This window comes from Leopardus geoffroyi, chromosome A1, assembly GCF_018350155.1.
Source record: "Leopardus geoffroyi isolate Oge1 chromosome A1, O.geoffroyi_Oge1_pat1.0, whole genome shotgun sequence".
Taxonomy (NCBI): domain Eukaryota; kingdom Metazoa; phylum Chordata; class Mammalia; order Carnivora; family Felidae; genus Leopardus; species Leopardus geoffroyi.
The window spans coordinates 136,132,126-136,400,509 of NC_059326.1; the positions used below are offsets into that span (position 1 = coordinate 136,132,126).

Consider the following 268,384-nt stretch of genomic DNA (forward strand, 5'->3'; position numbering starts at 1 on the left):
TTATGGCCTATTTTCTATTAAAAAAAATTTTTTTAAGCTTATTTTTCAGAGAGGCAGAGGTAGCATGAGTGGTGGAGAGGCAGATAGAGAGGGACAGAGAGAATCCTAAGCAGGCTAAGCATAGCCAGTACAGAGGCTGATGTGGGGCTAGAACTCACAAAACCATGAGATCATGACCTGAGCTGAAACCAAGAGTCGGACGCTTAACCAGACTAAGCCACCCAGGTTGCCTGTAAGGTCTATTTTCAACACAAAAATTGCAGTCATAAGACTCTTCAATACATTAGATCACGCTATGCCTTTGGTTCAACACCTTCCAATGGATCCCAGATCAAAGTAAATACAGTGGTCTATGTGTGACCTGACCCCTGACTACCTACCTCTCTTACCTCTATCTTTTTAATCTCTCCTCCTTGCTCACTTCCATTCCAGCCATACTGGTTTCTTTTGCCATTCCCTGAACAGGCCAAACTTATTCTTAGGGCCTTTGTGCTTGTCATTTCCTTTGCCTGGGAGGTTCTCTATTTATGCGAATGGCTCTCATTTTCTTCACATCTCTGCTCCAATGTCAGCTCAATTTCCCTCACCATTCGTTTTTTTTTTTTTTTAACTTTTTAAAATTTTATTTTTAATCTCTACACCCAAATGGGGTGAACTAACAACCCCGAGATCAAGAGTCACATGCCCTACTGACTGCGCCAGCCAGGTGCCCCCTTGATCATTCTTTTTAAAAAAGCATCCACAGGGGCCCCTGGGTGGCTCAGCAGGTTAAGTGTCTGACTGTTGATTTTGGCTCAGGTCATGATCTCATGGTTCACGGGATCAAGACCTGTCCTTTCAGTGTGGATCCTGCTTGGGATTCTTTCTCTCCCTCTTACCTGTTCTCGAGTGCTCGCTCTCTCTCTGAAAATAAAAACAATAAACAAAACAAAGCGTTCACATTCCAATTGCATTCTGCCTAACCCCCTTTCCTGCTTCATTTCTGTCTATGGCATGTATTACTATTGCCACCTTATACATTTTGTTTACTAGTGTTCCCCACCAATGTAAGCAGGAACTTTCATCTGTTTGGCTTACTGTGGTCTCCAAGCACGTAGAAGAGTACCTAGCACATAAACAAAACTGAATAAATAATTCCTGAGATGAATGATTTGCCAGAACCTGCAACCACTTTCCAACGGCATTAGGTATCAAAAGACATAAGATGCAAAAATGTCACTGAAAGCAAATAAGCTACCTTCATAACTGAATTTAACCTGCCACACACCTACTTAGGCAATGAAAATATGCAGAATGTATAAGATACTGGCTGTCATGAAAAATAAAAATTGACTCACCGGTACCAGAAAGCTTAAGCCACTGAATATCCCATTCTGTGAAGCTTACTTACCAGGAATTGAACGTTCATTTTATTCAACAAATATGTACTGGGCAGCTACAAACAGGTTAGGCATATTTAGCGTTTCCAGGCAAAATCTCTGAAAGAAATAGAACTTTTTATATTAACCTCTGCTCCCACAGCTAAAAGGACTAGGAAGAATCCCTGGTGCATGGATACCAATGCTTACACTCAACTGAAACAATAGGATTTTCTCCCTTTCCTGAGAATTTGAAGTGACACACACATAGTCAAATGGATGGTAGACGGAACCACAAGGTAGTGATGAGGGCAGAATAGCTTGGACAACCATGTTAGGCAATGGGCATAATGAAAATGTGAAGGAAGCTAGATGAAAGAGAGGCAGATAGGTGAGAGAAAGAGAGGATAATGACAATATGACTTCCAAGAAACGGAACAAAGTCGTGGTTCCTGACTGGCGAGGTCTACTCCTGTGACACTCAGCTTCAGAGAAGCTGTGTTTCTTAAGCCTGGATTATCAGCAACACTGTTTTACAACTGGTTGTGTCTTTACAATACTACCTTTTCTCCAAATAAGTCTGACTAGTTCTCTTTATCCGTTATTAGATTTCCCTCACCATATATATTCTAAAAAAAAAAATACTCATACAGTCAAGCTTAAAAAAAATTTGTCATTTATTTTTAAAGACATTAATAAAAAGCTTAACATACTAAGAAAGTTACAATATACAAATATGTTCAGTCGATATTTTCACAGATTGACTTTTCTGCACTATGTGTGACTTTGAGTTTCTTTTAGTTACTCACATTTCCATTGTTGAGTTATTCAAACTGATTATTCCCTTGAAACACTTGGCTGGTTATTGAAGCATGAGTCACATGCAACATAGGGCAATGCAGATGGCTATGCCACCCAACCAACTGTTCATGAAGAAAAACATGAAATTTTATTCACATCAACCATGGCGCATCAAAATATCATTCTCCTTGGGAGAGAGCTGCACCTGAATTTGGAGAGAAAAAGTCCAGATATAATTATGCAATTTAAAAACTTATTTTCTTATAAAATTAAAAAAAAAGGAAAGCAATACACTCACCATGGTAAATAAAACTAGAACAAAAGTATGCTAATATAGACTCTATGCAATACTAAATTCAATCTTTATGGGATAAATAGACTAATTGTGATATTCATTTGAAAGAGTAAATGTGAAAGATTAAAAAAAATTTAAGGAGCACTGGTATTTCATCTGTCCTAACAGAATTTCTTTTTTTTTTTTTTTAATTTTTTAAACGTTTATTTCTTATTGAGAGACAGACAGAGACACACAGGGTGAGCAGGGGGAGGGGTAGAGAGAGGAGAGACACAGAATCTGAAGCAGGCTCCAGGCTCTGAGCTGTCAGCGCAGAGCCCGACATGGGGCTCGAACAAACTGTGAGATCATGACCTGAGCCGAAGTCAGTAGCCTAAGCAACTGAGCCACCCAGGCGCCCCGGTCCTAACAATTTCTTTTTTAAAGTTTATTGAGAGAGAGGGGCACCTGGGTGGCTCAGTCAGTTAAGCATCTGACTTCAGCTCAGGTCATGATCTCGTGGTCTGTGAGTTCAAGCCCCGCATCAGGCTATGTGCACAGAGCCTGGAGCCTGCTTCCGATTCTGTGTCTCCCCCTCTCTCTGCCCCTCCCATGCCCATATTCTGTCTCTCTCTCTCAGTAATAAATAACCTTAAAAAAATTAAAAAAAAATTTTTTTGAGAGAGCGAGTGAGATCATGTCCTAAGCTGAGATCAAGAGTAGGACGCTCAAATGACTGATCCGTTCAGAGCCCCAAAAGTACTGTGCTTTTATGGAATCCACGAGAATCAAAGAAATGATAAACTAGAACATAGTAAAAATGTATCTGAAATCTAGAATGAGTATTTATAAGATAAACATATTCAGGTTCATGCATACTAATGAACAGTTAGCTGCATATAAACAATGTTATCTACTTGGGCACCTGGTGGCTCAGTTGGTTAAGTGTCCAACTTCAGCTCAGATCATAGTTTCATGGTTTGTGGGTTTGAGCCCCACATTGGGCTCTGTGATGACAGCTCAGAGCCTGTATCCTGCTTTTTTTTTTTTAATTTTTGTTTTTAACGTTTTTTATTTATTTTTGAGACAGAGACACAGCATGAACAGGGGAGGGGCAGAGAGAGAGGGAGACACAGAATCGGAAGCAGGCTCCAGGCTCTGAGCCATCAGCCCAGAGCCCGATGCGGGGCTCGAACTCACGGACCGCGAGATCGTGACCTGAGCTGAAGTCGGCCGCTTAACCGACTGAGCCACCCAGGCGCCCCTGTATCCTGCTTTAAATTCTGTGTGTGTCTCTCTCTCTGCCCCTGCACCACTAGAGCTCTGTCTCTATCAAAGATAAATACACATAAAAAAAAAAAAGTTTAAAAAAAGAAAAAAAATGTTATCTGCTTTAGGGTGTCTGAGTGCCTCAGTCAGTTGGGCATCCAACTCTTGGTCTTGGCTCAGGTTATGATCTCATGGTTTGGGAAACTGGAGCCCCACATTGGGCTCTGCGCAGACAACGTGGAGTCTACTTGGGATTCTCTCTCTCCCTCTCATTGATTGATTGATAAATAAAACAATAAATAAAATGTTATCCACTTTAGATACACACAGACATACATGCACATGAATGAAATATTGGGAAAAGATGGAGTAAAAACTTGGGTTTGCTGTATGTAAATTCTCAATGAAATTGCTAACAAAGTTATTTTCACTTTCTCTCTGTTCTATGTAGACTGCTTGTAAAATGACTTGAAAAGAAATGCATTCAATTCTCATTATTCATGGTAGTTATGTTCTAAAAAGTCACAACAGGGGGTGCCTGGGGGGCTCAGTCAGTTAAGCGGCTGGCTCTTGTTCTTGGCTCAGGTCTGATCTCAGGGTTGGTGAATTAGAGCCCTATGTCAGGCTCTGAGCTGACAGTGTGGAATCTGCTTGGGATTCTCCCTCTCTCCCTTTTCCTCTGTGCCTCCCAATCTCTCTCTCTCTCTCTCAAAAATAAATAAATAAAATTAACACTGCTGTTTAAAGTAAAATAAAGTCACTAAAAACAATACATTTGTGAGTACTAAGCCAATGCTCCTAGAAGAAATACAAGGCTAGGTTCAGGCAAGCCTCTGGTCACATTCTTATCAACTGACCAATTCCTAATCTTTTAAAATGTGTCTTTCTGATGAAAGACACGTTACTTAACATATATCGATGTTACAGGTGACTTTTTTTTTTTTTTTTTTTTAAAGTAATCTCCAAGCTCAACCTGGGGCTCACACTCACGACCAGGAGATCAAGAGTCGCATGCTCTACTGACTGAGCTAGCCAGGCTCTTCTAACATACTAATGATTCATTAACACTGAAATTACAGTCAGTGGCACTAAGTCATGCCTGAATGGGGCTTACCTAACACATATAATTTCCCTGTCAGGCACATCACAGCCTTCTTGCACTTGGGAACACAAAGCACAATGTCTGGTGTCCACTTTAAAGAGTCAAATCAAAAGGTGCAGACACACGAATAATGTGGCACTAAAAAGACTGCACAAAGAATGCTTGTTTAGAGCAGGAGATGACACATGAAGACAGAGCACTGTTCAACCTCAGCTGAGAGTATCTGTGTCAGAGGATTCAAATTTTTTGCCACTCTGCACTTGTCCATGAATGACAGCAAAACCACTGTAATTCTTGACTTGGGTATGATAGATAAATTTTGGTAAGCTGGCAAATTTGCAAACACAGAGTCTGTGAATAAGAACTGACTGTAGATAAACTGAAAAACAATTTAAAGTAAACACAAATATCTAAAATGATAAAGGGAAAATAATCACACAGATAGAGGAGAGCAAACATTTCTGTCCAAATGACAAGAACCACTACCACCAAAAAGGAAGGTCAAATAAATGACAAACTAGAAAGCAAGTATTTGCAAATCCTATCACAAAGAATTCTTGCAAAACAAAAAGGAAAAACATAGATCCCAGTTAAAAAGCGGGCAAGGTGATACTCATAGTTTCCAGTAAACATAAGACAGAGCTCTTAAACACACAAAAAGATGAACTTTACAATAATAAAATCAATAAAAAAAATTACAAATACAATTAGAGGACTATTTCGAACTATTTTTTTTTTTTTAATTTTTTTTTCAACGTTTATTTATTTTTTTTGGGACAGAGAGAGACAGAGCATGAATGGGGGAGGGGCAGAGAGAGAGGGAGACACAGAATCGGAAACAGGCTCCAGGCTCTGAGCCATCAGCCCAGAGCCTGACGCAGGGCTCGAACTCACGGAGCGCGAGATTGTGACCTGGCTGAAGTCGGACACTTAACCGACTGCGTCACCCAGGCGCCCCTATTTCGAACTATTTGACCATGAATGATCCAAAGGTTTCACAGATTACTGAATAAGAATGTGGGAAACAGGAGCTCTCAAACAATGTTGGTGAGAATATAAATACAGTCTCTACTGAGAAGCAACATGTAAAAAATCTATTAAAATTATAGATGGAGGTTCTCTTCAATCTAGCAGTTCTTTTTTTTTTTTTTTTTAATTTTTTTTTTCAATGTTTATTTATTTTTGGGACAGAGAGAGACAGAGCATGAACGGGGGAGAGGCAGAGAGAGAGGGAGACACAGAATCAGAAACAGGCTCCAGGCTCTGAGCCATCAGCCCAGAGCCTGACGCGGGGCTCGAACTCACGGACCGCGAGATCGTGACCTGGCTGAAGTCGGACGCTTAACCGACTGCGCCACCCAGGCGCCCCCAATCTAGCAGTTCTAATTCTAGAATCTAAATCCAGATTAGAATTATAGATTCTATTTAGAGAATTCTAAAGATGTGTTCATACATTTACAGAACGAATTATGTAAAAGAATATAACTATAGCATTAAATAGCAAACAATTGGGAACAACCTAAAATTCCATCCATAAGAGCTCAATTAGTACAATTCTGTATACAAAAATATCATGCAATTTTAAAAAAACATTAAAAAATTTTTTTTATACATTTATTTTTGATAGACGGAGAGAGACAGAGCACAAGTGGGGGAGGGGCAGAGAGAGAGATAGAGAGAGAGAGAGCGCGAGCCGAAGCAGGCTCCAGGCTAGGAGCTGCCAGCACAGACCCCGACGCGGGGCTCGAACTCACAAACTGTGAGATCATGACCTGAGCCAAAGTCGGATGCTTAACTGACTGAGCCACCCAAGCGCCCCAAAAAACAGAACATTTTTATATCCTGGCATTGAGGATTCTCCAAAAAAAATTCTGAAGAAAAAGCACTTACCTAATAAAGAACACTGTATGAATCACCTATAAAAATGAAAAATTTAAAGAGTTGGAAGGAGTAATCATGAAACATCTTATCAGATCTATTTCAACTATATATTAATTTTACTGCCAATAAATGTACACAGCACAACATAACCAAATAAAAACGAAGGGTTTTGTTCTGTGAAGTCTCCCTCACATTCTAGTCCTTCTTCAGAAATTACTTGAGTACAGCCCTGAGGCGACCCATCAATTCACACAGAGACATGTATGTAAATGCATTTACATAAATGGCAGGTAGCATAACACATTTCTGCCTCTAACTTTCTTCATTTAAAAATATTTTCCTATCAGATTGCTCTATATAACAAGCAACAATGTAATTTTTTTTAAATAAAATTAAAAGAATGATAGAATACAAGGATCCCCATGCTTCTCCAGAGTTTTAGGCCACTGCTGTTTACCAAAGACTTACACTAGCAACAACTGTTTTCACTAAACAAACAAAAAAAAAAGTCTGAAGAGGATTTACCCTGTTATGAAAAAAGGCAAAGGGGTGCCTGAGTGGCTCAGTCGGTCGAGCGTCCGACTTTGGCTCAGGTCAAGATCTCACATGATCTCATGGTTTTGTGGATTTGAGCCCCGAGGAGGCCGGAGCCTGCTTGGGATTCTGTGTCTCCCTTTCTCTCTGCACCTCCCCCGGCTCTCACTCTATCAAAAATAAGTACACATTGGGGCGCCTGGGTGGCGCAGTCGGTTAAGCGTCCGACTTCAGCCAGGTCACGATCTCGCGGTCCGTGAGTTCGAGCCCCGCGTCGGGCTCTGGGCTGATGGCTCAGAGCCTGGAGCCTGTTTCCGATTCTGTGTCTCCCTCTCTCTCTGCCCCTCCCCCGTTCATGCTCTGTCTCTCTCTGTCCCAAAAATAAAATAAACGTTAAAAAAAAAAAAAATTAAAAAAAAAAAAAAAAAATAAGTACACATTTAAAAAATAAAGAAAAAAGTGATGTCAAGGGAGGAAACATGTATTGTGCACGAAATGCTATGATGGTATCCGTATCAAATATAGATGAATATGGAAAAGTGTAAAATAATGCATGAAAAAAGAATACTGTGATAGACACACAGCTTAATTTAAAAATAGTGAACATTTTTCTTACATACTTTTCAAACATAAATAGAAAAAGGAGTACAATAAACACCAATATGCACACCATGTACACTCAACAGCCATAAATGCATGCACACACACATTTTGCTAAATCATGTTTTTTAAGTTTATTTATTTTGGGGGGGGGGGGTTGGGGCAGACAGAGAGGGAGAGAAAGAGAATCCCAAGCAGGCTCTTGGCACTGTCAGCACAGAATGTGATTTGCTCAAGCCACACCCCTGGGATCATGACCTGAGCTGGAATTAAGAGTCGGATGTTCAACCAACAGAACCACCCAGGCACCCCACTCCCAAGACTTTTATAGATGGCTCTTTCAACCAGATTCCAACCAGGGATACCACATTGCATTTGGCTGTTGTCTTCCAAGTCACTTTTAATCTACAGCAGTTACTCCATGCCTTTTTTTTTTTTCACTTTTTTTAATTAAAAAAAATTTTTTTAATGTTTATCTTTTGAGAGAGAAAAAGAGAGAGAGAGAGAGAGAGTGTGAGAGAGAGAGAGAGAGAGAGAGAGAGAGAGAGAGAGAGAGAGGGAGGGAGAGGGGCAGAGAGGGAGACACAGAATCCAAAGCAGGCTCCAGGCTCTGAGCTGTCAGCACAGAGCCTGTTGTGGGAACTTGAACTTGCGAGCTGTAAAATCATGACCTGAGCCGAAGCTGGATGCTTTACTGACTGAGCCACCCAGGCGCCCTTTTTTTACTGACTTTTTGAAGAAAGGGGGCCAGTTATCTACTACAGCATTTCACATTCTGGATCTATCTGATCATTTCTTTTGTGAGGTCATTTAACTTGCTGCTCTAGCCCACTATTTCCAGTAAATGGGAAGCAGATCTTATAGGCTTGATTAAATTCCAGTTACACTCTTTTCACCGAAACACTTCACAGGCTATTTTGTGTATTTCACACTGCATCATATCAAAATCAAGTCTGACTGTCCCATCACAGCAGTGCAGTATCACCAGTGATTCTAAGAATCTCTTCACTGTAAAGATGGTTTTCTTTCCACCACTAACCAAGTATTTGCTGAGATGATACTTTGACATCATGACAATTCCAGAGAACACGTAGCTCAATCTTTTATCAAATTGTTTTGACATCAAATGCATTTAATATTACTATATGTAAAAAACCCTAAAGACTGCACTAAAAAATGACAACTGATAAATGAATTCAGTAAAGTCACAGGATACAAAATCTGTTACATTTCTATACACTAATAATGAGCTAGTAGAGAGAGAAATTAAGAAAACAATCCTGTTTACAACTGCACCAATACCAATAAAATATCTAGGAATAAAATTAGCTAAGGAGTTTAAAGACCTGTGCACCTGAAAATTGTAAGACACTGATAAAAAAAATTGAAGATAACACAAATAGAAAGATATTCCATGCTCATGGAATGGAAGAGTTAATATAATTAAAATGTCCATACTACCCAAAGTAACCTACAAATTTAATGCAATCCCTATAAAAATACACATTTTCCATAGTACTAGAACAAATAATCCTAAAATTTGGATAGAACCACAGAAGACAAAGAAGTCAAAACAATCTTGAAAAAGATGAATCAAACTGGAGGTATCACAATCTCAGATTTCAAGATATATGACAAAGCTGTACTGATACAAACAGTATGCACCTAGCACGAAATCAGACACATAAATAAGTGGAACAGAACTGAGAGCTCAGAAATAAAGTCATGCTTATATGGTAATTAATCTTCAACAAAGGAGGCAAGAAAATACAATGGGGAAAACCCAATGTCTTCAACAAATGGGGCTGGGAAGACGGGAGAGCTACGAATGAAACGGACCACTTTCCTACACTATAAACAAAAATAAACTTAAAATCGATTAAACACCTAAATGTCAGACCTGCAACCATAAAATTCCTAGAAAACATAGGCAGTAATCATTTTGACATTAGCTATAGAAACGTTTTTCCAGATATGCAGCCTCTGATAAAGGAAATAAAAACAAAAATAAAACTATTGGGATTACACCAAAATAAAAAGGTTCTGCACAGTGAAAGAAACCAGCAAAAATGCAACCTATCAAATGGAAGAAGATATTTGCAAATGATGTATCTGATAAGGGCTTAATATCCAAAATACATAAAGAATGTGTACAACTCAACACCAAAAAATTAAATAATCCAGCTGAAAAATGAAAAGACATGAATAGATATTTTTCCAAAGAAGACATACAGATAGTCAACAGACACATGAAAACACGCTTAACATCACTCATCATCAGGTAAATGCATCTCTAAACCAGAATGAGATACCCCTCACACCAGTCAGAATGGCTAAAATCAAAAACACAAGAAATCGTAACTATTAGGATATGGAGAAAGAGGAACCCTCAAGCACTATAGATGGTAATGCAAACTGTGCAGCCACTGTGGACAACAGTATGAACATTACTCAAAAAATTCACAATGGGGGGCGCCTGGGTGGCGCAGTCGGTTAAGCGTCCGACTTCAGTCAGGTCACGATCTCGCAGTCCGTGGGTTCGAGCCCCGCGTCGGGCTCTGGGCTGATGGCTCAGAGCCTGGAGCCTGTTTCCGATTCTGTGTCTCCCTCTCTCTCTGTCCCTCCCCCGTTCATGCTCTGTCTCTCTCTGTCCCCAAAATAAATAAACGTTGAAAAAAAAAAAATTAAAAAAAATTCACAATGGAATTACCATATGAGCCAGTAATTCCACTACTAGATGTTTACCCAAAGAAAATGAAAACACCGATTTAAAAAGATATATGCATCCCTGTACTTACTGCAGCATTATTTACAAAAGTCAGGACATAGAAACAACCCAAGTGTCCATCGACAGATGAATGGATAAAGATGTGATGTGTACACACACACACACACACACACACACACACACACACACTGGAATATTACTCAGCCATAAGGAACAAAACTTTGCCATTTGAGACAACATGGATGCATCTAGACAGTATAACGAAGGTAACTAAGTCAGAGAAAGACAAATACCATATGATTTCACTCATATGTACAATTTAAGAAACAAAACAAAAGATCAAATTAAAAAAAGAAACAAAAAACAGACTCTTAAATATACAGAGCAAACTTGTGGTTGACAGAGGAGAGGTGGGTGGTGGGATAGGTGAAATGGGGAACGGGGATTAGGAGTACAGTTGTGGGAAGCACTGAGTAGTGCGTATAACTGCTGAATCATTGTGTTGTACACCTTAAAGTAAAATAACAATGTTAACTGTACTTCAATTAAAAATAATTAAAAACATACTTAATAGCTTTATATTACCTTTTGTTTTTTTAACATTTGATTTTTAAAGATATGTTTTCCCCAAACTGAAATTCATATAAAAGTAAGAGTCACTTTTATAATGACAGTAGACTTACTTCTTAATTGAAATGTGAGCACCTTCCTTCTTTTTGGTTTTGTTTGAAACCCTGTAAGAAAACAAAGGAATTTTAAAGAATAGCATACACAGTTTATACAGATATGAATAAACACTTTGTTTCATACAAGATGTTTTACTAATTCTATTTAACAAAATATCAGAAAATAAGTTTATGGCCTTCAAATGTGCTTTAAAAGTGATCCTAAAGAAGAGCGCCTGAGTGGCTCAGTAGGTTGAGTGTCCGACTTGGGTTCGAGCCCCACATCTGGCTCACTGCTGTCAGCATACAGCCCACTTGAGATCCTCTGTCATGTTCTCTCTTTGCCTACCCCCCATTTGTGCTCTCAAAAATAAATAAAATCTTTAAGTGTTCCTAAAGTAAATAATTATTAGGCTGTAGTTAAGAAATTTTCTTCTTTGGGGGTGCCTGGGTGGCTCAGTCGGTTAGGAGTCCGACTTCAGCTCAGGTCATGAGCTCGCGGTCCGTGAGTTCGAGCCCCGCATCGGGCTCTGCATTGACAGCTCGAAGCCTGGAGCCTGCTTCAGATTCTGTGTCTCCCCCTCTCTCTGTCCCTCCCCCCACTCATGGTCTCTCTGTCTCTCAAAAATGAATAAATTAAAAAAATTAAAATATAAAAAAGAAATAAAATTTTCTTCTCTCACTATGCCCAATGATGTTCCTGAGCTAACTTACACCTTAATTCTTTCAAGTAAAATAAACACTGTGTCACACTCATTTATTAAAATAAAACCATTAAGGACCACTACATACTAAAGAACATTTTAGAAGTTAAAAAAAACAAAACAAAACAAAACAAGATCAATACTCAAATATTTATTGTTTTTTCTGGTCAGACCTAACCCAAATGTCCTATTCATCTCTTCTGGCTTCTACATCTTCTATCTTCCCTTTTATATATACTAACTTTCTACTTCATTGTTAATCTATGTCTTACAGGCCATAAGATGTATTAAAAGTTATTCGTTCTTAAGAAGAACCAAAGTTATAGCCTATTTTATGTTATTCCAAGAACACTACTTTCACGTCATTTGCATTTGCTTGGATTTCTAGAGGTTAAGAGCTGGACCCAAATTCTATCTAGCTGCTCTTATGGGAACGGGTTGCCAACAGAAAAGTTGTCCAGCTCGTGTTTCTGTGAAGCAATGGTTAAGAAACACTAGCTGAAGCTAATGGTGGCTCAAACATACTTAAGCGGTTAGGAAATCTGACAATGAGTAGTGGCTTCTTTTTAATGGTAACAATTTCAAAGAGACAAAAAATGCAAGATCCAGGAAACTACAATTTCTTTGCATTTTTGAATGTAAATGTATGTTTACATTGTATTGTATACAGATACAGAAATAATACTCTGTAATCTTAAGATCCTTTCTCAGGAACAAGTCAGTCATAGTTGGCCCTGAATTTGAGGCACATAATTCTGGGGACAAGACTGCTTTCCCCAAAACTGCAACTTGAACTCATAAAAGAAACAGAAACATCTGCAACTTCATGGTCAGGACCATAGTTAAAAGTCCAGTGCAAATCTGCTAGGTTTTAGTAACACAGTATAATCAGGTACATGTAATAGTAGTGCTTATAAATACAAATGAACCAAGTCTAACTTTCGTCCATGTCATCCTTCAAATTAAATATATTTAAAATATCAGTACGTTCCTATTCTTTAATGGTTGCTAGAACTATCAAAATAGAAAATCAGGTCCATATCTACTTAAAGCTGTGGTAAAATAGATGTTTTCTTTTCTTTTTTTTTTTTTTTGTAATGTTTATTTTTGAGAGACAGAGTATGAGCGGGGGAGGGGTGGAGAGAGGAGGCGACACAGAATCCGAAGAGGCTCCAGGCTCTGAGCTGTCAGCACAGAGCCCAACATGGGGCTCAAATTCACAAACCGTGAGATCATGACCTGAGCCGAAATCAGATGCTTAACCGACTAAGCCACTCAGGTATCCCCAAAATAGATGTTTTCAAGAGGCAATACACATGGAAATAAAAATTGTGGAAAGCCAGTCAGCAGTATCAAAAGCTATTAAAATGTTTACACTTTTTGACTCAGTAACAGTACTTCCAAATATCAAAAGGAAATAATCTACAAGAAGCTTTGTATCTAAAAATGGTTATCTACGAATCATAGGAAAAACGTGTTAATGTTCAACATTCAGCAAACTATGAACTTATTCTGAACCACAATGAACAGGAACTAGGCACTATCCCAGATGCTAGAATGCCAAGAGTTACCAAGATAGACAAGGTCCTTGCTCTTACGGAGCTTACGTTCTACTGGAGAAACAAACAGGTAAGGAAAATCAGGTTTCATAAATGCCACACAGAGAATCTAAGTGGGGTGATATGATAGAGCATATGGGCCTATCAGTTCTGGATTAAACTGGGAGAAATTTCAGGTGAGTTCTGAAAGACAAGAAGCTAGACAAGTGAAATCTGGGTTATGAGTTTACAGCCTAAAGAGCAGGGAGTACAAAGGCCCTGAAGAAGGTATAAACCTGGTATACATTTGAAGAGAGGCCAGCTTTGTAAGAATGGACACGCATAGAATAAAACGTACATACAGAAGTGGGCAATATACACATCATGTAATATTCTGCAAACCAGGATAAAGTTTTGATTTTAACATAAGTGGAAGTGGAAGGTATCAAAGGGTCTTGAGGGGTAGATCTGATCTATGTTACATTTTAAAGTATCACTTCTAGGGGCACCTGGGTGGCTCGGTCAGTTAAGCGTCCGACTTCGGCTCAGGTCATGATCTCACGGTCCTTGAGTTTGAGCCCCGCGTCGGGCTCTGGGCTGACAGCTCAGAGCCTGGAGCCTGTTTCAGATTCTGTGTCTCCCTCTCTCTCTCTGCCTCTCCCTGTTCATGCTCTGTCTCTCTCTGTCTCAAAAATAAATAAACGTTAAAAAAAAAAAAATTAAAAAAAAAAAAGTATCACTTCTAGCTGCTACGTGGAGAACGGATTTGGTGGGCAGGCAGGGGATGCAAGATTCTAAAAGCAAAATAATAGTTGGGATCTGCTGCAGAAAGAAAGATAAGAGATAAATAAGGCCATATTATGCAGACATTAAATAAATAGCTATTACATGAAGAGCTATTACAACCCATCAACAAAGAGATAAACAGCCCGACTAAAAACAAAAACAGGCAAAAAATGTGGTTACTTCTCCAAAGAAGATATAACAAATGGCCAGCAAACATATGAAAAGATGCTCAACATCATTTAGACATTAGGGAAATGCAAATCAAAACCACAATAAGTCCATTCCCGAAACCAATACTGCACTGTATGTTAACTAAAAACAACAACAACCCACAATAAGGTATCACTTCACACCCAGGGAGATAATACTAAGTGTTGACGAGAATGTAGAGAAAAAGGGACCCTCACACACTGCTGGTAAAAGGTAAATAGGTACAGTCATCTTAGAAAAAAGTTCAGCACTTCCTCCGAACTTCTCAGCCAGCAATTCTACTCCTAGATATATATCCAAGAAAACTGAAACTTATGTCCATACAAAATTTTACACACAAATGTCTCTAAAAGAACTACTCACTATAAAAAAAAAAGAAGAAGAAAATTGAATTACTCATTGTAGTCAAAAAGAGGAAACAACTCAGTGTCCATCCACTGATGGATAAACAAAATATGGTATTGTCCATACAAGAGAATAATTATTGAGCAGTAAAAAGAAATGAAGTACTCACACATACTATAGCCTGGAGAAACCTTGAAAAACTGAGGGTAAATGAAATAAATCAGGCACAAAAAGCCACGTATTTAACAATTCCACTTATATGAAAAGTTCAGAATAGGCAAATCTGTACTAATGAAAAGTAGATTAGTGCTTGCCCAGGGCTGGGTGGGTATACTACCAGGTGGGTACTGGAGAGTGACTGCTAACGGGTACAGGTTTTCTTAATGAGTGATAAAAATGTTCTGGAATTAAATAGTGATGGTGGTTGTAGAACTTTGTGAATATAATTTAAAAACCACTGAAATGTATACTTCTAAACGATAAATTATATCTCAATTAAAAAGATGATAATATCTTGAAAGATGTAGTAGCAGTGGAGAAAAAAGCAAAGTGCACTGATTCAGGATCTGTTGGGAAAGAGGCAACAATACTTTCCTACAAATTGGATGTCGAAACGTGAAATAGAGTGAGAAAATATGGCCAATGCCAGGCCTGTGGCTTGAGAAATTGGTGCTGGTGCACCAATGTTATTGCTTACTGAGAAACATAAAAGGCTGTGGGAACAGAGGTGTAAGAAATGACACGTGAAGTTCTGTTTGGCTGCAGTTAGTCTGAGATGTACCTAACAGACATCCACGTGGTGAGGGAAAAGAGGCAGCTGCATAAGTAAGTCTGAAAGTCAGAGCTTATACCTGAGAAGTACCACCACAAACATACCATTTTAAGTCAAGGAGTAGAGGCGAGGTCACCTAGTGAACATTTATAATTAAGAAACAGGGACTATGGACCATGCATAAGGATTCTACTTGGATATTCAGAAGAGGAGGAAAAGTTGTTAAAGGAGTATAGAAGGGACAGCTAAGGAGAAAGGCTCAAAACTAGTAGAGGATATGGTGTCACTGAAGGCAAGAGAAAAAATGTTTTCAAAGTTACACTTTGGAACACAATTTATACACAAATGTGTCAAATGTACACAAATATGTAAAAATGTTGCAGAGAAGTAAGGTCAAAGCAGAGAAAAGACCACTGAAGTAGCAATCTGCAGTAAAATCTCAGCAGAGTGGGGAAGACAGAAGCGCACCTGATAGGACTGAAGAGGTGCAGTGAGGTAAGGGAGAGAACTAGAGATAACTCTGAAGAAGTCTGGCTGCACTTTGCAAATATGTGGATGGAACTAGAGGGTGTTATGCTAAGTGAAATTAGTCAGAGAAAGACAAATATCATATGAGTTCACTCATGAGAACTTTAAGAGACACAACAGATGAACACAAGGGAAGGGAAGCAAAAATAATTTAAAAACAGGGAGGGGGACAAAACATAAGAGACTCTTAAATAATTCGGATGTAAATTAAAAAATAAATACATTATTAAAAAAAATAAGTCTGGCTGTGAAGGCAAGGTGAAAAATGATGTGATAGACAAGTTCTAGAGAACGTAGTTGAAGTAAATGGTCACTGAGTTTAGCTAAACAGAACTAAAACGGTCACCAACATAGACTGATGAGTAAGACAAGCAAACTGCTGGCTAAATTCTTACAGTATGTCTGTAGATCAAGAAAGATGAACATAAAAATAATACATTTCCTAGCAGCACTCACACATACTGGAAGGCAGACAAATAGATACGATAGACTACTGTCTATATAATAGACTACTGTCAGTGGTGACTTACGGAAAAGCTAAGAAATAGGTGTGGCTTAGGTCATCAAAGGGATTTTTGTCTTATCTTTAATTTGCTCAATTTTTATTTTTATTTTTTTATTTAAAAAAATTTTTTTTAAATGTTTTATTTATTTTTGAGAGAGAGAGAGACAGAGCATGAACGGGGGAGGGCCAGAGAGAGAGGGAGACACAGAATCTGAAGCAGGCTCTAGGTTCTGAGCTGTCAGCACAGAGCCCGACACGGGGCTCGAACTCACGGACCGTGAGATCATGACCTGAGCCGAAGTCGGATGCTTAACCGACTGAGCCACCCAGGCACCCCTAATTTGCTCAATTTTTAAAATGTAATGCATTCATGTATCATCTGTAATCAAGAAATGCATATATTCTTAAAGGATATAAAACAATGTAAATGGCATGATGAGAACAATATAAAAAACAAACCATGTAAAACTCCAGAGACAGGACAATAAAATAAAACACATGGCTGTGGATTTAATCCTGGATCAAAGAAAGCAATCTTGGGGGCACCTGGGTGGCTCAGTCAGTTAAGCGGCCGACTTAGGTTCATGTCAGGATCTCAGGGCTCTTGAGTTCAAGCCCCAGCACTGGGCTCGGTGTTGACAGAGCAGAGCTTGGAGCCTGCTTCAGATTCTGCGTCTCCCTCGCTCTCTGCCCCTTCCCTGCCCATGCTCTGTCTCTCTCTCCTTCAAAAATAAATAAACAGTAAAAAAATTTTTTTTAATAGGGGCACCTGGGTGGCTCAGTGGATTGAGTGTTCAACTTCAGCTCAGGCCTCACAGTTTGTGAGTTTGAGCCCCACGTTGGGCTCTGTGCTGACAGCTCAGAGCCTGGAGCCTGCTTCGGATTCTGTGTCTCCCTCTCTCCCTGCCCCTTTCCTGCTCACACTCTGTCTCTCTGTCTCTCAAAAATAAATAAACATTAAAAAAATTAAAAGCAAATTTTAATTTTAAAGAAAGCTACTTTTAATTCTCTTGTAAGGGACATTGGTGAGACAACAGGCAAGATTCAAATAAGGCCAAAAGATGAGATCACAGAATTATATAAATTTTAATTCCTGATTTGATCACTATACTATGGTTGTATAACATTCTTTTTTTTTTTTTTTTTTTTAATTTTTTTTTTCAACGTTTATTTATTTTTGGGACAGAGAGAGACAGAGTATGAACGGGGGAGGGGCAGAGAGAGAGGGAGACACAGAATCGGAAACAGGCTCCAGGCTCTGAGCCATCAGCCCAGAGCCTGATGCGGGGCTCGAACTCACGGACCGCGAGATCGTGACCTGGCTGAAGTCGGACGCTTGACCGACTGCGCCACCCAGGCGCCCCTGTATAACATTCTTAATTTAGGAAACATACTGCATTTAAATGTAAAGGGGTATAATGTTTGCAACTGATTATCAATTATTTCAGGGAAAAATACATATACACATAAACAAAGAAAAAAAAGACAAACAAGTATGAAATAAATGAGAATAATAAACCTAAAGTGGTACAGGGGCACCCGAGTGACTCAGTCGGTTGAGAGTCCGACTTCGGCTCAGGTCATGATCTCATGGTCCGTGGATTTGAGCCTCTGGACCGAGCTGACAGCTCAGAGCCTGGAACCTGTTTCAGATTCTGTGTCTCCCTCTCCCTCAGCCCCTCCCCAGTTCATGCTCTCTTTCTCCTTCAAAAAATAAATAAACATAAAAAAAATTAAAAAATAAAAGAAACTTAAAGTGGTACAAAGGTGACACTTGGGGACAATTGGGTGAAGGATACATAGAAATTCTTGTACTATTTTCACAACTTTAAGTCTGAAAGATTTTTTTTTTTAAGTTACAAACAAACCAACAACAAAAAGCCCTTGTATTTTGGTTTGCTTATCTGCCAAAGGTAAACTTTCACACATTACATGACCTAGCAATTCCACTTCTAAGTGTATACCCAAAAGAAATGAAAATGTACATTGACACAGAAACTTGTATACGCATGTTCATCGCAGCATTATTCGTTAAAGCCCCAAAGGAGAAATAACCCAAATGGAAAAAATGAGGTACACTCAATGGATTATTATTCAGCAATAAAAAATGAAGGGAGAGGGGGAGAGGGGGAGAGAGAGAGAGAGAGAGAGAGAGAGAGAGAGAGATTATGCTAAGTGAAGAAAGAAAGACACAAAGGATGACATTTAGTATAACTCTATTTATTCGAAGTGTCCAGAAAAGGCAAATCCACAGAGTAAGTCGGTCATTGCCTAGGCCTGGAAATTTTGAGGAAAATGGGGTACATGTTTGTTTTCTTACGGAAGGAGGGTAGATAATGAAGATATTGCATAAATGACTGTAGTTATGGCTGTGTATTGTGAATATACTAAAAACCCAAACCAGTGAGTTGTATAGTTTAAAAGGTGAATTGAATGCCATGTAAACTATATCTCAATAAAACTTAATTAGTTAAAAAAAAAAAAAAAAAGTCACAGGCAATCCTGTTTTCCGAACTGGAAACAAGCTACATATCCATCAATGGTTAAAAGAAATAAACAGATAATAAAATATTCATGCAGAAGAACACAACAGAGCTACGACTATACACAACAATGTATATTATTCTCATAAACTGCTGAACAAAATATGCCAGCCACAAAGGAGTGTATGTATAATTCCAAACCATAAAAGTTCAAAAAAGGACAAAAGTACTCTATGACACTACACGTTAGGAAAATGGTCACCCTTGGCAAAGGGATTAGTAGTGAGTGATTAGAAGAAGACATATGGAGGCAGTAGCTTATGTTTTTTTTTTTAAATCAAGCTGTTCACTTCTAATATATGCACTTTTCTGCATACATCTGTTTTTTTTTCTTTTTTATTAGAGAGGGGGGAGAGAGGGGGAGAGGGAGAGGGAGAGGGAGAGGGAGAGAGAGAGAGAGAGAGAGAGAGAGAGAGAGAGAGAGACAGACGGTGCAAGTGAGCAAAGGGCAGAGAGAGAGAATCCCACGAAGGAACAAGAAGGGGAGAAGGGGAGAAGGGGAGAAGGGGGGAGGGGGAGGGGGAGGGGGAGGGAGGGAGGGTGAGAGAGAGAGAGAGAGAGAAGTGGGGCTCATCTGAAGCAGGGCTCCAGCTCATCTGATAAAGATGGGACTAGAAATCATGAACTGTGACATCACAACCTGAGCCAAAGTCAGATGCTTAAAAAACTGAGCTGACAGGCGCCCCCACCCCCGCTTTTTTTTTTTTTTTTAAAGTTTATTGATTTACTTTGAGACAGACAGCATGAGCAAGAGCAGGGGAGGGGCAGAGAGAGAGAAACCCAAACAGGCTCTGCAATGTCAGCACAGAGCCCAACGCAGGGCTCAACCTCACAAACTGAGATCATGACCTGAGCTGAAATCAAGAGTCCGAGGCTTAACTGACTGAGCCCAACAGGTGACCTCTGCATACATATTTCAATACAAACACTATAAACACCAAATAAACCAAGAACCTCTGTATAATATGAACTTGAAAATAAGTCAAAATATGGCCTATCTGGGTAAAAGAACTCTCTTTCCTTCCAAAAAACTGAAAAATAAATATAAATCACATCAATAGTTTACTTATACACTATATGTAATATTTTTCCAAATATTTCATAATGAAAAATACACGCAGAGAAATACGAAGTGCAGAAAAGGGAAGCTTAGTATGTTAGGTAACTGGTCTCAAATTATAAATGGTTAACTTGTTACTTTCCATCATCTTTCTAGTCATTAAAAGGGGAACTTCATCATACTATACAAATATACCAAGTTTATACAATGACTCAAGAATACCTTTTATTATTTTTATTTAATTTTTTAAAAAGTTTATTTATTTTAGGGCGCCTGGGTGGCTCAGTCGGTTAAGCGTCCGACTTCAGCTCAGGTCACGATCTCACTGGTTGTGAGTTCGAGCCCCGCATCGGGCTCTGTGCTGACAGCTCAGAGCCAGGAGCCTGCTTTGGATTCTATGTCTCCCTCTCTATCTGCCCATCCCCTGCTCATGTTCTCTCTCTCTCTTTCTCTCAATAATAAATAAACGTTAAAAAAAAAATTTTTTTTTTTAACGTTTATTTTAAGAGAGAGTGGAGTGGGGGGGGGGACGGAGGGAGGGAGGAGTGTGTGTGTGGGGGGGGGGGAGAAAGAGAGAGAGACAGAGAGAGAGAGAGAGAGAGAGAGAGAGAGACAGACACAAAGAGAATATCACAAGCAGGATCCACACCACTAGCACGGAGCCAGATATGGGGCTCGAACCCATGAACTGTGAGATAGTGTGACCTGACGAGAAATCAAGAATCAGATGTGTGACTAAGCCACCCAGGTCCCCCAAGAATAGCTTTTAAATAACATTAATGGGGGCACGTACAGATGATACATTTAAAAAAATCATACCTTTGAGTCAGTTGTTTATTTATATCTTCCATATATTAACCAAAATTCAAGTAGTTATAAAATCACATCATAATGTCAGCATGGCATAGTAGCTTCCTTTCAAAAATTTAAAAATTTCCTGAAAAGTCACAATACTACATGTGTGAAACAGACTGATGTGTAAAATGGTACGTATGGAGCGTCAGTTCGTAAGGTCCAGTTTGGCATGTATCACCTCAGGCCTTCCTCTATGCACAAAAGAACCTAACACCTTTTGGCTTTATTTCTTTTCTCAAGCTATTATTCTTTCTTTTTCTTTTTTTTTTTTTAATTTTTTTTTTTTAACGTTTATTTATTTTTGAGAGACAGAGCACGAGGAGGAGAGGAAGACACAGAATCCGAAGCAGGCTCCAGCCTCCGAGCTGTCAGCACAAAGCCCGACGCCGGGCTTGAACTCACAAACTGTGAGATCATGACCTGAGCCAAAGTCAGCCGCTTAACCGACTGAGTCACCCTGGCGCCCCTCATTTTCTATTTCTTGCAATGCATTTTGTTTTATATTAAAACACAAAGACAAGTGAGACTGGAAAATAATTTAAAAGAGTGTCATCAAATTAGAAAATGTATAATCAACATAACCTAAGAACAGGAACAAAATTTTATTTTTATTTTTTTAAGAGCAAGAGAGAGACAGAGTGAGTGAGCAGGGGAGAGGGGCAGGGAGAGAGAAAGAATCCCATCTTGGCTCCATGCTCAGCATAGAGCCCACCACGGGGCTCAACCCCACAACCTTGAGATCATCATGACCTGAACTGACACCCAGAGTTGGACATCCAACTGACTGAGCCAACCAGGCGCCTCAACATGAAAAAATTTTAAATGAACTATAATTACACTTAGCAGGGACAATTCAAGAGAATGTAAGCCTTAAACAAAAGTTATATATATATATGTATTTTTGAATGTATTTATTTATTTTGAAGTAGAGACAGAACACGACCAGGGGAGGGGCAGAGAATCCCAAGGAGGCTCTGCACCTTAAGCGTGGAGCCCGATGCAAGTAATGAACTCATGAACCAGAGATCATGACCCGAACCAAAATCGAGTCAGATGCCCAATGGACTAAGCCACCCAAGCACTCCAACAGTTGTACGTTTTTAAACTTTATGAGGTAGTTTCAACCTTTATGATCTGCCAAACATAACAAACCACTTTTTAGTCACAAACAAAACAAGGTCACATAACCACAAAGTGATTGTCAGGAAAGATGCTGAATGATCACTTACCATATAGTAACCAGTATGATAGCCACTCATGTACCAAGAGATTAACATACTTCCCAAAGCATCAGCATCATCAAGAGAATCTGGACATATGGGAGGTGGTGGGGGAATTATCTGGAAATGGAGAAAGATATAAAGTCAATAAACAAAAACTGAAGTCTGGACATCCATTTTATATAGAGAATGCTGTATGTTAGCTCTATCTTTCCCTTCATTTCATGCCATTACCTATTTAAAAAAAATTTTTTAAAGACATTTTGAGAAAGCCAACCGGTAACAATAGGCCAGCAAAATTAAGATAAATAAAAATCAAAAGATAAAAGATCACATAAAATGTTTAGATATTTTGTTTTGATTTTCCAACTATTATTCTGTTCCATTATGTAGCTATGGGTAAAAGACCAAGTATATATACTTTAATGGTTTTCCTTAAAAAACATCCAAGGGCACCTGGGTGGCTCAGTCAGTTTAGTATATGACTTCGGCTCAGGTCATGATCTCGTGGTTCATGGGTTCGAGCCCCACATCAGGCTCTGTGCTGACAGGTCAGAGTCTGGAGCCTGCTTCGGATTCTATGTCTCCCTGTCTCTCTGCCCCTCCCCTGCTTGTGCTCTGTCTCTCTCTCAAAAATAAGTAAATGTTAAAAAAAAACAAAAAAAAAAAAAAACAAAAACACAAAACATCCAAATAGCATTTCAAGTAAAGGTCTTGAGTAGAAAAACTGAGCGGCTCCCACTGAAACACATGGAATTTGCCACAAAGTATCTTGTATCTAGCCTACTGCTGATATCTCAAAGTCAGTCTACCATTAGAAATTGGGACAGACCATGTGACACCAAATTCCAAGCACATCTGGAAGCACATTAATCCTTGTATACAGTGTAATTAAGTCCTTTAAAATAGGAGCTACCTCCCTATAGAATGAGATATAACTTCTAAGAGGAAGGAAGAATGCAACATAGGGCTCAGATATTGGGGTAATAAGAGGACTAAGTCTGGATAGCAGAAGGACATTTAAAAAAGTAATCCAAGTTGGTTGGTTGGTTGGTTGATTTATTTATTTATTAGAGTTTTTATTTATTTATTTTGAGAAACCAGAGGTCGGATGCTTACCTGACTGAGTCACACAGGTGCCTCCCAAACCCTGAGGTTTAGTTCAAAGGTTTACAAATTAGAATCTGGCTGTAGGGATGGTATAAAATGACACTTCCATGTCCTGCTAAATCCCTAACTATGTATGAAAGCAAATTTTAATCTGAATTCTTTTACACTTACTGGTGGTCCAGAAGGAAACGGAGGCAACCAGCATGATAGGAAGTGTGGTGGTGGTGGTGGAGGTGGTGGTGGGCCATTGAACTTTAGACCAGGCTGTAAAGAACATTTCAAAGGAAGATTAATTTATCAATTTAAATATGAAAAGAGGAAAAGGATTCAATGTCTTAAGAACCTAAATTACCACCCAGAATGATACATTATACATATCAAAAGAGATGAAACAGGGGCACCTGGGTGGTTCTGTCGGATAAGGGATAAGCATAAGCTTCCTACTCTTGATTTTTGCTCAGGTCATGATCTCATGGTTCGTAAGATTCAGTCCTGTGTCGGGCTCTGTGCTGAGTGTGGGGCCTGCTTGGGATTTTCTCTCTCCCTCTTTTTCCACCCTTCCCCCGGTTCTCTTTCTCTCTCTCTCAAAAAAAAGATGACATAGAACTTCATATACCAAATGGTGAATTTATTTATTTATTTATTTTTTTTTTTTAATTTTTTTTAACGTTTATTTATTTTTGAGACAGAGAGAGACAAAGCATGAACGGGGGAGGGTCAGAGAGAGGGAGACACAGAATCTGAAACAGGCTCCAGGCTCTGAGCTGTCAGCACAGAGCCCAACGCGGGGCCCGAACCCACGGACCGCGAGATCGTGACCTGGCCGAAGTCGGCCGCTTAACCGACTGAGCCACCCAGGCGCCCCCCAAATGGTGAATTTAAACAAGACTCATAAATCTAGATTTTCCTCATTTCCTTTCATATCTAAACATTCAGAAAGTAAAACCAAAGTAAAAAGATTGCCAATTACCTCAGAAATCAGAGACTGTGTATTTAGCAAGATATTTCAATCATAAAAAAGATTGTATCTGCCACAATGTCGTTAATTGTGTAATCTTTTTATGGATGTCCCCTGAGTTACATATACTAACATAAGCATATATTGTAAAAATTAGTAAACCTCTCATTTAACAAGAAAAGTCAGCTCCCTCAGACCAATGAAGTACGATATGTAGATAAATTAAGAGGTCTGATCATTCTAGAAATTGTAATATAATGCAAGCCTCTTTAAGAAAGCATTCACAGAGGTGCTTGCATGGCTTAGTCAGTGAAGTGTCTGACTCTTGGTTTCTACTCAAGTCATGATCTCACAGTTCGTGAAATCAAGTCCTGCATCGGGCTCTGTACTGACAGTGAGGATCCTACTTGGCATTCTCTCCCAGTCTTTGCCGATAACCAACTCACGCATGCTCTCTCTCTCAAAATAAATAAACATTTTTAAAAATGGTAAAGGGTCACCTGGATGGCTCGGTTAGTTAAGCAACAGACTCTTCATTTCAGCTCAGGACATAACCCCACCGTTTTGAGTTTGAGCCCGCCTCAGGTTCCACACTGACCACACAAAGCCTACTTTGGATTCTTTCTCTCTGTCTCTCTCCCTGCCCCTACCCTGCACACACACTCTCTCTCTCTCTCAAAAAAAGTAAATAAATAAAAGGTTAAAAAAAAAGCACTCAAAGAAAATCTTCAGAAAAAGCTTTAATAAGTCAACACTGATTTTTAATTTTATTATTATTATCGCCTGAATACTATAACCTACAGTGAAGGGGTGCCTAGATGCCTAAGTTGGTGGAGCATCCAACTTAGGCTCAGTTTGTGAGTTTGATCTCCACATCAGGCTCCTTGCTGTAGGATGGATCCTCTGTCCCCCTCTCTCTGCCCCTTCCCCGCTTATGCGCGTGCCTGCTCTCTCTCAAAAATAAACAAACAAACAAACATTAAAAAATTTTAACTGCCTTGGTGCACCTGTGTGGGTCAATCAGTCAAGGGTCTGAATTCCGCTCAGGTCATTATCTCACGTTTCATGAGTTTGAGCCCCTCATCTGGCTCTGCGCTGACAGCTCAGAGCCTGGAGCCTGCTTTGGATTCTGTGTCTCCCTCTCTCTGACCCTCCCCCGCTCATGCCCTGTATCTCTCAAAAATAAACTTAATTAAAACAAATTATAAAGAAAGAAATCACTCATCTTCTCTAAAAAAAAAAAAATTTTTTTTAACCCCCAGTGAAGAAATCACTCCTTTATACAAAACAACTGGAGAGGGACACACCAACTTGGGTTCCATGATATAACTTAAAATAAAAAAAAAAATTTTTTTTAATTTTTTTTAATGTTTGTTTTTGACAGAGACACAGAGAGCGAGCAGGGGAGGGGCAGAGAAAGAGGGAGACACAGAATCCGAAGCTGGCTCTAGGGTCTGAGCTGTCAGCACAGAGCCCGACGTGGGGCTCAAACCCACAAACTGCGAGATCATGACCTGAGCCAAAGTCAAAGGTCCAACCGACTGAGCCACCTAGGTGCCCCAAAATCTTTTCTGTTTAAGTTGATTTGCTACTTACAGCCAAGAGACCCATAAAGGAAAGGAGCATTTACATTTTACTCTACAAAACAATCTAGGGCTTTAGGATTTAATGTATTAGATGCTTCTGTATTAGATGTAAATATTGTGTTTCTCACCAACTGTTATGTAACCTAACCAAATGACATGGAGAACCAGAGCATAACACCCTGGTGACAGTAAAATACCACTATACTTTCTAACGTAAATTCATGAGATTATTAGTCTAATACCCAATCCTCCATAAGAACAGTTGGGAAAGTCTTTCAGTGTAAAGTATTTTGCATTACTATTTTATTTCCTTTTCAAAGAATTTTCAAGTGTGAATTTATGATATCTACAGAAAGCTACAAAACTTTCAAGGAAAAGCTAAAACTCATCCAATGGAGGGGTGGAAAGTTATAAAATTATTAACTGTGTCCTGGGAAAACTTTTCTGGGCAGAAATGTACCTTTCCCGGTCCCAGTCCTGCTCCTGGCATGGGGGGTGGTGGAGGCAGAAAAGAGTTCCACGAAGTAGCTTTTGACTTGACGTTATTTGATTTATTTCCAGGAGACCTGCAGGAGTTCTCACTTTCATCTGTTGAAATTTGACTTTCATTTTCATTCTTTAAAAAGAAAAAATATACATACTTTTGTTATAAAGGTATCATGAAAAAAAGTGAATACTTCAGGGGATCAAACAACTTTGATTTTCTCATCTCCCCTCTGCTTCCAAGAATTCTTTTTTCTTTCCTTTTTATTTTTATTTTTGGTATCCTTACCTCCTGAGCATTCTGTTCTACATTATTATCCACTGCACAGGCTGGGGAAAGTAGATCAGACACATTTTGCTCCTCCCTATTTCCATATCCAGTGTAAACCACAACGCAGGTTTCTCTCTTAAAATCAATTGAAGCAATGGTAGCTGGGTAAACGCAGCCGTCTTCTGACCAAATGGCAGAACACTTGTCACCAACTTTCCACTATAAAAGAAACCAAAGATACACACCCACACATATTTCTTTTGAAGAGGATAAATTGTAATCTTGTTTAGGTGGGGTAAGGTAGGTTGTGGAGTGGATAGTCTCTAGGTAACTGATCTGGAAGGCAGAATGATCTTTGGCTTGGGGCCAAAGACACATAAATCTGAATTTCCAGTATCAATATAATTTTGCTGTTTATAGAATCATGCCACATATTTACCATGTAATATGAATTTTGTCAACTATATAATCAATTAAGACAAGTTTGTTAATCTCTTTAAGTCTCAATTTCCTCATCTGTTAAGGAATTACAATAAAATCTACCTCATCTGTTTGTTGTGAAGAACAGAAAGGAGGGAGAATGTGTACAGGGTCCTGCACTCTGATTCAGCACATAGCCAGTGCTTATCAAATGTTAGCTCTCTTCCCCCTTGGTAATGATAAAACTAAGGGGACTGACAAGGCACCAAAATATTTAGCTTTCAGGTCTGCTGTTTTAAATAGCAGAAATGATTTTACCTAGAATTTTTGGTTCCTGGGTATTAGTTTTAGGGTTTTTGAGGAAAAAAAAAAAAGCACAGCCATTTCCCAGTTTTACAATGCCAATGCAGTTTAAGGCCCCGAGGTGCCTCCCAAGTGGCCATGGGCTCCTGTACCCCACCTCCCACATAAAGTAAACGCAATCTTAAACATATTATTTACATTCCCACCTAACTCACTATACTTTCACTGACATGCATGTTCCTCAACAATAGAAAGTTTCACAGCTACTTTAGAAGTTTTATGATTACGTGTCAGTGGAAAACACTATACTAATCATGTAAGTTAAATATATTTTACACTATTATTGAAAACAGCAACAAGAAATTCTTTGAAGTTCAATCTCAATGTTTTAAAATAACCTGCTTCAGGGCTGCTGTGGTATTCTTTTTTTGGCTTTTATTCTTCTTAGCAGGTTTTCTTTTAGGTGTGCCTTTTGGTTTATCTGAAGCTTCAGAAATGTCACCATTCTTTAGAGCATGCTGTGAAAATATGAAGAACAATGGACATGTTACAGGGTCATACTTGAAAACAAGTGTAACAATATAACCCAGTAACTACCAAGGCCTCAAGGCCCCATCAACACAGCCTCCACTTCCTCTTTTTATCATCCCACATGCTACAACAACTATGCTGGAAGGCATCATATATCTGGTTATCAGCTCTAGGGACCTTTTTAATCAAGTCCTCACTCTCAATCTTCCTGTAAAGTTAGATTCTAATGATCATTTGTCTTGATATTCAAGACATTTTGGGTGATCTAACAATGTAGAGCTCCAATGCTTTATTACCTCTCTAATCAAGTCTTAAACTTGGGCATTCCCAAAAAAGAACTGTCCATCCTTCTTTACGTGTTTATGATCATCTATCCCTATTACTTCAATTATAACTTCTATGCAGAGAGACTTCTCTTTTTATTTTTTTATTATTATTTTTTTTCAACGTTTATTTATTTTTGGGACAGAGAGAGACAGAGCATGAACGGGGGAGGGGCAGAGAGAGAGGGAGACACAGAGTCGGAAACAGGCTCCAGGCTCTGAGCCATCAGCCCAGAGCCTGACGCGGGGCTCGAACTCACGGACCGCGAGATCGTGACCTGGCTGAAGTTGGACGCTTAACCGACTGCGCCACCCAGGCGCCCCTATTTTTTTATTATTAAACAAAAATTTTTTAAATTATTTATTTATTTTTGAGAGGCGGGACAGGGGCAGAGAGAGGGAGGGAGACAAAGAACCCGAAGCAGGCTCCAGGCTCTGAGCTGTCCGCGCAGAGCCTGATGTGGGGCTCCAACTCACGAGGTGTGAGATCATGACCTGAGCAGAAGTTGGATGCTTAACAGACTGAGCTACCCAGGTGCCCCTTATGCAGACAGACTTCTAAATCTACTATCCAACTGACATTTCTTCTTCATTCAATGCAACATTTCCAATTACCAATTTCATATCTTCACATTTACTTCAAAAAACACAGTTTAAAATTAAACTGTCTTTTCCCCAAATTAAGTTATTTTCCTCTACTCACACTACTTCCTTCTGGAATATCATCAATCCCAGCCAACAATGAGCCACACTTTAATCTGCATTTTACAGAACCTGCATTAGTGTGCTTCTACCTTAAGGGTATATTGAAAAGCATTACTGGAGTGCTTGGATGGCTCAGTTAGCTGGGCCCCTGACTTCAGCTTAGGGCATGATCTCATCACTCGTGGGTTTGAGCCCTGCAATGGGGTCTCCACTGTCAGTGTGGAGCCCGCTTTGGTTCCTGTCTCCCTCTCTCTCTACCCCAACCCAGCTAGTGCTTTCTGTCTCAAAACCAAATAAAAACATAAACCAAACAAACAAACAAAAAAACCCTAATAAAAAAAAGAGAAGTATTACTGAGAAACTTGAATTCAGTTTTAAGGATAACATACAGGTCTGATCTTTACCTCATGCAGTAAGAGTGACTAAGGGAAAGAAGTGGACTTCGTATTTGGTGCTCTGTATGAGGATATGCTCTTTGTCTGGACTACTGATGGCTCTTGCATGGTACTCAATAAAGCTAAATACCTCACACAGCAGAGAAAGTGATGATGTTGGGCAACTGTGTAAATGTCTTGCTGGGACCACAAAAACAGACCACATCTCCTTAAAGAATTGAATATTCCTGCCCTCAGGAACACCTGACTTGATAACTAACTCAGGATTTGGGTTAGGATTAATTTAATGTAAGTAAAGCACCTAGAATAGTGCCCAAAATACTGTAAACACTCTACAAGTACTAATTATAGCACTACTGATATTTATCATTATTATTTCAATGAAGGCTTGTTAAATGAAAATTGTAATTTAGACTGCCCTTCTACTAATCTGAATTAGACGATTTCTATAGTCTGATACAATGCAAACACATTAAAAGTAATTAATGTTTAAGATTCTACTTAAATTGACTTTGCTAATGGGATAACATACAGAGAGACTACCTACCAACTTCTAAAGGAAGATTATCATCTAAGTTAATTAACAAATGATATCTATTGGCCTTCAACATTAGAACGCAATAATATGTAATTCAACACTTTAAGTATGTTATCAGCTAATTTTGTCCCAAATGAATAACATGAGGAAATAAGGAAAAGAGTATTCATACCTTAAATGAAGCTACAGCTTTATCATAAGCTTTTATCAAAGCTGTATCATCCCAAATGTCAGAATCATCACTCTGGGAAGGGTAAAGAACAAACACAATTCATGTTTAAATGGGTTTCATAAAAAATGTAGGTTAGATACTGTCAGGAGCCATCCTACGCCACACATGAAGTTACACTAAAAACAGGTATTTTAAATCCTAAACAAAACTAGAGGAAGCCTACCTCCTTACAGAGTATGTGACATTACCCCCAAAGCTAGGCATATGTAAATATTCTAAGAGGAGTAAACTGAATGCTCTATAATTGAATTTCTATCCACCAACCAAAAGTGGATCTGTTCAAAGATAACTATGTTTCAAACTTTTCTAAGAGCTGATAAAAGGTTTACTTTGGCAATGTGGGAAAACATCTGGTATTAGCCTGACTTTGTTATACAGACTATGGTAATGCTATTCCGACCAAAGAATCTGAGGTCCAAAGAATATTCTTTTCCCCTTGACCTTGCACTATGTCTAGATTAAGCAAGAATTCTCAAAAGGTTTTAAGTTACAAATTACTAGTAGTGATTAATAAATCAATTTTCATTTTAAACAGGAGTGGTATTAAGTAATCTGGAAAAGACTGAAGTAGCATTTAATTCTATTTTTATTTAAGTTTAATTCAATTCAAAAACATATTCTTGAGCATCCACTATCTCTTACACACTCATTTCTGAGAGGTATATGAAATTACGCTACCTGCTCTCTTCAGCGATGGTCTAAATAGGAATTTAAAACATATTGTCACAGAAAATCAAAATAAAAAAAATACAAAACATTTATGGTGAGACATTACAGACAATAAATGTATGAATTAAAAGAAATGGATTTTCTCTGGTTCAAGAGGCCAACTTTGGAAGATGCTGAATTCACCTGCTCCCCACCAATGTACCAGATCTATACCTCATACGGAACAACTTCCTCTAGGGTAAAAAGACAAAATCAAAAATACCCAGAAACTAGTTGAGCAACTCCTACACATTAGGCAAACATGAAAAAACAAATCCCTACAAAGAAGAGAAGCTGAGACACAGTTTTGCCATAAACCCCTTCCCAGTGCAGCAACCCATTATAGGGAGGAAACTCAAAACTCAGAGACTCTCCCTGAGGAGAAATGAATTTGAACCCCAAACTGGGCACTTGAACTTTTAAGACCTGTACCTGAGATAAGCCCCCAAGACATCTAGCTTTAAAAACTATGGGGATTCACATTCAAAGACCTACAGGAAAATAGCAAACTGAGAAAAAGCCATTAAAGTGCTCCAATGCCTGGATTTAATTGCCCAAGGCCCTTAGTGCAGAAACAATGGAGTAAAAGGCACACAAACTTTATGTGAAAGAGACTCATTTGCTTATTAAAGTGTTAGCCGGAGGGGCAGTCTAATTTAACACACACTTGCAGGGCCCTGGTGGGATATTCTCAATGCACACAGGCTAGTGGGCACCATGTTTCTGGTCCTGCCTCGCTCCAGACAGACAATGCCATCTGTGTGCTCTCCCTCTTCTGAGTTCCAGAGCACTTGTGTTTCCTAGAGGGTAGCATTTGTTTACATGCACTTGGTGCCCCAGTTTCCGCACTTGGTGCCCCAGTTTCCACACCTGGTGTCCCAGGCTTTTGCAGATGTTGCTCAGGGAACACTCTGTAACCATCTGTCCGTGGTAACTAGGGGGCTTTCCATTCCTGGGTTTCATAAGGCTATTCACTCTTTGCCTTATTCCAGCTTACTGTTATCTCCCAGAAAGAAGCTTACGCACTCTCTGGGTACCCTGATTATTCCAAGTGCTACCCAGGGGATATGTCCAGATCACCTGCTCTGCAGGCTGAGTGGGCTTCTGCTTGCATTCCCACAAGACTGTATATATTTACGTACTTTAAAAGCTGCTGCCCAAGGGTCTGGCTCCCCAATCATCCTGAATCAAATTGTTGACTGAGATCCTCCTCCTGGGGCACAGATAGGTCTTTGCACACTCTCAACTACTGGGAACCACTAAAATTAAAATAGGCTGCTTGGATAATCACAAAGGTTTGAGAAACAACCAAGAGCTAGTGCAGGGTGGAACGATAAAGTTCATCTTCTACAAGATACTCCTTGAAGTCTGGCAGAGGTGGCTATTATCTAATGCACAGAAACCAACTCAGAAAGTCAAGCAAAATGAAGAAACAGAGGAATATGTTCCAAAAAAAGAATAAGGTAAAACCTCAGAAACCATTTCTTAAAAGTAACAGAGAAGTGATTTACCTGATAAGGAGTTCAAAATAATAGTCATAAACATGCTTATCAAGCTCAGGAGAATGAATGAGCACAGTGAGAACTTCAAGAAATAAAAAATAAAGAAAGTGCCAAAAAGAAAAAAAGTCAGGGGCGCCTGGGTGGCTCAGGCAGTTGAGCGGCTGACTTTGGCTGAAGTCATGATCTCACGGCTCATGGGTTTGTACACTGCATCAGGCTTGCTGCTGTAAGAGTGGACCCTGCTTCAGATCCCCCGTCCCCCTCTCTCTGCCCCTCCCCATCTCAAAAATAAACAAGCTTAAAAAAAAAAGATTAACTCCCCCCCTCTGCCCTTTCTCCCTTCCGGTGTGCTCTTTCTCTCTAAAATAAAAATTAAAAATAATAAAATAATTTTTTAAACTATGTATGGTGCCAGATGTTAACTAGACTTATTGTGGTGTTTGTTTACCAAAGCGTACAAATACTGAATAATTATGTTGTACACCTGAAATTAATACAATGTTATATCTCAATTATACCTCAATAAAAAAAGAAGAGAAAAAGGAATGGCTGGTGGATGATCATGGAGCAAACAGGCCTAGGAAGTAAAAATCAGAAGGATGAGGACAGGTAGAAGAGAAAATAGAAAGCATTTCAAGAAAGATCAGGAGCCAAAAAAAAGGCCTAGAAGCAAAAATAAACCCACTGACTATATGGTTTCCCTTGTGTGAGATATCAAAAGTAGTCAATCACAAAAACGAAGTAGAAAGTTGGGGTTGGGGGGAAGAAGCAATGCTTTTTAATGGGTAGAGTTTCAGTTTTGCAACATTAAAAAGTTCTAGGTATCTACAGTACAATAACATGAATATATTTAACGCCAACCGCACAGTTCAAAATGGCTAAGATGTAGGGCACTTGGTTGATTCAGTTGGTAGAGCATGAGACTCTTGATCTTGTTCGAACCCCACGTTGGGTACAGAGTTGACTTAAAAAAAAAATGGCTAAGATGATAAATTTTATGTTATGTGTGTGCTTTTAAGCCACAATTAAGGGACACCTGGGTGGCTCAGGTGGTGAAGCATCCAACTCTTGATTTCGGCTCAGTTCATCTCACGGTGGCCAGAGTGGAGCCTGTTTGAGATTCTCTTTCCCTCTCTCTCTCTGCCCCTCCCCCATGCTTGCTTGCTTTCTCTTTCTCTCACTCAAAATAAATAAACATTTCTTAAAAATAAACCACAATTAAAAATAAAAATAAAACAATGTATTATGATCACTTAGACTCCAAGTCCAACTAGAAGAATCAGTTTCATTCTACATAGTAGCTGAAGATAAGTTTAGATACCTAATGTTGATGATGAGAGGACAAGTTACAAAACACCTTCAATGAGTATCTTGGATTTGGTATAATGTTAGTCAATTAATGAGTTCCAAAGAAACCTATAATAAAACGTGTTTAGTTGCAAAACTAATTTAGGTGGCTCTCCTGTTAATCTCCATTATACAGTGAAACAGCTAATATCATTTTTTGATAAAAACTAATTAAAAATCATTTAATCATTCTGTAGATAAGGAAAGTAATCACAGAGGTAACATTGTTCAAGGTTACACTTCCACTTAGAAAGGGAGATGTTCCTTAGAGATTTGGTACAGCCTGAGTTAGCAAACAGTAGAAATTAAGGATAATGAAGACATATTTAAAAAAAAAAACACAAAATCAGAAGACACATCAATGCTCCTGCAACTGCAAATGGGGGCCATCTGTCTGGCTTAGTCAGAGGAACGTGTGATTCTTGATCACAGAGTTCTAAGTCTGAGCCCCAGGTTGTGTACAGAGGTTACTTAAAAATATTTTTTAAAAAATCCTGCAAAAAGTACTAATGATAAAGGAAGATGAATTCCACTGTTTCAATACAAGAGGGCATTCTTTTTTTTTTTTTTACATGTATTTTGAAAGAGAGAGCAAGAGAGTGCAAGCAGTAGAGGGGCAGAGAGAGAGAGAGAGAGACAGATAGACAGACAGAGGGAGGGAGGGAGGGAGGGTGAGAGAGAATCCCAAGCAGGCTGTGCAATGACAGAGGGTTTCAAACCCATGAACCAACCATGAGATCATGACCTCAGCCAAAGTCACACACCCAACTGACTGAGCCACCCACGTGCCCTCAAAAGGGCATTCTTAAAAGTAAAATACATAGCAACCAAACTCCTCACATGGCAATGATTATGCTCAGATCAAGGAAACAAGACATTTCAAAATGAAAAGACACCTAAGATTTTATACAAAGCTATTAGAACAAAAAATAGTTCAGCTAATAAAACTTCCCAAATAACAATCACAAAAAAAAAGAAAACACCCAATTGAAATTAAATAAACTAGCATCTGCAAACCACCCTGAATCAAAAAATTTATAAACTAAGATGGGAAAACAGGGCAAAAGGGCAAGATTTGAATTGGGAGTTAAAATCAAGATAGAAATGAGAGAAAAAGTAACACTGGCTACAAAGTATCCAAGGCAGAATATATCTGACTGAAAATTTAGGGGGTACCAAAGAAAACACATTAAAAAAAAAAAAGAAAAAGAAAAAGAAAATAAGTGTTAAATACAGATAACTAGCAAAGAATATTTAATATATGTATAAATGTATATAGGAGTGCCTGAAGAATAAAAGCTAAAAATCAAAAACAAAATAAAATTCTAAAAAAAATCTCAATGCCTCTAAACAAAAAGACCAAGTCAGGTACAAAATAAAGAAAATTAATTAGTATAAGATTTTCCCAGAGAAATTTGTAGGAAAAAGTATGAGTCAAGGATTTTGTGATATGGCCTAGCTGACCTTTGAGCAGGAAAACTAAGTTTACAATGTTGAAGAATACTATACTCACTAATCTTTCCAGAGAAATCTACTGAAAATAAGCTTCAACCAACCAAGTATGATCAGGGAAAACTTGGGTTAAAACAAAACAAAACCCAACCTTAGCAATTCTAACAGAAAAGTAAACTACAGTTGACCCTTGAACAACTGTGGGGGGAGGGAGGCTAGGGGTGCTGAAAACTGTAGTTTTCATATATATTTTTAGTATTTATTTTTGAGAGAGTGCAAGTGGGGAAGGGGCAGAGAGAGGGAGACAGGGGAGAGAGGACAGAGGATCTGAAGCAGGCTCTGTGCTATCAGCAGCGGGTCCAAGGTGGGGTTGCAACTGGCTAACTGCAAGATAATGACCTGAGCTGAAGTCAGATGCTCAACTGACTGAGCCACCTGGTTGCCCCAGCTTTTTTTTTTTTTTTTTTAAAGCAGGCTCCATACTCAGTATGGAGCTGGAACTCATGACCCCAAAATCAAAAGTTGCATGCTCTACCAAATGAGCCAGCCAGGTACCCCTCTGTGTATAATTTTTGACTCCCCAAAACCTTAACCATTATTAGCCTACTGTTGACCAGAAGCCTTACAAATAATATAAACAGCCTATTAATATATGCTTGATGTATTATACACTGTATTCTTACAATAAAATAAAGAAAATATTAAAATTCTAAGGAAGAGAAAATACATTTATAATACTGTACTATATTTATGGGGAAAAAAATTCACATATAGGTGGACCTGTCCAGCTCAAACCATGGCTGTTCAAGGGTCAATATATATTAAATTGACAAGCTGTAAAACTCATGTGGAAATACAAAGGACCTAGAAAAGACAAATCAATTCTGAAAAAGCAAAGCAAAGCTGGAAGATTTACATTATCTTACTTCAACAAGTACTGTGAAGCTACTGTAATCAAAAAGTGTGCTATTAAAAATAGATTATTATTGGGGCGCTTGGGTGGCGCAGTCGGTTAAGCGTCCGACTTCAGCCAGGTCACGATCTCGCGGTCCGTGAGTTCGAGCCCCGCGTCGGGCTCTGGGCTGATGGCTCAGAGCCTGGAGCCTGCTTCCCATTCTGTGTCTCCCTCTCTCTCTGCCCCTCCCCCGTTCATGCTCTGTCTCTCTCTGTCCCAAAAATAAATAAACGTTGGAAAAAAAAAAAATTAAAAAAAAAAATAGATTATTATTTAAGTGTGCTATTAAAAATACAGAAGGAGTACATGCACCCCAATGTTTATAGCAGCACTATCAACAATAGCCAACCTATGGAGACAGTCCAAATGTCCACTTACTGATGAATGGATAAAGAAGATGTGGTATATATATACAATGGAGTATGACTTGGCAATTAAAAAGAATGAAATCTTGGGGCGCCTGGATGGCTCAGTCGGTTGAGCGTCCGACTTCGGCTCGGGTCATGATCTCACAGTTTGTGAGTTCCAGCCCTGCATCGGGCTCTGTGCTGACAGCTCAGGGCCTGGAGCCTGCTTCAGATTCTGTGTCTCCCTCTCTCTACCCCTCTTCTGTTTGTACTCTCTCTCTCAAAAATAAAAATAAACATTAAAAAACAGTGAACAAACAACAGATCTCAGCATTTTGCCAAAGAAAATAGTATACTGACAGCAAATAAACATATGAAATGATGATTAATTGATGGCTCAATTAGTTAAGCATCCTATTTGGCTCAGGTCATGATTTCATGTTTCATGAGTTTGAGCCCAGAATTGGGCTCTCTGCTGTCAGCATGGAGCCTGCTTCAGATCTTCTGTCCCTACCTCTCTCTACCCCTCCACTGCTTGTGCTCTCTCAAAAATAAACATTTAGGGGCCCCTGGGTGGTTCAGCCAGTTAATTGTCTGGTTTTGGCTCAGGTCATGATCTCACGGTTCCTGGATTCAGGCCCTGAGTTGGGCTCTATGCTGACAGTGTGGAACCTGCTTGCAATTCTTTCTCTCTTCCTCGCTATCTGCCCCTCGCCCACCCTCCATTTCTCTCAGAATAAATTAACAAACCTTAAAAAAAAGATGACCATGGGAATGCAAGTTAGTGCAGCCACTCTGGAAAACAGTATGGAGGTTCCTCAAAAAACTAAAAATAGAACTACCCTACGACCCAGCAACTGCACTACTAGGCATTTATCCAAGGGATACAGGTGTGCTGTTTCGAAGGGGCACATGCACCCCCATGTTTATAGCAGCGCTATCAACAATAGCCAAAGTGTGGAAAGAGCCCAAATGTCCATTGATGGATGAATGGATAAAGAAGATGTGGTATATATACGCAATGGAGTATTACTCGGCAATCAAAAAGAATGGAATCTTGCCATTTGCAACTACATGGATGGAACTGGAGGGTATTATGCTAAGTGAAATTAGTCAGAGAAAGACAAACATCCTATGACTTCACTCATATGAGGACTTTAAGAGATAAAACAGGTGAACATAAGGGAAGGGAAACAAACATATAAAAACAGGGAGGTGGACAAAACATAAGAGACTCTTAAATATGGAGAACAAACAGAGGGTTACTGGAGGGGTTGTGGGAGGGGGGATGGGCTAAATGGGTAAGGGGCACTAAGGAATCTACTCCTGAAATCATTGTTTCACTATATGCTAACTAATTTGGATGTAAATTTTAAAAAATAAAAAATTAAATAAAAAAAAAAAGATGACCATTTCAAAATTAACAAGGATGTGGAAAAAGTGGAACCGTCATACACTACTAGTCAAAATATAAAATGGTTCAACCACTTTGAAGAAGAGTTTGGCACTTTTTTTTTTTTTTTAAGGTCTGACTGGATTTATTCAATGGGTAGCATCCCATTTAACAAATAGAAGGGTGCTCCCAAGGCAGTTTTTTTTTTTAAATGTAGGCTCCATACCCAATGTGGGGTTTAAACTCACCACCCAAAGATCAAGAATCTAATGCTCTACCGACGGAGCCAGTCAGGCACCCCCAAGGCAGCTTCTTAAAAAGTTAAAACACACCTACTCCATGAGTAGACTTCCAACAGAAATGAAAACTTATGTCCACACAGTCTTCTCCACTAATATTCACAGCAGCTCTATTAACTGTCCCCAAATGAAAACAATCGATGGCACAAAAACAGACACATAGACCAATGGAATAGAATAGAAATCCCAGAACTAGACCCACAAAAGTATGGCCAACTAATCTTTGACAAAGCAGGAAAGAATATCCAATGGAAAACAGACAGTCTCTTTAACAAATGGTGCTGGGAGAACTGGACAGCAACATGCAGAAGATTGAAACTAGACCACTTTCTCACACCATTCACAAAAATAAACTCAAAATGGTTAAAGGACCTGAATGTGAGATGGAAAACCATCAAAACCCTAGAGGAGAAAGCAGGAAAAGATCTCTCTGACCTCAGCCGTAGCAATCTCTTACTCGACACATCCCCAAAGGCAAGGGAATTAAAAGCAAAAATGAACTACTGGGACCTTATGAAGATAAAAAGCTTCTGCAGAGCAAAGGAAACAACCAACAAAACTAAAAGGCAACCAACGGAACGGGAAAAGATATTTGCAAATGACATATCGGACAAAGGGCTAGTATCCAAAATCTATAAAGAGCTCACCAAACTCCACACCCGAAAAACAAATAATCCAGTGAAGAAATGGGCAGAAAACATGAATAGACACTTCTCTAAAGAAGACATCCAGGTGGCCAACAGGCACATGAAAAGAAGCTCAATGTCGCTCCTCATCGGGGAAATACAAATCAAAACCACACTCAGATATCACCTCACGCCAGTCAGAGTGGCCAAAATGAACAAATCAGGAGACTATAGATGCTGGCGAGGATGTGGAGAAACGGGAACCCTCTTGCACTGTTGTGGGAATGCAAACTGGTGCAGCCGCTCTGGAAAACAGTGTGGAGGTTCCTCAAAAAATTAAAAATAGACCTACCCTATGACCCAGCAGTAGCACTGCTAGGAATCTACCCAAGGGATACAGGAGTGCTGATGCAGAGGGGCACTTGTACCCCAATGTTTATAGCAGCACTCTCAACAATAGCCAAATTGTGGAAAAAGCCTAAATGTCCATCAACTGATGAATGGATAAAGAAATTGTGGTTTATGTACACAATGGAGTACTACGTGGCCATGAGAAAGAATGAAATATGGCCTTTTGTAGCAACGTGGACGGAAGTGGAGAGTGTGATGCTAAGTGAAACAAGCCATACAGAGAAAGACAGATACCATATGTTTTCACTCTTATGTGGATCCTGAGAAACTTAACAGAAGACCATGGGGGAGGGGAAGGGAAAAAAAAAAAAGAGGTTAGAGTGGGAGAGAGCCAAAGCATAAGAGACTCTTAAAAACTGAGAACAAACTGAGGGTTGATGGGCGGTGGGAGGGAGGGGAGGGTGGATGATGGGTATTGAGGAGGGCACCTGTTGGGATGAGCACTGGGTGTTGTATGGAAACCAATTTGACAATAAATTTCATATATTGAAAAAAAAAAACTCTTCAGCATAAAAAAAAGAAAACAATCCAAACGTTTATGAACAAGTGAATACATAAACAAATTATAGTATAATAATAAAATGGGATACTGAAGCAATAAAAAGGAATGAACAACTAATATATACAACAAAATGTGTGAAACTGAAAACTATGCTGAGTAAAGGCAGGCAAACAAAAGATTTAATGTTTATAAACTTCTAGAAAATGCATACTAATCAGCGACAGAAAGTGTGATCCAGCAGTGATCGGGGAACAGCAGATGAGAGAAAGGAGAGTAGGATTATAAAGCGGTATAAAGATATCCAAACCAGCCCACACTGAGATCATGTGAAGCCCTGAGAGGACAGGAAGAAACAAAACGGCTTTCAATCTTTAGCTGCTCAGTCCTGGGCTATTGTAGCTCCAATGTCTATGTGAATGCAACCACGTGAAAGATCTAAAGGACAAGTGTCCAGCAAGGCCTTCACAAATTCTTGACCCACAGAAACCATGACAGATAATAAAATGATAATTACTATTTCAAGCTACTAAGTTTTGGGGAGTTTGTTAGATAACAAGAGACACCAGAACAGACCATCAGCACTGCTTTTGTATAGCTGTTTCTTGGTCACCACTAGTATGCCTCATGTTCTCCTATCTTCTACAATTGTCAACTGCTGAAACTTCTGCTGAGATCTCGAGTCATCAGCAAACCCTGCTCCCAATATCTTTAACCTCTTCTCTGAATATTCCCTTTACCTCCTTGCTTTAAAATCTCTTTCCCCAAAGATGCCTCTTTCCTTGCAGATATCTCAAATGAAGTGTCTTCTCCATATCCCTCAACTCATCATACCACAGATGGGGAAGCAATCTTACTTGCTCCTTACACCCACTTCCAGATTTTTCCTCTCTCCTTCCTTCCTAAAAACCCTGTTTCAAGAACCCTGTTACTAGACTCCACTGTCTGCTGTTCCTCTTTACGTAATCATCTACAGCCATCTGAGCCACGCTTCCTCACTCCCCTGAGATTTAGCGTTGTCTCCAATGCTACTCCTGCCATTCTTGGTTATTAAAAAACCCACATAGCTGATTCTGCCAATACCCTAACCGTCCAGGTCCTTACACTCCTCCATACTAATGATCTTGTACACCACCCAATTTCAGTTACTAGGTTCCATGGTTAACAATAACCGAACCTTTCCATAAACTCAGTTTAAAGAATCCTACTCTCCCTGGACAGAAGACATGAACAGACATTTCTTGGAAGATGATAGAGGGCCAAAGACACATGAAAAGATGCTCAACATCACTCATCATCAGGCAAATGCGAATCAAAACAATGAGCTATCAACTGACATGTCATATTAGCTAAAATCAAAAACACAAAAGAAACAAGGGTTGGCGAAGATGTAGAAAAAAGGAATCTTGGGGCGCCTGGGTGGCGCAGTCGGTTAAGCGTCCGACTTCAGCCAGGTCACGATCTCGCGATCCGTGAGTTCGAGCCCCGCGTCAGGCTCTGGGCTGATGGCTCAGAGCCTGGAGCCTGTTTCCGATTCTGTGTCTCCCTCTCTCTCTGCCCCTCCCCTGTTCATGCTCTGCCTCTCTCTGTCCCAAAAATAAATAAACGTTGGAAAAAAAAAATTTATAAAAAAAAAAAAAAGAAAAAAGGAATCTTCACGCACTGCTGGTGGGAATGCAAACTGGATCAGCCTCTATGGAAAACAATATGGAGACTCCTCAAAATATTAAAAACAGAACTACATCCTCACCTGCTACGAAAATAGAACCATCCTATGATCCAGTAAATTGCATTGCTGAGTATTTACCCAAAGAACACAAAAACACCACCCTGAAGAGATATATACACCCCTATGTTTATTTTAAAAATCAATTTATCTTATAACTGTACTCTTTAATTCCCATCCCTTATATCCCCTATGTATGTGTGTGTGTGTGTGTGTGTGTGTGTATACACACACACACACACACACACATCTTCTTTATCCATTCATGTATTAATGGATACTTGGGCTGCTTCCACAGTTGGCCTATTGTAAATAGTGCTGCTATAAACACAGGGGTGCATGTATACTTCTGAATTGGTGTTTTTGTATTCTTTTGGTAAATACTCACTAGTGCCATTGCTAGATCCTAAGGTAGTTTTATTTTTAATTTTCTGAGGAACCTCCATCCTGTTTTCCACAATCTGCATTCACACCAACAGTGCAGGAAGGTTCCTTTTTCTTCACATCCTAACACTTGTTCCTTGTATTTTTTCTTTTAGCCATTATGCCAGGTCAAGTAATATCTCATTTTTTGAAGTAAACTATGTGCCCAATGTGGGTTTTAAACTCATGACCCTAAGATCCAGTCACATGTTCTACCAAATGAGACAGCCAGGCACCCCTCATTATGGTTTTGGTTTGCATTTAACTCATGATGAGTGATGCTGAACATTTTTCATGTGTGTTAGCCATCTCTATGTCTTTGGGGAAATGTCTGTTCCGTCTTCTGCCCATTCTTTTTTTTGGTTTAAAAAACTTTTTTTAAGCTCAACATCCACCAACCTGGGGCCTGAATGGAGGACTCTGAGATCAAGAGTCATGCACTCCACTGACTGAAACAGCCAGGGACCCCTCTTCTGCCCATTTTTAAATTGGATTATTTGTTTTTTGGGTGTTAAGTTCTATCAGTTCTTCACATATTTTGGATACTAATCCTTTATGGGCTATGTCATTTGCGACTATCTTCTCCCTTTCAGTAGGCTACCTTTTAGTTTTGATAACCATTACCTTTGCTGTGCAGAAACTTTTCATTTTAACGGAGTCCCAGTAGTTTATTTTTGCTTTTATTTCCTTTGTCTCAGGAGACTTATTTAGAAAAATGTTATGACCAATGTCAGAGATTTCACTGCCTGTACCCTCTTCAAGGCTTTTTATGGTTTCAATTATCATATTTAGGTCTTTAATCCATTTTGGGTTTATTTTTGTGTATGGTGAAAGAAAGTGGACCAGTTTTGTTCTTTTCCATGCGGCTGTCCAGTTTTCCCAACACCATTTGTTGAGATTTTTTTTAAGTTCTTTTATTTGAGAGACAGAAAGAGTATGAGCAGGGTAGGGGCAGAGAGAGAGGGAGAATCTCAAGCAGGCCTTGAGCTGTGCACACAAACAGCAACACGGGGCTCGAACCCACGAACTGTGAGATTATGACCTGAGTCGAAACGAATTGGACACTTAACCAAATGAGCCACCCAGGCACCCCTAAGAGATTATCTTTCTCCCAATGCATACTCATCTCGCCTTTGCCAAAGATTAACTGACCATATAATTGTGGGTTTATTTTTGGGTCCTCTGTTCTATTCCACTGATCTATGCATGAATTTTAATGCCAGTACCATACTGTTTTAATTGCTACTTCTTTGTAACCTAACATGAAATCTGGAGTTGTGATACCTTCAGTTTTGTTCTTGTGTTTCAAGACTGCTTTGGCTATTCGACGTCTTGCAGTTCCATACAAATTTTGGGATCGTTTTAGTTCTGCGAAAAATACTGTTAGTATTTTCACAGGGATTTCATTAAATGTGTAGACGGCTTTGGGTAGTACAGACATTTTAACAATATTTGTTCTTACAACCCATAGCATGGAATGTCTTTCCATTTCTTTGTCTTGAATTTGGCTGGCATTTCATTCACCTCTAAGTTTATTGGAGCATTATTTACAATAGCCAAATTACGGAAGCAGCCCAAGTGTCCACTCATAGATGAATGCATAAAGATGTGGCATACATACACAATGGAATATTACTCAGCCATCAAAAAGAACAAAATCTTTTCACTTGCAACGATGTGGACGAAGCTAGAGTATAACGCTAAATGAAATAACTCGGAGAAAGACAAATACCATATGATCTCACTTATATACAGAATTAAGGAAAAAAGTAAGAAAAGGGAGGACACCTGGCTGGCTTAGTCAGTACAGGATGCAATTCTTGATCTCAGAGTAGTGAGTTCAAGCCCCATGCTGGGCTTGGAGCCTACTTAAAATAATATAAATTAAAATAAAATACTTTTAAAAAAAGAAAAAAGAGAGACAAACTAAGAAATAGACTTAACTATCAAAAACAAACTGATGGTTAACAAATGCGAGGGGGCTGGGGGGGGGGCACTGGTGAACTAGGTGAAGGGGATTAAGAGTAAATTTACCATGGTAAGCCCTGAGTAATGTATAGAAATTGTTAAGCCACTATGTTGTACAGCTGAAACTAGTTTAACATTGTATGTCAAGAACACTGGAATTAAAATAAAAAAAAAAAAACTAAAAAAAAAAAGAATCCTACTCTCCAACTATCACCTAACCTCTGCAACTTACTTCTTCTATCTGGATGATGACAGTCATTCCACTTAACTAGAACAAAACAGCGATCTTCCACAAATTTTTAAACTTTTACTATCCTAATGTCCTCCCTTCCTTTCTTAGCCAGCTTAAATTCCATGGTCAATTACTAACATAATTACCTTGTACCCCTCCCTCCCTCCCTTATATCCACTTGGTAAAACTACAGCCCTATTATTTTCAACACTTAATTCACTGTGTGCCTGCCTTCACACACCTGAATTCAACTTAGCTGGAGAAAAACACAATCAAGCTGTCTAGTACCTTTTAAACTCATGACCAAAATCTCAAGTAAACCTGTCATGTTGCCTAACACCACTTCCACTACATTTCCCTAGTCCAAAACTCCTCTACTCTCCCTACTTTCCACCCACTTTCTACTTTCTTTCTGCTCAAAACTCCAACACCTGCCTCCCCTCACTCCTAGTTGATGACCTTATTTCTTTTACTGAGAACAGCCACAATCAAAAGACAGCTTCCACAAATCTGTCCATCCACACAAGTCTGTGCCCATGTAACTGTCACATGAACTGTCAATGTTTCTAACAAAGGCCAAATCCATCTTCTCTTATCTACTCTAGAACACTGCTTTGACACTTCTCTTTTGCCCCTTGTATCATCAAGTTTTCCATCCTTATTCAATCTTTCGCACCAGACCAAAAAGCGTTGAAACAGATTTCTATCATCTAACAAAAAAACCACTTAAGAATCTTGTTTATTTTACCCTCCCCTTCATCTATCGGCCAATTTCTCTACCTTCTATTTACAAAACTTGAAATATTTATTTACAAGTTTTGCCTTGACTTTCTCCTCTCCCCGCTCCAAACTCACTCCAATCAGATTTCACCCAAGGCTGAGCTTCTCATTTCCCTCCCTTATAAACCTATTCCACTTGCAGTCTTCTGACCTCAGTACATCTCAGGAAAAAACAATTTCATCTTTTCATGACTGCAGGTCAATCTTGGAATTATCTTTGATTTTCCTCTCTCAAACCTCCATTATCGAATCCATATGCAAAACCCGTTGCCTCTGATTTCAAATTATAACCGTAAAGCAAGCACCTTGCTTTCCATCGCTAACACCTCGATGTAAAACTGGCACATTTCAATAGTCTCCTCCTTGGTTTACTTGCTTCACCCCGGCCTGCCCCCGCACACTCCCCAATCAGAAACAATGAACAAACCAAGGCAAAATCAAGTTGAGGTAGGGAATCAATTCTAACCCATCAGGGTGCCCAAGCCGCACGAGGAAGGAGCCTGTAGCTAAAACTCCCAAATGAGGAAAACCGTAGAAACCTGTGGAATACCGCCCCGCAGTCAGCGAACCCGACCGGGCCAGCCCAGGCACGGAAGCCCCTAGCGGGACGCTCGGAGCGAGCCCAGTGAGCCTGTCTGAAGGCGATGCCGTCCAAGATCTCACCTGGCCTGTGCCACGCCGGAACAGCACCGAATCCTCCTGCTCGGGGACACCGCTGCCTCCCCCCATCGCCATGGCGAGCCTACCGCCGGGTACACGGCGTGGGCTCCGTCTCTCTGAAAGTGACAACTTCCGCCGCTGGAGGCTTCTGGGAGCGGAAGAGTACGGTGTCCTGGAGATCGGCCACGAGGCCTGGGAGACTCCTGGTGCTTTCTCTAGGAGTCGCTTGCTCTTTCCTGTGTTCAATTCTTTTGTTTCACATTTTCCTATGTTGGTAGAGTGATTCCCACCAAGGGTTTTTTTTTGTTTTAAACAATATATTTTTTAAACAATAGATTTACATAGAAAATAATGTTCATTGCAAATAACATAGAAAACATGGGTAATACAAAAAAATAAGGGGCGCCTGGTGGCTCAGGGGTTTTAGGGTATGGCTCTTGATTTCCCCTCAGGTTATGATCCCAGGGTTTTGGGATCCAGCCCTGTGTTCTGCTCAGTGCTGAGCCTGGAGATTCTTAAGATTCTCTATCACTCTGCCCCTCTCCCGTACTCCTGCATGTACTCTCTAAAACAAACAAAAATAAGCCCAGATGTAACCAATGATGATGATATCGCCACCATTTAAAAAGTGCTTTACAGAGTTTTTTAATTTTATTTTTTTAGAGAGAGCACGTGAGCCGGGGAGAGGGGCAGAGGTAGAGAGAATCTTAAGGCATCTCTATGCTCAGCGCAAGGCCAGACAAGGGGCTCAACCCCAGCACCCTGGGGTCATAACCTCAGCTGAAATCAAGAGTCCCACGCTCCACCTGCTGAGTCACCCAGGCTCCTTTGTATTTTATTTTCACAACCCAATAAACGACAGGTTATTATTCCCATTTTAAAGATAAGTAAACTTACTGTGGTACTTCTATACTATAGACTACTACTCAGCAATTAAAAAATAGGAATGAGGATCTCCCGAAATGCTTAGACTTGATTTGGGGGTTGTGAGTTTCAGCCCCACAATGGGTTGTAGAGATTAGTTAAAAAGAAAAATCTTTTAAGAAAGAATTAAGTATTGATACACGAGGAAAAGAAAAAAAAAAAAAAAAAGGAAACAGGCACAGAGCATTTACACAGCTGCCTGGATTCCAGGTAGCAGAGTTCATTCCTTTAGCTACTTATCAATTTTAACATTTAAGTTAATATCCATTCTCCCAAGTGTTCTTTGGTAAATTTTCAAACTTAAAAAAAAAAAAAAGGTCAAAATAAAGAAAGGGGACTGCATCAAACTTTCATCCTTTGCACAGTGAAGGAAACCAACACAAGGAAGACAACCTACACTGAATGGGTGAGGATATGCTCACATATGATCTGATAAGGGGTTAATATCCAGAATCTATAAAGAACTCCTAAAACTCAATGTAAAAAAAACCAAAACAGCGATCTAATAAAAAAAATGTGCAGAGGCCCTGCATAGACATTTTCCCAAAGAACACATACAGATGTCAATAGGTACATGAAAAGATGCTCAGTATCACTAACCCTCAGGAAAATGCAAATCAAAACCACAATGAGCTATTACCTCACAGGTGTCAGAATGGCTATTATCAAAAAGATAAGAGAGAACAAGTGTTACTAAGGATGCAAAGAAAAGAATTCTCATGGACTATTGGTGGGAACATAAATTGTTGCAGACACTAGATGAGTGGTAAAGATATGTTTACACACATGCACAATGGAATATAGTCATAAAAAGAATGAAATCTTTACAACAACATGGACACACCTAGAGGATATCATGCTAAGTGAAATGAGTCCGAGAAAGATAAATTACCATATGACTTCATTTATATGTGGAAACTAAAAAACAAATGAACATAATAGATTTATAGAGAAGTCACAATTGCCACAGGATGGGGGTGGGGGGAGTATGAGGATAAAGTGAAAGGGATAGAGAAGAAAAGTGGGATCAAATGTTGTCTAATGTTTAATGCTTTGCTGCGTTTTTTTTTTTTTTTCCTGTCTTTACATGGGTCAAGCGGGTCTTTAAATCTTAGTAGGCATTTACCATTTACTTTTCCAGATTATTCATTAATATTTAGGATTGCCAGATGGATTCCATGTATATATGTATTATAATTTTCTTAAAAAATATATCTACCCAAGGAAGTTTGAGGGCTCCCCTTTGGCTTCTATCAATATCAGAAACAGATCTATTTTTTAAAAAGCCACTTAGATTTTTCTCAATTATAAAAATTCTCATAATGGCATTAAAAAATTTTTTTTTATTTAACAAATTTTTTTTTTACATTTTTATTTATTTTTGAGAGACACAGAGAGACAGAGCACAGGTGGGGGAGGGGCAGAGAGCAAAGGAGACACCGAATCCGAAGCAGGTTCCAGGCTCTGAGCTGTGAGCACATAATCCAACCGAGGGTGCCTGGGTGGCTCAGTCGGTTAAGCGTCTGACTGGCTCAGGTCATGATCTCACGGTTTGTCAGTCTGAGCCCCGTGTCAGGCTCTGTGCTGTCAGATTGGAGCCTACTTCGGGTTCTGTGTCTCCTTCTCTTTCTGCCCCTCCCCCACTTGTGCTCTGTCTCTCAAAAATAAAAATGTAAAAAAAAATTTTTTTTAACGTTTAATTTTGAGAGAGAGAAGCTAAAAAAAATTTTTTTTTAACGTTTATTTAATTTTGAGAGGGAGAGAGAGAGAAGCTCAGAGAGAATGGGATAGAAGGTCCAAAGTGGGCTCTGTGCTGACAACAGACAGGCCAAAGCAGGGCTCAAACTGACCACCTGGAGAGCAATAGTCACATGGTTCCTCCGACTGGGCCAGCAGGGCACCCCCTCACAATGACATTTGATGTAGAAATTTAGACAGAATTTGCAAAGAGGTTTTGTCTTTATATTTTTTGAGATATAACTTATATACCATAGAATTCACCATCTTAAAGCATACACTTAGTAGTTTTTAGTATATTTGAAAGGTTATATGGCTGCCACCAATTCCAGAACATTTTCATCACCTTAAAAAGAAACATTAGCAGTCACTCTCCATTCTTCCCTCCTTTCAGCTGCTCACCACTACTAATCTACTTTCTGTCTTTATGGATTTACTTGTTCTGGATATTTTATACAAATGCAATCTATGGCCCTTTGTGTCTGGACTTTTTCACTTAGCCTAAGGTTTTCAAGGAAAAATTAGCATTTTAATACATTTAGAATGGCAGGTTCTTTGTTGAAAAAAGTATTTTTACTTACCAGGATCCTCAACAAAAATGAACCTATGGCATTTTTGCTCTCAAAGAAAAGATGATGTTCTTTTATTCCTGATGGTAACATCCATAATTGAATTACTATACTTTACAAAGTTATTTCTTTTTTTTTTTTTTAATTTTTTTTTTCAACGTTTATTTATTTTGGGGACAGAGAGAGACAGAGCATGAACGGGGGAGGGGCAGAGAGAGAGGGAGACACAGAATCGGAAACAGGCTCCAGGCTCTGAGCCATCAGCCCAGAGCCCGACGCGGGGCTCGAACTCACGGACCGCGAGATCGTGACCTGGCTGAAGTCGGACGCTTAACCGACTGCGCCACCCAGGCGCCCCCAAAGTTATTTCATATGATAGACAAAGCACTCAAAGCACTGTGTAGTGAACTTCCAAAGGAAAACCATTTCACCCGATTTGAAGGCACTTATTTAAACATTAAATTTAACATCAGGAACTGGAACAGTCTTTGTGTATATGGAATTTCAATACCAAAATCCTACCTTCCAGGACTCTTAGAAATTTCCCTTGAGCAAATAAAGAATTCAAATGATTAGTGACCAGGCTTCCAATTTGATTTTCCAATTTGAATTTCAAATGGGATAGTGCATAAACAAATGACAAGGCCAAAGCCAATTAGTTCTTTAGCGTTACATTATCAGGGTCTAGGGGCAGGAGATCATAGATGGGTCTGTGATTTTAGTACAAAATGGCTCACTGAACTGTTAAAGCAGCAGAACGTTAAAAATTACAAATGATGTTTTGGAAGAATATTTGAATGATGTAATAGACAAATGGTAGTGTAATTCATAAAGGGATAGATAGAATTGGCCATCCAGTATGTGAAGGTTTGAGTCCCCACCCTCATATCCTATATCAAAATACATTCTGGGTGATTTTTATAAACTTGGGATGGGGGAGATCTTAAGATAGAAACAAGAAACCATGCAAGCACTGAAAACTTGAATACCTTTTGGGAGTCAGGTGGGTAATGTAAAGGAGTTAAGGAGGAATAAGCAATAAGAGGTTGTGGGTACTGTCATCAGTAAAGTGGAGCCTATACCTCCCCAGCTCCCACTCACTCCACTCAATCTCTGCCCAAAGGTATTCAAGTTCACATTAAAAAGTTTGACAAATGGGGTACCTGGGTGGCTCAGTTAGTTATGTGTCTGATTTTGACTCAGGCCATGATCTCTCAGTTCATCAGTTCGAGCCCCACATTGGGCTGTCTGCTGTAAGCCTGGGACCCTTCAGAGGATCTGAAGATCCTCTGCCCTCCTCTCTCTCTGCCCCTCCCTTGCTTGTGCTCTCAAATGTAAACATTAACAAATTTTTTTTTAAGTTTTAACATGTCAGCCAGGATAAGTCTGCTGTCAGTCTGCACCCTTACTTATAAAGAAACTACACTTAGGGTAATGTAATTACAAGCAAAATAAAATGAAACTACAAACAATAGTGTGGAAAATATTTGTAGCCTATTAAAAAAACTGCAGAAAAACAGAAAAGAACAAACTATTCCTTGAAGAAAAAAAAAATGGCCAATAAATATGAAAATAAGCCTCAGCTCTGCCCTCAGCTGGCCTGATTTCACATCCCTAACCTGCCACTTACTAGCTGGGTAACCTTGGTGGCGATTCCTTAATTAAAATCTCAATTTCTTTGCCTATAAAGATAGATATAATAGTACCCACATGTGAAAGCTAAGTAAAATAAAAAGCATAAAGCAGAGAAAATATGAATAGATCAGAAGAGAAAATCCAAATGCCCAATAAACATGGTAAAACATTCAACCTCTGCAGTCCAGAAATTACAGGGGCACCTGGGTGGCTCAGTCCATTGAGTGTCTGACTTCGGCTGGGGTCATGATCTCGCAGTTCGTGCATTGGAGCCCCGTGTTGGGCTCTGTGCTGACAGCTCAGAGCCTGGAGCCTGCTTCAGAATCTGTGTCTCCCTCTCTCTCTGCCCCTTCCCTGCTCACACTCTCTCAAAAATCAACATGAAAAAAAAATTACCAACTAAGATACCACTTTTCCCACTCAGGATGGCAATATCAGAGATTAATATTTGATGTTATCAAGGGCATGGGAAATGGAGAGCTATTCTCTTGTGGGAAATAGCTGCTTAAAATTGCAAATGCATGGCATATACCTTTGTACTAGGAATCCTACCTTTAAGAATCCATTCTTATAGGAATAAAAGAACTATTACATAGTTAAGTATGACTATATTACAGAATTGTTTTTAGTAGCAGAAGCTTACAAACATCCTCAATTTCCATGAGTAAGGAAATTACTTGATAAATTACTATACCAAGGTTAGATTTATAGGGACTGACCTGTAGGCATAGCTTAAAAAAAAAAAAAAAAAATCAAGTAAGTTTTCCACTTTTGTTTAAAAAAAAAAAATTCCCTGTAGTGGGTTGAATGGTGGCCCCCAAAATGATATGTCCACCAGATACAGCTATTGTGATTTGACCTTATTTGGAAAAGGGTTTTGGTAATGTAACTAAGGAACTCAAGATGAGATCATCCCAAATTAGAGTGGGCCCTAAACCTAGTGACAGGCATCCTTATAATAAACAAGAAGAAACCTGAGAAAAGAAGGCTATGTGAAGAGAGACATAGGAGTTATGGTGCCACAGGCAAACCATTGCCCGGAGCTATTAGAAACTGGAAGAGGCAAAGACTTTCCCCTCAAATCTTCAGAGGGCTTATGGTCCTGCTGATACCTTGTTTTTAGACTTCTGGCCTGTAGAACTGTGAGAGAATAAATTTCTATTGTTATAAGCCACCAAGTTTGTGGTAATTTGTTATAGCAACCCTAGTAAATCCTCAATATCTGTTAGTTATAGTTATGTTTATGAATGCTTAAGCGAGCATTGAGGAAAACTAGACCACAGTTTTATGTATCTTATGTCCCAGCAAATTTCATTCTTAATATATACTAAGAAATCATGACCACGAAAATATATATAAAAAATGTTTATGACAGAATCATTCTTAAAACCTTCAAACTAAGAGCAAACCAAATGTCCATGAAAAGTAGAGTGGATAACTAAGTTATGGTGTATTTATGTAACAGAATACTACACAGTTCCATGTTTAAGATGGAACTGATACATAAAAGACAAAGCATTCTCAAAGACATAATGTTGAACAAATGAAGTCCAACTCCCATGAGTGCATATTGGGCGATTCCACATATGTGAAATTCAAAAACATGCAAAATGAATCTATAGTGATTGTCACAAAGCAGCCTGCTAGAAATGTCCATGTACCTTATTCTTGGTACAGTCTATGTAAAAGCCAATAAAAATAATATACTTACGATGTTCTTTAATATCATTTCACTGGGATAAATGCCCAGGATTGCAATTACTGGATTATACACTAAGGGTGTATTCAGTTTCTTACGTTACTCATTTATGGCTAAAGTTCTTTCAGTCTTTTTGTTACATTTTCCCAAATTTTTAATCATGAGCAGGCGTTGAATTTTTGGGGGTTGAAAGCTGGTGGAGATAATCGTGTATGACCTTCATCATTTCTCACACTTCAGACATTTCCTTCCCACCTTCACCATTAACCACATCACGTATCTGTAGTTTTTAATTATTTCATCTTAGCCTTGCAACAAGATTAGTGGACTCTACAAGTCTGCCCAGTGTCTCTTCCCTCCTTTCTGGCAACAGAATCCCACATTTGCTAGGGGGACCACCTGTTTCTCACTGGATGAAGTCTTGGTTATATCATCATCTTAGGCACCTATCCTCCCCTTGCTGAGGGGTAGGCATGTAACCTAAACGAGTTCATTTGGAAGAACTCTGAATGGCATTATGACTGAAAATAATTGCCCAAATTTCAATCTGATAGCAGCGTTGTGGGGAAAAAAGCTTCTCATGGTACCTGGAGCTATCCCCACTGTTGACTTTTCCCAAGGCTTCCGTCTTCAACTTTTCCTTGGACTCTGGAGTCTGTCATCCACTTAAATATTCGTTGTGGTTATTTGTAATTAATGATTCTGTTTGCAGCTAAAAACTTCACAGATCTGATGTGCTTCTAGGTCTTCAAGCATACCAAAACATAACTCTATGTTAAGTGTTTATTCGTAAGCCACTCTAACAGTCATCTTTAGTACAATAACTTGAACAATACCTCCTCCCCCCACCCCAAATTCCAAGTCCTTGACAAAATCCATCATGCAATATATGTCTATAAAAACAAAGTATTCAATAGGATTTTGTCTTGATTACAGCCAGGTTGGTAGACTATTTCTTAGAAACTAAAAAACTGTAAAAAACCTTTTTTCAGTAATACTGAAGGATATGTTCCTGCATGGATGCATCAGCAAGCAAAGTCATGTCAAACTGATAAAGTAGCATGAGTAGGATGTGGTATGGAAAATATTTCTATAAAAGCTCTATTAATCAAAATCAAATTTTAACATTTCAATTTTCCTGGGCAAATAGCCTAACAGTAGCCTACTCTGAACTTTTTCATGTGTGTTAGTTAATTTAGTGGTAAAAGGTTTTTGTTTTTAAGCAGCAAAGTTCTAAGGAAAAGCCTGTATGAAGTTTTAAACCTTGCTGTAATTTATGGGAAATTCTAATGGAAAATTATGATTGACAAGTCCATAAAAATAATTCAGTTTTTCAATTCAATTCTCATGTTTTTTTTTTTTAAATAGTCCTCGTCACCAAAGGCAAATAGCAGTTTACCTCTCAACAAGTTGACATGCTCTGTACTTAGGTTGTATCATTGCCAGTACCCGACATAGATGGTAAGACATACCAATCTCATTATCCAAATCGCCAAAGTCAATTTTATATTAGGTTTCCACATGAGGGATATTTTCCCTTCCGTAGCTTCAGGAGGTATGATTGACAGTATATTTAAGGTATACAATATGATTTGACATACACATATTGTCAGAGGACATGCTTTTTTAAGGTCAATGGTTTTCAAATAGCTTATAGGCTCAAAGCTAACAGCAGGACACATGCCTTGAATAGAAAGAAGAGCTCTTTTCATAAAGGCACAACTTGAAAATACATCAAGATTCTCACTTTATACAAGTGAGTAGACTCTTCCCATCTATGAAAACATGCAGAAAAAGAAAATATACTTTTTAAAAAGTGAGAAAAATAATGTGAGTAATCAGTATTTCCTGCAAGCTTTACTTTTCAAAAACAACCTATAGTGTGTTAAGTGGGTAACAATTTCTTACACACACAACTAACAGAAAAGGCATTCAAAAGGAGTCAAGTAGCTGATGAAACTGACCTGTTATCACCTTGGGCAGGAGTGGCTGCTACCTCTTACATTTCAGCAGGACTTAGGTAGATTGCTAACAACAATCCAGTACCTCCTATTAAGGATGATGCAAGACAGTAACTTTAAACCTAGAAGAGTGTTCCGTGGTCTTCGGAATTTAAGTTACATTTTAACGTTGGCACTACTTTGTCTAAATTTTATCTTGCTTTAGCAACATACCAAGAGAATTATCTAAAGTTAATATATAAATTTACTTCACTGACTGGATGCAATTATTCATCTATATTTTTCCTTACTCTCTTCTTATTCAGGTATTAAGGGAAATACCTTGACCAGTTACCCTCTTAGGCTGGAGCCTGCTTTGGAATCTGTGTCTCCCTCTCTTTCTGCCCCTCCCCAGCTTGTGCTCTGTCTCTCTTGATCTCGGAAATAAAACATGAAAAAAAAAAGTTTAGCTATTTAACTTACCCTGCTTAAATATACTACAACCAAAGAAACTAAAGTGTCAATACATTAGAGCAATTAAACTTCATTTCTTCCTGTCACATAACTTTTGTCGGCTTTGAGGAAACAGTCATGTTCAGGTAAAAAATGAAACCCTTTATCTTAACAATGAATTCATTCAAGTGAAAGCCAAAAAATTAAGATTCAGTTTTGAAATCTTAATGATTACAACATAGAAATCTTCCTTATCCTAATATCCATGTTCTTTTACAAATTGTACTTTTCCCTAGATTTATAAGGATTAACTGATTAAGAAAAGTTTACATTTTCATACTTTTTATTTTTGAGAGACAGAGAGACGGAGCACAAGTGGGGAAGGGGCAGAGAGAGAGAGAGGGAGACACAGAATCTGAAGCAGGCTCCAGGCTCTGAACTGTCAGCACAGAGCCCAACCTGGGGCTTGAACCCAGAAACTATAAGATCATGGCCTGAGCTGAAGTCGGACACTTAACCAACTAAGCCTTCCACCCAGGCACCCTGATTTTTTATTTTTACTTTTTTAATGAGACAGAGTGCAAGCAGGGGAAGGACAGAGAGAGAATCCAAAGTAGACTCTATGCTGCCAACACAGAGCCTGACATAGGGCTCAAACCCACAAACCTTAAGATCAATGACCTGAAGTTGGTCGCCCAACCAAGAGATTGGTAGAGAGAGAAGGAAACAGAATCCCAAGCAGGCTCTGTGCTCGATTCTAGGAACCCGAGATCATGACCAGAGCCGAAACCAAGAGCCCCTCTTGGTGCCCCTCTAATTCCATCTCTCAGTAGAGAGCTCACTTGGGATTCTCTGTCCCTGTGTCCCAAAATAAAAAAAAATTTAAAAAAGACATGGATGGCACAAAAACAGATACTCAGATCAATGGAACGGAAGAGAGAATCCAGAAATGGACCACAAACGTATGGCCAACTAATCTTTGGCAAAGCAGGAAACAATATCCACTGGAATAAAGACGGTCTCTTCAGCACGTGGTGCTAGGAAAACTGAACAGCGACAGGCAGAAAAATGAACCTGGACCACTTTCCCACACCACACACAAAAATAAACTCAAAATGGATGAAAGACCTAAATGTAAGACAGGAAGTCATCAGAATCCGCGACGAGAAAGCAGGCAAAAACCTCTTTGATCTTGCCCACACCAACTTCTTATACAACACGTCTCTAGAAGCAAGGGAAACAAAAGCAAAAATGAACTATTGGGACCTTATCAACATAAAAACCTTCTGCAGAGTGAAGGAAACAATCAGCGAAACTAAAAGGCAACCGACAGAATGGGAGAAGGTATTTCCAAATGACATAGCAGATAAAGGGTTAGTATCCAAAATCTATAAAGAACTTATCAAACACCCAAAAAACAAATAATCCAGTGAAGAAATGGGCAAAAGACATGTCTCCAAAGACATCCAGATGGCCAACAGACACATGAAAAAATGATCAACATCACTCATCATCCAGGAAATACAAATCAAAACCACTTGAGATACCACCTCACATCTGTCAGAATGGCCAACATGAACAACTCAGGCAACAACAGATGTTGGTGAGGATATGGAGAAAGAGGATCTCTTTTGCACTGCTGGTGGGAACGCAAATTGGTACAGCCACTCTGGAAAAGAGTATGGAGCTTCCCCAAAAATTAAAAATAGAACTACCCTACGACCCACCAATTGCACTACTAGCTATTTACCCAAGGGATACAGTATGCTGTTTCAACCGGGCACATTCACCCCAATGTTTATAGCAGCACTATCAACAATAGCCAAAGTATGTAAAGAGCCCAAATGTCCATCAACGGATAAATAGGAGTATTACTCGGCAATCAAAAAGAATGAAATCTTGCCATTTGCAAATATGTGGATGGAAGTAGAGGGTATTACGCTAAGCTAAATTAGAGAAAAACAAATACCATAGGACTTCACTCCTGTGAGGACTTTAAGGCACAGAACAGACGAACCCAAGGGAAGGGAAGCAAAAATAATTTAAAAACAGGGAGGGGGACAAAACAGAAGAGACTCTTAATATGGAGAACAATCGGAGGGTTACTGGAAGAATTGTGGGAGGTGGGATGGTCCAAATGGGTAAGGGGCATTAAGCAATCTACCCCTGAAATCACTGTTGCACTACACACTAACTTGGATGTAAATTAAAAAAAAATTAAAAAATTTTTCAAATTAAAATTGTGAAAACAAAAAGACATGCAAACTACTTATTATGGAAAAAAAAAAAAAAAAGCAAAGGATACAGCTCAGAGCCTAACAAGTGCTTTGTATTCATGAATTATCAGTATGTAGAAAATCTGGAGATAGGATTTCAGAAATCAGACCCATCAGGAATCTTTGTGGATGGGGTGCCTGGGTGGTTCAGTTAGTTAAACGTCAAACTCTGGATTTTGGTTCTAGTCATGATCTCATGATTTGGGAGATTGAGCCCCTGCTTGAGATTCTCCTCTCCCTCTTCCCTGTTATTATAAAGTTGACTTTAAGACCTACATTAAGTTTATGACAAAGATTCTAGATTTAAAAGATTATGTTAGCTTATCACATTACCTCTCTGTTAGATAAACGCTCACTGCTAATGAAAAAATAACATTCAACAATATGTCTCATGCATAGTTTTTGTTTTATTCTTTGAAGAATGGTTCTGAAACATCACACTAAGTCAGGCTGAGAGGTAAAGTTTAAATACTTTTCTATGGACATGTTGTAACATAGGACTGCTTACTCCACAAAATTTTAATCAGAGCTTATGATACACCTTGTTGGCAGTAGCACCCAGGTTTTCCAAATAGTTATCATTTTTCTCTCGTCTGCATAGACTTCTTCTCATTTGCTGCCTTCTGCTTTTGTTGCATTATCTCAGAGTCCCTATAATGGGGGAAAAGGCTATAAGTTGTTACATAAAAACTCATTTTACATTCTCACTTATTTTCTATACACAACCCATTAAGCATATTAAGATACAATTTAAAAGAAAATAAAAATTCATGTCTTTGTTTTCTTGGAGACAGAATGGGAAAAAAAAAGAATGGAAGGGCTTTGAAGCTGGATCTTATTTTGAAAACCATCCCTGTTGTTATGGTCTTGGGCAAGTAACGTCAAAGATGTTTCAAAATCACAACAGTACTTACCAGGGTTGTTCTATGGAATAGCTACCAATGTATATACCGGCCATTAGGCAGCTACATACAGAATAATGGCAATTACTCTTGGTTGTCAACACGAGACCCTTATTTAAAAAAAATGTATTTAATGGCTTTGTAATCAACACCTATCTGTTCATGAGTTCCAGCCCTGCATCAGGCTCGTTGCAGACAGCTCAGAGCCTGGAGCCTGCTTAGGATTCTGTGTCTCCCTCTCTCTCTTCCCTCCCCCTCTTGTGTGCTCTCTCAAAAATAAACATTAAAAAAACAAACACAAAAAGCTTATGTAGGAGTATGAAGGAAAAACAACACACCTACCAAGAAAAAAAAAAAAGCACTATTTACTTTTCTGTTTGAAACCAAGCTCTGTTGTACTTGCTGTAACCTCAGTAATGTTACTGAAGTTCAGAGCATCAGTTTCCTGTTCTATACATTGAGGCTAACATTCCTTTTCAGGGTGATGAGTAGAGATAAAACGTACATAGTACCTAGAACAGATCTTTCTAACAAGTGGATAATAATTCAACAGTGACTATTATTGAACCAAGCTAGACTAGATCTAGAGATCTAGACATCTTCACTAAAAATTCCAGGTTCATTGATTGGTACTATGTTCACTTTTACTCCAATGTGAGTAAAGAGAAATTTAAGACAAACCTTATCACTTTAATACCACGGAAAGCATCAAGTGATAATTAGCCCAATGTGGGGCTTCAACTCCTAACCATGAGATCAAGAGCTGCATGGTCCACAGACTGAGCCAGCCAGACACCCCCAAACACTGATCTTTAACTCTAGTTGCACATTAGAATCACCTGAAGAAATTTTTAAAGTTAGGTTTAACTTACAATAAAGTTTATCCAGAGCACCTGTTATGCCCAACCCCAAACCAATTAAAGGACTGGAATTAAAGCACAGGCTTCAGTAACACTCAAGGCTTCCCACGTGTTTCTAATGTGCAGGCTTGAGGACCAAAGAGAAGCCCTACTAAAGCATGTGCAGTCACTTCTTCACCTGACCTCCAAGCTGTACATAGACAAAATTAGAGGGTTTTTTTTTTTTTTTTTTGTCTCCCATTATACCATGCTTTTGTGTGTTCCGGAAGGCCTAACAGTGGGGAAATAAACTATTTGTTACCATCTTAAAAACAGAATGCCTATTTGCAATGATAGCTGCTTCTCTTTGTTCTTCCTCTGTACATACTATCTCAACCCTACATGTGCTCCCCTTAAATTGGAATTTAAAACACTGACATTGAAGACCTCTAATAATTTAGAGAACCAACTTTCTAGTTGTGAAAGCACTGACTTTCTCAACAAATTCTGCTTGGAGAGTTCTAGAATTAAGCAATCTCCTGGCCTCAAAGCCATTCTTAATTAAAACAACAAAAACTGGGGTGCGTGGGTAGCTCAGTCCATTAAACATCAGACTTGATCTCAGCTCAGGTCTTGATCTCAGGGTTTTGAGTTCAAACAACTCATTGGGCTCAGTGCTGGGCAAGAAACCTACTGAATAAAACCTTTTACAAAGCTAAGCCAAAACACATGCTGGCTTTCATTAAAAAACAAAACAAAACAACCCCCCCAAAACCCCCAAAGTACAACAAAGTAACTACAGTGCAATTGTGAAGTATTTGTTTACTACTGTAAAAAGGCAGCAGATTGATGAAGTTGCAAGGGTTTAAGTACACATATCATTTAAAGCCATCTTCTTGGTGAGAAATTTTAAGCTGCGCTCTGAGAGTATTTCTGTATTATTACAAAATTACAATTAATTTTCTATTATTTCTTACATAATTACATATCAAGGCTGTGGACTTTCATTTTCTCCAACCCAATGGATCTTCAGAAATGAATATAGCTACACACATTTTTTTGTGTCTCTTTCATAACATTTATCACTGTAATTGAGTCACCTGTCATCCTGACAAGGTTGAGTCGGAGGTCTGCTTCGAAAATGTTGTATCCCTAGCATCTAACAGTGTCTTTCATCTGGGAGGCATTCCATTACTTTGCTAAATGAAGTTCTTATGGCTGTGGTGGGGAAGCAGAAGATTCATCCAGGGAGTGGGATGACTGTAGTCATATAGTTATAGCATGTGCAGCACTGCTGTTCATCTGTGACCCCTACTACGCAAGCTTAGTTCTACCCAGGATTTAAAAAAATTCTTTCCATTCTTAAAAGGAAAACTTCAGAGATTTGACAATTCGATCAGTATCACTTACCTCTGCTTTCTCTGAGAGGTAGTCAAGCTATCCTCTTTTCTTTTTCCCTTGCTAATTTCCTGGGATTTCTTCATGTTTTTCTGGCGGGCAAGTTCTCGCTGATTTCCGCCTGCAAAGTTAAACAGTCATGCTCTTTTCCCATCTCAAAAATTAATACCAATTCCGTTAAAAGACTCTTATTTAAATGCATCTTAAGTTAGCTTTTTATTTTCTAACAGGCCGGCAGAGCACTGCACGGAACAGAGTTCCCATAGTAGCCGAGGAAGAAGCTCAGACACAAACACTTCAAGTCTTAAGAGCATTATCATACCAATTCAGGTGTTCAATTAATGTAAATACCAGATCACTTATAGCCAGCACTCCACTCCTGTGTCTATATGGGTCAGTACCTTCCAAATTAAGGTCTAGCTTTTGAGGAGTATGGAGAGGATAGATACACAGGGAACACAGCTCCACAAGTTGGCCCGTCACAATTACACTGTTAAGCGGGTAAACGCAGCGGTTCGGGATACATTACCTGGAAGGGCCAAACAAAAGAACTAGGGAGGGAACTCAACCGGACCTTCCTGTCCTTTTCAGGCCTTAGGACCTTAAGGACCAACTATAAACCACTTTCTGACCAAGACCCGTCCCGGGGCCGCCGTCTTCACACACCTCACCTCCGGAGAGGTGTTCTTTACCCTGTAAACTCGCACTTGGCCGGCAGGCACATGCCCCACTTCTCAGGCGGGCCCGAAGCTAACCGTCCCTCTCCCTAGGTGGGCTGAGAATGGGGTCCCCGCGCCGTGGACCTAAGGGGGATACATCAGCCGCCTCCCGCCTCGTCTCCAGCCGCGCCTACGGACCTCGGCTTCCTCTGCAGACGCTCCCCGCCGCGTCCCTCACCCGTCCGCATACTCACGGGCCATGCCGACACCCGACCGAACCCAAAAGAGAGCCACTCGGAGAGACAACGGCCTCCTAACGCGCTCAGCGGTCGTCCCCTCCCACGGCTCTTGAAGGCTGAGCCCGCGCCGGCCCTCAGCCGGGCTATGCCTCTGCTCCTTCCATCGCCCCGCCCACCGAGGCCCGACCGCAGCCTCCCGCGAGTGGGGCGGCTAACTGCGCGTGCGCCGCTGGGCAGGCGGGGCGGTCCTCGCGGTGGGTCCCGGGGTGGCAGCTTCTGGAGTTCAATCAGGGCTCGCGTCCCCTCGGTCACGCAAATTTGGTCGAGTCTAGAAAGCAGGTCCTGCGTCTGTGGATTTTCCCTACTGTGTACCGAGCCCTGGGGGTTGGCCAGCCTCCTCTTTTTGGTAACGACAAAAACAAACGCCACTATATCTAACTTTTAGACCGAGAACGTTAGCATTCATTAATCTCCTTGCAGAAGCGGGAAGGGGACAAAACCCATTAAGGGTTAACTCAATATGCAAAACACAGTTTTGGCTCTTTACGTATTTTTTTTTATTTCAGCACCAAACCTGTAAGTAGTCTTCATTGTTCCCATTCTGCGGAAGAGGAGATTGAGAATCTGAAACGAGGAGCGACTGTCCTAACAGGTAGGGACTCTTAGAAGTGAGATTCATAGTGAAGATGGACTTTAAACCTGTTAATTTCCCTTTTAATCTCATTGCCTTTGTCGCGGTGGACAGTACCGAAGGAATTTTAGGTTAATGGCTCTGTGCTTGGGTTGTATGATAGGAAGGGAATAGCAAGGGATGCAGTTTTATCTCCTATTCACAATAACCTTAGAACGTGGGTAAAAGCCGTGGAGCATTTGCCATTGCTAGAAACATGTGCAAAGATGCCTGAGGTTAGTTTGATACTTACGTTTTTCATCTCTCCCGTTACTTATTACAAACAAACGTGTAGAGTTACTCTGTACACCCTAAAATCACCTTTTTATAAAGGCTTTTATGTTGGAAAATTTCAAACATCCACAACAGTATGGAAAATACTGCAATGCATTCTCAAGTATATGTGACCAAGCTTCAACAATTTTTATTTTAACTCCTAAAAGTCACCTATTTTACAGAAGGTAGGACAAAGTGGTGAAGACTTGGAGCTCTGGAGATGGAATGTCTTGGTTGAAAGCCCAGCTCTACCAATGAGTAGATGTGTGAACTTGGGTGTGTTATTTCATTGCGGTAAAGCTTCCATATTAAATGGGAAAGTAAATGTACCTCTTTAATTAACTGAATTAATGTATGTGAAGTACGAAGTGTTCAGTATATGTTAGCACTCAATATGTTAGCTATTATCAATCTTTTAACCTCAGAGAGCCTTGTGTGCTTGTCACTCACCCTAAACCCCACCTGTCTTCAATACTGTTTATGAGCCAAGCATCTGATTCCACTTAAACAACCTCTTCTGGAGTAAATTGAGCAGGGGGAAAAGATTGACTTGTGTCCTGGGTCATTGTGAAGAAGGGAGGGAAGCAATGTGGGATTGGAAAGTAAGCGGAAGTGTTATTGTTTGTGTATGTAGTCTTAATTTACAGTCTAATTGACCTTTTTCTTTGCGGTTGAAAATATACTTTGTGAATGGTAGGGATATACTCAAGAGATATTGGGTGTGTCTGCTAGAGAAAACTGAAGACTTTTAAAGTTACTCTGATGCCTTTAAAAATTTACTCCACAAACTTGGTTGTGTAACATATCTTAAGACTTTATATTTAATAATAAAACTAGATCTGATTCTGTTCCCTTATTTATAGTAATGACAATTAAATCCTTGTTATTAATTGCCTTACCTACAGAATTGTGGGAGTGCCCTAGATTCTTAGATGGAACATAACATTTTGGGAAAGGCAATATCTTTATACCAGAATATACTGGGCAAAGCTAAATGGTCCTAGTAGTGGCTCCAAGATTTGCCAGACATCTTCAGTAGGGGGCTCTTTGTCAAGTTCTTGACCTTCTTTAGGTGTATCTGAAGTCCTGTTCCCTCCCCAGATTACTGGAGGGAGCCTACAGAATCCACAGACTTCCATTTTCTTTCCAGTCTTAGAGGAATCTCTTCTCTCTAACGTGCTTTCATCCCTCTTACTCTCAAAAACGCTTCTCTTTCTTCTTCTGGATGACATAGCAACCTCTTTAATTAATTAAAAATTATATTCTTTTGCCATTAACATAGCAGGATGTTCTTGTAGAGTTTTATTCTTCCAAAAAGGAAGTTGGGCCTGGCTGTTGCAATGACTCAGGGAATTAAAAAGCTCGCCCATACTGTGTACAGCCAATCTCATCTATGGCCATTTTTCTTCTAATCATATAAGTCTTCCCTAACGATATTACCTAAAGTAAGCCAGCCTCCCAATAATCTCTTTCATAATACTCTTTAAATTTCTTTCATGCATTTAATACACTTTTAATCTTGTTCACTTGTTTTATTTTTTTCTCCCCAACCCAGAACACCTTATTTATTGCTCTAATGCTACCTCCTGAAGCAGATTATGAATACATATAGTAATTTACTATATAACTATATAGTTAAAATTTTAAAGTGTTTATTTTTGAGTAGACACAGAGTGCCAGTGGGGGAGGGGCAGAGAATGAGGGATACCTATATTCGAAGCAGGTTCCAGGTCCTGAGCTGTCAGCACAGATCCCTACACAGGGCTCAAACTCACCAGCCAGGAGATGATGACCTGAGCCCAAGTGGGATGCTAACTGACTGCGCTACCCTGGAACCCCTATAACTATATAGTTTTAACTATAAAACTTTTTGAACACGTACATTAAAAAGTATACAAAGGTATACGGTGAATGATCTTCATGCCACCACATGTTTCCCGTAAACCTAGTTCCCCTTACAGGAGATAACTTACCAGGTTCTTCATACATGAATTTGTAATCTATGTTCTACTCAATTTAGAATTTCTAAGCCCTGGGGATGTGCTGACGAACAGGCACTACTCTACAAGACCTTCTTCTTCTTCTTTTTCAAGTTTTTAATTATTTTTCATAATCTCTACCCCCAATATGGGGTTCGAACTCATGCCCTGGTATCAAGAGTGGCAGGCTCCTCCGACTGAGCTAGCCAGGCGCCCCATGATTTTAATAGTCTTATAAAGGGTCTTGGGTCTTAAAAGGGTCTTATAAAAAGTCTATACAGGGTCTTGACTACCTCCTTTCACTCGTTTCTGTAACTCCTAGGGACGCTGGGAGAGGGGAGAGCTGACCACGGAACATCTCAATTTCCGGTTCACTAGTAACTCTGTAGTTTGACAGTTACCATGGCTCCGGGCGCTGTGCGTCTTACGCTTTTCCTAGGCGCTGGCTGATGGCGTAATCAGTTCCGGCGCCCTACGAGGGCGGGGAAGCAAGGTACTGGGGGAAACTTAGCAGGGTCATGAAGAAGAGGCGGCGGCGGGAGGAAGGAGGAGGTGGTGGGGGTGTGAACCTGCGGTAGCTGCCCGCTGGGCTGGTGGTGTGGCCGTGTGGAAAGGACGTAGTTCTTAATCCCTTCTCCCGGCAGCAGCCGGGGCTCGGGGCTGAGAGCGGCCGTGGGGCCGCCTCCCCGGGCCCCCTGGCTCCGCCATGTTCCGCAGGGCACGCCTTAGCGTGAAGCCGAATGTCAGGCCTGGTGTAGGCGCCAGGAGCTCCTCCGCTCCCAACCCCCAACGTGGACAAGAGGCTCCCAGGCCCCCGGATCCTGCAGCCGCTTCTTCCCCGAAGCCAGCGGAGTCTACAGATGTGCCCCCGGTGGATTTCGGGGGAACGGAGCCGCAAGAAAAGCCTCCCAGGAGCAGGTAAGAGCATGCAGAGAGGAGCATTTTCATCTGCCCCGCCTCTCTGGGCCTGTCACCCGGAATATGACCCCATGAATTTACTTTAGGAGTATTCTGTCGCTTGCATTGAGTCTTACAGTTGAGACTCTATGAACCTACTCCAAACTGCAGTTTGTCACTCTGGCCACAGGGTGTGGCACATGTGGATTTTGTTAAAGGTCTGTAGTTTCTCCGGGTGGGAATCTTGTCTTCCAAGTGGTGGTGAGAAGAGTCCAGGTGTAACAGTCTTGACGTGAAATTTACACGTGGTAATGTTAGCTTAGATTACTTTGCCGTAGTTTTTTTTTTTTTTTTTTTTCTTCCTTCTGGAGCACTTTGCAGGGGTAGGTACTTTTTTAGATTTTCAAAAAAACATTTATGTAGTTTTTTTTTTTTTTCAACGTTTATTTATTTTTGGGACAGAGAGAGACAGAGCATGAATGGGGGAGGGGCAGAGAGAGAGGGAGACACAGAATCGGAAACAGGCTCCAGGCTCTGAGCCATCAGCCCAGAGCCTGACGCGGGGCTCGAACTCACAGACCGCGAGATCGTGACCTGGCTGAAGTTGGACACTTAACCGACTGCGCCACCCAGGCGCCCCGACATTTATGTAGTCTTAAAAGACCAGTGTTACATTGGTTATGCTGAGTTGTGTCAATGGGGAGGAGATATGGCTACTTGATTTGATTCCAGGGCATGCCCCTTTATAGTGGCCATGTTTTCTGAAGGGAAAAAGCATGTGCTAATACCACATTTGGAGTCAGGATTTTTTTTTTTCCTTTAAAAAATTTTTTTAATTTAATGTTTGTTTATTTTTGAAAGAGCGGGAGAGGGGCAGGGAGAGAGGGAGACACAGAATCTGAAGCAGGCTCTGAGATGTCAGCCCAGAGTCCAACACCCAGCTGGACCTCACAAGCAGAGAGCCCAGCGCAGGGGCTCGAACTCACAAACTGTGAGATCGTTACCTGAGCCTAAGTGGGACTCTTAACCGACTTAGCTGCCCAGGCGCCCCACGATTTTTTTCGTAATTTAAGAGTTTATCAGACTTTGCCCAGGCAGAATTTGCTTATCTGTAAAATGGAAATAATATTCTCTGATTTGGAGAGTCAAGTTATTGTGGAGTTTAGAAAAAACTGACAAACTCTTGAATAGGACATGGCAGAATAGTTGTCTACAAAAAGTTATCTTTTTAAAATAAAAGCAATGGTAGTAAATAACAAAGTAGTTAAAATTAAGCCATGTTGGGCTACTAATGGTCTCTGTTACTGTAATACATATGTGAGGAAACCAATAAAAATGGATCCTATTAAATGACAATGAGATGGTGTAAGTTCTTTGTATGCTCTAACCAGAAGGTGAAAATTTTATCCTTTTCTTTTTGGCCTAACTTCCTCTGTTGGCCTGAACTGGTGCTGGGTATAGGATGTTATTTTGCCAGCTTACTGATACTTAGTAATATCCATGTTTCTTCTATGAATATTTTTTCAAAATTCCTCCTCAAAAAAGAAATACAAGTAACAGTCACTGTTAATAAAGTTTGCAGAGATCCTGTTAACTTCATATAGATGCATGATGATTGATAATTTAATAAATTACTCTGATTCTGTAGTCTTGAGACATTAGAGGTTGGGAATATTTGCTTTCTTAGAGTTGGCATTTAGGGAGTATATTTGATTTTTTTTTTTTTTTTTTTTTTTTTTACTATGTGTTTTCTTTTTTTGTGGGTCTTTGCAGCTGTAAAAATCTATAGGGTGTATGTTTTGTCCTCAACGATTCAACATAATTGAATGAAATGCACAGATGCATGTATCATTACAAAGCCTGATCTCGGTGTCATAAGTTTGGGCCCTATGTTGGGTGTAGAGATTACTAAAAAAAAAAAAAAAAAAAAAAGTTAAAAACATGGAGCTATCCTGCAAATAACCTGGAAAGGTTATTCTATAGGTTTAGGCATTTTCTACTTTTACATAAAACTAATAACATGAAAAATGTAGACTGCTTTTAATTCTTACACCCTCTCTCTTCTTGACTTATTTGCTTTCAGGCCATTCCTGAAATGTGTATATCCAATCTGAACCATATCTAATATGTATTTTGGAGTGACTAAGTACTTTTTTAAGTTAGGAGTTTGATAGCTGTGTAAGTATTCATACCAGACGAAAGAGGAATGATTTCTACCTCAAACAGTATTTGATTTGATTAATGTAGCTCAATGTATATTCTCAAATACTGTAGTAGAGATATTTTAGAAATTTGATGTTTTGTATGTTTGGTTTGACTCATCTCAGGTTGATAAAATAATTTATAATTTAGATCAGGTAGGGGGATGTCAATATAGATTATAAACTTAGTTTTTAAAAAAATAATTGTCGGGGCACCTGGGTGGCTCTGTCGGTTAAGCGCCCGACTTCATCTCAGGTCATGATCTCATGGTCCATGAGTTAGAGCCCCGCATTGGGCTCTGTGCTGACAGCTCAGAGCCTGGAGCCTGCTTCAGATTTTGTGTCTCCCTTTCTCTCGGCCTCTCCCCTGCTCTCCCTCTGTCTCTCTCAAAAATTAATAAAGATTAAAAAAAAAAACTTAAAAAAAATAAACAATTGTCAGTTTTATAGTGATTCAAAGTAGGGTAATAGAGTTTTAATTTGTAACTTGGCCTTTTGTTTTTCTTGAACGAGTTAGGATGAGCATAAACTTATATGTTCTAATGCACTAAGGGACTTGACGTTTGAAAAAGATCTGCAGTCTTTGTTAGAATTTATGCATCTGTTAAAATTTTAGTAAAGGGGCACCTGGGTGGCTCAGTCGGTTAAGCATCCGACTTCGGCTCAGGTCATGACCTTGTGGTTCACGAGTTCGAGCCCGGCGTCGGGCTCTGTGCTGACAGCTCAGAGCCTGGAACCTGCTTTGGATTCTGTGTCTCCCTCTCTATCTGCCCCTCCTCCATTCACACTCTTGTCTCTCAAAAATAAATAAACATTAAAAAATTAAAAAAAAAATAAAAATTTTAGTAAACAAAGTTTTTATTGGAATCTGTCATGAATAATGTATATCTCAAGTCGTTGATTGTTTTAATAATGAGATTTTACTGGTTTAGATTTTTACCAGGCTAGTTTTTAAAACTAGAATATGAAAGATCCATGGTGTCCTTTTTTTTTTTTTTTTAAATTTTGACAGTGATGAAAAGACTGACAATGAGAATTATGTTGAAGAATCCAGTAAGTCTTCCTCTGCTGTTTCACAGAGAAGAAAGCGAATATCAAGTACTACTCTGGTTAAGCCTGGTGTCAGTGTTCCTTCAGAATCTCATCCCTTATCTACAGTTAATCAAGAAGTTCCACAGCCAAAGCCTATTTCAACAAAAGAGAAACAGCCATGTTCAGACAGATACCGAATATATAAAGCCCAGAAACTAAGAGAAATGTTAAAAGAAGAATTGAGAAAGGAGAAGGTAAGGGAGAAAAATCACATTTGACTGTTCCTACTAGGTTTCTGTTTTTATGTTAAGCATCATTTGGAGGAATAACATCTGTAGTATTTAATGGAGCATAACCAGTTAATGTTCCTTATTTTAATAGAAGATCCCCTTTTGTGAATTGAATGATCAATAAGCGCGATGGACCTAGGAAGCTATTTTTTCCGCTACGTTAATTTTTATATTCATCTGTATCTTTGATTGATTTTGGTGAAGGCCAAAAATAGAAGGTCTGTTTCTACACACATATAAAGTATACAAAGCATGTTTATAAAATAAACTTGAAGTATGATTTTTCGTGACATGAATAACATTCATTTGAATTAAGGCAAATAAACTTGAGCAAAATGAATTGGTAATATTTTATAAATTGACAGTATGGAAATTATAAATGGGAAAAATTTGCATTTATGTGTATAGTAAAGTCCATCTTTTTAATCTTGAAGAGCGATTATTTTTCCAAGATTGCACTGTACCAATAGTGAAGCATGTAAGCTCTGCAGTTAGGTACTTAAGATTTGAATCTTAGAGTCATCCCTTAGTATGTGTCGTTGGGCAATTTAATTGATTTTTCTGTCTGTATCCTCATCTGCAAAATAAGACTGGTAGTATGTATCTCATTGGAGGGTTGTAAAGATTGGATGAGTAAATATATGTAAAACACATTTAGACTAGTGCCTGGCAAACAGAAGGAGCTTAACAAATGTCAGCTTTTATTATTACAAAATCCCCTTGTTAATTCAGAGGAAGGCACTTAGTATGGTGCTTTATATTATTCTATCATCTTTGTGTAGTAGATACCACTGTTTTACGCAGGTGGAAACAAGTTTAGAGAAGTTATTTGCTTTGTATCACCTATCAGTGGGATTTGAATCTATGTTGTTTAAAATCTAGGTCTCTAAAGATGTTCTATAGAATCTGCTTAGGTAGATTTATTTTCAGGAATTAAAAAATTAAACATTTGCTTTAAGAATTTTGTAAAATTCACAGAAATCTAGTTCATTACAGGGTAAACAAAAACTATGTATTTATAAATTCTTAGCAAACTATTATAGTTAGAAGGCATTAGTAAGTATGATTTTATATGTTGAGCTTTTATCCAGACCTAGACACTTTAGTTTTTAAAATTCCTTGATGTGCTACACTCTTTAATAATGCAGTTTATGAAGTTTGTCCTAAAATTGGGAATAATCATGATAAGAATAATACTAAATCACTTGCAATAAGTATAACAGTGGGATATACCTTTGAATATAGTACATGTGAAATTCTACATTTATAAAAGAAAAGTCGATCTTTGTGTGTGTTTGTGTGTCCAGAAACAATGGAAAAACAAATATGCCATAAATGAAAGTCAGAAGCCACCAGATCGTTCAAAAATGACTATGAGAGATTTCATATATTACCTGCCAGATAATAATCCAATGACGTAAGTAAATTTTTCTTGTTGTCCTTTTTTGGGTATGTTGTGGGTTAAGTATCACTTTTAGGGTACAAGTTCGTGTTTTCCAAAAGTATGTTGGCAAACTTATAGCAAATACGATGTTTTTTCGATAGAATTTTTAAACAACATTTAGTTGTATTTCAGGTAACTGGTTTCTTGGGATGGTGCCCTTTTCCTCTGAAATTAAAAATAAGTTTCCTTTCTTTTTTATTTTATTTTATTTTTAACATTTATTTATTTTTGAGACAGAGAGAGAGCATAAATGGGGGAGGGGCAGAGAGAGAGGGAGACACAGAATCGAAAGCAGGCTCCAGGCTCTGAGCCATCAGCCCAGAGCCCGACGCGGGGCTTGAACTCACGGACCGCGAGATCGTGACCTGAGCTGAAGTCTGACGCTTAACCGACTGAGCCACCGAGGCGCCCCCAAAATGTTTCCTTTCTTACATTACCAAAATGTTATAAAACTAAACAACTTTAATGTTGTTTAGTTTTAATCAATACTGCAGTTTGTGTTTCTTGTACACTATATACCCTGATTCTAAAGGAACGCTGTAATTTTTATGCTCTACCTCCTAATTATTTATAGTGGATATTATTTATCTTCTAAGAACAAAGCTTCTTTAGTAAAGTTAGCCTGAGGAGGCAGATGGTTTATAATAAATCTCATTGTTATGTTGTTGATGGTTTAGCAGGTGGATGCAGGAGTGTAGCTTTTTTCAGGTTTACCAGGTCTTTGGCTTGCTGCCGAAGGGCCAGAAGCCTAGGTGGTAAGTTGTTTGACATGTAGGATTTGGAGATAAGCCATGTAGGTTGCTTCAGACATGAGGACTGGGAGAGCCTCCCTTCACTAAGGAGTTAGAGGGTAAAAACGTTCCTACCTAGGGCATAGCAGGTTTATATTTGATGACAAGGTTTTTGACTGAGAAATTGACTCTTGGGCCACACCATTGTTAATAATAGTGTTATGGTTTATCATATAAAAAAATGCAAGTTAAAATAATTTCCTTCTTGCCAATGGGTAGAATTGACAAGATATATATTGTTCATTTAAAAATACTTTTTATATTAAATATTAAATTGTCTCACATTTAAAAACAATTGTTGTTTGTTTATTAGTTCTTCACTGGAACAAGAAAAGAAAACTGAAAAATCATTGACACCAGTCCAGACAAGAGAGTAAGCATTTTATCTTAGTGTTTTTTTAAAATAAGTTATTTGATGGGTACAGTTTTTAAAAAAAGAAATCAAATGATACTTTTTGTTATAGTCAAATTGCATGTGATAGGAATGTTTAGATAGAATCACTAGCAAGAATAAAACTTACTGTCTGATTTAAATCAAAATGTAAGGCGGCCCATACTGTGTATTATATATGGAAATGGCCAATGGTGTTGTTTTAACGAAACCTTATATTTTATTTTTATTTATTTTTAAAGTATTGTTTTCTTTAATATTTTTAAATTTATTTTGAGAGACAGAGTACGTGTTCATGATTGCGGGAGAGAGGGGCAGAGAGGAAAGAGAATCCCAGGCAGGTATTCCCAGAACTATCAGCATGGGGCTCCATCTCCACAAACTGTTAGGTCATGACCTGAGCTGAAATATTGGATGCTCAACAGATTGAGCAACCCAGGGACCCCTCAATTGAAGCTTTTAGAATTAAAAAGGATTTTGTTATGTTTTAGAACAGCATAATAAAACAGTACAAAAATCAAATGGAACAAAAGTATACTGAGAAGTCTTCCAACTCTGTTTTTCTGTCATCTGGTTCCGCTGCCTGAAGGCAACAATCGTTACCAATTTTTTAATGTATCATTCTATTCTGTGTCTAAACAAATAAACGTGTGTATATTTTTCTTTTTCTTTCCCTTTTATAGTTTTTAAAATAAATTTTTTTAATGCTTTTATTTATTTTTGAGAGAGAGACAGAGTGCAGGCAGGCAAGGGGCAGAGAGAGAGAGACATAGAATCCGAAGCAGGCTCCAGGCTCTGAGTTGTCAGCGCAGAGCCCGATGTAGGGCTTGAACCCACAAACCACAAGATCATGACCTGAACTGAGGTCGGGTGCTTAAGTGACTAAACCACCCAGGCACCCCATAGTTGGGGAAATTCTTATAACCACGTCCTTAACATGTAGTATCTTCACTTAGGGTATAGGGAAAATTGGAAATCAAATGAAGGTTGGATTCGAAGTAATTTATTTCAGAAGTTGATAGTACTCAGGAGATTCTTCTCCTGGATATATGAATTAAGCTATCTTTACATTCGGTAGGCAAGAAGGTAAAAGTACTCCTGATGCTGAAGGTCATGAAGAAGTAGAAGAAGAAGTGGATGACGGGCCATTGCTGGTTCCTCGAGTAAAAGTGGCAGAAGATGGTTCCATTATTTTGGATGAAGAAAGGTAAGTTAAAAAAAAAAAAAAGAGATTGTGGTTTCAAACATAAGAACAAATGTGCTTTGTCTCATGAGAGAGATTGAATTTCTGCATCATTCATGGTTACCTGACCATATAAACACTGATGTTTATGTTTTTTAATGCATGTTATAAATAGAAAGATGAGTTAGATTCATTTGTAATTTTTAGCAATTTTTATGCTGTGTTTTTTATAAGAAGATGGTACTGCTGATCCGTCATCCATTAACCTTCCACAATTGCTTTACTAACTTTACTGGTAATTGGGATGAGCTCCTGAACTAATTATATGCTGGTCTCTACTGATGATACATTTCAAAAATTGGCTCAGTCTTGAAGTCAAAATTCAGGTTTTCTTATTATTAACTAATACCATATTTTGGTGTATGGTTATAACTAATGAAAATGCCACAAATGCATCAGGTTTAATCAGGGTTAATATTCTATATAACTTTTGTTGTGACAAGGTTTAAATTCACTTTGTAGTTTCTCAGTTATAATATTAAATTTTTCAAATTTGGCATTGTGGAATTTGTTGTTTGTCCAAAGTGTGTTTTTTAAAAAAGAAGATAAATTCACGAGTAACTAAATATAAAAGAGGGATGTAAAGTAGTCTGACAGTTCAGTATAAAAATCTTTTTATAATGTATAAAATTCTACGATAATGAAACATAAATGCAGTACTTTTAATAATTGTGTTTTTTGCCATTATTTTGTGATGATCATTTTACTGGCCATTAAATAGTTAAAAGCATTGTACTGCTTTGTTTACAGGAATGTAGAACAAAAACATAAGATGCTTATGTTTCTCATCTTCTCTTGGGTTTAGCATGATAAGGTAATATGTGTTAAATGTAGGGGACATACAGAAGTCAATAAAATATAAGTACTTTTTGGTGGCCCAAAGATAATGTGTAAATTTTATATTGCTATTAACGATTTCAGAAGAATGTTGGCATTTAATTTTATTACTTGGCAATTACATTTTAAGTGAAAATTAACAGAATCTTGGAAAATATGCATACCTCAAGTATATATTATTATACTTTTGTTCTGATTCTGTCATGGCACATTTCAAAATATAACTATTCAAGTATCATGTATTATTTTCTTTCTTGTTCTAAGTGCAGATCTATTTAAAAGTGTGTCTCTTTCAGTTTAACTGTAGAAGTTTTAAGGACAAAAGGCCCCTGTGTTGTTGAGGAAAATGACCCCATATTTGAGCGTGGTTCTACAACTACATATTCCAGCTTTAGGAAAAACTATTATTCTAAACCATGGTCAAATAAAGGTAACTAATTTTCATTTTAAATTTTGTGGATATTTATTTGAAGTAAAGTGAATTATTTCTGTAAGTAAATAAAATGAAAACCATGTTATTTTCTGTCTAGCTAATATTATTGGAACTGACCTCTGCATCCGTTCCTCCCCCCCCCCCCCCCCCCCCCCCCGCCACTTATTATGGAACTCCATCTCTGGCTTTATCTTAGTGATCTTTTTAGGAATTAGCATTATGGTAATTTGGGTAGAGTAGTCCTCTCTGTCAAATCCCTGTATAAAAAATAACATGGAAAACTATTAATATTTCTAATACTCATAATAATGTTTTATCTTAGATACTGTTGTATAACAGAGTTTCTAAGGGTCAAAATTGTGCTGTTAAAAAGCATATACTACTTTTTTTTAAGCTTATTTGTTAATTTTGAGAGAGTTAGTGCAAGCAGGGGAAGGGTAAAGAGAGAGGGGGAGAGCGAGAATACCAAGTAGGCTCTGCATTGTCAGCATGGAGGCTGATACAGGGCTTGAATTCATGAACCGTGAGATCAGGACCTGAGCCAAAATCAAGAGTTGGTCACTTAACCGACCGAGCCACCCAGGTGCCTGAAGCTTATAATACCTCTTGAATGGTATCTCTTATTCTTATAAAAAATAATGCAGGTCGTTTTTGGGGAAAAAATGAAACAGAACAGAGTAATTCAGGACAACAAGATTCTATACTTTCCTCCTCTGTATTCCCCAATCCTATTTTATTGAGGTTACTTCTTTTAATAGTTTCTTGTGTGTTTTTTTGGTTACTTTCTTTCACATACTACTTAGTGCACCTTAGTTGCTTATGTTAAAGCAGTAATATAGTGGCTGTGACTGATGGTTCTTAAGAATACTTTGAGACCAGATAGGCAGAATGTTTTCTTCTTCCTCTTCTCTTTCCCCTTCTTCCTCCTTCCTCTTTCTTCTCTTCTTCCTCTTCTTCCCCTTCTCTTCCCTCTCTTCCTAATTTTAGCTTCTTGGTATGAGTTTATAAATTTCTTATGTTTCTGTATAAAAGTTTAGACATTATTTTAGATGCATGAAGTTCTTAGCAATAAAATTGACTAAAGATTTCCTGGCCTTTAATAAAAGACTATTAGATGCTCTCAAATTTATTTTTAACTCAAAATATATACTTCATGTAAGATTTTTTTTCCTCTGAAATATTGGGATTAATTTTCATTCTTTCTAAATCTTTTATTTTTACAGAAACAGATATGTTTTTTTTAGCCATCAGCATGGTAGGAACTGACTTTTCTATGATTGGACAGCTTTTTCCTCACAGAGCAAGGATAGAAATTAAGGTAAAGTAAACCCAATACATTTGTTGATTGGAAAAGGACCAAAAATTACTAATACTATTTTTTTAACTTTTGTTTAAATCTCAGTTCATCCTTATTCATTACTAGTTTTGAGTACATGTGTCCTTTTTTACAGCTCAGAAAGTAATGCAGTATTACTGAATTCTAATGAGTACAATCTCCTTACCTTTAGTGTATTATCTATGTCTTGCTCACTTCTAGAATGGATTTTAGGGAGTACCCATAAAACCACTGAATCTAAGATAAAAGAAGCATTATGTAACGAAGAGGGAAGAATAAATGTATCAGAATACGTATTTGGATTAAGGGTAGCTTTTGAACAGAGTCTATTGCTTAATTTCCTAGGAAGGCGTGAAGAGAGGCATGCTAAATTAGATAATTCCCACGATCTGATCTAACTGTTGCTTTCTTAGGCTACCTTAACTTTGTGGACAGGGCCACTATTAACAAGAGCAGTGATGTAAATTAGTGCTTTACTATGCCTAACAGAGTGAGTAGTATTCTCTGTTTTATTTTTCCCTTTGTGAGAAACTTAGTTACAAGTTTCCTGGGATGGAGTGCATATGAGTGCACACTATGTAGGTTGTCATGCATTTTCAATTAAAAAAATTTTTTTTAATATTTATTTCTGAGACAGATACAGAGCATGAGTGGGGGAGGGGCAGAGAGAGAGAGGAAGACAGAATTCGAAGCAGGCTCCAGGCTCTGAGCTGTCAGCACAGAGCCCAACACGGGGCTCGAACTCACAAACCATGAGATCATGACCTGAGCTGCAGTCGTTCATTCAACTGACTGAACCACCCAGGCGCCCCTATGCCTTTTCAATATATTGTGAGCTCTTTTTTTATTAAAAAATCTTTTTTAAAAATTTTTTATTTTATTTTTGAGAGAGAGAGAGACACACAGAGCAGAGGAGGGGCAAGAGAGAGATAGAGACAGAATTTGAAGCAGGCTCCAGGCTCTGAGCTGTCAGCGCAGAACATGACATGGGGCTTGAACTCACAGACTGGAAGACCATGACCTGAGCCGATGTCAGACACCCAACCGACTTGAGCCACCCAGGCACTCCTATAGTGAGCTCTTTATTCAACCATGGGTTTTTTTTCTTCATTAATTAAACTATCAGGAAAGACAGATGTTTTGTTCTTGTGCTACACTAGGCATGGATCCATCACCTGGGGACCATTATATGGTGTAATGGTTTTTCTATTTCTGCAAAAGAAGAATTGTTTATATTATCTATGTTCCTTTTCTAATGTTGATCTTTGATATAAGGAGAAGAAAACGTTAAAGTATGTGAAGGCTAGAAATTGTCTAGGGGAGCTCTCTGATCTGAGTAATTAATGATAAATTTGTCACTAAACTATTTCTCCCCAAAATTGTTTCGACTCCTCCCCTAAGTTTAGTGTAGTTCTAACAAATCTTTGGGCAAAATTTAGAAAAGTGAAAATTTAGACTAGTGGATTGTATTGGTTTTCAAATATCAAACCAGACTTGTGTTATTCTTTCTGATGTTGGATTTTATTATATTTTCTTGAGAATTTTTTTTTTTAAGGTCATAGTGCATGCATGTGAGCCGGGGAGGGGCAGAGAGAGACGTGATCAGGGGATCTGAGGGAGGCTCTGTGCTGACAGCAGCCAGCCTGATGGAGGATTCAAACTAATGAATTTATGAACGATGAGGTCACGATCTGAGCCAAAGCTAGATGCTCAACTGACTGAGTCACCCAGGTGCCCCTCTTGAGGATTTTTTGCATCTTTGTTCATGAGGGATATTTTGAATATTTATTTATTATTGATTTATTTTTGAGAGAGGAGGGGGCAGTGAGAGAGAGGGAGAGAGAGAATCCCAAGCAGGCTCTGCACTGTTAGCACAGAGCTTAATGCGGGGCTGGAACTCATGAGTGAAATGATCTGAGCTGAAATCAAGAGTTGGACACTTAACCGACTCAACCAGCCAGCCGCCCTATGAAGGATATTTTGCAACTTTCTTTTAATGCCTTTATCGTATTTTGGTACCAGGATTATGCTGGTTATAGAAAATGAGTTGGACAGTGTTTTTGTTTTTGTTTTTTTTCTTTTATCTGAATGAATTTAAGATTAATACTGTTTCTCCTTTAGTGTTCAATAGAATTCAACAGTGAAAACCTTCAGACCTGTAATTTTCTTTGAGGAAGGATTTTAAGTTCAGTTTCTTTAATACATATAGTAATATTCAGATACTCAGTTTTTTTCTTGTCAGTTTTGATGCTAAGTTGTTGAATTTATAGGTATGAAGTTTTCATACTGTTCAGTAATCATTTTAATTTTTATAGGATATTTCTCTTTGATAATTGACGTTTTCCATCTTTTTTTTTCTTTGTCTTGCTAAGGGTATTTTGACTTCCCCAAATCTTTCTAATGAACCAACCTGGAGTTAAAAGTTTTTAATTGTGGATTTTCATTTTTTTAACTCTTCAACATTTCCTTCTATTTATTCTGCCTTTAATTATATTCTTAAGATGAAAATTTCAAACATTGATTTTTAGTACTTTTTTTCTAATTAGACATTTAAAGCTATACATTTTCATCTGAGTCCTGCTTCAACTGCATTTCATAAATTTTGATAGGTTGCTTTCAGTGTTTCTCAGTTAAAAATATTTTCTACATGTATTTCTGTTATTTAGAAGTGTGCCTAATTTCCAAATATTTGGGACATTGGTAAATATTTTACTGTTTTGTAATTGTTTTATTAATTCCATTGTGAACATCAAATATATAAGCTGTAAGATTTCAGTCTTTCTGAAATTTAATGAGATTTATTTTAAAAACATGTTACATTCATCTTGGTCAGTATTTCTGGTGCACTGGAAATGAGTGTATACTTGGGGCGCCTGGGTGGCGCAGTCGGTTAAGCGTCCGACTTCAGCCAGGTCACGATCTCGCGGTCCGTGAGTTCGAGCCCCGCGTCGGGCTCTGGACTGATGGCTCAGAGCCTGGAGCCTGTTTCCGATTCTGTGTCTCCCTCTCTCTCTGCCTCTCCCCCGTTCATGCTCTGTCTCTCTCTGTCCCAAAAATAAATAAACGTTGAAAAAAAAAAATTTAATTAAAAAAGAAATGAGTGTATACTCTGTTGTTGGATATGTTGTCTAGTTCTAGTAGTTAACGAAGCAAAGAATTGACATCTGCCTTCATGATCATAGATTCGCCTCTTTCTGTGTTTATATTCAGTTTTTGACGTATATTGACTTTCTTGTGTCATTCACTTTTGGGCACAGTAATGGGTACATTCACTTTTAGTGTGCTGCTAAATTGATCATACAGCAATTGTCTTTCTCTGATTTATATCACTTAGTATAATGCTTTCAGTGTCCATTCGTGATGTTGCAAATGGGAAAATTTCTTCTTTATGGCTGGATAATATTCCTGTACACATACACACATATGTACCACATTTTTTCTTTTGTTCTTTGCTTTTGTAATTTTTATTTTTAATTTACGTCCAAGTTAGTATATAGTGCAAAATTGATTTCAGGGCTAGATTCCTTATTGCCCCTTACCCATTTAGACCATCTCCTCTCCCACAATTCTTCCAGTAACTCTCTGTTTGTTCTCCCTATTTAAGAGTCTCTTTCTTCTGTTTTGTCCCCCTCCCATTTTTATATTATTTTTGTTTCCCTTCCCTTATGTTCATCTGTTTTGTATCTTAAAGTCCTCATGTGAGTGAAGTCATATGGTATTTGTCTCTCTCTAATTTTGCTTAGCATAATACCCTCCAGTTCCATCCACATAGTTGTAAATGGCAAGATTGCATTTGTTTTGATTGCCGAGTAATGCTCCGTTGTGTGTGTGTGTGTGTGTGTGTGTGTGTGTATGCATACCACATCTTCTTTATCCATTTATCTGTTGTTGGACATTTGGGCTCTTTCCATACTTTGGCTATTGTTGCTAGCGCTGCTATAAACATTGGGGTGAATGTGCCCCTTTGAAATAGCATACCTGTATCCCTTAGGTAAATATCTAGTAGTGCAGTTGCTGGGTCGTAGTATAGTTCTATTTTTAATTTTTTGAGGACCCTCCATACTGTGTTCCAGAGTGGCTGTACCAATTTGCATTCCTGCCGGCAGTGCAAAAGAGATCCTCTTTCTCTGCATCCTCTCCAACATCTGTTGTTGTCTGAGTTGTTAATGTTAGCTATTCTGACAGGTGTGAGGTGGTATCTCAGTGTGGTTTTGATTTGTATTTCCCTGATGATGAGTGATGTGGAGCATTTTTGCATGTGTCGGTTGGCCATCTGGGTGTCTTCTTTGGAGAAATGTCTGTTCATGTCTTTTGCCCGTTTCTTCCCCTGACTGTTTTTTGGGTGTTGAGTTTGATAAGTTCTTTATAGATTTTGGATACTAACCCTTTATCTGCTTTGTCATTTGCAAATATTTTCTCCCATTCCATCAGTTGCCTTTTAGTTTTGCTGATTGTTTCCTTTGCTGTGCAGAAGCTTTTTATTTTGATGGGGTCCCAATAGTTTATTTTTGCTTTTGTTTCTCTTGCCTCTGGAGATGTGTTGAGTAAGAAGTTGGTATGACCGAGGTCAAGAGATTTTTGCCTGCTTTCTCCTCGAGGATTTTGATGGCTTCCTGTCTTCCATTTAGGTCTTTCATCCATTTTGAGTTTATTTTTGTGTATGGTGTGGGAAAGTGGTCCAGGTTCATTTTTCTGCATATCACTGTCCAGTTTTCCCAGCACCATTTGCTGAAGAGACTGTCTTTATTCCATTGGATATTCTTTACTGCTTTGTCAAAGATTACTTGGTCGTACATTTGTGGGTTTATTTCTGGATTCTCTATTCTGTTCCATTACTCTGTTTTTGTGCCAGTGCCACATTTTCTTTATTCATTTCTCACTGGACACTTATATTGTCTTGGCTGCAGTGAACAATGCTGCAGTGAACTTGGGGATACATACATCTTTTCAAGATAGTGATTTTGTTTCCTTCAGGTAAATATGCAGAAGTAGAATTGCTAGATCATGTGATAATTTTATTTTTTAATATTTTTGAGCAACATCCATACTGTATTCCATAGTAGTTGCAGTAATTTATCCAGTCTGACACTCTTTTAGTTTAATTTTATTATAGGTTGTATTTCTGAGAGAGACCAATTCATGGTCATTGAATTCTTACGTTGACCCTGATTTAAAAAAAAAAAAAAAAAGATGTCTGTTGTACATTTCCATGTAATAATTTAGTTCATTTACCTTTTTTTTAAATTTTTTTTTTTTCAACGTTTATTTATTTTTGGGACAGAGAGAGACAGAGCATGAACGGGGGAGGGGCAGAGAGAGAGGGAGACACAGAATCGGAAACAGGCTCCAGGCTCTGAGCCATCAGTCCAGAGCCCGACGCGGGGCTCGAACTCACGGACCGCGAGATCGTGACCTGGCTGAAGTCGGCCGCTCAACCGACTGCGCCACCCAGGCGCCCCTTACCTTTAATGTAATAACTGATATGACTGGGTTCAAGTCTATCACCTCATTATTTTTCGCTTACCCATCTGTTTTTTATTCCTCATTTCCTGCCTTCTTTTGGGTTATTCAGATAAATCTTAGTATTCTTTCATATTTTCTTTATTGTACCATTTTACTCTTTACACTTCATACTCCGTATGTAATAATCTCTTACAAGTATATTCCATCTACCCTTCATCCTTTGTGCAATTATATATTTCACTTTTACATACTATAATCTAATTTTACATCGAACTTATTTTAGCTTATAGTCTTTTGTCTTTAATTATTTTATTTTTAATGTTTATTATTTTTGAGACATGTGGGAGGGGAGTGAGGGAGGGAGACACAGAATCCAAAACAGGGTCAAGGCTCTAAGCTGTCAGCCCCCATTGTCTTGTCTTTAAAGGAAATTGAGTAGAAAAGTAGAAAAAAGAAACTAGCCTTAATATTTAGCCACCATTTTTGATGCTTTTCATTTCTTCGTGTAGGTTTGGATAGGAGATTTACTGTTGAAAAATTCTCTCAGCTTTGATTTATCTGAAAGTCTATTTCAGCTTACTTTTTTTGTTTTTTTTTTTGTTGGATATGCAAGTGGTTTGATAGGTTTCCTTTCATTGTTTTAAAATTGTCATTCTCTTGTCCATTGGCCCCCAGTGTTTTTGATGATAAGTCAGTCATATTTTTTGTTTTTCTTCCCCTGTATGTGATAAATTGTTTTTCTCTATTTTTGAGAGTTTTTAACTCTGGTGTTCAGCAGTAGGGTTATGATTTTCATATGGATAGTTTCTTTTCAATATTTTTTTTACTTTGTCCTTTTCCTCTGGGACTCCACTTATGTCTATTAGCCTGCATAACATTATACTTCAGGTTAAAGCTCTGTTCTTTTTTTTTCCTGATCTTTTTTCTCTATATCACTTGGTTAGTTTCCATTACTGTGTTCACAGGTTCACCCTGTCTTCTGCTGTCTTCAATCTGCAGATACGCCCATTCAGTGAATGTTTCATTTCTCGTGTTACATATGTTTCATTTCTTTAATTTCCACGTGGTTATTTTTCTTAGTTTCCTTTCTTCTGAGATTTCCTTGTTGAATCCGTATTTTTCTTTAAATCATTGAACATATTTATAACATGTTTTAACTTTCTTGTTTGTTAATTTCAGCATTTAGATCATGTTGAGATCTGTTTCTGTTGACTATTTTATTTTTTTGTGCATCACATTTTCTTGTCTTCTCATGTCTTAGGGAGTTTTGTTTTGTTTTTTTTTTTTAAGTTTATTTGGAGAGACAGAGCACATGTGTGTTAGGGGGAGGGGCAGAGAGAATGGGAGAGGGAGAACATACAGAGCCTGACATGGGGCTCGAACTCCTGAACCATGAGATCATGACCTGGGCCAGAACCAAGAACCAGATGCTTAAGTAGCTGAGCCTCCCGGGCGTCCCTTGTGGAGGTTTTAAAAAAAATTTTTTTTTTTTAATGTTTATTTTTGAGAGAGAGCATGTGTGTGAGCGAGAGTAGGGGAGGGTCAGAGAAAGAGGGAGATACGGAATTCAAAGCAGGCTCCAGGCTCCAAGCTGTCAGCATAGAGCCTGATGTGGGGCTCGAACTCACAAACCGCGAGATCATGACCCAAGCTGAAGTCGGACGCTTAACTGAACTACCTAGGCGCCCCATGGATTTTTTTTAAACTGAGTACTGGACGTTGTGGATGATATGTTTGATAGTGTCTAGATTATGTTTATTGGTTTCTTTCCTTTAAAGAGTATTAAGTTCTAAAAGGCAGTTAATATTCTCTCAACTCTCCTTGTTATTGTCAAGGCTTGATTTTAGGCTTTATTAAGGCAAATCTAGGCTAATCCTTTTTCTAGGTTTTTTATCTGAACCGTAGAAAATCCTTTGAATTAGTTTTCTAAGTTCTCTGAGGACCATCATATTAGTACTATTCGAGATGCACAGAAGAGATGGTATAATTCATTACATATCATGAATGCTTTAGGGCATTAGAATTTAAATCTCATGCTAGAGCCCTGAGTGAGAAAGCCTGCTCTAACACTGTGGTCCTTATCTCGAAGAGGTGGCTTTTCTGGTGTCTAAAGTAAATGTTTGGGTATTAACTAAGTCTTTCCTTTTGTGAGAGCTAGAATTCTGTCAGCTTGCTGTGTTATGTAACTTCTAGTATCTTTCTTTTCTCATACCTGGAGTAGTTGTTTTCTACTAGGCCTTAGGCTGTTGTTATGTGGAACGCAGATGTAGACCAAGTACCCATGGAATACTTCCACTAGGCTTGTGAGACTCCTTTTTATATAGCTGTCTTCTCTCTACAACCCCTAAATATTCTTTAGCTCTTGAGAGCTCTGCTCTCTTTGGCCTTTATCTCCTCTTCATTGTTTAGGGAATTTAGCCCAGAGAGCCATGGTGAAAATGGGTACATCTTAGATGTTTCCATTCTCTCCAGAAATGTGAAGTTGTAGTTTTACTCTTGCTGTTGTCCATTGTTTGCAAACAGTTGATTGATTTATTTTGTTCAGTAGTAAAGTTATTTTTGGTGTGGTTGGATGTGTTGAGTAAGCCTATAACCAGTTACTTCATCAGAGTCAGTGGTGGAAATTAGGGGATTTATTTTACAATCATGGAATTTAGTTTGCAGTAGTTCCTGCCTATAAATTCAAGGAATAATATCAATACATTCTTTACAAATGTTTTAAATTGTTCTCAGTTATGTTCCTCATTAGGTAAAATATGGTATAGTATTGTTTTAGAATTGAATAATGCCTAAAGCTTATTGGCATTTCTCTTAGGATGTTCAATTTAGTGATTATATAGCTTCTCATTTTTATGGACGTAACTTTTGAGGAGATGTTTAAAGAATAATATGATCTTTATGGGAGAAAGATAATGATCCTTGAAAACTTAAGTGTTATTTACTTGGGAATGAGTTTTATGAGGAAAATAAAGACTGGAAAAGAAAAGGATAAGCTGTAGATGAAAAGATGTTGAAGGCCTATGAAGTTTTTAAAATATGGGCAAGGCTCACCTAAAGAGTTTAAAGATGCGTGTGCCCTTGAATGATAAACAGTAAGGAAAGCAAGATAGAGCTTTAAATAAAGTCAGGTCAGTGGTTAGGTTCTTTCGGAGGGAAGAAGGGGGCCATGAAGCGCTTCTTTGTTTTGTGATTTTCTCTATTTTTTCTCAATAAAAAGTTTGATTTTTGTATTTTCAATAAAAGCTTTTAGACTGATCTATAAAAGGGAGAGATTGGTGATTATGCCCTCTCCCAGGATGTAATTGCATGATTAGATAATCTTACAAACAAGCTTATACCCTCACACTTCCTAATGACCTTAGTTAGGATGGATTGAACCTTAAACTTTAACCATCTCCATCTTAATGGAGGTAATCTGGAGTGCAACAGGGAATGATGATCTCTGGTGCTCACCAAAGCATGAAGAAATGTGTCTTAACAGAAAGAAGTCTCTCTCTCTTTTTTTAAACGTTTTTTTAATTTTGAGAGAGCGTGCACACACATGTAAGCGAGGGAGGGGCAGAGAGAGAAGGGGACAGAGGACCAAATGGGTCCTGTGCTGATGGCAGAGAACCCAATGCAAGGCTTGAAGTCCCTAACCCTGAGATCATGACCTGAGCCAATGTTGGATGCTTAACCGACTAAGCCACCCTGGTGCCCCAATATAAAGAAGATTCTAAAGATAAACTTGGCCTGACTCAAAAATTTGTTTTCTCACAGTCTCTCTTCTGTGCCATAAAAAACATGAGAATAGTAATATAAGATGTTTAACTTGATATGAATATATTAGTTTTTAAAGAGTTAATATTAGTTAGCTTAATTGACTACAGTTTGATTTGCTACCAGGCTAGTTAACTTAATTTTTTTCTATCCTCTGTAACTCTAGCTTCCATTGCTGATTTGTGCTGTTGATTATAAGGAGGTTCAGGGAGCTCAGTGTAGATCATCATCTCTTTTTAAAAAGCTGAAGGTTTAAGTAGCTTGCCTGTTGGCAAAGATATTATGTACAAGAGAATCATTTGTTATAAGAATTGTATTTATGTTTTAGAGAGAGAGTGTACAAGCAGGGGGGAGGGGCAGAGGAAGAGAGAGAGAGAGAGGCAGACAGACAGACAGACAGAATCCCAAGCAGGCTCCATGCTTAGTGTGAAGCCTGACTCAGGACTTGAGCCCATGACCCTGGGATCATGACCAGAGCCGAAATCAAGAGGCAGACACTCAACCAACTGAGCCACCCAGGCACCCCAGAAGTTTTATTTTAATGCTTATTTTTTAACTGTAATCTTCACTTTTTTAATAGGATAAAATTACTATAGGTTTTTGTTTTCTTTTGCTAACAGAATAAATTTAAACGTGAAGAAAAAACAAATGGATGGAGAATAGACAAAGCCTTCCGTAAGTATTAAGACCTCTTTTATGACATATCACTTGGAGATCTTAAAAAAGGATCAGTTTGGTTCTGGTGTGTTTTAGATTTGTGTTTTCTCTTTATTGTCACAAGAAGAGTGAGACTGGACATTTTTCTCTTGAGCAGTGCAGGTCTGGCAGCTGATAACAGATCTATAGACAAGGGATTAGTAAAACATTAAGAAGCAAGTAAGCAGAGTTCTGAGTTCCAGAAGTTATAGAGGGACTGAAGACACCTTTTCTAAGTGTTTTTTTGTTCTGAGTCAACTCTATTCAAGAAGGAATTGTTTCTGGAAGAACTAACAGTATAGATGATTCCTTCCAGTGGCCAGTCATTCATTCAGTTAATAATAGTAAACTTCTGAGAGCTGTTTAATGTTCTAGGCATTGAGGATATAATGGTGAACAGAGCAAATGAGAAGTCTGCTTTTAGAGCCTTAAGTCTAATTAGATGTGGAAAAGGATAAAGTCAGTAGTCATGGTTAATTGCAGATAGTGATTAGTTTCTAAGAAGAAAAAAGGGAGTGAAGAGTGGATATGTAGAATTGGTAGTCAGGGAAGTTTTGTCTGAAAAGGTGGCGTTTGAATTGATACCTGAAGGGATGATACCTATTTTTCAGCTTTTAAGTAATTGCTTTACTGCAGTTAACATTTTTTCTTTTTGAGTCCAGAGAAGAATATCAAGGGATCTGTACAAAAAAAGCAAAATTAAATGTATTGTTTAAAATAGTACCTGTAGAGGCACCTAGCTAGCTCAAACAGAAGAGCATGCAATTTTTGATATTGGGATCAAGCCCCATGTTGAGTGTAGAGATTACTAAAAAAAAAAAAATAAACTTAACAAACAAGAGTTTAAAAAAAAATAAAAATAAATCTATATTCCTTGTCTGGAAGATAATTATCAATGTTTCATGATAAATGTATTCACTGTCCTTTTGCTGTAGTGCTAATCTTAGGAAAAAACCTAAAAAGGGGATTGATGTCCTATAGCACGTGTGTTTACCTTACGAGGAGACCCCGAGATGAGTGGAGTCTACTTACAACGTTGTATTGGGTCTTTAGGGATAGCACTTCCAAGAATAGCTCCTGGAAGATCTGGAGTATTTTAGTCTTAAACTTCTCTCTATTTTGGAGAGGTGGTCATGAAACTGTTCATTATGTTCAGTGCATTATAATCAGAAGAGAATTCATAAATCCATAAAGTCTTCATGGGGTATGGAACCATTGTTAAGGCCATTTCAATAGATTATTTTATTTTACTGAAAAAATTTTTAATGTTTATTCTTGAGAGAGGGAGAGAGGTGCAGAGTGCAAGTTGGGAGGAGCAGAGAGAGAGAGGGAGACACAGAATCCCAAGCAGGCTCCACACTGTCAGGACAGAGCCTGACATGGGGCTCGAACCCACAAACTGAGAGATCCTGACCTGAGCCGAAGTCGGATGCTTAACCGACTCACCACCTAGGCGCCCCTGTAATACACAATTTTATTATTGGCTGATTTGGGTGCTTTGTAGTGGAAAATTACAAAAAATTAAACTGCAGTTTTTTTTTTAGAACTTATATTTTCAATTTCTCTGAGAATTTTTTTAAAGTTCTTTTTATTTTGCGAGAGAGCGTGTTCAGGGGAGAGATGAAGAGAGGTGGCAGGGGAGGATGGTGGAGTAGAGAATCCCAGCAAGCTCTGCACTGTTAGTGTGGAGACCATTGTGGGGCTCGAACTTAAAAACCTTGAGGTCATGACCTGAGCTGAAATCAAGAGTTGGGCACTTAACCAACTGAGCCACTTAGGCGCCCCATTTTAGTTTTTTAAAATTTAATTTAACTTATTATTATTATTATTTTAATGTTTATTTTTGATAGAGAAGGAGCACAAGTGGGGGAGGGGCAGAGAGAGGGAGACACAGAATCCAAAGCAGGCTCCAGGCTCCGAGCTGTCGGCACAGAGTCTGATGTGGGGCTCAAACCCACAAACTGCGAGATCATGACCTGAGCCGAAGTCAGACGCTTAACCGACTGAGCCACCCAGGTGCCCCCATGGCTCTTTCTGATGTAATGACATTGATGGGTATTTAGTGAGAATGGTCCTGATCGATATTCCCTTGCTTCCTTCTTTGCTGATATTTGGAAGATTAAATAGTGAAAGGGTTGTGATGAAGAGAGGACATGAGGTAGAGAGGCTTTGAGGAGTTAGTCATCTGGTCTTTTCTCAAAGTTGATTTGTAATGTACGTACAGTGCAATTTATAGTTTGAGTTTTGACATAGGGTATACTTGTGCAACCACCACCCAAAACAAGGTATGGAATATTTTCATCAAACAGAAAGGCCCCTCTGTCCCTTTGTAGTCAGTCTCCACAGCTATCCTGATGCAGGGCAACTGCTATTTTCATTTGAATCACCATAGATTAGTTTTGCTTGTTCTAGAACTTCTTATTCATGGAATCATACAGCATGTGCTCTCTTATGTCTGGCTTCTTTCAGTCAACATTTTGAGATTTACCTATAATATTGCTTGTATCAGTACATAGTTGTTTTTTTGTTTTTTAAACTGATGTAACTTGTTCCTATTTATTGCTCAGTTTTCTTTTGTGAGTCTCTACTACAGTGACTAGAATTGGTTATCCATTCTCCTAATAAGCCCATTTGCTTTTGATGTATGGTACTTAACTTGAAAATTCTTTTTCTTTTTTTAAAACGTAAACTTGTGGGTTCTTTTTCTCTTTTTTTTAAACAGAGGAAAAGCGCCCTTTTGACTTCGATTTTTTTGCTCATTTGCTTCAGAAAGTTCTTGCTGAAGAAGAGAAAAGAAAACAAAAATCTGTTAAAAATCAGAGTTCAAAGGAGAAGAAATCTTCTAAACCACGGAAAAACGTAAAAGGTATTTAAAAGAAAGCGTGTTCTATTATTTAATAGTGATACACTTGGAATATTGTCCCTCGAGTCTTTGAGCATTCCTCTGTAGTTCAGGTAGTTGAGATCATCAGGGCATCCATTTGGGGAGACTTGATTTTTCTTCAGTCTTCCAGTTATCTGGCCTAAAATAGCACTTCCTTTTAAATTTAATAATTTGCATGGCTGGGCTATTTGACATCTTTCTTGCTTCTAGAGTGTTGTTGTAGCTAATAAAAGAGCACTGGAATTTGGGGGTGTCATGTTTGGTAACTTATTATCATTTTCCTTTGTAAAACCTGACACAAAGTTCTAATGTTTAAAAAATGGAACTCTGATACTTTTGCTTGTGACTGAATTGCATTGTTTGAGCACAGTTTATTTCTGAGGGTTAGTGTTGATTGGTGCTAGGTAGAAACTTGTGTATATGTAGGCATTTCTATCTTTAGGCAAATATTTTCTTGATTATTTGAATTCTGATCTAGGAGGATAATGTTTAGTTACATCAAGTACTTTAAAGAATCATGGAACTATGGGGAAGTTTATATGTTAGGTTGTTCACATCCCAGACCCTTTCCACATGTTTTAGTCACTCGGAAACAGCCCTGGAGATCTTGTCAACTCTCCCTATGGTCTCACAGTTTAAGTATTGACAGATGTAGGACTCAAACCTAGGGCTGTGAGAGCCTGCTTTGGGGGTCTGCAAGACTAATGCGAGGTTGGATTATTTGCTAGGAGACTCAAAAGATGCAGTGTATGGTTTTACACCAGCTGAGATTTCTTACAGTGAAAGGCTATGGAACAGAATTAGCAAAGGGAGAAGATACATGGCTCAGAGTCTAGGAAAATCCAGGTACAAGCTTACAAGAGTCCTCTCTCCTAGAGTCCCACGGGAAGTGCTTCATTTCTGTAGCAACAAGTTATGATGAGATAGATAAAAAGTTGTCTGCCAGCTTTCTTGTTAGAAACTGATGGTCCAAGGTTTTTATTGGAGGCTAGCAATGTAGACACCCTCTGCCTGGCACATATCAGAATTTGGAACTCCCAAAATGAAAGCAGTTGTTCAGCATAAACCATAGTGTTGGTACAGACGTTTTAGGCACACTGGACCACTTTTGTCAGACTGGTGTGAATTCTCCCCAAACCTATGTTTCCAGACACAGCCTAAGGGTCAACATTTTAATCAGGCCTTTCAAGGGATGGCTGCTGCAGCCTGCCTGCTACATTAATTGTCTTCTGCACAGAGCAGTCCAGCATTTCTTTTCTTGGAACGTGATGTCTCTATCTTTTTAAAAATAGTGTTGGTAACTATAAAATTATTACATTTTTTAGTGTTTTTTTTTTTTTTTTTTTTTTACCTTTCATGGCCCTGGGAAATTAAAATAGATCTATTAACATGATTATTATGTTATAGGTCATATCATAAATAACATGTTGTGTTTTATTTAACGTGAGAACTTTTTATAGTTTTTTTATAACAAGTCTCAGAATTTAAAAATTGCTGATTATTATTCTGATAGGAAATCCAGTGTTCTCAGTTGTAAATTCTTGTTTTGACTTTTTTTTTTTTAACAAATTAAATGATGTTAATTTTATTATTTTTTAAGATTAGGGTTTTTTTTTTGTTTTTAAGACTAGATATTTTTAGAGAAGATGTCTTGATCAACAGTTGTTGTGAAGTTTGCTTTTTTTTGGTTGATGTCTCCATGGTGATTCCTCATTTTTTTTTTAAATTTTATATATTTTTATCTTTTGATGCAGTTGACTATTAATATGTCTTCATTAAAAGGGTATTTTAAAAATTGTTTAAAATTGTTTAAAATATTGTTTAAAAATATTTTTTGTTTGTTTTTTTTTTTTTTGAGAGAGAGAGAGAGAATCTTAAGCAGGGTGTCTGTTCAGCGGTGAGGCTGAAGCAGGGCTTGATCCCACAACCCGGGATCATGACCTGAGCTGAAATCAAGAGTTGTATACTTAACCAACCAAGCTACCCCGATGCCCCTAAAAATATTTGTTAGAAAAATATTTGTTAGAAATTTGTTTATTGAAAAACAAATAATACAGAAAATGGCGAATTCTCTTTCCTACCCTGCCTTCAAATCAAATTGTCCAGATTTTCTAGGGATAACTGTTAGTAAACACTTCTATTGAAGTATATGTGTGTCTTAGAGGATATGTAATTGTTTTTGCTTAATAAAAATGAGATCATAATCTATATGTTCTCTGCAACTTGAGTTTTTTGTGCAAAAATACCTTTTGAAATCTTTTACATTACTACTTACAAGCCTACCTCATTATTATTTGTTCTGTGGATTTTTATACCATAAACGTGTTACAGCTTCTTTAGTCCCAATTGGGTATTTTAGGTTGTCTTCAAAGTTTTGCCCAGGTATCCCTGAGTATTTATCTTTTTCATCTTTAAGATTTTTCTGTAGGTTATTTATATGTTTATAACAGTATCTTTTATTTTCAAAGCAAAAAAAGTTGCCAGTGAAGGAGGAAATGATGATCCAGATGAGTCTCTGAGCAGCAAAATTTCAGATACAGAACAGTCTCAAAAGGATGCTCAAACGGGTGAAGAAGAACAACAGTCTCAGACTTTATCAGAACAGGATTCAGAACAGATTGCATTAGAAACAGACCTAAATCAAAAGAAAAGAAGAAGAAAGAATCAGGATGAAACTGGTAAACAGGAAGTAAAGAATCTTTCAGGAAATGCCACTGTTCAGTTACATCATTCTAAAGGAGAAAAATACATAAGTAAGTTTCTTACATGTATTGATAGTCCCTATATAACTTGAGAAGACATGTACTGTCAGGATGTATGTAATTTAAATACTTCTGAGTAGCAGCGATTAATAACGCTTAAATTCTACAAACTGCCCAGGAAATTTGAGTTGATCTATAAAACACAGTTAAAATTTATACAGTTGTGAGTTGACTAAATTTTCATAGATGTTCTAAAATTAAGATCTCTGCCTTGGATATTGGAAATTGTGGAATGGATTAATGATTTGTAGGAATAGACTGTTTTACGTAAATTCCTGTGTGCTTTAAAAAGTGGATGTTTTCGTTTTTTAGAATAACATGCATTTTGTATTCATAGATAACAGTCAGTCTTTAAGGCCTGAGATGAATGAAGATGAAGGCAATAAGGAACAGAAGCTTTCTTGCATACAAAATATAGATGACATTGTGGATTTATCCTCCAGTGAAAAAATTGAGAAAAGAACTGATCCTATCCTTTTATCGAGGTATTCTCTATACCTTTACTGACTTTGTCTACATCTTCTGTTAGTTACTGAATGGGGAGTGTGACATCTCCAGCTATAATTATGAATTTGCCTATTGTTCTTCTGAGTTCTATTTGTTTTCATGACTTTTGAAGCTCTCTTATTAGGTGCGTACATATCTAGGATTGTTGTATCTTCTTGGTCAAATTACCCTTTAACATTTGTGGATATCATTCTGATACTGCTCTTTGTTCTGAAGCTTAACTTTGCTACAGCTGTCTTTCGGTTAGTGTTTGCATGGGCTTATCATTTTTTATAAAGATTTTCTCTTTATTTTTGGTTTTTAGCAGTTTGAATGTGTATATCCTGCTGAGTTTGTTTTTTTAAAATGTGGTAAAAAGCATGTGAGATGTGCTGTCCTAACAAGTTGATAATTTCTTTTTAGTGTCATTCATTTTTGAGAGAGAAAGACAGAGTGTGAGTGGGGGAGGGGCAGAGAGGGAGACAGGGAATCCGAAGCAGGCATTAATCAGGCTCTGAACTGTCAGCACAGAACCTGACACGGGGCTGGAACCCACAAACTGTGAGATCATGACCTGAGCCAAAGTCAGACGCTTAAGTGACTGAGCCACCCAGGTGCCCTGGTCCTAACAAGTTTTGAAATTGCATAGTAGAGTATTATAAACTATTAGCAAGGTGTGGTACATAAGATTTCTAGACCTTTTTATCTTGTATGACGGATACATTCTATAAATTGAGTAACAACTCTGCTTCCATTTTAACCCCAGTCCCTGGCTGCCATCCTTCTACTTACTGTTTCTGTGAGTTTGGTTTGTTTAGATACATCATATAAGTGGAATCATACAGTATTTGTCTTTCTGTGACTGGCATATTTCACCTTGCATAATGTTTCGAAGTTTCACCTGTGTTGCAGCATGTGACACTATTTCCTTCTTTCTTTGTGGCCAAATAATATTCCATTGTACGTATATATCACACTTTCCTGTTTTCACTTCTCTCTCCATGACCATTTAGATTGTCTCCATCTCTTGGCTATTTTATTATTTTCTTAATAAGTTATATTGCTTTTGTTTATGTTTTTTTGAGAGAGAGAAAGCATGCACATGTACAGGGGAGAGCCAGAGGGAGGAGAGAATCTTAAGCAGGCTCCACCCTCAGTGTGTAGCCTAACACAGGGCTCAGTCTCATGACCATGAGATCATGACCTGAGTGGAAATCAGGAGTTGGACACTTAACCCACTGAGCCACCCAGGAGCCCCTCTGTGCTATTTGATTTGATTTGATTTTTTATTAAAAAAATTTTTTTTTTAATGTTTATTCTTTTTGAGAGACAGAGAGCATGAGTGGGGAGGGGGCAGAGAGAGGGAGGCACAGAATCTGAAACAGGCTCCAGGCTCTGAGCTGTCAGCACAGAGCTTGACGTGGGGCTCGAACTCACAAACTGCGAGATCCTGACCTGAGCCGAAGTCAGGCGTTCAACCAACTGAACCACCCAGGTGTGCCCCTCTTTGCTATTTTAAATAGTGCTATGATAAATTTGGGAATGCAGATAACTCTTTGAACTACTGTTTTAATTTCTTCTAGATGTATACCCAGAAGAGGGATTGCTGAATCATAGGATAGTTCTATTTAAAAATTTTTTTTAAGATTTTACTTTCTTTAAAATAGTGTCTACCCCCAGCGTGGGGCTCAAACTCACAACCAGGAGATCAAGAATCACATGCTCTACTGACTGAGCTAGCCAGGTGGCCCTGTATTTTTAATTTTTTTGAGGAGCCTTAACACTGTTGTTCATAGTGGCTGTGCTATTTTACATTCCCGCCAGCAGTACACAAACATACCAGTTTTCTGTAAACTGGTTTTCCTTACCAACACTTGTTATTTTGTGTTTTCTTTATTTGTGTTTGATAATGGTTATTCAGACATTTGAGGTGATACCTCATTGTGGGTTTGATTTGCATTTCCATGATTAGTGATGTTGAAGATATTTACATATACCTGTTGGCCTTTTGTATGGCTTTGAAAAAATTCTATTCATTCCTTTTTCATATTTTTTAACTAGGTTATTTTCTTTGAATTATAGGGATTTAATGTTTTTTTTAATGTTGTTTATTTTGAGAGAGAGAGTGTGTGTTCTTGTGCGTGCATAAGCTGGAGAGGAGCAGAGAGAGAGAGGGAGAATCCCAAGCAGTCTCCACGCTGTCAGTGTGGAGCCTGATGTGGGGCTGTATCTCATGATGGTGAGATCATGACCCAAGTGGAAATCAAGAGTCAAATGCTCAACTGACTGAGCCACCCAGGCACTCCTAGGCATTCCTTTTATATTTTGGGTATTACTAACAGATAAATGGTTTGCAAATATTTTCTCCCATTCCACAGGTTGTCTTTTGACTGAGTTGATGATTTCCTTTGTTGTGCTCAAGGTTTTTAGTTTCATGTTGTTCCACTTGTCTGTCTGTGGTAGTTTGTTCATACAATTCAGAAGGTTAATACTTTGTTTGAAGTTGAGTCATGGCTCTTGGGTCCTTAATTTTCTAGGTGACAGACATCTAAATTATGGTTTCTGAGACACAACTTAATTTCATAAACTACACACAAAAAATACTGATGTCTTTTAGAGGACAAACAACCCTGTAATGACTGTTAAGATCCTAACTGGTTTTGTAAAACAGTGAGCTGATTCTAAAATTATTATATACACAAGATTGAACAGTCATGAGTGATAAAGACAATTTGAAAAACAACAGTTCTGGAGAGGAAATATATTAATACTTTAAAGCTAGAATAATTATCCTGATGATAAGTGATGTTGAGCATCTTTTCATGTGTCTGTTGGCCACCTGGATGTCTTCTTTGGAAAAGTATCTATTCGTGTCTTCCATACATTTCTTCACTGGGTTGTTTTTCGGGTAAGTTTGGTAAGTTCTTTATACATTTTGGATACTAACCCTTTATCTGATAGGTCATTTGTGCATATCTTCTCCCATTTTGTTGGTTGCCTTTTAGTTTTGTTGATTGTTTCCTTTGCAGTGCAGAAACTTTTTATCTTGATGAGGTCCCAATAGTTCATTTTTGCTTTATTTCCCTTGCCTTTGGAGACATGTTGAGCAAGAAATGGCTGCATCTGAGGTCAAAGATGTTGTTGCCCGTTTCCTCCTGTAGGGTTTTGATGGTTTCCTGTCTCACGTTTTAGCTCTTTTATCCATTTTGAGTTTATTTTTTGTATGGTTTAAGAAAGTGGTCTAGTTTCATTCTTCTGCATGTTGCTGTCCAGTTCTCCCAGCACCATTTGCTAAAGAGAGTGTCTTTTTACATTTGGATACTTTTTCCTGATTAATGAAAAGATTGTCGACATCACTCATCATTAGGGAAATACAAATCAAAAACACATTGAGATACCACCTCACACCAGTCAGAGTGGCTAAAATTAACAACTCAGGAAACACTAGATGTTGGCGAGGATGTGGAGAAACGGGAACCCTCTCACACTGTTGGTGAGAATGCAAACTGATGTAGCCTTTCTGGAAAAGAGTGTGGAGGTTGCTCAAAAAATTAAAAATAGAACTACCCTACAACCCAGCAATAGTACTACTACGAATTTATCCAAAGGATATAGGAGTGCTGATCCATAGGGACACCTGTACCCTAATGTTTATCAGAGCTCACTCAACGATAGCCAAATTATGCAAAGAGGCCAAATGGCCATCACCTAATGAATGGGTAAAGAAGATGTGGTTTATATATACAATGGAATACTACTTGGCAATGAAAAAGAATGAAAACCTGCCATTTGCAGCATTATGGCTGGAATTGGAGGGTATTATGCTAAGTGAAATAAGTCAGTCAGAGAAAAGACAGATACCATGTTTTCCCTCACGTGTGGAACTTGAGAAACTTAACAGAAGACCATGGGGGAAGGGAAGGGGAAAAAAATAGTTACAAACAGAGGTGGAGGGAGGCAAACCATTAGAGACTCTTAAATACACAAAACAAACTGAGGGTGGGTCGGGGAGAGGTGAGGGAGAGAGGCAAATGGGTGATGGGCATTGAGGAGGGCACTTGTTGGGATGAGCACTGGGTGTTGTATGTAATTGATGAATCACGGGAATCTCCCCAAAACCAAGAGCACATTGTATACACTGTATGTTAGCCAACTTGACAATAAATTATATTAAAAAAATAATGGGGCGCCTGGGTGGCGCAGTCGGTTAAGCGTCCGACTTCAGCCAGGTCACGATCTCGCGGTCCGTGAGTTCGAGCCCCGCGTCGGGCTCTGGGCTGATGGCTCAGAGCCTGGAGCCTGTTTCCGATTCTGTGTCTCCCTCTCTCTCTGCCCCTCCCCCGTTCATGCTCTGTCTCTCTCTGTCCCAAAAATAAATAAACGTTGAAAAAAAAAAATTAAAAAAAAAAAATAATAAAGCTAGAATAATTAAAACAGTGTGTTACTGGCAGAGGAACAAATGTACTCAGCAGAACTGAATGTAGTAGAGCTTGGGAAAAAAGATTTAGTGATCTGGTACATGGAAGAGGTAACATTAAGTGGGTGGAAAAAAGAAATTAGTGGGTGAAGAGTGAATGAACTATATTATATTCCTTAGATGGTGCTTGGGTGTAAAAAGATAATATCCTTATTTCACCTTTGCTAACTTTCTGATAGATTAAAGGCTACATATATAAAACAAATCTTTAAAACTTTTAGAAGAAGGTGTCGGAAAATATCTTTGTGATATCAAGGATTTCTTAAGATATAAAAAGCAAAACTTTAAAAGATAAAATTGATAAGTTTGACTGCAGTAAATTTAACTTTTTTTGACAAAGGTTTCATAAAGAAAGTGAAAGGCAAGCTGCTGTTGGGGAGGTTTTATGTATGTCTAACCAGAAAGGAATATATAAAGAGGTTTTGCTGATCAGTCGGGAAAAGACAAACACCCAGTAGAAAAAATGACGGAAAAAATATCTGGCTAAATGCTTTATGTGTTGAAACTGGTTAGTACATGGCTATCATTTATGTTGTTGTTAGTTGAAATATTTCATAATACGGTAGTCCTCTCTTTGCATAATGCAGTGTTAACTGCAACTTATGCGTATTGGAGCTATGTCCTCGGATTCCAAAACTTTTGGTTAGCAGGATACCATGCAAAGCAGAGCCTATGTGTATAAAATTTTAATGAGAGAAAAGTCCTCAATTTTACTATGATTTTACATATAGATTTGATTTGTCAACCCCATGTATGTAATTAAAACTTTTTGGGGCGCCTGGGTGGCACAGTCGGTTAAGCGGCCGACTTCAGCCAGGTCACGATCTCGCGGTCCGTGAGTTCGAGCCCCGCGTCGGGCTCTGGGCTGATGGCTCGGAGCCTGGAGCCTGTTTCCGATTCTGTGTCTCCCTCTCTCTTTGCCCCTCCCCCGTTCATACTCTGTCTCTCTCTGTCCCAAAAATAAATAAACGTTGAAAAAAAAAAAAAAAACAAAACTTTTTAATTTTGTGACTTCTCAAGTGGTTTCTCAGGCCTGTTAATTTGCGGTTACTACTTTCTCTGAAGGTAGAGTTTTTAACAACATGGTACAAGAAGGATCATAGAAAAGCCGAAATGTTTATATTGATAGTTCCAAACTATGAAGTATCATTTTCTAAAGTGGATTTATGTATTAAAAAAAATCTTTTAAGTAGCTATTATAAGACATGTATTACTAAAAATTTCTTTTCCCCTGATGTGTTTTCATTTGCTCAGTGGTCAACAAGATGCCACGCCATTAGCAGCTGAGACTTCAGAATCAAGCCCTTCAGATTTGCCTTTATCAGAAGTTGAAATTAGCACACCAAGTGAGGTTAATAATGCTGAAAGTAGTTGTACAGAAGAAAGCAACATTGACCTAAAAAATAAATCATTGTAAGTATTTTACGTGGTAAGATTTTAAAATTTAGTTTCAAAATTTCATGCGTTCTTATTTAAGAAATTATAATGTTGTTTTCTTTAAGGATTAGAAAGGGACTGTAGACCATTTAATATATAATTGTACCATGGTCTAAGTGTGACGTCAAGGCTTATCACTTTATGTTTCATTACAGAAAGATTCTTTTTTTTTAATTTATTTTTTATTTTGGATGTTTTTTATTTCTGAGAGAGAGTGAGTGAGGAAGGGGCAGAGAGAAGGAGATAGAGGATTCTAACCTAGCTTTGTGCTTACAGCAGTGAGCCCAAGGTGGGGCTCAAACTCACAAACTGAGATCATGACCTGAGCAGAAGTTGGACACATTTAAATGACTGAGCCAATTAAACTTAACTTGGAACCCTACTCTTTGGTTTATTTATTTAGTTAGAGAAAGAGAGCATGAACATGTGATGGGCAGAGAGAGAATCCCAGCCAGGCTCTGCTCTGTTAGCAGAACCTGATGCAGGGCTCGATTTCGTAAACTCTGAGATCATGACCCCAGCTGAAATCAAGAGTTGGACACTTAAATGACTGAGTAACCCAGGCACCCCTCTTTGTTTTGTTTTGTTTTAAGGTTTATTTACTTTGGACAGAGAGAGAGAGAGCACAGAACCTGTCAATGACCTCAGTCTCATGACTGTGAGATCACTATCCGAATGGAATCAGGAGTTGGGTGCTTAACCTACTAAGCCAGCCAGGCACCCCAGAAAGATTGTCTTTCATATCTGATGTATAGTTATGAGGAGCTTTATGCAAAGTGGTGACTTATGATGAAATTCTAAAATAATTTGAAAGGCTAAACATTTGCTGTGATATACTACTTTTACTTGGTTTGAGTCATTTTCAAAGCAGTAGATTTTTGATATTGATGCCTTTAAGGATATTATATTTTCTTGTATGAAAATAGTGACTAATATCTTCACTAAAAATGGAATAAAAGCACCAAAAGAATCTCCTTTTGAAGAGAGGTATCTCAAAAATTCAGACTTCCTTTTTGTGTTCTTCTAACCCTTCACATAGGCTTAAAAGCTATTTAGTTTATGAATTCTTATTTTCGGTAAAGCACAGTCACACTGAGAATTAAACTTTTTTTAAATAAAAATTTAGTCTTTGAAATAGGCAAACTATTCTTTCTATGTTTGTTTTTTATTTATTTTGAGAGAGAGAAGGAGAGTGCTTGCAGGGGAGGAGCAGAGAGAATCCTAAGCAGGCTCCACGCTCAGCACAGAACCTGATGTGGGACTCCATCCCACAAACCATGAGATCATGACCTGAGTCAAAATCAAGAATCAGATGCTTAACTTACTGAGCCACCCAGGTCCCCTCTTCATTAGTTTTGAATGGCTGTGTAGTGTTTTGGTGTATAGATGAATTATAGTTTATATTATCAGAGCCCAGCTGATGGCTATATGGGTTGTTTTTTCAAATAACAACACAATGGTTAGGGGCACTGACCCCTGGGCAGTTGAAAATCCATGTATAACTTTGACTCCCCAACACTTAACTACTAATAGTCTACCGTTGCCTGGAAGCATGGTAACATAAATGGTTGACCACACATATTTTGTGCGTTATATGTATCGTATACTGTATTCTTACAATTTAAGGTAAGCTAGAGAAACAAAATGCTTTAAGAAAATCATAAGGACGAGGGGCACCCCTTGATTTCAGCTCAGGTCATGATCTCACCATTCGTGAGTTTGAGCCCCCTGTTGGACTCCATGCTCACAGTGTGGAGCCTGCTTGGGATTCTCTCTCTCTCCTTCTCGCTGCCCCTCTTCTGCTTGTGCTCCTACTTTCTCAATAAAATAAATAAACTTTTACGTGATGCCTGGGTGAGTCAGTTGGTTGGGCGTCTGACTTCAGCTCAGGTCAAGATCTCGCTGTTGTTGAGTTCGGACCCTGAGTCGGGCTCCACACTGACAGCTCAGATTCTGTGTCTCCCCCTCTCTCTGCCCCTCCCCTGCTTGCGCTCTGTCTCTCCCTCACTCGAAAATAAACACCAAAAAAAAAAAATTTTTTTTCAAATCATAAGGATGAGAAAATACATTTATTGTACTGTACTATATTTATTGAGTAAAATCTGTGTATAGCTTAAACTTGTGTTGAAAGGTCAGTTGTATGTATTTGTAGGGTGAATTGCTCAAAATGGATTCGCTTATTCTAATGTGTATGTGTCTGTGTATATACATGTACACGCTTAGGATTTTGAGAGATACTTCCAAACTATTCTCTGTAGGAGTTAGGCTAGTTTATATTCCCACCAACATTGTAAGAAATGTCTCCTTTTTCAGAAAATGGTGTTAAACTTGGGTTTTTGATGGTCTTGATATTATAAAATATCTTAGTATAGCATCTCCCCCCACTCTTCCTTTTTTTGGCAGGGGTATGTAATTTGATTTCATTGTTTTTATTGAGTTTTTTATTTTAAAGTTTCCTAACCTAAGGAAAAGTCAAAAGAAGTAAACAATGAACGTCTATGTATAATTCCCCTTAGATTCTCTGATTCTTTTTTTTTTTTTTTAATTTTTTTTTAACGTTTATTTATTTTTGAGACAGAGAGAGACAGAGCATGAATGGGGGAGGGTCAGAGAGAGAGGGAGACACAGAATCTGAAACAGGCTCCAGGATCTGAGCTGTCAGCACAGAGCCAGACGCAGGGCTTGAACTCACGGACTGCGAGATTCTGACCTGAGTGGAAGTCGGCCGCTTAACCGACTGAGCCACCCAGGCGCCCCTGATTTTCTGATTCTTAATGTTAATTTGTGCTTGCTTGCACATGCATGCACACTTTACCTCCCCTCACCTTTAATTTGTAGTTTTCTTAAAACTTTTTATTTTTTCTTTTTTAAAACTTTATATAGTTTGTCCATTTTTTAATTTTAATTTTTTATTTTTTAAATATTTATTTTGGGGGGAGCACAAGTGGAGGAGGGGCAGTGGGAGTATCACAGAGGATCCAAAGAGGGCTCTGCGCTGACCAACGAGCCCTATGTGGGGCTGGAACTCGTGAACCGTGAGATCGTGACTTGAGCTGAAGTCAGACACTTAGCCTACTAAGCCACTCAGGTGTCCCTGTCTGTTTTTTAATAAGTTATTGATGATACTGTTTTGTGGGAGTTCGTTATATTTTAGGGAGACTAGTCTTATTGTATGATTTGTAAAACATGCTTTCTCGGTTGGTAGTTTGACTTTTGACTTAGCCATGTTTTGGCTATGTAGAAATTTTTTGATTTTTATGTTGTCAAATTTCTCAAATTTTTTTTTCTTTTGTAGCTCCTGAATTTTTAGTTAAATTTTATAAAGGCTTACTCCACCTCAAGGTTATAAAGAATTCATCCGTGTTTTCTGTATGACTTTATTTAATTCTGATCCATTTGGAATATATTATGAGTACAGTGCAAGGAGTGGAGCTGATTTTATTTTAGTCCCCAGTGTTAGTTTTGCCATCACCATTACTTTGATATTATTTCTTCTTCTTCTTTTTGTTTTTTTTGAGAGAGACTAGGCTCAAGTGAGTGAGGGTCAGAGAGAGAGGGAGTGAGAGAGAGAATCCCATGAGGGGCAGAGAGAGAGGGAGAGAGAAGCGAGGCTCACCCGATGTGGGGTTGAACTCACAAATTGTGAGATCATGACTTGAACCCAAGTGAGAGGCTTATCTGATTGAGACACCCAGGTGCCCCACTTTGATATTATTTCTGACAATATGTTATTCTGTATTTCATCTTCACTATTTTGAAAAGCTACCTTTATTATATTCTATCAAGTGTTTTGGAGTCACTTCTCAATTTTCTTTTGTGTTTCATTTATCTGTTTTATTTACATGTCAGTACCAGTGTTTTAATTATTAATGCTATAGAGTTTGTTTTTAACATCTGGTAGAATATGTTAGTTACCTCCTCATTGTTTTTCTTTTTCAGTCTTCTTTGCTACTCTTATTGTAAGTTAGTTTAAAGGTCTTCTTTTTTTGGCTCTGAGTGGATTTTTAAAGAATTTTTCAGAATTTTATTTGACTGGGCCTGCATGTTGGTATAATTTAAATAATGTTCATTTTTTTTAAACATAAAAACTACATTTTTTAGGGAAACTGATCAATCAGGAAGTGTTAAACTGATGGCAAGAAGACAACTGCAGAGACCTAAACCCAATTTGTCAAGGGCAGTTGGGAAGAAATCTGTTCTTTCACAAGGTAAAACAGATGCAGAGAGCAAGAGTTTACATGCCGAAACTTCAGTGGAAAAGGTATGGAATAAGAGACTTTGTGGAAATTAAAATTATGAAAATTTTCCCAGACTGGGAAAAAATTTGTTTTGGTTTATAATGACACAGTAATGTGACTGATACTAGAACGAAGTTACAAAGACTTACACATTAATGTTCAATATGTCTTCCCAGTCTCCTATTGATGCATTTTCTTGAGAAGCTAGGGCATATCATTTTCAAACATCCTCAGTAGTGACAAATCTGTTTTTTGTTTACATAAGGTTTTTATTCAAAATATTTTTTAAACAGTTCTATATAAAATTATATCCACAACCCTTTCTCCACAGACATATTCCTGTCTTTCACATACTTTGTCTCTTTTATATATAGATAAACATTTCTGTAGTTTATTTTTTTAAGTTTTTTTTTAAAGTTTGATTTATGTATTTTGAGAGAGATGGAGACATTGTGAGTGGGGGAGGGGCAGAAAGAGAGGGAGAATCCTTATCAAACAGGCGCAGAGCCCGTTGCAGTGCTTGAACTCAAGAAACTGAGATCATGACCTGAGCTGAAATTAAGAGTCAGATGCCAACTGACTGAGCCACCCAGGTGACCCATAAATAGGACTCTTTTAAGGAAATAGAGGATAGTTTTCTAGAGGAGGTGGGATTTGTGGGTCAAACTATTTTAAATATTTCTTGGCTTTTGTCAGATGACAGTAAAAAAAAAAAAAAAAAAGTCTGTTTACATTGCTCCAAGCATTAAATGCATGTTCCTTTTTCCCTATATCCCTGCCACTGTTATATTGTCATAAATTTTTTATTTTTGCTAAAATACATTTTAAAATGTCAGTCAGCTTTTTTCCCTGTCATGTGAAATCTTAATATACTTTTTATAATACAGTTATATTATTATCTTTTAAAATTTGAGAAAAGTGGGAAAAACAGATTGATGTAAAAATTAAAACAAATTACTTGTGATTTCATTATCCGGATGGAACTAACCTTTTAGCATACATCTTTCCAACTTTTTTTTCCTTCCTTCCTTCTTTCCTTCCCTCCAAGAGCATGCGTGCGCATGCACATGTATGACAGGGGAGGGTCAGAGAGAGAGGGAGAAAGAGAATCCCACGCAGGCTCCATGCTATCAGTGCAGAGCCTAACACAAGGTTCGGTCCCACGGACTATGAGATCATGACCTGAAGTGAAATCGAGTTGGATGCTTAAAAGACTGAGCCACTCAGGCACCCCGTGTATTAGTATTCATTGTTTTTTTATCCTTTGGTACCTAACATTTCATAAATGTTTTTTCATATTATTATGTTTTGAAGATACAGTCTTTAGTGACTTCGTAATTTTCTGTCAATGGGTACACCTGAATTTATTTAACCATTTACTCATCATTGGATTTTTTGTCTGTTCACGTTATTTAGCATTTTATATAATGCTCTTGTGAAAATTCTTGGAGTTTGTCTAAATATTTTCTTTATAGAGTCTTAGAAATGGTATTACTGAGTCAAAGACCATGAATATTTTTAAGGCTTTTGATTTCATATTGGGGAAGGGCTTTCCAGAAAGAATATACCAATTTTTGTTTCTGCCAGTAATATATGGAAATATGTTTTATAATATAGCTGTATCTATAATTTTTAAAACTCTTATAGTTAGAAGAACAAAAAATGATATTTCACTGTTTTAATTTCCATTTATTACAATGTTTGGACTTTTTTTATGTTGTCAATAAAATGTAAAAAAATTGAATTCATAGAATCAAATGGAAAAGGATAAAGTGAATACATCTGACATTGCTGGAATGGAATATACAGAGAAAGTGAACCCAGAAACTGAGACTGTATCTAAGTAAGTATTTAGAAAGTAGAATAAAAGTAGTAGCTTTTAGGAATGACTGTAATAACATCTGTACTGGGTGATGTCTGAATTTTGTTTTCATTCAGAATACTTAAGTCTTTTTTTAACTATAGGTGTGTTGAAACATTTTCATCATGTTCCTTATGCTACTGGAGAAATAAATTATGATAAGGATCCATTGAGTTACGACTTAAATTTCTTCCTCAACTTATTAACAAGATTTTAACAAAGTCTTGTTAGATGAGTTAATGGTTAAAAGATACATGTTTCTGGATAATTTTATTTACAGCAGGAGGTTTCAAAAGGGAATATTTAACTTGGCATGCAGATTCAGAGTAGGCCCTGCTCTAATATGCATCTGAAGTATTATAGTCTGGACTGTACGTTTATTCCATAATCTATGTCCAGTGCCCTGGAAGTGTACATTACATACAAACTAGTATTTTTATTTTTATTTATTTAATTTTTGAGAGAAAGTGCACATATGTGTGTGTGCAAACTGACAAGGGCCAGAGAGAGGGAGAGAATCCCAAGCAGGCTTCGCACTGTTAGTGCAGAGCTGTTGTGGGGCTCGATCCTACAAACTCTGAGATCCAAGACCTGAGCTGAAATCAATAGTCAAACACAAACTGACTGAGCCACCCAGGTGCCCCTACAAATTAGTATTCTTAGTGGGGAATGGTATTACATGTCTGTTAGGGACAGATTTTTCCAGTTTTGTGAGGGTATGTTTTTTATAGTCAGGCTTCCAAAATTATGTCTGTTCTAAAGGATACTTGTAATTTTATATTCCAAACAGTTTACTTATTCATACACGGGAGAGGGGAATACTGCAAACATATATGTGACTTCAGGATGACCATAATTTTATTCTTTTGTAGTTGTTCTAGTTTGAGTGAAAAAATTGGTGTTCAGGACGACGATCAAACAAAGGCTTTAAGACCAGCACGACTAATGAGGGGCCGATTGCAAAGGCCAAAGCCAAATATAGGTAAAGCTGCTGAAAGAAAAGAAATTCTTACATCACAGGAAAAAATTGGGGCAAATGTAAAAAAGAATGAAAGTGAATCCTGTATTGCTAGAGATGTAAGTACTCTGATTCTGTGCAGTTTTTTTGTTAAACAAGTATTTAAGTCCCCTTTTACCCCCCTTCCTTTAAACTGTAAGACTATACAGTTCTGTACATTGTTTATAAATTTAAAGCCAAAATCTCAGAGCTAGTAGCTTTGTCACTTGTAATGCTATTGAACTCTCTGCAATCCATATTTTGTGCATTTACATAATGGAGCATGTTTAACTTGCATCTTATCACTCACATATTTGAATTAAACTTCCTTTTTGAAAATATGACTAGGTATGTGACTTTTAACTCTGACTTAAACAGAGTAAAATGGTAAAAGCTTCCTACTAAAATATAATTCCAACAACTAAAGATAATTAATTTTTGAGTTATTTATACAATAACTAGTCTTTGTGTTAAGAGTAAGAGTTAAGATCCTAGTCTGAGGTTTGAATTTGTTTTGTTATAAATCTCAAGGTCTATACTGTAATAATAGTAATCAGAACACAGATCCCAGGGAGTAATTCTAACAGATGAGACTGAAGTGCAGTAACTTGGTTTCTAATTAGGAGGAAAAGAATGGGGGCTTTGACATGAGCTAGAAGGTATAGCTTATGAAATTTTTTAAGGTCTCTAAAGAGAAAACGTTAAAAAATGTCCCTTGAATATCATTTTATAATTTTGAAATGTTTACCATTTTCCTTGGTCTCAAGTCAGGCAAAATTTTCAGTGCAGTTTTTTATAGATGGGTGTTTGATTGTGAACCCTTAAAATGTTTTGTTATTAAGAGTCCTGAACAGGTAGAAGATCAGTCATGTAAAAATTTTGACTTTGAAGACATCACGTCACAATCTGAGAAAGAAGATAATTTTTTTCAAATGAATGTTAGTGAGTGTCTAAGGTAAGTATCCTCTTATTGGTTATGTAATGTTTGAATTTTTTTGTTAAGTTTTAGAAATGTTTAATCAGTTTTTTAAAGAAAAAGCAAATGAGACTGATTTGTAATCTGTGTATCAAATTGCTTAATATTTACAAATATAACCTCACTTTTCAGGGCAATTCATGTCATAGTTTTCATGTCAGTTTCTCAGTTATTGGTGATTTGATGAGTTGCTTACTCATATATTAGACCTTGAGTTAACATGATTGGCAGTATCACTTAACAGGCATATTAGATTAAATATCTATGTCCAAATATGAAATGCAACTTATTTTCTTATATTTGTTTCTTTGGAATTAGATCCACATATGGCCTTTGTTTAAGATTCACGTAAATTTTATGTAAAACCCATATGTAGAAACCTGTACTTCTAGCCACTGCTCTCTTATATTTTTTCTTTCCCATCTGGAACATACCCAGCAAAATCGATGGAATTGCTAGTATACTTTAGAAATTGTTTTCCCTTTGGAAATATTCAGTGTACACAAAAGTAGCAAGAACAGAATAATGGACTTCTGTGTACCTACTGTCTGGTTTCAACTATTACTAGCATTTTATCAATCTATGTTTAAAGTTTGGCTTTTCCTAATACTTTCTTGTTCACATGATACTTGCATGTGGCTTTTTGAGATGCTGGTCAAATCTGGCCATAGAAATGTGCTGCTTAACTCTTATGGCAAGGCATATGTCTGTATAAAGGGTAGTAGGGGCAAAGAGGTAGGAGTAGCAGACACCAATTGGCCTAGCTCCAATGTAGGGAACTGGAGACTTTTTCTGGATGATGTAGATGACAATTAGAAAGAGACTGTTCAGAGCCAGTTGGCTGCTAATCTAATTGACCTTATCGATAGATTTCTCTTTATACATGTCTCTATGTGAGTAGATACATTTATTTTAAAAGTTTACAATTTCAAAACATGGGTTTTTTCCCCCCTCTCCTTTAATTTTTTTTTTTTTAATTTTTTTTTTTTTCAACGTTTATTTTTTTGGGGACAGAGAGAGACAGAGCATGAACGGGGGAGGGGCAGAGAGAGAGGGAGACACAGAATCGGAAACAGGCTCCAGGCTCTGAGCCATCAGCCCAGAGCCTGACGTGGGGCTCGAACTCACGGACCGCGAGATCGTGACCTGGCTGAAGTCGGACGCTTAACCGACTGCGCCACCCAGGCGCCCCTCTCCTTTAATTTTTTAAGTTTTACCCAGAGATTCTTGAGGCTTCCTTCATATTTTACTTTTTATTTGAGAATTCCTGGTGTTTCAGTAGTAGTTTCTCAACCATCCTCTCTTCAGTTGGCAGTATGTTTTAAAATTTGATTGTGTGTCCTCTTTTTTTTTTTTTTTTTTTTTTTTAAGTATTCAAGAGGATAATAAAGTCCCAGTTCTGAAAACTCGGTTACAGAAACCAAAGCCAAATATAGGAAGAGGAGCTAGAAGACGAGAAGTTTTCTCAAAGGAAGAGGTATCAGAGGAGATAGTTGCTTCGGGACAATTGACAGCAGCTTTGGGAGAAATTAAGAGAGTGGAAGAAACCTTACCAAGGGAGAAGATATCACTGGAGGCTAATAGTACTAAGGAAATGGAGTCACATTTTAAAAAAACTAGGAGAAGAGATGTCTCTCCCATAGAGCAGATAGCAGAAACGATTGACAACACTGTGGAAATGGAGACAGATTTGAAAGAAACTAGAGGAGAGATTTCCTCAAGGGAGAATATATCAGAGGTGTCTGATATCATTGAGGAAAGAGTGACAGATTTGAAAGAAACTGGAAGAGAGATTTCCTCAAGGGAGAATGTATCAGAGATGTCTGATGTCACTGAGGAAAGAGTGACAGACTTGGAAGAAACTGGAAGAGAGGTTTCCCCAAGAGACACTATATCAACGATGTCTGATGTCACTGAGGAAAGAGTCACAGACTTGGAAGAAACTGGAAGAGAGGTTTCTCCAGGGGAGAATATATCAGAGGTGTCTGATGTCACTGAGAAAAGAGTGACAGATTTGAAAGAAACTGGAAGAGCAGTTTCCCCAAGAGACAGTATATCAGAGATGTCTGATGTCACTGAGGAAAGAGTGACAGATTTGGAAGAAACTGGAAGAGAAGTTTCCCTAAGGGACATTATATCAGAGATATCTGATGTCACTGAGGAAAGAATGACAGATTTGGAAGAAACTGGAAGAAGAGAAATATCCTTACAGGAAGATGCCCCAGAGGAGGTCAGCACTACAGATGAAGTAGAAACAGGTTTGGAAGAAACTGGAAGAGAGATTTCTGTAAGGGAGAATATACCAGAGGTAATTGATGTCACTGAGGAGAGAGAGACATCTGTGGAAGAAACTGAAAGAAGAGAAATAGACACACAAGGAAAGGCCTTACAGGTCAAGACTCTAGGTGAAATGGAGACAGATTGGAAAGAAATTGGAAAAGAAACTTCCCTGAGGGCAAAGGTACCTGTGGAGATCAGTGCCTTAGGGGAGAGCGAGATTGATTTGGAAGAAACTGGAGAAAGAGAGCTTTCCCTGATGGAGAACGTGTTAGGAAAGACAACTGCTATTGAAGAAACAGAGGCAGATATGAAACAAAGTGGACGAGGAATTTCCTTGAGGAATCCCAGCTCAGAGATTAGTGCTACTGAGGAAGTGGTTGCAGATTTGGGAAAACCTAGAGAAATGGACATTTCCCTAAGGAAATATGAAGCAGAGGAGACCAGGACCTCAAGACAAATGGAGACAGACTTAATGCAGAGCAGTAGTGGTGGCTGCGGCACTGTGCCTTCACTAGATACCAAAGTATGTATTTTTCTGTTTTTGAAAAATAGTTCAAAAACTATTTTTGAGTACTTTTAGAGAAAAATTATCGAAATAAAAACCGTGATTATTGCTCTTAAATCCCTCAAAATTTAAAATCTCTGAAAGTTCAAAGTCTTCCCTAGCCCTAAATTCTGTGTTTTAAGACCTTAAAGAAACTATATATCTTTTTAAAAAAATAATTCAAAAAGATTTAATTGTGGAGAAGTTACCATTCTTAATGTCAATTCGAAGTTACTTTTATTTATTTATTTATTTAAAAAAAATTTTTTTTAACGTTTTATTTATTTTTGAGACAGAGAGACAGAGCATGAACGGGGGAGGGGCAGAGAGAGAGGGAGACACAGAATTGGAAGCAGGCTCCAGGCTCTGAGCCATCAGCCCAGAGCCCGATGCGGGGCTCGAACTCACGGACCGCGAGATCGTGACCTGAGCTGAAGTCGGATGCTTAACCGACTGAGCCACTCAGGCGCCCCCCTTTTTTTTTTTTTTTAATTTTTTTTTTAACGTTTTATTTATTTTTGAGACAGAGACAGAGCATGAACGGGGGAGGGGCAGAGAGAGAGGGAGACACAGAATTGGAAGCAGGCTCCAGGCTCTGAGCCATTAGCCCAGAGCCTATTTATTTTTTATAAAAAAGTGTTTTTAAGGTAATTTATTTTGAGAGAAAGCGCCCATGTGTGTCTACACGCATGAGTGAGGGAGGGGCAGAGAGAGAATCCCAAGCAGGCTTTGAGCCGTTAGCACAGAGCTTGACTCAGGCTCTATCCCACGAACCTCGAGATCATCACCTGGGCTGCAATCAAGAGTCAGATGCCCAACCAGCTGAGCCACCCAGGTGCCCCTGAAGTTAATCTTTTATTTAAAAAAAATTTTTTTTTTTGTTTTTGTTTTTTATTTTCTATTTGAAAGAGACAGAGCAGGAGCCAGGGGAGGGCCAGAGAGATGGAGACAGAATCTGAAGGAGGCTGCAGGCTCTGAGCTTTCAGCTCAGAACCCAACAGGGCTCAAACTCATGAGCAATGAGATCATGACCTGAGCCAAAGTCGGACGCATAACTGACTGAGCCACCATGCACCCCCAAAGTTATTCTTTTACATAAAAGGAATATAGGGAACTGGAATGTAGGGAGTTTGTGCTAACTCTAGAATGCACATACATTGGAATTATTTCTTTTGGCCACATCTTTCTCAGTTATTTCCTTTTATTAAAAGTTTGCAATTCGGGTACCCAGCTTGCTCCGTAGGTTGAGCGTGTGACTCTTGATCTTGGGGTTGTGAGTTTGAGCCCCAGATTGTGGGTGTAGAGGTTACTTAAACATTTAAAAATAATGTTTTCTGTTACTCAAGGTTCATGCTTTTGTGACATTTTCCATTTGTGCTGATTTACTGTGGATGATTTCCTTTGATTATTCCTCCAGAACATTAGCAGTGAAGTACTATCCATGGTACTTACACCTGAGGCAGAAAAAAGAAATTCTGAAAAGGAACTATTGAGTAGTTTGAAGACTTCCTTGCAGACTTTGGAACTTGGTAAAACCGAAGACCAGGGGATGCAATCTCCAGATGCTCCAGAGCAGTTTTCAGATAATAATTCAAGGTACAAATATATTGGTCTGTGTGCTTTTAAAGAAAAAGTATCTAAAGTTATATTTTCAGATTCTGTGAAACAAAGGTTTTAAAACGTTTCATCTATAGTGTAATGTTGCAGATTTTAAGCTAGTTTTGGGATGACTGGAGGTGAGTTTTGAGGTAATTGTGATAATCTATTGAGAGAATTACATCAGAATTGTATGTAACAAATATTCCTAAGTCAGTATGGGTGTGACAACGTGTATTTCCTCTGTGCAAAGGTGATATTCATAGGCTTATACCTAGATTGTACACCTCCTGTTTTTTTGGATCTACCATATTGTTCAATTTTTTTTCCTGTTAAGGATTGGAATTCGTGTTTACTGCCAGTTTCTAAAGTTGTCCTAAGACTCTGGTCTCATTTGCCCCTTCATCTCATTCTAAAATTTGATAATCCTTATTCCAAAAGCAAGTCTCTTCCTCAAGAACAGAAGCCATTTGAAGTTAAACCAGCACCTTTTGTGAGAAGTCGATTCAAAAGACCAAAACCAAACTTAGCAAGAGCAACTTTAAAGAGAGAGACTACGGAAGCAGGAAAATATGTACCTGGGAAGAAATTGGAAACGGATAAAGCTGAGACTATTGTGTTACAGCAGAGCAGTGAACAGATGAACACTCTCCCTTCTCAACATGTGAGTGCTGTGGAAGGTGGAGGGTTTTTATTTTAGCTGTTACGGTTACTGAACTAAAGCAACTGGGATTAACGTTTCACAAATATTTTCTCCTGCAGTTTCTGTTGCATGTGACATTAGTGTTGCTGTACTTAATGTGCCTCATTATTCCATGGGGTTTTTTGTGAGAATCTTGAATCTTTCATGGTGGGCAAGTGTGTCATGGAAAGACATTTAAGGGGGTTGGGATGCCAAGTTTTGACCTGTATTCATTATGTGACCCGAGCCAAATGGTGGCAGCTCATTTCTTCATAGGAAAAATGAGATTGATGGTCATTTTTTGTTTCATTCTGTTGTGAAGGGTGAAATACAAAGTTAAAAGCTTGATAGGAGTTAAAAGTAAGTTAAAAGTAAGTTTAGTTTACTTTGTTAACTTGGCCCATAACAAATTAAGATTGTGTGATATAACATCAGAAACTTTGAAATGAAGTGTTAACACTCATTAGTTGACTGTTCTAAACATAAAAGTAGTTTTTTGGCCAGATAGATGGCAACAGGTATATGAAAAGATCATGAGCATCATTAATCATCAAGAAAATGCAAATCAAAACCACAGTGAGGTATCACCTCACACCAGTCAGAATAACTAGTATCAAAAAAGACCAGAGATAACAAGTGGTGGCAAGGATGTGGAGGGAAAGGAATCCTTGTACACTGTTGGTGGGAATGTAAATTGGTGTAGCCATTGTGGAAAACCGTATGGAGCTTCCTCAAAAAGTAAAAATAGAACTACCATGTGATTCACTAATTCTAGTATTGGTTATTTACCCAAAGAAAATGAAAGCTCTAATTCCAAAGATACAGGCACCCCTATGTTTGTCATAGTATTATTTACAATAGACAAGATATGAAAGCAACCAAAGTGTCCTTCAACAGATGAATGGATAAAGAAGATGTGTTATATGTATATATATATATAAATCCACAATGGAATATTGCTTGCCATTTAAAATAACATGGATGGACCTACAAGTCTATTTTGCCAAGTGAAATATGCTGAGAAAAGTAAGACAGAGAAAGACAAATAGCATATAATTCCACTTATATGTAGGTTCTAGAAAATAAAAAACAGAAACAGTCATAAAGACAGAAAACAAACTGGTGGTTGCCAGAAGAGAAGGGGTAAGGGAGATCGACAAAATAGGAAAAGGGGATTAAGAGGTACAAACTTTCTGAGCCACCTGGCTGGCTCAATCGGTAGACCATGCAACTCTTGAGGTTGTAAGTTTGAGCCCCCGGTGAGTGTAGAGATTACTTAAAATCTTGAAGAGGTACAAACTTTCAGTCATAAGTAACTCAGGGAGACAAAAAGTACAGCATAGGGAATACAGTTAATGTAGTGACTACACCTGTCGGGGTGATTATCAAGCAGTGTATGGAGCTGCTGAATCACTGTGTTGTATGTCTAAGACTAGTAACATTGTACGCCACCTATACTTCAATAATTAATAAAAAACTAGTTAATAAAAAAATGACCGGCGCCTGGGTGGCTCAGTCAGTTAAGCGGCTGATAGCCATGTGCTGACATCTCAGAGCCTGGAGCCTACTTTGGATTCTGTGTCTCCCTCTCTCTCTGCTCCTCTTCTTCTTATTCTCTCTCTCTCTCTCTCTCTCTCTCTCTCTCTCTTTCTCTCTCTCTCTCTCAAAAATAAACATTGAAAAAAATTAAAAATAAATAAAATGACAAAAAAGTGCTTTTTTGAAATAAAATTCGTCTTTTATGTTTTCAAAATAGCTTAGTTCTTACTGTGCTTAAAAATTTGTACTTTTGGGGCGCCTGGGTGGCTCAGTCAGTTAAGCGGCCAACTTCGGTTCAGGTGATGATCAAGCGGTCTGTGAGTTCGAGCCCCGCGTCGGGCTCTGTGCTGACAGCTCAGAGCCTGGAGCCTGTTTCGGATTCTGTGTCTCCCTCTCTCTGACCCTCCCCCGTTCATGCTCTGTCTCTCTCTGTCTCAAAAATAAATAAACGTTAAAAAAAAAAAAGTTTAAAAAAATTTGTACTTTTTCTTCCTGATCTTATATTTTTAAAAGGTATATCTTTTTTATTGGTTATTTTATCTGATTATAAAAATTTCAGATTGAAAAAATATGTAATCTAAAAAGTGAGAGTCCTTTATAATATTCCATTTCTCCCTCCCAAGTTAATCACATAGCTATTTTGAATGTATCTACGTAGCCTTTTCTGTATAGATACTTTTTTATATAAATAATAAAATGTTGTGGGTATTTTTATTATTTTGCACAAATGGCACCCTAGCTTGCCTTCTCATTTTTTCACTTAACACAGTATTGTGAACATATTTTTGGATCATTATATAGAAATTTATCTTCTAAATGGCTTTGCACCGTAGCATTATAAACAAATTATAATTTATTTATCCAATACCCTACTTATAGGTTTGTCTTATTTCTAATTTTTTGTTTTCTTGCTTTTCTGGGGGGCTATTAAATTGCTATAGCAAATGTCCTTGTATGTAATTTTCTACATACTTACTTGAGTATTTTTATAAGATACGTTTCTAGAAGTAGAATTTCTGGGAATTAAAATTTTTGGTAGATACTGTTGTTTTCTCTGCAGAGACTTGACCAATTTATTTTGCTTAGTAGTGTATGAAAGTTCCTATTTCCCTATACTTTAACCATACCATTGATGAAATTTTTTTGTCTGCCTTCTAGGATGTTGCTTCCCTAATGGCAGCAGGAGAAAAAGACAAATCAGGTCACAGGCAGGAGGAGGTTGTGATATTACCATGTATACAGACTGAAAAGGACCTTTCACCTTCAAGTTCTTGTGGTCCTCAAGAGGAGTCTCAGCCTGTGCAAGCCCAGGAAAAGGAATTAGTTGTTTCTATGGGGTAAACAGTGATAGTTCTTTGAAAATCTAAAATACTAAAAAGAAAAAGAAAATCTAAAATAGAATTCCTTCAAATATTTCTCCAGTGTTTTTGAGATGTGTTAATGTATTTTAAAAGTGAATACCAAAAATACTTCGTTTATTTTTATTCATATGGCAGACTGCCTAAAATAGAAAATCACATTGAGTTCTACACCTTTTAATGCTTGACTGCTTATTAGATTCACTATTAGCTGCTTAAGGTTTTATACAAAGCATTCCATTAAAAAACACGTGTGTATAAGATTTACATTAATTATCTTCTTAAAAATTGTGGTAAAAGACATAAAATTTACCAGTTTAATATTTTTTTTTATCATCTAATGGCATTGAGGACATTCGCATTGTTTTACAATCTTTGTCACATTTCTCTCTAGAACTTTTTCATGTTCGCAAGCTGAAACTCTGTACCCATTAACAAGACCTCCCTAACCTCCCTCTTCCATTCCCTGGCAACTACCATTGTACTTTCTCTCTGTCTGTGAGTTTCAGTCTTCTAGGTACCTTATATAAGTTCATTACCTTGTGAAAATTAAAATAACCTTTTTTTTTTAATAAAAGAAGATTTATGTATCATCAGAAAATAGATTTTTCTCTAATGTTACAAAAAGTTTTATAGTTGATTAGAGGATATTCAAATTTTGTATTTTTATGGTAGTTTTCATCTTTTTACATTTCACTTCCCTCTCTTTGTCCTGGTCTTTTCTAGGGCTCATAATATAAACAGTTCCCAGCAAGAATCCAAGGAAAGTGTTGTCCCAACCATTCGAACAGTAAGGGGCCGACTTCAAAGACCCAGACCAAACATAAGAAAGATTGGACAGAGGCATATAGAAAAAGGTGAAGCCAAAGGCATAGTTGAGGAAGAAAAAACAGTAGTACAGAAAGATGAAACTAAAAAACTATTGACTGTGGTGAGTTATTGTTATATAATTAAATTGAGCCTTTTAATGCATGTTAAACTATGAAATGACAGCTCAGACTTGGCTTAGAGTATAGGCATCTGACACTCTAATCAATGAATATGTAACATAACCTAATTCTGTTCCAGATTTCCTATTCTGGATTTTTTTTAAGTGAAAATGGATATATATTTTTTCCTTTTTAATGAACTCATTCATTATGAAATGGGTTCTGTCATTTCATAAATGTTCAGTCACTATAAAACAACATAATGACTCTCCCAGTCTTATTACACTGAGGTAACTACTGAAAACCTTCTGACATATCTTCCTGGGTATATCTCCATCCATGCATGTGTGTGCACTTATGTAAATTTAAATAATAAATTCATCGGGGTGCCTGGTTGGCTCTTTTGGTAGAGCATGTGACTCTTAATCAGGGGATGTAAGTTCTAGCCCCACAGTGGGTGTAGAGATTACTTAAAAATAAAATAATTTTTTTAAATTATAAAATTACTGTGTGTTAGTTTTATCACTTAGTTTTTACTTAATATGTTGACTTTTTGCATCAAGAAATATGGAGACACATCATTTTTCACTACTGCATGACATCCTGCTGTTTGAATTTTTTTTTTTTTTTCAACGTTTATTTATTTTTGGGACAGAGAGAGACAGAGCATGAACGGGGGAGGGGCAGAGAGAGCGGGAGACACAGAATCAGAAACAGGCTCCAGGCTCTGAGCCATCAGCCCAGAGCCTGACGCGGGGCTTGAACTCACGGACCACGAGATCGTGACCTGGCTGAAGTCGGACGCTTAACCGACTGCGCCACCCAGGCGCCCCGACATCCTGCTGTTTGAATGAAATGTAACCAATCTCTTACTGATGCATCTTGTGATACGAATCTTAGTAGTATAATGCCCTTTTCAACAGATCTTGTGCTTTTTTTTTTTGTCCTTTTTATTTGTCTACCAAGGGAAAATCTAGATTTAAAGTGATTATAATCCTTGTTTGAACCCCCCTGCACCCCAAAAGACTGTGCTTTTAAAAAAAAATCATTTTTGGTGAGGTTGTTCACAGCAGATAACTATTGTAGTTTTTAAAGCATTTTGTAAATGTAATAACTGCAATAAATGAAACTTTCTCTCTGAATTAGGACTTTGGTTTTGGGCAGCAAACATGAACATTGCATACCTAGTTTGACTCTTCATTTTGAAAAACTCAATACCTTTCTTAATGATTGAACAATTTTAGGAAGTATGTTCACTTGTTAAAAAAAAATCATCCTGTTTTGTCATTTTAGCCAAATTCTCCAGTTGGAACTGAAATTGAAGTTGTATCCTCCAAAGTTTCTGAAGGTAGACTACATGAAAACCAGAGTCACATGGTTCTTGTAGACCCTCTTCATGTTAACAAAGTAAATGTTTTAGATGAAAAGATGAGGTGAGTTTGCTTTTAATCAGAAAACCATAAAACTTTCTAAAGATGAAGATTGGATAACTTCACATCGAGAACATTTTGTTAAAGGATAAATAGTTAATTATGAAACAGAATATTTTAAGTTTGCTTCTTCAGATAGTATAAGAATTGCATGATTGATACTCTTGTAATTTATAATTTCTGCACAAAGCTTGGTGAACCTCATTACTTTTTACTTTAAAATTCAATTTGTTAGTAAACAGAAATTAAGTTCTTTGTATGTTTACAGTTTATATCTTATTGAAATTCATAAATAGGAAGTTCATTGAAGTATATATGTTGTATTTAGAACTGTGTTCTAAGCCAAATGGTGAGAATATCCTTTAAAAGAGTTAACGCTAGAAAGGTGAAGATATTTTAGTACTACCACTTTAATTTATTACTTGCAGTCTGCCTTATTATTACTGATACTACTTTTTAAATTTTTTTTTTAATGTTTTTTTTAAATTTATTTTTGAGACAGAGAGCATGAGCAGGGGAGGGGCAGAGAGAGGGAGACACAGAATCAGAAGCAGGCTCCAGGCTCTGAGCTGTCAGCCCAGAGCCCGACACGGGGCTCGAATTCATGGACTATGAGATCATGACCTGAGCTGAAGTCGGCCGCTTAACCGACTGAGCCACCCAGGCGCCCCACTGATAATACTTTTTAATTAGTGGTGATCAGAGAATGTTTCATTGCGAGGGTGCTGCTGGAGAGAAGACCCAAAAGAAGTGAAGGAGCAGGTCCAGATGATGTATAGGGGGAGAGAGAACAACAACTTGAAAATACTGCAGGCAAGAGCATGCCTGACTTGTTTGAGGAACAGCAAGGGGAGCAAGTTTGAAATGGGTAAAGAGGGAGAGAGCAGTAGATGTAAGAAAGATAGAGCCCAGCCGAGGCCAATGGCAGATTATATAGGACTGTTGGAAGGAATTTGATTTTTACTCTAAGTGAACCTTTAAACACTAGTGACCTTCAAGATCAGTGTTTCCTAATGCTCTCATTTATAATTGAGTAGGTTGACCTAGAGGATTTAAATGGCTTGTTGAAAGTAACATTGCCAAATTAGTTTTTAAAGTTAAATTTTCAGGATTTATGACTTTCAGACTAGCAAATTGACATAGTTATATAGGCAGACCTTTCTGTATAAAGAAAGAAGCTTTACGTGTTTCAAGAGATATTATGTGGAGCCTTTGTGTTTTTTAATGAGAGAAATCAAACCTTTATTTTTTATTTTTTTTATAGATCAGGCATTGGCTGTTGTTTTTTTTGTTTGTTTGTTTTTTAATGTTTATTTATTTTTGAGAGAGCCAGAGCATGAGCAGGGCAGGGGCAGAGAGAGAAAGGGAGACACAGAACCCATCTGAAGCAGGCTCCAGGCTCTGAGCTGTCAGCACAGTGCGTGATGTGGAGCTTGAGCTCATGGACCATGAGATCTTATTTGAGCTCAAGTTGGATGCTTAACTGACTGAGCCACCCAGTGCTCCCCCCCCCGCCTTTTTTTTTTTTTTTTTTTAATTTTTTAACGTTTATTTATTTTTTGAGGGAGTGAAACAGGGGATGGGCAGAGAGAGGGAGACACAGAATCCAAAGCAGGCTCTAGTCTCTAAGCTGTCAGCACAGAGCCCGATGTGGGGCTCCAACCCACAAACCGTGAGATCATGACCTGAGCTGAAGTTGGATGCTTAACCGACTAAGCCACCCAGGAGCCCCAGAGAGAAATCAAACTTTTAATTTTCCTTTTTGGAAACCCATACTCCAGCCCACAGCCCCCTGTTTTTGAAAAACCTTTTTCTATTTGTGAAATTTATCCCAGCTGTTTACTTTATCATGAATGGTAATTTCTTTAGGGTATGTAATCTTAATAGTTTTAAAGTTAGGTTATTCCGAAGTCCAGTATTATCTCTTTTGACTTCAGTAGCATTTTATCCTTACTTGCATTTGTAAAATCACACTTGACTATCAATAGCTTAAGTTAAATACAATGTTTTCCTAAATACATTAGTCTACATTGGAATGTATTTAGCCACATCTTAACCCTGTTAGAATTTCTTGTGAACTTCCTAGGTGTTTGACTGACCAAAGAGCTTAGCAGGGAAGGAACATTTAGAAATGTAGTTAACTACTTTCTCTTTTAGATAATTTAGCAGAAGTATTACTCAAAATTAGTCTTTAATACAGATCTTTCAGAGAACTCCTGATACTTAATTTTCTTTATAATATCTAGGTTTATGTTAATTTTAAACTTCCCAGTTCAGAATTCAGATCTTTGCTAGTTATTAAAATATTTTCCAGGAAAACCTAGGTTAGGTGTTTAGGGATTGTCTTGGGAGCTATTCGTACTCTATTGAATGTTAAAAACTTGTCTTTGTCTGATTTGGCAGATACACATGGGTTATATTGAGATCATATGAATCTGACTCTTAGTAAATCCTTTTCCATTAGCTGATAGGTTTCTGATAGGAGAATGGACTCTGGCTTTCAAGCCTGGTCTTGGGCCAGAAGGACCAAGGATGTAACCATTGTACATTTGTCCATGTATTTGGTTATTTCTCTGAAAATTACTTAAAGTACCATGACACTACACATCAGAATCAATGAATGAAAGTAAGAAAAGATTGTTATTTTAAAAGTATTTTCCAGATTATACAGAAACTGCAAGTTGTAAAAGCTTTTATGTTCTTTATATCATCATGTGTGCTTGGTTTTAGAGCCAATTTATATATAGTCCTTCGAACATAGAATTGGCTTGTGTTCAAAAGTGTCTGACATAGCAGCTGTTAAATCAACAAGGAATTGTGATTTTGGTTTTTCAACATGATTTGTACTTTGTTCTAGACCTGAACCTAAAAGGTATGTTCCTAGTCCAGCACAGTTGACAAGAAGGCAATTCCAAAAGGCTAAGCCACATTTGGGAAGAGCACATGGTAAGAAGGAGGAACTACGTATAGAAAAAGACAGAACAGATCAGAGTGAGGCAAGGAAGCCAGAAGATAATTTGCTGCAGCCAGGAGATGATACCCAGCTCCTTCAAAAAGTAAGTTTGAAAAAAATACTTTTTATCATTTGCTCTGTTTTGTCAAGATCGTGGCGGAGAGAATTTATAAAAAAAATACAGTTTTGTCTTTTGTACTGTAACCAATTTTATAAAAATTGAGCTACTTTCCAATATTAAAAAATTTAGAAGCTAGCCATCGTGTGTGTGTGTGTGTGTGTGTGTGTGTGTGTGTAAGCTTAGAGCTTTAGGTCCAACCCCCAAACCAAATTACGATAGAGATTGTTTGCATGGTAACATTAGCTGTTCTTAAATTTAAGGAAAAGGCTGAGTTTCTGACATCATTGGAGGTTTCAGCAAGAAAAGATTGTATAGATTCCAGAGAGGCTATTTTGGCCAAAAAAGATGCCCATTCAGAAGTTGGACCATCAGGAAGTGTTGGAGAAAAAACTGTAGTGGATAATTCTGTGTCTTCAGTTGTTGAAGAGCAGTGTGTCAGTAAACTAACAAGGTAAAGTTTTATTTAACGAGTATCTTCAGAATAGGAAATAAAAATAACTTACTCTTTATGGCTGTCCTACCTTAACGGTAGAGTGAAAAAAGCTGGCTTGTTAACAGAAGTGTAGATAATTTTTTATTGACAGATCTGTTTCTTAACCACTCAAGTTTTTTTTTTAAACTTTTAAAATAAGAGAGGGAGTGCACACACATAAGCAAGGTATAGGGGCAGAAGGATATAGAGAGAATCTTAAGCAGGCTCCACACTCAGCACAGATCCTGATGTGGGCCTCGATCCCATGACCACAGCCAAAATCAAGAGTTGAATGCTCACCCGACTGAGCCACCCAGGTGTCCCTATGTATGATTTTTATTTACTAAAGTTTATCTTTTTTTGATGTTCTTAGGAAGACTTTTCTTTCCTATGTTTAAAAATTTCTGAATGTTGAGTATATTAGACATGAGCAGAAGTCTGATAAAAGAATAGTGTGTATTACCTAAATAATTAAGGTGCTGGTTTGAATGGGGTTGCAAATTAAAGTGAAGGGTACTCATGTTCTACAGTTTACAGGGAAAGTGGAAAGGAACTTAAGTTCTAAAAAACAACATCGTTCCATGGGTTTTCTGCCTTCTCTTTTTTCTTTTTACCTAGTCTGTTTACCCAGTACTGTATACCAGTATCACTTTTTGATCCTATATTCTGTTTTATTGGACCATTTTCTTTTTCTCATTTTTTTCTAATAATTTCTAGAAATTATCACTTAAATAGCAAGGAAAAAATGGTCCAGAATTAAAAACTTACCATGAAAAATGTGTAGGTAGATAAACGAAGATCAAACTCTGAATAAGGAACTAGTAGTAATAGTAAATTTCTTTATTTCACGGCATAAGTTTTTGATGTAATGGGTTGTGGGAGTTTTCATTTTAATGCCTTGAACTGGGATTTCATTCTAAAATTTGGTTTCCATTAAAATTATCTTTATCCTTGTGCATGTAATGACTTTATTGTTATTTTGATTATACATCCAGCCCTCCACAACTATTGAAAGAATCAAGTTACTCTAAAATTGCTCTGGATCGAAGAACAACGATCTCTTCTGCTTCTGAGAACGAGGTGGATCATGGTGGAAGGAGAATGCATCGAAAGATCAAACCAAATGTCACTAGGGGCCGTGGATCAAAACGAATGCGAAGTAAGACCTCTAGGAAGGAACCTCGTGCTTCCAAGTCCACACTGGTGACTCTTCGGGCTTCTCAGGAAGAAGATGAAGATGATGCTGAAGATTTTGAGCCTGATTATGAAGAAGACAGTTACCATCTTGCTCCAGAAGAAGTAAACAAAGCTCCAGTGTTTGTTCCCATTGGTCTCAGATCTCCCGAACCTGTTACTGCTCAAATTGAGGAAACGATGGAAGAGGTATTTTGTTTTTTGAATCTTGGAGCTTTGTCTTACTTGTTTTTTTCTTTTAGTGTATCATTATTTCTTTTTAGTGATTATTAGGATTTGAACAGTTCATTTGGTAAATAAACCCTGCCGTATGTAATTTGTTTCAGCCCTGGTAGATATTTGAAGGAATCAATAGAAGGAGGCTCCTGTATTACTGAGCCTCTATAATCTAGGCCTGCCATGAGGTGGCCAGTGTAATAATGATAGAAATCTGATTTCACTTGAATGTGGAGGAGGCTACTAAATCTACTTTCTGATTAATTTTTCCTTTTCATTTTGGCAGATGTTTTAACTCTCTGATAGGCTCAGGCTAAGCTCTGGTTGGTAGAGAAGGTAGAGGGACACCTTTTTTTTCTTTTTCTTTTAAATGCGGTAAGGACCCCTGAGTGGCTTAATTGGTTGGGTGTGAGACTCTTGGTTTTGGCTTATGTCGTGATCTCACAGTCGTGAGATTGAGCCCCACATCAGCCTCTTTGCTAGGCATGGAGCCTGCTTGAGATTCACTTTCTCCCTCCCTTTGCCCCTCCCCGCCTTGTACTTACTCCTGCTCTCTCTCAAAATAAAAAAATAAAATTATGAAAAAATTGTAAAATACACATACCCTAAAATTTATCTTAGCCATTTTAAAGTGTATATAGTTCATTGGCATTAAGTGTATTCATATTGTTGTGCTACACCATCACCACCATCATCCACAGAGCTTTTTTCGTCTTGCGAAACTAAACCTGTACTCATTAAACAATAATTCCCCATTACCTCCTCTCCTCTCATTTATGGCAAGCACCATTCTACTTTTGTCTCTGTGACTTGACTCTAGGTACTTCACATAACTGAAATCATAACAGTATCTGTTTTCATTGTGATTGGCTTATTTCATGTAGTATAAAGTTTTTAGTGGTCATTCAGATTGATATACTGTACATGTATCAGAATGCCTTTTTTTTTTTTAAAGATTAAAACAATTTTTTTTCTTTTTTCTTTCTTTTTTTTTTTTTTTTTTAATTTTTGAGAGAGCAGAAGCAGGGGAGGGGCAGAGACAGAGGGAGACAGAGAATCCCAAGCAGGCTCCGCCCTGTCAGCACAGAGCCCGATGTGGGGCTTGAATTCAAAAAGCCATGAGATTATTACTTGAGCTAAAGTCAGATGCTCAACCGACTGAGCCACCCAGGGGCCTCCAGAATGTTCTTTTTGTAAGGCTGAGTGATATTTCATTACATATCTATACCACATATCTTTTATCTTTTCATCTGTCAGTGGACAGTTGGGTTACTTCTACCTTTTGGCTATTGCAAAGAATGCTGCTATGAACATGGGTGTACAAATACGTCTTCTAATCCCTGTTCTCCATTTTTTGGGGGATATACCTAGAAGTGGAATCACTGAATGACATGCTAAATTATACACCGGATGCTTAACCGACTGAGCTTCTCATGTGCCCCAGACATCTCAAAAATCTTAAATGTTTTACTTTTGCCAAGTTGATGTCGTCATTTTAAGAATTGCTGTATTTTTAAATTGTGTATGAATGTGGATTATTTCTTCAGTTTAACACACTTTATTTTAGTTATTTGTTTCGCTGAGTATAGTATGCCAAAATGAAATAATGAAATTTCATTTTGATAGCTTGAAATAACTGTGAATGCACCTGATGTAGGATGTATAGCTGTTGTTGAGCATCCAGTCTCCAGCACAGATGTGACTACTCAGCAAATGAAACAAGAAGAAAATTTGAAGGCATTATCTATGGTAAGCATCCATTCTAGTATGTTTTATCTTTAACTCTGTTTACTTTAAAAAAAAAAATAGAAGTTTATTTTGAAAGTTTTAAGTTTATAAGCTATTCTTACTAATTTCTCTCATGCAGGGAGCTATAAGTATGAATAGTAGAAACTGGTAAATAATCCAAAGATTTTATATTTCACTCAAAAAGCATTGATTTGTGTATGTTTGTGTGAGTCACTCTTAATATCCTCATAAACTTAAGTTAAAGTTCTGTTGCATTAAATCTGTATTCAATATAAATTATTTAAAATATATTTAGTTCCTTTTTGTTTGATACTCTTCCTTGTTTTTGCAAATCAAGTCTGGGAATTATTTATTAAAATTTTTTTTTTTTTTTTACAGTTTATTTATTTTGAGAGAGAGAATGTGCTAGCAGGGGAGGGACAGACACAGAGGCAGAGAGTGAATCCCAAGCAGGCTCCACAATGTTAGTGCAGAGCCCGATGCTGGGCTCAGTCTCACAAACCTTGAGATTATGACCTGAGCTGAAATCAAGAGTCGGACACTTAACCAACTGAGCCACCCAAGTGCCCCCACCTTTTCACATTTTTTAAATTACTGGTCTGTGTGTCTTTTTGTTGAGTTGTGAGAAATTTTTAAATAGTAAGGATACAAGTTCCTTATCAGATATACGATTTCCAAATATTTTCTCCTGTTCCGTGAGTTATCTTTTCAATTTTTTTTTAATTAGAGCATGAATAGTGGAGAGGGGCAGAGGGAGAGAGAATTTCAAGCAGGCTCCATGCTCAATGTGGAGCACAGTGCAGTTTTCGATCCCACAACCCTAGGATCGTGTGACCTGAGCCAAAATCCAGGGTCAGATGCTCAACTGACTGAGCCACCCAGATGCCCCTGTCTTTTGATTTTCTTGATGGTTCCCTTTAAGTGCAAACGTTTTTAAATGTGATAAAGTTCGTTTTATGTCTTTTTTCTTTTGTTGCTCAGGCTTTTGTTGTAATATTTAAGATATCTTTGTGAAAGCCAAGATCTTGAAGATTTACTCCACTTTTTCTTCTAATAGGTTTACAGATTTTACTGTAGTTTCACATTTAAGGCTTTAATCCATTTTGAGTTAATTTTTTATATGGTATGCGGTTAGAGTTCTTCATTCTTTGCACATGACAATACAGTTGTCACACTATTTCTTTGAAAAGACCATTCTTTCTTTATTGAATTCTCTTGCATTCTTGTCAAAAATCAATTGGCTGTAGATGTATGGATTTTTTTTCTGGATTCTTGGTTCTATTCCATTTCCTGTTTCTTCTTGTACCAGTGATGCTCGATTGATTACTGTTGCTTTGTGGTAAGTTTTGGAATTAGGAAGTATAAGCCATCCTACTTTACTCTTTTTTAGGATTGTTTTAGCTATTGTGGGTCTCTTGTAATTCCATATGAATTTTAAAATCATCTTGTTATTTTCTACTCGACATAATCTAAGATTGTGATTGGGATTGCATTGAATCTGGGGATCACTTTGGGGGGGCTAGTCCCATATTAATAGTTTTCTAATTCATGAACATGGATATTTGCCCATTTACTTAGATCTTCTTTGATTTCTTTCAATAGCATTTTGTAGTTTGCAGGGTATAAACTTTGCACTTCCTTTGTTAAATTTATTTTCAAGTATGTTGTATCTGAGTCTCTTGTGAATGGATTGGTTTTCTCAATTTCACTTTCAGGTTTTTCATTGCAAGTGTATATAGAAATACAATTGATTTTTGTATGTTGGTCTTGTATTTTGCAACTTTGCTGAACTAATTAGTTCTAATAGATTTTTAGTGGATTCCTTAGGATTTTCTATTTACAAGATCATGACATGTGAATATAGTTCTACTTCTGCCATTCTGTATTAGTTTCTCAGTGCTTCTATAACAAAATGCTATCAACCAGGTGGTTCAAAACTACAGAAAGTTATTTTCTCAGTTTTGAAGGCTAGAATTCCAAAATCACCACCCCCCTTCTGAAGACTCTGAGGGAAAAACTATTCAGGCCTTTCTCCTACCCTCTGACAATTGCCAGAGATCCTTGTCATTGCTTGGCTTTATGGCATCACATTTCCAACTTCTGCCTCCATCGCCACATGGTGTTCTTTCTGTGTGTGTGTCCTGACTTTTCTTCTAAAGACACCTGTTGTATTGGATAGGGCCAGCCCTAATGCAATATGACCTCACGTTAGCCTGATAACATCTGAAAAAGCCCTGTTTCCAAATAAAGTTACAGTCATGGTACTCAGCTTAGGACTTCAACATATCTTTCTCAGAAACAGAATTTGACTTAACACTTCTCCGTCTGGATATCTTTTATTTCTATTGCTTGCCTAGTTTCCCTTGCTAGAACCTCCAATACATATTGAACAAAAAAGTGGCAAGAATGCATACTTTTGTCTCATTCCTGGTCTTAAGGGAAAGCATCCAGTATTTCACCATCAAGTTTGATGTTAGCTCTGGATTTTTCATAGGGTTTTTTTTTTTTTTTTTTTTTTTTTTTTTTGGTCAAATTGAAGAAGTTTCAGTCTATCCTTGGTTTGTGTGAGAGGATTCTTAGGAAAGGATGTTGGCAGTTGTCATATGCTTTTTATGCGTCTTTGGAGATGATCATGTGATTTTTGCTTTTTTTTTGTACTGGTATGTTGTATTACATTCATTATAACAGGATGTCAAATAAAAAATTGCATCCTACTTGGTCATGGCATGCAATTTTATGTTGCTGGATTTGGCTTGCTGGTATTTTATTGAGGATTTTTATGTGCAAATTCATAATAGATAATTCTTCTGTTTTCTACTATGAATCTGACCCCAGATTCTTGGGTCAGGAGCTAAAGTCCTGATCCTCTTAGAAAGAAAGGCCTTCTGCTGGGACTTGCAAGAAGAAAGGGGCCTTATTTTCTTGGCTGCAAATATCTGAGGTGGAGTCTCCGGTTGATTGAGCTGGGAAGAAGGAGCGGGGAGAGAGTCTTAGTTGAGATACCACAGGCTCTTACTTTGTTACCTTATTTTCATCAGTTGCTCAAAAAGAGGTTTCTATTGCCTTTATGACCATTTCCAGAGGCTTTAAATGTTTGGTTTTATTAAATTTTACCAGTTTCACTGGGGAGAGGGTTAGCAGAGCCTTATGATGTCATGCTGGACATAGATCTTGTAACCTTTTTTTTTTTTTTAAGTTTATTTATTTTGAAAGGGAAAGAGAAAGTGGGGGAGAGGCAGAGAGAAATGGAGACAGAATCACAAGGAAGCTCCACATGACAGTGTGGAGCCCACCAAGGGGCTTGAACTCACGAAGTATGAAAACATGACCTGAGCTGAAATCAAGAGTCAGATGCTTAACTGAGCCACTCAGGTGCCCAGATCTTGTAACTTTTTAATTTATTAAAATTCATTTAAGTTTTAAGCCACCTAGTTAAAAAAAATTGGTGATATTCATCAGACTTTGGTTTCCATTGGATTAAAACCAGTGACAAATATGACTGAAGTTGAAAGATTATGAAAGTGAAGAAGTGAAGTAAGCCTAGTAAATGCACATGGTAGATGGAATATGATTAAAGTTAAAAAGAAAAAATAAGTAGCAAGAGACAAAAGAATTTGGCTTTTAAATTATTTCTGTTGATGAAATATTCTGAATAATTATAAAGGGAAAGCACAGTTTCCTCTCCTTTGTAATCAGAAACATAGAAGAACTGTAAAAGCATAGTGCTTTTTGAGACGTACAACATGTATTTGGGAAAATACATAAGGCATTGCTTATCTTTTCCTCTTCTAGGAAATGACCACAGGTGAACATACCCAAGATGAAACAGGTAACTGTTAATAAGGAAGCTGCCCAAACTACCTGGTTAACACTAGCAGGGTGATTTAAAAAATTTTTTTTTAATTTTAACTTAATTTTTTTTAGAGGGAGAGAGCATATGAGTGTGCATGTGTAAGTGGGTGAGGGACAGAGAGAGGAAGAGAGAATCTTTTTTTGTTTTGTTTTTTAAATGGTGATTTATTTGTTTTGAGAGTGTGAGTGAGGAAGGGGCAGCGAAAGAGGGAGAGAAAGAATTCCAAGCAGACTCCACGCTGTCAGTACAGAGCCTGACATGGGACTCGATCTTATGAACTGTGAGATCATGACCTCAGCCCAAATCAAGAGTTGGAAGCTGCTTAACTGACTGAGATGTCCAGGCACCCCTAGTATTGGTATTAGTTAGTAAATGAGTCCTTGCTGGGAGTTGAACAAAAAGTTTCCACTGTTGAATGTTTTATCTCCAGGAGAAACTTGGATTCTTGCAATAGTTACTTTATGAAGTGAGTTAAGAGTTAAATGTTTAATAAAGAAGTATTATTTCCCCTGATCTGCACAGGTTTACTTTCTTCAAAGGTAACTTAAGTTATTTAATGGGAGGGAGGCATTTTCAATGAATAAAAGCTAATAATGTATGATTTCTTTTTTTTTGTAGTAATAAAATACTACCCTAGTAAGGAATTAGTGGTATGGAAGATATTGAAACTTGTTGCTAGAGGATAAACACCTGAATTAAAAATGTTTTCTAAGCAAACAATCGTAAATTTCCAGATTCATCCTTCTGTTTTAATGTTGTTATATTTTCTCACAAGGTACCAATGATGGAAGCACTGAAGCTGCTATAACTTTACTTACAATGGGAGATCTAGTGTTGCAGTCAGAGATTGGTACAGAACAGAGTGATGGTAAGAATGAAAGATAAGGCCTACTGAAAAAAAACCTTTTAAAATCCAACTTCTAAGAAATTATACCCACAGTTGAGTAATAAGTCAGTACTTTTACATTTGAAGTTGGTATAACTTTGTTGTTTTTCCAGAAATAAGTAATATGTGTGCATTGATGCACCCACCTCAGCCCATTTAGATGTAGTGGCCACCATTTCAAGATAGTACACTTGGTTTATTGAAAAAAGGTTGTATTTCTGGAATAATCCAGTGAGTCCTCCACCTTTCTCATCATAAACATTGGTTAATTGAGATCACTGATCACTTTATACAGGTTTCTTTAGCCAAAGGAGCTCCTGCTTTGAATAGTCTTCACAATTACCTGACAGTGGAATACAGTATCAAGGGACAAGAACAGTCAATGACATAATTTAGTTTGGACTGTTTCGTTAGTTTGAACTGAGCCAAAATATATGTCCACCCAGATTTTTAATATTTTAGGCTGGCCTTAATGGAGAAACTATGGTCTTTACTCTCTAAGCACCTTCTATTTTAAGTACATTAAATGGATAGTTACATTAATTATTTTCCTGTTAATTATTGTGCCTGGACATGAGTGGGTTGCCATTTTTACTATGTATTATTCAGGGCCTGTAACTATATATTTATCAATGAATTCTCTGGTCTGTGTTTCTTACATGGCTCATTCTCTCTCTCTGTCTCTCTCTTTTTTTTTTTTTTTAAAGTAAACTGTACACCCATCGTGGGGCTCAAAATCACAACCCTGAGATCAAGAGTCACATGCTCTACTGACTGAGCCAGCCAGGCACCCCTATATGGCTCCTTTCTCAGTGATAGAGCATTGCTTTGGAGCCTGTCACAAATCTCTAGAACCTAAAATACAGGTTTTTAAAAATTGTAAATGAAGGTGATAATATCTTGAAACTTATTTGAGGCTATGTAGTTACTGAAGGCAAAAAGATTCATTTTTACTTATAATAGCACAAAAAAAAATTTTAGTGTGTGAGAATTACTAAGCCTATAGTTGTTTAATGTTGAAGGATTTACTTTCTTTGGATATCTACTTGTATTGGGTCAATTTTAATTTTCTGTTCTTTTCTGTAATAGGAGTATGTGTACTTCTTGATGTTCATTCAAAGGATAAAAGCTGTGTTCCTTTTAGCCCAGATAATGTAAATCACAAAATTGTTCGTGAATGTCAGGAGCTTTCTTCACCTGTCAGTAGTACATCTCCTTCACCATTAGAAGAAAACAAGATTGTATTGGAAGAGCAAAGTACTAAAGAAGAAATTGGTTTAGTGGAGGAAGTAAAGGAAAATGCTATATCGACCAGGTTTAATTTGCTTTGTTTTTTTTCCTTTTTTTTTCTTTTCTTTTTTTTTTTTTTTAAAGTAGGCTTCATGCCCAGTGTGGAGCCCAGTGCAAGGCTTGAACTCATGTCCCTGAGATCAAGACCTGAGCTGAGATCAAGAGTTGGATTACTTAACTGACTGAGCCACCCAGCCCAGATGCCCCTATTTTGCTTTATTAAGCTCTTGAGTTTTACTAGAAAATAAGAGTGCTGGGGTGGCTCAGTTGATTAAGCATCTGACTTTAGCTCAGGTCATGATCTCATGGTTTGTGAGTTCAAACCCTGCATCGGGCTCTCTGCTGTCAGCACAGAGCCCACTTTGGATCCTCTGTCTCCCCTCCCTGCCTCTCCCCTGCTTGCACTCTCTCTCAAAAATAAATAAGCATTTTCAAAAATTACAAAGAAAATTATTATAATAAATATATTGAAGTCAACTATCGATTAATTTATAATAGCTTTTGAGTAATACTTGTGTAAGTGTAAATTTCACTGCTAATTTTTCAGCCTTTAAAGTGAGGATTGGCTGGTTTGACTTTAATGGTTTGAATATTTCTATTTATTTATGTATTTTAAGTAGGCTCCACACCCAATGTGGGGCTTGAACTCATGGACCTGAGATCAAGAGCTGCTTGCTCTACTGACTGAGCCAGCCAGGGACCCTTAATGGTTTGCATATTAAAGTTAATGCAATATGTGCATCTTTGAAGCTTTAATGAGATAGTTTTATGTAACTATAGTCTCTGTTTTACAGACACGGTCCAGATTCTCTTCCCTTCTCCAGACTTTCAGTAAAGTAACTTTAACATTAAAAAATGAACACTTAACAGAGATTGTGGCACCTGAGAAGGTGGCACATAACTATATAAGAGTAGTGAAGAAGGTGAGAGAGCTAATTCTGACACAGTTGATGAATTTCTCTCTCTTCCCATCTTTCTTTTTCTAGGAATACAACCTCTGATGTGACCAGTAATTTGAGAATGAGAAGTAGATTTGCCAAGCCAAAGCCAAATCTTAAGACTTTAAGGACCAGCAGGTTTGGTGTTCATCAGGAAGTTCCCAATTTGTTTGCAAGCCAAGGAGAAGTAGTAATAAGTCAAAGAGGTAAATTTGTTTCCCTTAAACAGCTACAAAATTACTTTTATAAGAGAATTTGCATTAACATTTCAAGTAGAGTATTTGGTTGTTAAAATTATTTTAATTTACTATTAAAAAGTTTCAAAAAGTAGAATGACTTATAAAATAAATACCAATAAACCCATCAACTGGCTTCAGTAATTATTACCATTTGCTCTATAGATGACCCTTACTAACACAGGTTTGAATTGCATAGGTCTACTATACATGGATTTTTTTGATAAACAGTATAGTACTATAAATATATTTTCTCTTCCTTAGGATTTTCTTAATATTTTATTCTAGTTCTATTGTAAGAATTTGGTATATAATATATATACAAAATATGTTAATTGACCATTTATGTTATTGATAAAGCATCTGGTCAATAGTAGACTATTAGTAGTTAGGTTTTTTGGAAGTCAGTAGTTAATATGCGGATTTTTGACTGCATGGGAGGTTGATACTCCGATCCCCCCATGTTATTCAAGGGTCAACTGTATGTATTTGATCAGACATTTTTTTGTATGTGTGCACATGGAATATTCAAATAAACATTTTTAAAGGCAGATATACATGAATGTGGCAAAAAAATAAGACAGTGTCTATAAGGTACAAAATTTAAAAAACTTCTTCCTTGGTTTCCAGTCCCCTAATCTCACTTGTAGTGGTAAACTGCCATTAAGTTTGTAGACTTCCAGGAGTGTATTATACACACAAGCATCTAAATGTGAGGCTGTGTGTGTGTGTGTATATACGTGCATCCACATATGTATACACATATATGTATATAAACACATGTATATTCCTTTCAGAAAGAATAAAAATATAAGCATACTATATCATATATAGTGTTCAGCCCTTAGGAAAAAAAACAATTTTACTGAGATAATTCTATGTAATACAGTTAAACCCTTTGAAGGGTACAATTCAGTGGTTTTCATATATTCACCAAGTTATGTAACCATCACTGTTAGCAGGCACTCCCATTTCCCCAAGTTCTAGGCAATCACTAATCTTTTTCTGTCTCTGTAGATTTGCTTATTTTTGATGTTTTGTATGAGTGGGATCACATAAGTGGTCTTTTGTGTCGATGTCTTTCACTTAGCATGTTTTCACGGTTCATCCATGTTGTAGTATACGTCAAATACTTCATTTCTTTTTCTTGTCAAGTATTTCATTGTATAGCTATATTACATTTTGTTTATCCATTTATCTGTTGTTGGGCTTTTGGGTTGTTTTCTATTTTTTGGCTCTTGTAAGTAACGCTGCTAAGAACATTCATGTGTAAGTTTTTGTGTGGACATATGTTTTCATTTCCCTTGGATTTACATCTACAAGTAGAATTGCTGGATAATATGGTAGTTCTATGTTTAACCTTTTGAGAAACGGCCAAACTGTTTCAAAAGTGGTAGCAGCATTTTTTAATTTTTTTGCTTAGATTTTTTGTTTTATTTTTAAGTAATCTCTACCCCCAACATGGGGCTTGAACTTGTAACCCCCAAGATCAAGACTTACATGCTCTACTGACTGAGCCAGCCACACACCCCAACATTTTGTATTTTCACCAACATTCTGTGAGCGTTTCAGTTTCTATTCTCTCAGACCCTTGTTATTAGATATTCTAGTTATCGTGAAGTAGTATCTCATTGTAGTTTTGATTTGTGTTTACCTGATGACCAATGATATTGAGTATCTTTTCATGTGCTTATTTATGTATCTTTTTTTTAGAGACATGTCTATTCAGATCTGTGCTCATTTTTATTTTTTTATTTTTATTATTTTTTTTTTCAACGTTTCTTTATTTTTGGGACAGAGAGAGACAGAGCATGAACCGGGGAGGGGCAGAGAGAGAGGGAGACACAGAATCGGAAACAGGCTCCAGACTCTGAGCCATCAGCCCAGAGCCCGACACGGGGCTCGAACTCACGGACCGCGAGATCATGACCTGGCTGAAGTCGGACGCTTAACTGATGGCGCCACCCAGGCGCCCCCTGTGCTCATTTTTAAATTGGGATATTTGTCTTTTTAAAATCTTTTTTTTTAATTGTTTATTTTTTGAGAGAGAGAATGTGAGCAGGGGAGGGGCACATAGAGAGAGGATCTGAAGTAGGCTGTGCTCTGAGAGCGGAGAGCTGGATATGGGTCTCGAACTCACAAACTGAGATCATGACCTGAGCCGAAATCAGATGCTTAACCAACTAAGCCACCCAGGTGCCCCATGGGATTTTTCTCTTTTTAATATTAAGAGTTCTTTATATGGTAGCATTCTTTTTAAAGATTAGTGTATTGAAAAAAATCTGTCTATAGGATCACATAGGGCTCTTTTATTTTTTTAATGGCCTCACTACTTTGTGATGTACATGTTGAATCCTACTGCCACTTCTTTTTCCACCTCCCCTCCCTAGCAAAGGCCCAACCCCTTTAGGTGCTAGTGAGAGCAGGAAAAACTGCATGCAGTAAGCTGTCTAGATTGTATAAAATCCTATAGGTAGAAGATCTGGATGGTTAGCAACATCTTTTCCCTGTTTGGGGGTTCCTGGTTTTTGGTATTTCCTTTCAACCAGCAGTGCCTATGGTTCAGTTAGTTAATTCATTACTTACTCTGGGTTCAGGAATACCCAGAAGCTGTTTCAGTATGCAGGGTAGGTTACCTTACTTATTTATTTTATTTTTATTTAAAAATGTTTAATGTTTTGTTTATTAAAATTTTTTTTAATGTTTATTTTTGAGAGAGTGCAAGTGGGGGAGGAGCAGAGAGAGAGACAGAGAGAGACAGAGAGACAGAGAGAGGGAGAGAAACAGACACAGAATCCGAAGCAGGATCCAGGTTCTGAGCTGTCAGTACAGAGTCTGAAGCAGGGCTCAAACCCATGAACTGTGAGATCATGACCTGAGCTGAAGTCAGACAGTTAACTGACTGAGCCACCCAGGGGCCCCTAAAAAATTTTTTTTTAAATGTTTGTTTATTTTTGAGAGAGAACGTGAGCAGGGGCGGGGCAGAGAGAGAAGGAGACAGAATCTCAAGCAGGTTCCGTCCTGTCAGCACAAAGCCTGACATGGGGCTTGAACTCATGAACCGTGAGATCATGACCTGAGTCTAAGTCGGATGCTTAACTGACTGAGCCACCCAGGTGCCCCTAAAAAGTTCTTGACTGTGGTTGACACACATACATTAGTTCCAGTCATAGTACATAGTGATTCAACAAGTTTGTACGTCGTATTCTGCTCTCCAGAAGTATACCTACCATCTCTCACCATACAGTACAATTACAGTACCATTGATTATATTCCTTATGCTGTGCCTTTTATTCCCATGATTTATTCATTCCATAATTGGAAGCCTGTATCTCCCACTCCCCTTCATCCACTTGGCCCACCCACCTACTTCCCTCTGGCATCAATTTTTACTTGGTATTTATAGGTCTGATTATGCTCTTTGTTTATTCATTGGCTTTTTAAAGATTCCATAGATAAGTGAAATCATTTGTTGTTTGTCTCTCTCAGTCTGACTTATTTCACTTAGCATAATACCCTCTAGATCTGTCCACGTTGTCGCAGATGGCCTGGTGTCGTCCTTTTTTTTTTTTTTTTTTTTAATTTTTTTTTTTTTAATGTTTATTTATTTTTGAGACAGAGACAGAGCATGAATGGGGGGCGGGTCAGAGAGAGAGGGAGACACAGAATGTGAAGCAGGCTCCAGGCTCTGAGCCGTCAGCACAGAGCCTGATGCGGGGCTCGAAGTCACGGACTCTGAGATCATGACCTGAGCCGAAGTCGGTCGCTTAACCGACTGAGCCACCCAGGTGCCCCCCCCCCATGTCGTCCTTTAATGGCTGTGTAACATTCTGTTGTGTGTGTATGCCACATCTTACCTGTTCATGTATTGATGGACACTTAGGTTACTTCGGTATCTTGGCTTTTGTAAACAGTGCTGCAGTAAACATAGAATTGCTGCACATATCCTTTGAATTAGTGTTTTCGTTTTCTTTGAATACCTACTAATGGAATTTATTGAATGATATGGTAATTCTAAATTTAATTTTTAGAGCAATATCCATACTGTTTTCCATCATGCCTGTATCAATTTACATTCCCACCACTAGTACACAAAGATTCCTTTTTCTCTACATCCTGAGTTTATTTTTGTGTATAGTAGAAAGTGGTCCAGTTTCATTCTTTTGTATGCAGCTGTCCAGTTTTCTCAGTAACATTTATTGAAGAGACTGTCTTTTCCCCATTGTATATTCTTGCTGCCTTTGTCATAAATGGACCATATAAATGTGGATTTATTTCTAGACTGTCTGTTCTCTTCCATTCATCTACTTTTTTGTGTGTGGGCCAGACCATACCATTTTGATAATTACAGCTTTGTAGTATATCTTGAAATGTGGGAATATGATACCTCCACCTTTTGTCTTTCTTTCTCAAGATTGTTTTGACTATTCAGTCGTGTGATTCCATAGAAATTTTAGTATTATTTGGTCTAGTTTTGTGAAAAATGCTGTTGGTATTTTGATAGGGATTTGAACGTAACTCTTTTATATTGAAGTCATTTTATTCTTCTTTGTGGAGCATCTCCCTCCCCAACATTTCCCCCAAGGTGGAGCTAGAACTCATATGTACCCACCTCTAAACTTCTTTTGTATGTGGGTTTGTGATTATATTGCTGTCATCATAGGGTGGACCTAAAATTGCTGTGACAACCACGAGTGAAAAATGTGTGTGTAGGATTCATTAATCCTCTGTTTCAAAAATCTCACTGGCCAGGATCACTCTTCTGCCATGTGAATAAGCTTAATTTTTGGATTAAGAGAAATTTGGAAGAGTTGCTATATACTGATCTGTCTTTGAGGAGAGAACATATTTCTAATGTGGAGGTTTTAGCTGTACTGTTTTGGACTGTATCTTAAGTTTGTTTTTTGTTTAAGAAACTGAGAAAAATGGTTCTGAAGCAATGGAGGAATTACAAGATAAAAAATTTGAATCACTTACAACAGCACTGAATAAGGAGCAGAACATCTTGGCATGTGAACATGGTATTGAAGAGATGACTATTTCTCAAGAAGCAAACCTAACTGAAAGGTAAGAGGGAGGAGATTCCGGAATTTTGTTTATATTCTCTTTCAGCTACAGTAATTAGCTATAGCTTTAGGAATTTGATTGGCAAAAGGGGGGGTTCTGTTGCATTAAATGTATTTTAAAAATTTGGACACCATTAAATAATCTTTGACTCACTTAGCTCTAAACATTACTCTGTGGTTGTCCACTTGGTTTCACATTCAAAACTGTAGTACATACTCTGAAGCTCTAATATATACTAATTTCTCTTTCAGAAATGATGATCAAGAAGAGGAATCTCAAAAGGTTCAGTTATTTTCAGTTGATCCAATTGTTTGCTCTGAAACAAAGCCCCATACGCTTGGTTCAGATATGGGTCTCAGTGAGAGTTGTATCAAAGAGCCTGAGAGAGAGGACTCTAATGGAGACACTGTGCTTACACTTAATGTGTCAGAGGTAAAAGAATGTAAAATATATCATGGGGGGGCTGGGTGTGTATTCCCCACCTAAAAAAAAATTAAGGTGTAATTTACATAGAATAACCTTCACCCTTTTATGTGCACTTCTGCAAGTTTTGGCAAACATATATAGTTGTGTAAACACATGAACGGTTCCATCATTCCCCACATTTCCCAGGGCCCTTTTTTAGTCACCCCCTTTTACCACCCCCACTACTTGGTGATCACTGATCTGTTTTCTTTCCCTATAGTTTTATCTTTGCAAGAATGTATTGTGATATAATTTTTTATTAAGTGTATTTTTAGTCTTTGGAGCATAGATAAAATAGCCAATCCATAGCTTTGCCATAAAAATTTGGAAAAAGGAAGTGTTTTGTATACAGACTATTTACCTCTTGCTTGCTGGCCTCTGAGTCTGAGAAATACATTGCAGGTGTTTCCTTGAGATACTATTATATGTTCATTGCTGTGTGAGGTATTGGACAGACAAAGTTATGGGACTCATATGAGTGAATGCTTAGGTTCTGATGGGTGCTATGAAAGCAAGTTGCACAAGACTCTTAAAGGAGTGGTCCTCAATCCAATCCGGTAAAATCAGTATCTGGAAATAAGGTGTAGGCATTTGCAGGATTTTGTTTTTTTGTTGCTGTTAAAGGTTCTTAAGTTATTCTAATGTGTAGCTGGGACTGAAAGAATCCACGTGGGTGGCTCAGTTGGTAAGTGTCTGACTCTTGATTTCAGCTCAGGTCATGATCTTGTGGTGAGTTCAAGCCCCACATTCTGCTCCATGCTGATAGTGCCGAGCCTACTTGGGATTATCTCCCACTCCCTCCCCCTGGCCCCTGGTCTCAAAATAAATAAATAAACTTACAAGAAAAAAAAATCCTGGATCTAGAAGAACGGGTATGAATTAGCCAGTTAAAGGGAGAGGAACATGTGTAAAGAACAGGTGTGAAACAGCATGTCATATTCAGGGACTATAATTAGTTATGAGTGGAATATAAATGAAGAAGTAGTTAGGGTGAGGTTGGCAGCCTGGGAACAGATCATAAAAAGAAATTTTTATGTCTTGTTAAGGAGTTTGGATTATATCCAAAGTTAAGGGATTTTCCCTACCCCCCCAACATGTTTGTTTTCACTTCATATTTTGAAATAATTTCAAGCTTGTTGAAAAGTTTCAAAGATCTTACATAGAATTCTTACATAGAATCTTTACTTAGATTCATTAGTTATAAACATTTTGCTTCATTTGCTTTTTCTCTGTCTTGTTCTCCATCTCTATAGATACATACTGTTAAAAAACTGAACCATTTGAAAGTTGCAGATGTGAGACTTCACCCATAAATACTGCAGCTTATATCTGATATGAACAAGGATGTTTCTTATAGAGAAATGATACTCTTGTCATACTCAGTATTACCATACTATCTAATATTGATTTAATAACAATATGTAATACATAGTTCCAGTCAACGCTCTCACATTGCATTTAGTTGTGATTCTCCTTATTCTCTCACTGTCTTTCAGTGTTTATTTATTTATTTTGATAGAGCAGGGGAGGGGCAGAGAGAGACGAAGACAGAGAATTCCAAGTAGGCTCCTTGATGTCAATGCAGACAGAGCCAAACATGGGGTTCGATCCCATGAACTATGAGATCATGATCTGAGCTAAAATCGAGAGTTCGAGGACGCTTAACTGACTAAGCCTCCCAGACACCCCTCTCCTTATCCTTTTTTTTTTTTTTGAGAGAGAGAGCATGTGCACCTGTGCGCACATGTGAAGGAGGGACAGGGGAGAGGAAGAAAAAGAATCCCAAGCAGGCTCCATGCTGTCAGTGCAGAGCCTGATGTGGGACTGGATCTCATAACCGTGAAATCATGACTTGAGCTGAAATCAAGAGTCAGATGCTTAACTGACTGAGCCACCCAGGCACCCCTCCTTATTCTCTTTTTTTTTTTTTTTTTAATTTTTTTTTTTCAACGTTTATTTATTTTTGGGACAGAGAGAGACAGAGCATGAACGGGGGAGGGGCAGAGAGAGAGGGAGACACAGAATCGGAAACAGGCTCCAGGCTCTGAGCCATCAGCCCAGAGCCTGACGCGGGGCTCGAACTCACGGACCGCGAGATCGTGACCTGGCTGAAGTCGGACGCTTAACCGACTGCGCCACCCAGGCGCCCCACCTCCTTATTCTCTTTTAATCTAGAGTAGCCCTCCTGCCCTTTTTCCTCTTTTGTGAATTTGACATTCCAGGCTAATTTACAATCGGGGTTTTTGTTGTTGTTCCCTATTATTAGATTCAGGTTAAGTATTTTTTTGCATGATTATTACCTAGGTAACGTGTTCTTCCTTTTGTATACCTTTATTAGACATGTAATGTCAGTTTGTCCCATTATTGATGATGTTGACTAATTACTTGGCTAGAATGGTGCCTGCTAGATTTCTCCATATAACAGCATCTTTTCCACATGGTGTTAGTAATTTTTCATATGACACCCAACAGACTTCTACCTAGTAGTTTTAGTATCAATTGATGCTTACCTGAATCAATTATTGACATTGTTGGTTACAAAACGTTTAAGTTTTAAGATTTTAAGCAGTAGAGAATTATAGTAAGAATTGTATTTTAGAGATTACGTTGTTGGCAGTTTTGTGGAAAACAGATTGGAAGGAGCTGTGTTGGAGGCAAGGAAACATTTTGCTTCCATTCAGATGTCATCTAATAGCACAATGGCTGCTATTATAATGGGGAAAGAGAGAAGGTTGAAGGATTTGAATCTCTCTTTCCTGTTGCTTCAAAAATAATTTGATGAAATTCTCATATTTAACAATTTACTGGGAATTTCTTTGTGTATATGTATGTTTATTTAAAGGAATCAAAAGTTACTGGTACTACTGGTTTCAAAACATTTGGAAAATTATATATGGTTAAATAGTTGTTGAATTTTGAAGCAGTCACTCTTCCTGTATCCAATTGTCTGGAAAGCTTTTTAAAACTAAAATTTGGTTGATCTCATTCTTGAATTTTAATTAAATTTTTTTTAGTGTACACCAAGTAGTATGCCAGAAGTTCAACAGGAGAATGTAATCAGTTCTCAAGATTTAACAGGTATGATAATCTGCTTTGATAAAGCATCATCAAACTGAATAGTATGGCTTTTCCTTCCATATCCCATTTGATTATGAAAAAAAGTAAAACAGTTTGTAAGTCTGCAATGGCCTTAAATTATGAAGTATTTTTTTAATGGTTTATTTATTTTTGAGAGAGAGAGAGAGAGAGAGAGAGAGAGAATGATTGGGGGAGGGGCAGAGAGAGAGGAACACAGAGGATCCGAAGTGGGCTCTGTGCTGACAGTAGCTAGTCTGATGTGGGGCTTGAACTCACGAACTGTGAGATCATGTCCAGAGCTGAAGTCAGATGCTTAACTGAGCCATCCATGTGTCCCAAACACTTGAAGTATTTTAGGTGTAAGTTTTTTTATTCAGAATTATACATCTCCTCTATAGTGAACCATCTTTATCCTTTATGAAATTCCTTTTTATTTTTGTGGGTGTAATTTACTTTTTATTCTTGTGTATAAGTTGTCTTGAGACTTTAGAAATGTAATAAATTAATGATTTTCCGTTGTTTCATGGTTCAGCTTTTCATTACTAACTTTTAAACTTTGATAGTGAATCTAGTTGCTAACGTACATCAAGGTGGTGAAGATGAACAAGCATTCATTTTAACTCTGGTGGAAATCCCAACCAATGCCATAGAAGAATATACTGATACCACTGCCCACTTAATGCCAAACCCTTTACTGCCAGCGCCCATATTGATCAAGTCCGTGAATACAGAAGAAAGGAGTGACATGAGGTAATGAATGACCTCAACTGTTTTCTTTTAAGTTTTTGTTTAAATTCCCGTTATTTAACATACAGTATAGTTTCAGGTGTATGGTGATTCAGCACTTCCATATAGCACCCAGAAGCTAAACTATTTTTGCTAGGAGGAAAGGTGCTTTATTACTCAGATAGTATTGACTGAATAAGCCATTCACCAACATTATTTGTATTTGTCCTTATTTAGTAATTATGTGATAAGTTAGAGAAGATATCATTGACTTTATATCTGATAAAGCTGCCATTTAAGTGTGTAATACTTTTGTATGAAACTTGTTTCGTATCTTAAGTATTTTGAAAGCTAAAAAAAATTTAGCAGTTTGGGTTATAAAATGCCATCTGTTAAAGGTGTGGTTACTTTGTAAGCATATATATTTTAAATTCTGAAATAAATACGTTCATAGAAGTTGCAAAAATAGTACAGAGAGATGACATTTTTGTATGTTTTTAATACTGTTATTTTAATTCTTTTCTATAGAATTGTTGTATTTTAACGGTCATTGGTTAAGGCACTTAATGGTCAAGTAGCATTAGATGTTGAAGCCTTTCATATTTGGAAGAGGGATTTTAGGGGTGCCTGGGTGGCTCAGTCAGTTAAGCATCCAACTTTTGATCTCAGCACAGGTCTTGATCTCAGGGTTGTGAGTTGAAGCCCTGCATTTGGCTCCACGCTGGCTCCTACTTAAAAAAAGGAGGAAGGATTTTAGATTGAAATTTTAACTTTACAGACAAAGAAAACACTATTTTTGTACCTTAGATTTAATTCAGTATTAGAGAATTTGTGAATTTTATAGAGTTGTGAGTTTTTAAATACGAATAGACGTCAAAACTAACATTTTTGTGAGCTTGGCCATGTAAATATCAGTTACTTGAAAGTTTTTTGGCAGCTGTCATTGGGATAGCTGAGCCTTTAACCTCATTAAGTAACTTCTAATTTGCTGATTTAACATGTATGCATTTCCTATGCAGTATGAGTTTTCCAGTAACTTCAGTTGGTCAGGATGCCATGTGTATATCTGATTCTGGAAGAGAGGATTCTGAAAAGCTTCCTGCTAATTTGGATCTTATAACTAGGAAGAGATTTCATTGTACGCTTGATGAAAGTGACCATGTTCCTCCTGCCAAAAAAAGTTCACTCACTTCAAGAGATGATTGTCAAAATTATACCTCTGAGGTAAGATAGAATTATCAAGCACATAAGATGGCCATATTACAACAGATCCATTTGTTTCCTTTAAACTCTTTAAATAAAGATAGTTCTAATAGTTTTCACCATAAATAACCTAGCTAAAACTGGTTTTAGATAATCACTTTTAACCAGTTCTAGGTGAAAATTGATGGACATTCATCAGGAAGCCCATTCCCAGTTGTGTGTCATTGGCTAAAAATAAGGCCAAAAGCATCTGTAGATCTGGATCCTGCCTCTACCATTTAACAGCTGTGGGACCTGAGTCAAAATAGGTCATCTCTGTGAATGAGTTTCCTATTGTGTAAAATTATTACAGTAATATCATCGCTACCAGGATCATAATGCTTAAAGCTATCCATTGCTCTTAGGAAGAAGACCCAGGACCTCGAAGGCCCTCTATTTGGTCCATTTCTGTCTCTGGCCTCACCTTGTGTTTGTCTCTCCCTTACTCTCTGACTATATTGGCCGTCTTTCAGGTTCTTGAATGCATCATACTTCTTCATATCCCAGGACATTTGTTTTATTATCTCCTCTATATGAAACATTGCCTTGCTAGACATACACACTTCTTTAGCCTCCATCATCACTACCTCAGGGAAGCCTGAAGACAGTATGCACATTTGATGACCAGCCACTATGTTAAAAGTTTCTTGGCACCCTCTTGTTTTTGTTTCTGATACTCATGATAATTTATCTCACTATGTAGCTACACTTTGGAAAAGTTAATTTAGAATCTATATTCTCAGTGGGACAGTTGAAGACCAATCATCCTTAGATAGCAGACAACAGAGGCAATGTAGTCTTTTATATCTGATAGGTGGAAGATGGTATCCCAGAATGTTTTTCATTTCTCTTATTACAAGTAAGGTTGAACTTGTTTCATATGCTTAGAGCCATTTGTATTCCTTTCTCTGTGAAATGATTCTATATTCTTTAGCCATGTTTTAATTGCATTGTTGATCTTTTTCCTACAGATTTGGAGGAACTCTGTGTAATGTATGTCCATGAATGAGTTGCAAATATTTTTTCCCAGTGTGTCTTTTGACTCTACTTTTTGAGTTTTCTTCCCTTGCAGATATTTTTTGGTTGAATTTTTCTTTTTTTTTTAAGATTTTATTTTCTAGTCATCCTTACACCCAACATGGGGCTCAGACTTAACAACCCTGAGATCAAGATTCACATGCTCTACCGATTGAACCAATCAGGCGCCCCTGACTTTTTAATATGAAAATTTTCAAGCATTTAAAAAGGTAGACAGGGTAGTATAATGCCTCCCCATGTACCAGTCACCCAGTTTCATCAATTTATCATCATTTCTTACATTGTTTTGTTTAAAATAATATTTAATGACTTGGAGAAAGGATCATAGTACATTGCTATGTGCAAAGCCAGGCCACCAGTTTATATTATGCCATTTAAAAACGATAGATGTACGTTGATGTGACTGTATAAGAACAGTATAATGTCTCGGACTTATTTGTGATTTTTTTTTTCATGATTTTTGTTTTTTGACCTTTGTTTTCAGCTTTTTAACAATGAAAAATTGCTTATAAAATGTCATAGTTATAATTGTAAATTCTGGAATACACATACTGCATTCAGATAGACATGCAAACAATTTTAATTTTTCTGTAATCATATTTATCAGTATTTTTATGTATGGCTTCTAGGGACTGTGTTAGATAGATATTGAAAGTCCACTTTGAGACTTAGTAGAAATTCTTAGAGTTAATATTACTGATTTGTTTAGAATTTATTTTGGTGTTAGGGAGAGTGAAACCAACTTCATTTTCCCCAGGTGCCTGCCTAGTTGTCTCAGCACCGTTTTTTGAATAATTTATCTTTTCTCCACTGATTTAAAATTCCATTCTTATCACATATTAAATCCCATATGTATTTGTGTATATTCCTAAACTTTCTTTTCTTCTACTTTTAGATTCACCTAATTCTTGGGCCAGTATCCCACTGTTTTATATATAAAACTCTGTTTATATAAAAACTCTAGTTTTTAAATGCTTTACTGTCTTAAATGGAAGGTTTCCCTCTCCTCCCACATCGCTTTATTTTTTTCTTTTCTTTTCTTTCCTTTTTTTTTTTTTTTAAGTTTATTTATTTTTGAGAGAGATAGCACATGAGCAGGGGTGGGGCAGAGAGAGAGAGAGAGAGACAGACACAGAAAGAGAGGGAGACACAGAATCTCAAGCAGGCCCCGGGCTCTGAGCTGTCAGCACAGAGCCCCAGAGCCCAACACCGGGCTTGAACTTAAGAGCAGTGAGATTATGACCTGAGCCAAAGTCGGGGGTTTAACAGACTGAGTCACTCAGGTGCCCCTACTTTCTTATTTTTTCTTTTCAAGTTTGTATATATTCTATATTCTATATATTCTATATTCAAGTTTGTATATATTCTATATTCTATATATTCTATATTCTATATATTCTATATATTTTATATTCAAGTTTGTATATGTTTCTTTTCAAGTGTGTATATATTCGAAAGTTTGGGTTTTTTTCAAAATTTTACTTAAATTTTAGTTAACATATAGTGTAATACTGGTTTTGGGAGTAGAATTTAGTGGTTCATCACTTAAATAAAACACTCAGTGCTCATCCCAAAAAGTGCCCTCCTTAATACCCATCTCCCATTTAGCCAATCCCCCCCACCCCAACCTCCCTCCGTCAACCCTCTGTTCTTCTTCATAAAGAGTCTCTTATGGTTTGCTTCCCTCTCTCTGTTTTTACCTTCCCATATGTTCATCTTTTTTGTTTTTTAAATTCTACATATGAGTGAAATTGTACAGTATTTTTCTTCCTCTGACTTATCTCGCTTAGCATAATACACTTCTTCAGTCAATGGACATTTGGGCTCTTTGCATAGTTTGGCTGTTGTTGATAATGGTGCTGTAAATATTGGGGCGCATGTACCCCTTTGAATCTATATGTATCCTTTGTGTAAATACCTAGTAGTACACTTGCTAAGTTGTGCAGTAGTTCTAGTTGTAAATTTTTGAGGAACCTCCACACTGTTTTCCAGAGTGGCTGCCCTAGTTTGCATTCCCGCCAGCAGTGTAAGAGGGTTCCCCTTTCTCTGCAACCTCATCAACATCTGTTGTTTACTGCGTTGTTAATTATGGCCCTGCTGGTAGGTGTGAGGTGGTATCTCGTCATGGTTTTGATTTGTATTTCCATGATGATGAGTTATATTGAGCATCATTTCATGTGTCTGTTAGCTATCTGGGTGTCTTCTTTGGAAAAATTTCTGTTCATGTCTTCTGCCCATTTCTTAACTGGATTGTTCATTTTTTGGGTGTTGAGTTTGATATATTCTTCATAGATTCTGGCATTACCTTTATCAGATATGTTACTTGAAATTATCTTCTCCCATTCCATAGGCTGCCTTTTAGTTTTGTTGATTGTTTCCTTCATGCAGAAGCTTTTTATCTTGATGAGGTCCCAATAGTTCATTTTTGTTTTTGTTCCCTTGCCCATAGCATTGTGTCTAGTAAGAAGTTGCTACGGCTAATGTCAAAGAGGTTGCTGCCTGTGTTTTCTTTTAGAATTTTGATGATTTAAAGTCTATATTAATTTTATAATTAGCTTGTTCAGAGCTTTAAAAAATCCTATTGATGCTTGTTTTAGGATCATATTAACTTGACCACTTAAGATAGGGAAAATTGATGTTGTAATTGTGATGTTGAATTTTTTTTCTTTATCCAAAAACATGGTATGTCTTTTCATTTGTTTAATTATTCTTTTATGTCTTTTAGTGGTATTTTCATCTCCTCTTCATTTAAATTCTCCATTTCTTATTAGGTTATACCTAAGAATTTTATCTTTTGTTGCTATTATCGTTGAATTCTTTTCTATCTGGAGAGCTTACCAAATTCCCCTCATCGTATACAGTAATTTTTCTTTTGTTTCTGTTGGATTTTCTAAGTAAAGTCATATTATCTGCAAATAAAATTTTAATTCTTCTCATCTACTTTACATACCTTTAGTTTCCTTCTCTTTTCTAACTATATTGGCTAGTATAATTAAAAACAAAAGTCATAAAATAGTCTTGATAGTAGATATATTTTTCTTACTCCTGACTTAAATGGGAATATTTCCAGTGTTTATGAAGTGAGATGCTGGTTTTTGAATTGTAGTAATTATAGTTACTTATGGTATTAAGAAAATGTCTTTTTATTCAATGTGAAGTTTTTTCCAAGTATGAATATTATTGGACACTTTTGCTACAAACAGAGATGATGATAGTATTTTTCTCCTCAGTTCTGTTGAATTATATTAGATTTCATATATTGAATCATCTTTGCATTCCTGAAATAAACTCTGCTTGATTATTATGTTAGTCTCTTGATGTGTTGCTGAATTATGTTTATACTATTTCATCTGATATTTTTGTACTGGTTAATTTGAATCAATATTAGCCTTGATTTATAAAAAGCATTTGGAAACTTTTCCCTCTTTCACTGTGCTCTAAAACAGTTTAAAGAATAGGAGCAGTGTCTTTTTTGTAAGTGTTTGGTAGAGTTTCCATAAGCCATCTTTTACCCTCGAGCTTTCTGGGAGATACCTGCTTTCTTTAGTTAAAAAGAGGGTGGGAGGCACCTCGGGGGTTCAGTATCTGACTCTTAATTTTGAGTCAGGTCACGATCTCATGGTTGGTGAGATTGAACGCCCATGGTGGGCGTTGTGCTGACAGTGCAGAGCCTGCTTGGGATTCTCTCTCTCCTTCTCTCTCCGCCTCTCTGCCATTTATGCACACTGTCTCAAAATAAACATTAAAGAAAAAAATAGAAAGATTGACTTGATACATGGATTCAATTTTTTTTTGTAATTTTTTTTTAAAACAGGGGTGTTCAGAGGAAATAAGTGTTGAGGAAACAGGTGAGTGAAATAAATTTTAATGTGATTACATTTTGTTATTTTTGGATATTTTTGATGCATCTATTCAAATTTGGAATTGAAGAAGAGTCTTGCTTACTTTCTCTAAGTATTTTGCTTTTATTATTAGAAGTTTTTCTTCTTAGTGAGATCTTGGATTTGGCACTTTCGTAGACATAAGCTACTTTCATCCTGTGATAACAGAAAACCATATGGCTACAGAATTTCCTGTAAAAGCTTAACTATATTTCAGGAATTACAAAGCTGAGCATAAAGGAGTTTTTATGGTTCCTTAGGTTTACCCAGAGATTAGAAAAGACATATATATATATACGTATATATACGTATATGTACATGTATATATACGTATATATATATACGTATATGTGTATGTATACGTATATATATATACGTATATATGTATGTATGTATGTATATACACACACACACACACACACACACACACAGAAAGCTTTTCTAGGTAAAAATAGGTTGATATGACTATTTTGTGTCTGAATACAGAAACTGTTACTGTAGCTTTGTACCAGTTACAATTTTTAACAGTCCCGATAACTTATAAATTAACTTATAATTTAGCTTACACTTATTAGGGTAGGTTTATGATAGAATGTCCTGATTTTTTTCCTTCAAATATTGCAATTCAACTGGATATATAAATTTCAAGATGGATGCTTACCATTTGTCTTTGTTTTTTGAAGGGGAGTCTTACAAGGGACAAGATACCTTCCCTACCTCAGGAAGCACACATACAACTCCAGAACCTCAGAAAGAGCAACTTGAACCAACTTTGCAGCGTATAGGATCTCAATCTCTTGACGAAATAATAGACACGCATGCAGAAACGAGTACACCTCAGTTACCTCAGAATGAGATGATTGTCTCTGATAAGGAAGAGGGAACTGGTGCTGCTTCAAAGTCTGAACAAATGGGTAGCACCACAGCAGCTTCAAAAACCCCATTATCCAGGTACCATGAGAAGCTCTTTAACAAATGCTCCTTTCCATTTCTGTCTCTCAAAGGATAAATGTAACCTCTACACAACAAATACAACATAAAGACTAAGTTCAGTACTAAGGATGATGTTTTATAAACATATTCCCCTGTGAGTAACGTAAAGGGGAGGAGTTTTGTCCAAGAAAATTCAGTAATGTCAACATTTTTGCAAGACTCCAGACAAATACAACATTCTGTATAATAAGAGCTTACCTTTAGATGCTGATACTAACTTTTAGGTAGAAAATCTGCATAGGTAGCTACTGGTATGATGGAATAAATAATGATCAGAATAATAATGACACTTAGTAGATGTGCTGATGCCACTAAGGTGGTATATCACATGTGCCATTTTAGCATTAAAGGAAAGAAGTTGGTATTAAGAATGTGTCTTCCTGGATATCTTTGAATATGCTTACATTTGCATTTCTAGACCTGGCAGAAGACCCCTGGGATTTTTGTCTTTAATATGTTCAAAGAATAGTTTGGAGTCTGATGAACCTACTCATGTTTATAATAAGAAACGCCTAAAGCCTTTTATACCTACACTAAGACAGAATTTGAAAAGATCAAATCCACTCAATGAAAGCCAGAAAAAAACCCAAGAGTCCTCTGATCTGCTTCCATCTCCAAGTGTTGTTGTTAATACCGAATCTGAGAATATTGGCAGTTCACCAGCTCAGGTATGTGATAACTGTCATATTTTATTATTTGTATAGAATGGGTTAGATATCAGACTCAACTAGGAAGAACATGGCAATTGTTATTTTCTTTTGGATGTCAGAAATTATGTCAGAGCATCGCTTGTCCATCTCCTCCCCGTCATACCCCATTATAAGGGAAAGAAGGTAGGTGTTGAATTAAGTTACAGCTCCTTTAGTACAGATTAAGCTAGTCACAAATGGACACTTAACTGATATTCCTTTAATGCAAAGAAGTTTTTTAACCTGTGGAAGCAAAACAAAGCAGTAGTTGCATTCTGTTTACTTTTGGGGAAATGTCCTGGCACCCATAAGAATTCAAGCAATGGTGGGGTGGCTGGGTGGCTCAGTCAGTTGAACATCTGACTTTGGCTCAGGTCATGATCCCACCGTTCGTGTGTTTGAGCCCCCTTCAGGCTTGCTGCTACAGAGCCTGCTTTGGATCCTCTGTTCCCCTCTTTCTTTGTCCCTCTCCTGCACTCTATTTCTCTCAAAAATAAATAAACATTAAAAAAATTTTTTTAAATTCAAGAAGTGGTAAGATTAGAATTTGTATGTTTCATTTCTCTATATTCTGAAGCTGTTCATATGGCAACTACTGGGATGGAAAAATACATGAACTTGTATCAAAAACTTTGGAAGAATATTGGGGTTGGTTACTTCCGAACTCAACACAGGAAAGCTATTGGATAGCATGAGCCTCAAAAGGAGTACTTTTATAAAAACCATCTTTAAAAAATTTTTAAATGTTTTATATTTCCTAGAATTATTTTCTGAGACTAATATTTTGAGTCTTTATTATCGCCAAATTTCTTTGGAGAACAGTTATTATAATTACCAGCAATGTAGCTATGCCAGTTAAATTACATTCTTGCCAGCATTAGATCTTACTCTTCAAAGTAAATTTTTTCTTAATTTATGTAACGGTAGAGGGTGGAAATGACATTTCATTTGTTTAATTTGCATTTCTTTAGTTATTAGTGGCTTGGTTGTTTCCCATACATTTACTACATTTTCTCTCTCTCTCTTGCTCTTTTTTTTTTTTCTTCCTGTTTTGTTCCTATCTTTTGCTTATTTATAGCTTTTGGGATCTTAGTGGTTTGCTTACCAGTTTATGTCAGATCCTTATGTAACAAAGCCGCGTACCTTTTAGCTCTTTGTTTCAAGTAATTTTTTTTTTTAATTTTTTTTTTTTTTTAACATTTATTTTTGAGACAGAGAAAGACAGAGCATGAACGGGGGAGGGTTAGAGAGAGGGAGACACAGAATCTGAAACAGGCTCCAGGCTCTGAGCTGTCAGCACAGAGCCCGACGCGGGGCTCGAACTCACGGACCATGAGATCATGACCTGAGCCGAAGTCGGAAGCTTAACCGACTGAGCCACCCAGGCGCCCCTCAAGTAATTTTTTCAAATTCATTTATTTTTAAAAATTTTGGAGGTTTTTTATGATGAATTCTAAATACATTTTACATAAAGAGGAATCACATTTTGCATTTCTGTAACTTTCTACTAAGGCAGCAAGGTCGGCAACATTAGACAGATTAATGGGAAGAATGTTCGTTGGTTTCTGTGCCAATTATCTGGAAGCCACTGCCTTCAGAGTCTGGACATGACGTCAAATACTGGGGAAGCAAACACACATTCACACATTCAATAACTGCCGTGACAGATGAAGAGAGAAGACATTGGGAGCAGACAGAAAGGCTGACTTTCATCAGATGCAGCATTTACTAAACTCCAGGCACTTGGACACCACGTTCATGGTTCCTACCATGTTACCCAGCAATGTGTAGAAACGTAATGACTCCCTGAGCACTTGCTATACTCAAGATTCTTGTCAAATACCTTCTTTTTTACACAAACATCCTTGTAAGATATATATCGATGGTATTACTCCCACAGGCCCAGAAGGTTAAGTGACAGAAGGGCCCAAGTTCCACGGCTTCCATGAATTAGGTTAAGAATTTAATGAAATACTTTTTAACTACTTCAACAGCACCAAGCTGCCTCCAGGTTATATGGTTTATCCCCTATTAGTATCATCATTACTCTCATTTACTTCATGGGTTTTTTTTTTTTACTTTATTTTTGAGAGAGAGAGCGCGGGAGAGAGGCAGAGAGAGAATCACAAGGCTCAGCCCTGTCGGCGTGGAGCCCGACGTGGGGCTCAAACTCACGAGATCATGACCTGAGCCAAAACCAAGAATCAGACGCTTGGCCGAGTGAGTCAACCAGGCACCCCTACTTCCTGTTTTAAAATACAATTTTCATTTTTAGTAAAATATATTGTCAATAAAACTTTAAATTTCTACCATAAAAAAAATAAATAAAATTTTGGAGGTTTTTTAATATGCATAAGTTTTTTTTATTTTTATTTTTTTACGTTTATTTATTTTTGAGAGATACAGAGTGTGAGTGGGGGTGTGAGTTTTTCCCCAAGGTATAAAATGTTCAGTAATCAGTTTTAAAACAAACTCTGTTCATGATTATTGACTTTGGTATAGAGTGAGGCAAGACTAATTATCAAATTGCTATTTTATTATTTTTTGTGAATAAGTACTATATTCTACATGTTTTCAAATTCATAATCTACAAAAAAAGTTTACAAAGTTTCTGACATCTGTCCTTTAGCTTCCTTGTTTCCCCTTTTTATAAGTGTATGCTGTTAATCAGCTATTGGTTTACTTTTCCAGAGATGTTTTATGTGTACACAAATATAAACATTTTTCTTCTTTTTGTTTCATAAATAACAGCATACTGTTCTTCCTTGCTGTTTTCACCATAACAGTCCGTCTTAAAGATCTTTGCAAAACAGTATATAAAGAGCTTCCTCCTTCTCTGTCTCAGTCTCTGTCTCTTTTTTAAAATGTTTATTTTGAGAGAGAGCGTGGGTAGGGGAGAGGCAGAGAGACATGGAGAGAGAAAGAGAATCCCAGGCACTCTCCACTATCAGCGCATAGCCCATCGCAGAGCTCCATCCCACCAACTGAGATCATGACCTGGGCTGAACTCAAGGGTTGGACGCTCAACCAACTGAGCCACCCAGGCACCCCATCTTTTTTTTTTTTTTTTTTAATTTAAATTAAACTTTTTATTTTGGGATAATTGTAGACTCACATGCAGTTTTAAAAGACAATACAGAGATCCCATACACCTTTTATCCATTTTCCCCCAATGTTAACGTCTTGCAAAAGTATGGTACCATATCACAACCAGGATAACAACAATGCCACAGTCAAGCTACAAAAGAGTTCTGTCACCGCAGAGATTCTTTGTGTTGCTGTTTATAGACACACTTCCATTGCACTCCCTCTACTCTCCTTAACTTCTGGCAACCTGTTCTACACCATTAAATTTGTCATTCAAAGAATGTTATGTAAGTGGAATGTTGTATACAGTTGTGTAAATGGAATCATACCTTTGGAATTAGCTTTTTTCCCCACTCAGCATAGTTCCCTAGAGAGTCATCCAGATGGTTTTATGTATTTGTTACTTTTTAATGCTGAATAGAATTCTCATGTTTATCCTTTCACCAGTTGAAGGACATCTGGGTTATTTTCAATTTTTGCCTATTATGGATAAAGCTGCTGTGAACATTCATATGCAAGTTCTTGTGTGGATGTAAGTTCATTTTTCAGGAATAAGTGCCCAAGAATGCCCTCATTATTTTTAATGACTATATCATACTCCATTGTTTGCGTGTACCATAGAGCAATATTGGTCTCACACTGGTAACCATTTAGGTTATTCCTAATGATTTGGTAGTTCACATAATGTGGTAATATCTAACTTAGAAATGAGTGATTTTACACTTTTATCCATAGGTTGAATTCCTTCCTAGAAATAGAATTGCTGATCAAAAGGAATGATCATTCTTTTGACAGATATTACTTGATTGTCTTCCATAGCGAATATATCCATTTCTATTTTTATCAGTAGTATATGAGAGGGCCTTTTTCCTCACGCTAGCACATAATCAATTTTTTTCACTTATGACATTCTTCATAGATTTAATGAGTATATATGAGTGAGGTTGAGCACCTCTTCATGTATTTGAATCACTTGTTTTCTCTGAACCATCTGTTCGTATGTTTGGTTTCTTAAAAACGTTGGTTTATTAGTCTTTTTCATACTGACTTGTAGAAGCTCTTAAAGAAAACCTTTTGTGACAAAGGTTGTACATGGTTTTGTTTTGTTTATTGTTTTTTTGTTTTTTTTTTAACCTGTATGTCCTTTATCTTTTGATTTTGTGTATGGTAGTTTTTGCCATGCGGGTGTTTTTTATTTTTACATAGATGAATTTATCACTCTTTCCTTTTATGGCTTCTTCCTTTCTGGTCATTTAAAAAGACACTCCTTCTCCCTTAGTCCAGGATTATGAAAGTGTTTTCCCATGATATTTTAGAGTAGATTATTTTTTTCAATGTTTATTTTTGAGAGAGACAGTGCAAGCAGGGAAGGGGCAGAGAGAGACACAGAATCCAAAGTAGGCTCAAGGCTCTGAGCTGTCAGCACAGACCCTGACACAGGGGCTCGAACTCAGGATCATGATCTGACTTGAAGTCAGACACTTAACTGACTGAGCCACCCAGGAGCCCCTGCATTTACATCTTTTAATTACTCTAGAATTTATTTTGTTGAGGATATAGGTTTGACTTTTTTTTTTTCCCCTGAGATGGTTATACAGTTGTCCAACATAATTTAAAAAATAATACAATTTTCCTTTTTTTTTTTTTTTTTTTTTTGAAATGTCACTTTTCTCAGATACTAAATTTCCACCTGTATGTGTTGGGGATATTTCTAGTCTTTTTCATTGATACGTATATCTGTTCCTATGTCTTAATTTGTCATAGATTTCTAAGTATGCTAATTTTTGATAGGATTGCTTTAATTTGTAATGTTTCCTTGAATACTGTTCTGTTTTGTGGGTCTATTCTTTTCTATTTAAAAAAAAAATTTTTTTTAATGTTTATTTATTTTTGAGAGAGACAGAGCACGAGTTGGGGAGGGACAGAGAGGGAGACACAGAATCTGAAGCAGGTTCCAGGCTCTGAACTGTCAGCACAGACCCCAACGCAGGCCTCAAACTCAAGCCGTGAGACTATGACCTGAGCCGAAGCAGGCTGCTTAATCAACTGAGCCACCCAGGCGCTCCATGGGTCTGTCTCTTCTTATGCAGATTATTAAAACTTTTCATTGCAGATTTGATAATGTTAGTTTTTTCTATATTAAAATTTTTTTGTGGAAATTAGGGTAAAATGATGGACCTTGTGTATACTGTAATTAATCTAATTATGCCTGCTGTTTTATGTTGAGTCCAGTTTTATTAAAACTAATGCTTGAAAGGTTACCTTATTCATAAAACTCTTACTATGTTTTGTATTGTTTCCCTAATATAACAGCATAGAAATGAAATTATTTGGTCAATGAGCATGAACATACTTAAAACTCTCACTGTATTGCTTTGTGGTAGTTTAAACTGATAGGGAAAAGCAGTATCAATTTAGACTACCACTACCAATATATAAATGTTATGTTGCATGCTTATTATTATTTTTTTTAATCTTTTTAGGTTTCTTATGATCGTCCCTTACCAAAAGAGGAATGTAAAACTGGCCAAACCCGGGCACCTGAAGAGGGGCCAACCACAGTCTCTGAATATTTTTTTAGTGATATATTTATTGAAGTGGATGAAACATAATAAAAGTCTTTTTTTTTTCTTTTTTTTTTTTTCCCCAAAGTCTAGGATTTCCAGAGTCAATTATATCACCTAAGCAGTATTTAGAAAAAAGCATCACTGGCTGTTTTTCTTTAGATTGACTTTAAATATTTAATGAGCTTGATTTGAAGCTTTTATAATCATTGGAAAACATTGCTGAGGTTCCTTTCATTCTGATTGATTCAGCATTTTGGAAATACAAAGCAATTAAGACTGCTTCTGAGACAGAAAAAGCTTCTCTTGTTTACATTTTTACTCTTCCTGTGCTGAACATACGTGGACATTCTGGAGTGTTTTGGATAAATGTTTATGTATAAATCACAGTGCCCAAGTATTCGGAGGTGGATTGTATTTAACACTTAGCGAACTTCTTTTGTAAAGGTTTTTTTCTGGGGTCTTTTTTTGGGGGTGGGAGGTTTTTGTTGTTGTTGTTGTTGTTGTTGTTCTTTGTTGGTTTTGCTGAAGGCCTTTTCAGTTGCCTCTCGGTATATGAAAGCATATTGTGAAACTCCACTTTAGTATGGTAAATGTTAAAAACTTTTCTATTTTCATCTATTTGACTGGAAAATATGTATTTTTCTAATTGATGTTGATGTAACATTAGTCCTAATTGAACAAGTAAGTAGTATTTAAACTTATTATTTATAAAGACAAAACATCAAAAAGTTTATTTATTTTTAAATTGTTTATTTAAAAGAATATTCAGTTTTAATTATTTTCACCACTCAGATTATGGGTAAAGAAGGCATTGACAAATTTATGTTTGTCCCTTTTCCCTCTTTAATTTTAAAGATATTTAAAGTTATATCACTAAAGTATTTGGATAGTATATGTTTTGAATACATTTTTTCTCATAGTTTAGTATATTGAATTTGTACTGTGAATTTTTGGTTTTTCTTATTTCTTGGATAATCTCAGGATTTGACTGGGGGAAAAACCCTTAATTTATGAGGGAGATTTACATACAAAACTCAATCCCCTTTACACACACATACACTTACACACATTCCTTTTTTAAAAAACTGATTTCTTTATAGTTTTTTTCCCCCATTAAATTTGGCTTAAGGAACACTCAGACCTTTAAGCATCGAACATAATTGTGATGTTAAAGCAGAAAATAAGATAATATTTTGTTCAGTGATTATCATCAGTATTAATTTAAGGGTTGTTTTTAATTTTGAAATTTTGTTATTTACATATGTAATTCCATTATCCACCCAAGCAAATCTTTGGTGGTTGTTCAAATCAAACTTCTTAAAAGCAGATTTAATCTTCTATTTGAAAAGCCTCAGAGGAGTCAAAAATATTTTCCAGAAAATATTTTTGAACTTGTGGGCCAGAAGGAATCTGTGGCAACTACTAAACTCTGCTATTTCAGTGTGCAAATAGCCAGGGGACACTTAAGTGATTGACATGGCTGGATTGGGCTTTTAGTTTGACCCCTACGTTAGACAGCAATTTTCATACCTTAAGGTGCTGACATCTTGATCTTATCTATGAAATATTCATCATTGAAGTTATGAGTTGTGCATCACAGTTAAAACTGTGTTGATTGATTGCATTACAAAATGATCAGTATTTCAGTTGGGAAAATATTTTAATGTCTAGATAACTGTATATTGAAAAAAATTGTGGCCAATTTTTGAGTTCATTAGTAAAATCGGATATGGCTCAACAATAACAGCTTATTCATTGCTTTACAGTGAAATTTACAATTTAACTTTTTTGTCATAAAGGAGGATCTATAAATCTGAGTGGAAATTCTCAATAGGTATGCATTAATTTGTGTGATTAAGATGTCACAAAAAAATCATGGTATTAAATCACATTGCCATTTTAATGCCCTGTTTTTATAAAATTTTTTAAAGTCTCATATTTTGAAAGTTTCTTTCATTCAGTTAGTGTTAGTTTCAGTGTTAAGTTGCCACAGTTAAACTATTATTTTATCCCTTGTGTAATATTTATTTTTTAACTTTGCTAACATCTGTCTTGTACATCTATAATGAATTGGTTTTATGGAAGATATAATTTCTTACTGTATAAGAAATAATTTTATCTTTGGGCATTCATTGTGTTAGAGAATCAAGTCAGCCAGCTAAATTGTCCTACTATTGTATCCTTAAAACTAATCTGGGAAAATGAGAAAACGTAATCAGTGTCTTTACCTTACAAGGTGGAAAGAATTAGTCACACCTATATTTAATCTGATTCATGTAAAGATGATGTTGTGAAGAATTGTATAAATCTTAAAAGAGGTATGAATAATGGTTTTGTTTTCTTGAGTTTTCTTCCTGAAAACTTAGGTCTTAGCAAGCAATCAACATGATGGTTTAAAAGCCTAACTATTGGTAAATGATTGAGGCACAGATAAAATTATGAATATCCACTGTTGACCATATTATTTGAAATAGAAGTGACCATGTATATACTCTCTTGCTTGAAGGAGTTTTTGACAAAAAGCAATATCTGTCATTTGTACATTTTCTTGTTCTAAAGAAAGCAGTTATGTTCTATAGGTATAAATTATGTAAATAAAAGTTATTTTATACTATTTCGGTTGTGTTTTTTTTTAATGACTGAAAGATATTAATGTTTAATTAACCAAAACTTGTCAGTTTTTCACCTACAGCTTTCTTCCTTCCATAAAAATATGGTATACCTGGAAGAATTAATCTTTTATCTGATAAGCTTGCTGTGAAGGATATTTTTTTTGATCTTGTAAGAATAAAAAATATCCTTTCCCCTCATTCCCACTTAGGACATGTGGAGAGTTGCTTTTTTGCTTATATAATGAATTTTTAGGTACAAGAACTCTCAATCTCTTTCACTCTTTTTTCTCTTCCCATTTTGTTTTCTCTGTAGAGAAAGACAAATGGGAAACTTTAGTCCTGAACATAATATAATCCTGGACTTCTGAAGTGGATATTGGCAAAATCTTAGCTGGTCAAAAAATTTGGCTGAGAGAAATATTTATAGAAATTTTCCTAAAGGGTAGTCTAGTCATTTCTCCAGATAGAATTTTTATATTGAATTTCGTCACATCATCAAAGAGCTATGTATATGGGCTGCCTACATTGTTTTGTCTGCTTGAGGTTAGGGATATTATGTCAAATAGTGCAAAAGCCTAAAGAAATTGTTATTTTTACTATAATGATGTTACAGAGTTTTAAAAAGTTTTATCACCCAATATCCTACTTAGAATCTGTAGGAGACATTTGACTTCAGTGCCAGGAATAATTGGGCTTCTGTTCAACTGGTCTGATATTTTATGTGGGCTGTGTGAATCCTTATGTTGTTTTCTTTATCAATGCAAAGCTAAATTTGTGGCTAAAATTCTGACTTTTTACTTTTTACTCTCATTTCCCCCTGCCTGGATTTTTTAAAACTCACTTTTTTAAAACAATAGGTTACCATTTATTATGCTAGGCACAGTACTAACCTTTTAATATGCATTATTTCATATTAAAAAAAATTATTATACATGGCTTAAAAAGTAAAGTAGTGCTAGATTTCAAACTAGCTATTTATTCTGTTATTACATATTTCTAAATATGGTTATTCTGTTAATCTCTTATTTATGAATGTTAGACATTGTGAATTGACTTAGCTTTCTTGGGACCTGGGTGGCTCAGTTGGTTGAGCACCTGACTTCATCTCAGGTTGTGATCTCATGATTCATGGGTTTGAGCCCCACAATAAGGCTTTGCACTGACAGCATGGAGCATGTTTTGGATTTTATGTCTTTCTCCCTCTCTCTCTGCCCCTCCCCTTCTCTCTCGCATGTGTGCACGCTCTCTCTCTCTCTCTCAAAAATAAAAAAAAGAATATTAGCTTTCTTAAACTCTCCCTTCCATGCCTTCCCTCTTAATATGTTACAATTACGGCTTAATCCATATTCAATATTGTTATTGTATTGATTGTAATTATTCAATGCTGTACCACATTATGTACTAAGGTGACATTTATGGTGCAACCTTTTGTTTTTCTTGGAGTTAATAATTGCCTCAAAATGCCTCTCCATATAATTTTCCACGTGGCCAAACTGTCAGATAAACAGTTTGCTTTTTTTTCCTGGAAAACTTTATGGACGTCTTTCTTCCTACTGTAACTGGTCTAGTGGCTTCATAGGTCTTTATGTGCAGTACAGCTGTCATTGTGGTACTGCCCTTCGCCATTTCTCTATGAACTTCCTACCCTTCTTTCCTGGTTTAGATTCTCTGTAGTGCCCATGCCATTGTCTTTCTTGATTTTTTTGGTGGGTACATCCTCCACTGTTTACGGCAAGAGGATACATGGGTGATAACATTATTTAAGACATTTCGTGTCTGAAATTTCTTTATTCTATTCTCAGGCTATGAATAAAAATCCTGAATAATTTGAAAATGCTTTTCATGTCATTTTAAAGGCATGCTCCATTGTCTTCCAGTTTGCAGTCTCCATTCTGATTCCCTATCTATCCTTTGAAAGTGGCTTGCCTGTTTACAGTTTTATGACCTGGTATTGTTCATAATAATGAACTTTGGTGTAAGCTTGCCTTCCTTTCCCGCCCCTAAATTCGTGCTGTTGGAAACTTAATGGATCTTTTTAATATGGAATCTTCATTTACCACCCTTCTGGGAAATGTTCTTATATTATTGTTTTGGTAATTTTGTCCTTTTCATTTTCACGGTTCTCATATCTGCAGTTTCTATTAATATTTTTTTAATTAAAAATATTTTTATGTATTTATTTGTTTTGAGAGAGAGAGAGGGAGACAGGGAGAGAGAGAGGGAGTACACGCATGGGAGGGGGCGGAGAGAGAGGGAGAGAGAATCCCAAGGAAGCTCTGCACTGTCTGCACAGAGCTGACGTGGGTCTTGATCTGAAGAACCATGAGATCATAACGTGAGCCAAGATCAAGAGTCAGATGCTTAACTGGCTGAGTCACCCAGACACCCCTGCAGTTAACAGTTTTAAGGCATAGTTTACACTTTGAGCAAGGACAATGCATACACCTCTGTAACCACCCTGCAAAACAAACACTTCCATCATGCCAGGAAGTTCCCTTAAGCTCTTTCCCCTCTGTCACCTAGAGATTAGTTTTGCTTGGACTTAAACTTTGTGGAATCACACACTGCCTGTTTTTTTCTATCTGGTTACTTTCGCTCAATGTTTTTGGGATTCATCCCTGTTAGCAGTTCGCTTTTGTTGCTGAGTTTTATTCTATTTTATGAGTATACCACATTATACGAATACACCATAATTTCCTGTTCATTTTCCTAGGGGACTGTTTATATATTCTTATGCAAATCTTTTTGTAGACATGTTTTTATTTCTCTTGCGTAAATCCATACTAGTGTCACCTCATTTGTTACATTTCTAAGTACTTGATGTTCTTTTTTTAAAAAGATTTTTTAATGTAATCTCTATACCCATCGTGGGGCTCAAACCCACAACCCCAAGATCAAAAGTCATATGCCGTACCAAGTAAGCCCGCCAGGAGCCCCAAGACTTGATGCTCTTTGATGACATTATAAATGTTTTTAAAACCATTTATAAATGGTGTTATAAATGGTGTTTATTTTCTAATTGTTTATTGCTAAAATATTAAAACACGATTTTTGTATTATAATAAAGATTTTAACAACAGTTATTTTCTATAGCACCCATTCATAGTCTTAAGGTTTATTTTTTTTTTTAATTTTAAAAAATATTTTTATTTATTTTTGAGACTGGGAGAGACAGAGCATGAGCAGGGGAGGGGCAGAGAGAGAGGGAGACATAGAATCTGAAGCAGGCTCCAGGCTCTGAGCTGTCAGCACAGAGCCTAACGTGGGGCTTGAACTCATGGACTGTGAGATCATGACCTGAGCTGAAGTCGGACGCCCAATCGACTGAACCACCCAGGCGCCCCCATAGTCTTAAGGTTTAAAAGCAACCCTTGGGTCTATTAAAGGAAGTCTTTCAATATTATAGCAATGCTATTTGCCCTTAGCAAACAGAGTCAAAAACTCAATTATAGTAAGATACACAAGTATAAACCACTAAAACTTTAGATAAGTATAACATTAAGAATAAACTGAAATTAAATGCCAATCAGGAAATAATTGCTAACCTCTCATTTATCTAATAAATTTATCTAGCAGAGTATCTTGTTTCCTTATGACATGTTATAATTTTCCCATCTTAATAATTTCTCATTAAGTGACTAAAGCTTGTAATCTCTAGCTTTGATTACATTTCTACCAAATTTTAAATTGGAAATGAGGCTTAAAATTTTATTTCCAGGGGTGCCTGGCTGGCTCAGTCAGTTAAGCGTCTGACTCTTGATTTTGGCTCAGGTCATGATGTCACAGTCATGAGATTGAGCCAGTCATGAAGTCAAGCCTCACATCAGACTTTGTGCTGTAGCTGGGAGCCTGCTTGGGATGCTCTTCCTCTGCCCCTCCCTTGTTTATGCTGACTTGTTCGCTCACTCTGTCTCTCAAAATGAACATTAAAATAAAATTTTATTTCCATGTTTCCTTCCCTTCTACAGATTAAAATTCTTGATTTCATATATTTATTTCGAAGCTTTTAAAATTTTTTTCATAATCCTGTTCTTGTTTCATGAATGCCATATATTTTCATTTCTCTAAGGATGTTGCAGTTTATTCTGTTCCTTTTACTACTGGTTTCTTCTGAGGTTTCTTCTTGGTTGAGGTGGGTATCTTTTTTTCATGCTGAAAACTTTCCTCAAATGCCTGTTGATCCTTGGCTATCCATGTATATGTTAGAGAAAGTTTCTAAAATGTTGATTGGGAGCTTTTACAAGCTTAATGGGGTATAGATACATAGGACATGCCAATTTGGAGGTACACTGTAGATGCATTATTTTCTAAGGAGTTTTTCCATTGGGGAACTTCAAATGTCACTGTTGATCTTTTCTGTTAAGTGTTAAGGTTTCTCTAGACTTCTATATAAACTTCTATATGGACTTGTATATAAATGCTGGTAGCCAGCATTTGAGACCTTGGAGGAAAAAAGAAGGTGGGGAACAGGGTTTTCTTGATTTGGCCTCCAAACTTTTAATCTTTTTGATTTCAGTCTGGCACTTCACTCTTGTCTAATGTCCCTATATTTGAAATTTCTGAGATGGCAATTTCTCCAGAAAATTTCTCCTGGGCAAAGTGGGAATGGAAACCCAGGGTTCTAATTACTTCTTATACAGATTTCCAAGTAGTTCCACTGTTTCTTGGTCTCCACCGCTTCTCCCCACATCCATCCACACCTTTCTCTGTTGCTGGTACCACCAATTTCTGAGCCTTGCAGGGATTTCTGGGAGGCAAACTGTTACTTGTTTTTATCTTCCACTGCAAGCACTTAGATTTCAGCTTCCTTTTTTCTGGTAAATTTATCATTCCTATTTTTGCTTACTGTCTTCACATGTGTCCTAGTTTAACTGAAGGTGGGATATGAATTCTTTTTTGTGCTCCTTTGTTGCTTTGGGATCATTTATGAGAGAAAGAGGTAAAAACATCTTTATTTCCATTATGAAAGCTGAAATATCGTATTCCCTACAGTAAAAAAGTAAACAACACTATGAACAACTCCACACCAACAAACTGGATAACCTAGATGAAATGGGACAAATCCCTAGAAACAAAACCTACCAAGACTACATTGCAAGGAAATCGAAAACTTGAGAAGTGCCTGGGTGGCTCTGTCAGTTGAGAGTCTGGCTCTTGATTTTAGCTCAGGTCATGATCCCAGGGTCATTGGATCAAGCCCCGTGTTGGGATCAGCGCTGATTGTGAAGCCTGCTTAAGATTTTCTCTCCTTCTGCCCCTCTCCTCTGCTCGTGGTGTCTCTCTCTCTCTAAAACAAACAAACAACAACAACAACAAAACAAACTCCAGACAAAATTTGAATAGATATACAGTAAAAAGATTGAATCAGTAATCAAAAACAAACTCCAGACAAAAAGGACTTTGTGGCTTCAGTAATTCTACCAAACATTTAAAGAAGAACTAATACCAATCATCCTCAAACTTCTACAAAAAATTGATGAGAACACTTCCTGATGCTTTCTGAGGCCATTATCCTGATTCCAAACGCAATGACACAAGAACCTTACAGACCAATACCCTTATGTATGTTGATGCAAAATCCTCAATACAATACTGGTAAACTGAATTCACCATAATAAAAAGGATTATACACCATGACCAAGTGGGGCTTATTCCTGGAATGCAAAGATGATGGTTCAACATACCAAAACTGATCAATGAAATATACCACATTAACAAAATAAAGAAGAAAAAAAGACACACATGATCATTTCAAATGATGCAGAAAAACATTTCACAAAATTCAACACTCTTTCATAACAAAAACAATCAACTAAGGATACAAGAAAACTACCTTAACATCATAAAGGCTGCATATGAAAAATGCACAGCAAACATCACACTCAGTGATGAAAGACTGAAAGTGATTCCTCTGAAGATCAGGAACAAGGCAAGAAGGTCCACTTTTGCCACTGCTATTCATATAATGCTGGAAGTCCTAGCCAGAGCAATTAGGCAAAAATGAGAAATAAAAGGCATTCAAATTGGAAAGGAAGAAGTAAAATGATCTCTTTGCAGATGAGAAGTAGGTAGAATATCCCTAAAGATCCACCCCCGCCCAAAAAAACCCTGTTAGAATAAACGAATTCAGCAAAGTAGCAGGATACAAAGTCAACACACAAAGACCAATTGGATTTTTATACACTAATAATGAACAAGTTGAAAAGGAAATTACAGAGACAATTTCCATTTACAATAATATCAAAAATAATAAAATACCAAAAGCATAAAATAAGAATTAACCAAGGAGGTGTAAAACTTGCCCAATGAAAACTACAAAACATTGCTGAAAGAAATTAAAGACACAAATACCTGGTAACACATTCCATGTCCATGGACTGCAAAACTTAATACTGTTGTCAATATATTTAAAAAAAATTTTTTAGGGGCGCCTGGGTGGCGCAGTCGGTTAAGCGTCCGACTTCAGCCAGGTCACGATCTCGCAGTCCGTGAGTTCGAGCCCCGCGTCAGGCTCTGGGCTGATAGCTCAGAGCCTGGAGCCTGTTTCCGATTCTGTGTCTCCCTCTCTCTCTGCCCCTCCCCCGTTCATGCTCTGTCTCTCTCTGTCCCAAAAAATAAATAAACGTTGAAAAAAAAAATTTTTTTTAATGTTTATTTCTGAGAGAGAGAGAGCGCGCGCGCACTAGCATGTGTGGGGGAGGGGCAGAGAGCAAGGGAGACACAGAATCTGAAGCAGGCTCCAGGCTCTGAGCTGTCAGCAGAGAGCCCGATGCAGGGCTCAAACTCACAAACTTTGAGGTCATGACCTGAGCCAACCAGGCGCCCCATTAAGATGTCAATATTATCCAGTGTGAACAGATTCAATGCAATCCCTATCAAAACCCCAATGACATTTTTTTTTTTCAGAAACAGAAAAACCCATACTAAAATTAATACGGAATTTCAAGAAGCCCACCCCAAATAGCCAAAAACAAAAACAAAACACCTGAAAGAGAAGACAAAGCTGGAAGACTCATGAAATTATAAGACCCAGCGCCAGAAGAGCAATGGACACAGGAGACACTGAAGAAATATTTGCTGAATGAATGAATAAATATGTATCTCCTTTAAAGAGTTTTGTTTCTCAGGACAGCTTAATTGCCTGTTCGGTTTCCAGCTCTCCTATAGGGGTAAGATTTTTCAAGTGCCAGCCCCTTTCTTTTTTTTTTTTTAAATATGAAATTTATTGTCAAATTGGTTTCCATACAACACTTAGTGCTCATCCCAGTGCTTATTCTCAGTTTTTAAGAGTCTCTTATGGATTGGCTCTCTCCCTAACTTTTTTTTTTCTTTTCCTTTTTCCTTCCCCTCCCCCACAAGCCCCTTTCTATTAAGAGGGGAAGAAGAAAACAGCACGAGGAAAACTAAGAGAGACGATTCCCAAGATACTGAACCTCACCTAGTCAGCACAGCGCGCAGGCAGGAGGGGCGGCAAGGGGAGGGTGGCTCCGCCTCCGGACCGCGGAACTCCCGCGCTCGCGAGGGGACAGGACCTCGCGGTGCTGCGCCTCTGTCGCTTATTGGCTGAGTTCGGGGGGCGTGGTGCGCAGCGTCGACCTTTTACGGCTGGCGAGCCCACGCACGTGCCGTGGCTGGCCTGAGACTTTGGGGTGTTTCAGGCGGGTTGGGCTGTAAGGACGCGAGCTGAGCTGTACCCCGAGTCAGGGAAGCCGGCTGGGAAATAACCAACTCTGAACCTGCGCGGGCCGCTCTGTTGCGCTAGTTCTTCGCTCCGGGCCGGCTGTCATGTGGGCTTCCCTGAGGTTAGCCCTGCGGCCGTGCGCCCGCGCCCTTGTCCCCGGGCCGCGCGCTTATCACGGGGACTCGGTGGCCACACTGGGTACCCAGCCGGACTCGGGTTCTGCAATCTACCAGGTAGGCTGCGCGAGCGCTCCGGCGGCCCGGGCCTGGAAACCCCTGACTGAACCTGTGACTCCTCTTCCTGTGTCCGCCAATGTGGGCCGGACAGGACTAAACACTGGCCGGACAAGGAAGCCGGTGAACTGTGGACACACTTGAACAGCTCTGTTCTTTTCTCTGGAGCCCCCAGTCATGATTCTGGGACACAGTAGGGGTCGTGAAGTTTGCAGAGGAAGATAGTTCCAAATAAAATATATCTTAGTTCACTTTTAGCACTGGCACTGTATTTTGTATCTTTGAAATCAGTGATTCTCAAAACCTGACTTAGCATTGTCAGCCGAGGAACTTGTTGAATATATGGCTGCGTTAAGCCCCGGCCTAGATCTTTGGGGTCTCTGGGGTGGGATCCTCGTGTTTGCGTTGTTAGTGAAGTCCTGAGGGCTTGGCGAAGTCCATCTTTGGGAACCACTTGCCTGGTACCGATAGGGTTGTGCTTACCAGACTTTAGTTAAATAGTTCATTATGTTAATAGAACATACTTATCGCACGCTGTCTTTGAATAACCCTTTCTTGGAATTGGGAGGTATAACTGCGTCACAGAAACAGCTTGTGAAATTTCAAAGCCGGGAGATTCCACCCTATCCCATAGTTTCTGAGGTTATACAGATAACATTTAAGTTGTACAAGTAACTTTCAGAAAAGACATTTTAAACAGTTTCCTTACATCGAAAGAAAATAAGTAGCCTGAAGCAAACAGTATCCAGTGAGAGGGTTCCAAAAGTCTAGATTTTCTGGGGTCAGGAGAGAACTGTTTAATTCAGAAATATTAAGTGGTTTCTTTGGTTTAGGCAGTATGTTAGGTACTTGGTATAGGTCATAATTTTGTGGGGAAGGTGAACAAGAAAGCATGTACTTACAGTGCATTGTGGTAAGTGGTATCTAAAACTTGAAAAAGGTGGTCACAGAAAGCCACAGATACAAAGTAATGAGTGAGTTGGACCTTGATTGTTGTTGGGTCAGAGCTGGCCAGGTTCAGGGTGGAGAAGGAGAGGCAAGTCTGTACAAACTACGGAAGTTATGAGAACATAGATAACCAAGTTCTGAAAGCATATAGAGGGTATGAGGACTTAGAAGTAATGACTAAGGAATGGAATTGATGGAGTCGATGAATTCATGGAGTAGATGAGATTAAATAGTGGAGCGTCTTGCATGCTGAAGCCACCTTCGGATTTCATTTTGCAGGCTGTCTGCTAAGATATTTAAGTAGGGAAGTGGCAAAATCCTATGGGATGTGATCGAATCATTAGTGTGGTGGCAGTATGGAGGAGAGACTTGTTTCTATTTTGAATATGACTTCTTGGCTGGGTGTTCTTCTGGTTGCTGTAGGCTTTTGACATTTTCCAGAGTTTCTGTAAGGTTATTTTAGCCAGTTTTTGGTTGTTTGGGCATGTCTCTGTGGGAGAATGAGGGCCTGGAGCTTCCTGGTCTGCCATCTTTTTGGCTTTAGGTCCAGGCCTGTGTTTTGTTTTGTTTTGCTTTGTTAATGTTTATTCATTTTTGAAGGAGACAGAGACAGAGTGTGAACGGGGAAGGGGCAGAGAGAGAGGGAGACAGAATCTGAAGCATGCTCCAGGCTCAGCTGACAGCACAGAACCCGAACTCACGAACTGCATGATCATGACCTGAGCCGAAGTTGGAGGCTTAACTGACTGAGCCACCAAGGCGCCCCGAGGCCTATGTTTTTGATGGTGGCTGTTAGCTAGGGGTTTGGGGGTATAGGCCTGAGCATATAACTTCTTTCTCTGTGTAAAATTTTTAATGTTCTGGTCCGGTCTGTGCACTAGTAATTACAATACGGAAGTAGTTGTGGTATGACGGGAAAGGCCTTAGTCTAGTATTTCATGTATGTTAAAAACTAAAAAATAACATATTTCCATGGAGAGAAAAAAAAAAAACCAGGAGGGAAATAAGCTAAAGTGTTAACAGTGGCCCTGTGAGTGGGCAGGGACAGTGTGGCATAATGGTTTAAGAGCAAGGTTCTGGAACTAGTGAGCCTTGGCTTAAATCCTGGCTCTACTACTTGTTGGCTGAGTGATTTTGGACTAGTTACTTAACCTCTCTGTACCTCAGTTACCTCAATTGTGTAATAGCATTAATAACTGTGCATATCTTATAGAACCATCAGGACAATTAGTGGCTGCCTGTAACATTGCCTGGGACATAATAAGCCCTCAAGAAGTATTAGCTCTCGCAACTTTTCCTTCCCTCCGTGATGTCATCTCAGGATCTGTTTAGCCAGCTTTTCGCTTCAGTAATGCTGTATAGCAAACAATCCCAAGATCTCTGTGTCCAAAAGAACAGATATTTATTTTTTGCTCTGGGATCAGGGTTGGTTGTGGTGGTTCTTCTCTGGGCAGTGCACCAGATTCAGGTCTGCTGTATTTGTTTTTTATTCCCAAACTCAGACCGAAGGGGCAGTGGCTACCAAGGGATGCTTCTCTCATAATGGAAGGCTGGGGCTCAAGACAGGAGTGTGGAAACACTGTCCCTTTTAGAGCCTTTGCCTGCAGTTGGTACACTGTCACCCTTGCCCACATTCCACTGGTCAAAGCAAGTAAAAGGGACAGACTCATAGACTGTGGGTGGGGAAGGATAATCTCACACTGAACCTTGGCAAGGATGAGAGGGACAGAAGAATTTTGAATAAGTAGTACATTCTGTCTCATGCTGTAGAGGTTGCCACATAAGCTCCACCTATTATGTCTGAGTTCAGGGACAAAGAGGAGGAAGGGAGAGTAGGCGAAAGGACACCCTCACCTGTTTGTTTTCTTTTTAAGAAGCCTTTCTAGAAGTCATGCCTAACAACTTCTGCCTCTATTTCATTGGTTAGAATCTAGTCACATGGCCACACCTGTCTACAAAAGGAGGCTACGATGTTTTACTTTTCCAGCCAGGCATGTTGTTACCTTGAATAAAATTGGGATTTCATCATTAAGAAGGATGGGAAGAATGGATATGGATAAGCAGCTCTACGTGTCTGCCACAGATAAACAGTAGAGAGAGAGTGGATGTGTTCTTATGTTGCATGTTAAAAGATTTCACTTCGGTGTACCCTTGTCTTCTGGGGCCACCAGCTACAAGTAGTAAACTTTGAGGCAAACAAAAACCCACAAGAGGGGAACAAAAAATAAAGCCATGCCTTGGGTGGGAGATGGCACCTAGGAGCCCTGGACACAGTCTGGTTTCTCTCTGCCCAGTTTTCCTAGTGACTAGGAATCCAAACTGCCTGCTGTCACTTCTCATGGCCATATGCTTCAGAAAGCCTTGGCAATTGGTGACAATTTCCTTTATATCTTAATTGGAAGACTGGCTTAGCTAGGATAAAGATCCCTTGTATAAGTAGCTTTAGGTTTGATTGACTTTGTTCTAAATTGGGCAGTGTCATAGGCTATAGCAATTGTACCTTGGGTTTCAGCCCACTTTAGTAGAGAATTACTTGTTTTCTCTGTGTGTATGGAACTACTCATCAATTCTGAACTTTGGTGCCTGTGGTTTGCAAAGTTGACAGAAGACTGGGAGGTAGAATGCAGGTGGAGGGGCATCAGCTAATTATTATTTTTTTTTCACTTTAAAAAAATTTAGAGAAAGAGGGAGAATCTTTTTCTTTCTTTCTTTTTTAAAAATATTTATTTTTGAGAGAGAGAGGGAGAATGCAAGTTGGGGAGGGACAGAGAGAAAGGGAAACACAGAGTCCAAAGCAGACTCCAGGCTCTAAACTGTCCTCACAGAACCCAATACAGAGTTCAAACTCATGAACTGTGAGATCCTGACCTGAGCCAAAGTCTGACGCTCAACCAGCTGAGCCACCCACATGCCCTGCAGAAGGAGAATCTTAAGTGGCAAGTGGAGCCCCACTCGGGGCTTGATCCTACAACCCTGGGATCATGACCTGAGCCCAAACCAAGAGTCGCATGCTCAACCGAGTGAACCACCCAGGCTCCCCGAGGTCAGCTAATTCTTGATGAGTTGGGGGAAAAATAAGAAACTACGGCACAACAAAATCCCATCAGCCTCTAGATCTGCAAGGAAAGAAGAACTTGTTGAAGGATACTGGGAGGACGCATTTAACATTGTGGGAAAAATCTAGGGGACAAAGAGAACATGTCAAGGCAAAAAAAAAGATGGGCGAACTTAGAAAAGACTTAGTTTCGGAAAATTTCAGAATTTCAGAAAAGACTTAAGAAATATCAGTCGCTTGTGGCTATATAGACCTTCCATAGAATCCTATTCAAATAAACTGTAAAAAACTGTAAACTGTAAACTTCCTCTGACAGCTGAGGAAGTGTCTTCACTAATTGGATATTTGATTTTATTAACAGTATTGGTATGCAGTAATGGTCCTCATCTTTTGGAGATTTGGAAATACTTACAGAGGAAGTGTTATGTCTAGTATTTTCTTCAAAATAATTCAGGGTGGGGGCAAAAATAAAAAAGCTTGGGCCATTGTGGATAATTGTTGAAGGACGTTGGCTATATTTATTATACTAATCTTTTTTGCTTTTGTATATGTTTGAAAATTTCCATGAAACAAAGTTAAGTTTCTTCTATTTCTAATTTTTATGTTGATTTATTTTTGAGAGAGAGAGAGAGAGACAGAGCATGAGTTGGGGAGGGGCAGAGAGAGAGGGAGACACAGAATCGGAAACAGGCTTCAGGCTCCCAGCTGTCAGCACAGAGCCTGACATGGGGCTCAAACTCGCGAACCATGAGATCATGACCTAAGCTGAAGTTGGACACTTCACTGACTGAGCCACCCAGGTGCCCCTAAATTTCTTTTATTAACAACAATGACAAACCCCATTAAAGAGGAGCTGAACATGTTAGAGAAATCCCTGCCCCTTCACTTTGCCATACTGTAACCTGTCTATTCATTTTCTAGTGCTGTTGAGCTAAATAAGTTAGGACTGAGCAGAAGATAGTATGTCATAATGACTGGATGGACTTGTTTGAGAATTAGCTGCAAATAATGTCACTGGAAAAACTTTTTTTTCTTCATCCTATCAATTTTAAACTAACAATATAAACTTACTCCAAGGTAAATGTGTTAGCTTTTCACATACCTTGCTGAGACAGTAGGTATTCAGATTTTTTTTTTCCATTAGCACCAAATTCCTTTTATTGAACTTGGAGTCACATGTTGAACAATATATGTGGCTTCTCTTTTCTTTCCTACAGTGTAGTTTTCAGATTATCTTTTAACCTGACTATTAGAAAGTGAAGAGACACAAGGGTTAACAGTTTGGATGAGGTTCTTTTTCAGAAATTCCTTAAACTCAACAGTGAGCACATCTTTTGTTGAATAACCATAGAATCACATGCTGAGAGTGGCAGAGAGAGGAAGTGAAATTCCAAACAGTGGAGCATTTGAGAAGGCTGCCTAGCCTCATGAAGGCGCTTCACCATCCGTGGGGATTCTTGAGATCAAGGTTTCTAAGTGGCTGCTGGCTGGCTCAGTCAGTAGAGCGTGTGACTCTTGATCTCGGGGTCATGAGTTCTGGCCCTATGTTGGGCATAGAGCTTACTTAAAAAAAAAAAAAAAGGTATCTTAGACATTTATGAGGTGGATTTTTAACCTTAGAATAAAGATAGAAGTGACAAGTTAGACTTTAAGCACAAAACCAGCAAAAAATATTTACTTGTTGCAGTAAAACAATCTGGTTTCCTTTCCACTTAGCAACATAGTAATCAGATCTTTTCCTCACCCTGTGTGTTCAGCAGCACAGAGCGGGTGCCCAGGGCCTGAGACCAGAGTAGCACCCAGCCCTGAGCCACAGAGCTGCGGCGCAGGGTCGGGTGAGAGTCCATAGAGAAGATGCCCTTTAGCTACAGATAGGAGTTGGCCACCAACTCCGTCCCCCGGAGCTTCCTTACCACTCTGTTTTGTTCATACAAGGAGATCTTCCCCTTACAAATTCCCTCTGCTGCGTCTCTCGCAGACGACAAAAGAGTTCAGGACGCAGCTCCTGCTTACTAGCAGTAGTTCTCAGCCTAGGAAGCTGTCAGTACCGAGGTTGGATGTTAGGTTTTGAAAGGCTGCTCAGTCTCCTCATACACGTCAGGTGGCATTACACACGTTGCTCTAATGCCATCTCTTGGTGATGGGCTGAACAGACACGCTCCAGTGCAGAGCTTTGTTTCTGTCTGAGGCAATTCATGAAGTTGGGAGTTTCTGACTTTGCTAACTGTGAATAAGAAGGATCTCTAACCTAGGCTTTGTAGTAGAGCGAAGTTCTCAGCTTCCACTGCCTCATGCTCTTAATGTCAGCAAATACTATGGTAATCTGAAAAAATTCTGGTGATAAAAGAACACTTTGCCTATTACCAAACCCCCCTTTTGGTAGGTTTCCAATTTGCCTTGAGGGTAACTCAGAAATGGAGACTGTGGGCCAGCGTTCCTCTGTTTTTGGTTGGATATTTAAATCGCTTGGGGAACCTTTATGGTGCTTAATGCCCAGGCCACATTTGAAACCAATGACATCAGAATCTCTGAGGGTTTGTTTTTATTTTTATTTTTCAAACTTCCTAGTGATTCCAATGTCTGTCAAGGTTGGGAAACAACGTTCTAGGCGAGTTACGGAGTTCTATTCCCACAGGTTGTCTGCCGTAGGACAGGGCTTGGGAGACCTCGCAGGGAAGTCATCATAGGGCTAGCAGGCAGAGATGGTTCTGAGGTTGGGACCTCCCTGATCCAGGGCAGAGGTTCTTTCCCTAACAATCTTCTGCTTCTCCCTTTTTTATTTTCTGCATTTTGCAGAGCAAGAGAATGTAGCAGAAACCTTCACCTTGGGAGCTCTTAGAGCTGTAGAAAATAAATAATAGAGCTCTGTTGTAAACACGGTAAATTCTTCCAGTTTTGAACAGCTGGCAAGCTGCTTAGTATTGCATCATGTAAAAGGAATTAGATCATCAGAGATGTTAAAGACATCGTGGGGAGCAAAATGTATTAGTGGGTTAAACTCTGAATTTTCACAAAAACTAGCTACTTAATTCTTGGTCTAAAGTAATATACTGATCAAACAAAATTTACAGAAGGTGAAAAATTAGGCCCTGTACCCTTTTTCTGCCTCTCACAGTTTATATTTTCTTGTATGTTACTCTAGAAAATTTCTAAAGACGTGCAAACCTAGAGTTTTGTTCCTTTTTATTTATTTATAAATTTTTTTTTAGTGTTTACCTTAGAGAGAGAGAGATAGAGAGAGAGAGTGTCTGTGTGTGAGTAGGGGAGGGGCAGAAAGAGAGGGAGACAGAATCTGAAGCAGGCTCCAGGCTCTGAGCTGTCAGCCCAGAGCCCAACACCGCACTCGAACTCGGAACCCATGAGATCATGACCTGAGCTGAAGTCAGACGCTTAATTGACTGAGCCACCCAGGTGGCTCTTGTTCCTTTTTAAATATAAAATAGGATCTGTTGTGTTTCCTGGGCTCTGTTTTTAAGTGTAATTTGTCAGTTAGCAAGTCTTTTTTTTAATGTTTACTTATTTAAAAAAATTTTTTAATGTTTTATTATTTTTGAGAGACAGAGAGAAAGAGTAGGAGAGGGGCAGAACAAGAAGGAGACACAGAATCTGAAGCAGGCTCCAGGCTCTGAGCTGTCAGCACAGAGCCTGACACGGGGCTTGAACTCAAACTGTGAGATTGTGACCTGAGCCGAAGTTGGACGCTTAACCGACTGAGCCACCCAGGGGCCCCTTATTTATTTATTTTGAGATAGAGTGAGCATTCAAGCAGGGAAGGGGCAGAGAGAGAGAGAGAGGAAGACCAAAAATCCCAAGCAGCTTTTGCAAAGTTAGTGAAGAGGGTGATGTGGGGCTTGAACCCACGAACTGTGAGATCATGCCTTGAGCTGATATCAAGAGTCAGATGCTCAACCGACTGAGCCACCCAGGTACCCCCAAGTATTTCTGCATTGGTTGGAAACTTCTTAGGGCAGTGATTGATGGGACAGAAAAAGGAAGATGGCATTTTAATTCTCTAAGGGCTTATATTCCTTAAAATAGGAAAACAAATAGAAATGAATTAAGTTTGGTTAATGCTGAAGGAAGAAAGATGGTAAATGAGTAGGAGTGACCAGAAATGAGAGGTGTTACAGATGAGAGGGAACACGAATTGATCTCTAAAGAGGGGTAATATTAGGATTGATGGACTGGAGAGGGAAGGTGGTAGTGAAGGGGAGCTTGGGCAGAGGTGGAGAGGCAGGAGTCATCCTTTTCATCCGATGGAGTGACCACATGGAGGCCACATGGGTAGGTGTGAGGCCACATGCGGTGACACATGATGTTCACATTAGCCCTTACTTTGGTTAAAAAAAAAAAAGATAATTGCTTTCTAATATTACTCTCCCTTTCTTTCTTTGCTTCTGTTTTAGGAAAACTATGAACAGATGAAAGTACTTGTAAATCAGCTCCATGAACGAGCACAGAAAATAAGATTAGGTAAACACTCATTTATTCTTCATTTTATGCTTCTAATGAAAATGTTCCTTGATAGTTATTGGTTTTAGGAAAAACCAGTAGCAGTAAGCTTTGACTCTTCAAGACTGTTTGTTGGTGTGCTGACATTTCATTTTTTCCTGTTGTCAGTTTTTTTGCTCTTACAGCATTGCCATTATGTGGGAAAAAGTAAAATTTCAGATGAATCAATTAAAAAAGTTTTTTTATGTTTATTTATTTTTGAGAGAGACAAAGCATGAGCAGGGAAGGGCAGAGAGAGAGGGAGACACAGAATCTGAAGCAGGCTCTGGGCTTGAGCTGTCAGCACAAAGCCAGATGCAGGGCTTGAACCCACAAACCAGGAGATTATGACCTGAGCCGAAGTCAGAGGCTCAAACGACTGAGCCACCCAGGTGCCCCTCAGATTCACTAATTTTCAAAGTATTTCTGCTTAAAGGTTTATTTCAGCCACAGCATCCATTAAAATTTTTGTTTTACCTGAAGCAACTGAAACCTTTTCTGTTCATTAGTTAAATTCATCCTATATACTAATTTTGCATAATTATGAATTTTCTGCTTTGTTATATAACTTGGAAATAATGTCTACGTGGGTTTATTGCTGATTAAATAAATGATATTTCCTAAGAACTTGGCAAATTGTTATTATTTTCTATTTTCAAATTGTGGACATAATAGACATCCTTTTGCTTGGAAGAAATTGCATCATAGGGAATGTAAACTATTAATGTATAAACAATTACAGCAAATTCTGCTGTGCCATTATTGGTCAATGCAAAAATTTACTTTAGAAGGCTTTGTGAGTTGAAACTAAAAGCTATTTCCAAAATAAGTTTTTTTTTTTAAAGCTTAATTCACTTATTTTGAGAGAGAGTGTGTGTGCCTGCTTGCACATGTGAGCAGGATAGGGCAGAGAGAGAGAGAGAGAGAGAGAGAGAGAGAGAGAGAGAGAGAGAGAGACTCTCAAGTAGGTTCTGGGCTCATAGCACAAACATGGGGCTTGAACTCACAAACCATGAGATCATGACCTGAGCAGAAATCAAGAGCTGGATGCTTAACATACTGAGCCCCGCAGGTGCCACTGTAAGTATTTTGATAGATTCTGAAGTGCTTAGCTTTATAATGCTGTGTGATAATTACTTTACCAATATGGAAAAGCACAAATAGTTTTGGTGGTTAAAACAAGGGACTTGTAATGACCTAAAGATGGTTTTTGAAGACTTTTAAAATGGAAGTTAACTCCATGCATACAGTTCTAACAATGCATGTCACAGTTGAAGTGACATTTGTGCTGTGCAGGCAGAGGCAGACAGATGTGTTGATTAAATGCTTGGGGCGCCTGGGTGGCTCAGTCAGTTAAGCATATGACTCTTGATTTCAGCTCAGGTCACAAACTCATGGTTTGTGAGTTTGAGCCCCGCATTGGGCTCTGTGCTGACAGCATGAAACCTGCTTGGAATTCTCTCTCCCTCTCTATCTGCCCCTCCCCTGGTGGTGCTCATGCTCTCTCCCTCTCTCTCTCTCAAAGTAAATAAACTTAAAAAAAAAAAAAGATGCTATAGGGGTGCCTGGTTGGCCCAACTCTTGATTGCGCCTCAGGTCATGATCTCAGTTGTAGGATCAAGCCAAGTGTGGAGCCTGCTTGGAATTCTGTCTCTCCTTCTCTCTCTGCCCCTCCCTCACTTGCACGTGCATGTGCTCTCTCTCTCTCTTTCAAAATAAGAAACATTAAAAAAAAAAAGCCACATCCTGTAAACTGTAGAATGCTTCCTGATTTCAGGGATGTTAAAAGTGTGAACAAAATGTATGTATTAGAATGAATGCAATATGGTAAACGAGCTAGGAGAAGGGCTTTTCAGTCTCCAAGTCTGTGGAAATGGAGATAGTGCAGAATCTTTGAGAATAATCCTTGGAAAACTAAGATGCTGTGTCATGTTTTTATGGCTATCCACATATCCCAAGTCAGTTTAAATGCCAGAGGAGCAGAGCTCTGTAATCTGAAAATCTGCTTCAAGGATAGCCCTCTTTCTGATTTTTCCTAATAAAACTGGAAGTCACCAGCTGTTCCAAATTGCCAATTCATACTCTAGGCGGAATTAACGAAGAATGGTTTTATCTTAAGTACTTGGAAAACAAATGTGTGTGTTTCTTATCACTTCTTTGTCATTCTGCCTTCTCTGGCCACCTCTCCCCTGCTAGTCCTTTAGTGAGTATTTAGGTCACCTGACTCTCCAAAGACCCTCACCACAAGACCTGGCTTTCCTTTCATTGCCTCAGGTGCATTTTTCTTGTAATATTTATTTTTAAACAATATTATTGGGGCGCCTGGGTGGCGCAGTCGGTTAAGCGTCTGACTTCAGCCAGGTCACGATCTCGCGGTCCGTGAGTTCGAGCCCCGCATCGGGCTCTGGGCTGATGGCTCAGAGCCTGGAGCCTGTTACCGATTCTGTGTCTCCCTCTCTCTCTGCCCCTCCCCCGTTCATGCTCTGTCTCTCTCTGTCCCAAAAATAAATAAACGTTTAAAAAAAAAAAAATTAAAAAAAACAAAACAAAACAAAACAATATTATTAAGGTATAACTGGCATACAATAAACTGCATTATTTAAAATGTACAATTTGAGTTTTGACATAGGTATATTCCTTGTGAAACCGGCACTACAACCAAGATCGTAAACGTGCCTCTCCCAGAAATTTCCTGTGCCCTTGATAACCCCTCTCCTGCGCTCTCCTACACACAGACCCACCTTAGTAGGGGAAGTCAGGTCCTCTGAGTGGTTGGGAGAAAGAGAAGAGCGGTTTGACTTCATTACACTATTTTGGAACTAAATCTTTGCCTCCTAGAATTATTTTCATTTTAAAAGGTTAAACGTGTAATACAATTTTCTTGGTAACTTTAAGGCAGATTTAATCTTAAAAATATGCCATCTGCCTCTTCAGGAAAAAAAAAAATTCCCTTGGATAGAGGAAAGAGGCCTGGTTTGAAAAACAAGGTAATACTTGGAAGCTTGTATGAAGTAGGTAAGAGCTTGTTTTCTCCCCTAAAAAGCTCCCAAAGAAATAGCTTTTTTAGATAGCTGAACACTTCATGAGCCCCAGAGCGGATTAAGATGAAAGTCGTGGGCACCAGTGAAAATAAACGTATTAAGGTACCGTATGATCCTTCCCTTTCTGGTCTGATGCCTTGGGTTGCTGAGAGTGGGTTATCGATATTCACGAGATACCGAGCCTGGCAGCCGTCAGTCTCGGGGAGGGTTGGTGTGCTGTTCACTTCAGGCAGCCTCACCCGGTTACCTCCGTGGGCTCTTTGACTACTGTAGTTTTCTTGGACCGGAGCAACTTGAGGAAACACAGAAGCCAGTCTCTGAGTGAAGATACTAACAGAAGTGGACTTCTTAGTTGGCATGTTAGGTGTGCAGCTCTCTCCCATTTGGAGACAGTTTAAAAAGTTATGGGTCACCTACCTTTAGGTAAGTCTTGCTGCACTCATCATGGAGGTCATTTCTAAAACAGTGCTTTTCGCCTGGGACAAATGAAGCTAGGACTTTTTCAAATTTCACATAGTACGTAGCAGAGCGCTAGGTAGTTGTAGGTATTGAACAGATGTGGAGTTGAGGCAGTATTGGCAATGCATGAGTTGCAGAGAAGATGCTATATTATTTCTTTAAGCAATTACCAGTGAATTCAGAAAATGTATGGTACGCTGTGAAATCAGAAATCGACTGATATTTTTTTTTAAATGCAAGTTTATTTACTTCAGAAAATAAAGCTCATGAGTTGAATGGAAGATCTGAAAATTAGCTGTTTCTGAAAAGATACGTTGAACTTTTAAAAGTGCTGTATTTTGGGCTGTTTTATGTTTTTCTGGCCTTAAATTACTGGGAGACCTTATATGCTATCAATCTAATCTAATCATGTTTTTATCGCAGGAGGCAGTGAGAAAGCCCGAGAACGCCACGTATCAAGAGGAAAACTTTTAGCCAGAGAAAGAGTGGACAGTCTTATAGACCCAGGGTTGGTATAGCCCAAGTGCTAACTCAAGTGTTCTCTAATCTGTGGTACTTTCTTAAACAGTTTTATAAATAAGTGATTTAAAATTCTGATTCTTACTCTAAGATTCAACAACAAATGTTTATTGAGAGGCTAAGTGTCAGGCACTGTTATAGGTGCTAGTGATACATGAGTGAACAAAACCGACACAGATCCTTGTCCAACTGGAGTTTACATTGTAGCAAGAGGAAGTAGAAAGTAAATGACAAATGTAAGTTCTGCAGTATGTTAGAAGGTGATAAATGTCATGGGAAAAAGAAAGACCGGAATAAGGGAGGAGGGTCAAGTTGTAGTTTTAAATAAGGTGGTTAGGGTAGGCGTCATTGAGAAAGTGACATCTGAGCAAAGATTTGAAGGAGTGAAGAGAGAGAGCCCTGAAATACAGTGAAAGAGTGTTAACAGACAGAAGGAATAGCCATTGCAAAGGCCCTGAGGTAGGAATGTGTAGGATATGCTGATACGTTCAAGAACCGAAGATGCCAGTGTGTTTGGGGTAGAAGGCATGAAGGGGAGAGTGGTAGGAGGTAGGGTTCCATTCCATAAAACCTTGGAGGTTAGTGTAAGAGTTTTGGCTTTTTTTTTTTTTTAAGTTTATTTTTATTTTGAGAGAGTGAGGGGTGGGGGGTGGGTGGGGAGAGAATCCCAAGCAGGCTCTGCACTGTCAGCGCAGAACACGATGTGGGGCTTGAACTCATGAACCATGAGATCATGTTCTGAACCAAAATCAAAAGTCGGAGGTTTAACCGACTGAGCCACTCAGGCACCCCAAGAGTTTTGGCTTTTATCCAGAGAGGAATGAGGAGGCTCTTGGGATTTTGAACATGAAACTATTATGATATATGTGACTTACATCTGAAAAGAGTCATTCTAGCTGCTGTTTGGGGAGTAGAAGTGGGCAGCAAGGCTGGAAGCACCAAGATGAGTTAGACATCTGTGGCAGTGATTCAAAGGAGACATGATGTGACTTGAACTTAGGATAGTAGTACTGGAGGTGATGAGAATGTCACGTTCTAGGCCTGTCAAGATAGAGCTAACCCAGTGGGATTTCCTGAAGGATTGGAGTGGAGGGAATGCAGGTGGAGAGAAGGGAATGAGGACTCCAAAAGTTTTTTTTTTTTTAAGTTTTATTTTTATTTATTTTGAAAGAGGAGCACAGTGAGAGAGGGAGAGAGAATCCCAGGCGGGCTCCACACTGTCAGTGCAGAGCCTGACGTGGGGCTCAAACCCACGAACTGTGAGATTATGACCTGAGTAGAAGTCAGACACCTGACTGACTGAAAAACTCAGTCCTCTTTTTTTTTTTTTTTTTAATTTTTAAAGTTTATTTACTTATTTATTTTTGAGAGAGACAGAGAGAGCAAGCAGGGGAGGGGTGTTGAGAGAGGGAGAGAATCCCAGGCAGGCTCCACACTGTCAGTATGGAGCCCAATGTGGGGCTCCAACTCACGAAGCGTGAGATCATGACCTGAGCTGAAACCAAGAGTCGGACGCTTAATCGACTGGGCCACCCAGGCGCCCCCGAAAGTATTTTTTTATGACATACACCCATATTCCCAACCTGGAGACAAAAACACTGTTAACACCAAGTGTGCATCCTTCTAGACTGTTCTTATGTGTATAATAGACACTTTTTTTTATAAGAAAAATGGAATCATACTAAATGTGGTGTTTTATAATACCCTTTTTTCCCCTACTTAACTAGATCTTGAACATTTAAGTAAGTGAAAGGTGGAGTAATAGCTACAGTGGTGTGGAGCCTGGTCCCTGGCGTTAGATTGCTTATTAAAACCCAGCTCTGCCACTTACTAGTTGTGTGACTTCAGACAAGTGATTCAATTTCTTTTTTTTAGTTTCCTCCTCTGTCAGTGGGGATCATAATAGGATCCACCTCAGGAAGTAGTTCTGAGGTACAAGTGAGTTAGGTTTCTGAAGGTCCTGAAAAAGAGCTGGGCAAAGGGTAGGGGCTTATATAAGTGTTACATGCTATTCTCTTTCTGTACTAATAAACACATTGGTGCAACATCCTTTAAAATAGCTACTTAGTGTTCTATTTCATGGCTATACTGTGTAAATCCTCAAACTACCCACACTAGATTTTGTTTAAATATTTTTCTTTTTTGTGGATTTTATATATGTTCAACATGCATGCTTGAAACATTGGCTTGTTAATCTTTTCCACGTATAACTTTAAATATGCATTTTTAAAAAATAACTTCAATTCAGGCAATATCCTTTCTTCCCTGCAGGTCTCCATTTCTGGAATTTTCCCAGTTTGCAGGTTACCAGTTATATGCTAATGAGGAGGTGCCTGCTGGTGGCATTATTACAGGCATTGGGAGAGTATCAGGGTGAGTGTTCTACTTACACTCCATAATGTGGGCCAGGAAAAGATTGACGGGCACAGTCTTCCAGCTCTCACTGCTTTGCATATGAACTTGAAAGTTTTGTGCTATTTATATTAGGTAGGGCTGAGGCTTCCTGCCCAGACATGTATTAGATTTATCTGTGGAGATTTAGAGACAAAGATTGAAGGTGGAAAAAAAAAAAAAACAGCACAAATTCTGGGACTCAAATCCAAATCTTCCTGCATAATCAGAATCTGCAGGCATGGGCTTCGCTCATATCGTTTTCCAAGGCTCTGTAGGTGATCTCTTGGACATCTCTGGTGAAAACCACTGTCTTAGAGGAGTCATTCTCTAATTGTGCTCTTCAGGTAGCATCAGCATCACCTGAGAACTTGACAGAAGTGTAGATTACTAGGTCTTCGTAAGAAGTATTAAATTAAGGGGCACCTGGGTGGCGCAGTCGGTTAAGCGTCCAACTTCAGCCAGGTCACGATCTCACGGTCCATGAGTTCGAGCCCCGCGTCGGGCTCTGGGCTGATGGCTCAGAGCCTGGAGCCTGTTTCCGATTCTGTGTCTCCCTCTCTCTCTGCCCCTCCCCCGTTCATGCTCTGTCTCTCTCTGTCCCAAAAATAAATAAACGTCGAAAAAAAAAAAATTAAATTTTGAGGGTGAGGCCTGCCAATCTGTTTTTTAACAAGCCCTCCAAGATTCTGGAATGCTAATATTTGAGAACCACTCTAGACTTGGGGATTCTAGATTGCTAGAACTTAAATTTACTTGCGTATATTTATGTATGGTCTCACATTTACCATCTCAAGTTAGCATGCCAGGCATTGTAGTAAACACTTCCCACTGATTGGTGGTTTTATTTTACTTATGTATTTTTGGGGGGAGGGGGAGAGCTAGAGCACACATGCGTGTGGGGGAGTTGCAGAGGGAGAGGGAGAATCCTAATCAGGCTCCACACCGAGCATGGAGCCCAGTGCGGGGCTCTATCTCTGCTCTATAAGCGTGAGATCATGACCTGAGCCCAAATCAAGAGTTGGACACTTAACTGGCTGAGCCACCCGGGTGCCCCAGTTGTTCTAATGATCACCACAGCTATGTGAGAATGGGTATTACTGTCATCATCCCTGTTCTGCAGGCACGGAAGCCTGCTTGGTAAGATCATAACTGGCCCAAGATCAAGACCCTGGCAAAGCCCAGCTTTGACCTCAGGTGGATGGAATCTGAGCCTGATACAGTTGCATTTGACTCCGATGCTGGTTTATCGTGTGTGTGTTCTCCCACCTTCTCCCCATAATTTGTGCCTTCAGGGGAGGTACGGCCATAGACATTCACCATTGTTGCTTCACCTTCCTGTACCCCCACAACTCTTCCACTCTTTGCCAGTTATGGTCTGCTTAATATTTACCCAGTGTGGAGACACTTTCTTTTTGTAGTCTTAGGGGATGCTTAAAAATAAACCTTTCATAAAAGGATAAACTTCATGCAGAGTTAAACTAAATTCATAATCATGAAATATGTAATTAAGCAGGATAGTTACTGTTAATTATGTCTCCAGTCATAATGACAGCAGATTAGAGCATGCTCTTTCACCTTTCTTGTGCATATATTAATATCTTATTATTTGTGCTTTTATATTTTTCATTTTCGTTTTCTTTCTTTGTGACTTGTTCTCACGTTACCAAGTTTTCAGCTTGGAAGGAAATTGAATTACACTTAAAAGTTGTATGGGTTCAGGAGTTGTCAGCCTCCATTAGAATCCTGGCTTTAACATTTTGTAGCTGTTTGACCTTTAGCAAATTGCTTGACCACTCAGTGCCTTGGTTTTCACATCTGGAAAATATGATTCATTATAAATTTTTTTTTAATGTTTATTTATTTTTGAGACACAGTGAGAATGTGAGTGGGGAAGGGATAGAGAGAGAGGGAGACACAGAATCTGAAGCAGGCTGCAGGCTCCGAGCTGTCAACATGGAGCCCGACACGGGGCTTGAACTCATGAACCGCGAGATCATGACCTGAGCAGAAGTCGGATACTCAATCAACTGAGCCACCCAGGCACCCCAAGATAATATGATTCATTATAAAATGGAATAATCATACCATCTACTGTAGAGGGTTGTCATGGAACAAGAGAAAGAAACAAGAAAGGGAAGAGAAACACCTCTATTCCTTAAGAGATGCATAATACAAGTGTACTTTTGCCCCTGAGAGTAGACAGACTCGTGGAGATGAGAGTAGAAGCTCTGTTCCCTGCAGCAAGGTCATTGGTAGCTTCAGCCTGGAGCTTTTCAGAGCCAAATCCATTCATACGGTCACTAAAAACTTTTATACCTTTATTGCTTTCTTAAATATTTTTGAGTAGTGCTGCGTCTCTTGATCTAGGCTCCGTGATACGTTCTGAAGTAGACCCCAAGAAATTTAATGAGGAGACTTGTTGTATGGAATTTTATTTATAAACCAGCTTAGAATCAAGGATTCCTTGCCTGAAATAGTAACTGGCTGATGAATAATTCAGCTGTAGTCCTTTTCTCTGGCAAATTCACTTATTTTACATGGCTTATTAGGTCCTGTAAGAAACAGTCCCTGCCTGCTTTCCTCACCTTACCTTTGTACCTCTATCACTGTGGCCATCCTGCTCTTGCTGTTTCATGAATACGCTAAATATATGTATATATATATATACATATATATGTGTGTGTGTGTGTGTGTATATATATATATATATATATACACACATATATATATATGGCCTATACTCAAGCCGTTTTCTCTGAATCATGTGTTCTTCACCTGATTCTTTGACTGGCTTTTGCTCTCCATTCATATTTCCCCTGGAGCAGTGCTTAGGAGCATGCATTCTAGAATCAGACTGCCTAGACTCAAATGCTGGTTTTAACTTGTTGGTTGGTAACATTGGGCCAGTTGCTTAACTTTTTTGTACCTGTGTCCTCATCTGTAAGTGGGATATCTCACATACCTAAAGCCTTGAAAGAGTACCTCGTACATCATAAGTGACACGTCACTATGGGCTGTTACTGTTATTTTTAGCATTCCTTCACCATTATACCGTAACATAGCCCCATCTCAATTACTTTGTTTTATTATATATTTTACCTTGTTTTATTATATGTTCTATAGTAACTAATAATAATAAATATTGTATTACTATAATAGTGTGATTTGTAGATAGATGTATTTAGGCATTCAGATGACCAAAATTTGCTTCTCATATATTTGGTCTTTGTCCACAGTTCCTGGCTCATAGCTCCCCAAACCCTTGGAAGTACTGAGAGTGGTCATGGTGAACTTTGTTCTGTCAGTGAAGGTGGCTTTTGGACCCCACCCCAGGGCAGGGCCTAGTTGTTCAGAGAACCAACTGTGTGATTAGACGGTTGGAACTTCTCTGCCGTACTTATTCCCCCAACCCCCACCTTTGGGGAAGGGAGAGGGGCTGGAGATCGAATCAGCTAATGGCCACTGAATTACTCAGTCATGACTAGGCAGTAAAGCCTACATAAAACCCAAGAGGACTGGGAGCTTCCTGGTCAGTGAGCATGTGGAGATGAGGGCAGAGTGGTGCACCTAAGAGAGGACATGGAAGCTCCCCGTCCTTTCCCCATACCTTGCCCTGTGCATCTCTTCACTGAGTGTTAATTTGTGTCTTTTATCATGTCTTTGATAAAACGGTGAACTTAAGTGTTTAAGTGTTAAGCATTCTAGCAAGTTAAAAGAACCTAAGGTGGAGGTCGTTGGAATCTATAGTCTGTAGCTGGTTGGTCAGGAAGCACAGGTCACAGCCTAAGCTTATGATTGCCATCTGAAGTGGGGGGTGGAGAGCAGTCTTGTAGACCTAACCCTTAGCCTGTGGAATATGATGCTGTTTCCGAGCAGATCATGTCAGAATTGAGTTGAATTCTCAGACACCAGCAATACCCCCGCAGAGTGTCCGAGAATTGTTTGATGTTGAATGTGGGTGAACCCTCCCCCGCACATTGGGACTGGAAACCCAGAAAGAATTGGTGTGTGTAGAATTACCTTGTTTTATTACAGTGTCATAGCACATATAATCAGAAATTACCTAACGGATTTGTTGTGTGTTTTTGCTTCCCCTAACTGATCCTTTCCACTACAATGGGAGCTCTGTGACATCAGGAATTTTGCCTTTCTTGTTCACTCCATGTCCTTAGTTTCTAGAAAAGGACAAGGCATATAGAACACACTTAAAAAATATTTGTTGAATAAATGAATGGATGTCAGGGGTTATTTTATAGGCCAAGTTATATCTCTTGTGGTTATTTCCAGAATGAGATAATGAAGTTGTATCACACTTACAGTATGATGCTCTCTTTTTGTTTTCTTTATTTGGGGGCTTGGTGTGGAATCCCCCTTACTCTACAGTGATTTCAAGTAGGTAAAGACAGGGAGCAGAAGACAGCTTGGTTTAATTCCACTGCACATTTTAAACCATGTAATCAGAAGTATCCTCCCAGACACCAACTTTCAAGTCGTTCTCTATGCACATCAACAGCAGGGTTTCATACTGAGCGTATGCATTTTGCCCCACGAGACTCCTCTCCATGGGAGTCTGGCCAAGGAAAGACTTACCTTTTCCCTAGACTTACCATGCTGGCCAAGGAAAGACTTACCTTTTCCCTAGAGCTGTGCCAGTGTTAGATATTATGACTGAAAAGGTTCACTCATTTACTAGGTGTAAAGTAGCAGTTCATTGTGATTTACACGCACCTTTCTTACGTAAATAGTGTGGTTGTATATATTGTCACCACTATTTCTCTGGCCCATGCTAGATGCCCAAACTGGTTTAAGAAAAAAAGAATTTATTGACTCTTAGCTGATAAGTGTGAACATAGCTGGATGTCGGAGCTCAGACGGTGTTATCAGGTCACAGGGGTGTTTTGGTTTTATTCCCAGGCAAGCTTTCTAAACCCAGAGACAGGGCTAGCCAGAGACATCCCAGTTTCTGTTCTGTAAGGTCAATAGCTGAGGTAGGAGAGCCCCAAAGGGGTTAGGCTTGGGGTCCAAGCACTCCCCCCCTTTTTTTTTAAGTACTTATGTTTTATGTTCAAGTTCAAATGATCCTTTTTTCTGATATTTATTTAAGAAAACTTTTTTGAACTTAATGTTTATCTTATTGTCTTGTGGTTCGAGTTAGGCGTCCAGTCACCCAGCTCTCTTCTTAGAATCCCACTTAAATTCCTTAAATTAGATAATCCAGAATAACAATAGCTAACATTTATCCAGTGTCCACTATGTGCCAGGGAATATTTTAAGTATTAAATGAATATTTTTTTATTAAAAAAAATTTTTTTTTAACGTTTATTTATTTTTGAGACAGAGACAGAGTATGAACAGGGGAGGGGCAGAGAGAGAGGGAGACACAGAATCTGAAACAGGCTCCAGGCTCTGAGCTGTCAGCACAGAGCCCGACGCGGGGCTTGAACTCACGGACCGTGAGATCATGACCTGAGCCGAAGTCGGACGCTTAACCGACCGAGCCACCCAGGCGCCCCTAAAAAAATTTTTTTAATGTTTATTCTTGAGTGAGAAAGAGAGCACAAGCAGGAGAGGGTCAGAGAGAGAGGGAGACACAGAATCTGAAGCAGGCTCCAGGCTCTGAGCTGTCAGCACAGAGCCCAATTCGGGTCTTGAACTCACTAACTGTGAGATCATGACCTGAGCCAAAGTCAGACACTTAACTGACTGAGCCACCCAAGTATTAAATGAATGTTAAATCACTGAAATAAGTATGAGTATTATCCTTATAAAATAGATACTACTGTTATCCCTATTTAAAATTTTTTTTATCACGTACAAGTGAGAAAACTGAGGTATATGAAAATCAGCTTTCTTGAGGTCACTCAGGAGTAAAAGTAAATGGGGGCCCACGCCCCTTGCTGAGCCACATTGTGGACTTGGGATAGAGGAGCTGGTTCTTTTCTATACCTTTGAAGATAGGCTTTGGGGGCCAGTGTCACTTGAACCACGTGGATTAGGTAAGAGGCAGTGTCTGAAAGAAAGTTTAGCTCTGTTGCCAAAATAATAGATTGTGGGTATACAAAACCAGTAGATGTACAATGCAGTCTTTTTGTGGACTAATTTTATTTTTTATTCCGTAACATGTCTGTGACCTTTTTTGTTGGTTTGTTTGTGAAAGAGAAAGAGCACGCACAGCATACACACTTGAGCTGGGAAGGGACAGAGGGAGGGAGAGAATCCCAAGCAGGCTCCATGTTCAGTGCAGAGCATGACGTGGGGCTCGATTCCATGTTGCTGAGATCATGACCTGAGCCGAAATCCAGAGTTGGATGCTCAACATGACTTAGCCACCCAGGTGCCCTTGTGACCTTTCAATAAACAAGTGAGAGTGGCTCTGTCTCTTGTTCAGGGTCACATGTTCAGCAAGTGGCAGAGCCAACATTTCACCATAGTTTGTCTGACTCCATAGTCTGGCCCCTTTCCTGAATCACAGCTTCTTAAGCTTTTTTAGGGCACCACCCCCAGGGCGGGGCAGAACAGTGCACCCTGGAGGTGTGAGATGATAGCCTCAACAACCTGCCAGAGCATAAATTTCGTTTGAAATCTAATTTGTTTACTAAAGTCATGAAAAATTGGCAGTCTACTCTAAAATGCTAACTGTAATGTGGAAAGAAGCTTTATATCAATAAAATAGATGCTCTAAGGAGAGGAACCCTTTTATCTTGTGGGGAGCACTGCTGGCCACGTACCCTAATGCGAGCAGTCCGTTGCTACCTGAGGCCGCTGTTCAGTTGCTGTTTTCTACTTTATTTTCAACAGGGATTCAGTGACTCACTTTTTAGAATTCTAGAGAATATAAAGTGAGGTTTTAAAACATATCATAAATAGGAGTGCCTGGCTGGCTCAATTGGTGGAGTATACAGCTCTTGTATTTGGGGTTGTAAGTTCAAGCCCATGTTGGGTGTAGAGATTACTTAAAAATAAAATCTTAAAAAAAAAAATCAGAAATATAAACAAGATTACATTTTTTATTTTTATTTTTTAATTTTTTTAAATGTTTATTTATTTTTGAGACAGAGAGAGACAGAGCATGAACGGGGGAGGGGCAGAGAGAGAGGGAGACACAGAACCCGAAGCAGCCTCTAGGCTCTGAGCTGTCAGCACAGAGCCCGACGCGGGGCTCGAACTCACGAACTGTGAGATCAAGACCTGAGCCGAAGTCGGACACTCAACCGACCGAGCCACCCAGGTGCCCCAAGGTTACATTTTTTTTAAAGAACCCACTGTTGTTCACTCAGGTTTCCTTCCGGTTTCCCAGCAGGGTTGAGCAGTTTGCCTTACAGGTGGTCTGCACTCACCACTCTGCTCTTCGTGTCCTCCTTATGGGCGTGGCACTCAGCTAAGTGGTTCTGGTGAGAAAGGGCACCACTGATGATGCACTTTAATATGTTTTCAATACACTATTTTATCTTATTTTTTACTTTTTTCAAGTGTGGTTTTTAAATTTTATTTTGAGAGAGGGAGGGAGAGAGAGAGACTCCCAAGCAGGCTTCACACTGTCAGTGCAGAGCCTGGCATGGGGCTCCAATTCACGAACTCTGAGATCATGACCTGAGCAGAAATCAAAAGTCAGACACTCAGCTAACTGAGCCACCCAGGTGCTCTCAATATGCCATTTTATAGTTTGCATCTATTGTTCTTTAAGCAAGATAGATATTGTGTTTTAAACTTGTTTTAGATTTTTGAAAAGCGTGTGGTAGTAATATTTAAGAACTTTTGAAAATAAGAAAAATAAATTCTCTTGATTGATCAGTTTTCATTTTTGCAAATTACCATCCTAAAAGGAAACTTGGTGGTTTATTATGAGAGATTTCTCACCCTTGAGACTTGGATTTTTTTTGTGTGTATATTTTATTATTGTTTCGCTAGGATCATTTCATTGAAAGAACCATTATGAAATGTGGCTGAGGTTGTTAGTTTTTCACTGCTAATAGAGGACCGATGACTCTTTAAAAGTCAAGTATGAGTTTGTAAACTTGTTAAAAGTGATGATATAAATGAGTATGTGGACTTTGATTAAAGCTTGCTTTCATATCATGAAATCATCTGCTAATGACTGTCATTGGTGATATGTACTAGAAGTTGAAGGTTGCATTGGAGTGTCTTACAATGAAATGTACTTGGCCTTTTAACTTTGAAGAAGTCTCTCTTATTATCTTTGTGATGAAATTTCTGTCTTTCAGAGTAGAATGTATAATTGTTGCCAATGATGCCACCATCAAAGGAGGGACCTACTATCCCGTGACTGTGAAGAAGCATTTGCGGGCACAAGAAATTGCAATGCAAAACAGGCTCCCCTGCATCTACTTGGGCAAGTCACAAGAGTCGTAAAATGAATTATTTTTAGGTGGTAAAATGCAAGAGTGTTTACAAGGTTATATATGATGTCATCATTTTTTTTTTTTTTTTTTTTTGACAGAGTGTGGGGGAGGGACAGAGAGAGAGTGGGACAGAGGATTTGAAGAGGTCTCTGTACTGACAGCAGAGTCCCATGTGGGGCTTGAACCCCAAGCCAGGAGATCATGACCTGAGCCGAAGGCAGGCTTAACTGACTAAGCCACCCACACCCCCCCATCATTGGGTATTTTTAAAAACTGTTGGTTTCTTCCATAATTACAAAAGAAATGCATGCTCTTTGGTGAAAACTCAGGAAGAAAATGTGAACAAGAACTACCCATAACAACATCACTGAGGAATAACCTGTGACAGTATTTTCATGTATGCCAGTTTTTTTCTCTACATGGGTGTAGATTTTTTTTCTTCTATATATTTTCTTTTTGTCTTAACCTTAATGAGTTCAAACTGTGAGAAAATAATAGTTAATATTTATGGATCTCTTGAGTGTTAGGTACTAATTTAAATGCTTTGAGTATGTATATAATTTTCAGCAAATGCAATTTAAGAAATTTAATTTTTAATGAAAGTAAATTTATGTTTGAAATTAAATTACACTTAAATCTAAGGGTATTTCAAAAGGAACATAAAAGCAAGGCAGTTTAAAATTGGCACTGCCTGGATAATGGTTTAGTTTGGTGAAATACCAGCATATATATATTGTTCATTTTTGCAAGTGTTTGAACAGGTACTGACCTAGAGATATTTTTCCCTGCAAAAGTGCACTTACCTGGGTGACTCACAGTGTGAACTTTGTTTTGCACATACAGAAAACAGCAAATGAGGCCCTACTGTTTACAGGTGCTGTGCCAAACACTGTAGGTAATGGAGTAAAGAGTATTATGTTGTCCCCATCTTGGGCAAGCTTAAATGCACCAGAGACAGGATGTCATGTACTAAATAACAACAAAAGACATGATGATTGTAGGCAAGAGTGGTGGGCATAGGACTAGCTAACTTTTCACAGCATTGCTATTTGCACTCACTCTTTGCTGAACTAAGTGAGTGCTTTATATACATTATTTCATGTCACCCCAGGAATAGCTTTCTGGGAGAGCTACCGTTGTTACTTTGATTTCACAGGTGAGGAACAGGAAGCGTAGAATGGCTAGGATATGCCGGTAATCACACAGATATGAAGTAACCAAGCTCTCTGCCAAATTCAGCTGACCTTCTTATCCCTCACTCAGCCCTGCAGTATAAACAGTCCCAGAGAGTCCCAGTTTGACACTGTGTGACAAACTGTCACATGAATTCTGCATGTGGCTTTGCATTGGTTTAAAAGAAAGAAAGATACTTTTTTTTTTTTTTTTTTTTTTTTTTTTTTTAGCTGAACTGGTTAAAAATTTGCGGTGTTTCTGGGGCTTTAGCTGGTCCTCAAAGGAGAGAATGTCCTAAATATTTCAAGTGGAATTTTGCACAGGGAGGAGTGCCTAATGGATTTGATGAAAACAGTGAATTTTTTGGCTGCGTTGGGGGACTGGAGAAAGATGCTGTTGAATAGTTTAGAACGGTGATAGGGCAAGTTTTGTGTGAATGTGATGAAGAACTGTTGCTGTCAGTGGTACACGTCTTCCTGTGTACAGCATGTTTCATTCATTCAGACGTACTTATTTCTGTTATTTCCCTTGTCTTCAGTTGATTCAGGAGGCGCAAACTTACCTTGGCAAGCAGAAATATTTCCAGATCGAGATCACTTTGGCCGTATATTCTATAATCAGGCAATTATGTCTTCTCAAAATATTGCACAGGTAACTTCTCATTAATGAAAGGTATTTTTTTTTTGCTCCAAATGCCTTTGCCAGCTAGATAGCCTGAGATGATTTAAAACAGAATTTAACACAGAATGTAGATTTTTTTTTCCCCCCACAGAAAGTGCCTTAAGGTCAGATTATTTTCTTAATTATGGGCATGCTTTTATGTTTTAATAAAGGCTGTTCACTAAAGGAAAAGAGTTTGTCAAAAGAAAGGACACTGTGTAATTGTTTTTTTTTAATTTTTAAATTTTTTTACATTTATTTATTTTTGAGAGACAGAGCATGAGCAGGGGAGGGACAGAGAGAGAGGGAGGGAGACACAGAATCCGAAGCAGGCTCTAGGCTCTGAGCTGCTAGCACAGAGCCTGACGCGGGGCTCAAACCCACAAACTGTGAGATCATGACCGGAGCCGAAGTTCGACACTTAACCAACTGAGCCACCCAGATGCCCCAGTAGTTGCTTTTTTAGGACTACACTTTGAGACATTCTGGTGTCTGAATGAGGAGACATGAGCAAAAAAGATTTTTGTAGCATTGTCCTAGCAAAAGTTAACAAACGACCTAGATGACCATTATTGGGAGATGAATAATACCATTTGTAGCTGTTAAAATGAATGAACTAGAGTTGAACTAGAGTTGCACGCATCAATATAAATAGTCTAAAAAAATAAGTGGAGTAAAAATAATAGAATAAATGCATAGTCATTTGCTTTGTATGTAAATGTTAAAACCATCAAAAAAATCTATTACTTTGTCTTAAAATGTACATGGGAATCATACATGGAGCTTTAGGACAATGGATACCTTTGAGGCGGGAGGGAGGAGAAAGGGGGGCAGGCAGGAGGTTTCAACTATTTCTGAAATATTTTATTTCCTTAACACAAATCTGAAGTAAATTTGGCCAAATGTCAAGATTTGTTAAGACTGGATATTAGGTTAAAGTATTTATTATTCTGTAATCTTTAATCTGAAATACTTCATAACACCGATGCTTGTGCTTTGTTTATGTTTTGTTCCTGGATTTCTTAAGTTTGTAGTGTTTTTAGTAATATTCTAATGAATTAGCCTTTTCTCACAGTTACGGTATCTCATCTTTATTTTCTATTGATATAGTGCATTGTTGGCATTTATTATATATTTTATGTTATGCAGTGACTTTGTGCTTTATATATCTAAATAGAAACTTTAGCTTTGCTCACTTGTGCACAGAGGGTCCTTGCATTACATAATATGTAATTCTTACCATGGCGTTTTGTTTTATAGGGGACATTGGCCCATCTAATCTGATATTATAACTTGTAGAGTTGTACCAACCTTAATCTTACATTAGTTTCCTAGGGCTGCCATAACAAATTACCACATACTGGGTGGCTTAAAAATAACAAAAATTTGTTCTCTCAAGTTCTAGAGGCTAGAGGTCTGAAATGAAGGGGGCAACTTCACTGGGCTCTCTCAGAAGATCCTGTCCCTCACCTCTGCCAGCTTCTAGTGGCTCCAGGTGTTTCTTGGGCTTGTGACTGTATGACTCTGATCTCTGACTTGTTTGCCTTCTCCCCTGTGTGTCTGTGTCTTCTCTCTCTTATAAGGAGGCTTGTCATTGGATTTAGGGCCCACCCATGTCATCCACAATGATCTCATCTCAAGTTCCTTACCTTAATTATGTCTGCAAAGACTCTTTTTCCAAATAAGGTCATAATCAAAGGTTCTAGAGATTCAGGTGTGGACATATTTGGAGGAGGTAGGGGCATCAGTCAACCCACTATAGACGTGTCAGCTGGCATGCTTATTCTTTGCCCTGTCTTTCCATTCGGGTAGCTTGTAAATAATCAACATGTAACAAATATTTAGGGTGGACCTACTGTAACCAGGCTCTGTTGGTGAATAAAACCAGGTATGATCTCTTCTCCTGTGGAACCTAAAGCTTGAAGTGCTTTAAAAAACAGGTCTTTTTAGGGGTGCCTGGGTGGCTCAGGCACTTAAGCTCTTGATTTCAGCTTAGGTCGTGATCTCATGGTTTGTGAGTTTGAACCCCGCTTCGGGCTCCATTTGGACATTGTGGAGCCTACTTGGGATTTTCTGTCTCCCCTGTGTCTCTGTCCCTCTCCTGCTCGCTCTCTGTCTCAAAATAAATAAATAAACCTTAAAAAAATGTCTTTTTAAAATTAAAAGTGTCCATATATTTTTGAGTAAGTAGTACCTGCCTATGATTAAAAAATCTGATGTGTCTAAAGGGCATTTGAATGCTTTCCTTTTTCCTATTTTAGTTTCTTAAAAATGTTAACATCAGTATTTCTTTGAGCCACTTCTCTTAGCATTTCTTTTCTCTGTTTTACTCCAGTAGGAAGTTCAGGGTAAAGATTTACCTCTTTTCTTAGAAACCTCTTGGAATTTGAGGAAAATTTCCAATTTCTCTTGTGTACTAGTTTCCATAGTGCCTATTCTGATCTTTTCCCCAGTAAATGAGCCCTAAACCCGATGTCTGCACTGTAGCTGTTGCTTCATACTTAACTGAAGAAGTCAGGCTGTGTGCGAGCACTCTTGTACTAAAAACATTGTGACTTTGCCTTCTTTTATCCTAGAAACAGTTGTCCCTCTTCCTCTCCAGGGCTAAGCTTTTCATTTATAATCCTAATACCAACCCCTCCTTCGTGCCTCATCATTTGTCCCTCTTCTTTGTCTTACTCTAATATTTTCTCATCCATTTTTTTTTTCTCACAGTCAATAACTGTGTTGACTTCTTCTGCATTTTTTTGTTTTATTTATTTCTTTTGAGAGAGAGAGAGATTGAGATTGTAAGTGGGGAGGGGCAGAGAGAGAGGGAGACAGAGAATCCTAACCAGGCTCTGCACTGTCAGTGCAGAGGGAATTGAACCCACCAACTGTGAGATCACCACCTGAGCTGAAATCAAGTGTCCGATGCTTAACTGACTGAGCCACCCCATGTGCCCCAACTTCCTCTGTTTTTAAAGGAAAAAGAAAAAGCACCAAAAGCTGTGACAAAAGAAAAGGACCTTTGCTAGCTTCTTCTGTTCCCTGAAGCTTCCCTCCTTCCCTGGATCAGCAGACTTCTTAAAAACTGACCTAGGACCTTTGTTCCTGACTGCTCACTCCATAAAACCTACTGTCTTTGGAGGTCCTACTAGCCTCCTAGAGACCAGATTCTTTTTTTTTTTTTAATTTTTTTTTTTTTTAATGTTTATTTATTTTTGAGACAGAGAGAGAGCATGAACGGGGGAGGGGCAGAGAGAGAGGGAGACACAGAATCCAAAACAGGCTCCAGGCTCCGAGCTGTCAGCACAAAGCCAGACGCAGGGCTCCTACTCACGGACCGTGAGATCATGACCTGAGCTGAAGTCGGACCCTCAACTGACTGAGCCACCCAGGCACCCCTAGAGACCAGATTCTTACTCCACATGACCTCTTTTGTTCCCTTTCCTGAAATCTTCCTTAGGCTTTGTGCCCCTGGCTTTCCATATTCCCCCAGGCTCTCTGTTTAATCCTCTCCACCCAGGAACTTGTCCTTAATGGTTTCAGAAACTCTCATGACATCCCTTTCATATCCGTGATCTTTCCTGACCTCTCTCTGCACCTAGGGAGGTTCTGCTGTCTTTGTGGATTTCCCTTTGGTACTTAGGGGCTCCAACTAGACATTGAGCACATTCACTTCTCTACTGACGGTTCTTTCACCCGTGTCCCTGTTTGCTCTTGATGGTACTTCCTTCTTGAGCTTTTCCCTAGGATTGAAACCTTGGTGTCATCCTTGACTCTTGCCTGCTTTTTCCCCTACCTACCCGTACCTGATCATTTTGGTAAAAAAAAAAAAAAAAAAAATGTGTGTGTGTGTGTGTGTGTGTGTGTATCTATATATAGATATATAAATCTGTCTGTCTATATATTTCTCATCTTTGTATCCCCAGGAGCTCTTCTGGTGCTGGACAGATAATCAATACATAATAAACCTTTGACAAAGACCTGTCGATTTTTACCTTTGGATTGGCCCTCTCAGCTCCATTCCTGCTGCCATCACCATGGGTAGTTCAGGCCTACATTACTACTTAGAGTGTGGCACTAGCTTCACCTGTCTTGTGTTCCTGACTACCTAGTCTTTCCTTTTCTATCCACTGTACATGTTACTGTAGCATTACTCTTTATCTGGTTCCTGGCTCAAAACCATAATTTATACAAAACAGACTTCAGACTTATTAGCCTGGTACGTAAGACCCTATGTGGTCTAGTTCCGATCTTATGTTCTGGCCTTACTGCCTACTGTCAGTCTGAACCACTCACTGTTCTTCATATGTACCATGGCCTTTCATGACTGCTCAGGTCCATGCTGGGCCCTCTCTTCCCCATTCCTTGCAGTCTAAGTCTCCAGTCCATTTTCCAAATGCATCTCAGATGCCATCTCTTGCAGGAAGGCTTCTCTTTGAGCTATACCTTAATAATGACGTTTATTCCTTTTATCTAGATATATCCTAATTTCCCTCAGTAGACTCTAAGCCTCTTGAGATAAGAGACACCATCAGATAAATCTTTATATCCTCCCACATTTCCCTGAGAAGGTACTTAGTCAATATTTATTTAAAAAGTGAAACTCTTGGGGTGCCTGAGTGGCTCAGTGGTTAAGCATCCCGACGTCAGCTAAGGTCATGATCTCATGGTTCATGAGTTCGAGCCCTGCATTGTGCTCTGTGCTGACAGCTCAGAGCCTGGTGCCTTCTTCGGATTCTGTGTCTCCCTCTCTCCCTGTCCCTCCCCTGCTTGTGCTCTGCCTCTCTCTGTCTAAAAAATAAATAAACGTTAAAAAAAAAAAAAGAAGAGTGAAACTCTTTATGACTATTCAAGTGATATCTGATGTACTGAGTATATCTTACATGTTAATGTATGTTTTATTATTTACTGAGGCCTTGGCTTGGATGGATAAAAACAAGTTCTTATACTTTATTTTTTTAAAATTTTTATCCATATACTTTATTACATGAAGCAATCACTTGTTTAACTCCAGTTATGTTACATGTGCATTTTGATAGGGAACTCTAGCTTCTTTATTTGTTCAGTTCCTTCTTTCCTCCCCAATGTTGGTTTTTATTTAATGTTATTAACCTTGCCCATTATAGGTCCACTTAACCACTTATTTCTAAGATACATGTCTCTTGACAATCATATCTCTGTTATTTCCTGTATCTTTGCAGTGGTAAAAATGTGGACAGATTTTTACCAACCTGGAAGGTTTAAAATTTTTGTTTTTGCTCTCAAGGAGAAAAGGCAGTTACATAAGACACCTACCTACGTCTGTATTCTCTTGTCATCTTTCCCTCCTTTCTGGTGTATTTTAGAACTTGTTTTTTTGTTTTTGAAGTTTAAAGACTTGGCATACAGGTGTCTGGTGGTCTTACTTGGAGTCTCACGTCCTGAGGATACCTCACCTGGGCTTTCTCTAAACCCATGTAATGTCTTAATGTTCTTGGAAACATTGCTTCTGTTATTTTCTGTATTGTGGCTCCACGTTGCTGGCTTTTGAAGTGTGAGGCGTATAATTCTCTTCAGAGGTGGGATCTTTGTTTTCTTAGGTCTCACATTAGCATTAATTTTTAAAATTAGTGGACAGGGTGCCTGGGTGGCTTCGTGTGTTGAGCGTCCTACTCTTGATATTGGCTCAGGTCATGATCGTGGGATCAAGCCCTGCCTTGGGCTCCATGGTAAGCATACAGCCTGCTTAACATTCTCTGTCCCTCTGCCTCTCTCCCCTGCTCACGTGTTTCTCTGTCAAAAAAAAAAATAATAATTTAAAATAATTTAAAACTTAGTGGTGGTCTGGTCTAGCTGGATCTTTGCCCTGCTGCATCATCCTGTTTGACTGTGATCCTTTAGTGCACCAGGAACAAAATGTTTCCACTGTGACTAACAGTATATTTCTTCTGAAATAGTCGTTATTCATCTAGCCATGTGGAGGTGCAGCTTCTGTTTTTCCTCCGTGTGTCTGCCTGTTTGTTCTTCTTTTGGAGATGTACTTAAAATTATTTCAGGTGTCCCTGCTTCCTTCTCTCCTTCCCTGTCTCCACTTCCACCCTCTTGGCTTAGCTCATTATTTTTGAAATTTATTTTCTTTGCTTCAGATCATGGTAATTGTTTTGAGGGACTTAGTTAAGACAGGCACCGTATATCTTTTTTTTTTCCGTTCAGAAAAGTTGGTTTTATTATTTTTTAAATATTTATTTATTTATTAAAAATATTTTTTTAACGTTTATTGATTTTTGAGAGACAGAGAGAGACAGAGCATGAGCAGGGGAGGGGCAGAGAGAGAGGAGACACAGAATCTGAAGCAGGCTTCAGGCTCTGAGCTGTCAGCACAGAGCCCAATGCGAGGCTCGAACCCATGAACTATGAGATCATGACCTGAGCCAAAGTTGGACGCTTAACCAACTGAACCACCCAGGCACCCAAAAGGCGGTTTTATTAAAGCACACGGATAAGACCCATGGGCAGAAAGAGCTGCCCATTATTTTATTTTTTTTATTTTTATTTTTTCATGTTTATTTATTTTTGAGAGAGAAAAAGAGAGCGTGAGTGGGGTAGGGGCATGAGTGAGGGAGACACAGAACCTGAAGCAGCCTCTAGGCTATGAACTGTCAGTGCAGAGCCTGATGTGGGACTTGAATCCACAAATCATGAGATCATAACCTGAGCCAAAGTCAGATTCATAACCCACTGAGCCACCCAGGTGCCCCAAGGGCTGCCCATTATTTCAAAAATGCATTTCAGCTTGTCCATGTTGTCAAATAGGGCCTAGGGAACAAAATCACTGATTGCTTTGAGGCTGATAAAAAGAAAGAAACAGGATATTCTGGATAAGGTAGACTTTTTGTTTTCTGTGCACATTTTATCCTATCTATTTAGCACAGATAAGCATGAGTACTCTAGAATCAGTGGTGTGATCGGTCAGTATAATTGATTGTGATTTAAATTTTGGAGAGCTAATGAACTGATATGTGAATTTTGTGACTTTAAAAAAAAAATTTTTTTTTTTTTAATTTACATCCAAATTAGTTAGCATATAGTGCAACAATGATTTCAGGAGAAGATTCCTTAATGCCCCTTACCCATTTAGCCCATCCCCCCTCCCATAACCCCCCAGGAACCGTCTGTTTGTGCTCCATATTTAAGAGTCTCTTATGTTTTATCCCCCTCCCTGTTTTTATATTATTTTTGTTTCCCTTCCCTTATGTTCATCTGTTTTATCTCTTAAAGTCCTCATATGAATGAAGTCATATGATATTTGTCTTTCTCTGACTAATTTCGCTTAGCATGATACCCTCCAATTCCATCCACGTAGTTGCAAATGGCAAGATTTCATTCTTTGTTGTTGTTGTTGTTGTTGTTGTATCTTTTTTAATTTTAAAGATTTCATTCTTTTTGACTGCCGCGTAATACTCCATTGTGTGTATGTAGGTGTATATATATCATATCTTCTTTATCCATCCATCCATCAATGGACATTTGGGTTCTTTCCATACTTTTGCTATTGTTGATAGTGCTGCTATAAACATTGGGGGTGCCTGTGTCCCTTCGAAACAGCACACCTGTATCCCTGGATAAATACCTAGTAGTGCAATTGCTGGATCATAGGGTAGTTCTATTTTTAGTTTTTTGAGGAACCTCCATGCTGTTTTCCAGAGTGGCTGTACTAGCTTTCATTCCTACCAACAATGCAAAAGAGATCCTCTTTTTCCACACCCTCTCCAACATCTGTTATTGCCTGAGTTGTTAACGTTAGCCATTTTGACAGGTGTGAGGTGGTATATCTCATTGTGGTTTTGATTTGTATTTCCCTGATGATGACTGATGTGGAGGGAGCATTTTTTCATGTGTCGGCCATCCAGATGTCTTTGGAGAAGTGTCTATTCATGTCTTTTGCCCATTTCTTCACTGGATTATTTGCTTTTTGGGTGTTGAGTTTGATAAGTTCTTTGTAGATTTTGGATACTAACCCGTTATCTGATATATCATTTGCAAATATCTTCTTTCATTCTGTCAGTTGCCTTTTAGTTTTGGTGATTGTTTCCTTCACTGTGCAGAAGCTTTTTATTTTGATAAGGTCCCAATAGTTCATTTTTGCTTTTGTTTCTGTTGCCTCCAGAGACGTATTGAGTAAGAAGTTGCTGTGGCCAAGATCAAAGAGGTTTTTGCCTGCTTTCTCCTCGAGGATTTTTTGACTTCCTGTCTTACGTTGAGGTTTTTCATCCATTTTGAGTTTATTTTTGTGTATGGTGTAAGAAAGTGGCCCAGGTCCATTCTTCTGCATCTCACTGTCCAGTTTTCCCAGCACCACTTGCTGAAGAGACTGTCTTTATTCCATCGGATAGTCTTTCCTGCTTTGTCAAAGATTAGTTGCCCATATGTTTGTGGGTCCATTTCTGGGTTCTCTGTTCTGTTCCATTGATCTGAGTGTCTGTTCTTGTGACGGTACCATACTGTCTTGATGATTACAGCTTTGTAGTATAGCTTGAAATCTGGGATTGTGATGCCTCCTCCTTTGGTTTTCTTTTTCAAGATTGTTTTAGCTATTTGGGGTCTTTTCTGGTTCCATACAAATTTTAGGATTATTTGTTCTAGCTCTGTGAAGAATGCTGGTGTTATTTTGATAGGGATTGCATTGAATATGAGGATTGCTTTGGGTTGTACTGACATTTTAACAATATTTGTTCTTCCTATCCAGGAGAATGGAATCTTTTCCATTTTCTTGTGTCTTCTTCAATTTCTTTCATAAGCTTTCTATAGTTTTCAGTGTATAGATTTTTCACCTCTTTGGTTAGATTTATTCCTGGTATTTTATGGTTTTTGGTGCAACTGTAAATGGGATTGATTGCTTGATTTATTTTTCTGTTGCTTCATTGTTGGTGTACAGGAATGCAACCGATTTTTGTGCATTGATTTTATATTCTGCAACTTTGCTGAATTTATGAATCAGTTCTAGAAGTTTTTTGGTGGAATCTTTTGGGTTTTCCATATAGAGTATCATGTGACTTTTATTTTTTAAATGGAGGCTCTGTAGATAGAGGAAGAAAACAATGTGATATAGGCAGTATTTGCTTTCCACATTAACTTGAAATTGAAAAAGAAGAGAAATTTAAAAACATATTATACTTTTAATGGCTTTTCCATCAAGCAACTGAAACGTTTCCCCCTGTAAGTTATATTACATTTATCACTGTGTACCTTTGAACTGGGTAGTCTTCTGCAATTTCTCAGTGGAAGGATAGAGGTCTAGAGTTCACACAGCTTTTCAGAATTAGGTATAAAACCTCTTGACTCTCTCTCAGAGACCCTTTCTGTAGGGCAGACTGCTGACCTACAATATGTAATTTGGTTTTGGTGCAATGAGAACCAGTCTCTCTTTGTTTAGGCAAGACCTGGAGGGTAATGAAATTTTGTCTGAAGTTTTTGCAGACTCTTACTTCTGTTTTGTAGAATCTCATTTCCTTTTTTAAAAGAGTTTTTTATTTTTTATTTATTTTATTTATTTTATTTCTACTTTTTTAAGTTTATTTTGAGAGAGGGGAGGAGAGAGAGAGAGAGAGAGAGAGAGAGAGAAACAGAACACAAGTGGGGGAGGGGCAGAGAAAGAGGGAGAGAGAGAGAAGCCCAAGCAGGCTCTTGCCACCAGCGCTGACTCCGATGTGGGGCTTGAATTCATGAACCGTGACCTGAGCCAAAATCAAGAGTTGGATGCTTTACCAGCTGAGCCACCCAGCGCCCTATTTTTTATTTTTTAAGTAGGCTTTATGCTCAGCATAGAGCCCAACATGAGGCTTGAACTCACAACCCTGAGATCAAGACTTGAGCTGAGATCAAGAGTCAGGTACTCAACTGACTAAGCCACCCAGGCGCCCTGCATCTCATTTCCTGCTACTCAAAATTTCTGCTTGTGCCTTCTCTGGTAGTGATGGCAGGCAGTGTTATAGTCAGTTACATATCCTTCTTAGCCTTCTTGCTGCTTTCTTGGTCTTGATTTAAGTCTTGAGTCACCATGGATCTCCTCACCCTGTGGGAGAGACCTCTTGGCTTGTCCACATTGCAGGAAGCCCACCTCATGGGTGACTGGGTGGACTGTAGCCTCTCAGTGGAGTTCTTGGGAGTTGTCCTGTGTTCTGATGCACATGAGAGTCACTCTAATGTCTCCCCTGATTTGGTGCATGTCTTGTGCCCCCAACACAAGCCTATACCCTGAGTGTGCTCAGTATATGTTATGTTCACACATCTTACTTATGCCCTTTTAATGTCCTCTTAATAGAGAAAGCAGCAGAATTTTCTTCCTTGGGGTCTACATCATTTGTCCAGCATGGGCAGCGTGAGATCGTTGTTGTACCACAGACAAATGCTTTGGGACAGGGAAAGCCGTTAGAGCTGTTTGGCCCTGGGGTTCCTGTGCTTTGTGAGAAGAAGGAGCAGACGCAGTGGCAGGGCTCTTTTTGATGGACATTCACCCTGTTCTGCAAGTAAGCGAATGGCTTAGAATTAAATGATGAGAAGAGGAGATTCTGCGACGGTGGTGACTTCTCTAATCTAGGTTCTTTTATTTAATTTTTCTTTTATCAGAATTTGCTTTAGAGATGCTAAGTTTAATGTCTATGAGATACTTGTGACTAGCGTGGCCTGTTTCTTTTTTTTTTTTTTTTTTTACATTTATTTATTTTGAGAGAGAAAGAGAGCATGTGAGCAGGGGAGGAGCAGAGAGGGAGAGAGAGAAAATCACAAGAAGGCTCCACACTGTTGGCACAGAACCCAACATGGGGCTCAAACCCACAAACCATGAGATCATGACCTGAGCTGAAACCAAGAGTGGGACACTTAACCGACTGACCTCCCAGGCACCCCTAGCCTGTTTCTTATTGATAAAATTTGAGAATTTTGAATCTTACATACTTAATAATTCTAGCTCTTTTTAAAAAAATTTTATAATAGTTTTATTAAGATCAAATTCACATACCATACAATTCACCCATTTAATATGTACAGTTCAGTGGTTTTTAGGATATTCCCCGAGTTGAGGCAATTCTAGTACATTTTCATCACTCCAGGAGGAAATGCCGTATCCATTAACAGTCACTGCTTATTTCAATCCAGTCTCTCCAGCCCCTCGCAAGCACTCATCTGACTCTATGATTTGCCTATTATTCATTTCATTTGAAAGGGATCATATAATAAGTGGTTTCTTTCATTTACCAAAATGGTTTCAATGTTTACCCATGTCTTTTGGTTTTTCATTACTCTCTGGGATGGTACAGCATTCTGTTTATGGACTGTCTCCCATTTCTGCAATAGGGGAATGGTTTACTGAAGGGCAGCAACAACAAAGAACTTTTTTTTTTTAAGTATTTTCTGGTTTTTTTGTTTTGTTTTTGATGTTTATTCATGTTTGAGAGGCAGAGACAGAGTGTGGGTGGGGGAGGGGCAGAGAGAGAGGGAGACAGAATCTGAAGCAGACTCCAGGCTCTGACTGGTCAGCCCAGAGCCTGATGGGGGGCTCGAACTCATGACCTGAGCTGAAGTTTATTCATGTTTGAGAGGCAGAGACAGAGCACAAGTGGGGGGGGGGGGGCAGAGAGAGAGGGAGACACAGGGTCTGAAGCAGGCTCCAGGTTCTGACCTGTCAGCATAGAGCCCTATGTGGGGCTCGAACTCATGAACCGTGAGATCATGACCTGAGCTCAAGTCAGACACTCAACCGACTGAGCCACCCAGTTGCACCAACAGCAAAGTACTTCTAAGCAAAGACTGTCCCAAGGCTTCAGATGTAGTTACTTTAGATGCTTTTTGATCTCTGCGATAGTTATCCATTGCTGCAGAACAGAGTACCCCAAAACTTGGTAGTTGAAAGCACCATTTTTTACCTCACAGTTGCTCTGGGGCACAACTCTGAGCACAGCTGAGCCGGATCCCCTAGTTCTGGGTCTCATGTGGCTGCATTCCTCTTCAGTCTCCATTAGTAAGGGTCGGCCCCAGCTTGCTCACGTGGTTGTTGGCATGATTCAGTTCTCTGCAGGTCTCACTCATTTTCTTGTAAGTTGTTGGCCAGAAGCATGTCTAGGTTCCTTCCCAAGTGGGCATCCGTATAGAGTAAGTTACCACCTGTCAGCTAGATGCATTAGGGTGAACAGGCAGGTGGGCAAGAGAGGGAGCCAGCAAGGTGGAAGACAGAGTCTCTCATAACTTGATCACAGGAGTGACACTTGCTATAATCTATGTATTAGAAGCATGTTACCAGATTATATAGGACGTGGATACCAAGAGTCAGGGATCGGTGGAGGCCATTATCAGTTCATGTAAGAGAAGTGGATTGTTGGTTTCCTTGGCTTTGGAAATGCTTGGGAAAAAAACGCATCTGAAGTGCCCTTAGGAATATGGCAGAATTCCCTAGCATAGATGCACTAATAATTTGTTAGCGATTCACTTGTGAAACTTTTCTACCAAACTGGTAGGTCTTTTCTCCCCCTGAGATGGCATGATGGCATTCAGCTTCATTTCCCTCATTTTTATCTTACTACCTTTTGACAAACAGATTCTTCTTTCCTTGTTTACCAGCCACCCTGCCTCCCATCCTTGGTCTCTGAATATTTGCTGACAGTTGCTATTGCTTTCTTTTGCTTTCAGTTTGTTTTCATGGAACCCTGCTGTGCCTGTTTAGTTCTTCAGGGCTTTGAAATATGTCCCTTTTTAGATTTTTACTTCACTGTGACTCTTCTCTACTTCCTTGACTTTTATTTTTTTGGTACTGAAATAGTTTGAACTGTATCTGCTATTTGTGTACAGAGAGCAGGCTGATAAGATGAAATTGTGTCCTTTACTCCTGATAGAACCTTAAAAAAAAGCCCATAAAATATTTCAAAAATGCAGAAAGAACAGAGAATAGTACAGTAACAGAATGGAACACTCATGTACCCTCCATATGGATTTATGAAGTGTTAAGATCATTTGTTTTTTTCCCTCAGATTTTTAAAGAACTTATTAGCAGTTGGTGTATTGGTTCAAAATGCTGTGTCGATGGATGTGTTGGTTATTTGCTATCTTCGTTTTCATGAACACTGTCACACTGAATGTTTCCGGTGCTTCTTTCCTTGTTCAAGAACTTTTCTAGCCATAGATACTTCGAAAATAAACTTCTGATTGATAAGCAAACACAATGCGTGATAAATACTTGTAATATGTTGGCAGTGCAATTTTGCAGCCATTTTTAATAACATACATGAAATAGGGAAAAATACTTTTTGTGACTGCCATTTAGATGGAAAAATGTTAACTCGTGCTGTCTTGCATCTTTGGATTGATACTAGTGTAGCATTTTCATTTCAAAATGGGTATTTGTATGACTGTAAGAAAACTGATAGAATGGATATTGGAATTAGTAGCAAAAACTGCTTTCATATGGTAATTTAGGAAAATAGCCATTACATACTTTTAAAAATTTTCTCTGATATTATTTATGCCTACTTAGACATAATCAGCCAAACCCATATTTATTATTCTTTGTGTCTTATTAATCTGTAAGTAAGAGTTGTTTTTAAAGCTTTATTGTTGAAAATTTTAAATACCCATAAAAGTAGAGAAAATAATACTGCGAATACTCAGGTACACATCACCCAGGTTCTACACAATTGACTTTCTTTTGAGCAAGATTTTCAACTTTGATGCTAACATTAGTTTTATATTTAGAACATACCATATTCATTGTTACACAAAATATTAACACTCGGAGAATTATTTCACTATTTCAGTGAGGTAAGTGGTAGTTGTTGAGAAGACTTATTATTAGTTTCAACACAGTTTTGCTAATGTTTGGGTGGCTTGTGGAGTTTCTCCTCTCAATTAAGTCAATCAGGCTAATGGTCTAAATGGCCAGTCTTCTCTCTCACAGGGAGACTGTCCATAAGTTTTGTAAAAAATGTGATCTAAGCCCTTCAGAATGCTTTGATAGAAGTAGTTAGGAAACTATTCCAAACATTCGGAGGACCATTTTTAAAAAGAACTATAGGGACCAGCTAGTAATATCTCCTGGTACTACAACGTTTATGGAACTGTAGATCCAGAGACTATAATTAACTCTTTGAGCCTTACCTCAGGGGTTTCTTGTCTGCTTGCATTGCAGATAGCGGTGGTCATGGGCTCCTGTACGGCAGGTGGTGCTTATGTGCCTGCAATGGCTGATGAAAACATCATCGTACGCAAGCAGGGCACCATTTTCTTGGGAGGACCCCCATTGGTAAGAACATAGTTTTGATTGATTGATTGATTGATTGATTGAAGTAAAATATACATAATGTGAATTTTACCATTCTAACCATTTTTAAAGACACAGTTTTGTGGCGTTAAGTGTATTCACTTTGTTGTGCAACCATCACCCCCATCCACCTCCAGCAGTATCTCATCTGCTCTAACTGAAAATCTGTACCCATTAAACACTAATTCCCCATTCTCCCCAACCTCCACTGTCCCTGGATACTCCAATTCTACTTTTTCTATGAGTTTGACTGCTGTAGGTACCTTGTACAAGTACAGTCAGACAGTATGTATCCTTTTGTGATTGGCATATTTTACTTAGGATAAGGTCCTCAAGATTCACTATGTTGTTGCATATGTCAGAACTTCCTTTTTAAGGCTGAGTAATAGTCCATTGCATGTATATACCATTTTGTTTATTCAGTCATCCATCAGTGGACTTTTGGGTTGCTTCCACTTGAGGGGTTGTGAATAATGCTACTGTGAACATGAGTATACAAATATATTTGAGTTTCATGCTTTCATTTCTTTTGGGTATATGCTCAGAAGTGGAATTGCTGGAGCATGTGATAATTTTGTGTTTAATTTTTTGAGAAATCATTTCTTTTTATTGCTGAATAATATTTCATTGTATGGATAGGCTGCATTTTGTTTATCCATTTATCAGCTGATAGTCATGTGGGTTGTTTCCAGTTTTTGCGTATTATGAATAACGCTGCCGTGCGCATTCACATCCAGCTTTTTTTAAGTTTATTTACTTATTTTGAGAGAGAGAGAGAGCGAGCGCGCACATACACACATATGAGCAGAGGAGGGGCAGAGAGGGACAGAGAGAATCCTGAGCAGGCTGTGTGCTGTCAGCATGGAGCCCGACACAGGGCTCCAGCCCACGAACTGTGAGATTATGACCTGAGCTGAAATCAAGAGTCAGACACTTAACTGACTGAGCCACACGGGCGCCCCCACATCCAGGTTTTTGTATGGATATGTTTCCCTTTATAGTGGTTATATACCTGTGAGTACAGTTGCTAGGTCACATGGTAACTCTGAGGTTAACATTTTGAGGAAATACCAACCTGTCCGAGCATATTTTATATGCTTGGCAACAGTGTGTGAGGGTTCTGATTTTTACATTTCCTTGCCAACAGTTGTTATTGTGTATGTGTTTGATGATAGTCATCCTAGTAGATGGTACCTCATTGAGGTTTTGATTTGCATTTCTCTAATGGTTAATGACATTGAACATCATTCATGTACTTGCTGGTCATTTGTGTATCTTCTTTGGAGAAATGTCTATTCAGATCCTTTGCCCATTCTTCTATTACTTTTTTTAAGTTTATTTTGAGAGAGAGAACATGCACGTGGGGGAGGGGCAGAGAGAGAATCCAAGCAGGCTCTGCCCTGTCAGCAGAGAGTCCAAAGTGAGGCTTGAACTCATGAACCGTGAGATCATGACCTGAGCTGAAATCAACATTTGGACGCTTAACCAGGTGAGCGACCCAGGCGCTCCAAGATCCTTTGCCCATTTGTAAAATTGGGTTGTCTTTATTGAGTTGTAAGAATTCTTTATATGTTCGGTATACAAGTCTCTTTTCAGATATGTGATTTGCACGTATTTCCTCTCTATGGATTGTCTTCACTTTCTTAATGGTATCTTCCTTTGAAGCATGCACAGTTTTAATTTTGATCAAGTCCACTTTATGTATTGCTTTTCTCTTTTTGCTTGTGCTCTTGGTGTCACATATGTGACGGCTTTGCCTATATTGCAAGATCATGGAGATTTAATACTTCAGTTTCTTCTCAGTTTTATAGTGTTAGCTCTTTTAGGTTTGTAATCCATTTTGAGTTCATGTGGGTAGGATTTAAGGAAGGAGTCTGACATTGTTTTATATGTGGATACACAATTGGCACAGGATCATTTGTTGAATGGCTGATGAAATAAACTTACTTCTTTTTTTCTTTCCTTTTTTTTTTTTGAGTCAATTCAGTCAACATGAATTTCTTGAGCACACTTTTTTTTAGAAAGAGAGAGAGTGGGGAAGGGGCAGAGAGATCTAGGGAGAGAGAGAGAATCCCATACAGGCTCCATATTGTCAGTGTGGAGCCTGACAAGCGGCTCAAACTCACAAACCATGATATCATGACCTGAGCCCAAATCAGGAGTCAGAGATATAAGTGACCGAGCCACCAGGTGCCTTACTTATTTTTTCTTTTACATAAGTTGCAGTGCTGTTTGACTCAGGGTCAACAACAAGCCGATAAATTGTTAGGTGAAAAAAAATAGCAAGGTGCTTGCACATATGTCTACTTTTTTGTAAAATGGGGAAATTATACATTTATGCATATATATAATGCATGTATATGCATATAATGTGTATGCATATAGAAACTCTAGAAAAGATACAGTAAACATAGTTTAAATGCAGAGGAGATGGAACGGGGTGGGACAGACACTTCTGACTTTTTTTTTTCCTGCACATAAACATTTTGAGATCTTTAGCTCTCTGAGCCTTGTGAAAATGTTACTTTTCAAAAAGGTTAAGTTTTTTTAAAAAGGAACAATGTAGAATAGCTATGAGAGGTGCTCTAAATTTCTAATACTAGCAATCTTTATGAATCACTTGTAGGGCCAGCTATATAATTTGCAGACCTCAGTGCAAAATGAAGATACAGGACCCCTTGTTCAAAAAGGAAGAAAAAAATACTGTTAAAGGTACTAAAATATAAAACATTTTCCTTCTGTCGTACCTTTACCTGTCACGGTGTTTTTTATTTGCTATTTAAGGACATGTTCTCTCCAACATGGAATACACCCTTTCCCTTTCACTCGTCCTTCCAGTGGGCCCACCATTCAACTCCTGATGGACATATGACCTCCAAGGGTATACAGCCTCTGCTGTAGGATGTGCTTGGTATCCAAATGGGCAGAGGCAAAAGGCTGTCCCCTAGCTCCCACCTCCACTGAGTCATCTGCTAGAGAATACACCTCAGCACTGCCAGCCCAGGATCGTGCCGGTGCTGCTATGCTCCACCCTGAGATGCCAGGGGGTGCATGCCTGACCCCTGATCCTCCTTGTGCCCATACCAGGCCCCCACTGGGGGCAGGTGTAACAGTTGCCATGCGGGGGCAGGGAAGAGCAGATAGGGCAGAGCCCAGTGTCCAGGCATCAGTTGGCAGGGAAGCAGGGAGCCAAGAACCCTTTCCACCGAGGTGGGGGGAGGCAGACCAGGCAAGAGTTCTGAACCCCAGCACATAAGCCCCATCACTGTTCATTTACAGAACACAAATTCAAAGATAAAATTAGAAAATCTGGGGCACCTGGGTGGCTCAGTTGGTTAAGCGTCTGAATCTTGATTTCAGGTGATGTCATGATCTCACGGTCATGGGACCTACTTAAGATTCTCTCTTCCTCTTCCCTCTCCTGCTCATGTGCATATTCTCTCTCTCTCTCTCTCTCTCTCTCTCAAAAATAAATAAATAAAACTAGAATTCCAATAGGTAACTACTGAGCATTAAGCCCTAAAGCACAGGGCCCTTCAGCGAGGGGGCTCCTGCACACCATTACCGGTCACTTGCCTGTGATGCAGGACTGAGGAGTGGATTACGTAATCCTAGACTCTTCCCCATTCCCTCTTTGATCAGCTCCATTCCAGTGTTGTTCAGTAATGCTGTCTTCACTCTGCTGTGCTTGTGTCACAGTCTGGTCCCAGACTTCACACAGGTGATTACTACATCTTAGAAAAATGTCCCATTATTTAAATGAATTCTAAGAATGTTATTAGGTAAGAGGAAGAATGTCAAGGATATTCTAGAACTGTGATATCCATATAATGGAATATTATTCAGCCATAAGAAGGAGTAAGTTCTGACATATGCTACAACATAAACCATGAAAGCATTATGTCAGACACAAAAGGAAAAGCATTGTGTAATTCTGCTTCTATGAAATATTTAGAATAAGCAAATATGTAGAGACAGAAAATAGATTAGTCGTTGCCAGAGACCAAGAGGAGGGTAGAATGGGGAGTGTCTGTAATGACTATGGGCTTTCATTAGGGAGTGATGAAACTTCTAGAATTAGGTGGTGTTGATGGTTCCACGTTCTTGTGAATACACTAAAAAACACTGAATTTTATTCTTCAGGTGTGAATTTTGTGGTATATGAATTCTATCTCAGAGAGTAAGTTTATTGCTTTAAAATTCGGTCAAAGAAAATCATCTTTGATTTTGGAATAGTAACACAAATTTATTTTAAAAAGTATGTTGAAAACAGCTTATGCTTGCTTTGATGTGAAAAACGTGTATTTTCCAAATGGTTGTGTTCATTTTTAATAAATTTTATTGAGGATCAGGTAAGCCTGAAGAGCTGCCATTTTATATGTAAGAAAAGCCTGAAGGCATTATTCAAAAGGCTTCTGATATCAATTAATCTTTAATATTTTTCTAGTTATATATGATACCTATCGTTGGGTAATGAGAGGAGAGAATTCATTCAAAATTTACCTTTGTCTAGTGAAGGGTATACACTTTCAGTAGTTCGTATGTGTTTTTCCTTAAAGAATGAGTAAAGATGGGACTGACACCTTTTTGGGACTGTAGGCAGCATGAGAATACTGGAAGAACACTAGCTGTTTTCAAGAGAAAGCTTTTTCTTTTTTTTTTTTTTTTAAATTTTTTTTTTTTCAATGTTTATTCATTTTTGGGACAGAGAGAGACAGAGCATGAACGGGGGAGGGGCAGAGAGAGAGGGAGACACAGAATCGGAAACAGGCTCCAGGCTCTGAGCCATCAGCCCAGAGCCTGATGCGGGGCTCGAACTCACGGACCGTGAGATCGTGACCTGGCTGAAGTCGGACGCCTAACCAACTGCGCCACCCAGGCGCCCCGAGAAAGCTTTTTCTAATGTGCAGTTGCAGTGTCCTCCAGTCGGTGTGTTCAGATTTACCCTGTGCCTCAGCCAGGAGCAATGAGGCAGCCAAAGTCAGCAGTTCTCTTAGACAACTCGACTCTGTCCTGTAGTCTCCCACTGAAAGACATGGTTACAGGTTTAAAAAAAAAAAAAAAAGCAGCAGCAGCCTCATCCGCTTCAGGGTACTAAATTTTGACACTTGTTTTACTGAAAATTGAAAAACATTTTGTGCATAATGTGGGGTTGCGTTGCTATAGCTTTTAGTCACTTAAAGTGGCTGGAAAAATGCATAATAATAAGACCAATTTTTGAAGGATCTTTTTGTTCTTCGGTCTTCTGAACTTAATATTTAGTAGATTGAGCTGTTTTTGATTTTTATCATCTTTGCACCTGTCACAGTATCCAACATGTTGTGGGTGGGTGTTCAGTAAATATTAACCAATGACGAATCCTTATTTTATCAGTTGATATTAGTCAGAACCCTGGAAATAAGTAAATAGAGCATAATAGTTGTTTATTCCTTTTTTGCAACTTTAAATATCCAGACACCTCTTATAATTAGTTATTGTCTGGGCTGAATGCTATTTTACAATGAATATTTTGGGAAGAAGAGAACCAAGAATTTAGTCCTGTGGGTGGAATAATTGGAGGTGAAAATTTTAGTTACTTTTCCCTGTGCAATAATATTTTATTTAAGACAGAGCTTTTTTTTTTAATGTTTATTTATTTTGAGAGAGAGATAGTGTGGGAGCATGAGCAGGGTGAGGCAGAGGGAGAGGAAGAGAGAGAATCCCATGCTATCATTGCAGATCCTGACACAGGGCCCGATCCCACAAACTGTGAGATCATGACCTGAGCCAATACCAAGAGTCGGATGCTTAACTGACTAAGCCAAGACAGAGCTTCTGAGGTAGGGAGTAAGTCCTTGCTATGTTGCAGTTTAGATAAATATTCATTATTCTAATAAAAACATGTTTCTATTTGAAGAAAAAGAAATCAGTCAACCTAAACAGGTAGGAATCAATAAGAATTCCTAAGGGATCAGGTTGGCGTTTAGCACTAAATAATTTTTCTTTTTTTTTTTTTTTTCTGTTAGAATTTCTCAGGCTGTAATTAAGTCATTCGTAATTTATTACTTGAGCTTCTTTCTTTTTGGTCATATTCTGCTGAATCTTAGATATGGTTAATCTTAGAGACTTTTTTTTTTGCCATCTTAAAGGTATTGTACCTTGAAGAGTTTGTGATAGTTACTGGAATTTTTCAGGATAGCCAAAAATGGCATTAATTCATTAAATTTATTGAGCATTCAAAGATAAATACATCACAGTTCCTGTTATCAAGGAACTCACAGTATAGAGGAGACAGTAGAGACATGCGCAGATTATTGACATATGATCTGATAGGTGCCCTGTTGGAGGTGTATGTGGAGTATTCTTGGACCACAGATGAACAAGCATTGTTCTTTTAATTGCTGTGGAGACTCCTTAATGATGAAGAGGCCTGGGCAGGTCAGGAGAATCCACATAGAGCAGCTGGGGTCTAAAGAATGAAGGGGGATGGGGCGCCTGGGTGGCGCAGTCGGTTAAGCGTCCGACTTCAGCCAGGTCACGATCTCACGGTCCGTGAGTTTGAGCCCCGCGTCAGGCTCTGGGCTGATGGCTCCTGATGGCTCAGAGCCTGGAGCCTGTTTCCGATTCTGTGTCTCCCTCTCTCTCTCTGACCCTCCCCCGTTCATGCTCTGTCTCTCTCTGTCCCAAAAATAAATAAACGTTGGAAAAAAAAAAAAAAAAAAAAGAATGAAGGGGGATTCCTCAGGTACGTGACAGAGAGAGAGAGCAGGGAGCCCAGGTAGTGGGAACAGCATATGCACAGACACAAATGCTTTGACATGCATAGGTTAGGAGAAGGAGAGTGGGCTTTCTCAGGCCAGAAATACCTCGATTCAACTCAGGTTCTGTCACTTGCTCAGGGGCTGTGAGGAAATTCTCTGGTGACTCTGGGTTCAGATTTTTCATCTGTAGACTAGAGACCATTTTATGCAGGTTTGCTAGGTGGGTGGAATAAGAAAACAGAATCTTAGCTCTGTGGAAGAAAGAGTGTTAGCCATAGTCAGGTTAGAAGACTTGCATGGTAGGTAAGCATTCGTATTTCTCCAATGGGCAAAACTCACCCCTGACTTTTATCGCTGCTATAGGTTAAAGCCGCGACTGGAGAAGAGGTCTCAGCTGAGGATCTTGGAGGTGCCGATCTGCACTGCAGGTGAAACAGAGGCCGTTGTTTCTTTCCAGAATTCACTGTTGCCTGTTTGTCCGTTTAAGAAAAAGTTTAATTATTTTTTTTAAGAGTTAAACTTGCCAGATCTGACCACAGTCCATTGGTTCTTGAGCTGCTGTTTTTAGGGTTCAGTTCTTTGAACTGTAGAGCTGCATTTCTAAGCTAGAACATCAGCTTTTCCGTTGTAGCCTAGAAAGACTGGAGAGACAGGTTTCTCATTTCTTTAACAAACATCCATCAAGCACTGGTTATGTGCCAGGCACTGTTACAGGTATTCAAGATAATAAGGTAGACATTGTCTTTGACCTCAGAGAGCTTATTAACATCTTAGGGAGGTGGGTGATAAGTAATTGCCAAAAAATGATATAAACGTGTACATGTGATAAGGTCCACAAAGAAGTATAGGAAGGGCATATAGGAGGTGGATCTAACCCAGTGCCGTGCAGGCATTAAGACTTTGTGAAATTAATATTTGTTAAGTGGAGCACAATGTGCTGGATGGTGAGCTGTGATTCAACAACAGACCACGAGAGAAATTGAAATGGACAAGTGTATTACTCACAGAACCTGGAAGAAGTACAAGGCATGCCTCGAGGGACCACGCTGGGAGCAGTTGGCAGAGCACAGACAGAGGCAGAACCTGAGCACATGTTTTTCTTAGGGTCCATGTTGGAGCACTTTGGGGTTCCCAGTCTAGGGCTAGTTTAGTCCATTCAAACCCAAAGATGGGAGTTTCGTTCAGTTCCATGTGGGTCTTCTTTAAGGAGCACATAAGGCATGCAGGAAGGAGCTGGGAGGCAGGGAGACTGTCGATCATGAGGGTCGCTGGGGGAGTCATATCAGGACTTACACATGCTTGTGCTCTGTGGCTGCTGTCCAGAGCATGTGCTCGCATGAGCATGCTGGAGTGAGTTTAAGGTTCCTGCAGGCCACTCAGTCAAACGAAGTAGATGCTGAGGCAGCCATCTACCATGAGGTAGCTTAGCTAAACTCTCAACAGCAGTAAGTGCATAACAGCTGGTTCTCGGGGGGGGGGGGCAAAAGCCCTACTTTGTGGCACCTGCCAATGCCCCTGGTGTAAATTATCCCACCGAGGCTGATTGCAAGGTCCTGAGAGGACACCACTGAGTGTGGAATCAGGAAGAGGTGCACACATTTGGCTCTTGTGAGTCAGTCGTGAGCTGGCTCCATCATGTCACTGGTCTAGTCATTTCGGGTTACAGTTCAGGGCTAAGAAGACTCTCTACCTCCTAGAGTTTTGTGAGGATTGAGATGATACATATAAATTGCTTGAAATAGTACCTGAAGTAAGTACCTATAAATGTTAACTGCCACTATTTTTGTTGTTGTATATCATAACCTGTCATTAAAGAATTTGGACTTTTTTTTAAAAGAGAACTTTAAGGAGTTTTAAGGAGAGATATGCTATTATGAAATATTTCATCATAAAAACTCCCCCTGGCTGTAAAACAGAGAACATTTAGGGATTTGGCATGAGTCTACCTGAGGGACCAATTCGGGGGGTTTTATCAGCAGTATAGGTGAGAGATGCTGGTGGCTATGGTGGTCATGCACGTAGGGGGAGTGACCAGGTTCAAGCTTCCTTAAGACAGAACTGAGGGACTTGCTGATGGATGTCATATAAGGGGTGTAGGAAAGTGGGGTAACATAGATGATAACTTGACATGGTTTCATTCCTGAGACAGGGAAGATGGGAGGAGGAGGAGGAGATCTGAGGATGGGGCAGGGGGATCGGGTATTCCTCTTGGACCGGGTAAGTTAGAGGCGCTTGAGACATCCAAGTAGGGATGCTGGCTGAGCAGGCAGTTAATTGATAAGAGTCTGCTCCCCAGATCAGCGCTGGAGATCTTTAATTGGGAGTTGTCAACATAGAAGTAGAATTTAAACTCATGGGACTAGTTGAGCTAGCTCACCCCAAGATGGGGGTAGATAAAGAAGAGGGCCCAGGACCATACCCTAAAGAAGCCAGGTATAAATTGCAGGTAGACCTCGTCATCAAGGTCCCTGGCTTGGCAGGTGCATGAACCCCTCTTTGTACTGCCAGACCTCAAATCCAGAGAGGCAGGAGGCTACGGGAGCAGTCTAGTAGGTAGGAGAAAGAAGACAGGTACAGCATTTCTACTTTCCTGTCAATAGCACCACTGCACCTTAAGAAAAGTTGGGGAAAGGAGCTACGTTTGCCTCAGTTTTTCCTTCATTCCCTTCTCACTGAGAGCTTACTGTGGTTAGATTGATGGCACTCAGTGTTGTGGGTAACACAGAAAAATTTCAGGCCTGGTCTCTCCCCTCAGGATTAATAATTTCATTACGTAGATAAGAGAAACCAAAGAGCTAAAAAGCAATTACAAAATGAATATGCTAGCTTGCTTCCAGCTTTCCAACTAGAGGCAATAGGAGGAGTGGTTAAGGGAGCGGTGTTGTGCTTAGGACACCTAAGTTGTGTGTTCTGCATGCGTGGAATAGAGCACTCGTTTCTTTACGGTGAGCACATGCGTGTAAGCGGACTTGCTGTGGTCCTCTCTGATCGATAGCATGGGCCGTTGCATGCAGACGTTGGTGTGGGAGGAGGAGGGAGGGAGGCCGTGGCAGGCAGCCGGGAGGGAGGAGCACGCCAGTGGAACAGGTGGGTGGAATACAAGGTGGACTGCCACTGTTTGTGGTTGCTTAACGGGAGAAGGAAATGAAGATATCATTGGACGAGCAGTAGTGTAAAAATTTTTTTGATTAAAAAAAAGTTATCTGGTGCCCATAAACACTGTAGGCAGTATGCCAAGTTGGGCTGTAGGTTCCAGAATTCATCTTCTGTTTGCCTTACTTACTACTGTTGTGACTGGACCAACTACGTACTTCCCTGAGCCTCATGTCTTCATGTGTAAATGAAGATAGTAATAGTTCCCACCTCCTAGCAGTGCCTTATGCCTGCTAAGCACCCTATTGCTACTAGCTATTATTATTAATAATAGCCTGTTTAAAATCATGAGACAATGATTAAGCGGTGATGGCTTGGTTTTTGTTTTTTTTTAACAGTGTAATAGATTGCTTTGGGTTTTCTCTGTCTTTGTAAATACATATATTTAAAAAATTTTTTTAATGTTTATTTGTTTTTGAGAGAGAAACAGAGCACAAGTGGGGGGAGGGGCAGAAAGAGAGGAGACACAGAATCTGAAGCAGGCTCCAGGCTCTGAGCTGTCAGGACAGAGCCCGATGGAGGGCTCGAACCCACAAACCATGAGATCATGACCTGAGCCAAAGTTAGATGCTTAACCGACTGAGCCACCCAGGTGCCTCTTTGTAAATCCATATTTAAACCTCTTTGATTAGTCATCCTGAGGAGTTAATTTGACATAAAGACTTTCATAATATAGTGTCTCATCAAAGGTTTCCCTTTCCTGCTGTTTTCATGAATACTAGGCAGTTTTGAAAAGAAAGCATTTTATTTTAAATATTTACTAATTTGGAAGTAGTTCCTTCTGCTTCTGTTTGCTTACTGAATTATTACAGTGCAGCTAGAAGTCAGCAATTATAGCTGGCATTATGTATGAAGCATTTAAAAGATATGGTTAGTTGTAAAATGTTAAAAAAACTGAAGGGTCTAGTATTTGCAGCGTGTGTGGGGCTGTAGGACTAAACACGGTCTCTATTCTCATTTAGAAACACCCAGTCCAGAGGTAGAGAGTGCCCTGAAACCACCGTGAGAACCCATTTCTAAGAAATATCTATCAAGGGCTTGGCATTTTTCCCTAGACAGGACATCACAATTATCACAATTTAGTTGCAGCAGATTAGTCCTTACTCATAAAATGAAGAAAAATTTTATTTTTTTCAGGTACATATTTTTGTCTGTGTTTATCATCATTTTAGTTAGTTAAAAAAATTTTTTTTAAGTTTATGTATTTATTTTGAAAGAGAGCAGGGGAGGGGCGCAGAGAGAGGGAGAGAGAATACCAAGCAGGCTCTGCACTGCCAGGGTAGAGTAGGGTAGAGGTGAGATTGTGACCTGAGCCAAAATCAAAAGTTGGACACTTAACCGACTGAGCTACCCAGGCACCCCTTATTTATTAATTTTTTAAAAGATTTTATTTTTAAGTAATCTCTCCATTCAACGTGAGGCTTGAACTTAATACCCCCAGATCAAGAGTCACATGCTCCACTGACTGAGCCAGCTAGGTGCCCCTACAGTTATTTTTAATATTATATTACAGAGTCATAGTATATCTACCTGTGAGATAACAAGCCATCTAATCAGAATAAAACTAATAGAGCAAGCCCATGCATCATTCACACCGAACTTGAAATTGAATGGGAACTTCAGTGGCCCTTATCACACTTCTATTATCAATACCCAGTTTTACCATTGATCCAAGGGACAGGGTCTTCAAGCCTTTGTATGTTACCTATAGCAGCTTACTCTTAGGGTGTAACTTTGTAAGGTGCTCCTCAGCTGTCTCTCTGAAATGAGAGACCATAGTTGGCATCTTTGTTAGGAGCTTAGTTAGTGACAAACACTTTATTGTTATGGACTACATTATGCCATCTGTGGTTGAACTGTAATCATATACAGCTTTGTTTGAGGTGCATGGGAGGAGCATTAAATAGAAGTCCTCATCAGCAAGGCTCTCTGGTCTAGTAGAAGAAGGTCAAGATTAAGAAATAGAAGGTGTGGATTCTTATACAGCTACTGCTGGTCCTAGGGCAAGGTACTTAATTTAAGTATACCTCAGTTTTTCCTGTTTGTGAAATAAGGATAATACCGTTCTGCCACGGCCATTGTGAGAATCAAATTAGATGACATGTATTGAAGTATTTTGGAAGTGAAATGATGCTATCCTTAAGTGAGAGAAGATATTTGGGGTTTAAGATACTTCTTTCCGTTTCCCTGTTCTGATTATTTTAGTGTGCTTTACTCTGTAGAAAGTCTGGAGTATCCGACTACTATGCTTTGGATGATACTCATGCCCTTCACATAACTAGGAAGATTGTGAGGAATCTAAATTATCAGAAGAAATTGGATGTGAGTTGGTTATGTTCTTCTGTTTTTTATTTTATTGAAAAGCATTTTGACTTATGTTACCCTGAATAATGTCTTTTAACAGGTTGATGTGGTTGTTTTATATTTCTGCAGGTTTCCATTGAGCCTTCTGAAGATCCTTTGTTTCCTGCTGATGAATTGTATGGAATAGTTGGCACTAACCTTAAGAGGAACTTTGATATCCGAGAGGTGTGTGGAGTGGAACTGTGAGCTATAAACCATGCTGTCAATCTCATTATATCCATTTGTAAGGCTGCAATCTGTTTAGATAGGTTGATGCCTTAGAGCCTACTGTAGATCTCAGTAGGGAGTGACATATAAGGGAAAGATCTCTTACTAGAAGAGAGAGGGGGATTAAAATCCTCTTAATGGTTGGGAAGTTTTCATTGCACAATGATGAAACTTGCTTTGTTCAAAAATAGGACTCATTATTCCTGTGGAACTTAGGAATGATGTAGGTAACTTCATAATTTTCAGCTGTTTCTTTTTAGTGTTCTGATTTTGGGAAGTGGATGCAATGTCAGTAAGTTGTTGAAAGGAAAAAAACGTACCGTTTTAAATCAGTATGACATCAGCAGAGATTAGACTTTTGATTACAGTTGAAGCTGTTGCTATGGTTACAGATTGTCGACATGGTCTTCTTTGGTCTAGATTGACAATTTTTAGTGCTTGCATATAGCATGTAGTCTTTTATTTTGTTTGCTATCTGGCAGAATATTTTTTAAATTAGGGAATTATCTTTTTTTTCAAATTAGGAAATTATCTTACTATCAGATTCTGTGCCTTAGTTTTCCCCTTGACTATATCCATTTAGCAGTTGATGAACATTTGGGCTCTCTCCATATCTTATCTATTGTTGATAATATTGCTGTCAACATCGGGGTGCCTGTGCCCCTCAAATCAGTATTTTTGTATCCTTTGGATAAATACGTAGTAGTACAATTGCTTGGTCATAGGGTGGTTTTACTTTTAATTTTTTTGAGGAACCTCCATGCTGTTCTCCAGAGTGCCTGCACCAGTTTGCATTGCCACCAGTGGTGTAAGAGGGCTCTCCTTATCTTTTTGTTTTTCTTTAAACCGGATGAGAAAAGTGAGGCTCAGAGGACTTGAGGTAGCCAGGCTGTGACTCTGGTTTCTCAGCTGTAGAGCCAGGAATGAGGGCTGGGTCTTCCTCTCAGCGCTATTTGCTTAGGTTCATCGCATCCTCACAATTTTGTCCCACCTTTGCAGAGGCGAGAACTGAGACTCCCTCCAGGACATGCAAGTCCTATTGATCCCTTAGGTTGGAGGCTAAGTCTCCTGACTCTGAGCCTATCCCATGCTTTGTGGTTGAATCCCTGACCCTCAGCTGATACTTTTGAGCAGCTCCTGGAGCTCTGAGTCCAGCGTGCAGCCCTTACAGTCTCTCTGCTTCTCTGCTTTGTAACATGGTGCTGTTGCTCTGACCACGCAGTGTAAAACCAGGGCCCAGAATGACTTCAGGGTATCAACCATGCATCTAAAGTGAAATTCTAGTGAGAAGACTTGCTGTGTAGGGTGAAATTCTGTGAAAGTAACAACTTAAGCATGAATTTGTTTTCCTTATGACTAACGTTAATGCAAAAAATTCTTTTGTAGTATAATATCTCAGGGACGCTGTTATTTTTCTTCTTAGGTCATTGCTAGAATCGTGGATGGAAGCAGATTCAATGAGTTCAAAGCCTTATATGGAGACACATTAGTCACAGGTATAAAGGCAAAGAATTGAAAATATGAACATTTTCTTTTTTCTTTTTTTTAAAGATTTTGTTAAAATTTTTTTAATGTTTATTTATTTTTTTTTTTGAGAGAAATAGACAGAGTAGTGAGTGGGGGAGGCGCAGAGAGAGAGGGAGACATAGAATCTGAAGCAGCTCCAGGCTCTGAACTGTCAGCTCATAGCCCAGTATTGGGCTCGAACTCCCGAACCGAACTATGAGATCATGACCTGAGCCAAAGTCAGATGCTAAACTGACTGAGCCACCCAGGCGTCCCCTTAAAGATTTTATTTTTAAGCACTCTCTACACCCATCATGGGGCTTGAACTCACTATCCCGAGATCAAGAGTCACATGCTGTACTGAGTCAGCCAGGTGCCCCTGAACTTTTTCTATTACTTTGAAAATAAGTGATGTTTTATCTCCAGGTATTGATGCACTTGGTGAGCTTTGTTATTTAGAGCAGGACAAGTATGTGGGTCTGTATTCAAAAGGAGTTATGTTGTGAAGATGACTTGGAGCTGAACAGCTTCGTAGATCCAGAGGGTTTAGTATGATGATGGCTGTGGTGCAGGACCTTGTCTGTGACTTGGTGGAATTCACCGTGTAAAGACCCGTTACCGCAGTAAAATTAGTGGGAGCATTTGTAGTTCTTTTTGTTTGGATAATTTGGGTTTTTTTTTTTAATTAAAATTTTTTTTAACATTTATTCATTTTTGAGAGTGAGAGAGACAGAGTGTGAGGCAGGGAGGGGCAGAGAGAGTGGGAGACACAGAATCCGAAGCAGGCTCCAGGCTCTGAACTGTCTGCACAGAGCCTGATGTGGGGCTCGAACTCACAGACTGCAAGATCATGACCTGAGCTGAAGTCGGACACTTAACCAACTGAGCCACCCAGGTTTCCCTTGTTTGGATAATTTGTAATTATTTTGAAAATTTCAGCACTGTTTCCTTGGTTCTTTAGTCTCTAATTCAACTGGGAGGTTTTATATAATGTCCTTCCTAGAAGGACCTTCTCATAGCCTCTGTGTGGGTCTAACGTCGAATCATGTAAACACTAGACCGAGAATACAGGACAGAAAACCACGTCTGAAAAAACAAATAAGTCTATTTATAAAAGTTCATTCATTCATCTAAAGTGTTAAGTTTGCAGGCTTTGGAAGAAAAGTGTTTGAAACATAGATGCTAGACCCATAATAATCTATCTTCGACGAATGGCAAGACGAATTCTCTGAATTTTATTTGGTCTTATGAAAGCTGGAAAATGTAGTAAGTAATCTGAAGGCAACATATCAGAGCGAAAAAAAAAATAACTCTAAAAAATCCAAATTGCAAATCTACGTGGAGGCTTAAGGATAAATCACAACACTTTCTCCTGGTGTGATTTATGAGCAATAAAAGCGTTCACACTGGGAGTGGAATTTATGTTTTTGTATTGAGGTGTTTAAGTGATTAAGAGACTTTTGTTTGATATATAGACAGGATTTGTGGCCAAATAGTTCCGGATGTAATGCTCACTGTGCAGCGGTTTGAAACAAGTCAGAGCTGTTTCTGCTTCTTTTCCAAAGATGGGTGGGCTGTCCTTGTCATCTGTTTTTACCAGTTTGCCCCTTACTTGCTCAAAGACCTGTGGTACCTTTGTCCCCTAGAATACTGAGGATATATGTAATTCCTCTGTCTTGAATTCAGATAAGATTGGAGAAAGGGAAGGGGAAGTGAGAAGTGAGAAGGAGAAGAGGGGAATGAATGGAGGTTGGTGACAGGAGGAAGTATTGGGGGGAGGAAGAACACATTTTTCTGAGGATCAGGTATCCCTGGCAGCTCTTTAAGAGTTTCTTCCTGCCTCTGCACCTGCCTAGGTATGCCCTAGTAGTTTCTTGGACATTTTGCTTTCCTGTTTGGCCCGAAGGAAGCTGGTGAAGGCACTTCCTCCGTGTCCCTGATATAGTGGGGCATGTGCCCATGGGCTTGGAGATCCCAAGCCAGGCTCAGGATGGGTTGAAAGTCTAAATAGCTCACACAGGGCAGTATACCTTAGGGGCAGCACCACACTGCCAAGAGATGTGCAGGTTCCCAGCTGGTTTTGTGGGGGTGGGGCACAAAAGTGGAAGCGGATTGCTAGACCTTTGGAGAAGGTCACCCCTTCGCACTGTCTCTGTAAGTGGCATTGCCATTTAAGAAATGCAGCATAGGCTTTTGGCTGGGATTTTAGGACTGAAAGATCAAGAAAACCAAGACAACGCCAGAGTAAAGAACAAAAACAAATTTTTAAAAATTCAGTGTTCTGGCATATCAGCAGGTTGACACTCTCTCTTATCCATTAATTTTCCTTCAACAATTTTTCGAGCACCTGCTTTGTGTCACACACCACTTTGTGTCGCACACCACACGCCGAGCGTCTCAGCTGGCAGCCGGTGTACCTTGAGCTTGAAGACAGAGCGGGGTTCCCAGGCGCTTTGGGAGCGTGCTTTGTCAACAAGCACTGTTTGTTGACTCTTGAGTTCCAAGTGTTTGATACCTATTTAGAGTCCTCGTTAGGCTTGTTGAAATTCACTCTTGGGAAGATCTCTGTAGTTTTTCAGGTTTACAGAGCCTCCTGAAATCCCCTCAGGTGTCTCCCTCACATACTAATTGTTTTCGCCCCTTTTCTTCTCCCTTTGTGTCTGTGTGTATGGAGAGTGGGTGTTTGCAGCGGTAGTGGGACTGGTGGTGAGGAATAAAGGAAGCTTTTAGAGAAAATGAAAGTGTGGTGGTTCATTGTGTGAGCACCGGCCTCTACTGTGCTCCCGCTTTTGAAAGCAAGTTGGCCTGGGTGTTACTTGTAAGCCAATTTAACAATAAATTATATTAAAAAAGAAAGAAAGAAAGCAAGTTGGCCTTTGCTGAGTTTATACCCTTTACCTCAAGGGCCTGTCATTGCCACAGGCACTTTCAGGCAAGCCAGTCACCTGAGAATGACAGATAGCTCTGAACAAGGACCTTTAAAGGGCTCTCTGCCTGTGATTTGTTCCATTTCAGAATGTCCTCTGTCTGGTACTTAGTAGGCACTCGGACATGCGTTACACAAATGAATGGGCAACACCCTACCCCATCATCGAACCAAACCAACCAGTCAGACAAAGTGATAACTTTACAGGTAACACACTCCTTTCAAGGAAGCAAAGAACCCAGATTCTCCAGTACTTTAGAAAGAAGAAATTGTGACATGAGCTGTTCTGTACCCTAGACAGAATCCCCACGTTTTAAACTTTGATTTGAAATTAAAGAATGTGTAACTATGTCTGTTAGCTGTGAATTAAAAATCCTGTGGAATACATAAATCTTTTTTCAATTTTCTTTTGAGGATTTGCTAGAATATTTGGATACCCTATAGGTATCATTGGAAATAACGGAGTTCTCTTTTCTGAATCTGCAAAAAAGGCAAGTACTGTTAAACATGTTTTAGGATTTTCTGTTTTAATTTAAACTTTGAAGGTCAAGTAATGAATGATATTGCATGAAAACTTTAAAATATTTAACCAGATGCCTTAGTAGGCAGAACACTGTATGTGCATGTGAGCGTGTGTGTGTGTATGTTAGTGTTTGAAACCGTTTATATGGGGGTTTACATTAACATGTTTTATCTAGAGCATTATTTAAACAATGAAATGTTTCAGGGAAGTTTTGATACGACGCTTGAACTGTAAGTGCTGTGGATGACGTGAATGTATCCTCAGGCTGTAGGAATACTTGTTTTAAAAATGCTTATATTGTTTTAATTTTTACTAAAAGTTTTTTTCTTAATGTTTATTCATTTTGAGAGAGAGAGAAAGAGCTCAAGCGGGGGAGCGGCAGAGAGAGAAAGAGAGAGACAGAGACAGAGACAGAGACAGATTCCCAAGCAAGCCCTTCACTCCCAGCATGATCCTGAGATCATGACCTGAGGTGAAATCAAGAGTTGGGCAGTTAACTGACTGAGCCACCCAGGCGCCCCTCTGTTTTCTTTTAAAGTGGAAAACTAAGGAATTATAGTGAGGCTCAGGAATTCCCACTGACAAGCACTTCTAGTTTTTTGTGTTTCACTTGCTGTTCAGAATGTTAGTGATTGACTTCATCCCTACAGCTGTGAGCCAGTGATCACACACATGACTGCAAACAAATGTAGTACAAACCATAGTCGACGTCCCATTGGCCATGGGTCCACACGGGAGTATTATTGTTACTGTTACTGTAAGGTCAAACTAGCCAAGCACAGGGTACACTTTCCTATCGCTAACCCAGGTATGGTGTTTGTAGGATGCATGATGGCTACAGATTTGTTCACCCCCCTTTAAAAAGATTACTTCATTTGCTTATAGGGGGCTCATTTCATCCAGTTATGCTGCCAAAGGAATATTCCTCTGCTGTTCCTTCAAAACATTACCGGTAAGAAAATAGCTTAATCAGTTTTGTTGCATTATTCCAGAGATTAACTGTCCAGTAGGACTCAGATATTGGGCAGTGTAGACATAGAGCACTTCCATTATAGCAAAAAGTTCAACTGGATACTCTTTTGTAGAGTCTCTTCAAGGGTTAACCCTTCATGAATCTAAAATGAGATGTTTATCCCTATTTGGATAAAGCAGTTTCTCAGTTACATGTATCACAGTCAGAGGGCCTCCCTTTACTCCTATACGCGCATACCTACGCCCCTTCCTCCCCCGCCTCGGCAGGGCTCTATTCTCTCCCAGAAATACTGATCTCACTACCAGAGAGTGTTGTCTGACCCATCATCTCTTTCCTAGCACTTTGTTTTCCATAAAGGATTTCAAGCACATGCTATGCTCCTTCCTTTTCCTCATCTTTTATTGTGTGGTTAATTCTACTTGAAGTGACATACTAGAAAAGGTGTATGTACATCCTGAACAATAGTCTGGGGATTTAGTTTGGACTCCAAAGAATAGTAAGATCAGTATCCCCTCTCTGGATTTCATGTTTCATAGATGATCTTAATAGGGTGGATGAAATGATTTTTAAGGTCTTCTGTGGTTGTAGAGTTCTTTTTGCTACAATTCTGTGTTATTTATCTTGTTTGTGGAACAGTGCCTAACCTATAGGGGGCACTTAGATATGGTGGTTAGCTGAAAGCCCCCCCTCCTCCTGTCTTCAAAATGATCCCTGGTTATCTCAAGCTCAAAGGAAGGAGGGCTCTTAGTTAGTCATTAGAATCAGGCGAGCCTTTGCAAGAAAAAGGAGTTTGGCTCCTGCTAGTCAGCAGGGCATTAAACAGTCCTGGTGCAAAAACATCTTGATCTGGTGCTTCCCTTAAGTTTATGATAGTTGATTAGATGGATTTTGAGAGGCGTTATGTCCTAACAGCAGCCTGAGAGAGCACTTTGTGGCAAACCTTGTGGAAGGGCAGATAAAAAGAATTCTGAAGCTTCAGGGACCTTGTTTCTAATAATTTGATGGTTTATTAACCACCAGTAAGTTAAACCTTGTTCTTGGAAGTTACACCTACATTTCTGTTCTTTGGTTTTTTGGTTGGATTGGGCGCAGAGTGCAGAGGTTGTGTTTGATTTTGCAATCTTGCATTTGACAGTCCTGTGTGACGTCCATGGAGATACACATACAAAAGGCAGTTGAATAAATCTATTTTTATTATTATTAAATATTTTTTTAACATTTATTTATTTTTGAGAGACAGAGTGTAAGTGGGGAGGGGCAGAGAAAGAGGGAGACACAGAATCTGAAGCAAGCTCCAGGCTCTGAGCTGTCAGCACAGAGCGCGGTATGGGGTCCAAACCTGTGGACCACGAGATCATGACCTGAGCTGAAGTCTGATGCTTAACCGACTGAGCCACTCAGGTGTCTTAGCAGTTCAAAAAATCTTGAACACAGAGGACGTGTGTTGGCTGCATATAAAAATATAGGCATCCTCAGAATATGTAGATGTTATTTAAGACTGTGGGAAGAGATGAGAACAGCCCCGAAAGAAGACAAGAGGGCTCAGGGACAGTCTTTGAGGACAGAACTCTGACTTTTTCCAAAGAGATGAGAGGAGAAGAAGGAAGGGAGCATGATTATGTTGTTTTTTATGCTGGGATGGATTAGGAGAAAGAAAATTGAGGTGGCACAATCTTTTTTTTTTTTTTTTTTTAATGTTTATGGTATTTATTTTGAGAGAGAGAAAGATAGTGAACAGGGGAGGGGCAGAGAGAAAGGGAGACAGAGAATCCCAGGCAGGCTCTGTGCTATCACCTAAGGAGCCTGATGTGGGGCTCAAACTCATGAACTGTGAGATCGTTACCTGAGCCAAGACCAAGAGTCAAACACTTAACTGACTGAGCCACCCATGCACCCCGTGGAATCCTATTTTTGAAGGCAAAATCATCTCCAGGGAATAGAGAAGCGGTGGGGTGCTGGGTGAGGGATGAGAGCTTGAAGGTAGCTGATATTTGAGCTAGCTACTGTGGAATATTTCAGGAAATCAAGACAAGGCAGGAAGAGGTGCTCTGAGCTATTGAGAGGGCCCTGTTCACAGGGGTCCCAGGGAAGCACAGTGTGCCTGGCAAGGATGAGGGCTGTCCTGTCAGTACCACTGTGTCTGCAGCTTGGACAGCTGTCCCATAAAAACTGAATGGAGTCGGATGACTTGATTGCCGGGGACTTGGAAAACAAAAACAGTGACAGCCAGTTAGGCAAGTGAGTGGACGGTTGGGGAGGGAGACGCATGAAGCCTGGCTTGGGTTTTGTGAGGTGAGCAGGAAGGAGTCCAAGGCCTGGAGGGCCCAGTGCAGCTGCAGAGCCGTCTCCCATGGCCAGGAGCTTGAGGAAGCACAGGAATGCTGTAGTTGTCATGAAAAATTCTTCCACCATGCTACTGAGTCACTGGCAGGGGGCTCTTACCATCTTTGAAACATCTATCTTTTTATTTCATCCAAATTTTAAAGCAGTGTTTCAGAAGGAACAGTTTATATATTAAACCAGGTCAGGAAATATGGAAGCCCTTGTAGTTCGGCTTGCTACAGCATTTCGTCCTGAGCTTGCTGTGTCACAGTCCTTCATCACCGACTGCTGTTTGGGGAGAATTTTTGACAGTAAACTCCTGGCATCCTGATCTTGTTTGAGAGCTGTGTGTGCATCCAGATGAACCATTTTAAGGAAAATTTTAGAAGTGATTAGAGCAGTTTTATTTTATCTTTTAAAAAAATTTTTTTTAATGTTTATTTATTTTTGAGAGAGAGAGAGAGTGTGAGTGAGGGAGGGGCAGAGAGAGGGGGAGACACAGAATCCGAAGCAGGCTCCAGGCTCTGAGCTGTCAGCACAGAGCCTGACGCGAGGCTCAAACCCCCGAACCACGAGATCATGACCTGAGCCAAAGTTGAACACTTACCCCACTGAGCCACCCAGGTGCCCCTTATTTTATCTTTTTAAGCAAACTTTTTGAGGGTGTATATTTCACACGTAAATATTTTGTTACAGTGAGAGGCTTTGTAGTAAAATACAGTTTGACAAGATGTTGGATTTGACTTCTGCACATAAATTCCGTTACATCCAGAGGCTCTTTTTCTGTTCTTTTCCTTAGGATTTATGGTTGGTAGAGACTATGAGGCGGAAGGAATTGCCAAGGATGGTGCCAAGATGGTGGCTGCTGTAGCCTGTGCCAATGTGCCTAAGATAACTGTCATCATTGGGGGATCTTATGGGGCCGGAAACTATGGGATGTGTGGCAGAGCATATAGGTAGGTGATTGTCAGGGTTTTCTCTGAAGAAAGAATCACACTTCAAGTATATTTATAAATGGTCAGTTTGTTACAGGTTTATTTGAAACATAGAATGGCATTCACAAATTTTGATCAGTTATACCGTAATTTGTATCATCTGGAGGAGTGAAATGAAATTTAAGACTAAACATGCTACTTGGAAGAAATCCACAATGGGAATCAGGAAATATTTTGTGATGGCTCATAATGTCATAATTTATGTGATGCAGCTAAGGTCTTGCTTTGAGGAAGGTGTGTACTAGACGTAAATATACATAGACTGGAAAAGAAAGTCAGGCTGAAAATCACTGAGCCAGGCTGCCAGCTCAAGAAGTGTGAAGAAGAACAGCTTATTAAACACAAGAAAATAGAAAAGAGGACACAATAAAGAGCGAACATCGTAAAGATAAAAGAATCAGGAAAGCCCAGACTTATTTATTTAAAAAGGTTAACAAATTTGATCGTCTCCTAATAAAACTAAAAAATAAAGCAAAAAGACTTTATATCGGGAATGGAAAACAGGACATAAGCACAGGTCATAAGGGGATATTTTGAATATTTTTATGCCCAATAAGTTGACATGAAATGGACAAATAAAATTTATCAAAACAGACATCAGAATCATGTGGAGAACTTAAAAACCCAACTACACTCAGTACACACCTCTGGAGATTCGTCTGGGGTAGGTTCCAAACGTGATTTTTTAAAAACAATGCCCTTGGAATACACAGCTGGAATGAAGAACCACTAATTTAGGAGGTAATCACAGGCCTGTGAAAACCTCTGTGTTGTACAGTGAATTAATTTGATCATTTTTCTTCCCCCCCTTACAGCCCAAGATTCCTCTACCTGTGGCCAAACGCTCGTGTCTCAGTGATGGGAGGAGAGCAGGCAGCCAATGTGTTGGCCACAGTAGCAAAGGACCAAAGAGCACGTGAAGGGAAACAAGTAAATGCTGTTTTTTCTGTGTCTCTGGGTTTGGCTGAGCCAAGGAGCAGCGTACCCAGAACTCCTCAGTGTTCGCGGGTTAGGGCCTGGCTTCACTTAGAAGATGCTGACTGTCAGCAATTTGGACTTCCATATGCTCTATCTCTCTTGTTAGAGCTACTTTATTGGAGGTTGCTTGTTGTAATTTTTCAGAATTTCCGAGAAAATACTCGAGAAACTCAGACACTGGTCTGAGGCATAAGGATCTTAGGTTCTTAGTCATTTGCAGTTAGTGAGATTTAAATAAATGCGATTTACTTCTTTGATTTTATGACCTAAAGCAGCAGAACTTTGTTTTTTCCAGTTTCTGTCTTAGATTGTCCTTGAGTGGGAGGGCCCGGTCCTTTAATTGAGAATTGAGTAACATTATTATACTGTGCACATATAAATGAAAAATGGAAAGGTCACTGGAAGCTTGATGAAAGGCAAGTCAGCAAGTGGCTGCTTTTAGTTTTCTAAATGTTAATAGTAGGTACTTTTAAGCGATTGTTTTTTAGGCCTTAACAGCAACATCACACAAAAGGTACTGATTGAGTACTCCACAGGGTACAGAGTGCCCAAGCACCTTAGAAGGTTTACATGACTTGGAGAAAATGTGAGGTTCTTGCCCCTTGAGTAGCTGACAGTCTGGGGGCGGACAGCTTATAATCTGAGGGTTGAGTGAACAACAGAATAATTTATTAAGGCAAATTCTTCTTTGCAAGCAGTTGTTGTGAAAATGGATTCTTTTGTTTGTGTCTCAGAGATTCTTCTGAAGTTGTGCATTAATTTTTATTAGTTATACTACTACTTTGCATAAGCCCCGAACCTTAAAATGATTGATGCATGTTCTTGGAACTGTTTACGTGACCTGTTTTATCATAACAGGGCATAACATGGAGGAGGCCCTGCCTTCTAAGGTTCTCATTCCTGCCAGTTAGGATCATCTGGTCAACTGCCTAGCTTGTGGAATGGGGATAAGATAAGCATGAGGGGTGGCTCCTGCCTCCCTGAATGCATCCTACTCATGCTTCACATCCTCAGTTGTCTTTTGCAAGCAGCAGGAATTCTGCAGACTTAAACTGAAGTTTCCTATTCATTTCCGTACTGATGAGTATCCAAGTGAAATGAGAGGTTTACTCTTGTGTTTGTTGTGTGTTTGTGTGTTAGGCATCAGAGGTGTGAAATTCTACCTGATATTTTAAAGACCTATCTTTAACCCTAGCCCAGTATGGTAGTCTTTTATTAAACAGTTGTTCTTTGATTGATATACAAATATATGAATTCATTTATTCTTATGTATGAAAGTATAGGATTTTAGTGGTTCTCTCCCCAAATTCTTGACATATAAGTGATACTAAACTATGAAAGTACATAAAAGAAGGTTGGATTTATTTGAAATAAGTCATTTGTTTTGGTGTGAAATACTTTTTAAGTTGAAAACACTTTCCAGGGTTTCAAAATTGGTTTGCATAAAGATTTTTGCAACTGAATTAATTATCGCTTGTTTCTGGCAATACTGGTGGGCAAGCCATTAAATTTTTAATTAGAGGAAAATATCTCTCAGCTATTTGGGTTTATTCAAGTGGTGGTTGATATTTCACCCATTTAAACTTTAAAATTGTTTTAAATTTGGCTATTTTGAATGAAAATTCCCTATGGGACACCTGGGTGGCTTGGTTGATTAAGCATACGAGTCTTGATTTCGGCTGAGGTCCTGATCTCATGGTCGTGAGATGGAGTCCCACTCTGGGCTCTGTGCCGACAGTGTGGAGCTTCCTTGGGATTCTCTCCCCTTCTCTCTGCCCATACCCACCACTCTCTGTTTCAAAAAACAAACAAAAAAAAAAAAACAAAAAAACCCACAACAATCTCCTACTGGTCCATGTCCAACAGAAGCTGCTAAATGTAAAATTGCCCTTTTGTTACATTTTGTGTAATTCACATCCGTTGTTAGGCCCTGCTAGAATACTCTATCCTCTTGGGTTTGTTTTTGTTTTTGAAGTTTATTTACTTATTTTGAGGGGCGGGGAGGGCAGGGGAGGGACAAAGAGAGAGAGAGAATCCCAAGCAGGATCCGCACTGTCAGCGTGGAGCACATTGCAGGGCTCGATCTCACAAACCATGAAATCACAACCTGAGCCAAAATCAAGAGTTAGATACTCAACCAACTGAGCCACTCAGGTGCCCTGCGATCCCCTTGGTTTTGAACCTTACACTAAACCGCCTCAGGAAGTTGTCTCTGACAAGGGAGATGTAATGGTGGACCAGTTTGGCACTCATGTCTCAGGTGAGATCATGTGTGCTAAAGTATCACTTGTCATCTATATATGTCACTGTGCAGATGGTGGTTGTGACATTATTACTCAAGAAACGGTCACCCCTTTTTTCTTGAGGTTCTCTTGAGTGGATCTGTTGCTTTAGTACAGTGGATTCATTCATGGTCCCTTTTCTTTCAGTTCTCCAGTGCGGATGAAGCAGCTTTAAAAGAGCCAATCATTAAGAAGTTTGAAGAGGAAGGAAACCCTTACTATTCCAGTGCAAGGTGGGAGCCAGGGAAAAACTACCTTCTGATACCTCCTGGTGGGTGCATCGGGGCTGTAAGGGCAGCAGCTTTACAGAGATACAGGCAGTTGGGTTGGTCTGGCCTTTGTAGGAACCAGAAAACAACTTTTGGCCGCACATAATTTTGTATTATTGTCTCTATAATGGGAGTACCTGCTGCGGAAATCCCACCCCTTCTCCCAGGCTGGGCTATGGACCATTACCATTGGTCTGATTCCACAACTCTCCACCATTCTTTCCACCACCACCACCACCCCCCCCCACGCCTTTTTTTTAGTGTTTATTTTATTTTTGAGAGAGAGATAGAGAACACATGAAAAGGGAAGGGGCAGAGAGAGAGGAGAGACACAGGATCAGAGGCAGTCTCCAGGCTCTAAGCTGTCAGCACAGACCTGACACAGGACTTCAACTCACTGTGAACTGCAAGATCATGACCTGAGCCGAAGTCGGCACTTAACCGACTGAGCCACCCAGGCGCCCCCTTCCTTCTTCCACTTCTAAATGAGGTGTCTCGGCCTGCAGGGGCTAAAAAGTTAAGAGTTATAATCCTGGCTGTATCATTTTCAGGAATTCATTCTTTTATAGTTTTCGCTTAAATACGTGCATTCCTGCCATGCCCCTGTCTTTATTTTGTTTTTACTCCTATTTTAAAGATGACTTTGGTTGAACTGTTGAACACGTTTTGGCACTTGATAACGAGTGTGCTTATGCACTGAGGAGGTGATTACTCACAGCCAGGGTCTGCGTGTCAGAACCAAGTAATCACCTCACACACCATTGCAACTCTTGGTTCTGTTTGTTTCTTACAGCCTTTAATGAGGTCATAAATCATCGTGGCCTGCCCGGGCTGCAGACTTGCTGCTGTGTGTGCATTCAGACCTCTGTTTTCAGCAACTTTAATGTTCTTCATTCTGAAGAATAATCTAAGCTTCATATCTTCCTTTTATCCCTTGGGCATATGGAATAAAGAAAATAACTATGTGTGTCTTTTAAAATTAGGTTATGGTGTGATTTGTGTCATTTACTGGGGAAGGCAAACTGGAGAGGAAGGAGAAAAGAAAAAAATTAGAATCCGTTTCAGTCATCAGCACATCTTTTGTGGCGGGTACTGCTCCTGGCACTTTGGGTACAGAGGCCGAACATACTTATTTTCAAGAGCATATAATTACTTTCGAAATGAAAATGGTACCATTTGGCATTTTTAAAAAGCCTATTTCTCTTCTTGTTAATATGTATTTTTGTAAGCCGATTTGCAGGGCTATTTTGTTGTGGGTCATTGATTCATTAAATTAAAATGAAAATATTTTATAGTCTTTGAGACATAAACATGTTCTTGTTACCATCACTTAAACAGACTTAGATAGTAGCCAGTAGAAGCAAAGAGGAAATAGAAAACCCTAAAAAAAGGTTTAAGAGAAAAGAGTAAATGGTAAGCTCACATACAGTTTGTTTTTTTTTTTTTTAATATATGAAATTTATTGTCAAATTGGTTTCCATACAACACCCAGTGCTCATCCCAACAGGTGCCCTCCTCAATACCCATCACCCACCCTCTCCTCCCTCCCACCCCCATCAGCCCACAGTTTGTTCTCAGTTTTTAAGGGTCTCTTATGCTTTGGCTCTCTCCCACTCTAACCTCTTTTTTTTTTTTTTTTTTCCCTTCTCCTCCCCCATCGGTTCCTGTTAAGTTTCTCAGGATCCACATAAGAGTAAACACATATGGTATCTGTCTTTCTCTATATGGCTTATTTCACTTAGCATAACCCTCTCCAGTTCCATCCATGTTGCTACAAAAGGCCATATTTCATTCTTTCTCATTGCCACGTAGTATTCCATTGTGTATATAAACCACAATTTCTTTATCCATTCATCAGTTGATGGACATTTAGGCTCTTTCCATAATTGGGCTGTTGTTGAGAGTGCTGCTATAAACATTGGGGTACAAGTGCCCCTCTGCATCAGCACTCCTGTATCCCTTGGGTAAATTCCTAGCAGTGCTACTGCTGGGTCATAGGGTAGGTCTATTTTTAATTTTTGGAGGAACCTCCACACTGTTTTCCAGAGCGGCTGCACCAATTTGCATTCCCACCAACAGTGCAAGAGGGTTCCCGTTTCTCCACATCCTTTCCAGCATCTGTAGTCTCCTGATTTGTTCATTTTGGCCACTCTGACTGGCGTGAGGTGATATCTGAGTGTGGTTTTGATTTGTATTTCCCTGATGAGGAGCGACGTTGAGCATCTTTTCATGTGCCTGCTGGCCACCTGGATGTCTTCTTGAGAGAAGTGTCTATTCATGTTTTCTGCCCATTTCTTCACTGGATTATTTGTTTTTCGGGTGTGGAGTTTGGTGAGCTCTTTATAGATTTTGGATACTAGCCCTTTGTCCGATATGTCATTTGCAAATATCTTTTCCCGTTCCGTTGGTTGCCTTTTAGTTTTGTTGATTGTTTCCTTTGCTGTGCAGAAGCTTTTTATCTTCATAAGGTCCCAGTAATTCACTTTTGCTTTTAATTCCCTTGCCTTTGGGGATGTGTCGAGTAAGAAATTGCTACAGCTAAGGTCACAGAGGTCTTTTCCTATTTTCTCCTCTAGGGTTTTGATGGTTTCCTGTCTCACATTCAGGTCCTTTATCCATTTTGAGTTTATTTTTGTGAATGGTGTGAGAAAGTGGTCTAGTTTCAACCTTCTGCATGTTGCTGTCCAGTTCTCCCAGCACCATTTGTTAGAGACTGTCTTTTTTCCATTGGATGTTCTTTCCTGCTTTGTCAAAGATGAGTTGGCCATACTTTTGTGGGTCTAGTTCTGGGGTTTCTATTCTATTCCATTGGTCTATGTGTCTGTTTTTGTGCCAATACCATGCTGTCTTGATGATTACAGCTTTGTAGTAGAGGCTAAAGTCTGGGATTGTGATGCCTCCTGCTTTGGTCTTCTTCAAAATTCCTTTGGCTATTCGGGGCCTTTTGTGGTTCCATATGAATTTTAGGATTGTTTGTTCTAGCTTCGAGAAGAATGCTGGTGCAATTTTGATTGGGATTGCATTGAATGTGTTAGATAGCTTTGGGTAGTATTGACATTTTGACAATATTTATTCTTCCAACCCGTGAGCACAGAATGTTTTCCAGTTTCTTTATATCTTCTTCAATTTCCTGCATAAGCTTTCTATAGTTTTCAGCATACAGATCTTTTACATCTTTGGTTAGGTTTATTCCTAGGTATTTTATGCTTCTTGGTGCAATTGGCTCACATACAGTTTCTTGTTTGTTTTTGTTTCTACATCAGATTTTGAGTGAAATGCACAAGGACAGTTGAAATATTAAACTTTGAAAAATAACGTATCTCGTGTGAGCCATTCATTTGTTTTTTAGCCCTGGCTAAGTCATCTCTTGAGAAAGACTGAATCGTTTATTGTTTTCATACTTACATTAGTATTATTATTTTAATAGGCTGTATTCAGGGCAGGGGAGCAAATGGCCCAGATGTATTTATCTCTGGAAACAAATATCAAAAAACACTAAGGTGTTTTTTTGTTGTTGTTGTTAATTCATAGATGCTTAGGCCTTTCTGTTAAAACACTTGGTGGCATGGAGTCAGCAGTTTTCTTTACAAGATGAAAGGATTTTCAAGCCAGTTCATGGCACCTTCCTTGGATTTCATGAATCTCATCCTACCAGTAAACTTGTGCGGTCTGTTTTGGCTCTACCATGGTTGGCTCTGTCTTTTCAGAGACCTCTTTCATTATCTGCTACCGCGGATAATGATGTTCTGTGTTTCTCTCAGTCCTTCATTGTTACGTGTGCAGCATGCCAGTTTCTTCTGCTCAGTTCTTTTTATAATCAAAACTTTTTCAGGCATTTGATTAGGGCCTTTTACCTGGAGCACTCTTGTTAATGACCATCACAAAGCAGGCCTGGCTTCGCTGTGCTTGCTGCGTTATTCTTCTGTTGGCGTCAGAAGGGGGTGTAATCAACTGACCTGGTTACACATGACAGGAGTGGCCTCTTCTTACTGGCTGTTGCTACTTCAGGGTCCCCATTATGAATGTTTTATGAGCAAAGATTTGATTCATGGTCTGTCGATCTAAGTATGGTTTAATAATTGATGCTATTGTCTAGATACTGAAAGCAGTTTGTTTAAAGAAAGCCAAACAGCCACCTACTAATGACCTTTAAAAAACAGTATTTCTCATTCATCTTTTTTGTAAAACAGAGGTTGTCAGTGAAAAAGCAGATTTGTACTTCAGAGTTTCTTTTGAAAGCAGCTTAAAGCTATTACTTTCCTATTGTAGCAAAAGACAAAGAACTTACATTGAAGATACTTTAATAAAATAGTGAAGTTTATTCAGTCGTTTTTGTAGTTTCTTAAAAGTTTGGGAATTTGGGGGAGTACACTTTTTCCAGTAGAGACTTTGGTTTGAGATCATTACCTGGGTTCATGTGTCTCTCCATATTATTAACAGGAACACATCAACTTGTATATTTATGTGGGCAGAAGAACAGGAAACATTTTCCTGAAATAAGTAAAAGTATTTGAAAATCAAGGATTATTTTGTGGTTTCTGGAAGCAGTTCCCCAAACCATAGCTCACTCTGACATTCTTTGAGGGCCTGGGATCAAAGTCCTGTCATTTTTCTTTGGGAAGAATGTAGTTTCAGTTGTGAGAATGTAGTACCCAGAAACTCATTGGTAGATCCCCATGGTACCTGAAGAAAAACCTCAGCATTTCTGGGCATAAATTATATAAATGGTAGTTTGGTGGTAGATTCCTAATAACTTTTGCTTTGTTCTTTTATCAGGCTGTGGGATGATGGGATTATTGATCCCGTGGACACCAGACTGGTCCTGGGTCTCAGTATTAGTGCAGCCCTCAATGCACCAATCCAGAAGACTGACTTCAGCATCTTGAGGATGTAACTGGAGTGTGAAGCATCTTCCATCGGATATGTATCAAAATTGACATACCAGTAGCCTTAAAATTTTAGACTTTTCCAACATGTGGCTATTATGGTAAAATTGTTTTAACACAGTGCATGATACTTTTCTACATTAAACAGAAATCAGTGAAGATATTTATTTGATAAACTTCAATTCCTTGTCTATTTTCTTCGAGAAACTTTTCTGTGGCTCAGCTTTACCACCCATAAAATGAAGAGAATAACTTAAGTTATCCTTTCTAACCCACAAGTAGCATGAAAGTCCCATAACCTATACACTCAAGGTATGTTTGAGATTATTAACAGAAAGTCATTTTTCCTCTGAAATGATTGTTTTGCTGATTACACATGATGATATTTTAACACACACAATTTTTAAAAGCATCAATTACTCGACTTTTTAGCCACTACTCCTTCCCTTAATAGTCACACTTGTTGTCTGCATTTGGGTCTCTCTTTTCTACCCATTCTCTCTCCATCCTTCTCCTCATTGCCTTCCCCTGCCAGTACCCTCTCCAAGGTTTACCTCCATGTTGCTGAAACCAGTGGGTTCTTTTCTGACTTTATCTGACTGAATTCTCTGAAGCATTCAGTGCACTTGAACACTTCCTCCCCGCAGTGCTGGCCTTAGCTTCTAGATCGGAACTTTAGGTTTTCTGCCAACCTCTTTGGCCCTTCTTGGTCTGTCTCCCTTGCCCTGCCCCTGTTCCTCTAGTGATTTCTCTCCTACTCCCTTTACTATTTGTCCTGATTTTTCATTAGCAAAACATGAAAGTATCCCCTTGTTCTTTTTTAAAAAACTGTGGTAAAATACACAGAACATAAAATGTATTGTTTTAACCACTTTTCGGTGTACAGTTCTGTGGCCTTAAGTCCATTCACATGGTTGTGCTACCGTCACCACCATCCATCTCCAGAACTTTTCATCATTCCAAACAGAACGCTGTTATTAAATAGTAACTCCCCATGCCCTCGCTCCCCTCCTCTGGCACTCTGCTCATTCTTTTTTTTTTTTTTTTTTTTAGTTTTTTAGTTTTTTAATGTTTTTATTTGTTTTTGAGAGACAGCGCTCGAGTATGGGAGGGGCAGAGAGAGAGGGAGACAGAATCCGAAGCAGGCTCCAGACTCTGAGCTGTCAGCACAGAGCCTGAAGTGGGGCTCGAACTCACGAACTGTGAGATCATGACCTGAGCCAAAGTCGGACACTCAACCGACTGAGCCACCCAGGCGCCCCTGCTCATTCTTAAATGTGTATGTTACTCATGGTTAGGTTTATTCTCTCTTGGTCATATCAGCCCTTCTTATGGCTTCAGAAGCCATCTAAATGCAGATGATTCCTGTGTCGACATTGTTCTCCCTGAGCTCTAGACCTGTGTATCTTAGGGGTCTACTGGATGTCTGCACTGGTGGTCTTTTAGGAACCTCAGATTCAGGCACCAGGGTCAATTGATTTTGCCTCCTCACTATCTCTTAAATTCCCCATTATCTTTGTCTTTCACTTCCAAAGGCCTTAGAAGTGGTCTACCTGCTTCTAGTCTTAGCTAGTCTTGCGTCTCCATCCCTGTGAGGTAGGATGACCATTCTAAGTGCACACCTGGTCATGCTGCTCCCTTGCTTCAGTGTCTCACGGGTTCCCTGTAGAAGTACTAGACCCCTCATGCCCTCCATGATCGTGACCATCACATCCCCTCTTCTGTCTCATCTCCTTGACTCTTTCCCACACACGGTGCTCCATCTGTTCTAGACTTCTAGCTCCTTGAACCTACACAGTCCTTCCCACTTTAGGGTCCACCACCTAATGTTCCCTCTGCCTGTACTTTCTCTGAAGCACTTACCTTTTGTCTCCATGACTTCTCTGGGCTGGGTTAGACACTATCTGCTCTTGAAAAGCACCAACCATTTTCTCTATCTTAGGTATTTATGAGAAACGTAAATATTTCTTTAATATTGCCTTCCTGCTAGACTGTAAGCTCCCTGAGAGCAAGGATCTCCTGTTTAGCCTGCATCTCCATTCCCTAGCACTTGGAGATGCTCACATGTTTATTGAATGGTTGAAAAAGCCAAATTTTAATTGATGTCCTCAGGCCACATTAAAATTAAGTGACTGATTAAATGATATAATACAACTATCAAATGGTTTCCTAATAAAATTAATATTTCAAACATTGTGCGTGATGTTCATTTTAGGCAGCATTTGTGTATCAGAAGTCAATTTAATTTTTTGTGTAAAGATAAATGTGTAAAGATAAGTGTTGGACTTATTTAAATAAATTTGCACTTTAAATAAGTAAAGATAAGTAGGTTGCATTTTTGGGGCACCAGGTGGCTCAGTCAGTTGAGTGTCTGACTTCGCTCAGGTCATGATCTCTTAGTTCATGAGTTCGAGCCCCACATCGGGCTCTGTGCTGACAGCTCAGAGCCTAGAGCCTGCCTCCAATTCTGTGTCTCCCTCTCTCTCTGCTCCTCCCCCACTCATGCTTTGTCTCTTTCTCACTCTCAAAAACAAATAAACATTAAAAGAATAAAAAAGGAAGTAGGTTGCATTTTCAGAAGGATGTTGGAGGAGGTCCCTGAGAGGATGTGACTGACTGCTGGTTCACCTGCTAACCAGACCCAAGAGCGGGAGGCTCCACAACCCCTCCCCTTTCCTTGGAACATTCGTCCCTCCCTGCGTACTGTTCCTGTAGTGACCGTCCTTTCAAGAACACAGCCTTGAGAGACAGGTGTTGTTGAGAGCATCTGAACCCAATTAAGGCCTCTTTATAAACAAGACTTCTTTACAACGTCTCCGCACGTTGGTGTGGAGACGCCCTGGTATTGTGATGGGTGCTGACCACCCCCAGAGCACATCCCCTCACCTACCAACGTGGCTTGGCCCACTTCTCTCATCCCTTGGCCTCCCTCTTCTGGGGCTGGTTTTCGAACCAAGAAAGAAACACGGTAAGTATTTTAAAATAGTGAATTATATTTTCAGTTAAAAGTTATGTTTGTGTCAGAAGACAACAAATTTTTTCTTAATCGAGAATAGGTAATGTTTCTTTGCTAGGAACCATCAACAAGTCAAAGATTGATGGTCTTTTTAGGAGTGTTTTGGCCTCTCAAAAAAATCACAGGCATCACTCACACCACGCTTAAGATAATTAAAATATATTGCATAGTTTATCCAGTAAAAATAACAGTTTTACCAAAACAAGCAGCAGTTTTTGTCTGCCCCTTCCCAGCTTTACGGAGATGCAGTTGACATATAACATGTAAGTTTAAGGTGTACAACATGATGATTTAATACATGTGAATTGTGAAATGATTACCACAGTGTGATTACTTCTTAACACGTTTGCCTCACATAACTTTTTTTGTAGGGAGAATGTTTTCTACATTTCAGTTATTATAAATAAGAGCAGCTAGGATAACATGAATAATTTAGAATTTTAAGAAATCTACAGCTAATTAATCTCTAAATTAGCCCTCTGTGTACTTAATAAAAGAGACAAAAGTATTTTTCAGTTTTCAAGGAAAAATTGAAATTAGAATTTGTCAAACTTTTTTTTACACTGCCAGAAGGCATTGTTGAATGTGCTAGTGAAAAAAATGTATCTTTTTGGGGAGAGGTCACATAGTCCTTGTTAATTCTGAAATGTGTTTGTTGGTGTTCTGGAAGGATGATTGTTTACTGTTCTGGCCAAAGCCAGTTCTTACAAATCCTTTAATTATTGGTTCTGAAATTCAGTATTTAGAAAAACAGCAGGAACATGATAATCATGGCCTCTGGGTATTTCTAACAGTTCTCTATAAATGTTAGAAATTAAATACAATCACTAATAATGATGGTTTTTATTGTTTTGACAAAAAGTCGACCACAAAACACTGAACATAATTTTTTTATGTTTAATGTGCCTCAAATTCTCTTGCATCTGAAATCAGAATGTTAAGGATCAAGTTGCTTTTGGAGCTAAATGAAAATTCTCTCCACTTTCGACCTGTTTAGGCAAATGTACATTCCAAGTGATGTTTGCAATCAAGCTAATTGATGATCCACTCTGGGACGCTTGAGAGGAAACAGGCCCAGATACTAATCATCACACTGACATATAGGTATGAGCAGATGGGGGACCTGTGGTTGCTCTCTCTGTAGTTCATTATCATGGAATGAGTACTGATGCTACCTGTCAGGTTTGGTACTTCTTACAAGCCACTGTTCCAGATACCCACTGTGTAACTTTTTGGTGGCTGAAAACAATACAAGTTCATTCTGTTAGAGTTGCAGGGGTCAGAAGTTTAAAATCTAGGGGGCGCCTGAGTGACTCAGTCGGTTTAGTGTCTGACTTCGGCTCAGGTCATGATCTCAGAGCTGTGGGTTTGAGCCCGGCGTCGGCCTCTGTGCTGACAGCTCAGAACCTGGAGCCTGACTCAGATTCTGTCTTCCTCTCCCTCTGCCCCTCCCCCGCTCTCTCTGTCTCTCAAAAATAAACGTTAAAAAAAAAAAAAAGTTTAAAATCCAGATGGACACAGGGCTGCATTTCACTCTGCAGACTTTGAGGGGAAAATCCGTTTCCTTGCCTTTTTCAGCTTCTAAAGGCTGCCTGCCTGCTTTGTAAACTTTTATTTATTTATTTAAAATAACTTTAATTTTTCTAATGTTTATGTATTTGAGAGACAGCAAGTGAAGGAGGGGCAGATAGAGAGGGAGACCCAGAATCCGAATCAGTCTCCGGGCTCGCTCTGACCTGCCAGCACAGAGTCCAACATGGGGCTCAAACTCATGAACTGTGAGATCATGACCTGAGCCAAAGTTGGACCTTTAACTGACTGAGCCACCCAGGCACTCCTGCTTTGTAACATTTTTATTTTTTTAATGTTCACTTATCTTTGAGAGAGAGAGAGAGGGAGACACAGAATCTGAAGCAGGCTCCAGTCTCCCAAGCTGTCAGCACAGAGCCCGATGTGGGACTTGAACTCAGAAACCGTGAGGTCATGACCTGAGCTGAAGTCAGATGTTTAACCAACTGAGCCACCCAGGTGCCCTGCTTTGTAACCTCAGTACAGACTTCAGTATGATATCAAACACCTCTGTGTTAGCATTCTAGAGAGGCATTTAATTGACTCAAGAGGAGAGTTGACCACACGGCAGGGGCAGTTTTGCTTTCTGTAGCACCCAGCATTTCAATGTGTCTGGTGGCTTTTTCTTTCACAAAAGTGACCCAAATCACAGGTTTCTGGTACTCCTTATGTTAAGGAAGAGAAGTGTCTGAGGGAGAACAGAGTCTTAGAAGTTCGTGATTTAACAGAGAACTGACTGAAGAGAAAACGATCAGAACTACTTGTCAGAAGTAAGCTGTAGAAATTTAATGTGTAATTCAGCAAGTGTTGATTGTACTAAGTGAACAGGTAACAGTTTTGGAATAGTTGGGCTAATATCAAGAAGTTTCTGTAGGAAATGTATTTTACATTTTTTGATAGCTCTATCGTACTCTTATGTTGTAGGATAATTGAAAATAACATTTGTTTTAAAATTATTTGTAATTTAAAATCCAGTACCGTTTTTTGTAGAAAATTTAGGGACAGTAAGGAAAGTGAAAATTCTCTAATTTCACCACCCAGAGATAGCTGCTGTTATTACTGATTTTTTGTAGACTGTACTATTCTCTTTTTTTCTATCTGTGGGAATTTCTTTTCACAAAAAAGTTATTCTGTAATCTCCATTTTCTCTGAATGCAATATACATGTATTGACATGTTTCCATGTCGTGTAATATTTCACCTACAGTAATTGTGATGTTGCCTGATACGACCTTGTATGGACACCTATTTGATTTAACCACTCCCCTATGGTTGGATACTTAGGTTGTTTCTGGTTTCTCACTATTATAGCTAATGCTGCAGTAAATATCCTACAGTTTCTTTACATAACCGTGATTATTAGTATAAATTCTTAGAAGTGAAGTTGTTGAATCCAGGTGTCTGTGGACCTATTGCTGAATTCTGTTCTATAAACGTGTATTTATGATGCAAGGATTGCTGGGCACGGTAATGACTCTGGTGCTTTCAGATGCTGAAGTAACCTCCAGTAGAATTTAATTGTTTAGGAAACTGGTGTTTTCATTAATTTTTAAAAGTTGTGTCTAGGTAACGATGTGACATTAGTAACAAGTTGTGAAGACTTAGCATAAATGCGCGGGTGGTGTCATTGTTGTGGAAGGACTGGGAAAAGATGGGAGAAGGCCACTTGAGTCCTAGTCGCGCTATAGAAGAATTATGTGAACTTGAGGACGATGGGAGGGGACCAAACTCAGTCTCTCTGATCCCGCAGTTGTTTTCTTTCTCTCTCCAGTTGCTCAAGCTTTCTCTCTGCTTCCCTAGATCCCCTTTACTTCTACTAGTATTGGGATAAGTGGGCTGGGAGGGGTGAGGACTGGAGGCAGGGGAAGATCTTAGAAGGAGGGGCTTTAAGAGAGAATTTAAAGAGAAAACGCGAGCAGATCTACTTGTTAGAAGTAAGCTGGAGGAAAAGAAAAAGGGGGTGTGCTCAGAACTTTTTTTTAATTACTATTATCCTGCACTAAGTGTGTGCCAGCTGACTTGGTGAGAGTGAGGTGGAGATCACCTGCCAAGAGGATGCATTCTTCAGCTTTGTCAGAGTTTATTTTATTCAAATGAACAAACATTCCCTGAAGGCTTGCTGTGTGTCTGGCTTTGGGATAGAATACAAAGTAAACACAGCGGTTAACAGAAATAAGTGTCTAAGTGCATACACGTACACAAGTAAGTACAGCATGGCCCCTTCCTTGTGTAGCCATAGGTCAGTGACTTGGGAGGGTATTTTCACCTGCTCAGTCCCCCTCCGTTGTCTTTTAGTAACTGCACTGTTATATTCCTTTGGGAACTACCCCTCTCCTGTGCTGTCTTGGCAAGTGTCAAGCAAAGAGCCCTGGTCTCTAGCCGAGAGCCGGACACTTCACTGAGGCCTGGCCAAGCTGACTTAAGCCATTGGATTCTTGAGCAGAGGGAGGAACGTGGAAGACAACCAGCCCTGAGTTGTTCCAGTGGCCTGTCAGACAGAGGCTGTTCGTTCGTTCTTGCTCTGTATCACTGGCACCACTCTGGTTACTAATACTCTGGGTGTGAAGTATCCTGGCATCCTGTTTTCTTGCAGCAATTTCTTTTATTTTTTTTTTTTTGTAATGTTTGTTTATTTTTGAGAGAGAGAGAGAGAGAGAGAGAGAGAGAGAGAGAGAGAGATGCAGAATCCCAAGCAGGCTCAAGGCTCTGAGCTGTCAGTGCAGAGCCCAACATGGGGCTCAAACCCATGAATGCAAGATCATAACCTAAGCCAAAGTTGGACACCACGCTCAACCGACTGAGCCCCCCAGGCCACCCCCCACCCCCAGCAATCTTTTTAAAAAAACTTGTCAGAGTCAGCTCCAGTGCTGTAGCAGCAAATACTAACTGGTAGCATGTCCTGCAAGACAAAGGTTAAAATAAGTTCCTGTTTTCAACTTTGATGAAAGCTTTACTGGGGTAAATCAGGGGTGCTTTTTGGATGGCTCAGTCAGTTGAGCAACTAACTTCAGCTCAGGTCATGATTGATCACATGGTTCATGAGTTTGAGCCCTGCATTGGGCTCTGTGACAGCTCAGAGACTGGAGCCTGCTTCGGATTCTGTGTCTCCCTCAGTCTCTGCCCTTCCCTCACTGGTGCGTGCGCACCGCGCCCCCCCCCCCCCGCCCCGCCCCCGCCACACACTCTCTCTCTCAAAAATAAACATTTAAAAAAATTGTAAACTTTGAAAAAAATTTTTTTAAAAATAAAGAAGACTTTTCAGAAATGAACCCAGTGGGATGTTGAAAGTAAGCAGTGCATCCACAGGAAGGATGTGCCTTCTCACTGCAATGAGAATGGATCAAGCATTAAAATTGCTACAAGGGAAACTCAATTTATTGCAACCTTGTGATCACTAAAATGTGTCACTGAGCAAGATTTTAGGTTACTTTTAATTGAAATCTAAAAAATCTGACCATCTTCCATTGGAGATCATTTAAAAACAGCCATTCCAAGAGCCAGAAGGAAGAACTGAGAGGCTTTTTAGGTACCTGTTGGGTAGCCTTTTTCTCATAGGAATGCTAAACACACTGTCTATAATCTCTTTTGAAGCGTTAACAGGTTGCTATTATTATGTGGGTGTTGGCAAGTACTCATGAGGTTCTTGTTTTTATTTTGGAGCTATTGGTATTTTCATTTTGTCTTAATTTTGATGTGGCCTTTCTTCCAACCTTCTGTATCCACCCTGAGGTATCTAGGAAAGACAACCAGAGGATCAAGTTCCTAGACCAGAGCACTGTAAAGTGTTCGAACTGGGTCATAATTTAAATCCATAGTAGAATGTATTCAGCATTCCCAGTAAGAGAACTAGAATTGCTTACTGGACATAGAGCTCAACTTGGAATCAAGGGATTTGGGGTCTTCTTCAGAGGGTAGTACTAACTACTTGTCTAATGTTGGACTGGTCTTTCCTTGTCTCTTAAATTTCCTTGTCTCTTGGGGCGCCTGGGTGGCGCAGTCGGTTAAGCGTCCGACTTCAGCCAGGTCACGATCTCGCGGTCCGTGAGTTCGAGCCCCGCGTCGGGCTCTGGGCTGATGGCTCAGAGCCTGGAGCCTGTTTCCGATTCTGTGTCTCCCTCTCTCTCTGCCCCTCCCCCGTTCATGCTCTGTCTCTCTCTGTCCCAAAAATAAATAAACGTTGAAAAAAAAAAAAAAAAAATTTCCTTGTCTCTTAAATCTGAGCTGTCAGCACAGAGCCTGACACGGGGCTCAAATGCACAAACTGTGAGATCATGACCTGAGCTGAGGTCAGGTGCTTAACCGACTGAACCAACCAGGCGCCTCTTTCCTTGTCTCTTAATACAGGATGGGACTTGATTAGTTTCACATTAGAATCAACTGGAGAGATTTTTAAAAATGCTTAAATCAGGGGTTCTTAGGTAGGATTCTAAGATCCATCTGCTTTGGTGATACTATCACCCTTGTATATTTTTGGTTAGGTCATTGTATATTTCTCTTTCTCCCTCATTTTCAGCATGGGATGAATTGTTCTAACTTCTTGAATCCTGATTCATGGTCCAGGCTGAACATTAGAATCACCCGAGGAACTTTGCTTACAAAAAATCCTGACACCCTCACCAGACTCCAGATAAGTAAATCACACTCTTTGAGGTTATCTTTTTAAAGTATATTTATTATTTTTTGAGAGAGAGAGAGAGTGCACAAGTAGGGGAGGGGCAGAGAGAGAGGATCCCAAGCAGGCTCCAGGCTTTGAACACGGATCATGACCTGAGCCAAAATCAAGAGTCGGACACCCAACTGACGGAGCCACCCAGGTGCCCCAAGACTCTTTCAGGTTAGGATGCAGGCATCAATAATTTTTAAAGCTCCCTTAAATGATTCCAGCGTGCATTTAAAGCTGAGAGTCACTTCATAGGGTGAGGCTACCTCAGAGGATTTCAAAATGGAGCAACTAGCTATTCATTTCAAGACCTTTGCATGCATTTAAAATCTTAAGTTTTAGGTTGCATAAACATTTTTTTAAGGTACAGTTCACAGCCAAGATAAAGGTGTGCCTTATTTCAACTTCTGCTTGTACCTCATTTTAGGCTAAGTGCTGATAGTGCTTAAATAGAAGTTTCTGAGATTTATCCAAGGTGATGGAAAGAAAGAAAATCAGAGCCAAAACAAAGCAAGCAGAAACAGAAGTATTTTTACATAATGGAGCTAACAGCAGCTGACATTTTGCTTCCAGAGAATTGTTTTCTGAATCATCTCTTTATGCCTTGGTGCCTCTGTTGTAACTTCTCAGTGGATTAAACAGAGCGTTGAAGTCTCTGAGGACCTCAGTCAGTTCCTCACTCTCAACCAAGCTTAACCAGATAAAAAGGAGAATAATTATCAACATGGATGGTTGATAACTTGAGATTACATTTAAGACATTTTTGTTATTATGGCAAAATATATATAACCTAGAAATTTCCATTTTAACCATTCTTTTTTTTTTTTTAACATTTTATTTATTTTTTTGAGAGGGAGCCTGAGCAGGGGAGGGGCAGAGAGAGTGGGGGACAGAGGATCTGACATGGGCTCCGTGCTGACAGCAGAGACAGATGTGGGGCTCGAACTCACAAACTGCGAGATCATGACCTGAGCTGAAGTCGGACGCTTAACCGACTGAACCACCCAGGTGCCCTTCCATTTTAAACTTTCTTTATGTACAGTTCAGTGGCATTAAGTACACTGCTGTGCAGTTACCACCACCACCCAGCTCTAGAAAGTTTTCATCCTCCCAAACTGAAACTTTGTGCCCATTAAACACTAACTCCCCATTCTTCTCTTTCCCCAGTCCCTGGCAACCCTATTCTCCTTTCTGTCTCTATGAATTTGTCTATTCTAGGTATCTTCTATAAAGTGGAATCAGAAAATATTTACCCATTTGTGTCTGGCTTATTTCACTTAGCGTCTTCAAGGTTCATCCAGAGATTATTTTTGATGGACTATATCCCCATCACAATTGAGTTAGGTCCATAAAAGCGTCAGTCCTGTTTTACATGGACGTGCAGGTGTTGGAGGACGTTCCTATCTCCCTGGGGCCCTCAGACTTTCATGTGGTTCAGCTGAAGTGGTTTGGTTTGCATTTGGTCCTTTTCTCAACAACGACAACCTCCTAGTTGCTCAGTCTGGAAACTCGGGTGTCATTGTGACTCTTACCTCTTCCTTACCTCGACATTCCACTGCCCAGTACATTTTATTGTTTGTTTTTTGAGAGAGAGTGCGAGCTTGAGTGGGGGAGGGGCAGAGAGAGGGGGACTGAGGATCCGAAGCGGGCTCCTTGCTGACAGCAGCGAGCCCAATGCCTGGCTCAAACCCACGAACCATGAGATCATGAACTGAGCCGAAGTGAGTTGCTCAACCGACTGAGCCACCCAGGTGCCCCTAAATTTTTATTGTTTATACCTCTCAAAGACCTCCCTAAATCCTCCTTTTTTTTAAATCACAGAACTGGCTTCAACTCAGACCTCCATCTGTTCTTGCTTGGGGATAAGTGTTAGAGCCTCCTAGCTGGTATCCCTGGTTATCACTGCCATCAGTCATAATTTTATTCATTCATTCAACAAGTATTAAATTACATGAACACTTCTTGTCAGGCATTGAGCTGACCTCTTAAGTTACAGTCTTGGGCATAGCCATTTGGGCCGTTTATCTCCAGTAAATCTGATTTTACCCAAGCATGTCTGTTTCTAGAGTCCAACCTTTCCCAGTCCACTCAGTGCCTTCCAATAAAGGATTGAATAAAGATTCAAAACTTTTTGCGGGTGAAATCAAGGGTTCAAAACAACAAGTGGAAATTTAAGGGGACAAAGTACATTCTTACATCTAAATTCAGGAAAATAGCTTATGTATAGAACTAAGGAAACCTGGCTTTGAAGCAGCTCCTATGGGAATAAAAAAAAAAAAAGACCCTGGAATTTTGTTTATCAGCAAGCTTGACAGAGGTTAACTGTGATGAGACTTTTTATAAGAACTAGCCGCATTTTAGGCTACACAAATTAAAATAGTATGTTCTGATCATTGGTCACAATAATGCTTATAATTTGGCCCGATCTTTGTCTGCAGCTCTATAAGCTGCACTCTGTGAACAATATTAACAAACCAGAAGGCATGCAGGGCATTGGTTCTGAGCACTGAGATCTGGGCCTTGGCTGTACTTGAGGACAACGTAAAAAGTACAGGTTCCTGGGATCCACTCTTGGATATCTCCAAGTCATTCTCATGCACATCGTAGATTGGGAACCCCTGAGGTGGATGACATGAGCAGCATGATTTAGGAAATAGTGAAGGAAGTGGGTATTTAGCTTCGAGAGGACTATGGGAAGACGAAATAGGTGTTCGCAAGCTTTGAAGGGTTCTCATTTGTAAACTGAAATGGCAAACTGAGGGGAAGGTGTAGAATGATGAAAAAGTTTTAGTAATAATTTACTCATGTTGAGAGCAATGTGCTTATGGATCTGCCATCCCAGGAAAGATTAAAGAGGAGCCCCGTGTCAGGGATGCTGTACAGCAGCGCTTCAAACTTTAATGTGCATGTGAATCACCTGCATTATTAAAATGCAGATTCTAATCTAGTAGGTTTGGGGTAGGGCCTGAGATTCTGCATTTCAAATGGCTTCCACTGATGCCAGTGCTTCTGGTCTGTGGACCACACTTTGGCAGAAGGCTGTAGGGGATGCTGGCCCTGGTTGATCTCTCAGGTCTGAGTGGGTATTCAGTAAAGGTTAATCAGTTGAAGATGGAGAAAGCAAGTTATCAGCCCGACCCTGGAATCCTTCGGAACTTACGGTGTGGAACATGTTTTAATTTATCCCTTACATTTCTCTAGAAACTAGGTATGAAAGATGAGCAATCAAGAGCATCAGCTTCAGAATCACATAAACTTGGGTTTCTGTCTTGCTTTCCCCATTAATAGGATTATAAATCTGGGCAAGCAACAACCTGAACCTCATTTTCTTCCTTTCTAATAACCTCTCACAGGTTTTTATGAGCACTTCATGTATTAATGTATATAAAGTGCTTAATGTAGATCACGTGCTTGATAGGTGCTCTCCATGATTATTTTTATTAACATATTCATCTAACCATTCGTTGTTACCCTTCCTACAACTCCTATATATCTTTGGAGGCCTCCTGAGAGCTCTGCAAATGTAGAGCATCCAATGAGCTCTCAGAGCACAGGCATTCTCCCCAGATATCAATGAGATTACTGGAAATACTTCTTATGTGTGTCTCATGTCTTTTCTGTTGGCATTTTTTTTTTTTTTTTTCTTATCCTCACCTCCCCAGGTCGGGAGCTAAATAGTTTCTCTACATCTTTTGACCAAAATTTTAATTGAATATAATTTGATTTCCTGATCCTATAAGTCAGGAAAATTTTCAGTTTAGACGTTAAAATGGATGCTACTGGGTGTTTGTCCAGCATCTGTCCCCCTCTTTTCTCTCGTATAGAACTCTGATTGTTGTTGTTGTTCTTTAGTTATTCATACTTACAAGTGCATCCATGTGCTTCAGGGAAGCCTATCGGCTTCCTATTCAGCTCCTGGTGGGCTTGACTGGTTTAATGGGTTTCTCGTTCTCTTTTCCAGGGAGAAGCCCAGAGGTTGGTATGGGAGAAAATCTGTGGAGGGGTGGGTGGTTCTAGGAGATATTTCTTTGTCCCAGAGAAAAGCCAGAACATTTGATCTCTTTCTTCTTCTGGACCTTGGCATATGGGGATGTGACTCTGGATCTGTGGAGCTTTGCTGCATTCCCTGAGAGGCTGAAGCTGTTATCGAGGGTGCCAGAGCATGATGCAAGGGTCCGGGTCTTCGGTCACATCATTGAGCCACAGAACCACCATTCTGAAGCTGTTCCTTCTTCTTCTTATCCATACAGTCTACATAAACGCGTGGGATAAAATTTAACGGGGAATATTTTAAAACACAATTTGTAAATTCAGGATCATTTCAAAGACTATGTTCAACTTTGATGACCCCCTCCAAGTGTCAAGTGCACATGCCAGCAGGGAAGTGGGGGCATGGAGGTGTCTGCAGGGTGCCAGAGGAGACGCGAACTTGCCATTCAGATCCCCATTCTGTCCACACCATTATTACCTGGCTCTTAAATCCCAGGCGTCTGCCCTGACTCTTTGGTTGTTAGCAGAAGTTCCTCTCCTCTAATCATCTAGATTGGGTCTTAGTGTAGTATGAGGCCACATGTAGGTCTTTATATCCCAAGATGATGGAGATAACTGATGGAATAATGAATAAAAGAAAAGGCCTGTATTAGTGTGCTGCCTGTGTGAGGGTTTAGCGTATGTATCCTCACTGCTGGACCTTGAAATTGCAGTCGAAATAGATTCTGAACTGTTCAGCTCTGGGAACCATGAGTGTGGAAAGTTTCCCTCTGACCAGTCTCCATACAGCCCTGTGCCCTGCCCCTCCTGTAGGCCTCTGATATGCTCTTTAAGCAAAAATCTTTATTTTTTTCCAGTGTGGTTGACAAGAAATTGTATATATTTAAGGTGCACAACATGTTTTGATTAATGTGTACATTGTGGAGATGATTACCACAATCGAGCTAATTAACATTCATTACCTCACGTTCCTTTTTCTTTTCTTTTGCATGTAGTGAGAGCACTTAAGATTTACTCTGTAGCAAATTTCCAGAATACAATACATCATTATTAACCATAGTCACAATGCTATACATTAGGTCTCTAGAATATATTCATTTCTAACTTAAGTCTGTGCCCTTTGACCAACATCTCCCCATTTCCCCCCCTACCCCTCAGCCCCTGGGAACCACTATTCAACTGTTTCTATGCGTTCAACTTGTTTAGATTCCACATATGAGATCATGCTGTGCACTCCTGAGATAGCCAATCCCCCTGACCTTTTCTAAAAAACCCTTTTTAAAAATATTTATTTATTTTTGAGAGAGAGAGAGAGAGAGACAGAGAGACAGAGAGAGAGCGTGAGCCAGGGAGAGGCAGAGAGAGAGGGAGACAAAGGATCTGACGCAGGCTCCAGGCTCTGGACTGTCAGCACAGAGCCCGGTGAGATCATGACCTGAGCCAAAGTCGGATGCTTAAGCAACTGAGCCACCCAGGTGCCCCTAAAAACACTTTTTGATTGTACCACTCTCTTAAGTACTTGTGTTGGCTCCCTGTCACTTACGGTTGAACTTTAAATGTCTTTCCTTGGGGCGCCTGGGTGGTGCAGTCGGTTAAGCGTCCGACTTCAGCCAGGTCACGATCTCGCGGTCCGTGAGTTCGAGCCCTGCGTCGGGCTCTGGGCTGATGGCTCAGAGCCTGGAGCCTGTTTCCGATTCTGTGTCTCCCTCTCTCTCTGCCCCTCCCCCGTTCATGCTCTGTCTCTCTCTGTCCCAAAAATAAATAAAAACGTTGAAAAAAAAATTTAAAAAATAAATGTCTTTCCTTGGCATCTCTGAGTGTTCTGGGCCTGGCTTAAATTCTTTAAAATTAAAAAAAAAAATCAAATAATATTTGATGGTTTCAAATGGTTGAAAAAGAAATAGAACAAAGGGGCTTATCATAGTCCACGTGTGTCATCCATCCTTATTCCACAGAGACAGGCACTTCTAGCCAATTCTGTTTTGTTCTTTTGGTGATATCCCCCCAAAAAGATATGCTCGCCTATCAATTTCTTTTCTTTTCAACTTCAGAAGTTGTCTATTTAATTCTTGCTATAAGAAATCAGAATTTGAGCGCATTTACACAGCCCCTTATCCCCTCAGAATAGTTTGTCTGCCCTTCCTCCCCACAGGTTCATCATCTTTTATCTACAGTTTAAAATTTTTAAGTGCTATGACATCTGAAGTCTTTTTATATCTTTTTTCTTGAAAGTTTGGTGTCAAAACCCATTTAGTGGTAAATCCGGTCTCTCTGTAAACTATCTCGTGTGTGGTTAATTGTGAGGAAGCATCCACTGAAGCAGATACCTTCAGGGAACAAGTAGCTGCTGTACTTGACCACTGTGGCAGCAGTGATGACTAAAAAGGACAGTAGCCTGGGATGGATTCTTCTGGGTCTTTCAGATCACTTAGAGAAGGAAAGTGATGAGATTGGATGTTTAAATTCTCAGCTCTAGTTAAAGAGAACCAGAGAGCCTCTACAGTGGCTGTGAATTATTTCTTACAGCTACACAGCCAATCTTGCTGAAAATGAAACACAAACTTTCACTGAATTCGTGGCCTTGCCATGACTCTCTTGGGAGACTTAGGACACTGACCGAGAAGGAATAGGACCTTAAGTCTTAGAATGGGGCCATCCGATGGGCTGAGATGGAACTGACAGTGGTGACTTCCCCAGTTACTCAGAACTTGCTTTGTTGGTAGAAGATGGCTGTTTTTCTGCATCTGGGTAGACTAGCCTTCTCTAGCTTGGCACTAATCCTCTTACTTGGGGAAGCTGCCTTACAAGAGGATGCCTGTTGTCCTTGAGTCGCCCCAATCTCTTCATCTTGTCAGTAGACCCATAACTGGGGAGACCAGCACAAAGTGTGCCACAGGAGGAAATCGCTAACCCTGCAGAGGAATTGCTGGGTTACGGTTGAATGGATGCAAGATGTGAGGTGCTGATACTTACTGCATCCTCCTGGAACTTGCCTGTTTGGCCTTTGCAGGAGGCGGAAGAATCTTGGAGGATGACCATAGACAATTGGAAACTTCACTTCAATTTGATCTGTTTTATCGGGTATGATATACATACTGGAATAGATTAATGCAGCCCCTGGTAACTGGTATGCAGATACTGGCTCACAAAATGCTATTTTCTCTTTACCAATTTGCAAGTATCACCGGGAGGCAGTTGGCTTTTACTGAGCACAACCAATGGTATATTTCAGTCTTGCTTCAGGACTATGCCACCTGTCCTGCTCTCTGCCACAATGCGAGTCCGCACAAGACTTGGACGTTTTGATACTCCATACAGCATGACCGTGGATCCCTATTTTTGATGACTATGTTAGAGCTGATGAGCAGGAAGGAGCAAGGACTTAAGATGCCTTAATGAGATCTGTGTGGACCACAGGATGGGAGATGCAGCCTGTGAACATTTAAAGGTCTGTCTGCTTAGTGAAGTTTCTGCAGGGGGAGGAGGAGGTCCAGTTGAAACAGCTCCTAAAATGTGAAGAATTTGTTGCTGTATCTTTAATGGCCTACCAATAAAAGGAGGCACAATATCTGGTAGGGCTTTGGGATTTTGGAGGGAACCTATTTGAGCATGGTGTTTCTACTCCTTTACCTTATAACCTTTCAGTTTGGGATGGATAATAGAGCACGAGAACGGTAATCATCTGATTGCAGAGTCTACCATGCACGGGAGACTGTCTGCTTGGTGAACTGAATTTCAGTTAATTTCCAGTTGATTTGTGCCCCATTCGTACTCTTCCTCCTACACCCGGAGAGGTTAGCTCAGTGTGCCGTGCAGTGTGAGAGGGCTGGTGACTCAGTGCCACGGGGGCAACCCTCCACCAGGGTGGGATGAAATTTTTTCTATAAATATTTCAGCTGTGAGGTCTGTTTTACATCCGCACGGGATTGAGCCCCGGCTGCCCATAGCAGGAACCTTCATATTAACCTGCACTTGATAGCCTTTTCTCCCTTTCTTTCCCTTCTCACTTTGCTCTCTCCATCATTCTGCTTTTTTTGGGATGCCCCCCCCCCCAATAAACTACCTGCACACAAGTCTTTGTCTCAGGGTCTGCTTTGGGAAACTCCAACCTTAGCTGGCTGTCAAGGGCTCTGTCCTTAGTGGCCGTTATCTGTGCACGGTGTGGCTTCCTCTGTTCCACTTCATGGGTCAGCGTCCTTTCCAGTGCTTTCATGCTCCATGAGCTCTTTTGCACATCTACTGACAACCTCTGCTATTGATGGTTTCTTCCTTTGGGGCTCCTTCCTCATCTGACTAGGAGGAGGCATTTATGCTGGCTTCTCTGGCCTTCTGCAGGCGAAGCCTGCCTGATGCCTGTAACCAGATTTCCTATTCCGCTGTATTCGCCTGTAACCCTACAGTCAAGGAACCCTCAGATCTGTTTCCCTCCTTCCCTCCTTTGCACACATTCTCCCTCTTCCTGTCATTTTATTCCTCTTGTCTGACTGACGAACTCTCGTTTCTTCTTCAAAGTTCTGTTCAAATGGGAGCTCCTGTTCTATCTCCTCTAATTTCCCCTTTCTCTTCAGGTAGTTGATAATTATGAATTCACTGTCTGTCTCTTTGCTTGGTTGTGCCTTCTGCAGGGGAAGGACCGTACCTCTTGTTCATCACTGTACTCCCAGGCTCTGGCACCGTGCCTGGCCTGGCACAAAATAGGTGCTTGATAATATCTGTTGAATGAACAGGTGAATGCGTTCCTTAATGGTAAGGAAGTCGACGTGGCTGGGCGCGGCACACATAGCATGGGGAGTGGCCCACAGATGAACCTCTCCAGGGTGGTTGTAGGGGAGCTAGCTGCTTATCTCCAACTACCCTTGGTTCGAAGATCTTGCAAGATGAAACTTTGGGGTAGTCAAGGGGAGCTTGTGGGGGCAGCAGGTTGATGGTAGAGACAGGAGCACGAAGTGAGGTTACTGTGTTTTGTCCCAGAGTCTGTCTATTGTCACCTTGATATTGTTCCTGGAAGGAAGTTAATTTCGTGAGATCTCAACCCCCCACCATTCCTTTATCTGAGGTTGTATGGTATGGAGATGAGCTGGAGCTGAGTCTTGGGCATAGTCACTTGTTAGTTTTATCTTTTAAAAATTTATTTATTTATTTTGAAGGTGGGGGGGGGTGGCATAGAGAGAGGGAGAGAATCTGCTGTCAGTGCAGAGCTGATGCAGGGCTCAATCTCATGAACCGTGAGATCATGACCTGAATCAAAATCAACAGACACGTAACCAACTGAGCCACCCAGGTGTCCCCCTCAGTTGTTAGTTTCATAATTTGGGGGCAAGTTACTCAAATTCTCTCTGTCCCAGTTTCATAATCCGTTAAGTGAATATATATTATATATTTATTTGTAACATACTGTTTATTATATTTTGTAAGTATATACTATATGTAGTCACTTAAAGCCCATAGAGGGCATGTTGTAAGCCTTAACTGTTAGATATTAATAATTACCCGGTGACTAATGTAAGATTTTAGGTCCAGTGGTTTCCCCACAGTCACAAAGGAAGTCTGGGGTGGGTCTAAGGATAATAACCATATATTTAGAGATTCAAAGACTTTTAAAAATCCGAGTTGCCAGAGGCCTGTGGCAACTGGCTGCACCTCACTGAGCAGAAGGATGTGCCAGAGACACTCAGAGCTATGCCTATGTCCAGGCAGCAGGATGGGATGAATCAGAAAGTCTGTTTGATTTCCGTCACTGCAGCCCTGATATGTACTTGGCATCAACAGCTGGATGTTCCCTAAAGGGCTCATTCAAGCCCAAGTCACTGTGTTTTTGTCTCTGTGGACACACGGATGCAAAAAGGAACTGAGCTTAGAAAAACTGATCCCTTGGTACTGAAAATGCCAGTGCAGTTCCACTGTGGTTATTATACATCAAACTGTATTAAAAAGCGACTCTGAAAATATTTCTTCAATAGTGATAATGGTACACTGGAAACTCGGGTGATTAATGTCAAAACTTCAGGATCCCAGCTTCTCTGGTTAGGCCTTGGGTTTATGAGGAGGAAACTTGGATTTCCTCTAGTTCACTTGTCTCTGTGGGCTATTTGTCGATGTCTGGTTTCTTTAGCAGTTTGAGCAGGTGGATTTGGATGCCTCTATATTTTGAGTTGAAAGGTGGGACTAAGGAATTAGGCCAGAGTCAAGTTGTTAAATGATACTTTTATTTCTGGAACAGCAGCAGTTGGAAATAGTGGAAGAGTCTGCCTGAGCCTCTCAGGGATGGGTCGTTCCTTCCTTGAAATACCAGTTGTGGCTTTGAATTGGGCATTTACTGCCATTTCATATTTTTTGTTTAAAAATGTTTTTTGAGTTTATTTTTGGAGGAAGAGAGAGACAGAGAGCAGGGGAGGGGCAGAAAGAGAAGGAGAGAGAGAGATTCCCAAGCAGGCCCTGTACTGTCAGCACAGAGACCAATGTGGGGCTCGACCTGGTGAACCGTGAGATCATGACCTGAGCTGAAATCAAGAGTCAGACCCTTAACGAACTGAGCCACCCAGTCACCCCATCATATTTTTTGTTTTAAATATTTAGTGGGTCAGGGGCACCTGGGTGGCTCAGTTGGTTAAGCGTCCGACTTCAGCTTGGGTCATAATGTCACAGTCCATGAGTTCGAGCCCTGCCTTGGGCTCTGTGCAGACAGCTCAGAGCCTGGAGTCTGCTTCAGATTCTGTGTCTCCCTCTCTCTCTGCCCCTCCCCTGCTCACATTCTCTCTCTCTCTCTCTCTCTCTCTCTCTCAGAGATAAACACTAAAAAAAATGTAATGGTTCTAGGGCTTACAGTGCACATCTCATCACATTTTCCTTCAAATCACATTACACTGCTTCATGAATAACATTAGAGCCCGACAACAGTTTGCTTCCATTTTGTCCTGCCATCTTTTGTGATATGACTGTCATGCCTTTGAAATTTACATTTGTTACAAAACCTACAGTCCATTGTTAGTCCTTTTGGCTTTCAATGAGTTATTTTTGCAGACTTAGAAAGAAAGTCTCTTTGTCTCTTAAAGAAAAAACAACAGAAAAGCTGGTTACCCACATATTTACCATATGATGCTGTTCACTCCTTTGTGCAGATCTGGAATGATTTCCTTCAGCCACAGAACTTCCTTTAACATTTTTTTGTAGTGTAGATCTGCTAGCAACAGATTGCCCCAGTTTTCATATTTCTGAAAATGTCTTTAATTCACCTTTGTTGGTGGGGGTGGGGGTGGGGGGAGGTGGGGGTTGTACAATAACTGTTGGTCAAATACGTGCATTGAGAGAATGAAATACATGCAACTACTTGAAATAATGCAGCGGGGCCCCTGGGTGGTTCAGTCGGTTAAGTGTCCGACTTCAGCTTATGTCATGTTCTCATTTTGTGGGTTTGAGCCCTGCATCGGGCTCAGTGCTGACAGTGCAGAGCCTGCTTGGAGTTTGTTTCTCTCTCCCCCCTCTCTCGTGTGTGTGCTCTCTCTCTCTCAAAATAAATAAATAAAAATAAATAAAATAAAATAAAATAAAATAAAATAGGGACTCCTGGGTGGCTTAGTCAGTTCAGCATCTGACCTTGGCTCAGGTCATGATCTCCCCTTTGGTGAGTTCGAACTCCACATTGAGCTCTGCAGCCAGAGGTCAGAGCCTGGAGCCTGCTTCCCATTCTCGGTCTCCCTCTTTCTCTCTCCTCCTCCCCCATTTATGGACTCTTTCTTTCTCTTTCAAAAACAAATAAAATATCAAAAAATAATGCAGGAAAAAAAATAAAGACGTTTGGTCTTTCTTAGGTGGAAAATGGCAGTTTTTGGATATGGATATACATATAATGTCATTTTTTGAATCCAAATTCTATGTATATTTAATCATAGAATAACCTATGGAGCAGTATACCTGGGAATGTAAACAGTGGTATGTCAGTGATATGTCCTCTTTTTGCATATACTGGCATTTTCTGAAGTTGCTAAAATGAACCTGTATCCCTTTTATCATAAGAAAGTAAAATGTGTTTGCTTTAACCTATTTGGCTTTTTCCTTCTGATCTCACACTGCTAAAATGCACAGCTTAATAAAATTTGCTTAAAAGTAAATGTCATTTAAGCTGTATCTTAATAATGCAAATGTTAATAGGTAAGAATAAAATTGGGGCCCCTGGGTGGCTCAGTCGGTTAAGCGTCTGATTTCAGCTCAGGTCACCATCTCGCGGTCCGTGAGTTCGAGCCCCGCGTCAGGCTCTGGGCTGATGGCGCAGAGCCTGGAGCCTGCTTCCGATTCTGTCTCCCTCTCTCTCTGCCCCTCCCCCGTTCATGCTCTGTCTCTCTCTGTCTCAAAAATAAATAAACGTTAAAAAAAATTTTTTTAAAAAAGAATAAAATTAAAGCATGTGTGTGGGTTCTGGGCTTTGCAAATATGAACGATGGGGAGAAATGGGTACCTTTTGTGAGACTCTTGGGAAAACTGAAAGGGCAGCACACTGACTTCTTATACTCCTCCAAGTTGAGGAGATTTTTTTTTTTTTTAATTTTTTTTTTTCAACGTTTATTTATTTTTGGGACAGAGAGAGACAGAGCATGAACGGGGGAGGGGCAGAGAGAGAGGGAGACACAGAATCGGAAACAGGCTCCAGGCTCCGAGCCATCAGCCCAGAGCCTGACGCGGGGCTCGAACTCACGGACCGCGAGATCGTGACCTGGCTGAAGTCGGACGCTTAACCGACTGCGCCACCCAGGCGCCCCAGATCTTTTTTTTGTATAATTTAACTTTTTTATTTTTTAAAATTTACATCCAAATTAGTTAGTATATAGTGAAGCAATGATTTCAGGAGTAGATTCCTTAATGCCCCTTACCCATTTAGCCCATCCGCCCTCCCACAACTCCTCCGGCAACCCTCAGTTTGTTCTCCATATTTATGAGTCTCTTTTGTTTTGTCCCCCTCCCTGTTTTTATATTGTTTTTGTTTCCCTTCCCTTATGTTCCTCTGTTTTGTCTCTTAAATTCCTCATATGAGTGAAGTCATATGATATTTGTCTTTCTCTGACTAATTTCACTTAGCATAATACCCTCCAGTTCCATCCACGTGATTGCAAATGGCAAGATTTCCTTCTTTTTGATTGCCAAGTAATACTCCATTGTATATATATATACCACATCTTCTTTATCCATTCATCCATCGATGGACATTTGGGCTCTTTCCATACTTTGGCTATTGTTGATAGTACTGCTATAAACATGAGGCTGCATGTGTCCCTTTGAAACAGCACACCTGTATCCCTTGGATAAATACCTAGTAGTGCAATTGCTGGGTTATAAGGTAGTTCTATTTTTAGTTTTTTGAGAAACTTCCATACTGTTTTCCAGAGTGGCTGCACCAGCTTGCATTCCCACCAACAATGCAAAAGAGATCCTCTTTCTCCGCATCCTTGCCAACATCTGTTGTGGCCTGAGTTGTTAATGTTAGAAATTCTGACAGGTGTAAGGTGGTATCTCATTGTGGTTTTGATTTGTATTTCCCTGATGATGAGTGATATTGAGCATTTTTTCATGTGTCGGTTGACCATCTGATGTGTTCTTTGGAGAAGTGTCTATTCATGTCTTTTGCCCATTTCTTCACTGGATTATTTGCTTTTTGGGTGTTGAGTTTGATAAGTTCTTTGTAGATTTTGGATACTAACCCTTTATCTGCTTTGTCATTTGCAAATAACTTCTCCCATTCCGTGTGTTGCCTTTTAGTTTTGCTGATTGTTTCCTTCACTGGGCAAAAGCTTTTTATTTTGATGAGGTCCCAGTAGTTCATTTTTGCTTTTGTTTCCCTTGCCTCCAGAGACATGTTGAGTAAGGAGTTGCTGCGGCCGAGATCAAAGAGGTTTTTGCCTGCTTTCTCCTCAAGGATTTTGAAGGCTTCCTGTCTTACATTGAGGTCTTTCATTCACCTCGAGTTTATTTTTGTGTATGGTGTAAAAAAGTGGCCCAGGTCCATTCTTCTGCATATCACTGTCCAGTTTTCCCAGCACCACTTGCTGAAGAGACTGTCTTTATTCCATTGGATAGTCTTTCCTGCTTTGTCAAAGATTAGTTGCCCATATGTTTGTGGGTCCATTTCTGGGTTCTCTATTGTATTCCATTGATTTGAGTGTCTGTTCTTGTGACAGTACCATAGTGTCTTGATTACAGCTTTGTAGTATAGCTTGCCCATACTACATAGTATGCCCATAGTATTCACAAACTCCTTTAATTTTTGTTTGGGAACCTTTTTATCTCTCCTTCTATTGTGAATGACAGCCTTGTTGATAAAGAACTCTTGGCTGCATATTTTTCTGATTCAGCACACTGAATATATCCCACCACTCCTTTCTGGTCTGCCAAGTTTCTGTGGATAGGTCTGCTAGAAACCTGATCTGTCTTCCCTTGTAGGTTAGGGACTTTTTTTCCCTTGTTGCTTTCATAATTCTCCCTTTGCCTGAGTATTTTGTGAATTTGACTATGATATGAATTTGACTATGAATTTGACTTGTTGATGGTCGGTTTTTGTTGAATCTAATGGGAGTCCTCTGTGCTTCCTAGATTTTGATGTCTGTGTCTTTCCCCAGGTTAGGAAAGTTTTCCGCTATGATTTGCTCACATAACCCTCTACCCCTATTTCTCTCTCTTCCTCCTCTGGGACCCCTATGATTCTGATGTTGTTCCTTTTTAATGAGTCACTGATTTCTCTAATTCTTAAATCGTGCTCTTTTGCCTTAATCTCCCTCTTTTTTTCCTGCTTTGTTATTCTCTATAAGTTTGTCCTCTATATCTCTGATTCTCTGTTCTGCCTCATCCATCCTTGCCGCCACTGCATCCATCCGTGATTGCAGCTCAGTTATAGCATTTTTAATTTCATTCTGGCTATTTTTTACTTCTTTTATCTCTGCAGAAAGGGATTCTAATCTATTTTCGACTCCAGCTAATATTCTTATTATTGTGATTCTAAATTCTGGTTCAGACATCTTGCTTGTGTCAATGTTGGTTAAATCCTTGGCTGCTGTTTCTTCGTGCTCTTTCTTTTGGGGTGAATTCCTTCGTTTTGTCATTTTGAAAGGAGAAAAGGAATTAATGAGGTAGAAACATTGAAATTAAAAAACTTAGAATTAAAAAGTATTAAAATTAAAAATTAAAAATTCACACACACAAAAATCAAATTGATGATGCTAGATCCTAGGTGTGTTTTGGTCTGGGTGTAAAAAGTGGTTTGACAGATTAGAGAGACAAAAAAAAAAAAAAAAAAAAAAAAAAAATGGAGGGGAAGGAGGGGAGAGAAAAACAAAAAAGGAAATTGTTTGAGAATTTGAAAAAATGAATACACTAAAGTAGACTAAAATACACAAAAGTAGAGAATATAGTAGAAAAAGTTATAGAAAAATATTTTTAATAAAAATTAAAAAGGAAATATGAATTTTTTCATTTTCTCTAAGAAAAAAGAAACAAAAACGAGAAAAAAGATTAAAAAAAAGAAAAGAAAAGACAAAAAAAGAAATGGTTTGAAAATTTGAAAAAGTGAATATACTGTAATGGACTGAAATAAAATGATGGGAATAAGATAGAATTTGAAAAAATTTACATAAAAGCAAAAAATATAGTAGTAAAAATTAAATAAAAATATTTTTAAAAGAAATTGAAAGTAAAAATGAAGTTTTTCTTTCTGCATTCAAGAAAAAGAAAAGAAGTGAAAAAGAGACAAAAGAAAAGGAAAGAAAAAAGAAATTGTTGGAAAATTTGAAAAGGTGAGTATACTGAAGAAGACTAAAATAAAATGATGGAAGTAAAGTAGAATTTGAAAAACTTTACACAAAAGTAAAAAATACATTAATATAAATTAAAGACAGATATTTTTAATAAAAATTAAAAATAAAAATGAGTTTTTTCTCTTTCTGTATTCAAGAAAAAGAATGAAAAAGAGAAAAAGGAAAAAGAGAGAAAAAAAATTGAATAGATGAACCTGCTAACAGATTGAAGTAGGACTGAAATTGCTTCGTTTTCCCCTAGAGGTCAGTCCATGTGACTCTTTATAGTCCATAAATTAAGCCGGCGGTGATGTTTGTGTTCTTGAAGAGCGAAGTTGGCTCAGTTGGGCAGGGCTCGGTGTAACAGTTCTGCTCTCCACTAGATGGCGCTGCTAGCCTACTGGGGTGGATTGTTGCGGTGCTCATAGGTGCGTATGCGCATGCATGGAAGTGGTGAAAAATGGCGCCACCCAGCCACCCAGTCTGTTCTCCTGGATCAGCAATCATGCGCCAGTCCTCCGTCTTCAGCTCTCGTCCACTCCTCGGTTTTCCATTCTCGTGACCAGGTTCCAGGAAGTACCTCTCTCCCAAGTTTTGTCTCAGTTGTGGCTGTTTTCCCTGGCCCCTTACTTCCAAAGGACTGTGGCTTTGACCCGCTCCACCCCTCTGCAGGAGGGTCTCACTGAGTAATGGCCAAATGAGCAATGGCTGAATGTCGGCTGCATCCAGGAACGCCTGCTGGACCCTGCTGTTGCCGGTGCCCCAAGACTGCGGCCAGGTGCCAGCCCACCCCCCCAAAAAAATCGTGAGACAGTGTAGCCTCAGTGTTTCAGGGACCATGGAAAATCGCAACACACATCTGGCACCAGGCTTCACCCTCAACAACCTTGCCCCAGCACCAGCGAATGTGGCTGCTTTCCGGGGTCTGCTGGGACCAGGTGGCTTCAACAGTCTCTACCAAATGTCCTTCCAGCAATGGAACCGCTTTTCCCATGTGGTCCAAGAACCTCCCGGACCCCACTCTGTTCCTGGGGATTCACCATTCCCACCAGAGCACTGCCAGGTATCAAGCTGCGGAGTTGCAGCCTTTGGGCTCCCCTTGTTTACAGTCTTAATGGAATTTAAACCCTCTCCTTTCTCCTTTCTCCCTTTTTAGTTTAGTCCCTGCGGCTGTTTCCAATTTTCCACTTTCTCTCCAGCTGCTTTTGGGGAGGGGTGCTTTTCCCACATTCTTCCTCCCCCTCCCCACCCAGTCTCCATCCTCTCTCTGTCCGCAAAAGAGGTTCCCTACCTTTCGGGGCTTCTTGCTCCCCAAGTTCAGCTCTTCGTGTCATGTACCTGCTGAATTCTGTGGTTCAGGTTGTGCAGATTGTTGTGTTAATCTTCCAATTGGTTTTCTAGGTGTATAGGATGGTTTGGTGTTGGTCTGGCTGTATTTCACGGACACGAGACACACAAAAAGCTTCCATGCTGTTCTGCCATCTTGGCTCCTCCCCCAAGGAGATCTTTTTAAAGAAATAAAATATTAGAGTCTGAGTTCAACCTCTCTTCTCACTTGTCCCTCTCCAAGTCTTGTTTCCCCCCCTTTCCCAAATGAACCACTTTTCAGGAGTTGGGTGTATTTTCTTCCAGTTCACTTAAAAATTAATTCACTTCATGTATTTACGTATCAGTAGCCCATAGTAGGTATTATTGTAATATATGTGTGCTCTTAAAATTTCCACAAATGATGCCTTACATAAAATTTTGTATCCCCCTTCTTTCCCACTCACATCTTATTTTGGCATGTGTCCATTTTTATTCCCGTAGGGATATAGACAGCAAAGCGCTTAGGATCACAGGGTCTGGAGTCAGGCTGCCTGGGTTGAATTCCAGTCCTACCATGCCTAGTTGTGTGACTCTGGGCAAATTTCCTGTCCTCTTGGTGCCTTAATTTCTTTATCTGTGAAATGTGGGTTCTAATAGTCTTCACTTTATTGGGTTGTTGGGAGGATACCTTGAACTAAAACGTGTAAAGCACTTGGAGCAGTGCTGGAAGTGGAAAGTGCTAGATAACTGCCAGATAACTGCCGTTTGTTGTTGCTGTTGTTATTAAAGATGCCCCTGGCCGTCTGTATCTAGGATAAAGATGTTGAGCTGTTTATTGGTATTGGTAATGTAGATTTCCACTGAATCTCTCTCGTGTTCTCCAGTAAGAATTACCAACATTGCTGCATGGAGGTTGACTTGAAAGCGTTAACTGTATAACAGAAATATTTCCAGATATTCTTTGTAAGCACTTAATAAATATGAGCCATTGTGATTATCTAGATCACTTCTTTCAACTCTTGTGGAATATTCCACCATATCAGTGCATTTCCTTAGGGGTGGAGATATAGGTTATTTCCTGTGTTTTTCTATTAAAAACAATACTGCAATATTTGTCCATGTACATGGTTCTTTATGCATGTGTGGGAGAATAGAGTTGCTGGGTTGGGATCAAAGCCAAGTCTGTTTAATGCCAAAGCACTGCATCCTGTATGTATGTAGAAACAAACTTAATAAATTTTGAGAGTGGTGATGATCTATGGCTAATGGAGAAATTCCCCAGGGATGAATATTGCCCCTGAGAGATGACAGCCATCCAGAGAGGCTTGGGTGAAGGAGACATTGAAAGTCTTCTCATTCCATAAATGAATCTACACTGAGCATTTACTTGAATGTGATACATGTGAAGACCAACAAGAAAAAAAAGAAAGAAAGATTGACAGGGATATTGTCCAATGAACAGTTTTATTGCTCTAAGAATTAGAGTTTATTAGAAAAAAACTTTAAAAATTGTATCTCTTCAATGGACATTTAAATTTTTTTTAACTTTTTTCTTTTTAATGTTTATTTATTTTTGAGAGAGAGAGGCAGAGTGTGATGTGTGTGTGGGGGTGGGAGTGGGCACGGAGCAGAGAGAGGGAGACACAGAATCCGAGGCAGGCTCCAGGCTCTGAGCTGTCAGCACAGAGCCCAATGTGGGGCTCGAACTCACTGACCGTGAGATCGTGACCTAAGCCAAAGTCAGACGCTTAACCGACTGAGCCACCCAGGCGCCCCAGTGGACATTTAGTTGTAGACATTTGTTGCAGACTTGAAAGAGTGGTGATTTGTGAGGACAAGAAGCTTTGAAACATTATTTCTTTTTGTTCTGACATAGCAAGTCTTATTACTGAGCCAAGAACCATTTAATTGTCTGCATATCAAAGAGCTCAAGGAATTATTGGATGGTGTGACTAAGTTTTAGACAAGTGGTGGGGTATTTCAAAATGTCAAATTAGTGAAGAATTGTAGAGAAGGAGAAAGAAAGGGGCAGACAGGAGAAAAGAGGACTTCACTGGGGGTGGGATGGGGGGGGCAACAGCAGAACATTCTGCTTTGATGGAACCAAGTCCAATATCCAGGAGAAAAGACTGGCTATTCTCTTTTTAAAGTCTGTTTCCAGGGACAGACTCTGCAATCTCCCGCATGTGGACCTTTCTTAGCTTTCAGCAGGCTCAAAAAGAAATTTGGCAGTTCAGGTTTAGCTACACTTCCCCTTCGTCAGGCCTCTGAGGACCCCATGGCAGTCCCGGAGGTGGTTCTAGAAGCTTATGATAAAGCCTCTCTCAAGGCCTGGAGGGCGGAGGGAATGGTACAGACGGTGAGCCTTTTCCTTGGTGCCCAGTTCCCTGCTTGGGCTTCGTCTTCTCTTCGCAGGTCCCTGGCCCTCTTACTCTTCATCATTCCAACAAATGTACCAAGACATGTGCAGGGGTGCTGGAATGCTCAGCTGGCAAAATTGTGCCCTTGGTAGTTGGCTCTGTCCTTGAGCAGCTTGCCTGGTTTTGTCGTTGCAGTCTGTCCTCCTTCTCCTTATCTGGGCAGTGGTGCAAATGACAGCGCTCACTGCACAGAGCTGCCGTGCATTGTGGGTAAGGCTCAGCGCCGGGTCTGGCACATGCTACCCCATTATGGTTCTTCCGCCAGAAGAACGCTTCAATGTGCAGAGGAAGAGGGAAGGAGCTTTGCTTAGGAAAATTTAGGGCATTGCTTTGGCTTGTTCCTATCCCTGATCCTACCCCTAACCTTAATCCTCATCTCTGAACTAGTTTGAGATAGAGACGTTCACAGACAACAAAGAATAAGCATTCCCTCTAAGTGGATTCCTTATTCTTTTGAGTTGGTGGGGGTGGAGGCCCCATTCCAGGCAGGTCAGTTCCGGTCAGGAGCAGCTGAGGCTCTAACCTAATCCTCAGTATCCTTTCCTCTGTGTCCCCACCATTTGGGAAGTTTTCTTGATTGACTTCAGGGCTAGCCAGCCAATCGAAACAAAGCAGAGGGCAGAACCTGTCTCAGAGATATGGTTAAAGATAAAGCAAACCAGACTGTGCTCTTTAATAAAGCATTTTAAGGAGGGCTCACAGCTTACAGGCATTGTTCTGTCTGACCCAGTTGTAATGAAGTCTAATTTTCCTCTAACCTCTCTCTTCTCTCTCACCTGCATTGTAGACAGTATGTATCCAGAATGATCCTGTCCCTCACCACTGTGATAAGGATCATGATTTCAATGACTAACAATAGACAATAAATTCATAACAATATCCACAGTTATGTTTACCACAAAACTCCTTGGTTTCTATTGCTATGTACTTCAGTTTAAAATAAATCATTTAGAAAAAGGGAGAAAGTTGATGGTAAACTAAAAAGAAATAATGCAAAATATGAATTCCAAACGTGCAGCAAACTTCACAGAATTTTACACTAAAAAAAACCCCAGTTAAATAGATAATCCTTTTAATACTAATCACTGATATATGAAAGACCCTGGGAATACGAAGTTTATGAGAGAAAGAAAATTGATAGATCAAGGAATGGCAGATAAATGATACTTTATGAGTGTTAGGTGTGTGTATCCCCTCTTGATTAAATAGGTTTTAACCTAAAATCAGGGTTTTATAGGAAAACATAACTGAAATCCCTTCTCATCCATTCTTTGAGAAAGGAGTGTCGTGGGTAGAAAGCACGTGGGCTTTGGATCGGCTCTGCTTCAAATCCTGGCTCTGCCACTCGCCTGACTGTGTGACAGCAGACACACTGTGTTCTCCCTGAGTGTCCCACTTCCCAGAAGTAAACCTTATAGGTTGTGCTGTGTATTCTAACACCCTCCCTCCCTCTGTCTGTGTCTGTCTGTCTCTTTCTCTCTCTCTCTCTCTCTCTCTCTCTCTCTCACACACACACACACACACACACACACACACACACACACAAACACACACACAACTATTTAGCTATGGTCTGTTCGCCCAAGAGTCATCTACATGCAGGTTCTAGCTGATTGATTACTGACTGCATAAACATCTAGTGAATATGTTCTAAACCGTTCTGTGGTTTTTATAAATGGCAACACTATCAAATTACATATGGGAATCCTGGTCAGTATTGTAAACATTTCTAAGTCTTTATTTAGGGCACCTGGGTGGCTCAATTGGTTGAGCGTCCGACTTTGGCTCAGGTCATGAACTTGCGGTTTGTGAGTTCTAGCCCTGCGTCGGGCTCTGTGCTGACAGCTCAGAGCCTGGAGCTGCTTCAGATTCTGTGGCTCCCTCTCTCTCTGCCCCTCCCCAACTTGCACTCTGTCTCTCAAGAGTAAATAAAGATTAAATTTTTTTTTAAATCAGTCTCTCCGTGATATGTAACATTAAGCACTCATCACTTATTTGATCTCCACACACTGCATCTTTCTATGAATTGTATATGATTCTGTCACAAGAGTGAACTCTTCCCTGAATTTGCTACTCCTTTTTTTTTTTTTTTTTGCAATTACTAGTTTTATGCAGGTATCATTTGTTCTGTCAAGAGCCATTGGGATTATGAAGGGCTCGAAGGAGCAGAGTATGGAGGTCATAAGCGTGGACTCTGAAATCAGACTGCTAGGGTTCAAATCTCAGCTCTGCTACCTATTTGCTGTGTGACCCTGAACAAATTACTTAAGCGCTCTGGGCTGTGGTTTCCTCATCTTCAGAAAAGTGAGATAATAACACAGTGTTATTAGGAGGACGAAGTGAATTCATCTTGATAGGGGCTGACCCTGTTCTGAACTGTAATTGCTATGAAAGTCTGAAAGAATGAAATGGTTAATTTCGCTATTTAAAATGGATAAAATACTTAATAGTATATTGATAACTACTAAGATACTATTAATAACGTAATAGCTATTGAAATATTAGTAGAGTATATGTTATTTTTGAGACAGCTTGTAAGAGAAATGTACGTTAAGCATCTGACACACGGTAGGTATTCAGCAAATGGTAGCCGGTCGTTGTTATTCCGCCGGGAAAGAAGCCTGTGCTGGATTGTGTTGAAAGGGCATTCATTAGACTCAGTTCTGTGTATAGAGCGTTGAAAGAGCAGCTTTTTAAAAGTATGTTGTTTTCAGGTTCGGTCAACATGTGGTGACTAATGCTGAGTACCGTTAATGTGTCAAAGCCAAGCCATCGTTGTCCTGTGGGATGGGAGTCCCGTGGGGCAGAGAAAGTAGTGGCGGGTGAGGGTCCTGAGGTGTTTGTGTTCCTACTTTTTGCTCCCCTCGCTGCTGCAAATCTTATTTTGAAGCAGCAGGCTTGAGAGCTAACTGCCTCGGGCTGCTGGTGATGAGGCAACCTGGATGGGGGCAAGGGGAAAACAGCGTGGCAGTGGATGGTGGATAGAGGATTTCGAGCTGGTTAACTGTGCTGGGTTTCTCACTGATCCCTTACTTCAAAAGCATAGTTATGGTGGCAAGAAAAACTGCAGCAGCCATGTGGCGAATGGCTCAGATTCACCACTCACAAGCTGTGTGATTACTCAACCTCTCTGAGCCTTAGTTTCCTTAAATAAAAATGAGAGAATAATTCCTGACCCTTGTTTAAAAATTTTTTTAAATGTTTATTCATTTATTTATTTTTTAGAAAGAGTGCAAACGGGGGAGGGGGTGGACAGAGAGAGAGGGAGACACAGAATCCAAAGCAGGCTCCAGGCCCTGAGCTGTCAGTCCCGAGTCCGATGTGGGGCTTGAACTCATAAACGTGACATTATGACCTGCGCCCGGAAGTTAGTCCCTTAACCAGCTGAGCCACCCAGGCACCCCCTGACCCTCATTTAAATGAGAAATGCCTATCAGCTGCTTTGCTCAGTAGTGCCTAGCCCAGAGTAAGGGCTCTGTTAGCTTATGTTATTAGCATACGTAGAGGGATTCTGATAGCCACATCCATCAAGAGCACTTACGCATCTTTACTTCTGGGCTGCTGTTGAATAAGAAGCTCTATTCTATCCTAAAAATCAATTAGGTTGCTATCCCCCACCCCACCTCTTCACTATACAGTTGTAAGTGGTTTTTTCCATTTCTCCAATGCTATATATTTTAGAACAAAAATTTCCCCAGTGGATGCAGCTCTAAAGGAATAAGCTCTCTGACCGAGGCTTAGTTCAGGGAAATGGTCCTTGAGATGCAATCAGTGGGTATTATCGACACTCATTTCAGCTCAACCTGTCTGATCCCTAGGAAAAGAGATCTTAGCCATTTCGTTCCGGAGGCATGAAGTCTGTATTTTCCGGATCTTATGACTAAGCCTGTGCTGTGTCACATTGAAAGGTTGGTACTGGGTCATGTATGATGTCACCTAGAAGTCCACAGTCACTCACTGGCACTGTTGGGAACTCTGGTCACATCCATTGTCCTGGTTGGCAGCAGCAAGGCCATCCCTGGGAGACAGGTGCCCTAGAGCAAAGGCTCAGCATAGACTCCCTTGGGAAACAGCTTAGGCCTAAGGGACCAGGAGTTCAAGATCCTAAAATAAAGTCAAATTATACTTCACAAGAGATGCTTTTGGGCAGTTCAAGTCTCTCTCTCTCTCTCTGTGGAACCCTGGATGTGCTTGTCTTGTGTCTGTGTGGCAGAAAGGGTGGGGCGGGAACAGATTTATATTTCTCTTCCATAGGCTTCCCAAAGGCTTTCCTGGGGAAGGGAGGGGAATGCAGAAAGGCAGCTACTAAGGAGTTGACCCTGAGCTATTGCTCAGACGTGCCAGGGGTCTATGGGAGCATGTGCACCTGCTGAGTCATGACCAGGTGAGGGGTGGCTGCAGAGGAAGGGGCAAGTGGGGCGGCCTGCCCCGAAGGCTGACTTTCCTCTCATTTCCACATTCAGAACTGTTCACTGCCTTGGACGCTCTGTGCCTGGCACTGTTCTCCCCAGACCAGATCCTTGCCCTCGTTGAGTTTACAGTCCAAGGGGGAAGATGAACATCTAACAAGGAAACAAATGAATCAATTTCAGGATAGTGATAAGTGCTACCAAGGAAATGGAATTCTGTGATAAAGGATAACATAGGGCAGCTATTTCGAGTGGCTGGGGAAGAACTATATGAGGGGACATTAGAGCAAAAGGTCTAGAGGCTGAGAAGAAACCATGCAGGAGTAGGTGGAGGACAAGGGGGGTGGCAGGAGATGAGGTTAGCAGAGGCCTGCAGCCTAGTAGATGCTCACAAAACAAGTGACTGAGGACGGGGAGGGTGGCAAGACCAGATCCTTCTGCATCTTGTGGGCCATGGAAGGAACTAGGAATCACAATAAGTGCCAAGTTAAGGCTTCCAGGGATCTAAGCAGGGGAACAAGAAGACTCAGGTCATGTTTAAAAACAGATCACAGTGGCTGCTATATTGGAGAATGGGATTTGAAAGGGGCTAGAGTCACAGCTTGTGAGTTCCAGTGTAGAGAGTTCTGTGAGGTCCTCCTCTGTAAGCTCATCTCACACTGAATTGTAATTGTTTGATATTCCCTCATCTTGCTCCCAGCAGCATAGTCATTGCTTAAGGGCAAATAAGAGTTTGCAATTCTCAGGTTCAATTGTTGTTTATGGTTAGATAAACTACAACGAACCTTTCCAGAAAGGCATGCAGGTCCTTAGGTTTTGAGTGTTAGCATACTGTCCCTGAGAACGTCTGCTTTGAAGAGGTTGTCAGGAAGGAGAAACTTTTCCCGTACCCTCTTAGGCTCATTGAGTGGGGGCCTGCAAATCTAACTCGCAATAGATACATTAACAGGAAAAAAGGCACACAATTTTTATTTCTGTTTACCTGCATGGAAGTTCACAGAAAGCAAGCAAAACTCAAAGAACTAGTTAGACTTGTGAGCTTGTATACCCTTCTTACCAAAGGAAAAGGGGTTTGGGCTTTAAGGAACAATAAATTGTGAGGAAGTGACTAGGAAATACATCAGGGAAACTAATGGAATATAAGGGCTATTTTATTAAAGTTTGTTTCTGCAGATTCATGTTGGTGCTGGCTGTCCATCTTTCGTGATAAAGGTCACTCCTCTTCCTGGTATAGGAGCGAGTGAGCGACACCATCACAAAGGGAACTTTGTGCTTTGTTTTGAAGCAGAATTATCCTGTATCTGTTGATTCTCAATTGCTTTCAGCTCAAAGTCTTATCTGAATAATCTTTATGCCAAAGTGGCACATTTTGGGGTAGCATATCTTAATCTCTTTCAAGATCCATGTAGATATAAACTCTTCATATAAAATAATCAGTTATATTTGTTAATAGCCATACCCACTACACTCCTGGGCCAGGGAATCCGAATCACAGGTGGATGTCTTAGAAAAGAGATACAGAGCAGAGAAATATTAATAAAATCTGTCTAACCATTGATGGGATGTCATCCCTTCGGCAAACTTGATATACAGCCTTAACACTGTGGGGAGTTCAGGCAAAATCTGTGTATTGCTTAGATTTTCCTCCTCGGAGCCTTAGTAGAGTAGTTGGAGAAAGAAGTCCCTACATGTTTGTGCAATTAAATCGAATATAGACAGATGTTGTGGAGGATGGTAAGCCATGACTATAGCTGCTTTTTAGAATGCAATGCCCACCAAGATGGGTAATGTGATTTCAGAACTGGCAGTGGGTGCTGCAGGCAAGATGAGGCTCTGCAGAAAGAGGCTGGGAGAAAGTGCCTTAAGTGACATTTTGTATCTGAAGAAGATGAAAAGATGCTTATCACACGGCCTCTTCCCTAAGGGTTATTATGTCACCTGACCATGTCCAGACCTCTCAGCTGAGGTGTTTGTACATTCTGATGTGCTGAGCGGCAGGTGAAAGATTAATACTGTGAAATGCTTGAAGTATTGTGGAAGGGTGGGCAGAATTCAGAGGGTGAAAGGGACCACTAGAGCCTTGGTGAGATGCTGGAAGGAAGAAAAGCTCTGATGGACGGAGACATTTGCCACCTGTGTGCACATGTGTGAAAGGAGTGTGTAGTTGTAGTCGTTGTAGGTAAACAAAAGGAGTTTAGAATTAAAGCAGAGGTGCCTGGGTGGCTCAGTTGGTTAAGTGTCTGACTTCAGCTCAGGCCATGATCTCACAGTCCATGAGTTCGAGCCCTGCATCGGGCTCTGTGCTGACAGCTCAGAGCCTGGAGCTGCTTCAGATTCTGGGTCTCCCTCTCTCTCTGCCCCTCCCCTGCTCATGCTCTGTCTCTCTCTCTCTCTCTGTCTCTCTGTCTCTCTCTCAAAACTAAATAAACATTAAAAAAAAAGAATTAAATCTTGTATTTGGAAGAAATTTCCATCAGTAAGAATTTTGAGATACTTTAATTAGATTATCAAGGCATGAAAATGGATGCCTTTTCTGACTGAGAATTTATCTGGTGCAGTCCATGTGTTGGGTGCTCTAGATTCATCCTGTCTCACCATTGCAACTCTATGGGGGAAGGTTTATTGTTGTTGTTGTTTTACTAAATTTCAAATTTTAATTTCAGCGTACTTAACCTACTGTGTTATGTTAGTGTCAGGGGTACAATATAGTGAATCAACAATTCTATACATTACCAGTGCTCATCATAAGTGTACTCTTAATCCCCTTCACCTGTTTCACCCATCCCCCCACTCACTTCCCCTGGTAACCACCATTTTGTTCTTTATAGTTAAGAGTCTGTTTCTTGGTTTGTCTCTCTCTCACTCTTTTCTTCCTTGGTTCATTTGTTTTCTTTCTTAAACTCTACGTATGAGTGAAATCATACAATATTTGTCTTTCTCTGGCTGACTTATTCAGTTTAGCCTTATACTCGTTAGCTCCATCCTTGTTTTCTTACAAATGTCAAGGTTTCACTCTTTTTTATGGCTGAACAATAAATATTCCATTATATATATCACATATTCTTTATCCATTCATCTACAGATGGACCCTTGGGTTCCTTCCATAATTTGGCTATTGCAGATAACGCTGCAATAAACAGAGGGAGTACATATATCTTTTGAACTTGTGATTCTGTATTCTTTGTGTCCTTTCCACTGGGGCAGTTATTGGATTGTAGGGTAATTCTATTTTTAATGTTTTTGAGGAATCTCCATACTGTTTTTATGGGGAAGGTATTTTTATGTTCACTTGATGGATGTGAGATCTGAGGCTTGGAAGATGGTTTGGTTTGCCCAGTGCTGTACAGTGGGTCAGGGACTGGCTTCGGTACCTTTGCTCTTTCCCACACACCATATTCTCTGATTGGTGATCTTAACAAAAAGGATCAACAAGGATCTTTTGGGGGTTCAGTTATTCCCCTCCTTACTTCTGTTGGGTTTCCTCCAAGGTCCTGGACCCAATGGCACATTCTTGTCTAAGGCCTGGTGAAG

General features: G+C 39.2%; 3 protein-coding genes and 1 long non-coding RNA gene across 16 annotated transcripts; 2 read left to right on the top strand and 2 right to left on the bottom strand.

Moving 5' to 3' along the window:
- Nucleotides 1-2,017: 2,017 nt before the first annotated feature.
- Nucleotides 2,018-45,592, bottom strand: SMN2 (survival of motor neuron 2, centromeric). Of its 2 annotated transcripts, XM_045446410.1 has the most exons (10): nucleotides 45,465-45,592; nucleotides 30,074-30,145; nucleotides 27,808-27,927; nucleotides 26,705-26,905; nucleotides 26,393-26,548; nucleotides 23,560-23,652; nucleotides 22,288-22,398; nucleotides 11,231-11,281; nucleotides 6,695-6,720; nucleotides 2,018-2,364 (listed from the first exon to the last, which is right to left on the bottom strand). In XM_045446410.1, the coding sequence occupies exons 1-8, from the start codon at nucleotides 45,534-45,536 to the stop codon at nucleotides 11,234-11,236; spliced, it is 873 nt and encodes a 290-aa protein (XP_045302366.1). In that variant the 5' UTR covers nucleotides 45,537-45,592; the 3' UTR covers nucleotides 2,018-2,364; nucleotides 6,695-6,720; nucleotides 11,231-11,233. The 2 variants fall into 2 exon arrangements, with proteins under 2 accessions (XP_045302366.1, XP_045302375.1); XM_045446419.1 differs by lacking the exon at nucleotides 6,695-6,720.
- Nucleotides 45,593-61,102: 15,510 nt separating this feature from the next.
- Nucleotides 61,103-161,465, top strand: BDP1 (B double prime 1, subunit of RNA polymerase III transcription initiation factor IIIB). 11 transcript variants are annotated; one of them, XM_045446468.1, is made up of 42 exons: nucleotides 61,103-61,383; nucleotides 61,860-61,997; nucleotides 63,979-64,149; nucleotides 64,301-64,574; nucleotides 67,767-68,040; nucleotides 69,384-69,493; nucleotides 70,625-70,684; nucleotides 71,781-71,909; nucleotides 73,079-73,212; nucleotides 74,439-74,533; nucleotides 84,394-84,448; nucleotides 87,192-87,335; nucleotides 89,822-90,106; nucleotides 90,453-90,600; nucleotides 96,333-96,491; nucleotides 100,617-100,776; nucleotides 102,505-102,596; nucleotides 103,487-103,691; nucleotides 104,454-104,566; nucleotides 105,959-107,390; nucleotides 108,829-109,007; nucleotides 109,449-109,671; nucleotides 112,387-112,565; nucleotides 113,313-113,517; nucleotides 114,809-114,948; nucleotides 117,803-118,001; nucleotides 118,280-118,470; nucleotides 119,487-119,874; nucleotides 121,528-121,650; nucleotides 125,443-125,479; nucleotides 126,279-126,371; nucleotides 127,479-127,704; nucleotides 128,666-128,823; nucleotides 133,767-133,920; nucleotides 134,172-134,352; nucleotides 137,400-137,463; nucleotides 138,027-138,213; nucleotides 139,209-139,413; nucleotides 144,284-144,317; nucleotides 145,034-145,301; nucleotides 145,762-146,011; nucleotides 151,603-154,300. In XM_045446468.1, exons 4-42 carry the CDS (start codon nucleotides 64,363-64,365, stop codon nucleotides 151,729-151,731), a joined length of 7,620 nt encoding a protein of 2,539 aa, XP_045302424.1. In that variant the 5' UTR covers nucleotides 61,103-61,383; nucleotides 61,860-61,997; nucleotides 63,979-64,149; nucleotides 64,301-64,362; the 3' UTR covers nucleotides 151,732-154,300. The 11 variants fall into 11 exon arrangements, with proteins under 11 accessions (XP_045302424.1, XP_045302409.1, XP_045302434.1 ...); XM_045446453.1 differs by having other exon boundaries at nucleotides 64,304-64,574; nucleotides 71,778-71,909; XM_045446478.1 differs by having other exon boundaries at nucleotides 64,304-64,574.
- On the bottom strand, nucleotides 79,711-80,219 carry LOC123580983. Its single transcript, XR_006703551.1, has 2 exons — nucleotides 80,015-80,219; nucleotides 79,711-79,783 (listed from the first exon to the last, which is right to left on the bottom strand). It is a non-coding gene; the product is annotated as an uncharacterized LOC123580983 (long non-coding RNA).
- A 409-nt stretch (nucleotides 161,466-161,874) lies between the features above and the next one.
- MCCC2 (methylcrotonyl-CoA carboxylase subunit 2) lies at nucleotides 161,875-233,897 on the top strand. 2 transcript variants are annotated; one of them, XM_045446537.1, is made up of 17 exons: nucleotides 161,875-162,212; nucleotides 170,622-170,688; nucleotides 174,630-174,714; nucleotides 176,997-177,098; nucleotides 185,342-185,469; nucleotides 187,191-187,303; nucleotides 201,453-201,566; nucleotides 208,688-208,752; nucleotides 213,700-213,799; nucleotides 213,911-214,006; nucleotides 215,472-215,544; nucleotides 218,895-218,971; nucleotides 219,889-219,955; nucleotides 223,098-223,254; nucleotides 224,109-224,223; nucleotides 226,701-226,786; nucleotides 231,599-233,897. In XM_045446537.1, exons 1-17 carry the CDS (start codon nucleotides 162,084-162,086, stop codon nucleotides 231,714-231,716), a joined length of 1,692 nt encoding a protein of 563 aa, XP_045302493.1. In that variant the 5' UTR covers nucleotides 161,875-162,083; the 3' UTR covers nucleotides 231,717-233,897. The 2 variants fall into 2 exon arrangements, with proteins under 2 accessions (XP_045302493.1, XP_045302503.1); XM_045446547.1 differs by lacking the exon at nucleotides 176,997-177,098 and having other exon boundaries at nucleotides 161,883-162,212.
- Nucleotides 233,898-268,384: the final 34,487 nt, after the last annotated feature.

Excerpts from the sequence above, each read along its gene's own strand:
- SMN2 (XM_045446419.1), bottom strand. The coding sequence starts at position 45,536 with ATGGCGATGGGGGGAGGCAGCGGTGTCCCCGAGCAGGAGGATTCGGTG. Across the intron at positions 26,906-27,807 it reads CCACAGCAGCCCTGAAGCAG|TGGAAAGTTGGTGACAAGTG; the intron begins GTTATTTTAAAA and ends TTTCTTTTATAG. Across the intron at positions 23,653-26,392 it reads CAGGACTGGGACCGGGAAAG|CCTGGTCTAAAGTTCAATGG; the intron begins GTACATTTCTGC and ends TGTTCTTTACAG.
- MCCC2 (XM_045446537.1), top strand. The coding sequence starts at position 162,084 with ATGTGGGCTTCCCTGAGGTTAGCCCTGCGGCCGTGCGCCCGCGCCCTT. Across the intron at positions 162,213-170,621 it reads CGGGTTCTGCAATCTACCAG|GAAAACTATGAACAGATGAA; the intron begins GTAGGCTGCGCG and ends CTTCTGTTTTAG. Across the intron at positions 215,545-218,894 it reads TGGAGACACATTAGTCACAG|GATTTGCTAGAATATTTGGA; the intron begins GTATAAAGGCAA and ends TTTTCTTTTGAG.
- BDP1 (XM_045446442.1), top strand. The coding sequence starts at position 64,363 with ATGTTCCGCAGGGCACGCCTTAGCGTGAAGCCGAATGTCAGGCCTGGT. Across the intron at positions 90,107-90,452 it reads TAAAGGAGAAAAATACATAA|ATAACAGTCAGTCTTTAAGG; the intron begins GTAAGTTTCTTA and ends TTGTATTCATAG. Across the intron at positions 139,414-144,283 it reads GTCAAAATTATACCTCTGAG|GGGTGTTCAGAGGAAATAAG; the intron begins GTAAGATAGAAT and ends TTTTTAAAACAG.